At 33.7% G+C, this 288,358-nt stretch overlaps 1 protein-coding gene and 1 long non-coding RNA gene across 2 annotated transcripts; both read left to right on the top strand.

Moving 5' to 3' along the window:
• Positions 1-104,336: 104,336 nt before the first annotated feature.
• LOC143239402 (uncharacterized) lies at positions 104,337-114,637 on the top strand. Its single transcript, XR_013021165.1, has 3 exons — positions 104,337-104,464; positions 112,444-112,516; positions 113,659-114,637. It is a non-coding gene; the product is annotated as an uncharacterized LOC143239402 (long non-coding RNA).
• A 16,585-nt stretch (positions 114,638-131,222) lies between these two features.
• On the top strand, positions 131,223-263,076 carry LOC143238934 (LIM/homeobox protein Lhx1-like). Its single transcript, XM_076479590.1, has 6 exons — positions 131,223-132,265; positions 146,632-146,837; positions 181,812-182,341; positions 221,711-221,900; positions 251,460-251,651; positions 259,315-263,076. The coding sequence occupies exons 1-6, from the start codon at positions 132,090-132,092 to the stop codon at positions 259,506-259,508; spliced, it is 1,488 nt and encodes a 495-aa protein (XP_076335705.1). The 5' UTR covers positions 131,223-132,089; the 3' UTR covers positions 259,509-263,076.
• The last annotated feature ends 25,282 nt before the right edge of the window (positions 263,077-288,358 follow it).

The following is a 288,358-nucleotide window of genomic DNA, read 5'->3' as shown; positions in this document are numbered from 1 at the left end:
AGAAAATACAGATGGTATTAAAGATTAAATATTTTTTTATATTCCGAAAATTAACATACAGCGACAAAGAAATTGAGAAATTTTATTCATTGAGATACAAACGTTCAGCAGTATTTATTATTAAAACTGTAGTCGAATCATTTCTATCCTTAATTTGCTATGTACATTTTTTTTAGTGGCTGAAAAAAACATACGAATTGTTTGTTTATAAAGCTTTTTCTTGGTAATACATGGCCAGTGAGCCTTTAAGTATGCAAATAACTGAAAGCAAAACACGGTAAAGGTTGTGATAGATAATCGTTATGAAGCCTAGGCTGAAAAGTAATCTCCGGTCATGTGATATATTTGTTCATGCTGTATATATATATGTGTGTGTGTGTAAACTACTTGTACCTGAAGATACATTATACTGTCAAAGCGTTGTCGTTTATTATAGAGTCTTCTCTATTACCCAGTGAAGCTGTCTCCAAACTTTTATAATTGACAGAATTTTAAAAGGAAATGCTTCTTCAGATTTTGTTGTTGTTGCGCAGTGTATATATATATAATGATAAAAAATTATAAGTAACAGAAAATTTTGTTCGAAAATTTCGTTTTCAGATAACGATAAGAATTAACTATTTCCACACGTGTTTTTGTTTATCGCAAATAACCTTTTCAGCTTTATACCAAAAATTGAATAAAGTAGTGTTTTATACTTTTAATGTAACTAAAATATCAAATAGTAAAAAACACAATATCGTTCATTAATTTTGACATTATAACATTATGATGTTTTATTTTTGTGTGTTTTTAAGCGTAATGAGGGGCCCGGCATGGCCTAGCGCGTTAACGCGTGCGCTTTGTAATATGAGGGTCGCGGGTTCGCGCCCGAGTCGCGCCAAACATGCCCGCCCTCCCAGCCGTGGGGGCGTTATAATGTTACGGTCAATCCCACTATTCGTTGGTAAAAGAGTAGCCCAAGAGTTGGCGGTGGGTGGTGATGACTAGCTGCCTTCCCTCTAGTCTTACACTACTAAATTAGGGACGGCTAGCACAGATAGCCCTCGAGTAGCTTTGTGCGAAATTAAAAAAAAACAATAAGCGTAATGAATCACTTAAAGAGGCTTAGCCAAAGAAACGTTGCATTATTAGGAATAGGACTGGGCCCGGGATGGCTAGATGGGTTAAGGCGTGCGACTCGTAAACCGAGGATTGCAGGTTCGAATCCCCATCACATCAAACGTACTCGCACTTTCAGCCGTGGGGGCGTTAGAATGTTACGCTCAATCCCAATATTCGTTGGTAAAAGAGTAGCCCAAGAATTTGCGGTGAGTGGTGATGAAATTAAAAAAACAAACAAACAGAAATAGGATTAAATGCAACAAGAGTTTTCTGACTGACCCGTCAGTAGTTTTAAAGAAACGTGCATAAAAAGTCATTAAAACTCTGTCAAAGTACAGTATTTCTTATTGATTTACGCAAGGAACTAAATACATGTGAAACATTATTTTCTTATCGGGCCTGCGTACGTTCGCGGACTTGCAACGTTAAAATCCAGGGTTTGATTCATGTAATGGATTGAGCGTAAATGGCCTAATTGTAATAGCAATCATCTCATCATTATGTGAGGTAGTACATAATGCTACGGATCGTGATAAAACAAAATGGCGGCCATAAAAATCGCCTGTTTAAAAATCACCTTTAAAACGTCTGAATATTAACGATGACTATTATGTCGCGGTATCGACTAAGCAAAATTAAAGCTTGTTGAACTTATAAACTGCTATATACGTATTTATAGGATGAATGAACATTTTACCATTTTAACGAATTTTCATTTAAGTAATAGGCTCGGCATGGCTAGGTGGTAAGGGCACATGATTCGTAATTTGAGAGTCACGGGTTTGATTCCCCGTTGCACCAAACATGCTCGTCTTTTCAGCCGTGGAAGCGTTATAATGTAACGATTAATTCCACTATTTGTTGGTAAAAGAGTAGCCCAAGAGTCGGTGTTGGGTAGTGAGGACTAGCTGCCTTCCCTGTTGTCTTACAATGCTAAATTAGGGACGGTTAGCGCAGATAGTCCTCGTATAGCTTTGCGTGAAATTAAAAAAAGACAAACAAACAATCATTTGAGTAAGTAAGTGGGTTTTCCAAGGAAGCGCACAGAAAAAATAACGAACCTTGTGGCTCTAATTCGCTTACAAAACTCTTCTGTCTGTAAAATGATTCCTTTCTTGTACCGAAAAGGATACTAGTATATATATATATATATATATAACGGACGATGCGATACTTTGAGCAATTGGGCATATAATTGGATTTGAGGGTTGGTTGGTAGACATCCTGATGAATAATAAACTCGAATCGGGTATATTATACGAGCGTTCCACGTCTGATATTGCTGGCGCGTAAGAACGCAGCTGATAAAAAGGAAACAAACAAGTATAATTTATTTTTTAAATTTTATAAGGAAATGCAGGTATCTGTATATGCATAACCTAATTAGCTATAGTAATATATAAAGTTTTAATGCTACAGAAAATAATGAAACAAAAAATTCAAAGCTACGAAAGGTAATGCGTGTGTGTTTGTATGTGTTTTCTTATAGCAAAGCCATGTCTGGTTATCTGCTGAGTCCACGGAGGGTAATCGAACCCCCTGGTTTTGGTGCTGTAAATCCGTAGACTTACCAGCAGGGGGACTACAAAAGGTAATTTTTTTTAAAGTTTAAACAAATGTAAATCCTTAGTTGTGCAGAACATGAAATTTCTTTAGGCAGAATTAAAGTGAATGAGACATTTGATTCCCCTTGATTACCCTTTTTATTAACTTTATTTTTGTGCTAAGCATGGGGTTCCTGTGTACCTGATTCGGTCTTACTATTCATCAGCAGCATGTTTTCAAACATACAACGCTAGAAATCAGATTTCGATACCCATGGTGGACAGAGTAATATATTAGACCCTGGGTGTGATAAAATACATCAATCGAAAACGTTTGACCTCTTGAGTTCAAAACTATTATTATATCTCAAATCAATCAAGAGATGACGCAGCTATGAACTGAAAATTTATACTTGAAAAACGCAGAGCCATTTTATGAGCCGCGAAACTGCGCCTAAAAAGTTGTCCCTATTTTGGCAAATAACTTTAATTATGCTAGTTTGAATCAAAGTAGGATAACAGTTTTCATAATTTTAAGTAATTCACTTTTTGAAGATTTGATTTTCTTGTTACCGATACATTTCGTTTTATTAAAGTTTTCTATATTCCTATTGCAAGTTAGGTTACGTATATATACATTCCTACTTGTCTTTATAAAATTTAAAATATTTTTATTACACTTGTAACTGTTATAAATGGTTATTTTTTCGATTTTTGGGAATTCCTTGATATTCACTTCATCAAAGCTTTCCATTGAAATTTTATACCTTTGATAATTTAGCTTAATGGCGAAATCCAGAAAGATTGTTTTTAAAAACTAAAAGTACTAACTATCATAAGTGGAGATAGTTGATCTGAAAACCAAGATTAACAGAAAGTGTTTGTTTGTTGTTATTTTATTTCTCGCAAAGCTACACGAGGCTATCTGCGCTAGATGCCCTCAATTTAGCAGTGTAAGACTAGAGGGAAGGCAGATAGTCATCACCACCAACAGCCAACTGTTGGTCTCCTCTTTTATCAACAAATACTTGTGCTGACCGTCATGTTATAACGCCCCCACAGCTGAAAGGACGAACATGTTTGGCATAACGGGGATTCAAACCCACGGCTCTCAGATTACGAGCTGAGCGCCGTAACTACCTGGCCATGCCGGACATGAATGTTGAAATCCAAAGAAATTGCGAGTGATTGGTGTTTAGTATCAATGCAGTTAAATTTTTGCATGGGAACATTTTGAAGCTAATAAATTATAATTAAATATAATTTTATCATGTGATCTTAAGTAAATTGTCGAATAATTTAATAAATAACTGAAGAGGTCAACATTCGCGAGCGAATGGAACATGTCTCCGCCATACAATCCCAACATAGTCAATTTTGGCATAAAAGAAATTGTGAAAACATAGAAAAATCGAAAACTTTCTATATCAATGCTCTGCAGAAACATATACATGGCTGGCCAAAATCTTAAGGCTATTGAACATAAATAACAAATATGAATTTTGCGTTGTTAGACTCAACTACTTATTTGAGTAGAGCTTCGAAAGATGAAAACAAGAAAAGGGAAAATAAAAATAAAAAACTTCTTAGCATTCAATAGGGAAAATGTGAACACTATAAAATTAGCCTAAATACTAGCTGGTCAAAAGTTTAAGACCATACCAAAAAGAAGTCCTAAACAGGGTAGGAAATGCCTCACAAGAGGTCTCAGTAGTGAGTTGCACGGCCGTCATTGCGAATAACTTCAAAAATTCGCTTTGGCATGGTTGATATAAGCGTTTGCAGAAGGCTGGCTGAAATGTTATTCCAAGTGGTGAAGATGACTTCACGAAGATCATGCACTGTTTGGAATCGACGTCCATTTCTAAAGACTTCCCTTGCCATCCACCACCAAAGATTTTCAATGGAGTTTAGTTCGGGCGAACACGCTGGATGGTCCAAAAGAATCACATTATTCGCCATGAGAAAGTCCTTTGTCCTGCGGGCGTTGTAGATCGCAGCATTGTCCTGCTGAAAGATCCAGTCATTTCCACACGAGCAAGGGCCTTCAGTCAATAAGGATGCTCTCTCCAACATGCCAGTGTAGTCAGCTGCTGTTTGACGCCCCTGTATAATCTGAAGTTCTATTGTTCCATGGAAGGAGAAAGCACCCCAAATCACGATGGAACCTCCTCCACTGTGTCATGTAGAAAATGTCTCCAGTTGGATATCCTTATCGTGCCAGTAACGTTGGAAGCCACGTTAAATTTTTTCTCATCAAAGAACAAAACCTTCGTCCACTTTTCTACGTCCCATGTTTGGTGCTTCTCAGCAAAGTTTAACCGAGCTGTTTCGTGGTGTGGAAGGAGACGTGGCCTTTGAAGATACTTACTGTTTTCAAAGCCTTTTTCTCGTAGATGCCGTCTTATTGTTCTTTTACGTCCGTAAGGGCCTTTAATCTAGTTCGACGATCGGCTGGTGTCTTGCCGGACAACCCGTCAAATCCTCCTGCTCATCGCCGGCGAAATTTTCTTGGGCCGACCACTTGAAATTCTCGTCCCGTATCCCTCAGGGTCTTTTAAGAAATTTGCAACAGCAGTTTTACTAAGCCCAATGTCACCAGCAACGGCACGTTGAGAGAGACCTTGCTTTTGCAGCTAGACAAATCTGCTACGTTCAAACTCTGTCAGCTTTTTAGCCTTTGCCAGGTTTTTACCCAATGTAACACAAGAGATGTCAGTGGGAGATGTTGACAACGCTAATGCTTGAACACAAATGACTAAATTTCGTTACGTGTTTACCGATTAACGCTTCGTTTCAGTATTTAGGCTACTTTCATAGTGTTCGCATTTTCCCTATTAAAAGCTAAAAAAGTTCTTTTTTATTTTTATTTTACCTTTTCTTATTTTCGTCTTTCGAAGCTCTACTCAAATAAGTGGTTGAGTCTAACAACGCAAAATGTATATTTTTTCTTTATGTTCATTGGCCTTAAGATTTTGGCCAGCAGTATATTTGTACCAAATTCCATGTAAGTTGATCGAAACAAGGGTAAATAGTTGATCAAAACACCCTAAAATAATTATGAGTTTGTTTAATGTTTTGAACTTCTAAATAATCTAAAATATGCACATCTCACATTTCTGTATGTATATGTAAGAAAAGCGGTGGAATAATCGTCATAAACACGAAAATTATTCTTTATATTGAAACTTTACGGGGAAGTCCACCATTTATATTTGGTAATGTGTGGGAACTGTAGGAAACCATATTTGTACCAAATTCCTTTGTAAACTGGTCAAAACATGGTCGAGTAATTGCCCAAAAATCCCAAAATTACGCTTTTATCTAAGCTCCCTCTAAAATACTTAAAATGGGCAAACCTAACTTTTTTTTAAAATCAAAGTGTGGGAATACGAAAATGTATTTCTGTATCAGTTTTCATTTCGATTAATGTAAATATGACCACACAGAAGCCAGGAATATACATTTTTGGGTTGATTGATTTTTTGACTTAAAATATTTAAAATGTACAACTAAAAATAAACGGACCAACTGCTTTACGATCATGTATGTGTAGTTAAGGGATACATTAGGTCTATACGTCAAAGTATATCCAATATTTTATTTTAAACTGAGTGTTCAATATACATTTTAAAACGTTCGAAGAAGACTTAAGACAATTTAAATCTCCTTAGTTTGTTCTAACCTGAATACAGTCATGTGAAAAAGTTAGGACACCCTATGAAAGCCTGTGTATTTTTGTAACATTTGTGGATATATAGATATTTAATCTCAATTTTAACAATACTGAGAGATTATAGGAATATAACTAAACAATTAACACTGAAGAAAAGAATTTTCAAGATATTCTGTAAATGAAATTCTACAAACATGCATATTTTAACTGAGGAAAAAGTGAGGATACCCCCACATTTATTCCCACTTAAAATGGCTCAACTCACACACAGGTGTATCACACCAGGTGCACATGATTAGAAGATCGTTACTTAGCATTGTGAATTAGGCTTGCACTATTTAAACCTCAGACATTTAGTTTAGTGTGCTCCTGACTGTTGAAGTGAGAGTGAGCACCATGGTGAGAGCAAAAGAGCTGTCTGAGGCCTTCAAAAAGGAAATTGTGGCAGCTTATAAGTCTGGTAAGGGATTTAAAAAGATCCCAAAATATTTTGAAATCAGCCATTCCACTGTCTGGAAAATAGTCAAAAAGTAGAGGGCTTTGAAAACAATGGCCAACATGACCAAGTCTGGTCGTCCAAGCAAGTTCACCCCGAGAGCAAACCGCAAGATGCTAAAAAAAGTTTTCTAACATCTTAACATATCATCGCAGGACTTACAGCATGTTCTGGCTACTGTTGATGTGAAAGTGTATGCCTCTACAATCAGAAAGAGACTTCACAAGTTTAACTTGCATGGGAGGTGTGCAAGGAGGAAACCTTTGCTCTCTAAGAGAAGCATCAAGGCCAGACTGAAGTTTGCCAGAGAGAATATAGACAAAGACCAGGACGTCTGGAATAATGTTCTTAGGACAGATGAGTCCAAAATTGAATTAATTGGACACCAGAACAGAGGACATGTTTGGTGCAAACCAAATACAGCATTCCAAGAAAAGAACCTCATACCAACTGTGAAGCATGGAGATGGAAGTGTTATGGTTTGGGGCTGCTTTGCTGCAACAGGACCTGGACAGCTCACAATCGTAGAATCCACCATGAATTCTACTGTGTGTGAGAGGATCATGTGAGACCATCTGTAAGAAAATTAAATCTGAAGCGGAACTGGACCCTGCAACATGACAATGACCCAAAACATACCAGTAAATCCTCCAAGGACTGGCTGAAAACTAAGAAATAGAGAGTCCTGGAATGGCCGACTCAAAACCTAGATCTTAATCCCATTGAGATGCTGTGGGGTGACATGAAACGGGCTGTACATGCAAGAAACCCCTCAAACATCTCACAGCTGAGAGAATTCTGCATTGAAGAGTGGGACAAACTTTCTTCAGACCGATGTCAGAGACTGGTAGATGGCTACAAGAAGCGTCTAACTGCAGTTATTTCAGCCAAAGGGGGTAACACTAGCTATTAGGGGGAAGGGTGTCCTAACTTTTTCCTCAGTTAAAATATGCAATTTTGTAGAATTACATTTACAGAAGATCTTGAAAAGTCTTTTCTTCAGTTTTAATTGTTTAGTTATATTTCTATAATATATCATTATTGTTAAAATTGAGATTAAATATCTATATGTCCAAAAATGTTACAAAAATACACAGGCTTTCATAGGGTGTTCTAACTTTTTCCCATGACTGTATGTTGTACAAATTTTAGAAAATCTAAATAAGTCTTGAAGTTTTTGTAGGGTTTCATGCTTTAGCAGTTATGGTTAACTACGTTGCGAGTTTTTGAAATGTTCATTATCTAACTTCACGTGCACGTAAAGTTAAAATTACTTGAGAAAAGATGTAGCTTTATTTATTTCAGGCAAAGCAGTTTGTGATAGATTTTTAACAGCATTTTAGTGCGTATCACAACGTAAGAAGACTTGTAAAGAAAGTTTCTATTCTATCCGGTGTGACACAGATACTTTCGTTCAGGTGAAGTAACTGTGGGAAAAAAGTGAAGTTGGAGCCATCGTTACTGTATAATCATATGTCTTAAGAAAGTTTAGTTTACGTTTTTATACAATAGATATTACGGGTTGCAAAAGCTGGTGCGCTGAACGAGTTTCCATAGAAATAGAAACACACACACACATGCACTCAAGAATGCTGGAACCGTGAGTTTGTTACTTTATCTGTGGTTTTCGCTTGCCTCTTTTACCGAACAGAATAGTTTAATTCTGTACAGGCTTGTAGCTTAAACAGGTATTTTGAAAGTGGAATCTTGCTTTATCGTTCCATAACCACGTTGTACACCTGCTTGAAATTCTGTTGCTAAGATATTGTTGTACTTTGTTTTCTTAAACAAATGCTGTAATCCCATCGAAGTTAATTTTATAGGAAACTATAGTTTTATATCAGGATTTCAGGATAAACAGTCGGGTAATAAATATAGTATTTCAGACGGAAGTGAAACTAGTTTGTCATATTTATCAACGCCTCACATTTATAGCATAAACATAAGGAAGTTATTTAGTGACAACTGTGAATCTTTCACAGTTATACCATTGGTGTAAGTTATTTAGTGAAATCGTATTTATACCATTGACGCAACAATTTGTTGATGATCTAGACTAGTAAATACATTAGAATAATTTTCGTTATCTAATATATGGGAATACTCGAGACTATTTCTATATAACTTACAACCTTCATCGTTATGTGATACAATGTTGACGACCTAGATTATTATATAAATTAGAATATTCGTATAGCAAAGGATATTACGATCTGTATATTAGTCTGAAGTACCAACGTACATGGTGTAATGAAAAAACAAGACTAATAAATGAACTATGATATTATTTGTTATATAAATTCAGGTTAAATAGTTAACACGCAGGATTACCTACGAAAGTTGTAATATTTTCAAATCGAGACCCAAAAGGCCAGAAGAAGAACAGTCACCTATTCGGAAGCGCTCGAGTTTTGGGTCTCGTTTTGAAAATATTTATTTATTATATGACGCATGTTGAAAATGAAGGTACTATATATATGAATTTAATCGGTTTTTTTTAACTGATGCACGTTGACAATTCAGGCTAATATATAACTTACATTCCTCGCACTTTAAGCTGTGAATGCGTTACAAGAGTGACAGTCAGTCCTTCAACATGGATTGTGGGCGAGAGGATGCTGCTAAGTAGCTGCCTTTCTTCTGGTCAGTAAGTCAAAATTAGGGACGACAGACAGATAGCTTTAGTACTTTTCTCATAAATACAAATATAACTTACAATATTATTCCTCACATTAGGTGACACGAGAGTTTTTTGAGGTCAAATTGTTTAAATGTGTTTTTTATAGTAGATTTCATGCATAATACGCGTCACCAGTATCACAGTAGCATGTCCGTTGATTTCAACGCTATAAATCATAACACAGATAACTCTTTGTGTCACTTTCTGCGTAATTGCAAACAAGCAAAGCGTAACACATAAATGATACAACCTGTGTACAAAGCTGTTGAGTACGTTCGAATACTGCAGAGTAAAGTTCAAAACCTGGATAGTAAGAGTAGGGCTACAAACATTGAACATTGTATTTTTTTAATGCATAAAGAGCAGAAGATCCATTGTGATATTTAATCCTTCGTAATGAACTAAACTTTTAGAACAATATATATATTTTACGTCTGAGGTTATGAACATTTGGTGCTATTACGGTTAAAATATCAACTAAGTTCAGAAAATACAGTGAAGCGCCATTAAGCGGCGGACCAGTAAACCGCGAAATCGCTTAAGCCGCTGTAGCAAGTTTTGTCCCAAAATTTTTGATGTATTAAATCTACTACCTGGCTTTTTAAAGTTTCTCACACTCTCCTTGTCTTTATAACTTCAAGGAGATATTTAAAAAGGATTTGCTTTAATTTGGGAAATAAATAAAATATATTACAATAGAAATCGACCGTTAATCTACCTTATCCGCTCTCTATGTCAGCTTCATGGAGGTCGCCATTGTTACCGAATCACACCTCTCCATACATTAAAGTTAATCCGCGGTAAATCCTTGACAAAAGTGATCAATAATTAAAGTATTATTTTTAATTCGATAATCCGATATTTTTATGGAATTGTATAAATATTGGCCACAAACCAAATAGAAATCACTTCAGTTTCTGAATTAATAGTGAGCATATCATATTGACATGGAGGACCGCATGTGACACGGGAAGATTAAATTTTACAGGGAAGAGCGAACCATAGCAATGCATTGGTCGTTTGTGTTAAAACGGCACTTGTCAATTGTATCTGAATAGTCTATACATTAATATTATAATGATCACGCAATGGCCCGGATGAGGCTCCTCGGCGGAGCTGTTGGCGACTTTGGCTTTTCAATCACAAAGGTTTAAGCCGCGGTTAAGCAGGTTGACCCCCCAAATACCGCGGCTTAACGGCGCTCCACTGTATAACGAAAGTTCGGTTGATTTGTTTATTTGTTTAGAATTAAGCACATAGCTAAACGATGGGCTATCAGTGCTCTGCCCACCACGGATATCGAAACCCGGTTTTTAGCGGTGTGAGTTCGTTGTGCCACTGGGGAACAATTTCAGTTGACATTCAAAAGTTACATTAATTTTTAGTGTCCAAATTCATGTTATAAGAACGCTTTTATCGTTTTAAAAGGAATGGTATTCATAATATGGTTTCTTGATTCACAAACTTATTTATCAAGGAAGTGAAATTATGAGTTTAAGCCTAACACAACTTATATGTGAGCGACTAAAACTTTACAAAATAGGAAACAATTTAAAGCACAGCATAATAATTCGAATAGAGATCACAAACATTTTAATGACGGAATTGATGAAATATGTAACGGACTTACTATTATACATTTATTTTAATATCTATGTTTGTTTCAGTTTAATAAGTATTTAGAAATGCATATAACTTATAGTGTTAAATATCTATTGCGATATTCCCTTCTATTTTCTAAATTTGTAGAAGCTTCTCAAAGGTAAGAAACAACAATGTATTATGTGTGTAAGTAAAATATTGTTGCCAACTAAAATTTCGAACCTGGACTAAAATTTATAAATCCACGCACCAAGGAACAGTTTTCATAATATTGTTGGTTTTTCACTGTTAGTATGCTATATAACTAGGAAGCTATGACTGTGATAAACGCTGATTGATCGGAAAACTACAGATAACTGAAAAGGAACGTTTACAAATTTCGAATATTATCAACAGTTTACTTCAGATAATTAACTTCGGACATTAGTATTTCTGAGAGAATTTTAGGTATCTTCGTCGGAGAAAAGCCAGCTTGTGAACGGCATGATGTCAGTCAAGAATAGAATGCTAGTTAGTTTATCAGCTCAGAATTATTTCGCTCATTGTGAACTGTCCGTAAAATATTCAGTTCCAGACTAGATTGAAGACTTAATACTACTTGTAACTTTGTAATACTATTGTACATAAATTATTAGTTGCAACAACCATCATTATAAATTGTATTGTTATTTGTATATTAAAATATATTTGTGTTAAGAAAGAACATTGTGTGTATCAATCTTGTTGGCAAATGTAATAAATTTAATACATATCAGTATTTAATTAACTTATAAACCCAATTTGCAATTTAACTCGGTTTTAGGCTATTTAAAATTGTAATACCAAACATAATAAATTGGAAGTTTGTTTGAGATGAATTATAGTACGTAACAAATTTTATAATAACTTCAAAGTGATAACTTGACACGAGGAAAATCGTGTGTCATTTCTTATTTCTCGGGTAGAAAAACTACAAAAGTCAGCAAAATACGGAATGTAACAGAAAAAACAAATATTTTCCCAGGATAAAACAGTCAGTAGTCCAGGGTTCGTCTCAGGGTCCTGGAAGATCTTGGGTTTTTGATTAAATTCTCTACATTATTTTGCTTTTTGTGAGAGTAATTTTTCTCATTTTGATGATGCATTTTGTTTTAATGGAACAGGTTGAAAAGAAAGGAACTCCAATTTATCCTCGGTCCAGTCCCTGTTCCCTACAACACTAATTTGAAATTTGAAAACGAAATGGTGTTGCTGTTATCTCATAAGGAAGCCACGTTATTTAGTAATATCCATCAAACCCTCACACTCTCATTAAAACTACACAGGTACTCATTGTTGTCAGAACTTGGTCTCGTAGCGCGGAATATCACATTATTTTCAACTTACTGGTATTTTTACATGCACATTTCAAACTTCACTGTTAAGAATTACAAAACAAAATATCAGTTATACTTGGTATTCCAAAAGGAACACGTAATAAGTATTGTCAAAATCATATTTCTCCTATTTTCTCTTGCATTAGCCATGCTATTCATCAGTAGCTGTTAAAACCTCTACTATTAGCTCAGATGATAGTAAAGTTTTTATTGGTATCTATCACTTGCAGTTCAGACAATAGTGAATTCTTTTAGTTATACTTGTAATCACGTAACGTTATTTCTCAACCAATAGTAAAGTTTTAAATTATATTTATCTCTTGTATGTGTGTTTGTGTGTTTTCTTACAGCAAAGCCACAGAGGGCTATCTGCTCAGCCCACCGAGGGGAATTGAACACCTGATTTTAGCGTTGTAAATTTGGAGACATACCGCTGTACTAGCGGGGGGCTTGTCTCGTGTAGCTCGGATATTTTTGAATATACAAGTATAATAACACAATATGTGAACAAACAAGTTACGTTAATTTTTTTTTATTTTGTTAAATGGTCCACAATTCGATGCAAAACTATTATTTCAACCATGTTTTTAGTGACTTTGTGATATAAACTAGTACACAAATAAGCTTACAAACTCGCCCATAAATACATTTTCCCTTAAATTAATTCTTTTTTTAACATATTTAGTCATTATCGTTATTGGCTGAACAGCGGCTTTACGTTTATGTTTTGTGGTGCTTAAAAGCTAGTTCAGGAAAATAATAAATAAAACATCAACTTATATAATTTTTCCAATTTTCATGCTACATACTTACAATAAATGGAAGTCATTTCTTTGTAACTTCAGAACTATAAGAACAATATTGCATCAGAAACTTTTCAAACATTACATGGTATTTTAGATAGTCTTCTATTTTCTATAATGATCGTTTCTTTATTTTCTAATGAACAAGTTCATACAACTCTATTTACTCTTTCACTAAAAATAAATCGAATAAAAAAAGTTAATCTTCGATTTTCATTCTGACGTGCACAGTTCCCTCTGACTTTGTCATTAATGAGAATATGCTCAGGCTTTTCAACTAAGCTTAATCTCAGGTAATATTGAGGCACATGTTCATTTATACACTGAGAAAGGTCTTTTTGTACACATAAATGTTACACCATTCTGGTTTCTTGGTGACAATTACTGCCTAAAAGAAAGGAGAAACTTGTTGGAAAGGAGCTCTAGCCCTGCTTTTCTTTTAGCTGTTTGGTTTCCCCGCCATTTTTATGGAGAGATTTGCATTCTAACAATAAGTATAGTTGGAAAGAACCATTAAGTAGGGTGTCAGCTCTTTTCTATCGTGAGTTTATAACAAGGGACATCTGATCAGATCTTCCGTGTAAGTGTTTTAAATTACTTCTGAGTATTGTCTTTCTTGTATTATGTTGTTCGAAGCCAGTGTGCTTTTGTTAACTTATCTTCCACTTTTTATGTCATTCTTTACCTGTCTCATTTATTATCTAAAGGTATTAAAACCACTATTCTAGAGACATTGCATTTTTTGGAGAATTGGCTATAGTTTAATTTGCTAGATTCTTACTTGATAACATTGGTTTTATTACTATAAATAACCTAAAGTTTATTGTTTCTTTCCCTTTTTTCTGTTCATCTTTTATCTTACTGGCGTCTGTGTTATTTCTTTGCCTATTTATTTTAAACCCTTTTTTTCTTGTTTTTTATCTAATTTTTTTTTCTATTTGTATATATTGATCTTATTGTTCTTAGTCTTATCTGTGACTTTAGCCACCCTGACCTTTTGCTTTTTATTCGCTTTATAAATAACTTAGTTTCTTCTTCACTGCTTGTTCTTTTAAATATAATTACTTTTTACTTTCTCTTATATCTTACTGCATTTTTCTCTAGCTCTCTCTTTCTTTTTTTAGTTATCTTATTACATTTTTGACATTTTATTTTTGTTTTTGATCTGCCCTCATTATGGACTTATAATGGTAAACTTATAATGGTAAACTTACAATGGTAAACTTACAATTTCTGATTTTGTTGCCAGTAAATAACTTGATCTCATCATAGCTCTTTGTTTGTTTGTTTGTTTGTGTTTTCATCTCAGTTGATGTTCTGCAGGGAAGTTAATTATGGGGAGTGAACAGGAATAGCAATTGCACTTCCCTTAAGAAAATTAAAAGAATCTAACAATGGAAGTGTCGGTTTTACGTTTTTACTGTGTTTGCTGCAAAGCTAGAATGCAATCTCGACCCTAAAAAAGCCAATAGTTTCCATGAGTCGCTAAACATTTTTAGAAATTTTTCGCCCACTCAAAATACGCTGTTGGTATTCTTCTGAAGATGACCTAGGAAGGCCAAACGTTGTTCTCTGCTTATCGATAAAAGTGTTAATACCCAAACCAGCCGTTCTGCAATACATAATTTTCTCCTACCTTTTTATCTTAAAGCTCATTATTAGGTAATTTGGCAATGATATAATATTCATGTAGATTGATATCTTATAAAGCAACTTCAACTGTCCAAAATAAATATAAAGATCACGGAAAGCTATGCAAAGAATAAATCAAACACTTGTGTCAAGAAAAAACATTTGATTTGGCAAATTCAAATATTCATTTTATGGATTCTGGTTGTTAAATAATAGAGCAAAATTACGATCATAGTCAAGTCAAACCCAAGTCTTAATTCGGTATCACACAATTCAAGATTACACCCGTCAAGGTTTGGTTTGTTTTGTTTTGAATTTCGCGCAAAGCTACACGAGGGCAATCTGCGCCAGCCATCCCTAATTTAGCAGTGTAAGACTAGAGGAAAGGCAGCTAGTCATCACCACCCACCGCCAACTCTTGGGCTACTCTTTTACCAACGAATAGTGGGATTGATCGTACCTTTATAACGCCCCCACGGCTAAAATACGAGCATATGACGGGGACACGAACTCACGACCCTCGCATTAAGAGTCGAGTGTTTTAACCACCTGGATATGCGGGGCCGCACATGTCAAGGATCACTCCCATTATAGGTAGCTAATCAAAAACACATTAGATGTGATAAAAGGTGGGGCCATAAGAGGATTGAGCGTGCCAATTAAACGAAATAAATTAAAATTGGCGGGCAAACTGGTAGCTACTCAAATAACACTGATAACAGTACAGTAAATATTTATTCATTAGTTGGCTAGGCCGCGTTCTTGTTCAAATTAGGAATGATGATGAATATGTGGTCTAACTATGGGTTATAAACATTGATCAGAGTACCAGGTTTTAAGAAAATAGATCAAAGATAAGTATGCCGTTATCAAATAAATTTTCAGTACAATTGGTGCGAATAAAAAGGAATAAGTTCATCAAAATAATAACAAAAACATGAAATATGAAACATAGAAACAAATTACGGATGAAAATACAAAACCATACAAAAATCACAATATAAGTCAATCTTACAAGCTAATAGTTATTAGCCACTGTAAGACTGTGCATCACTACTCCATATAAATTATTTTATTCAAACCTGAATATACGCAACTGAGAACAATTCAACATTTAATTCTATATAAAAGTTATTCTTGGAATGATTTTTGTATGGTTTTGTGACTATCAGATTATGCTTTAGTGGCTGAAATGGTAAGAATGTTTTATGACGGGTTTCGATTTCATGATATTCAGATTGTGAGTTGAGCGCCCTAACTATCAAGCCATGTCAGGTTCCATCTTGCTTGTCTCTACTACAATCTCTCATCAGCTGACAAGATCATCTTTCAGCATTTCATATTGACTGGTTAGTATTGTGTAATGAAGTATTTATTTGTAGTTACTATGGTTCACTTGAATGACAATTTTCCTACCTTACAAGGAGTAACAGTAATGTTTGTTTGGAAAATATTACAACTGTTAAAACTTCAGGACCTGGAATGTATGTTCAAATTCCTGTATCCACAAAAAACAACAACAACAAAATTACACCAGTCTTAGTGCATATATTGACACAGTTCCATTGGAAAAACAACCTGCCAATAATACATTGCAAAATCTAAAAAGGTGCACAATTTTTCATTTGGTTCCATGTTAAAACTAACTTAAACATTGCATCATTTGTAGGATAAGCAGATGCTCCATTTCTACTTACTATGTGACCAAGAAAATGTACTTTCTAGTTTGAGTTTTAATCTTGCATTTGTGACATGATCGAATTTCATTATTGTAGCCACCACGAAATTTTTTACTATTCAATGCTTCTGCATATAGAAAGCAATCATCATAGATGTAGCCACATCAGCCAATTTTGTTTCTAGTCGTTTCTCATTCCTTTGATTCCAAAGATGAATTGAAAAGGCAGGCATTGATCTCACTATCGCTTGATTCAAAGTCGACTTCAAAACAAATACCTGGTCATGGCACAAATGTGACTCAATTCATTAGTGTGTGACATTTAGATACACTAATGTACCTGAGAGTAAGTTTTAAGCCAATATAGTGGACACTAATTCAGGAAATTCTTTGCAAAAAATCAGTCAAATATGGCTGATAGGTTTGTTTTGGATATTCACGCAAAACTACGCAAGGGTTTTTACACCAACCATCTCTAATATTGAGAGATAATAAAGCAAATTTTTGAGCTTGATACCTACTGTAAGCACAAAAACAAACGGACTAAAACTGACCTGGGAGAAATTGTTGACGTTAGTTTATAATGGTTGTAATGGCTGTAATGCCTTCTTATAAGATATTATAAGATTCCAGTTATTTTTTTTAGTTTCGTTTAGTATATAAAAAAGTTATTTCATATTGTACTGTCCTCCGCTAGTACAGCAGTACGTCTACGGATTTATAATCCTAAAATCAGGGGTTCGATTCCCCTCAGTTAACCCAGCAGCTAACTCGATGTGGCTTTACTATGAGGAAAACACACACACGCAAAATTAGTTGATCTGAAAATGATGCTGGTCGGGAACAGTGAATTGTAATATGATTCATAGTGCCAGTGAATTGTAATATGATTCATAGTGCCATGTGTGTTTAAACACTTGGGTTCCACACTTTACTAATTGGATGGAGCCTCTTGATTAGCATGCTGGGATATGAAATAAAAGGTCTAAGGTTCGAGCCACAGTGCACTTAAAAACAGTTGGGGTTGTATTATAAATATTACAGTCAACCCGGTTATTCGGTTTGTGTTGGCGTATAACACTGACTGACTGATTTGGTTAGTCGTTCAAAATTAGGAACGGCTATACCTGAACGCTGGGAAACCTGACCTGACCCTTCAGCTTATGTTAGCATAAGTCGTCATTTGGTTTGAAAATACCAATACCTATATCTACTTTCACTAAATTTATACTAAAAGTTTACTGGATATTCACGTGCAGTTATTAGATACTTTGGAATCAGATTTTTTGGGAGTGCTGTCACAGTGTTATGCAAAATGATTTGCAGTCTTATTTTTGTTCGACGTTTCTTGAGAGATTCTCATTACTAATAAGTATAGAAATATATATCAATGTACAGAGAAGAGCTGTATCTCGAAAAATAATCATCTAGAGTCAGCGAAAATTGAACATAAAGTTTTAAACATAGACTTAAGTAGTTTTACATTGTGACCATAAATTATGTAATTTATGTCTTGTTGAGTATAAAAACAGTCACATGAAGGAAAATTTTAATGCACTTCCCTTGCTCCTCGTGACAAATTTTAAAACATCCTTTTAAGTTAAAACCACCAAATATGTTATACACACACAAACAAAAAAGGATTTCATAAATCATGCAGTCTCCTAGTTTGTTATGTGGTGCGAGGTAAATAGGTCAAAACAGACAAAACCTGTGAAGATTAAAAAATATTTTAATATATTTTAATGCTCTAGGTGTGGTCAAATGATTAGTGTTTCTGGATTGTGCATCCATGTGTCCATGGTTCGCAACTCGTTACCATAAAAAGCATTACGCACTATGGTTCCGTAGGTGCGCTATAAGAGTGACAGTCTGATTCCATTATTTGATCAAACTAAAGTAGTACAAGAGTTGGTAATGAGCGCTCATGACTATCTGCCTTTCATCTATAGTCTCAATTCAAAATCGAGTGGGCAGAGCACAGAGAGCCCATTGTGTAGTTTTGTGTTTAATTAAGAACAATAAACTACAGTATACAGAAACACATTAATGGTGCATAAGTTGATTTTCTTAACAAAGTTAAAATTAGTTCCTGAATTATATTTACGTCTCTCAAATATGATTAATTCATAATTAAGGAGATCGTTTATTATAATTCCTGATGGTTTACAGAAATGATTGCACATATCATGGTGTACAATATGTTTTTCTTTTCACCTGAGAAATCACACCGTATGTGTCAGTGTATGTTAAGTGTAAAACTGTCATTCACATGGGATGTGAACATCATCAACATATTCGGACATATTCCCCTCATACAATCCCGGACATTAGTAACATTTTGAATAAAGTATCCAATGATATCAAAGTGAGGCTCCAAACACTGACTACCTAATTCTCCGGACTTCTTTTCATTACTGTGAGGTTCATACATAAAGATAATTTCATTCGTTTAGAAAAGAGGTGATAAAGGCGTCATAACTTAATATACACTGCTGGCCAAAATCTTAAGGCCAATGAACATAAAAGACAAAATATGCATTCGTGAGATATATTTACTTTGTTGGTTGATTTTGCTTTCTGTCTAGGTGTGTGCGTATAATGTTTTCTACGGTTTGTGGAGGAAACTTATTGATGTTGATGAAGTATTGTATCTCACGAATCAAAAAATCACGAAACCATATACTTCTGCATACCATATATTCCTGACATCAGCAGACAAATAACCAACATTTGGCAAAAACTAGTAACAAAATATGACATTCCAGTTAATACTAAATTTATTCAAAAACCAGACACAAAACTGAGGTCTATACTATGTAAAAACTACATTATTTATAAAATACAATGTGATAACTGCCACGAATTCTATATTGGAGAAACAAATAAAAAATGGAAACCAGATTCAAAGAACATAAAAAGTCACCTTCACACGTTTTCGAACACTGCAAGTCAAATGAACACAACATAACCATAGAAAACACTCAAATACTAAATAAAGAAACAAACATAAACAAACGCAAAATTAAAGAAGCCTTACTTATACAACAACTTAAACCCAAAATAAACCAATATAAGGGAACGCCTTTATACCTATATTAATATAATAAAATAAATAAAATTATATATTCAAACATCTAACACCGCCCTCTACGTTCCGATACTCAGTTGCACAACCCCTTTCAAACATGTGGTCAGCTTCCGGTCAATTACCTCTTTCTTTGTGAACCTCACGATGACCGAAGAAGGTCGAAACGTTGTTCGCTCTTCTATGTAAAATATTTTCTCAACCCAAACGAGCCGTTTTTGCATGTATAGTACCTTACCTATTATGAATAAATTATAATCTATTTAAATGTGATAAAAAAAAATTATATATGAATTAGCCATATTTGTTCAACATAAAAGCCTATTGTATTGCATAATTTTTTATCATTTTGTTTGTAATTATTGCACAAATTTATAGAGATGGCTGTCTGAGTATAATCATACCAAATTTTGAACTAATATATTATAGGGAAGCCAACTTTGACATTAGCACCCACCTCCACCTCTTAGGTTACAGTTGTCTGATCGAATAATGAGATTTGACTTTCACTCGTTTAGATGATTTATGGCCCCAAAGTGCTGAGCATGTATTTACTAGATTATATAAAACGCGACTTTTTATGAGAAATGTATCTTAAAATAATAAAACGTATTATTATGGGCCTAACGAAAACACCAAACATATTTCAAGCAGTAAAGACTGTGAATTGGCAAGTGTTTACATGAAAACGTAATATGGATATTACAATATCATTCCTGCTGGTGAGTGCACTCGATCTGCAATCTAAGAGTAGCAGGTTCGAATCCCCATCCTATCAGATATGCTCGCTCTATGAACCGTGCAAGCGTTTTAACATGATGATCCATCTTACTATTTGTTGATATAAAGAGTAGCCCAAGAGATGGCAGCGGGTGATGGTGACTAGCTGCCTTTCCTTCAGTCTTATGCTAACTTAAGAACGGCGAGCGCAAATACTCCTCGTGTAGCTTCGCGCAAAATTCGAAACTAACAAACAATATCATCCACACACACACAAACTATGTTACGCAACATTTGAAGTTTTTCATTTTACTTAATTTGGTGATTTATTTACTTCAGTTTAAATTAAATTCCTGTTGGGATGATTAACAACATAATTCTGTCTTATTATGGTAATTAATTTTGTAGTTCGAGTGATAAGAAAGGGCTTCAGCTCATAATTTATATTTGGTCACTTTATGTAAATTTCCAAAGTCTTGCCATAGATTCTTCTCTTTCAATGACTGAGTAAATGATTGTCTCAGACAACTTAAATAAACCATAACTGCATGCTGCAGTTCACATTATCCCTATAACTCTTTGTACTACGATTCAGAAATTCGATTCTCGTGAATGATAAAAAGAGAACAAAGCTTTTTTTAAATGAAACTTTAATTAAAATTTATCCTTCAAAGTATTTTATAACTCATATCACTTTCTTTGGAGCTGCATTCGTGTCATACTATGTCTTGACAAAAATGCATGTTTATGGGGCTATGAAAACTATCTGGGGACTCTTTCCATGTATTATTTGATTTAATACCGTGTGTTTACTGTCTAGAAATGTTATCAGCTGAAAAAACCTGACAATATTGTATTGTAACTACGCATTGTATTGGAATTTATTTGGTCTATTTTCGCTAATGTGATATCTTTATTCCTTTTACGAAGGTTTCGGATAATTCGAATTAGATCTGTCTTACTGTGAGGTAAATAATAGTTCTACACCTCATTTTTTAGGTGTTTAAAAATTCTTATCACTTATATTTTTTACTATCCTTGTGTATAGTTTGAATTTCACGTTGTTTACACAAGTTTGAGTTTTTATAAGCGGGATACAGTTTTCTGTGTTCAGAAAACGAGCTGACGGTGGCCTTTTCTCCCCCCAGTACGTCTTCGGAGCTTAAGCGACATGTCGACACTTGTTAAGCTGTTATCACGTAATGTAACAATATAAAATCCATTTTAATAATCTATCATAATTATTTACTTAAAACTGTTTACAACAAAAGAGGCCAGGAAGTCAATATGCAATCGAATAACTACAATCAGAGTCTAAACGGTGAACAAAAGCGAAACTGCCTAGTTCAAAGTGACATTTACTGAGAAAGTATAGTGGGATTTGACTAATAAAAATAGTATTTATCAGAGCCGTGGAAAGTAGAAGGCCACTCAGACCACTGCTTGACTACTTTTTCATGGCATGTATAGCTACAGCTTATGTATGAAAAGTTGTTTCTCTTAATTAAATACATTACATTGAGTGTATGCAGTATTTGTAGTCAAAATGGCTCAATATTGGATCTTGTAACATTAAATGAAAAAACAAAGTCTGGAGAGGGTATGCCTCAAACCATTCCAGAAACGACAATGTTGCAATGGCCAAACCACTCCTGAATTATTTCCTACCGCAATGCAGATGGAAAGAGTGAAGTTTATTTTCCATCTGTGCTATTTTTGAATATTGGTTTTCCAAGACTTTTTTTCCTTAAGTATCAAGCTTAATTGAAGAGTTGTTTTCCATTTCAACACCTTCATTTGTTCAGCTGCTCTTATTGTTTTAACAGGAATGGGCATTTCGTTTTAGCAGTGTATTCAGTAGTGATAATTAAAACTCTAAAGCTGAATTCGTTTTTAGTTTTATTTGAGTTTCATTTTGTGCTGTGAATATAGGATCTAGTTATTGTTTCGCTATGCATTTAAACTAACATATTTTTTTCAAATCCAACTTTATGTTTGGAAAGCAATTTAAAAACTTCTGAGCTTAAATTAAAATCTATAACTCTTTCACTTTACATAAACATGATTAAGTTATGAAAAATTGGGTTTTATACTGGTGTCACAGCAGTAATCCTCTATGTTAATAGAAGCGTTGGTCAAGGTTTTCCGTTTTTTCCTCCTTTCTCGTTTTTTTTTCTCCTCAGAGCAATTTCAACTCATTTCTCTCTTGTCAGCTCTACCAAACTGTTAGTAACTTCTTAGTCTGCAGGGGTCGCTTATCTACTAGTAACAGCAGTAGTGTTGTGAATAAATTTTGCACAATAATTTGTAAGTACAACAGTCTAGAGTACAGTATAACCAATCAAATCATTGTCTCAGTTTAAGGATAATTTAAACTCGTCTACAAATAACCATGTAAAAGCATACATGGTTCGTCAAATGAGTGAATATTACTAATTTCAAATGTCATGACATGGCTAAGCTTGTTAAGGCGTGCGACTCGTAATCTGAGGGTCGCATCCCGGTCGCGCCAAACATGCTCGCCCTTTTAGCCGTGGGGGCGTTATAATGTGACGGTCAATCCCACTATTCGTTGGTAAAAGTGGTTGGTGATGAATAGCTGCCTTCCCTCTAGTCTTACACTACTAAATTAGGGACGGCTAGCACAGATAGCCCTCGAGTAGCTTTGTGCGAAATTCAAAAACAAACAAACTTAAAGATTAAAATTAAATTGTTATTTGTTCGATTGCTGCCCATGTGAATTATTGAAGTAAATCAGTAAAACAACATCTCTGGACTTTCTATTAATTACACTTTAAATACTATTTTTATTGTTGGTATTTGAAGAGCTGTAGGTAGTGCAATATACAAGATCACAAAATAAAGAAACTTTTAACAGTTATAAGGCTTGACACAGGCCTGAGTATAGGTGCAAAAAACTATTTTCATTTCACGTTTATTGATAAACAGTGCCTTCAGTGCCGGTTTATATTTAGATATATGATAAAAACAAAATGGTACATGTTTTACTATTTTATTATTTTTTTAAAACTTGAATGTAGTAAACTTTGGAACGTTTCAAGGGGTAGAACATTCCTTTTTTTCTGGTGGTACAAAATTCAAGACTTCCATGTCAGTTCTCTATAGGGAGACATGTATGTGTACATAACAGTGAAAGGGTTAAAATTTATTTTATTAATTGTCAATATAAAATACAATTGTTTTCTATTATATACGTCAAAGACATTTATTAAATAGGTGGCAAAATGAGCTTCTAAAATTAATGTTAGTCACACTGTTTAAAAGTATTATATAGATCACTGTAATTAACTCCAGTTAAGAAACAACAAATCGACAGTGAAACCATGGATTTTTCTTATTATCGATTTAATTTTTTTCATTGTAAATAATTTACATAGCGTCTAAGATTTGTAGAAAAGAAACGAAAATATTGATATTAGTATACTGTTGATGACAAATAAGATACATTATAAGTTTTTTCAAAGAATTTGAACTTTAAAGCTTTATAGTAATAAAATTATTTTTTGTCCATTCTTGGTATTTGTGAAACTAAAACTTCATAATCAATTACTTTGGTTAATGACTGTTAATGGCTTACAAATTAGTTGTGGCTATTACACCAGTAACAACATTTCAGTTTCAAAACCCAACAAGTGTTTCGTAATTGAACCTATTATTTCAACTCCATCCAAAGTAGAGCAGGAGTCTGAAAGAATGCGTGATTTTGAATAGCCCTTGAACTTCGAAGTTCATGTTCGTGAAATTATTTATATTTTACAACACCAATTAAGGCCTAGCTGAACATGCTCTTGTGCACAGAACAATTCTTTCTTGAAGTACTTGCATTCAATTTATAGAAAATGGCACCTTAGCCGCTGATATAGACGATTTCGATTAACCAATTACCATTAGCCTGGAAACCTTGAAGAACACGGTTAGATTAGACGAATGAGCTTCTAATGTCCATCAAACATCTTCTCCAATCTAGAAATCCACCTTAATACCAAATTGACTCTGAAGAATAACAGCTTAAAGCCGATGACTGGGCCATAGATTTAAATCGTCTTAATTCATCAAGTCTGCTGGGGTACGTTACAATGGATTAGGTTCAGCTATACCGCTATATAATTTATTTGATACTATAATAAAACATATTAGTCAGAGCATGTGTATCTGTGTATACATAATATACATATTCGTAGCCTTAATCTTTAACAAAATCATTATGAATATTATGCATATCAACCGAAATACAGCACTCTAAAACGTTTTGTTTTATATTATGAAAAACTGTTTTAGTTCAAGAATAACTCAAAAAGAGTAATTTATTATATTAAAGTCCATATATTAATCTAGCTTCTCAGATTTTCTTCGTGTTGCTTGAAACTTAGACAAAATATAACTAAATTTTGATAGCTGAACACTGTGGTGCAGCCTTGACTATGAAAACATACAAAAAATTCAGGCCGTTATTATGTACCTAGAGCTTTTTTGCATTTTCATTACCGTTATTTAACGTGTTGGATTCACGTAAATCTTCACATGACTTTTCTAAACCTATAAAGTCCTGCAAGAAGAGACGATTTATTGCCCTCTTGTGGACCTTGCTTCAAATATCAAAACAAGCTGATGTGTTGCTAGTTTTGTTCTTTAATCCTATATTGCCATACGCTGAAATGAAAATTTTTCATGAATTCATGTGTAGTTTTATGTAAAGTCGACGAAAAAGTGTTCTGCTTTGAAGAAAAGAAAAATTTTTATTGCCTCTCAAGAGAGAAATGCTAGGCCTAACACGTGTCACTAAGCTTGTAATAATAACAGCTGCATATACTTAACTGTATATGTATATTAGGGTTAACCCGCTTCATTACATCTCTGTTCGTTTATGGTCACACCTTGTGTATTGTTCTTGATTGCAACAACTCCCAGGATGTTTATCCCGTCTTTCTCGTACTCCAGGGTCCAGTGATGCTGGGAGTTGATAGTCTCGTAGTCTTAGGTTATACAACGTAATACTACACGCGCGGTCTTGTTGTGCGGTCCCGGATCAACCAAAAACAATGAATCGAACAGCAATAAAAGTCATTAGTTATTTGATGTAGAATGCTATACTACTGGATAGAAAACTAGGCTGGTAGATTAGGTGTGGTAACCTTATGTTAGATTAAAATGTGGTTTTGTCAATTCATCCTCGTGCATGTCTTTCATTCTGGTTATTGTTTTTGTATTAATATACTTATCGTGTTAACAAAAACTCTAACCATATAAAACTTGACAATTTTTTTACACACGAAAGTACGTATACAGTGTACACATTTGAAATTATAGTTCATTTATGTTCGTGGCTCTACGTGTATACAAAGTAATTGAAAACAGAACGATAAACATAAAACCACATTTCTCAGACAAGATTGGAGATATTAGAACATTTCTGGCAGTTTTGAATGTTTTACAACAAAATTCTTTGTTGTTTTTTGTGCCATGATCCTACTGAAGATAATTATGAGCCTCACTTTCGTCTATGTATGTGATTGCCCTCAACGAAACATTTCTCGCGTATATAACTCTTCATACCCTCCAGACTGATGTTAGGAATGAAATCGGAATGGCATTATTTGCAAGGAATTAGTTTTGTTCACAGTGTCTAAAAGAATTCTGCTCGGCCCATTCTAGCGTGTAATTACCAATTATCTATCGGCGGACGTGTTAAGCCTTTACTATCAGCGTTGAGATATTCAGATAGCCCCTTTCCTTGGAGTGGCTTCTGTCTATTAAGAACTAGAAGGGTTATGAGCTCTCTCCCTTCCCTCCCAACTAGAGCATGCAAGCCACTGCGTAATCTAATTGATGAAGTAATTTCTAAATCTTACATGCTGTTGGCTGTTCGTAATGAAGTGCAATCCTGTTTTACAATTGTTGGGCTTTATCATTTTATGGAATACAGTGATTGAAGAACTTCGCTGTGAACAACAGGCCTTAAGCGAAAATACATTGGACCTACTTAATATTTCACTGCTTCAAAACTACAATTTAATGACTTTCTGCACTTTTGCTTTTCTCCAACAAATTCTCTCAAGGGGTTCGAAATCTTCCAGTGATGGCATGTTGATGTAGGACTGACCTCATCTTATTTATTCTACTTGCCGCCAAAAGCTTGCTTGCCCTTGTTAATATACGTGAGATTCTTGGAAAAGATAACTGATGTTAGGACAGGTTTTACATGTAAATAGAAAACGATAATTCTGGCATTCAATCATCAAAACGAAACTCTCTAAGTCTGTATCTGATAATATGCACAACGCCACAATGCAAAACTTCATTATGATTCTCTGAAGTTTACTTTAACTTTTCCATCTGGATCTGGTTCATCAGATGAATCAGAGGTCAGTTATTTGAATCGTAGATCGGTTATTGAATTTTGTCAAATTTGCATTCCGTTAACGGAGTTGATTTAAGAAAAAAATATTTAATTTTTCTTCTAGTTATACATTATTCAGTGACGTCCTGGGATATTATTATCAAATAGAAAAAAGTTGTTCCTTAAAAAACAATAACAACAACAACAAAAGAACACCTTATCAAATCATGAGTCTTTACTGGAAGTTCTTATATGCTGTTGTTTATAAAAGTTTCAGGTAACTGTCTATTTAGCCAATAGCTGACTTTATTGTGATATGAGTTTTGAATACAGTGATGTAACAGCATCCCATTCGTGGCATATTTTGAGCCATTCTTACACACATTTCTCTTCGCCACGATGTTTATGATACTTTGTACCATTTAGCTCTTTTTATGCACATTAACTTCCGGTTGTTGTTTTCAATTAGGCACAAAGCTACACAATGGGCTATCTATGCTCTGCCCACCACGGGTATCGAAACCCGGTTTTAGCGTTGTAAGTCCGGAGACGTACCGTTGAACCACTGGGGGGCTTAACTTCCGCATCGTGAATGGCAAGATGCAACTCCGTATAAACCTTAAGCATGTCTAGTTTTATGTACAGACCTAAATCCTTAACTGAGTTTATTCGTGGAAATAATTGATTTAAGTTTTATAATTGAATACTGTTCTGTCAAAGTATGTTAGGATCAGGCATATTCAGTTTATTTAGTGTCTTAAAACTCTCTGATCAGTCGGGAAAATGCTAATTGCAATAAATAAATAGAAAATAAAACGTGTATTAAAGGATAATGAAGCTGCTATTATTGAAGTATTTCACAAATAATGATCAGCACTATGAAATTATTTCAGCGAGAAAAATGGAACACAAAATCTAATATTGTTTGGAACCAGTAGAAATACGATCAGCATGGCCAAGCGTGTTAAGGCGTTGTAATCTTAGGGTCGCGGGTTCGAAACCCGGTCGCACCAAATATGCTCGCCCTATCAGCTGTAGGGGCGTTATAATGTGCGGTCAATCCCACTATTCGTTGGTAAAAGAGTAGCCCAAGAGTTGGCGGTAGGTGGTGATAACTAGCTGTCTTCCCTTTAGTCTTATACTGCTAAATTAGGGACTGCTAGCGCAGATAACCCTCGAGTAGCTTTGCGCGAAATTCAAAACAAACAACAAACAAATATGATCGAGTACCACAAAATAAGCATAATTTTTCTCTTAACGTCAACTGTTAGTAGATTATTATAGTAGGAAAGCAGACCGAAAGTAGAGTTCTTCCAAAAATAATACCCAAGGAAAAAGAATGTTTTCTCAGAAGATATGCTAATTTTCAAGAGCTGTGTTATATTATAATGTGTCGAACTGATTTATAAAGATTTTCGGTCCACCCTACTAGTACAGTGGTAAACCTACGGATTTACAACGATAAAATCAGCGGTTCGATTCCACTCGGTGGGCTCAGCAGATGGCCCAATATTACTTTGCTGTAAGAAAACACAAACAAACTTTCTTGGATATTATGAACAACAGTTTGTTTGCTTATTTTATTCAAGTGAAATAAAAGCCGAGAAAATTTTACAAAACAATAGCAATATAAATAAGTCTAGTAATCCAAATAAAAATTGCAGAATTTTTATTTGAAAACAAGAAACTAACGCTGTTTATAGTTTTAGACAATAAGTAACTTATTTTACGAACTTTTATCGTTATGTGAGTAATTTTATTTTTTATACAGTTTTAATAGAAAAAGTTTGAAAGTTGATGTCATCATGTGTATAGTGACTAGCCTCAAATTCAGGAGCAACATACATGGGTAACGTTTCGAAAATATAATAATCTGGAGTTAGCGTGACATCCAGATTTCATAAGTATCGAAAGACCTTTTGTTCAAGTATACCTCATTCGTCTTGGGCGGCCCGACATGACTAGCTGGTTAAGGCACCTGACTCGTAATCTGAGGATCGTGGGTTCGAATCCATGTTGCACCAAATATCTCGCCCTTTCAGCCGTGGGGGCGTTATAATGTGATAGTCAATCCCACTATTCGTTGGTAAAAGAGTGGCCCAAGAGTTGGCGGTGGGTGGTGTTGACTAGTTGCTTTCTATCTGGTTTTACACTGCAAAATTAGGGAAGGCTAGCGTAGATATCCCTCGTGTAGCTTTGCGCGAAATTCAAAACAAATCATAACATTTGTCTTGGAGTATAGTTTGTAATTTACGTGCAGATATTAAAGAGAAATTTACTGCGACTACGAAATCCTTGTTCACCATAACCATGCTGAAGTGGATCACAAGCTGGTGGTTGTTCTAGTCAAGGTATATTTCAGAGGTAACTGGCGCATTGTCGTTTCAGAAGACCACTTTATATTAAGGTAGGAATATGCCACTGTTTGTGGTGAAAACAAACTTTAGTTACTCTTGATGTTATTAACCTTCTAAAGAACGTTTCCCACACCATTATATTACCTACAGTAATTTCAAGTGTCTCATGTTTGTTCTCTTGTTTACCATAACACAGAAATATAAAATGCAGCCTATTAGACGGTAGTAAACACTTATGCTTTTCGCCGTCCCATGGTTTATATTTTGAGCATTATTGAAGTAGTGCCTTCCTGTTATCACACTAGATTAGTGGTTTTTTGGGACTGATAGTCTGTTTCTCAATGACAAACTTTATAATACATTACACCTAATACCGTTTGGCATATTCAAATCCTGGCCAATAATGAAGGTTTCGATAAATTAAACCACAGTATGGTACCTAATTTTACAAACGTATCCGATCTTTTTTTCCCATTGTCTGAGACTAGCTATTGGTAGTCGTAGTTTTTGCTCGGTAACAGCATTTTGTTATGCAATTATAGCCGATAGACTTTGCTAACAAACATCTAAGAATAGTTAGTCAAAGATAAAGTATTATCTAAGGGTTACTCTGTTAGACAGACAGACGTGACTGATCCTTCGAGAGCAAAAGTTAAATGTATGTGATCTTTAATCAGTTCCTTTAGTCCAGTTTCTCGACATGCGGTTAACCACTTCATTCAAGCACAGTCAGATAATGAAATGACATCTAAACAAGTAACTGAGTGATGCCAAATAAAATGTTTTTGGCAGAACACAATTAATCAAAAAAAAAATTTATTTGTTTCTGAAGTTATGTTTTAAATATCAGTCTATATATATGTATTACAAATATCTGTATGTCTGTCTCTTTGTCCGTTATCTAAGTATTCTTAGGTTGCTTGGCCGTTCTCAAACAAACTTTGTGGGATGTTTTTTTCTGGAAGAGGGGATTGCTAATGGGGTTTACAAACTCCACCATTCCTCATTATTGTTGTTAATGAGCATTTATTAGCCTTGAAGTCAATTAATTTATCATGTAAATCTGTGGATTAGAGCTGGGTGTTGAAAACAAATAACGGAAATCACTTCTACCGTGATCTGCCGCCACTTTTTGATCGCTACCTCTTCCTGCAAAGTAACTCACACCAGCGCAAGTGTAAACCATGTTTTAAGTATAAACATGTTAAGTTTAAAAAAAATAGTCAGGCAGTAATAAGTACTATAATAACATGTTATTTTATAAATACATTGTGTGAAAGTTATGATTTTTATACTATTTATCATAGCATTCACCCTCACATATTTTTAGTTTATAACCCGGACAAGAAAACGTGTAACTCACCTGATATGTATGTATATAATTCAAAAATATTACAATGAAATTCAAAAATTCAAATGTAATGAATTGATGTATATTAATTTTATCATTATTAATTATAGTGCTGATTAAAAAGTCGACTATTTACAATTAATGTTTCTAATAGCTTTAGAACTATATACGTATATACACACTAGTATAAAGCGTTTAGTGCGTGTGTGTGTGTTTTCTTATAGCAAAGCTCACCGAAGAGAATCGAACCCTTGATTTTAGCGTTGTAAATCCGTAGACAGTCCGTTTATTAAGATAGCAGACAAAAAAGAGAGAGAGAGAGAAAGATGCGATAGAAAAATATTCGTAAAAATTATTAACAATTATTAACGCCGGGGTGAGGTTAAAGAGGTTCGACCGAACTGAACCTCTATTTTTGTGATCTAAAAACATTGTGCTCATAATCTAATAGCACAGCTGCTTATGGCATTTGACGTTTTGTACATTTATGGATTTTATGTGAACAGTTATGTAATCGTTTAAGTTATATTTCATGCAAAACTGCTTTCTCATAGCATATATTTGTTACAAAATTTCTGGAGCTGCATGTTACAAACTCTCACTCCCTTCACCACAACCCCGTAACATTAGCATGCTTTGCATAGTGATTATGTTGGCTTTTGATCTCACAAATTAGAACTTCCATTTCAAACATTCTGCGTACGGGCCTAAAACTTAATAATGAATCTTTGCATTTTTCTTCATGTCTTATGGTCTACATAGGACTAGAATTCATATATGTTCACGCATACAGTTAGAAAGATATTCCAACAAATCCTTATCAGTTTAGAATAGTCACGAAGTGTGAGACGTAGTGAATAATAACTGAAAATTCCTTGACGCCAGAGAATATTCTTGGTGGCTCACAGAATGAAGAAGCAACACTATACTAGTCATCATGTGAGTACTTACGGATCCATCTCTGTTTAATTTCAAAATATGTGTATATAAACCAATAATAACTCACTTTTCTTCATGTGTTTTGTAGATATGATTTTTGCCTTAGACGAGCGCGGCAATCAGTTGGTTTATTTTTTAATGCGTTTAATTTCCCACATGGCCAAAATTATTTGGTTAGTGAATAAGAGGATCCGACGTTATCGTCTCGTTGCCTCAAAAACGCGCTTTGCATGCAAATAAGAAATACTGAAACAAAAAATGAAATATATTTCGAATGTTATGTAAACCAAACATACCCGAAATATAAGGAGAACTTGAACAATGAAAGATATAGGAGGAAATAAAGATATTGTTTGTTTGTTTTTAAACCAACATGAAGGCTATCTACATGTGGGATTGACTGTAACATTATAACGCCTCTACGGCTGGGAGGGCTAGCATGTTTGGTGTGACGGGGATTCGATCTTCGAGTTGAGCGCCTTAACTACCTGTCCATGCCGGGCCTGATGATGAAATATAACAGAATTATGTAAAATAATTATAGCATTATTACATATTACAGATTGTTTGTTTTAGAAGTTTACGTGCTATGTTACGCAACAGGATTATCTGAATTACTGGTAGACTAGAGATAAGAGAGTTAGCCAACAGTACCCACCGCCAGCTCTTTGATTACACAGTTTATCTATTACTCTTATAATTGACCTTTGGGCTCAAAGTGTTGAGCCCGTTTTTCTTGTGGCAACAGAAAGCGTACCACGAATCCTCGAAATCAGTTTGAGTAAGTAGTATACAGTTTCACAATAGAAAGGCTAAAACAGTGAAGAAAATCGTGAGAAGGATGTTTTTATCCATTCGTTTCTCAGATTACACAAACGTATGCAAACATATATGTAGCTTGGGATACCATAAAAACATCGTTGTGCCATATTCTGTTTCTGCACAAACGTATTTGAAGAACGTTTCGAGCGAGTGTAATATTAGTTCCTCGACTAGCGCTTAGTATGAGTTAGACATAGATATATGTACTTCTTTGCGCGCTTACCACATATATGTTACCCTTGGTTTGGTGCACGTACATGTGTACTGCAAACCCATCTGATCATCGAGTGTTCTGATATCTCTCTGTTGCTACGTTAACCAGAGAGCGGCTGTAAACCGGATATTGAGAGGGGTAAATTATTTTCGCCGTCAGTAAACGTATGCTCCTACTGGTAACCTTTCACACAGCTTTAACCACTGTTCTTCACGCATAGATACATATTTACATATGGCACAAGTCACATGACTTTGATGAAAAACCGGAGATTAACTTGTCATTATCTTGGTTTTGTAAATTAATCTCTCAGGCAGTCGTATAGTTCAATGGGGCTACAATGATTACTTTCAATATTAGAGTTTTAAGACATCGCGAGAGTAAAAATCTAGCAACATACTGTACGTCACATTAATACAAGATTTAATCGTCTTCTATCAGATGTTTTTTCGATTCACACGTTTATTTTATATTTCGAAAAACAAACCTGTAATGTATTTATATTTTGAAATATAATTATTACTATGGTCATATTACATACTGCACGAATAACTTTCTTTTCTAACTAGAAGGTACAATAAACAATAGGGCCTGGCATGCCCTAGCGCGTTAAGGCGTGCGCTTCGTAATCTGAGGGTCGCGGGTTCGCGCCCGAATCACGCCAAACATGCTCGCCCTCCCAACCGTGGGGGTGTTATAAATTACGGTCAATCCCACTTTTCGTTGGTAAAAGAGTAGCCCAAGAGTTGGCGGTGGGTGGTAATGACTAGCTGCCTTCCCTTTAGTCTTACACTGCTAAAATAGGGACGGCTAGCACAGATAGCCCTCGAGTAGCTTTGTGCAAAATTCCAAAACCAACCAACAATAAACAAAATTAAACTATAATCAGTTTTTATTTGTTACTAATATGTATGATTGATGATGCGCTGGTAGTGCAATTTCATATCCTACATTTTTCTTGTGCTGAGATAATTCCAGAAAAATGGTGTTCGGATTGATAAGTAACATAACTGAATATAATTAATTAACATTTGACTATACCTAATCACGAAAGTTAACATTTTTCGATATAGGGAGCTTCTGTTATCCCCAAAACGTGGTATTTCTAAGTTAGTAAGTATTTCTGGCTGGGGATGATTCTGAAACTTGACATTCTGTTCCATAAATAACTGACATTTTAACTAGAACTTCTGAAAATTGTAATTCTGTGCTTTAAATGTTTGTTTGTGTTGAAGTTCAGCACAAAGCTGCACAATTAGGTATCTGTGATCTACACACGAAGGGTATCGAAACCCGAAGTTTAGCGTTATAAATCCGCAGACATGCCGCTGTGCCACTGGGGTGCATGCTATATATAATTGATACTTTGACTAGACCTATTGAAACTTGACATTCTGTGCCATAACTGACATTTTGACTATAATTACTCTTGAAATATTGATATCCTGTGCCATAAGTAACTGCAACCTTTTTTGAACGTTGGTATTCTATATTAATAACCGTATTTTTGTTTTTATGCTGGATATTTGTGGAAAGATAGAAGAAAGTTGCTTACGCTAGTCATCTCTAATGTAGTAATTACAATCTAGAGGGAAGAAAACTTGTCACCAGCATCCATTACCAACTCTCAACCTATTATAATCGAATAGTAGGTCAGTCGTATAGCGCACTCGTTGCTCCAAAATGCAAAAAAAAAATAAAAAAAAATTGCCCATTTGCGGGACGTGAACATTTGTCTTTCGGTTCAACACACTGATACGCTAATCACTGGTCACATCTGGCCCCTACATTGTTGACTAAATCTACTTCTGATATCTGATATGAAATTGGCACTTTGCGACTATTTGAATCTTGGTATTACAGAAGGTTCAATTAGTTATATTAAAATTTTTTGAATATGCAAATTGGCATGTCGATATGAAAACACGATGAAAATGCATTTGTTGGAACTGGATTTTAACATAGTTTGTAATTTTGTAGCTGTTATGATAGCACCAAACATTGATTGCTTTTCTGTAGCGTTTGTAGTTAACCTTTCCATCGACAATTATTAATACACGCCGATTACATGGAAGCGTTAAGATCAATAATTTGGAATTTCCCAAATTAAGTTATTCCTTGTACTAAGTGTCACTGGAAAACAAAGTAATATGGATCAACTTGATGAACCCGGACCATCCAGAAAAGATCTGCCACAAGTCTTATCCTAACCGTCGGGAACTAAGTGCAGCGTATTGTAAAGAGTAAGAATCCTATAATATATGGGACAGTTGCAAAAATATTTCAATTACTACAGCTGATACTACGCAACATAATCAAGTAGGATCTCTGTCTGGAAAAACAACGTGTGTCATGTATACATAAATGTGCAAATCATTTAATATAATGCTCATAACTTCTGTATGAGACAACTGATATCTATTAATCAGTGTCATTTGAGGACACAAAGGACTCCTCTTAACTTTTGTAAAATGGTCAATTGAAGAATCAATGAGAAGTAATTTTAAACTCAGTGCTGTAAATGACTAATTTATAGACAAATTCATTATTAGAGTTATGAAATATGGAGCTTCTGTTGGTACACAAAAGGGGACAACATGATTGTTTTTACTTACCAAAAAAAAAAAAAGATTAAAAATTAAAGTTGAAAACATTACATGTCAGATAGAATTTGGGAAATTGAATAATGTATATAACCTTATGAGAATCACTGAATTTTGTAAAAAACTCAGTTACTTATTTGATGAGGTAAACTGTATTTGGTTTATTATTGTTTTGATATTCTAAAATATTTTCTAACGCTTTCAGATTTTCATTTAATACAAAGTTTTATCCATAATGAATTAGAACAGAAGACGAATATTTGTAAAATATAGGGAAAATGTTGTCTTTATTATGAGTACCTGTTATCTATGCAGTAAACAGAAATTAGTTGTAGTTTACTGAACCATACCCTCTCAAGTTAATCTAATCTAAGGTAGAGTAAAATATGCAAGCAGTCAGAACTGGACTGTATGATTGTAATTCGCTCCTCAGTTTTCAGAAGATTCTCCATGTAGGTGAGAAGTGTTTATTTTTCTCTCATTGCAGGCCAGGTAGTTAGAGTGCTTGACTCGCCATATGAGGGTAGCAACAAACAAAATCGAGATAATTGTCATAGTAATAGATCCGTAGGTTGTTTGGAATGCCCGGCATGCCAAGTGGTTAGTCGCTCGACTCGTAATCTGAGGCTCGAGGGTTCGAATCTCCGTCGCACCAAACATGCTCACCCTTTCAGCCTTGTGGGTGTTATATAATTAAAGGCAATCCCACTATTCGTTGGTAAAAGAGTAGCCCAAGAGTTGGCGGTGGGTGATGATGACGAGCTACCTTCTTTCTAGCCTTTCACTGCTAAAGTAATGACGGCTAACGCAGATAGCACTCGTGTAGCTTTACGCAAAATTGAAAAAAAATCCTCTCATTATACATCCTCGAACCCAAAACATGGGATAAGACACATAGATGCAAGTTTTAAAATACTTAAGATATATTCGCTAACAGTTTTATAATTTTAGAAATGTTTTAGGTTATTCTATTTCATAAACATAAAGATTATAAAACTAGAAAGTTTTGGTAGTATTTGTCCCTGAATTATAGTGACAACTTTATCGAGTTATTTATAAGTACTACTTTTCTAATGTTTTGGTATGTAATTAAATGTTCAGATGTAGAGCTTAGTTCTATAACAAAAACAGTGAATTTTGATTACATTTCTAATCCTTGATATAATATATGATTTAAAACCGTGATTTAATTTTTAAAGTAAAACATCTGAAGAGTTAATTCCAAGAAATTATTATCACAATGGATAAGGTAATTCTCAACATGTAATGCATACTTCCGCGCTACAGATTTATTCTCAATCTTTGATGATGAGAAACCCACTTAAAATAAAAATGTATCTCAGAACGGCTTGTAAGGAAAAAAAAAACATTTTATTGATAAGCAGAGAACAACGTTTCGACCTTCTTAGAACAAAGAATTTGTGAACCTTAAGATGACCTAGGAAGGTTGAAACGTTGTTCTCTGCTTATCAATAAAAGTTTTAATACCCTTACAAGCCATTTTGATATGCAGATTTATTCTCGGTCCCATGGGGCTATTGAAGCCGTAAAAACGATAACTAGCTCAATTATTTTGCATTGATTCTCTGATGGCGAAAAGAAGTATTTCTGAACCGACTGAAATTTTACTATATACAACAAATATCCTATAAAAAAGACATGAGATGATAAAGGAAATAAACCCCATTGAAGTGTTCCCTGATGAGACAAAAATAAAAAGTAAGATCAGTCAAATCAAACAAAGAAGAAAAGACAAGTGGCTGAAGGAAGAGTCAAGCGTGTGTTTTATTATGAATTCTGTACTTGTTTAAATCAAAGGGCTATCTGTGCTAGCCGTCAAAGAAGACTAGAGGGAAGGCAGCTAGTCTTTACCATCCTCCAAGAATAGTGAGATTGATCGCATGAAGGGCGAGCATGAACCCGCGACCCTCAGATTACAAGCGCCTTAACCACCTGTGGGCTTTTATTATTATATAATTATACAAATCTTATGTACTTTCATATTTAAGGATCTTGTATTTAAGTGATTCATAAATGGTTTGCAAAGTAAAGGACTATACACGCTTGGCCATGCACAGTATAAGTATTCATCCAAAAACAACAAAGTCGTAACAGAATTGTTATTTATTTGCATGTATTGTCATTCAAAAGAACAAGACAATAAAGAGAAAAATGATCTGGAAAAGGATTAACTTTTCTGGAAAATGTAACCGAAATTGTAATTTTCAAACTATCTTAAAATTTTGAGTATGTATGCCTAAAAATAACAACAGCCTTATAAACATTTTTTGCTGTTCCATTTCAGTACTAAATGCCCTATTTCAGTGTTCTATTTTCGAGGTGGTGCATTACGTATTAAAATACACCATAACGTTCTATCACTGGGTAATTCACAGGGATTTCGATTCTATATTCCGAGACAACATTCAATTGAACTTTAATGTTCTGATTTCACTACTTTTAATGTAGTTTTTTCAGTTATATTTACAAGCATAGAGACTGTCATTGAGATTTTCAAAGGGTACAAGCAAAACAGACTTATCATTAATAACATACACGTTGATAATGTTCTGATGTGAGTATAGTATTCAAATTTGGCAAATACAAAACAGCCCTTAACATTGGGCTATCTGCTGAGTTCACCATGGGGAATCAAACCCCTGATTTTAGCGTTGTAAGTCCGCAGACATACCGCTAAGCCACTGAGAGCCGGATGTGTAGTTACTGGAGTAAAAAAGACATAAGTGAAGGTGGTAACTTCTGATGAAAACTAGGGTTAAGTTTCGATAAATAGTTTAATTCGTGTATATCCTATACGTACAAGGAAGGCAGAATTTAAGGTGCTCAAAGTTGTGATAAAAATAAATATTGATTAAACTTTGGAATCAAAATAAAAACAGACTATTTTAATAGATCCAAATCGGTTGTATCTTTTGTGAAACATTAAATCTAAAGTATTCAAAGTTATGACAAATATTCAACGCTTCAGTTTTGAGAATTTTAAAAGCAAAGGGAAATTTTATGCAAATTATAAAGGCAAAATAAATAGGAAGTGTCAAAATTATGATAAAGATAAATGCGGGTCAAATTTTGGGATCAAAATAAAATATTAACTATCCTGAATAGAACCAAATCGGGTGTATCTTTCCTAGAAATGAAGTGTAAAATTTAAAGTGGTCAAAATTATAACAAAACAAATAGACATAAGTCTTTAGATTTTGATTAAAAATGAGTCTGCTGAAAGGCACAGAACAGACAAAGAAAACAAATGAAAATGACGAAAAATCAGAAAAAAATTAGCCTTTGAAGATTTGGTATCACAATCACAAAATCCTAGTATTGGTCGGTCACGCTCAATGTCTCCGAATTTCATGAGTTACATGAGTACAATAACACTTTTTTCTGTAATATTTCCTCTTTTCATTGCTTGTTCACATTCTAGTCAAATTCAGTCGCTAACATAAGCGTGAATAGCTCCTAACTTTCGACAGTTTTTCTTCTTTTTAAAGGCTTGTCAAGGAGGGAGTTTTTATACCAAAGATTTATTTAGCAACGACTGAAATTAATTCGACGTTTGTTATGAATAGAAGTTTCTGAGCGACGATCGAATATTTACAAGAAATGTGGTTTTAAGAGAACTGTTGCAGTAGTGCAATTGATGTGATAAGAAAATAACTGTAATCAATGAACGCACTGAAAAGGATCGATGTCGGAAAATAGGCATTCTTTAGGTAAAGGAGATATTGCTGATAATAGGCTTTGGTATTTTTCTTGTGTCTATTTACTGGTAGCAAAGCTGAAAATACATTTTGGAGGATTCAAGTTTGTAAGGCTTTGGTCTCTAGTCATTTTTGGTGAGCTTTTATACCAGTAAATATTAATTTCTAAAAAGTCCGAAATAGACGTGACAGTTTTGTAAAAGGAAGGAAATGTTAAAGGAAATTGAAAGACTGAGAAAAATTCGGAATTTATCTTGGTATTCAGGTAACAAAAATAATTTTTGATTGTCCAGATCGGATATATTTGTCAGAGAAGTAGGCATAATTGTTCGAGATTTGATGAGAAAAGATATGTAGAAAAGATGTATAATAAGTTGAATATTTTCCGTATACGGAAGGTAAACTTGCATGTTGTCAAGATTTTTACAAAAAATGGAGGCTTAACACAAGCTAAAATCACGTTTATTTTTAGTTACAGATAACGCTAAAATTAGAGATTGTGTAAATTATGACAAAACGAATCAAGGCTTAGGTCTTGCGATTTAGCTAAGAAATATCAATTTGTTTTTATAACACCAAGTCATTCATGTCTATCTTTTCAGCAAAAAGAATTCAAAATTGAAAATGATCAAAATTCTTATAAGAAAAACAACAACAATGAAACAATAGAATTTAGATAAAAAATTGATGCTTTGATAATTGCATATTGGCTATATATTTCTTACAGAAAAAGATATAATTGGATGTAGTCAAAATTATGACAAAAATAAGGCTTAACATTTGGTTGTTGTTGACTGTTAAGGGCAACGTTACTCGACTGGCTATTTGCACTGTGTTCAACGCGAGAACTGAATCTCAGAGTGTATCGGTATTAGCTTATCGTTAAACCAATGGGGAGCGAAATTTAAATATTTTGAAAAGCTCAAAATGAACGTGATGGTATTGAAGAAGAAAGAAAATGTTGAAACTGTTTAAAATTCAGATAAAACTAGGCTTAATACTCGGGATTTTGATTTAAAATAAATTTTGTGTATATTGTTCCTGCACAACATAAATAGAATTGATTGGAATGAAATATCAGAGAAATAACAAGAAAACACAAATAAGGAATATTATTTTCGTAGTAAAAAGGCATAACAGAATGAAAGGAAAATTTTGAAAATAAGAAAGAAATGTCGGTTTAAGTGAGGGTTTTAATGAAAAAAAAAGGTTTCAAAAAGACTAAAACAGCACGAAAGTTTTGTAAAGGAAATAAAATGTTGAAATTACTTCAAATTGATAAAAAATAACAAGACTTAATGTTTGGCTTGTAAACGAAAAAAAAAAACGAATTTTTGAAAAGGGTATTTGTGTTTGAGTTTCGCGCAAAGTTACACGAGGGCTCTTTGTTTTAGCCGTCCCTAATTTTGCGGTGTAAGACTCGAAGGAAGGTAAGTAGTTATTACCACCCACTACCAATTCTTGGGCTACTCTTTTACTAACGAATAGTGGGATTGACCGTTACATTATAATACTCCAACGGCTGACAGGACGACCATATTTGGTGCGGCGGGGATTTGAACTCCCCACCGTCGGATTACGAGTTGCACGCCTTAACCTACGTGGTTACGCCGAGCCGTTTTGAAAAGCACAAATTAATTACATATATCTTCCTCCAGGAGAAATAGAATTGAATGAGGTAAAACTGAAGAAAACAAGGCTTTAGCGTTTGTGATATATATAGAAATATGATTTTTTAAAAGTCCAAATGTCGCAAAAAAAGAATTGCAGGTGGTCAAAATTCTGGCAAATCATCAGTGTAACATATTTACTTTTGTAAGTTTATTTTTGTTCCTATGTTTGTTTGCGTATGGTTTCCTTTTATACCTTTGACGTATATTGTTAGCTATATATTGCACGAGTCCCTCTTGTTCTACAAGAATCAACATACTATTTTACAACAACGCCAATATGCTCGATTATTGTTGAAAATTTTAGAAGCTCGTGTGATTGGTATATAAAAATCGACTCGCCGAGAGACTATTATTATTACTATTGGACAGTTACAGTCAGTGTGATATTGGTCTTGACAACAATAATTGTGATTAATTTCTATTAATTGGAAAACTACGGAAATGGACCAGGAATATTTATACATTTTGAACATTACAAACTGTTCAACTTTAGTGAATTAACTCCGGACGTTCGTATTTCTACGAGGACAATAAATATCTTCATCGGTACAAGTCAGCTCATAAGCGGCGTTAGGCCAACCGAATCAGCTAGCTTAAGCAAGGTATGACAATAAGAACTCAGAATTAATGGACTTGGATCGTCGATAAAATATGCAGTTCTAGACCAGATATAAGACTCAGTATTGTTTGTAAGTTTGTAAATCTTTTGTATATAAATCACAATTTGTAATAACTATTAGTAATGAGCATTATTATAAACTGTATTGTTTTATTTTGGGTGTATATGAAAATATATTTGTGTTAAAAAAGAAAATTGTGTGTATCAGCTTTCTTTTTTTAGATTAAAACTAATTTTCACACAAGTAGCTCAATTCTGAAAGAATTGCAAGCTTTATAATTGGACTCTAATAACAAATTTTCATTTTTTATAAAGCTCAAATCTGGTATATTTGTATACTAGCTTAGTGTGTTCCTGATGCTGTACCGGAGATACCTTTTTAATTTTTCGCCTTCGAATCTTTCATACTGTGTGTTCTGTGTTATTTCTAACTCCATCTCATATGGAGTCGAGGTGATATAAAACAGATTTGTATATTTTTCTGAAGCATTCCCGAAAATATATTACTAAATAGCATTCTTTAAAGTGCAGCTCTGTGTCTATTTAAGGATGCATGTGGTGGGTGAAAAACCTTGAAGTAAACTATGGGCAATATCCTGTTAAAATATTACCAAAAATTATGTATATAAATACTGTAGATATTAACGTTAGTGAAAAACAACAACAAATAGATAACCAAAAAAATAACCATAACATATCCGGTTCATTCAGTACTTCTGACTATATTTGCAGCGTGTCAAGCAGCTGAGGGAGATAAGAATATGATGACGTTTAAATCTGACTATAAGGGACTCTTTCTTCCTAATGGTACTCATAGATCAGAAGTAACGATGCCTGTTTTGTTGGGAAACAGACCAGAAACACGCATAATACAACGATCTCCAAGTGAAGGCTGGGTAGGGATGTAGAAAGTTCTATTAAAGTATTTTTTCTTAATATGTGTGTACAACCGGGCGCAAGGACTAGTCATGTTTGCACGTGATATTTGGCACGGCCTACGTGTCATCTCCACTCCTTCATACTTAACCTAACTCACGGCCCACTGGTTTTTCTCTCTTAAAGTGGTCATGTGACACACATCAAATACTTCCCATTGGCCACTGGACCGTGGCTGTCTTCTTTGCTGCTTACTAGATTCTGGCACTAAATGAGCTAAAAGTTTTCTTGTGTCCAGCTATAACCATATGTTATGCTTTTTGTCTAGCAGAACCTGCATAAAAAGTAACTTATTAACCAAACCGTGAATATAATAATAATAAAACTTTCCTTTTCGTATATACTTTATAGGCGAAAAATAGCCTCGAAATAAAGAACTAATATTAAACTACGCGTATTGCAAAATATATTATAATTATTAAAATATATTATAATTACGATTTCCAAGCATGTGTTGAGCTAGAGAGAGAAATTATAATTAAAAACATTTTCCTCTCGCCTACAAAGGGTTGTTATTTGTAACCACAAAGCAATACAAAGGAATATCTATATCTGTCCACCACAGGTATTAAAACTTGGGTTTTAGCAGTATAAGTCCTCAGATATATCATTGTGCCACTGTGGGACATCCAATAAAATAACAACAAACAAAATCAAGAGAAATGCCATAGTAATATATCCGTATGTTGTTTGGAACGCCAGGCGTGGCCAGGTGTAATATGAGGGTCGTGGGTTCGAATCCCCGCCACACCAAACATGATCGCCTTTCAGCCACAGGAGCATTATAATATGACGGTCATTTCCACTATTCGTTGGTAAAATAGTAACTCAAGAGTTAGCGAGAGGTGGTGATGACTAGCTGACTTCCCTCTAGTATTACACTGCTACATTAGGGATGGCTAGGGCAGATAACCCTCGTGTAGCTTTGCGCGAAATTCAAAACAGACGTTCTTTGAAACACATCACGAAGCACGTTGAGCTACAAATCCCATAGCTGTTTACTTTCAAGCTATTTTATAGGGATGTATCTGTCAGAGTATAACAAATGCTAAAAAAACTGGCAGGTTCATTTTTTTATTTTAGTTTTATAATTATTAAATCAACCTTCAAAAGCACAAGGAAGCCGCATAGAGTGCAAATATGCTTGCCTCGAACTTTTTATTTCACTACAAATGCCACGTTTTGAAAAGAATAAATCGATGAAACCAACATTGCTCAAGTCTGTATTTAGTGTTCTTCTATGTTTATTATAAAATGGTAGAAGTATGAGGAATGCCTTTAAAAATTTTATGCATTTTTTGTTGTCGTCATGGAGACATCGCTCTTAAAATATGGAATCACCATCAAGGTTGGCATCAAGTGTAATATTCATAATCACAAAGTACTAGATAGATAAGTGTATTTACATTAAAATATATTTGAATGTAACTTGGTATTATATGTTGTTTTGGATTCAAAACGTGCATAGTAATGTTAATTTAAACAAAATAAACAAGCATTGTGTGTTTAGGGTTAAAGTTTATGGGGTTTTATTAGCTACTTATATTATAAATAATGTTATGACAAAATAAAGAAACAAATATCCACAGTAGTTCACAGTGGCTATCTTAAAAAGCAATGATACATTTGATGAAATTTGCTCCTCTACTGGAAACTCTTTACCAGTGTTGAATGGGTGTGTTTTCAAGCAAATGACTGCCGACATTTCTGTGTAACGGTTAAAAAAAAGGCATTCTTTTGTACATTGGTCACATCTCAACATTGCTTTTTGTTTGATTGCTTTTGAATTTTGCGCAAAGCTACACGACGGCTAGCCGTGCTAGCCGTCCCTAATTTAGCAGTATAAGAATAGAATGAGGGCAGCTTTCATCACCACCCGCCGCCAACTATTGGGCTACTTTTTTACCATAGAATAGTGGGATTGACCATCACATTATAACGCTTCTATAGTTGAAATGGCGAATATGTTTGGTGTAAGGGGGATTGGAACCCGCGACCCTCGGATAAAAAATGGAGTTCCTTAACCACCTGGTTATGCCGAGCCGCACCTCAACACTCAACCCTTGGCATTATCAATCGTTTGTGTTATTAGCAGCGAAAACCACATGTAGTTTGTACTTGTGGAGTGCTTCTCTTGAAACTGCTTGAGTTGAAAGTTTGTTCGACGTCTTAGTTCGGTCACAATTTTAAAAAAGCATCTTCAATTTCCACCTTAAAAGAAGCAATAATTTTTGCACCATACTGAGCACCATTTAGTTTGTCAACATCTTCAAGTTCTGAAATATCAATTATACTATTAAAATCAATCTCCTTACATAATGTGACACCCATAGGAAACTCTTAAAGCACGAAATTACATGATAATGGTCCTGGGGATTCTACACGTGTCGTATTTTTATACACACTTTACAACAAGTTCTTAATCTTCTGACAAACGTTTGACATATGCTCACATATACAAAACTTACTTGTTAAGAAAAACGTATCTTTACTTGTTTGTTCTTGTACAAATTTTATTAAATTAGTCTACTTGAGTACGAGTATCGTTAGCTTTATCTCTTAGTGTTTACACAAGTATTGTTAAATCTGACAGAAGCAAATAAAGCTATTTTCTTGTGTCGTACAAAAATTTTAACAGTGCTCTAACTTGGCAACAGGGAAGAACGAATGTAAAAGTTAATCACACTTTGTTTTTTTTTTTAATTTCGCACAAAGCTACTCGAAGGCTAACTGCGCTAGTCGTCCCTAATTTAGCAGTGTAAGACTAGAATGGAGGCAGCTAGTCATCACCACTCACCGTTAACTCTTGGGCTACTCTTTTACCAACGAATAATAGGATTGCCCGCACATTATAACGCCCCCACGGCTAAAAGGGTGAGCATGTTTGGCGCGACGGGGATGCGAACCCGCGACCCTCAGATTACGAGTCGCACGCCTTAACCCACCTGGCCATGCCTGGCAAATTACAATGCAGACGTCTGAAGATTCGACTTTTCGCTGTGGACAGATAACATATATCCTATTATGCACGGACAAGTGGTTAAGGCACTCGATTCGTAACTTGAGGGTCGCGGGTTCAAATCCCAGTCGCACCAAACATTCTCGCCCTTTCAGCAGTGGGGACATTATAATGTGAAGGTTAATCCCACTATTCGTTGGTAAAAGTGTAGCCCAAAAGTTGGCGATGGGTGATAATGACTAACTATCTTTCCTCTAGTTTTGCACTGCTAAATTAGGGACGGCTACCGCTGATAGCCCTCGAGTAGCTTTGTGCGAAATTAAAAAAACAAAACAAACCAAACCAACCCTATTATGCAGCTTTGGGTTAAAACAACATATGGAAAGTAGCTCTCTGGTGGAGAATTAAGGTATCATTTCATTATGTTTCATATACAGTTTTCTTCTTTCGTCTCCATCATCATTCAATGTTTCAAGATATTTATAAAACTACTTGTAACGCAGACATATTTTTTGTCAGTTTCTCAGATTTTCAGAGTCTTTATCCCTCTGGTGAAATGTTCAAGCATACATAATTACCAATGTGACATTTTAACTATCTTGACAGATTTGAAACTTTGGTTATCAGTGTGAATTTAAAAAGAATTGTCTACTTTAAAGCTTACCCTCTTCACATAGAGCATTCTCTTTCCTATAAACCTCTTGTGAGAATCTTTTAGAATTTTGAGGCAGGTCAGCTGAACTGGTGAAGTCATCTCTCACTGAAAAACTTACGTTATCACTTACTGATTCATTTTTAATAAATTTTCGTGAAATAAGAGAGAATATTTATTATTTCTATTGTTAGATTATTTATTATGAGATACTGTTTAGAAGCTACACCTCACGAACAAAACAGGCATTGTTGTAAACCATTCAAAGTAGCTTTAAAGTAACTTTCGTTAAGAAAAACACAGTTTAATAAATTCTACTGGCTGTTTTATACCCTTTCTATGTTAATTGCTTACTGAAATAAAATAATTTCAAGTTTGACAAATGAATATTCGATCATTTTCTTCACGGTTTCCAGGACTAAGCATGGCCCAATGTGTAGCGTGACAAATGATAGATTTGCAGACCTATCATCTGTGTTCTTTATCGTAAAATAAATGAATAAATATTATAAATAAAAATTGCGCTCCACACTTTGGAACGTAGATGTATTACAAAGGTGACAGTAAATTTTAATACTCACAAAAGTAGCCCAAGAGTTGGCGGTTGGTATTGTTGACTAGCTACCTTCCCTTTTATTTACCAGTACAAGATGAGAGAAGTTAGCGCTGATACTTCTTGAGTACTTTTGCGCAAATATCTGAAAACAAATGTTTTCTGGATACGAGAGTAGGGTCAGTTTAGTGTCCTTTAGTGACTCTATACCGACTAATGTGTCGCTTGTCTGGACTTAAAAATATTTTCAAAAAATATAACCAGTTGTTACCTGATGCTTCTGATTTCAGTTGGTTTTATATTTTGGTCATTTATAATCAACATAACATTTGAGTTTCATGAAAAAGATTTTGATATATGAAGATAAACTTGTTTTATGTTTGAAGACGAAGTACGCTCGAAATAGTAATATAAACAATGATTGTTTCTTGCAGCTCAACAAAAACACATCTTATATAAACGGTTCAGTAACTTACAAATACCGAGCTTAGATGTTTGTTGTAACATTCTTAAAACATGAATAACAAAAAAGCAAATTTAAAGTAACTGATTGTTTATTTTATCTGGTCGATTCAATTGTTCATAGTGGCTACACATCAACAAATGTCTCTAAAAACGTACTTGAGCTCTTTAGATTGCGATGTTTTATGTCCTGAGCTTTGCCATATCGCCCTCGAGATTGCAAGACGAATGAAAACGATGCTTCCCGAGGGTGTTCGTTTGTGGGCGAATAGACAACGGGAATTCCCTCAACACATTAGTGTTCTTATGAAGATTCCCTGGGTAGTGATAAACGTTCAGAAAATCATAGAACCGATAAGCATGCATACAGAGGAAGTTAATCAAGCTATATATCTAAAATAAAACCAATAAATCAAACAAAAAAATTGCGGAAAATAACAATATTATCTTTGTACGTTATTATAATCGAGGCTCAGAAAAATAAACACAGTCCTACAACCAACAGTTCTATAGAAATAAATATGACGAATACACATTATTGATGATAAATGTTTCTCAGAACTGTTTGTTATTCTAGCTCATATTCTACCTGAAAAATGAAAACGCACGTGCAGTGGTATTGCATGTAATTTCCTGTAATCGATTCGTGTACAAACCACCGACCGACATTATATTGAATTGACGCTGAGAACACAAGTTCTTTCTATAAAAATTACTGAGTTAAAAGATTCGATTATTTTTGCTCAATGTATAATATCTCTATCTATAATGACACAACAGTAAAGTATTAAGAAATATTAAGTATATTATCCTTAACTTTAAATTCCGTTTACAACCTGAGCGTCTAAGCGTGATGACCTGTTTTCTACCATATTTTTCATTCCTTCTGGAAACATGCGATGAACTATTCAAATTGCTTCACTGCCATTAGGAACAATAGAAACCGATTAGTTTGAAATAAATACATACTAGTCATACAACAGCGCATGTTGTGCAAACTTTAGGCGTTTTGTTATGTAGTTATGGAGATGTTTATAGCTGCGTGATATTTGGAAATGTGAATGTACAATAAAGAACCCTTTCAAGTATGTAACAAATTATTTGGTTTCACTTTTATGAAAACGTTTGTTATGTTCCAAAATTATTTTAAACACACATAATTTACAAAATTTCAAGGAACGAATTTGCGCGAGGATCTAAGTGGGCCAGATTAAATTTTAAAGGTTGTAACCAAGTGTTTTATTGCTGGACAGTTGTGATGTAGAATTATAACCTTTCCACCACATTGCGACGAAGGAAAATTACCAGAAGAATAGCATTTCCTGTGGTAAAAAGATATGTCTGCACAATTTAACACAGATTACAAGAAATTGAGCTTGTATCTTTGTAACGTTGTACTTAGAACAGCTGATTACTAAACATGCTCCCGTTGACAAAAACAAATAAATCAAGAACATGAGGTTTAGACGGTGGTAAAACGTTTACATTTTTCGGAGAAAGAATGATATTATTCTGAGAGGAAAAAATTAAATTTTGTCTGTCTAGGGGGCCAGTCCAGGGAAATATTTTTCATATAAGTATAGAGGGAATGTAATAGTAAAATATCAAACATAAAATAATTACAAAAATATATTCATTTTAACTATTAGTTTTTACTTTTATTTTTCTAATTGTCAGTATTTAATTTTTACATACTGTTTTGTTTTAGCAAACGGCTAAACACACTGTGTTTAGGTTATTTTATGTTTGTTTTTCAATTAACCTCTGCCCCGGCATGGTCAGGTAGTTAAAGCACTCGAATCCCCGTCATACTAAACGTGCTCGCCCATTCAGCCGTGGGGGTGTTATAATGTTTCGGTCAATCCCACTATTCGTTGGTAAAAGAGTAGTCCAAGAGTTGGCGGCGAATGGTGGTGACTAGCTGCCTTCTCTCTAGTCTTACACTGCTAAATCAGGGACAAGTAGCGCAGATAGCCCTCGTGTACCTTTGTGCGAAATTCAAAAACGAACAAATCAGTTAACCTGAACACGGTAGGTGTAAACTGTACAGTGTTAGTACTATTCATACAAATCTATAGAAAATTATACCCAAAATAAAACTATACTCAGGTCCAAAGTACACTTAATTTGCCCCTGGACCCAAGAAAGTTAAATAACAAATATTTAATTAAAACTAGGAAATATATCTACAAAACATGATTATTTATTATAATAAGCTCGGTTTGCCTTAAGTAATATCAACAAAAGAGAAAGATAAAAAAATGCATATCGTTTTTGAAGCATTCGACACATAGTTCATGATAGGGAATAACGTAGGTTAAAAACTAAATGAAAAAAAAACAACAACAAAATACAAAACCCTTTAACCTGCACACTTTGAAAAGTTGTAACTTTCTTCATTAGGGATAAAATGGGAATGACTAAGTAAAGCGTGAGAAACGGTAGAATGACTTCATAGCAGACCCTCATAACAACCTAAGTAAAGCGTGAGAAACGGTAGAATGACTTCATAGCAGACCCTCAACAACCTAAGTAAAGCGTGAGAAACGGTAGAATGACTTCATAGCAAACCATCATAACAACCTAAGTAAAGCGTGAGAAACGGTAGAATGACTTCATAGCAGACCCTCATAACAACCTAAGTAAAGCGTGAGAAACGATGGAATGACTTCATAGCAAACCATCATAACAACCTAAGTAAAGCGTGAGAAACGGTAGAATGACTTCATAGCAGACCCTCATAACAACCTAAGTAAAGCGTGAGAAACGATGGAATGACTTCATAGCAAACCATCATAACAACCTAAGTAAAGCGTGAGAAACGATGGAATGACTTCATAGCAAACCATCATAACAACCTAAGTAAAGCGTGAGAAACGGTAGAATAACTTCATAGCAGACCCTCATAACAACCTAAGTAAAGTGTGAGAAACGGTAGAATGACTTCATAGCAAACCATCATAACAACCTAAGTAAAGCGTGAGAAACGGTAGAATGACTTCATAGCAGACCCTCATAACAACCTAAGTAAAGCGTGAGAAACGATGGAATGACTTCATAGCAGACCCTCATAACAATCTGGGAATGTTTTAATTGGCTTTCATAGCTCAATATTAGAATTTTTTGTCAACTAAACTATATACATACAATATTGTACTTTTGATCATTACTCGTCGCATATCATTACAGAATTTGAGGTGTCTGAATTCCTTTATACTGTTTAATAAAGATGGGTAGAACGTTGTAGATAATGTGATATTTAAATCAAAATAATTTGATGACAAAAATAGAGAAAAATGAATTATGTAAGAAGTTTGTTCAAGAGATGGATTTTGCTGAAAATATTCAATGTTTATGGTTGTAGTAAACGAGTTCATTTCTGTGTAGTAGAGGAAAGGCAGCTAGTTATCATTAAGCATTGCAAGTTCTTGGGCTATTCTTTACCAACAAATGGTAGGACTGACCGTCAAATTATAATGCTCTCATGATTGAAAGGACGAAAAAATGTTTGGTGACGGGATTGGATTCCACGAACCACCAGACCATATCAGGCCTAAAATACAAATAGTTGATTGCAGTTTTAGAAGGTAGATGTGAGTTTGAGCATTCATATGTGTTACTAATGGTAATATGTACATATTTCTTCACACGTCACGTCTTGCGCACGGAGGTTAAACTGAATAGAAAGTGTATCCCTATCACTGTTGGCTCCTACAAAATACAAACACCGCTTTAGATGCATCAGTTATTAACAAGTAAGACTTTGCGTTTGACCTGGACAGATGTTACTTTATAAACTTCTAATGATTGTTATTGATAATCATTATTGTAGTAAGGAAATATCTGGTGCGTATACTGACGTCATTTACTTCAAGAGATATGACGTAGCCACACGGTCTATTAGACCGCTGCTAGTTGCCAGATAAATTAGTAGGCATCTTCCTCTTTTGTGTCCATCTGAGTAGCGTACAAACAATTTTAATATTTTGACAAAACACGTGACATTTGGTCGTTTAGTAGAATGACAAAAGATAAGTTGTTGTCAGATCAGGCTACCGTACTGAACGCAAGTACCTGAAATGTAAGTCTAAATAGTTAAAATACAAATTAGCTGATGTAGTGTTGTGTTTAGAACTTTGAACTAATACTTTCAGTTTTTTTTACCAATTTGTCAAGAAATTTTGTTTTATTGATTGACCTAATAACAATATATTTAATTTTTATACCTCCTTTAATAAAACAGTTTGTCTATTTTATATCAAAACAAGGTAAAACATTTAATTACCATATTTGACAAAATAATTTTTAAACGTTTTTAAACAGTTTAAACTATTAGCAACAGATGACGCCACTTGCGGAATATTTCAGTTTCAATCTTTTTTTTTTTTTGTAAGTTAATAAACGTGGCACACAATGTATTTATCTGTTCTGTGCCCACTGTATTATAGGACCTCAGACGTACTACTTAAGCACTGGGGGTATCATTTTTTTGAATGTAAATAAAATAAGAAGCAAATATTACTTTATTATTATTTTCGGAAATATATATTACACTTCCTTCTGGTTATAGTTGATTCAGTAAAAATGAAGCATTTAGAAACTTATGCTATTAACTTTACTGTGTGTTCAATTATTGTTGTTTATTATTTATTACAATTAGTATACATAAATAATATCTTGTTCGTTGTGCAGTTACAAACCAGTCTTTGTCCGTAACGATGACTGTTTTTATGATTTAGTAAAACTAGTCTTAATTGTAAAGTACAAATCGTATTTTTATCTTCAGTTACACTAATATGCGTATGAAGTGAATGCCACGCTAATAACCAGGTAACATCAACTTGAGTGAAAAATGAAGGCCCTGTGTACAAAGTGACACCAGTCAAAGTATTAGCAATATCAATCTGTATACAAAGTAACAGCAGTCAAAGTGTTAAGAACACCGGTCTATGTACAAAGTAGTGCCAGTTAAAGAGTTAGAAACACTGATCTGTGTACAAAGTAACACTAGGAAAAGTATTAGTAACAGGAATCTGAGTACGAAGTAACAGCAGTCAAAGTATTATACATAATGATCTGTGTACCAAGTAGTAACAGTCAAAGTGTTAGTAACACCGATTTGTGTACAAAGTAACGACAGTTAAGGTGTTAGTCATACTATACTAACCTGTACACCAAGAAACAGCAATCAGTGTTATCAACACCGATCTGTATACCAAATAGTGCCAGTCAAAGTGTTATCCACACCGATCTGTGAACAAAATAGTGCAGTCAAAGTGTTATCCACACCGATCTGTGTGCAATGTAACGCTAATCAAAGTGTTATCAACATCAATCTGTGTTAAATAGCGCCAAAGTGTTAACAGCACTGGTCTGTGTACAAAATAGTAACTGAAGTAAAAGTCTTAGCAAAAGCAGGTTATGTACTTACTAACACCGGTTAAGTAGTTATCAACACTGATCTGTGTACGAACTAACAGGAGTTAAAGCGTCAAGTAAGACGTTCATGATTCTGTAGATTATGATCGGTAAAAATTAAACGCAATGTTTATTTAACAATACACAGTAATAATATGAAGTATGTACTGTCTTTAAAGTACACTAACATCAGTTTCAGTTTTCATGCTTTAGTAAGATAAGGGATATTTACCTTTCTTTTTTGATAAACATTTAATTCAAGAGGTCTAGCCAGCCATATGCAGTCACATCTTAAAGATAGGCACCAGACTTTATGTATTTCTTAAAGAAACTAAACATTAGGGTTGATTGTCATGGTAGAGCCAAGCCATCATAGCTTTATAGAATAGGGCCAAAATGATGTACTGTAAGTAAAGCAATAATACACGATAGGCGCGTGTTCCTGTTTGTTTGCTGATATGCACAAATATACACTATGAGCTATCAGTGCTCTGCTCGTCGTGGGTGTCGAAATCCAATTCTTAGCGTTATAAGCCCTCAGACTTACCGTTGATCCACTGTATTTTAAAGACTCAATCATTTCTTTTTTGTTATTACTTTTGTTGAATGAAACCTAAAACTATACAAAACACCAAAACCAATAACATGCGTTTAAATGTGCAGAGGTTTTGAGGAACAGTCTTAAGTTTCCACTCTCACCAATAAACCAATTGTCAAAGTAACATCTACATTACACTGCTATATCTAAACTATTCAGAACGATAATTAAAACCTGTTGGAAACTTTTCACAAAACGCTATTGAGATCAAACTAGGTGTAACTTAGTGGTTAGTTAAGTCTGATTTTTATTGTTTGAATTCTCTAACCACATACTTAAGCGTCTTTCATTTCCTATTGGTACAGCGGTAAGTCTACGGTGTTATAACGCTAAAACAAGGAGTTCGATTCCCCTCAGTGGACACAAATGATAGCTCGATGTGGCTTTATTGTAAGAAAAACACACACATGCAAACACAAAAGCCTGTTCTTCATTTTCGGATTACTGAATCATTATAATAACGACGGTCAAATCTCACTATTAAATTGGAGTAACTCAAAAATTACCAGTAGGCGATGTCGAATGTTTGCCTTCCTTACAGTATACCTGTTTAAAATTAGGGACAGCTAGTACAATAGCTTTTGTTATTTAAAATTACACAATAAGAGAATTTTTCTGAACTGTTGTGAAATTTGTTTAAATATGATTTATTATTTTTTTCAACTTTTTAGGGCATGAACGTCAATGTTTTTTTTTTTTTTAGTTTTGTCAACAGAATATGGTACGAAAAGAAATTTTCTGAAGCTGTTTTGAATAATGTTGTTTGCACAATTTAAGATTATTTTTTTCTTGTTTCAGATATTCAAACACATTTCCGCCCACTGATAGACTGATTGAATTGATAGACAAGAGAGAAAGCAACACCTAGCGCCAACTTTTGGAATATTCCTATAGAACAAGACAATAGTATTCAATTCTTATTGTACACCTAACAACGTTTTTGGAGCAATGCGTCGCAAACCACATGCTAACTACTAGGCTACGCTCTGTCCCAGTTATTTGTGAACATTTTGCTCATGGCATTTAAGAGCACTTTAAACACGGAAGTAATTTTTCTATTTGTATTAGAACACCTTTTCGCCATCTGCTTCCCCCTACATATAAAGTATTATGAGAATACAACTTTTTAAGTTATCTGTTTGAAACTACTGCTTTCAGAAAGCTAGTTTTTTTGTATTTAAGGTAGCAGAATCCTTGAAGCTAGTAGTTGATAACAAGTCGTGTAGATAACGTCATACGTTTTAAACACTAAAGATGGCTAGATGCCTGGGGCATGGCGCTTGGGTCGTTCAATACCTCAGAATTTAGTCGACACGTATCTTCAGTTCGTAGATTTTCAACACACCTTCAACATGACAGTCTGTGCCCCTGTATGTCAAGAAAAGTTAATTTATAGTGGCATGGATTAAGATTTATTGGGAAACCAAAACTAGGACGTAAATGTCACACAGTGAATTTATAGTTGTTTATATCAGCAATCTCTAAAGGAATTTACTGTTAAATTTAGGGTTTAAATATCTTGTAGTTGTAGTCACAAATAAACCAAGGAAAATATTCATGTGGTAATACTTGTATCTACCACGAAATGTCTTGTTCATTGCGGAAAATCAAATTGAAATATGTAAGAGGCAGACTTTTAGATATCTATGGTTATATTATACATTGTGAATATTCTAAATGTATGTATTATTATTCTATGCCGTATTGAAAAGCAAAATAGTTATTTGTCACCTTGAGACAGCCCTTATTGGGGGGGGGGCCGGCATGTCCAGGTGGCGAAGACACTTGATTCGTAATCCGAGCGTCGCGGGTTTGAATCCCCGTCACAGCAAATATGATCGCCCTTTCAGACGTAGGGGAGTTATAATGTTCGGCGAATCCCACTATTTGTTGGTAAAAGAGTTGGTGGTGATAATAACTGCCTTCCTTCTAGTTATACACTGCTAAATTAGGGATGAACTAGCGCAGATAGCCCTCGTAGCTTTGCGTGAATTTCAAAACAAACCAAACTTTTATTGAAAATAAATAAACATAAAACTGAAATGAGGTTGGGTAACGTGATAAGCCACGGGCGTTAGGATGAGAAGGGTATTGTTCGTTTAAGGCGTTATGGATATATTTTGAAATTATTAGAGGGTTAATGTCAAGAACATAGGAGATTATAACTGGAGTTGTTGGGTACGTTCTTAGTAATTTGTAACTTCAGTGAGCTCGTGTCCGTAAAGCAATAATTTATAGTTATATTCATCTCGTAGACTGATCTCTATAATTTGTTATTGACCCAGGTAAGTGGTCATTACGGACCGTGAAAACAGCTTCTGGGAATTAGTTTTATTTATAACTCCCAGTGGTTTGTCTATAATAGCCTGTTTTTATTTGTTCCGTCACTTTCATTTAGAGAAGCCAACTCTCAAAAGTAGTACACGAGATATGGCGTGCGGTATTCTGAGTCTGAGAGTACACAGTTTGCTACAAATTGCGATTCTCACTTCGAAAGCGTCGGTGTATCATCATAAGAGTGACAGTCAAATTCCGTTACTCAATTAGAGTAACTCAAAATTTGTAAATTAGGAACGACCAGTGTAGACAGCTGCAAACAAGGACAGTGACTTTACACGGTCAATGTTAGTGTTAGATGGGGTCTAGTTACGAGTCGGATTTTCTATGTCTTCACTGTGATTTTAAATCAGTTTTACACGTGAAATTAACTCTAGTAAACGGTGTGTCCTTACTCTTGCGTGGTGCCTACTTACTCAAATATCTCATCTTATAGGATACATTTTGATCTGCGGTTTGTAATTTGTTTGGGCTATATATGCTAGGATAGTATCTTTAGTTTAGATAGTAATATGTTGTATTTAAAGCCTTATCATAATTTACTTTATTTTATCATTAGCTGAATACAATTCTAAATAGAGCACGAATTTATAAGTCTCAATGGTACACAACTTCATGCAGAAGCCAAAACTATATCTGATTTTTACTCAGTTGTAGTAAAGTTTACATTTGATTGAAGAATGCACACAAATAATTTTGCGGATAACCTCACAAATGTAATACATACCTCAGATTAAAGTATGAATTTATAGCTAGCCTTTGAATTTACCTTGTCAGATGGAACTACATTACATGAAATATACATGAAATTGCACTGGAAGCAAAGGCCTTATATGTCATCATGCCGGGTAAGACACAAGCAGTTTGTCTTCCTGAAAACCAGTTGACTTTGATGCATCATTGTGTACACATAGCGACATCAACATAAATCATGCTTTATTATATACAGCGTATACATATAAACATAACGTACTCGTATTTTATATGTAATCTATTTGTCTGTCTCTCATTATCTTTTTATCTGAGATTTTTCATTGAGATTTTGATTTTCAACAAATATTTTGCTGTTTATTTTGGTAGCTTTCAGTAACAACTAGCAACATATATATATATATGAAAAAATAAATTGGATTGAAATGATATGTAAATTAAAATTCTGAGAATCCATGCTTCATATTAGATTCCGTTTATTAATCGATACTATGCAGAAAGCTGTTGACCATGGACATTAGTTCATAAAGTCATAGTGTCGTCGTCATATATGCTTGAATAAATAAATATACGTTTGTTTCTGTATGTTCAGTTTTACTTGTTACCCTTACTTTCAGACTCTGACCTTAAGTATATGGTTTTAAGACAATCCGTTTCACTTTAATTATTTTCCACTCGAGCCAAGGAAACGTCTCAACACATGAAAGTCCTCTTTGAGGCTCAGTGTTGTGAGTGTTTAATAATCTTATCATCCTATCTTTAATCAATCGGTCCTGTCTCGGCCACCTGACAGCTGATTTTCCTGCAAATGTTGAAGTAATTTAAAACGGCGCAACGTCTCTTTAAACCTTTTAGATCTATATAAATAGAATTGTAAAAGCCTCCAGGTTAGAAAAGGGGAGTTTCCCCATTCATTCAGGAGAGATTTAAGACGCTGAGAATGTACGTGTTTTTCAAAGTTGGGAAGAAGAAGTAAAAAAAAATTAACCCCACAACTCTTTATTAGATATGCACGCGCAAACTGTTTGCTTTGTAGGATCAGGCACTTGTACGTTTGGGTTTAGCTACATGTAAGGCTATGAACTCAGATCACATATAATCTCTCATTTCAGTAGCGACTCGTACTAAACCGGAAGGCTACCTCTAAAGCCACCAAAACAAAACAACGTTCACGTGCTCTTCTTTATAATACTTTATTTTTATGCAAATACTTTCGATGTTAACACTTATTATAAATAATGTGTTCTAATCGGACATTTACTGGTACAAAAAATTCACTCCAAGTTAATATTTACTGGTAGAAAACTAATTTATTGCAAGTTGACATTTAGTAGCATAACATTTGCCTCTCAGTAGCACAGCGGTACGTCTGCGGATTTGCAGTGCTAGAATCTGGGTTTTGATACTCATAGTGGACTGAACGCAGATAGCCAGTTGTGCAGCTTTGTGCTTAATTGCAAGCAAACAAAGAAACATAAATAATTTATTTCAAGTTGAAATTTACTGGTACAATTTATCCTGGAAAGTTCACTTGGTTAACACTCAGTTATATAGGACTCCAACTAGCCATTAGTCATTAGCAAGAAATCAGTGATTTTTTTGTTTTTTTTCTTAAGTATAAAACTACACAATTTGTCGAGTTGTGTTGTACCATTACAAGTTCCAAAACCTTTTTAGTATTATAAAATGTGACACATACCGCTAAGGCAAATGGGGGGGAATTGATATTTAATATTTTAAATTTAACAGTATCTTATGTGACGCATGAACTTAGCGGCCAATTCACATACCTTAAAGTTCAAGCATATCTATCGTTAATCTAGAAACACTGATCAGAGTGAGGTTTTAAGTTACCTATTTTTTTATTTTCACTAAAAATTAATCATTACAACAATAAAATGTTTAGGATAAATATATATATATACATATATGAAACAAGAAACTGCATAACACAAGCACTTTCATAAGGTAGTTTTTCTTTGGGATAATTTTTGTTCGTTGTTTAGAACTATGATCAGTTATCCTTGTTCATGAGGAGACTATATAATTTGTAATGGTACAATATTATAAGGTAGTGTTACTTTGGTTTCAAAATCTTCAATTTGAACCGATACAAAGGAAAAGAAGTCGCTACCTGCTGGTGTATCATCATAACGACGTTGAATTGGAACTAAGTTACTATATTTCCAAGAAAGATAAAATGCTTCATAGTTCTCGAGTAGTTTTTGCGAATGCGGCAGTTACGAAAGCTGAGTTATAGACTTACAGCGTACTTCCAGAAACCAACGGTCTCGTTTTTTATCTGTTGTTTTAAAGTTTTTCGGCTTTCAACCTCATGTAGTTGGGCGATGTAATCCAACTACTGTATAAACCCATTTTCTGCGAAGAGTTTAAAATTCCGTGTACAAGAGCAGATTCAATGTGGTGTGCTGTTCCTGATAAGCCCGTCATTTCCACATGACAAAATCAGCCCTGAAGACGTTCTGAAGAAGAAAATCTTGAAACAGATCAACAGGAATCAGCTGACAAGAACAGTTTACGTAATATAGTCTCTCTATCTATACTGTTCTCGTGGAATCCTTCACGGCTTTGCAGTCTAAGTAATTAAAATAGAAGTAAAAGAAGAAAGAGTACAGAAAGATATTAATTACTCAAGCATGTACACAATGTTAAAAGTATGTGATAAGTAAAAAATAAAAATAATCTTAGTTTGGTCTATGATGTATTTTAAATTGTTTATGCATTATAAGCAGTTGAAAAATTGTTTGTTTGCAGTTAAGCATAAGGCTACACAATGGGTTATCTGTGATCTGTCCATCGCAGGTAGCGAAACCCGGTTTAAAGCGTTTTAAATACTCATACATGTCTCTGTGCTACTGAAAAACTGTTTTTGATTAATTTGTTTTCTTTCTAATTACTTTAGGGTTTAATAAGTTGGTCTAATTTCAGCTTAATTTATATTTTTATACCGTTAGGTCAGTTCAATGAACCGTAATATGTAACTCGAATGTAATGTTACTATGTTCATAATTACTCATCCTAATTTCCTAGTGTTTCTTTGCATCTGCAGTTACGTGCTTTTTCTTCTGTATTATCTCCAACATAAGCGGTACACATTGCTTCTATACATTAATTTGGAGACAAAAAACTCCAATCTGAAAGGTAAGGGCTGTAAACTATGTTATTTACGTATGTAGGACTTTCTTCAAATTTATTTTTGCTTAAATGATCATCAGATTTTTAAATTTTCTTCTTCCTGTGTGATGTAATAAAAGTGAAAATACCAGACTTTATATTTCAAGCTGTGCTTTGTTATTCCTTGCTACGTAATAAAACTGCACAGGTAAATTACAACTGAAACAACGGAAGGATTTGGTTTGTAGGTAAGCGAATGGTAGATGGAAAGCCATGGTGGTGAACGTGGATGGTTTGCTTGATAGCACAATGCTACATAATTGGTTATCTGTGCTCGAGGATCGAAACTTTACTTTTAGCGTTATAAGTCTTTAGCTTTGAAGCTGAACCACCGTAATGGAAATAAATCAGCGAAATAACGGAACAGTTACTGGAGTTTTAGATACATTAGAGATAGATATTTACTTGGCAGAGTTCTGCTGTTGTTTATCTCAACGACACTAAAACTGACTCCACAAATTGTCGACCACCTGTTTTGATCTGCAGGTAACTTAGATTTTAAAATGGTTATTTGACAGAGTGTAAAATTCAGCCCCTTAATAGCGCTCAGTTGTTGACTCCTTAAGAGGTTTAGTAAAACTAACTTTATACAAACTAAAGGTACATTCATAAAGTCACCATTTCTGACTACTTTGTGTCTGGATGAACCATAAGAAGACAGAGTCAACTTAAAGTAGCAGAAATTAGAAAAGTATCATATTATTAAGATGCGGGTTACAAAAGATGTAAATATATATGATTTTCATGAAACTTGCATTAATGTTACGTAAAATACACTGAAAAGTAAGAACATTACACACAGTATCGATTTAATGGTATAGAAAAATTACCATATGTTCATATGGTACTTTATTAGATGGCGTATAGTTAACAAAGTACTATTTTTTATAAAAGAAATAAAGACTTTATTGAAAATTAAAACGTTGGACTAAATATAAATGTATAACATTGAGTTTTTAATACGTATTTACTAAAAATGATCTTTAGGTACCCTATTTTAAAGAGTATGGAAATTAATACTATATAGTCTTAGCTATGCATGTTTAGTCTACATTATTTAAATCATTTAAAATATGCTTGAAACTAAAGGTGAAATCTGTCTCTGAACAGTTCCAGTGCCTTGCTTCTAGAAATGATTGAACAGATACGAGAGTCATGTGGCGATTTTACCATAAATAGAGAGAAGTTGCAATCTATGAAAAATGACCAGCTGAGGTAGGATTGACGTTTAACAAATTATTGTTGCTGTTTGAAACTCTCCACACCGTTAGGCTTAACGCCCATGGCAAGAGCTATTACATGCTCTTCTCTGTGTCAAACGCTCCACTGAAATTGCGTTCAAAGGCATGCCACCTGGTGTGAAGAAACAATGAACACGAAGAAGATGAAATACAGCGCTTTCTTTGACTGTAATGTGTGGGCTGCTTTAATCAAGGACAAAATATGTCTTTCACTTATACACAGTCCAAAATGTCTTACACAGAATGCTTTAATGTTTTGAAAAACATTCATAGGCCTGGGAATTTAAACTTCATAAAAATAGTTTTGGCTTTGGTAAAGGATTTCCCATAATTAAGCTACGCGGAGTTCGAAAATAATATTTATTTTTTGTCTATCACGTAAGAATTTTTTTTTATAAATTAGAAGAAACTGCTGTTTCGTTCACCACAATGAATATTTTTAATTATTATCTTTATTTTAAAAAATACAAATAATGTGAAGAAATGAGAAGAACATTGATATCAAACGAATATTAAGTCTGTGTCTTTTAGTCTCAAAACTACGTGTTGTGGTCTTTCTTTTCTGTGTTGCACCAAGGGACAGCAGTAATCAGCTATCATGCTGATGTTTCCTGTTACCTACTTTCCGTCTCTCTCCTTCTGTTTTTCGCTGATGGCACCGAGATTTTTAGAGCAATAGTCAATATGTGAGTGTAAGAAATGAACTTTCATATTACAACCCAACTATTTAAATTTATCGAGTGAGTTAGTGACAATATTTTCGTGAGTTGGATTTTTCTTATTTTACAGAAATTTGACATGACATCTTTAAAGACAATCCACACTTATTTTACAACTTTCTCCATTGTTCCTTTGAACTGTTCATCTGAGACCCAACAAAAAATCTCTTCTTTAAGTTTCGCTTCTGAAAGAACTAGAAACTAATCGCCCACATAGATTCTTGAAATAGTCGTCATCACTGTTTAAGGCATCTACAAACTGCTTCATAAAGCCCAGTTTTATATGAAGTGGAGGTAATAGGACTTTCTCTTTATGTCAACCAAACTTTCGCTTTCAGTGCTTTCTGATCCTGGTGTCAGTCTAGTTATGCATGGCTACTGATTCTTTATCAAGTACTGATATCCCATTCACACAAAAGATATGGAAACTTTGTGTAACCGAATTGTTTATTCAACATCATACAAAGGATTTGTAAGTCTCCACAAAGTAGCCAACCATGTTCTTTATATTTGACTTTATTAAGAAAAGTTTGAAATTTTCGTACGATTTCTTTAAATGAACCGAATAAACAATAAAAATATAAGGAAAACACCTTTTAGACTTGTTTTCGAAGAATCAATGAACAATCACCACTCACTTAGCTCACAGACTGCAGCTCCTATCACTGGTATTAATTCAGCAGAATTGACGTAATAAATCAGTGAACCTTCCTGGGAAAAGTTTAGTATAATCTCTTTCTTACGATTTATGTACCATTAAAATTATGTCCCTGGAAAGTTCTTTGTCCGAAGTCTGGAACCCCTTAAATCTCTGAAGAATCCTTGGAAGGCTCATATCTCTCACTAAATCATTAAGTTCTGCCTATGTGAAGAGTTGGAGTTCACCAGACGTTTCAGGTTGAAAACAGTTCCTGTAGTCACTTTTATTGATATCAGATTCAGAATCAGATGAAACTGACTATCAACAGTCACCGGGAGAGTAGGTACAGGTTCATCATATCCATGAACAACACATGTTATAGCAGATTGAATGTTTGGATAAGAAATTTCCTTTTTATTTCGAGTGTTGCACCCTTGTACGTTATATGATCAGCAACAGCAGTCATCTGCATGGTTTCTAGACTCATGTCAGATCATTGTACTTCCAAAAGGCAAAGACTTTTTCTTACCTTTAGATCATTGTCTCAACACTTCGACACAAATGGTGCAAACTTTGTATGGAGCCCTTGTTTTGTCTTGATTCCCAAGTCTTATTTCAAAATATGTTTTTTTTTTACAAATTCTGTAACATTTTTCCTTTGTTTCTTTACAACACATTTACCACAAAAAAAAAAAAAAACAGAATATGTTTGGGCCATTTACACAACCACTTTTTGCCATAGCGATGAATAAATAATCTTGAAACAGAAAGTAATGTCAGAGTGCACGCACAAACAAATGCTAACCAAAAAATGACACATCTACCACATTTGTGGTAGATACAATCGTTTGTATAGTTATAGTAGCTGCGTGTTTCACGTGGGTTCTAGAACTGACAGTAAGACTTTTACATCGCGATTGGTTTAGAGAAACCTATAGCCAGTGATTGTCAACATTTTAAGCAGAGCAGAATGTGACCCGACTTCTGTTAAAATGATTCATTTATGTAAAAGAACATATGACGTTTTGTGAAAATTTATATGTGATGTAGAAAAATGGATATCATTCTTGGCTTCATCGTACGGGAATTACTGTAGAACATGCAAAATTCTGAGGCAATAAACCCATCTCAGGATATGTATAGTATGTGACTTTTACATGAACGAACTTATTGTATTGAAAATGTAATGTGTAGTTTTATATTCAAAATACCTCCGATTGTTTGTTTTTTTTAATTTCGCACAAAGCTACACGAGGGCAATCTGCTTTAGCCGTCCCATATTTAGCAGTGTAAGACTAGAGGGAAGGCAGCTAGTCATCACCACCCACCGCCAACACTGGGGCTACTCCTTTATGAACGAATAATGGGATTGACCGTAACATTATAATGTCCCCACTGCTGAAAGGACGAGAAAGTTTGGTGTGACGGTGATTCGAATACGCAACCCTCGTATTACGAGTCGAGTGCTTTAACCACCTGGACTATCTTAAATTAAAAATCAACAGATGTATTTATGAGCTGCTAGTCTATAAGCAGATGTGTTTTATTTTCTTTCGTGATTTTTATTGAACAAGAGTTTGGTGAATTCTAATAATTCTTTAATTAGAGTTTCAATAATGTATACCGGTGTTAAATCACTATAGATGAATTAAATACTTTAAGTACCTTTATATTAACATCTGATTCCTATATGTACGTTGCTTAGCAACGAGTAGGTTTAAAAGGAAACAACGGAAACTGTGTGGCCGATAAGTAAGTTTTTATTAACAAGAACCATGAGTTTAATGCCAAAAAATATGTTTTTACCAGTAATAATGCGATCAATGTGTTACTTCTACGAACTTGGAGATTTTTTTATTATTATTTATCTATTAAAAGCTCCCATTCAATTCATACAATGGTTTGCAATATAAAATATAATAAATTCCAACTTTTCAATAAACAAAACCTTTGTTTTATTTTCTGGTTTTTCTACAACACATTTTTACAGATACCAATCATAATAAAAAGTGGGCCGGGCATAGCCAGGTGGTTAAGGTGCTCGACTCGTAATCTGAGGAATTTGGGTTCGAATCCCGGTCACAACAAACATGCTAGCCCTTTCAGCCGTGGGGGCGTTATAATGTGACTGTCAATCCCACTATTCGTTGGTAAAAGAGTAGCCCTAGAGGTAGGTGGTGATGACTACTGCCTCCCTTCTAGTCTTACATTGCAAAATTAGGGACAACTAGCGCAGATATTCCTCGTGTAGCTTTGCGCGATATTCAAAAGCAAACAAGCAAACAATAAGAAGGGTTCAGTGAGTGAACTAAATACTCCAAAACAACTTTATATAATTAGCTAAATAAATAATGTAATTTGAAATGAACGAATGAGTAATTACAAACGCTCTAAAATAGCTTTACTGTAGTTAAAAATGTATATACAATATAATATGAAAACAATGAATAGGTAATTATGATACAAACTTTCAAAAATATTTTTATTTATACGTAAATACATAGTATAGTCTGAAATATATGAATAATTATAACTGATTTTTTTTCAAGTGACATAGTTTTCAAATCCGGAGTTGTACTTCCTGTACAGGTGAAGCACGTAGCTTGGTGATCGGTGAAAGAAACGACAAGTTTTATGACAAGTGAACAAGAAAAGGCGTTGATTAGTTATTTTTTACTTAAGTAAAGGAAAAAGATAAGACATCTGCTATACAGGATGGTCTATTCTTTACATGATTCAAAAGGACACATTCCACTATAACAATCCAATCAGAAATAAGATCTCTTATCGCTCAACACATCAAATTTAGAGAAAAGTTAATAAACGTTGTTGTTTTATGTTTCTAATTGCGAAAGCGCATGTCATTTTGGTCTTCTGGCATATATTCCTTTGCAAATATAATATGTCTTAAATAGGACATTTCACCCTTGCAAAGAGAGTGGAAAAAAACAAGTAAACACATGTGAAAAAATGCACTTCCTACTTTGTTCTCTAATACTTGAAGGAGTTATAAATATCTGTGTCTGTGTGTGTGAAGGTTGATAATTAGATGGGAAAATATATGTATCTTACTATAAAGATGATCTGTTATTATATGTATGTTAGCAATCAGCATCTATAAGTTGGCTAGCTCGATGGCAGTAATTTTTGGAATGATAACTGGAGACTGTCCGATGATGTAAAATATTTTGAAATCAGACATTTATTTATTTATTTTTAAATATATCTTTAACTTTGTATTTAAAAACACAAGTACTTAATCTGTTAAATGACTTACCTACTTAGATCAGGATATGCAATAAACATTTTTATAGGGTTATCAGGAATTAAATAACAAAAACAAATATTGTTCTTCATGTATTTTTTGCTTCTTTAACAGCTAGTAATCTTAAACATACTGTTCAAAACAACTTGAGCTGCCCATATAGGAAAGTCACATCTAATCAAAATATGGGGAACAAACTATAGACTATGAAAGTATAACGAAAGAAGAAACGTTACATTACTCTCCGTTCCTTTCATACGTAATGGACGCATCATATAACACAAACCATACAAGTAACTAAATATAAACATTTAAATTAAATACATATACTTTCCAAATGCACAAACATATAGTAATACAGTTCAAATTAAGTACATTACAAATATTCAAAAATATATAAAATCGATCAATTTTATATTAAAATATTATTCTAATAATATTTCTTTTTATTATTATTATGGTAAAAATGTAATTTATTTATCTTGTAATTTCACACCTATTTAATCACTTCATCTTTTTTGTAACTCTTAGTAACTGTTTTCACAATTCCCATTGATTTTACACAAGCAATTACTTCTGCTCTCTTACTACTATCTGTTTAAGATGGCGCTAAAATAAATTTATAGAATATTTTTTGAAAAATAATCTTTTACATGCCCAAAAAAGGATAACATGAAAACATAGTTCTTTTAGAATTTAAAGTTTCTCAAGATACATTCATTAAAATGTTTACTGGCATATAGTGGGCTTTTTTCGGGACACCTATCATAGAATTTATGTAAATTTATCCTTAATCTTAAATTATAATGATAATAAGAAATATAATTACAATAAGGTTTTAATTTAAAAAATATATTGAGTAATTTTATTTATTTTTGAACATTTTTAATGTACTTAGTTTATACATGAACTGTATTATGTGTGTACATTTGTAGAGTAGGTGTATCTAATTTAGATTGTTTATGTTTAATTATAAGTTTTTGGGAAAACTATTTCCCGAAGATACAATTTTAAAGTCACGAAACCGGTAGGAGAAATTAATAAAAGAGCAAAAAAATGTGTGATATTCCAGTATTTTTTATATATAGTTTGGTAGGAAACATAAAAACGTTAAATATGAAAGTGTTCATATTTTATATGTACACAACAACCACAATTTAATCGTATTTCAATGTTTTAGAAAATAGATAAAAATCATATCCAGAAATCCTTGCTAAGAAAAACACGTACGCGCCCTCCAAAGTTAATTAATTTAGCATACTTTTAAGGCTTTCGCTTCTCATCTGCTTTTACTTACGGAAAATTTCTTAAACTTTCACAAAGAATTTAACTCACACGTGAGCTTTTACAGTTGTATAATGGGTTTATTATAACTAAAATATTTCAGGTATTTCATCTGGTTCACTGGTGGAGAAGGACGTTGCAAACTGGGGGTGCTTGGCAAGACATGCCACTTTCACAATGAGAGATTGAGAACATAAGAAACTACTAAACGAAGCTCCCATACTGCCAAAGACAAATCAGTCTAGGGAGGTCTGGAGACACGTCTCCCAGAAAGTTTTGCTTGTTTGCTTTGAATTTCGCGCAAAGCTACTCGAGGGCTATCTGCGCTAGCCGTCCCTAATTTAGCAGTGTAAGACAAGAGGGAAGGCAGCTAGTCATCACCACCCACCGGCAACACTTGGGCTATTCTTTTACCAACGAATAGTGAGATTGACTGTCACATTATAACGTCCCTACCATTGAAAGGGCGAGCATGTTTGGTGTGACGGGGATTCGAACCCACGATCCTCAGATTACGAGTCGAATGCCTTAACCACCTGGCCATGCCGGGCCCTCCCAGAAGGGTAAAATAATAATATAATTTACAATTACTATACAAATGAAATATGTAAAAGTGGGAGACATACGTCACCCCCGGTTCTTACACTTCTATTACACATAGCTCTTGTGTTACTGTAACGGACAGTTATCAGTCGTTAATGAAATATTAATGAGAAATATTTTATATTTAATACAATATTAATTAGAAATATTTATATTTAATCATATATTAATTATATATTGTGTATTTAATAAAGTATTAATTACAAATATTGTAAATTTAAGAAAATATTAATTAGATATATTGTATATTTAAATAATGTTTTTGACTCTGAAGGAAGTTTACTCTAAAGTTTCTCCTGTTTACTTTTTTGATGAAGTACAATAAAAACTATGATATATGTATTTTGCGATTATCAAGGGAGTTGAAGACAGATTTTTTCACGATTTAGTACATAGTGCTGTTAGATGTACTCATTTTATTAGCTTAACCCAAGTAGATTGCCTTTAAATTATTGATGCTTATTTATAATTTGCGTGTTACGTGTACCACGGATTATTCTTTTAGGATTTAATATTAGCAAGAAACAAAAACTAAAGTACAGGACAATCTTTAATCTTGTGTTAAATTAATTGTATATACGATTAAGTTGCAATAAAAAATTTGCACCTTATATACATAACATTACTTGAACTAAGCATTGTAAGTAGAACATTACTTGTATCTCTCTAAGTAGAAATATTTAATTTAACCCCTACAAGTAGAACTTTGTTTGAGCCTTTGTAGGTAGAACATTACTTGAATTGAACCCTTGTAAGTAGAACGTTTCTTGTGCCTCTGTAAAAACGTTTTTGAACCTTTGTAAGTAGAACGTTACTCGAATTTCTGTAAGTAGAAAAATAACTTAAACCCTGCAAGTAGAAGATCATTTGAACTCCTGTAAGTAGAACATTAATCATTTGTTTTTATTTAAAATTTCTTGTTAAAACTTTTGAATGTTGTAGAATATACTTGCATTTACTTTTGTATATAAAAACATTTTACCCCGTTTTGAATGTAAGAAAATACAGGGTTTTTTTCCGTTAACAGAGTGACAAAGGAAACGTTTTTTGATGTCATTGTAGTTCCGAAATTTCGTTACAAAAAAATGAAACGTCTACTAACCCTGAAACAATAGTCGCAGTTTTATACAAAACCATTATTATTATTTTAATCACTCTTACAATAATAAAAAATAAAATGGATTAGGGTATTTTGCCCCATTAGTTAAAAGGTGGGGTGGGAGGGGTACCTGACTTTTACCCCAGTGTTAATTTCTTGTAGGTAATTGTTTTGAATGTTTCCACCTAAAAACCTTACCTATAAATAATTTTGTTTAGGGTATGCAGGATCTCAACCTGTTTTCCTTCCCCGCTGCCTCTGTATAAAGAAAAACGGGAAATATCCTTTAAGAAAAATGGAAAGGAACGAAAGCTTGCCTAATAGCATCCATTTACCAGCCGCTATTCAAAGAGCAAGCTCTAACTTTGAAGTGAGATGCTGGTTCCGCCCCAAATGATAGGGTTGGTAAAAGTAGGAAGGTATCGGTCACAATAGATCATTTACTGACTAGGTCGTAGTACAATGGAGGTACTTCGTCATTGCCACATACACATAGGCTTGTCCTTTGCTATACAACGTAGAAACAAAAGGCGGGATTTCATAAAAACAACGCGAACTTACTACTCTCCCTTTAGCTGTAAATGCTTAAACGAAACATTCTAAGTGTATTAATGATGCAATGCTGAAAATACACCTATGGTTCAGCTGTCTTCATAGTGGCGCCGTCCCAGTAGCACTATACTCGGAAAGTTTGCTAAAGCAAGGGGTGGGCCGAAGGTTGTCCGTGGGACGGTGGAGGGAAGAGGTTTCCCAAGCTTCTAGCATATTCTTGATGGTTTTATACACCCCCAATTTATCTCTTCAGTATTTCAGACAGTACAGTGGATTTCATTTTTAGTATTGATTAAAAGAATGAATTCCTGAATTTGTAAGAAAAAAGTGCTTTAAATAGAATTCAAGTTTTACTTTTAAATCCTTTTGCATTAACATTGTAAAACAAAATAATTAACACTGAAGTCAATTTTAGGCCTGGATTAATTACGTGTGGGGTTAATGACCTGCATTAATTACCAACAGCATCAATAATTTTAAAATTGACGAATTAAAATAACCGTTCGTTATTAATTAAAAAGTAGTAATTCAAAAACATCAATTTTCAGACACCAACACGTGAATATATAATCGAAGTCCTCAGCTCTGCGTGAATTCTATTGTTCAATTTAATAAAAGCGATTCGTATAGCGTCTGAAAGTTTCAGAAAAATTGAAAACTTTTACCGTTTCAAAAAGATGTGGGTTTGAGCATGTTCTATTTCATGAATAATCTTTTAACCAACAAATGTATGTTGCTTTTTTTTAACATTTTAAAATGTGTATTTTTTTACATTGATTACAGAAACTTGTTAAAATGTGTATTTTTTTACATTGATTACAGAAACTTGTTAAAATGTGTATTTTTTTACATTGATTGCAGAAACTTGTTAAAATGTGTATTTTTTACATTGATTGCAGAAACTTGTTAAAATGTGTATTTTTTACATTAAGTACAGAAACTTGTTAAAATGTGTATTTTTTACATTGATTACAGAAACTTGTTAAAATGTGTATTTTTTACATTAAGTACAGAAACTTGTTAAAATGTGTATTTTTTACATTGATTGCAGAAACTTGTTAAAATGTGTATTTTTTACATTAAGTACAGAAACTTGTTAAAATGTATCTGTTATTTGTCCATACAACTACATCGCAGTATTTTTATGTGAGGAGTTACTCACACTCCAAGTTTGGAAAAAAAAAAACTCGAGTTAACTACAGTTTATACTAATATCTATAGACGTCGAAAATTATCCCAAAAGCTTTTAATTTTTCGTTTGACGTTAAGTACAAAACTACACAATGGGCTATCTGTGATCCGTCCACCACGCTTATCAAAACTCGGATTCTACCGTTTTGTGCCACAGGGGGAGATAAGAACTTTCAAACCTTACTCTATTCAATGTTCCGTGTATTAAGTCACAAGATTATTCAGTTTAACATGTGGTTCTTTTAGCATGTATAATATTTTCAATAAGTTTCATTCTTTATGTAAATAAATATCACTATTTCTTGGGTACTTTTAAGCATCATGGGCGTAAACGATCACAATAAAAACTTGTTAAAACTATTTATTCATTTCACTACAAGGTTCTCGTCTGAGGATGGTTCTGCTCTTTTCTTATTTCCGCCACTAAGGGATGGCCCGGCATGGCCAAGCGTGTTAAGGCGTGCGACTCGTAATCTGAGGGTCGCGGGTTCGCATCCCAGTCGCGCCAAACATGCTCGCCCTTTTAGCCGTGAGGGCGTTATAATATGACGGTCAATCCCACTATTCGTTGGTAAAAGAGTAGCCCAAGAGTTGGCGGTGGGAGTTGACTAGCTGCCTTCCCTCTAGTCTCACACTACTAAATTAGGGACGGCTAGCACAGATAGCCCTCGAGTAGCTTTGTGCGAAATTCCAAAACAAACAAACAAACCGCCACTAAGGGCAGTAAAAACTGTTTCAGCTTCAATCGATATAGCGTTAACCAGATATTTAGATCGTTATTCACGGAACGATATCACCTTTCTCTATTAAAAATGCTCACCTATAGTGGTATAGTGCTCTTTCGTAATGTTCTATTTCTATGATTTTGGGAGTTCTCTTATAATGTACTCTCAGATTTTTATTTTCTTAAGAATGCTCTTACATGCCTTTAAGAATACTCTTCCGAAATATTCTTTAACATTGTTCCAATGCATTTTTATGTCAAGAATTTTCTGTATTCTTACAATATTATTAAAATTTAGTATTTTAACAATACTCTTACTCAATATTCTCACTCGTTTGTTTAATGTGATATTTTACAATATTTGTATGTTTTTATCTGTTGAAGGAGTTTTTCTAAATATTGTTAAACCAGTTCACAGAGAAAACTTGAGGTTTTTAAACATCGAGAACGAGAAGCTAGAAAATTGTTTTGTCTCTATAGCTGTTTGGTGTTTATACTTCTTGTCAATGATCATAATGGTATTTCTGTTTCTGGAGTGATATGACATTGTCCTACGACAACTACATTGCGATTTAAAAATATATTGTCACTAAATCGTGTAAGGTTAATATTTTTAAAATGAGCAAAGTTTTATGCCCTATACTGTCTTTGGAGCTACTTACTCCATCTGATGGCCATGATTACGCACCGTCTGACATCGCAGTTTACATTGTAACAAACACAACAAAGGATGACACGATCAGTTGTAGACTATACATCTTGAGAAACTTTACACGGGATCTCTTTTATACGTGAGCTTCAGCTACTAGTAGAATCAATGTTTCAGTATACTAAAGACATCCAGGTTTACTGAAATTTCATCAGGGTACTTGACAGGTTTGTGGTCGAATGATATTATCGTAACTCCAATTTCTTCAGCCATCTTTCTAATAAAAGTTATAGGTGTTGATTTCGTGAAGTGTCTGAAAGCTTGTAAAGGTTCGACAAAATAGTCCTTGTTAAATATGAAAACCTGATTTTTATTTTTAGACGTTATCAGGAGATAAGATCATCTTAACTGTAATACCGTTTTTGAGATCGAAGAATTCTCTCGCTTATCTAGGTCTTCATTTTGCGGATGAGGGCACCACACCAAATTGTGTTATTGTATTACGATTTCAAATAAAATAGCGTAAAACTGAGTTAAACTGTAATTTAGATATGGAACTTAAATGTAGATACGTATCCAAGTTATGATACTTGCCAAAGAGGTTGATACACACAGTTTCGTTTTCAAATACGAATATATTTTAATATAGAAGCAATAACTGAATTTACAATAACGTTTCACGAACCTACAAAAATTATCAAGTCTTCTTTCTGGTTTGAAACTTCCTTAATGTCTCATCATGGGTTCACGACAAGAGAATTAATTTCAAGTTGATGTAGGTACCATTTAATTAACGCGGAGCTAACTAGTTCTACGTTCTTCGGTCTTTGCTTATCACACACAGAGATTTTCGCTACTGAAGTTATTTAATGTCTTCGTAAAAATACCAATGTCTGTTGTAAATCCGCTAAAGATAAATTGTTTGTGATATTCAAAATTTCTAAAGGTTCCTGGTCAAATAACTGAAGTTTCAAATTAATAAGCATTAATCACTGTTATAGCTTCCAAGATCTGTAGTATACCAACTGTAGCAACCCAATAACTCCCCAGTGGCTCAGCGGTATGTCTGCGGACTTCCAACGCTAAAACCCGGGTTTCTATACCTGTGGTGGTCAGAGCACAGATAACTCATTGAGTAGCTTTGTGCTTAATTCAAAAACAACAACAGCAAACCAATAATATATATTGTCGCTTAGCGCATCGCGTTTGTTACATTTTTAGCTGAAGGAGAATTTCTAGATATTTCACTTGCATAACAATATAAACGATACACTGGTGTTTACATAAACACATCTATAAGTTGAGTCTTACACTCGAGAATCTTCTACTACTTAATTGAAGAGGCCGAAATTTTGCGATACAGATTTAACAGAATATTTAATTAGAACGATTGTTTTCTTGTATTGAAATTTACATTTGTAAATATAAATTTAAATTAAACAAACATCAATATTAAAATAGATATATGACAACAAATCCTTCACAATATAGACAATTTTTCTGTATATATTATTATGCGGTGTTAAACTACTACGATAAATAAATTTTTAGGTGAGTTAGAGTAAAATATTTAATGCCAAAATCACAACTCCGTTTTTTTTCTCAGTTTTTTCTCTTTTATTTTTGTGGACTAACGTAGCACTGGTCTCGAAACGTTTCGTCGTTTCATGCAACTGAGAAAGTCAGCTAGTGTAACAAGAACATCGACATTCCATCAAGTTTGTTGTTTTTTTTACAAAATATGATGCAAATATCGACATTGTGATACAAATTTAATAAATTCAGAGAAGAGAAACAATTGTTTTCTCATATTCAAATGGAAATTCTTCAAATATTTGAAACCAAGTCGATCAGTTTTTAACTAGTATATTTACAAACGAACAAATTTAAATTTAACGCTTATATCCACCTGTAAACACCCGATATAATATTATTTTCAACGTGTTACATGTTTTATTATATTATATATATATATATATGTTTGGGAAAGCGACAAATGAAGAAAAAATGAGTGAACTGTCGTATGTAAGGAACACTAGTAAATCTATATTTATAAATGCAACATAACAAATTTAAAAAGAAATTGCAACGTCTACTAGTTATCGAATTTCGAAAAGGTGTCACCGTCAAGGGACTTTGAAATAAAGTATTACGGTTGATCGATAAAAACAGAGGTGTTGAATAGCGTGCTTTTATTTCGTGACCAGTCCATAAATCATTAAATCTTGTATCGAACTGTCACAGAAACGTTTGTCAACTTTTCTTGTTATGTTCATTTTTCACATTATCGATCAATTATCAAAAAGAAATAATGTATATATATATATACACTACAGTAGAATAATGCGTTGAATATTTGTAGCCAAAACGGTAAAGTTGTTAAATTCGTTTGATAAGTGATCAGCCAAGCAGCCTTTCAGCCTTCAGTGTATAACTTGTGTGCGCATGTGCAATTTTCAGATTAGAGTTGAATATTTCACTTCTCAATGTATGTATATATTCACATGTATCAACTCGAGATCATACTGCAACCCATGCTACAACATCTGCTCCATGTTACAAATTTTAAAGTAGTTTTCTTAAGGGCTTACTTCACCTTACATGCATTTCCCACTAACATTTTCACACTGATTATGAAAAACAAGCATCGTGTTATAATACAGTTGTACAAAGCATTTTCCAGACACCTAATAAAATATGGGATGTTATATACTTATGAAACCGGTTTAATATGGTATTTTTGGTACTATACTTTTATGCTATTTTTATAATTACCTTATTTATTTATAATTAGAAACCTACGCTATCATTGTTGTGACACTAGTTACGATGTTGTTTATAATATGACACTTGATATGATTTTTCTAGTGTATTAGTTGTTATAACGTACATGTAGCATGACTCTTGTAATTGTACGTTAGTGTATTAGTTGTTATTATAATGAAAATGTAAACTACTTATGGTAGATATGGTGTGACCCCTATTTTAACACCGTACTAAAATTTCTAACTTTTTCATTTAGACTTGGAAATTTCTGAAGCTTCTACCTAGACTTGGCAGTTGTTGGAATTATTGCTCAATAACAACCATTTCGTTCAATCGTATTTGTGATTTATTAGTTTGTAGGAACACTTCAATTCACTTCTTTAAAACTCTTTTTTGATAAATAATCTTTAATCTTCTATCATTTTAGGATTCAATCAAATACTAAATAGCATTTTTATTTCTCATTGGACCTTTTTCTAGACTATTTTACTTGTTCCGTGAATATCAGTTGATGAACTAGCTTAATTCATTTGAATGGTTATTAATTTGACCTGAAAAAGTTGAAATAATGATCAAATATTTATTACTCGACTTGTTCAAGTTATATGCTTGACATTTCTCGAAAACCTATTTTAATTACTTGTGCTTGTTTGTTTGTTTTTGAAATTCGCGCAAAGCTACACAAGGGCTGTCTGCGCTAGCCATCCATAATTTAGCAGTGTAAGAATAGAGGGAAGGCAGTTGGTCATCACCACCCACCGCTAACTCTTGGGCTACTCTTTACCAAAGAATAATAGGATTCATCGCCACATTATAACGTCCCCACAACTGAAAGGGCGGGCATATTTGGTGTGACGAGGATTCGAACCCGCGACTCTCAATTACGAGGCGAGTGCCTTAACCACCTGGCCATGCTGACCCACAATTACTCATGAAACGTAACATATGAATGTGTATATTTCTGTTTGTTTTTTAACAGCAAAAAACATATCCGGTTCATTAGAATCTAAGTTATACTTAAGTTGATTTAGGGGCCCGGCATGGCCAGGTGGGTTAAGGTGTTCGAATCCCTGTCGCATCAAACATGCTTGCTTTTTCAGCAGTTGGGACATTACAATTTTACGATCAATCCCACTATTCGTTGATAAAAGAGTAGCCCAAGAGTTGGTGGTGGATAGTGATGATTATTTGCCTTCTCTCTAGTCTTACACTGTTAAATTAGGGACGGCTAGCGCAGATAGCCCTCTAGTAACAATGGGCGAAATTCGAAAACAACTTGATTGAGAACGGATGTGGCTTATAAAATACGACAGCAGTTGTTGAAATGTTCTTCTCTTAGCATATACCATAAATTATTCAAACATACTTCAATATATGTATGTATACATACAGTTTTAATACAAGTTTTTAACATGTCAGGAAAAGAAATAATAATTTTTGTTATAAAAACCAACAAACACGAGAACAGCTGCTGCCAAAACATTAATATCTCTCTGTAGTGCATGCTCTCATATATTATTATGTAATTACTATAAAAAATTATAATACCCACTTCAGATAATGACTAAACTTTAAAAAAAAATTGATAAAAACGAATCGTATTTTAGACAATAATGAAACAAAGGAATCTCTACGAAATTTGTTATGAGGTCATTAGAGGTAAACACCTATATGTAGGTTTGGAGGTTTATAAAGGTGTGCAGTAGTTGGAAATGTTTTCAAAATTGATGGTACAGTGGAGAGAAGGTTGTATTACAGCATCCTGATACGTCACGCAATATCAAGTGGCGACTTTTAATTGTTTCTGGATATGGATTTCAGTAGGATAATAATCGAAATCTTACTTCCATACTGATTAAAAACATTTGGAGAAAACAGCAGAATAAGATATAAAATTGTCATAATGGTAATCCAACTGAAAATTTCTGACACCAATTGAAAGGTTAAGTTTTAAAAGAGAGGTCAACTTCATCAACTTTAGAAGATTATCACAATAAAAATGGAAGAAAAAACCCATAGATAATCTAAAACAAACTGACAGGATCCAGAACTGGTCAGTGTCATTGTGTATTTAGGGTTAGTGAAGATTCTACTCCATTGATTATTTGATTTATTAAGTTTCTAAATAAGCGTATAATGTCTAATGTTTTTATACTGAATATAAGTACGACGTGTAAGCCAAAATAATACTTCTATACAGCAAATGGTGTATTAGTTCTCAGCATTTCACTATATTGGACTTAGCCTCTTGACTAATAACATATTTTTGTGGTAATTTGTGATACACTGATTAAGATATACAATAATACAATAGAGAAGAGGAGCATTTCATGCACAGAAAAGATATGTCAAGTTGACCTAAAACAGATGCAAACTGGATGTATGTGTTTGACTTCAAAACAAGAATGACACTTTATTTCATATAGAAGACAACAATGAAAAACGACATTATTTGTCATTTACGGCAGTCACTATTAACTTTTATCTTAAGACAATTACTAAAACTAATCTGACCCGAATCTCATCCAGGATATTCCAGAATGTCATGTCAACGACATCAAGAGATCAGTCTGATTAGTGAGAAGTCAGAATTTTTGACATCTTTATCTCTGTCCATGTCCAATACACCAAATGTCGTGAAACGGTGGTGAACAATTGGTCACAGTCACATCCACACTAGCCTTAGGTAAAATAACGTTTACAAATATTTTGAGAAATTATCTGAATGTGTTTTTATTGCACAATATTTTTATTTCTGCAGTAATAAAGAGTTGATGTTTAATGTGGTATTACTTTTAGCAAAATTACGATGAGCAAATTAGCGAAGGTCTCTGGATAAAAGGGCAAGTTTACAAAAATAATCCTTGCTTGTTGGTGTAATTTTTTTATAACTGTATTCAAAAGTCTGTTGGGTTTTAACATATTGTAATCAGGAGTCTATATTTTATACTTGAATATGTTTTTGTTAAATGTTTTCACACACGCATAACAATATTCATATGTAACTGCTCGCCAGGACCAGTTTTAGCTTTTACTTTGGTACTCGGTCTTTACAAGTAACTTTATCGAATATCACACTGTGACTGAATATCGCAGGTTTACCGAATATCACACTCTAAAAGATAGAGCAGGTTAGCTGAATATCACACTCTGAAAGATAGAGCAGGTTGCCTAGGCACTGCTGCTGGGCCAGATATCGCTTGTCGCACGGAGGCTTCAAACGTACTGAATAGCAAATTTTGACCAGATATTGCATGTTGGCAGAATGTCATAAGTTGATAAAATATCGTAGGTTAATGGGTACCTTAAGTTAACTAAATACTAAAAGGTATCTGTATACGAACTCAGTGATATAGTCAAGTTATAATATTTAGATATCTAAGATATTTATCTTTTTTCTTCGAAACTACTGAATGTAATTCACCTTGGTAAAAGAAGTAATTATTGGATTCGAATGCTGCTTATAAGCTATAACAAAAGCATATAATCTCACCTCATAATATTTGTATACGTGAACCATTCTTATCCTCACGAGCAAAATTATTACTATTACAGAAACGAAAAGAATCTTAACTTCCAATTAACAATGCTTTTAAAAGTAAAGAAAAGAAACTACAGTCACTGAGAAACTCGTGTTTATATAGACAACACTAAATAAATATCAACCACTTAACATAAAGTATGTATGATTCACCAATGTAAACCGTGTTTCACGGCTCCTGTTACAAAGTTGCAATTCTTTTAACGAGTGTTTACATAAATTGGTAAAAATGAAAGAAGGATAGTGTATATATATACATATGGAAAACGAGAGAGAGTTACGTATGTCTTATGAACATCAAAAGTTTTGTGTTTATGTGGTTTGATTTTAGTTCTATTCTCTCGTGCTTGGTATGTTTAATTTCCGCGTTAACCTATGCAAACAATGTGATTTTCTGACTACGGTTCTCATTCCCCACTAAGATAGGTTACGTAACTACGAGATGAGACTTGTTCATTCAATGAATTTGTCATTAAATACCAGTCGAATAATATATTAGCTTGATGAAGGCGCAGAAGTTTTTATTTAATTTAAGTAAAATAATTAAATGAAATAAATACAGCTTTAAAGAATAGGTCACCCCAAAATCTTTAGTTTTATGTTAATTTTCATGGCTATGTTTCGAGCATACACGCTTTCTTCAGACAAGAAACAAGACTTTCGATTAATGGCAAACATTGCAGAACATTATGTACGGTAACAGAATGTAAGGTATATGTAGATGAAAGCATGAGACTTAAAGTATTTATAAAATACAAAAAAAAATCCGAAAAAACAGTGAAGTCTTGATTGAACTAAGAATCCGATTAAGAAAAGTTATGTCTATTTATATATAAAACGTATAAAAACACAATGAATATGAAATATATATATATATATAAAACCAGCCAGAGATATAATGAAGGTGCCATCTTCTTTTATTGTGTTTATACTATGTCGATAAAATTAGTCTTACGCTGTGTTTTGAGCTATAGGAATCACGTTCACAACATGAAGCACAAGTGGTTTTACTCCACATAAGTTTTCGGTACAACTTGTGAGTTTAGACGTTTCATGTAACTATCTATTCACAGTTGGTGCGGCGAAACACTAACCTCGACCAATCTAATCAGAAATCTGATTTCTTCAGTAGAAAATCCAATTACGAAAGGTGATTCTATCAACTCTGAGAATATTGGTGGTTGCGACGAGGGACGTGATATTCTTTGTCGTTCACGACATTTTGTTCCTGAGATGGCATAACGCAAACATTACTGATAAAAATAGAATTCCATTATCGATTTCTCAAAATCTTAAAAATTCTTAAAGCCCACTAAAATATCAGAGTAAAATTCTACAAGTCAATATACACACAGGAATTTCAGTTCATCGAATTTTAGTTTTATTTGTTATGATGCTTGTCTTGAAGCATCAAAATAAATAACATCTTGAAACCGTCAGATTACAATAAATAAGAAAGACAAACATGTATGAGACAACAGATATTAGTCGGGGAATTTACTTTTGGAGTTTTAGGAGTTTTATATTTTTGAAGTTTAGAGTATGTGTGTGTGTTTTCTTATAGAAAAGCCACATTGGGCTATCTGCTGTGTTCACCGAGAGGAATCCAGCCCCTGAATTTAGCGTTGTAAATCCCAAAACTTACCGTTGTCCCAGCGAGGGGTGTGAAATTTAGAACATGTCCCATTTATCAATAGTGTAAAAAATAACAATATGCACGTGAATTTGACTAATTTATAACGGATTAGGAATTGGCATATCGCATACTTTCTATTATCATATTGATATTATTAATCCTTTTGTTACTAATATAGTAAAATAGACATCAACATCATTTACGTTTTTTATGCTTTTAACTAACATGAACGTAATGTGAGAAATCAATATCAAATTCATATAATTATTAGGTTTTAATATTTTTTATTAACTGTTCTAGACTAAAATGTACAATGTTAGTGAAAAACCACAGAAAATGATGCAAACTATTGCAAGACCTGAAATTAGAGAAGCTGGTTTCGACACATTCGTACGTTCGCTCTGAAAACTTATGTTGATGAAAACTGTGATCTACAGCTAGAAAAAAAGACACATTTTTATAATCAGAGGTTTAAATATATGATCTCATCCACTCTACATATATCAGACAGAATGAAATGTATGGTTTTGAAAAGATAGTGAATTTTAAAGTTAGCACTTTGCAATTAAGCAGTAAAAGTTAATTACAAAAAAACCTTAAAAACACAAAAAAATAATAATATTTACTCCCAAAAAGAAATTGCATTTATCTTCATTGGAACATAATTCGTGGGAATGTTCAATTAAAAACATAACATTATAATTTAACTTTCTTGTTGTTTATTATTAAGCACAAGGTTACCCAAAGGGTTATGTGTGTTATGTACACCACGGGTATCAAAACTCGGTTTCTAGCAGTACAAGTCCGCATACTGAAGGACATAATTTAAATAAACTTATTCATTCCAAAAATATCTGAAATCAATAAGCAAGTTGGTAGCTACTCTTACGCATTATAATTTATTTCAGATGAGTTTCTGATTAATATGTTACGTATTACGATTCTAAATAGCCTGAAACTTTAATTTAGAAGGTAGTAGAATGTAGATATTATCAAATTTATATTTATCAACAAGATTAATACACACAATTTTATTTCTTAACACAAATGTATTTTAATATAGAAACAATAATACAATTTATAATAACGATTATTAAAAATAATTGTTCATATGTAAAAGTTTTACAAACTTACAAACAATACTGAGTTTTCTCCCTGGTCTGGAATTGAATAATTTATCGACAGTTCTCGATGATTGAAATAATTTTATGTTGATACAAAGGTACAATTTATTTGACAGGAAGCTAGCTAGCTCTATTCTTGTCTGGCTTCATGCGGTTCACAAGCTAACTTTTCACCAAGGAATATATCTTATGCCCTTGTAAAAATACTACGTTCTAAAGTTGAACAGGTTGTAATGTTCGAAATCTATAAACGTTCTTGATCAAATATCTGTAGTCTTCCGATTGAAAAACGTTTATCTCAGTGATGGATTTCGAGATTTATGGTACATTAGATTTATCAAACCAGCAATATCCTGAAACCTGTTTCTTGGCCAGTCGATTTATGAGCTTTAAGATGAGGTCCTCGAACGTTCAGTTGGCAATAATACTGGCAACCAAAAGCATTTTACATAAACACATAGTATATTGTTGATTCTTATGCTCGAGAATGTTCTACAAATTTAGAGAACAAGTCCCGCCTGTTCTATAATATATAATATAAATAATATATACACATATATTATTTATGACGTATTCTGATTTCACAAATATTGATTTACAGTTAAGATGTGAATTCATACAAGGAAAATCAAAACAGCTAAAAACTTGTATATCTAAATATATATTAAACTGAAATAAACATAGATATAACATCTGCAGGTATGTTTAGAGAAGTAGCTAGAAATCTCTGCTAAAGGCATACACTTGTATAATTCCTTAAATACTAAAATAAATATATTATAGTAAATATGTTAAAGTACCGAAGTACATTACACACATATATATAATCTTTAATACAAAATATGGTAAAGCTTTCGATGTGTAAAAGTGAAACAATAAAGCCTTTTAAACCTATTGGTTATTTAAATAATATCTTATATAGATATTATTAATAACATTGACATTTGTTTCTGACGTGGCTCAATAAATCGTAATAATTGTACTTATGTTTTGTTCCACTTCAAGACTGGTATTAAAAATATCTCAGAGAATCTTATAGATAACTCTACGAAGATTTGTTCGATTGGTGGAAAAGTTAATTATTTGTGTCACATAAAATTCATTACAACGTTTTTTCTTTATTAAATTTTGACTTTGGCAGCAATAACGTTGCTCATTTTAGTTTTCTTTCGAAATCTCTCTTTATATATATTTACTTATACCTTTTGTTAAACAACTTTTATATCGTATGCTTTTATCTCTTATTATTATTATTAACTAAAGCTTTTTAACTTGATTTAGGTTTTATACTGCATAGATATACATATAAATCATGTTATACTTTAAAACTGTATTCACAATATGAAACTAAATAACTGCCTTTATGTATTTGTGGTTACTAACAGCTATCTACGTGTGGTACAGATTTTTTTCTTAACCGACAATAGATGGGGACTGATGAATGGAAAACTAAAAACAAACCATATGGGGTGTTTGCGCTGCGCTTGTGTGCTACTGGTGATAAGAACAAAGCGTAAGACGGGAGTGTAGACAAAGTGACACGACCTCCTGAGTTAGGTCTATACACTAACATGATCTCTATTCATCTCTTCAGTAAAACATGAAGTGCCACCTCTCGTTTAATCCGTTGTTTATTGTTGAACCATTCATGACAAGAGAGATGTGTAATCTACAAAGGTTTTTGATAGGAAACTCAGAACATGCCGTGAAATTGAGGCTTGACATAACGTCCTCTGGTTTTTTTTTCTTCTGTAAAATTCGTAGGGAACAAACATTTGCACACAACAGGTAACTGCTCCTTTTCTGCCTCTGTAGTTCATTCACTAACTTTAGTCAATAGGCTTAACCACCGCACTCCCCCTTTCTCTCGCGATACGTTTTTCAAGCTCTGATTATCGCGTTACACACAGACCAATGGACGCGTTGTGAGCGCGGTTTGGAACAGGGAGGTTGGTTTTCTGGTTGTAAACTTTCTTTACTCTCTCAGTGTGATACTATAGCATGCTTTCAGTCGTTTCATCCCTGAAATCTACGTAGTAAAAGGCAACCACAGTATACGCTGGGAGGATATGTGTGTACACAATGATGGTGGTCGAACCCGTGTCTTTTGTGAGGCCTACCAACTTGATGGTGCTGTCGCTGAGAGTTTTAACCGAATTTCTAAATCTAAGCCTTACAAACGTACTTACTGCTCCGTCAGAGGAAAGTGGTAATCCGATCTGAATCTCTGACATTGTTCTGGCGGAGTGATTCATCTATAGATATATAAGAGTTAAATGTTAAAAACCGTCAACATGTGATTCGACATTCTTGTGATTATTAAACAAATATTGCTTATAAATACTGTAATACGTATCTTCTGATTTATATCTTTGGGAAACTAGAAGCCACTTAATAGTTAAGTTGTGATTCTACAAAAATGATTATTCGTTCTTATCATATGTGCACAGACAAATGAAAAAAATTAGCCTGATATAAATTACTTCAAAGTTTGCAACCTTTTATTTTTATGTTGAGTCTTGGTGACGAGATGGTTTAATATTTAATTGTTATTTTACACTTTCGTTCAAGCATATATCTTTTTAGAGGTTCCTCCTTGCTGATGTAGTTTTCGTTTAAATCAGAGATATGATGAATCAAAAGTTATGTTCTTATACTGATCAGTTCATTCTTTTAATTTGGGTTGAAAGTGTAATCACACCGAGATTAGACACAGACACTGGCTTCTTGCGTTGGTTGAAAGTGTAATCACACCGAGATTAGACATAGACACTGGCTTCTTTTTTAACCTTGAATGAAATTAAAAGATGGTGTAAAACCTAAACATGCTGAATAAGGAAATATTACTTACAGAACTTCCTGTCATATCTATCTCTGAACCATTCGTGGTTTACTACCTTAACAAGAAACGAAATAATAGTTTCAAAGAAAGATTTAAACATTCGATGAAACTTAGTGTAAAATTTATCTGCTCATTTTCGTTAGAAGCTGTTAAAATTAGAAATATGGTAAGCATTCAAACTTGGGAGTTGTTGTGTTCACTGTCCCGTTATTAATAGAAAAAAAGTAACGCAAGAGGCAAAATTTTGTGTTTTCCTACGTACGTTGTCAGAAAATGCTGTGGAATACTGGTGGGAACTGAACACTATATCTACTTTTTCAGTATATCGAGAGCTACCCTAATGATTAGGAAACTCAGCAAATTTTATATATAGTAGAAACATGAAGTTTAATGCTAGAAGAACTCCGGAACAGATACTTTAACGGCTCATAAAATTCAGTCATTTGAATTTCTGTAATGCATTTCTAAGAGATAGCTAAGAAAGCCAACATATTATCCTTCATAATCATGATGAGGGAGGTGAAATATCTATTGCAGATTAATGAGAAAAATTATAAAAATCAATTACTTGTAGACAGAACTATCTAGTAGAGATTAACAGATATTAACAAGTTATAATATTATTCAGGTAGTTTCAGTTTACTTTGAATATTAAGTGTGTAATCCCGTCCTGTGAAATAATACTTTCTTTGAAGAAATTTAAACTACCTGACTTGGAGTTTAATTACATCAGAAAGATTCGTATGTAAATTGGAGTTGTTTTTCTGTGAAACTTGAATGTCGAAATTTGTAGTGAAATACTAGTGACGTCATGAATATATTTTTATATGATTTTTCTTAACGTTTAGTTAATAAGTAGTAAAGAGTGTGCTGTGTCTCATTGCTTGTTATAATATGTCACAATGAAGTTTTCCTTCACTTAAAGTAAAACAAACTTAATTCACAGCTTGAACACACACATATATACGTTTTGAAATTAAGAATCGGAGATCTTTAATCGGATTTATATATATGAAAAAATCTACAGACAAATAATTTAGTATAGATCCGTATTCTTAGTTTTTATTTTTCGAATAAAGGTGTTTCCTTTAAACATAGAATTAATTATCGTTACAGAAGAGTTAAAGTAAATTAGGATTTCCACAAGAATTATTACACAATAAAAATAGAGTTACTTATCAGTGTAGATGAGTTATGATAAATAAATGTTAGCTCGAACACTTTTATGTAATAGAAATGGTAAAATTTTCAGAAAATTGAAGGTGTAGGAATGAGTACACCAAAAAGTGAGGAAACAAGGTAGGAATGGGCGTGGTGTAATAAAGCTTCTTTCATACAACCTCACAAGGGGGCGTGACAAACATCCTGTTCATGTCTACTTCATTTATTTTTAGTGTCCTGTATATAATAAGTTAGGTAGACTAAACTTAGTTATGCTTGTCTTACAACGACTAGAGGCTTTAGTGAATTGAATTATTTGAGGAAATACATGTACTGTAAAATCTGTTTATACAACACCAGAAAAAATCATTTATTTGTGTGGACCTATAACTTGCACTTTTTTTATTTATAAAATTTCATGGGAAGGAAGCAAAATTTCGTACATTAGCTATATAGGTGGATGAGAATAAGAAGATAAAAGTCCTTAAGAGATTTCCGTGTAACGAAGTCATGAATTCATTATTGTTAATATAAAACTTGAGGAATTACAGACACTCTTTTGTATGTACCCATAAGTGACATAATATCACGAATACAGAAAAAACGAGGTAGGAATGGACCAAATGTTGAATACACCACCTCGTGAGGCTGTACAGACGAAGTTTTATCACATTCTTACCTTTAATTTAAAAAAAAAATCCAGATCTTTATATATTTTTTATACAAGGTGACATTATTTTATTGATATCATCAGTGTAGGTGTGCTTCATAATATTATTGTGTGTGCAAATAATGATGTATATGCATGTGATGTACATACTCTTCAGTTATGGTGTGTGTACACATTGTGCGTGTGCATGTGTGCTGCACACTATAATGTGCAATGTCATTTTGGTGATGTAGTGTGAGTTGTGGTTGTGTGCCTATAATAAGGATTCATAAATTAGTTCGTTTATTTAACTAACTACTTCAAGCCGGCACAAGCACGTGGTCCGTGTGTATTTGATCTATTAAGTACATATATAAACATGGTAGGCCTTTTTGTTACACAGCTAAAGGCGTTCAATGACGTCAGTTAGTCAGTTTGATTAAGAAATTTGTGGTTTTGTGATTTTTTCTACCTGTTGTGCTGACTCGTTCAAGTGGTTCTATGACTTGTAATTTTTTATGTGGTTTGTTTATCAACTAAGGGTGTTTCTCAAATATTTTTCAAGATTTATTGTTTGGTTATTAAAGGCGTTCATTTGTAAGGCATGCAATGTGTATCCACCCCATTCCTGCTATAAGAAGTACCATACTTGTGAAACGCCGAGTTAATTAATACTGTAGATGAGTTACAATTAATCAGGATGAACACAAGTGTTAGTCTTCTATGTAACAAAATTAAAATATGCATCATACAATTTTGTATATATTTGAGAAAGAAGTCAAACATTTAATTAATTATAATTTCTTTTTAACTCTCTTCTCATTCTATTCTAAAGAACATCATTATGTCGTTTGAATACATGCATTTCAGTAAACAACATAAATACGCATACTTTTCTTTGTACAACTCAGTTCTCTAGCTGTAATTGAGTTGATACTTATTGCTGTTTTATTGTATTGGTATAGTTTTTAACACGATGGTACATTTTACACATTGTTTTATTGTACTGGTATAGTTGTTAACAAGATGGTATGTTTTACGTATTGTTTTATTGTACTGGTATAGTTGTTAACAAGATGGTACGTTTTACGCATTGTTTTATTGTACTGGAAAAGTTGTTGACAAGATGGTACGTTTTTCGTGTTCATAGTCATATATTAAATAGACCCGGCATGGCCAGGTGGTTAAGGCGCTCGTCTCGTAATTCGAGTGTCGTGGGTTCGAATCCCCGTTTCACCGAACATGCTCGCCCTTTCAAACTTGAGGGCGTTGTAATGTGACAATCAATCCCACTATTCGTTGGTAAAAGAGTAGCCCAAGAGTTGACGGTTTGTGGTGATGACTAGCTGCCTTCTTTCTACTGTTAGACTGCAAAATTAGGGACGGCTAACGCAGATAGCCCTCGTGTAGCTTTGCGCGAAATTCAAAACCAAACATATTAAAGACAAGTTTAGTGACAAGATTTTGAAAGGTGAAAATAGTGTTTAAAATGATGAATTATATTGTATGTGCAGCTTTAGTTTATTCTCCATACCTGATTGTGGGCTTTTAACCTGGTCGGTTATAACTTAAGTACTATTTAACCTCACCACTAGCTTAGTTTTAAGTTTATCAGATGTAGAAGATTGACCCAATTAACCTCCAGCAATGACATAATGAACGACTATAGATCATTTTAAAAGTACGAAGTATACATAGAGAAGTTAAAAAGTAGTGAGGACCTATGGAATATTTTAACAGCACTGAGAATCTCTGCAGAGTTTCTAAGGAATTACGATGTTTATACAGAAGATGAAAAAACAAGAAAGATATTACCCAAATTTACGGCAAGGAAACTTATTACAAATTAGAATTCGTACATGGTTAAATTAATTTGTTTATATTATCATTAAAATGCGAAGCTATCGCTAGGTACTTAATAGATTCGGAGCTCGCGTTCAGGGCCTGGGATGGCCTAGCGCGTTAAGGCGTGCACTTCGTAATCTGAGGGTCGCGGGTTCGCGCCCGAGTCGCGCCAAAATATGCTCGCCCTCCCAGCCGTGGGGCGTTATAATGTTACGGTCAATCCCACTTTTCGTTGGTAAAAGAGTAGCCCAAGAGTTGGCGGTGGGTGGTGATGACTAGCTGCCTTCCCTCTAGTCTTACACTGCTAAATTAGGGACGGCTAGCACAGATAGCCCTCGAGTAGCTTTGTGCGAAATTCCAAACAAACAAACAAAGCTCGCGTCCAAAGACGCAGAAAGTTTCGTTGCTTCAGTATGATATCTTATCATGATTTTTATTTCGATTTTTCAAAAGATCAACTAAGTATTCGGAGCATTCTCAAACAAGATCGAGACATGAACCATGTGTGCAAGTGAATTAGAGACGCTTCTATTTAGACTACAAAACGTTACTTTTTGACTCTATAATTGTTCAACGGAACCAAGATTACTTCTTAAGAGAAACATTCACCTTTATTCTTGTTTACCTGAAAATTAATAAATTATTAACTAGGGGTTATGCCAAAATATAAAGAACAATTGTGCATCTGTTAATGTTTCAGTAAATTCTATATTTTTAGTTGGTTTTTAATCATTTAAAAATATTTTTTGGTTTTTACTTTTCTTATAGCAGGTTTGGTTTGTTTTCAATTTCGCACGAAGCTACACGAGGGCTATCTGCGCTGGCTGTTCCTAATTTAGGTGTGTAAGACAAGAGAAAAGATACCACCGCCCACCGCCAACACTTGGGCTACTCTTTCTCCCACTGTTAGTTACTACATTATAACGTCCCCACTACTGAAATGGCGAGAATATTTGGTGTCATGTCAGATGGTAAGTTATGCCTGGCCAAAATATTGGAGATAAAAGCTTCAGCAGGAAACTTTAGACATAGCTCACTTCTCCTGAGCCTGTCTCCAGCGACACAGCGGCATGTCTGTAAGCTTACAACACTAGAAAGCAGGTTTCGATACTCGTGGTAGACAGAGCACAGATAGCCTATTGTTGAGGTTTGTGCTTAATTCCAAAAGCAAAAATACATGCAACCGATCATGCTGATTCATTAGCATTCTACTATAATGTAGATGTGTGAATTTTGCATGTTAACTAGATTGAAATTTAAGTCTAAATGGAAGGTGGTGACCGTCCCTTTAACAGCTGAAGAAGTATTCACAGCGAGTTAGTAGTTTGGTTAACTTCACAAGCGTGAAAAGAAAGATCTGCTTTGGCATTGGTAATACATATTTTGTTTCATGTGTATCTTAATTATTGGTTTGAAATTTAAGATTGGCTAAATAATCAATATTTTATTATTGAGTATCTTTATAGGTACTTAATCACGTGTTCAAAATCATGTTTAATTACCATAAATACCTATCACTATTAGATGGTGATAAACATAGAAGTAATGAAGATATCTACAAACATTTTTAATAGAATATAATTGACAAATTTCGAAAATGCAATAGAATTATATTGATGAAAGTCAAATCTGACAAAAACGTTAAGAAAATAGTTTATCATCTTTGGGTTAAACCTTGTCTCAAAACAACACATGTGTGAACACGTATAAATTATTGTAATTATTTTACTTTTTATTTCAATGACAGTTCTACCATTAATACAAATTTATCTATAGTAAAAAACAAAACCCTTTTGTTATTTATGGTACGCTAGCTGACATACCCTTTCAACGCATGGAGAAAACATAAAGACCCCCGGAGGGTGACATAGTGGGGTCCGATCCGAACGTAATTCCCTTTATATCACTCGTTGACGGATGGGGGAATCTAAGGGTGCATACCAAGCTTGATGACAATCGGGCCAGTGGTTTGCCACGTATAAGCAGACAAACTTTTGTCAAGTAGCTGGTGTTGACTTAACTCAACAGTAACTTACTTCTGTGATATCTTTCTTAAGCATCTGTTGTTACTTGGTTCATAATGTTAATAATAACAGTTGATCATATAGAGAAATGTTCTTTTGACAATCAATGATCGGAAATATTGAGTAATAGCATTCTTTAGGAATAAGTAAAAGTTACTTCACAGAAAACAAAAATTGTATCACTTTAACGGCCTTAATTTTAAATATCGTAATAAAACTTTCTTTTCATATATATATTATAACAATACATGTCATTATAGTTTCCGAACTTTTCAACAATGCAACTCAGTATTCAGGCAGTTCTCTGGAAACACATACTTGTTTGGAGTGGAAAATTTTCTGTGGTAATTTGTTTAATTAAAGTTTACTTATGATGTGTGTTAGTATTTTGTTTGTTATAAATATTTTGTGATCAATATTTGATAAGTAACTTTAAAATAAAACACGTGCATGTCTTGCTGTCTTCATATGCTATTAACCTCAATATCTCTCCTGACCTGCCATTTGGCTGTTGTTAACAGTTTGAGAACATCTAGTTTATTACATTATTGTGATAGCATAAAACGATTTTATTTAAATAAATAATAACAAAATGTTTTCTCAAAAAAAATAGGAGAAGAAAGAAACACATTTACAATTGTAAGTATTTATAACGTTATATATATATATGTAATATGTTTTGTCTGTTAAAATATTGAAATTAGATGTCAGTTCTTTTCTATCACTTTACAGCCAAGCGAAAAAATTTCGGTGATATAGCAGTAAAGTGTAAGAAAATGAAACATAATAAGTCACACCAACGTACCATATTAATTAGGAGGGGGCTAATGATAAGAAAACAAAATCATCAAGGCCAGAAATAAAATCTAAAATTTTATAACACTATTGACACATTATAACAACAATGTGCAGGTTTTGTTTTTGTTTGTTTTTTTACTGTCACTGTTATCATAACAGTAATAGCCATTGACGATTTGTATAATGCAAACACACACATATATATATATTATCATTAACCGAAAACCGTCTTTGATTCTGTTGGGTCCACCGCTGGTACAACGGTAAGTATACAGATTTACAAAGCTTAAATTAGAGGTTCGATTCCTTTCGGTGAACTTAGCAGAGGCCAATATAGCTTTGCTATAACAAAACAGACAGACAAACGATTCTGTTGAAGGGATACCAAATAAATAATTGTTTCGTGGGAACTGCTTTTGCTTGTCTTTTTTCCCTCAAAAAAAAAGAGAGAGGGGAATGTTCCCCAACATGTAATCATTAACTGACAACCGGCTTTACTTGTCTGTGACAGAAAATGTGCTCAAACTACCTTTCAGCTCACCTTGTTAGTTCCACTTTATTGTCATGCGCTATTTCTCATTTTCTAGGAAATCTAACGTTCCAGCCACCGGGACTGGTGTGATCCAAGACTTTCTAGCTAGATGAACTCAAGGTAATAACGTCTAACTTTAGGCATTTCACTTTTCAAAAATCCTGTTGTTTAGGCGATGAAGCATATCACACAATCCCCTTTTTAGAATGACCTGCATTGAACATTTGAGTTTACTTAGGAGAGCTTCCTGTTGAATGTTACACTATAGAAATCATTTCATGAGTTGATATTACTTTTTATGGATTTTTATCCTTTTCAAAAGTTGCAAACACGTCTTGTTCTATCTTTGAAATTTCTAATTTGATCACTTGGTTCTGTATGCATAAAACACATACTCCAAAGTATAAATATATATTTTACCTCGTTCTACGTGGATACATGTTTTATGTCACTGACGGCTCGGTTTTCGTTCGAAGCAAGTCATTTTAATGATGTTATGCTTCATAGAACTTGAAGCATAAAAACGATATACGTGTTTCGTGCATTCTATTATAAAATATTGCAGATTTATAGAGAAACTTTGTTAAATACTAAGTACGATACATCTGCAAGGCTATCTCAGATCTAATGATAAAAAGATGCCACATCAGAACCTGTTTCATTATTATCAGTTTGGTTAAACTAAACCTCGTTTTGTCATATTTTTAGTAACAAGGTTTTGAACAAATGTTAAGACTACGTCAGTAATTTCTGTTATTATTTTTTATTAAACCATTTCAGTTCAACAAATAGAGAAAAAGATAGTTCTCAAACGTACGATGCTTTGGAACTACAAAGCTCTGTGACGATAATTTACACTTACGATATCCGTTAAACATAAAAAAAAAAAAAATTTATTGGAACAAGTAAAAATGTGTAAAGTAAATAATGTGCTTTCCAGTAAATTATAGTAGAGCTGTTGTTAATGTTACCGTAAAATACTGTGCTTAAGAAAAACACAATTCTAGTTTGATGTAAAAGTTAGATTTAAAATTTATAAAATGTTTCTATTAGTAGCGTTATGTGTTGTGAGAAAATCGTTTTTATTGGCATCTATAAGACGTAACAACAATGGTGCCCATACTGTAAAAGAATACTAAAATATATCATTTATCTTGAAGTCATCATTGTTCCAGGTGATATCCTTTGAATTACAGACACAGTTTGACACCTCTGGCTTGTTTGTTTGTGTTTGAATTTCGCGCAAAGCTACACGAGAGCTATCTGCGTTAGCCGTCTCTAATTTTGCAGTGTAAGACTAGTGGGAAGGCAGCTAGTTATCACCACCCACCGTCAACTCTTCAGCTACTTTTTTACGAACGAATAGTGGGATTGACCGTCACATTATAACGCTCCCATGGCTGTTAGGGGGAGCATGTTTGGTATGAGGGGGATTGACACATGTGAAAGTCTTATGCTGTTTCGCAGATAGCATTTAACACAACACATTTCAGCATTTGAAACAGAAAACAAACAAGATATGAAAAATATTACAAAAAAAAAACACAAGCCTTCTACACATTTTAAAGTGCTCCCCAGTGGCACAGCTGAATGTCTGCTGATTTACAATGCGTTTTGATACTAGGGGTGAGCAGAGCACAGATAGCCTACTGTCTAGCTTTGTTCTTAACTCAAAACAACATTTTAAAACACTTTTACTTACATTAACGTTAAACATGTTTAATGATAAAGTATAAATTATTAGTAGGACCTTCAGATTGAAAGTAAAATGTATAATAATATGTGAACTACCCTTTATCTGCTACATTCAGTGTTGACGAGGTCTTTCGCTTATTCCAAACTTCCTCAGGTCAAATGAGATACGACAGAGATGATAAAAGTTGGAACATTACTTCTATTCCTGTAATTATTCATAAAAAATCATATTTATTTTAAGTGTGAAATTTCACAGCACAAAATTCAGGAGAAACAAACAGTAAACGTTAAAGAGCCTGTTATTTTATTTACATAAGAAAGGAAGCATGTGTGCGTGTTTTCTCATAGCAAAGCCACATCGAGGGGAATCGAACTCCTCATTTTAGCGTTATAAGTCGGTAGGCATACTGCTGTACTAGCAAGAGGTGGTGGCTGAAAAAATGAAAGTGCGCAAAGAAAGGAAGCAGATATACCAATATAATAATACCTGAATAAGACAGGTCAATGTTCTGACCAAACATGTGTCATGTTCCATCATGAATAAAACCCTTCCTTATACTTATACATCGCTGTTTGCCTACTTATTATTACTAATATCTTATCGTTATAACATAATTATGTTTTTGTTTGTAATACAGCTTAAAAAATTCATATTTTTCTTGTCTTTTTTTTATATAACGTTTTCTTCAGATATCGCTTCACTGGTTTCTATTTCAGGACTTATTGATTTTATTTGTCGAGTGAAGTAACATTAACATATGGTGTCAAAACATTTTGATGATTATTTAAACAGAATATTTCATTTCTACCTTTTACTTTACAGGTTAAAACATTAAGGACATTAAAAATCATAATTTATTTAGTTCTTCCTTGTGGACGCTTAGTGGTAGTTCACTCATGGTAATCAAAGTCTAAATTAACACAGGGTATTTTATAAAACTTTTGTGTTTTTGTTTGCAGTTAAGCACTAAGCCAAACAATGGGCTATCTGTGATGTTCTACACACACTGGTGTCTAAGCATATTTTTTAGTGTTTTCAGTCCACAGACTTTCCGCTGTGTTACTAGGGGGCATTTATAAATTTAATCTTACCAGAAATTTTGTCTATCGAGTACTTCAATACCAAAATGAAAATCTTAGTTACGCTTGGAGTTTTTAAGAATCATGTTATGTATACATGCTTGAACTTCCAACAAAAGTAGTTTTTGCTCTACTAAAACAACCATGTACTCAAATCAAGTGCTATAAATGAGATTCCAAGAGATTTCAAGATGCAGAGTACAGCTCCGAACTTTGATTCTGTGATTCTTTCACGTTTCCTTTTTGGCACGCATCAAATTATAACTTGTTGAGCTATGAATCTAGGGGTCCTGGATTCGAGATGTAATACCGTCGAAATCGTTCTACACTTCCAGCTGCGTATGCTTGTTTGTTTTCAATTTTGCGCAAAGCTACAAGACGGTTATTTACGCTAGCCGTCCCTAATTTAGCAGGGAAAGACCAGCAGGAGAGAAGCTATTCATTATCACCCACCGCCATCTCTTGAGCTACTCTTTTAGCGACGAACAGTGGATTGATCGTAATATTATAAATCTTGCGAGGATGAAATGGTGATCATATTTGGTGGAACGGAGACTCGAATCCGCAACTCTCAGAGTACAAGTTAAGCTCCATAACCACCTGGCCACGTCGAGTCAGCTGTGTCTGCTTTGTAACAACAATCCATCCAGTTGTGCGGCTCAAAGATCCGCCGGATTAACGTTCTTGTGACTATAAACGTTTTTGTCTAACTACCTTCAGTGTGATTTAAAATTTCAACTCGTCTGTGATTTTTTTTTGTAAAAGTATCATTGTTCCTATGTATAATTATTATCAATAAAGATATGTTTTTACCACATGGATTATTTATTACATGTTCTTCGGTGAATTCTTAACTTTTATTTTCATGTGATTTTGTTATTTTTAAAGATAAATTTAAATCATTTTTACTGGAGGTAATTTTCTGTTGATTTTTTTTCATGAAGTTAATTTATCGTATTTTCGCTATTGCAGAAATGGATAATCTCATGGGTCAACGGTAAACTTATAGACATACAGGACTGAAATAGGGGTTTCAATTCCCCGCGGAGTACAGGTAGCATGTAACAAATGGTGTGACTTACACACAAACATTTACTAAAATGTTCATATTCTAGCGTCACTTACAAAATCGAATCTTTAACATCTTACATGTCGATTTTCGATGAAAAATGAAAGGGTAACATTAGATTGTTTTTAAGCGCAGAGCTTCAAAATTGACTATTACTAATTCGGATATGTACACATAGATAACGAACACCGATTTTTAGTGTCTGAAGCCGTTAAATTAGTCATGATTAAGTAACATAAGAAATGTTTCAGTTTGAACTATATTTACTGGCGGAGAGAATATGTAATGCTGTATAAACCACGACCTATCTTTGTTAGATAAGAAATATGATTTTTAACAAAGATATTCTCCGCTGTTACAGCGGTAAGTTTACGGATTTACAACGCTAAAATCAGGGATTCGATTCCCCTCGATGGACACAGCAGATAGCCTAATGTAGCTTTGCTATAAGAAAAACACATATACACTTTAATGAAGACGGAACATTTTAGATAATTTTCAAACTGGTAATGTTTTATTTACTTCCGAAAGTTAAGTCTTAAGCTACATTACTATAATCTAACTTTTTATTTTACGTTAACCCGCACTAAAAAACCTTGATGAATTTACAAGTTACAGTCCTTATTCTGAGTTTCGTATAAATTCCTTCGAATGCACTTTTTTTTCATTGTGTTAATTATATTTTTATCTTTCTCTTTTTCTGTGCTTCCCAGTGGCACAGCGGTATGACTGTGGACTTACACTCTTAAAACCAGGTTTCGATACCCGTGGTGGGCAGAGCACAGATAGTTCATTGTGCAGCTCTGTGCTTAATTAAAAATCAACAATAACTTTTCTATGGCCTTCCAGTGGCACAGCGGTAGGTCTGTGGGCTCACACCCTTATAAAACCGGGTTTTCATACCCGTGGTGGGCAGAACTAGCTCATCTTGTAATTCTGAGCTTAATCACAAAAAAAACCAACAACTAGTCATTTACAATAAATCTAACGCATACAAATAGAAGTAAATCTTCAATTTCGTATATAGGTTTAGGTTCTCATTTTTGAAGACAAGTATCTTAAATGATTTGGATTAAAACTTTTAATTTTAGACTTGCATCCGTTCTAATCATACTTTATTATTTTCACAAAAGCCAAGAATAAACTTTAACCAACATTAATTCTTAATGCTGTTTAATTACTAGGCCTTTTTGCACAACAGCAACAACTTAAAAAATAACCATTTTATGAAAAAATAGTTGTTTTTATTGGAGAAAGTTAGACAAAATTTGTAATATGTCCAGAGCATTGTAAGTAAAACTAATCTTTCTTGCGTTGTTATTTTTTTATTCTATAACTTTAATTAAATTTGTTTGTATCTATTATTCAGCGGTAAAACCACACGATTGACCTTTTGTGCTGTGCCCATCATGGGTATCGAAAACCGATGTTAAGCGTTATAAATTTTCAGACTTTTCGCTGAGCCTCCGAGGACTTTAACTAAATTTGGTATTTTCAACCGATACAGAACTTTAGATACAAATGGGCCAAAGGGCAAGGTGAGAGACCTCTAGAGTTCGGGAAAAGCGGATTTTAATCTTAAACTACTGACTAGAAGATGGAGCCTTGTTCAGATTTGAACCAAATAACTTGGTTGACTTATTTTTGGCCCTTCATGACCAAGTGATAAGGGTGTTTGACTCGTAATCTGAAGGTAGCGGATTCGAATCACCATTACACCAAATATGCTCCCATTTTCAGCCCTGGGGGCATTATAATGTGCGGTCAATCCTACTATTTGTCGTTAAAATAGTAGCCCAAGAATTGACGGAAGGCGGTGACAACTAGCTGTTTTCCCTCCAGTATTATACTGCTAAATTAGGAACTGCTAGCGCAGATAGCCCTCGTGTAGCTTTGTGCAAAATTCAGAAAACAAAGAAAGAAACACAACTGTCATTCTCATAGAACACTTAAAGCTGAAAGCGAGGAGCGCGTTCAGAGTCATCTCGTCACTATCCTTCAAACTTGAGATATAAAGCTTTGCACGTTAACCAGTAGGGTACCTTTGGATGAAAATTACGTATTAAGTTCGATTGACTTTAAGAACAAACAGATGTATGTACTATACAATGATTTACTAAGTGCATGAAATCTGTTGAGCTTGAGTTCATGGATACTTGTGATACATCGTAATTAAAATAATTTTATTGTTTTAAAAATTACGTGAACGACATATTGAGGTTAAGAAACAAATTTAAAGTATGTGTGTTTGTCTAACAATTTTTTGTTATTTCTACACTAAAGGGTAAGAGAACATTGGTGCTATTTTGACTGCAGATTATCCAATACCCCATGTTTATTGAATTATTTCTTTTTAGCGCTTCATACCATAAAATGTCTAGTACATGTGACATGCGCTTTATGGTGGATAAGTGAGAAACCGTTAAATTAAAAAATGGCTTCTGAATGGTTATTATCCTAATTAGTTTTATTGTATTACAAGAGTGGATCGCATTGATGCTACAAGTTTATTTTAAAACACACACGAGCATTTTGTAAAGATAATTAACACGGTCTTTATATTTGTACTTTGTTATGTCATAATATTATAATGGTGCAATATAATTAAAACAGCCTGTCTCTATTTGCACTTTAATCCACGTGTTTAAAACGTGCTGTAACAACAGCTGGTTGAAGTGTGAATAGTAAGCCTACAATAAATCGAATTAAAGGAGGAAATAATAACTTGGTGTGAAGAAAATTCTGTTTGAACGTAATAATGACGTCTCTTCCAATAATCTATAATGCTCTGATTTACTAATCGCACGGTATATGTATTTTGATATCACTATTAATCATGAATACATGAGCAAAAGTACCCCTTTGTCTGCGTGCTCAGCTTTTCAAACGAAAAACAGACGAACGCGTGGAAAGACACCACGGTTCGTAGTATGTAAAAGACAAGCTAAAATTGGTTTGGCTTGTTTTGAAATTCGCGCAAAGCTACTCGAGGGCTATCTGCGCAAGCCGTCTCTAATTTACTAGTGTAAGACTAGAGGGAAGGCAACTAATCATCACCACCCACTGCCAACTCTTGGGCTACTCTTTTATCAACAAATAGTGGAATTGACCAAAACATTATAACGCCCCCCGACTGAAAGGGTGAGAATGTTTGGTGTGATAGGTATTTGAGCTCGCGACCCTCGGATTACGAGTCCAGTGCCTTAACCACTTGGTCATGCCAGGCCCGACAAGCTAAAATACCCGTTTAAAATTATCACAAAGCTTCGTAAACAACATTTGTAATTTGTTTTTCATCTTTCAACGAATAAAGATTCTGAGGTCTCCCTTCCTGAACACCTTATCATCAGAAAAGCATGGTTATTTGAGAAATAATCTATCAACGTTCATACTTGACCTTGAATCCCATTAGAATCCCCCCAGTGGAACATCTGCGTGATAACAACACTGGAAAATGGGTTTCGATACCTCTGTTGGGTAGAGCACAGATAGCCCATTGTGTTGATCTCTGCTTATCTCTTTGGAATATTCAACATAGTCTAAAGTGCCACTCTGCCAAGATTGTTTGGGATTAACTCAATAGGCTGGGAGTAATTGACCAACAGCCTTGATAAAATAGTAATAATATTAAATTTAGTTCTTATCTCCTTATGACATTCCCCTCAGTTCATAGGGTTTAATATACAAAGTTTAGTAGAGACTGGCCTAATGGTTTTGGAGAAGTTAGTTTGCAAACAAACACACAATTTTCTTTATAAATGTGTAGATTATATGCGATGAAATGATAGATTTTACCTTGTATAATTTAACTTTATACGTATTGAATTTATATCGGAGATTTCTCCCTCACATGTTTTCTTTCAAACGTATCACGATTCATAGTGTCCAGCGTGATCGGGAAGCCTCACAAACCTGTTTCTGTTCCCAAATAGTTCCAAGAACATCGGGGGATCAAATAATCTAACCAGCGGGAGAACATGAAGTGATTTCATTGATAAAATCAGATCTTTTTTTCGACACTGAGGTTGTCGGCAGGTCGCCTGGTTGTCACGCAAACAGGCGGTAAGCCGTTAAAATATTTTGCTGATAAGTTTGACAAGAGACAACACGGTGAACTGACTCATTGACTCTACTTTAAATTATCGTCTTCATCTCTCTTTTGTGGCTCGATAGTTAAAGGGGATTCTGGACTACCTACACCGTGATACTTGGATCTAGTATATTTAAATCACAAATATAATCAATGGATGTACTGTTATTTGATGCTTAATAAATGATGAGGTTTATATTATGCCATACAGCCTCATTATATGTGTCATTTAAAAAATAAATCAGTTTGAAAAAGGCAGAAGGTTCTAAGAAGTTCAATGTTTGAGTACAACAGTAAGTCATTCAGCTTCGCACTACTTTCAGTAGACCATCAAACGGTCGACTCCAAAAAACCTGCCATCAGTTTATATAATGAATTATTATTTCAAGGTGGCCTTAGGTGATGTATTTAATTCGTGGTTTTGTTTTATACCGCCTTACTTTGTCTTGACTCTGAGTTCACGTTTCGAGTTTTGTTATCAAACCCTATGTCAATGGTTTGTACTTTTCGTAAATACCAGCAATAAAAACGTGCAGAAACATTCTTAAAAACAGCGACTTTTAGTGCTATGCATAAGGAATAAATATCCTTATTTCTTAATAAGGTGTTTCTTAAAACCTACCTTAACGTTTTACCTGTTTAGTGTTGCCTAGTTTCTTAAGTGACTTAGCAGTATTTGCTCCTGCGTCATATTCATTATATTTGCTATTTCTGAATCGTTTTCTTTTATTAATGCTGTGGCGTCAGATGAATTGAGGCCTAGAAATCCGTAGGTATTATATGATCATATCGATATCATCTTTCTCCTATCTCATTCTGTAAACAAGTAGCTTCACTCAATTTATTACAATATTCTTCTTTATAAATATGAATTGGTTCCTAAGATAATGTAGCAGCAATTGTAGCATGAAATAAAATAATAACATGTTCTTAATGTTGAGATGAAGTGCATTGAATGTTTAATATTTCCTCTCACTGAGAGTCACATTGTTAGTTCCGTAAGTTTAGAATATATAAGGGATACTACACTCTGTATTTGGAAAGAACACAGAAGTATATATAGTTATTGGAAAAAAAATGTCTATGTTCTAAAAAAAAAAGAAGAAAAGAGTCAAATGATTGCCTTCGTTTAGGGTTTAAATCGACCTAATGCACGAGACAAGAAAAGAATGTAAATGTGGCTTCGACAACAGTAGGTTGCATATTCTTCAATACTTTATGTCATAAACTATAATAAACACCGTGGAAATACAAAGTATTGAATGCGTTATATTAAAACGATTTTGAATATATATATCAGCAAGTCACCTGGCAAACACAACCGATATGAAATTGCAGGGAATTGTTCTGTGTCAAAAGTATATTTTGACACTTAACGGTGTTTTGTAGGTAGAGTGATGCCACCAAAGATTTATTGTTTGGGGAATGTTATGTACGAGCCTTTTTTGACGAAAAATATTCAAATACTTAGATTATAAAAATGTTTCAAGACTGATATCTAGAGTTTGTAAGATGGAATATTCCTTGTACCCAACGTCATTGAAAAACAAAGGAATATTGATTAATCTGGTGCGCCAGGACCACCCAGAAAGAGACCTACAACAAATCATACCCAAAGCTGTGATAAGCAAGGAGCGATGTCTTGTAATAAGTGAAACTCCAAGAACACAAAGGTTACAGAAGGATTCTCGTCTGAACATTTGGTACGAGTTATGTGTACACAAGCTGCTTTTACGATATATTTGTCTAACCGTTGCACACCTCAAACAACTGGAAAATGAAACAAGAATTGATGCTATTCCTGATTGTAAAACACAGCAATCAAGTCGTCGAAAACAGTGTGATATGTGTCGCTGCAACAAAACTGTTGAAACGGTTCCTGGGAATTCGTTGTCCTCGTACACTAGATGGCTTATGGAAAGCACGCATGGAGGAGAGATGTGCTTTAAATATGCCAGCCTTACGACGAAGTATTTTACAATGAAAACTACGTTGCAGGATTATTTTTAAGATGCATGGGCGTCGGTGAGAGCATGATGAAACGAGAAAAATTGGTGGCATGCACTGCAACAACGTGATAATACAATGTTATTAGTTTTAATATACGGTGAGTAAGTATATGACGAATCATTGTGGAAGAAACATATTTTTACCGTGCCATTTTCTTTCTAATTCACCACAATAATAGCAATGATCTTCTATAGACTCTGCTGTAATAAGAAAGTTATTTTAAGATAATGTTAATTAATAATATATTGTGATAAAATAAATATAAAATTTAAGATGTGGTGTCAAAAACCTTGACCTACTTTTCGTGTGTTGTGACAAATAAAATTGACAAAAAATATCTTTCATCGAGTTAATTCAGTTTATGTCGTACAGTGGCTGCCAAGCAGTTTGCTAACATAAATAGCGTATCACCCATCCACTTGTATGTCTGCCAATTCCCAAACGGCCTGAAGACTCCTGTTAGTGGATGAAATGTCTCAACGGTGCTGAATATAGCAGATATGAGGCGATTGTCATGCTATTGTATACATATTCATTTACTTGAACTCAGACGTTTTTATAAATACATGGTCTATATGGACACTAGGATTCCACTCTCTCTAAATCTCCTATGTCAGAACGTTAGTTGATCATTCAATATGTAGTTCATCTTGTCAATAACAATCAGGAACAAGGAATTACGAATAAAGTGTGTAGTTATTACAATGGTTATTTATCATGGCATTAGAAAAGAAATTAATTAATTATTATCTTCTCTTTCATATAAAGAGGAAGAATAATATAATGCGCATGTTTCTCATCGACTCAAGAAAAGTTTTATTACATTTAGAGTAGTTCGTATTTACCAAGAAGTTTCAAAAACTGCTTGTAATAGCAAGTTAGGAACTCTCTGTTAACTTGAAAATGACTTGTGAAAGTCCATTGTTCTCTACTTTATTTTAATCTAAGTTTTAATACCATTACTGGAGGGCCCGGCATGGCCAGATGGTTAAGGCACTCGACTCATAATCCGAGCGTCGCAGGTTCGAATCCTCGTCACACCAAACATGCTCGCCCATTCAGCCATTCGTTATATTGTTACGATCAATCCCACTCTTCATTGGTAAAAGAGTAGCCCAAGAGTTAGCGGTGGGTGGTGGTGACTAGCTGCCTTCCTCTAGTCTCTCACTGATAAATTAGGGACGGCTAGCTCAAATGACCCTCGTGTAGCTTCGTGCGAAATTCAAAAAACAAACAAACCAATAATGGGCGTCTTTAGAATATCTTTTTACTTCAAGAGGGTTTATCGTGATCATAAATTAATTAAAATCTATTTATTAATACAAAAACTAGAAAACTGATACGATAATTACAGTATGATTACTCAAAATAACCGATAATACTATGCCTTATTTGTCTACAAACTGTATAATTCTGTAGAAATAGCCAACAATACGTATACACATAGAGAGATTCCGAAAATTGTTAACAATTTTTAAAATATTTCTTTCTCAACGTGTGAAGCACTGTTTGCACTCCACGCGCCCACCATTTTATGGTCTGTTGAAATTCCTGCATCCATTGCAAAGGAGCTTTAAAGCTTTTGTCTTTGAAACAACACATTCAGTGTACTTTTTGATGTGCCAAGCACATGTTAGTTCTAAATCTTCTAAGCACATGTTTGATATAGCTTTCATTTTATTTGCTTTAAGTTATAACAACTGTTCAGTTTTTGCTAACTCACATACGCTTACTGGAAAAAGGTAATTAATTTCTACATAAAGCATATTCAGGTAGAGATATTTCATTGGAGCTTGTGGTTATAATGTTTTATTTGTGTCAACATACTTTTTTACACTAGTGTTCCACGAAAGGAAAATACTTGATTTCTATCTAAAGTGCCATTATCGAGTTATTTTCAGAAAGTCAAGTGAACACCCCTTTCTAAGTCTTAAATATGGGCCATTTTGTAATATAGATATATCTCGGTATATATATATAGATATATTTATATTTTATAGCAAAACTCACTATTGCTAAATATAAAATTTGCGTAATATAGCTGAAGTGGTATAAAAACGCCAAAGTTGTCGAAGCAATGAGAAGTTTAGGCTTAAAACACTGGTTAAAATCATGCCTGAGTGCAACGCGTTTTTTGTTTTTTTTTAACATTCCTCCTAATTAGCCCATAACGGATTCCAAATCATACATGTGAAACATTGCATTTCAGGTCTACCTTTCGTCCGTCACAAGTCACCGCTTACGAAGCTTCACGTTAAGTACCAGTGACTTGAGACAGACCAAAGTGCAGTTTCGTGCACTTCTTATTTTTTATCTTTCAATGTATATTTTTTTCATAAAATACATTTTTTTCATTTAAAATAACATAACTACAACAGCAGAACACACACTGAAACGAGAATTATTCATATACTGATTAAAACACAGTTAAAAAGTTAATAAAAATGTTTTTTCAACAAGTAGTCTGTAATAGTTTCTTTTAAGGTACTTTGTAATCTTCGTTTCGAGAAATTAGACTAAAAAGAAACTGCGAAATTATGCTATCAAAAATTCCATTAGGGTTTCTCTCATGAACCTAAGATTACTTCTTAAATTTTAAATATTTATTCTGTTTGACTCTTTTTTAATATCAAAGTCGTGTTACGTTCGTCTGCAAGTATGGTTTTTTCTTTATTGTAAGGAAATGTATGGAAGCCTATTAGAGAGCCCCTTAAAGCTATTACAAGTTTTCTTAAAGTTCTATTTGCGCTACGCTAAATTTTGTGGTAATTTGCTTTCCTTCTATTACAATTATCTTTGCTGACATGCTCTCCAGGTTATTAAATTTAGGATGAATGTTGTTATATTTTCCACCCTGTGTAATTTTCTCTAGTCATGAAATTTTCCACTCTAACTAATAAACAATTTTCGTTGTTGTTTTATTAAGAGTTATGTCTTGTATGAGCCTATATGACAGATAGGAACTCTTCACCATTTGCAAGGTTTCCTTAGTATTCCATGTGGTTAAAGTCCTCATAATCTAAATGGGATATAGTATTTGGTACTCTAATTCGAAACCTTTCCATAAGTGATTAGCATATTCATATACGTTCCCCAGTGGCACAGTGGCGTGTCTGCGGATTTACAACGCTAGAATCAGGGTTTCGATATCCGTGGTAGGTAAAGCACAGGTATTTGTGTTTAATCACAAACAAACAAAATGTTCATAGAACACAACTGCGCTGTAGAAAATGACAAGGACACGTAAGATTTTCACAAAGATAACACAAATATCTTAGTTCCTTACTCCTGGGATAATTGTGCACTTTCCTAGTTCAACATAAAATGTTTGCTCGTTTAGTTGGTCTATCCTGCATTCTTAGTCAGTTAATCTGACAAATCAAGCACGCAGTTTCTGAAACACAAGACAAAGTTTGCTATTTTATTTTTGTGAGATCTTTCCTTTTAATACATATATATAAAACTTCTTCTGCAAGAAAAGCCGCTGGCCATTGATGAGTCAAATTTATGAGCGTAGCCTAATTTTTTTAATCCATCTTTTTTACCAACTAAACAGTGTGTTAGTGATTAATCTATGTTACTGCCAGGAAAAACAAAGTTTATACAGTACAAAACTTGTCAGAATCAGATATTACAGAGGCAAGAAGCTAGTTTTGAATTGGTATATTTTGCCTTTCTATGTTTCTAATTCATTTTTAAAAGAAAAACGACACGACACGTTAGTTACTGGACATCAGTAAGTACAGTGCATAAGTTTGATCAGCTTCTAAGAGTTGTCATTTAAATGATATATTGTCTGTCAAAAAAAAAAACTTTAAAAACTAAGACCGTAGACCATGTTTCGTTTAAAAAATCTAACCAGTTGATCAGGAAACCTACATTGAACATAATTACCACACTGGTTCTTCTGTCGCTTTCGAGAAGGGATAACGTTTGCGTTGGAAAATTTATACGAGTGTAGGTCAAACACATTATGTCATGATAAACATTTACACCCAGAATTTGTATTAGATGTTACGTGATATTTTTAATAGAAATAAGGCTGTTAATATAAACATCCATGCCAAGATTTAAGTATTTCCTGCCTGATTTCATGACATTCTGACCGTTTTTTGCTCTGTAGCGATCGACTTGACAAAATTTATTTTTCATGAATTGTGTTTGTTTATTAGAATTAGCTTGACGATATTCGTAACAAACTATGAAATATAAACCTACGAACCTATTTCTGTAAATTACATACAACCTTCCATAAATATTACTATTTCTGTTATTGTACTAGGTTTTAAAATCGCGCGATAAATTGTCTAGCAACAGAAATAAATGTCTAACAAATTTTACTGTTAATGACACACTGTTCTCTAATCTGCACAGGTACTAAGCTCTGCATTCTCTACCTTACTACCTACTATTACCCTGGCAACGAAACATACTGACAACAGTTTATCCCGCAGCTCTCTTTAACACTCCTTTCTCTCTAATGTACTCTGCCTTAAAATTCTATTTCTACTTTTCTATACTTTTAAAAAGCTTTCAACTATTTATCTGGCAAAGGAATACACTGCTGATAATTTTTCTGTTATCTTACTGAGTGTAATCTATAGTGTAATCCTTGTGTATAAAAACAACAACAGGAAAACAAACAACGACTGAAGTCCAACGATTCTATATGCAGTTTTATTGTGCTAATACGTATAAAGCAAACACTATCTAAGCAAGCCTCTGCATCTACAAAATGTATATTGGAACACGCGAAATAAAAGTGGAGAGTGTACATTAAAGTAAGTACTCGTTTTTAGTTTAGACAAAGTAAAGAAAACTTTGGTGAATACATGCGCTAGTGATTATCAGATCGATGTGTCCTTTTGCAAGAGAGCGTTAAGTCATAATAATTCCTTTTGTACGACTTAATATTACAATAACATTCTAAAGTATCAATCACATTTAAGATAATCACAAAGTCGAAATAATAATATATATACTATTAAAAGAAATTGCAAAGCTGTTTTTTTATTTCAGTGGTTCTAGAAATAGGCAAACACAAAATATCGTACTAAGTAATCAAATAGGGAGGGTAAGGAAGAAACACGTTAGCTAACAACGACTTCTTGTGAATTCTTATAAACGTTGAATTGACTTTTAAAATTGAAAAAAATATCAGTATATACTCTTAGAGTCATTTACCACATCCATTAAAACAAATATTATACATTTTGGTGGTGTCTGATGATAAACATAGACAGGCAGAAATATTTTTAAAATGTTACGTCGTAAAATTTATATTTAATCTTCGTCTCATAAAACATAATTGAAATATCATTCTAGAGGTACTAGAGACTAGTTTTATTTTCTTTTATACAAGTGACAATTCTCATATGCGTCTTAACACTGCTATATTTTCTTAACAGTTATGAAGTTTTGATAAAGTTTAAAAAATAGGTTTTGATACCCGCGGTGGGTATACCACAGAGAACCTATTGTTTTGCTGTGAACTTAACTACAACTAACAATAACGACAACTGATAAAGTACCAAGCACTAGGTTTAAATTTAATATGCGTACTACAAAACTTGAGAGAGACCCACCAGCAAAGGGATCCAGGATATTTTAGTTTTAAATATAATCATTACACCATATTCATGTATATACACGCGTTATTAATTTAAAATTAAGGAACTTTGTTGATGTTTTCGTTGGTTTCCTTGAGTAGCCAGTTTTAACCGTATTCTGTTTTTCATTTCAATGCTAAAATGTCTCAGCTTTTCAAGTTTGAGCAAATAAGTCAGTTTGTTTTTTGAATTTCCCGCAAAGCTATACGAGGGCTATCTACGCTAGCCGTCCCTGATTTAGCAATGTAAGACTAAAAAGAAAGCAGCTGGTCATCACCACCCATTTCCAATTCTTGGGCTACTCTTTTATCAGCGAATAGTGGGATTAACTGTAACATTATAACGCTTCCACGGTTGAAAGATAGAGCATGTTTGGTGTGACAGGAATTCGAATCCGCACCCCGCAAATTAAGAGTCATGCGCCTTAACCATCTGGTCTTGCAAGTCCTTTACGAAATGAAACAGATACTTGTAAGAATTGAGTCAATACAAGTGGAAATAAGAAGAGAATTTTGAGAGTAAAGTGATAGGTTTGTTAGGATATCCTCATTGTCTCCAACTCTTCTGTTTCTTCTGTCCTTAGTTTCTGGCTCTCCAACTAAGGAACCTTGTCCACCAGCCAGCAGTATACACGAACACACACCTTCAGAAGGAGTGCCCCATAATTTGGAAAATACTGGACAAGAGGCAAGGCAACTTGTAAGCACCAGTCACTGTTGAGTCTTGGGCTACTCTTTACTAACGAGTAGAGGGAATTTCTATCAGATTATATAAGGTCCTCACGGCTGAGAAGGCGAGCATGTTCGGTAATGGGAGTATAGCATCTTAACCACCAGGCCGAGAATAAAGACAGCATAACTTTGGTCTCATTCTGTAAATCAAAATAGAAATCCTAAAATTAAAACAAAGAAACAAAAAAGGTAAAACAGCTAAACACGTTTTTTGAACGGTAAGCACTAGAAGTGAGGTTGTATTCGGTTTACATAAAAATATATATTTCCATATATATATGCATCTATGATAAATGGATAAGTGGGTTTTCTCGACATCACTGATAAATGGCAGTATATTATCCAGTATCCGAAATTGTAATGCCTTTCTACACATACAAGTCTGAAACAATAAATATTAAATTTAAATCCCTTCTATTGTAACAGATTCGAAATCTCCTTCGCAAGTCGTTTCTTTACAGAAAACAATAATGCGTCTGGTGAAAACCTGTAGGAGATCGAAACGTCGTCCAATTTAGTTAATTTTTTGAGTCAGTGCCAAAGACGGAAAACCCACAACTTTTAGACTAACTTACAAAGCATGAATACATAGAAAATAAAAGCATTTGATACCTGTAATTATTTCCTGCCCAGAGAAATTGGGGCAATAGAAAGTATTGTTTTAGTATTGTTTATTTATTTATTGTCTTTCTATTTGTTTACTTCAGAATTTAAAAGTTTCGTATCCAACATTTTTCTAGAAGTAATATTACTTTTGATTCTCTAATACTATACTGTTTCAAAGTTGTTGTTTTTATTTTCTCAAAATGTCCTAATCAAAAAGTAGATACTCTTGGTCATCGAACGTATTTTTGTAGTTATTATACCTGAGTGATATTAGATGTTTTTATTAGTACGCTTCTAAAAGTTCTGCTTTTTCTAAAAAAACAGAAACTCTCAAAGATTTTATTTCCAGTTCTTCTTGAGGTAAGTGCAATCCTCCTGGTATCGCCCCAAAAAGAATATAAAATTATGCGTGTATTGTACATTTTTGTGTAACAGTGTTCCTGTTTTGTTTTGGAATTTTGCACAAAGCTACTCGAGGGCTATCTGTACTAGCCGTCCCTAATTTAGCAGTGTAAGACTAGAGGGAAGGCAACTAGTCATCACCACCCACCGCCAACTCTTGGGCTACTCTTTTACCAACGAAAAGTGGGATTGACCGTCACATTATAACGGCTGGGAGGGCGAGCATGTTTGGCGCGACTCGGGCGCGAATCCGCGACCCTCAGATTACGAAGCGCACGCCTTAACGCGCTAGGCCATCACAGGCCCTAACAGTGTTCCAGTGAAGATATCGTTGTTTAAGGGTAAAGATATATCTGGATTTTATCCAGCATAGGGAGAGACCCAAAATTTAATGTTATAAGTCCTCAAACTTATCACTAAGTTACCATAGAACGTTCCTGTTTACTTATCAAGAGTAATAATCTAGACATATAAATCAAAATGCGTTTTTTGAGGTTTAATGTTTATGGAGTAATATATCAAACATATTTAGAATAGCTACGAAAATAGCAAAGATCAAAATATAAATTTAGGCTAAAACGTTTAGTTAAACTAGGTTATGTTCGATTTGTTTTTTGAATTTTGCCCAAAGCTACACGAGAGCATTAGCCGTCTCTAATTTAGCAGTGTTATACTAGTGTTATCACTACCCACCGTCAACTCTTGGACTACTTTTTTACCAATGAATAGTGAGATTGACCGTTACATTATAACGCCCCACCCGGCTAAAAAGGCGAGCGTGTTTCGTATGACGGAGATTCGAACCCACCACCCTCAGATTACCAGTCGAGCGCTCTAATCAGCTATCACTTCTAAATTAGGAAATTATTGTTCAAGAATGAAAAAAGCCATTGTTTGTTTTAAGCACAAAGTTACAGAAAGAACTATCTGTGCTGTGCTCACCACGGGTATCAGAAACCATTTTTTAGCGTTATAAGCAATGAAATACGTAACTAATAACATGATCTCCTACAGTAGATCCAGAAATATTGTCGTTTTGAAGTTATTACATATGAGACCGTGTGTGAACTCTTTCTTTGATGTTGGTCTACACAACATATGTATATATATATTAATGATTTCGTGTGACATGTAAATTGAGTCTGCTTTTGTTGAGACTTTGCAAAATCATTTATAAAGACGTCAAAATTTATCACGTTCAATCAATAATATTCTTATTATACATGTGCAAAATTTGAATTCCGCTGTTGAAAATATACTCTTCAAAACAAGAAACGCAAAAGGAATATTTTTGTTATTTTAAAGAGAAATATATGTAATAACGTTACAAGCTCAGAGTATGTGATGTTACATGTGTTAAGGCACTGATTGTCAGACCAAAATGACAATAAAAGTTCTGCACTTTAAAAACGGAGGAAAACATCGGATTTTTTGCGAAAACGCATGCGTGTCCAATAATTTGTTTGAAAGATCTGCATGTTCTGCAAGTGCAACATGTGCAAAATCCCTATAAAAGTGACGGGTTCTCGGTTTCCATAGCTCAGTGTTAAGCCACCGACACGCAATACAGTTACGCCAAGACTGACTGAAGCACAACGCAACAACGCCATTGGTCGCTTGGAAGCAGGCGAATCTCGATCAGATGTTGCCAGAGCTGTGAATGTCCACCCAAGCACCATCACAAGGCTATGGAATCGTCACCAACAACATGGATCAACTCGTGACCGTCCACGATCTGGCAGACCTCGTGTGACCACGCCCACACAAGATCGCAACATCCGGTTACGTCACCTTCGGGATAGGACCACCACTGCGACGTCTACTGCTTCAACCATACCAGGGATGCGTAGGATTTCCGATCAGACCGTACGCAACCGTCTACGAGATGCTGGAATCCGACCTCGACGTCCAGTCAGAGGCGTCATCCTCACCCAGCAACATCGTCAAGCACGGCTGCAGTGGACTCGGGCACATCGGGTATGGCCTCATCGACGATGGAGGCATGTTTACTTCAGCGATGAATCACGTTTTATGCTTCGTAGGCAGGATGGAAGGACCCGTGTTTACTGTCGCCGAGGTGAACGTTTTGCAGCAAACTGTGTGCAGGATGTTGACAGATTTGGTGGTGGTAGCGTCATGATGTGGGCTGCCATCGCCTACAATGCAAGAACAGACCTTTTGCACATTCGAGGGAATCTTACGGCTCAACGATACGTCGACGAGATTCTTAGGCCCCATGTGCAACCCATCATGGTGAACGTCAACGACGTTTTTCAACATGACAACGCCCGTCCTCATACAGCCCGACTCACCACTGTCTTCTTGAGACACCACAACATCAACGTTCTTCCCTGACCCTCCAGATCACCAGATTTAAACCCCATCGAACATATTTGGAACGAGTTGGACCGACGTCTGCGACGGCGACAACTTCAACGGCAGACTCTACCTCAGCTTGCAGCAGCTTTGCAGGCTGAGTGGACAGCCATTCCACAGGATGTGATTCGTCATCTCATCGCTTCCATGGGCAGGAGATGCCAAGCAGTTATTGATGCTCACAGGGGGCATACTCGTTATTGACGTTAAGTGACGTTAAACTTCACCTTATGAGCGTGGACTTCGCCTTTGCAGACTTTGGATGTTCAGCAGTGAATGTGCAAAGTTTCACACATGTCATACAGAACTACCCGGAATAAACTTGTTAACAATTTGTGTCATATTTTGCCTTTTGCGTTTCTTTTTTTTGAAGAGTATAGTTTAGAGAAAACGACGACAAAAAGTATTGAAGCAAATGTACGTGAGAAAATCTACATGAAATTGAAGTGCGTCATACCTTTTAAGTCCCAAATATAAGATAGAAACATAAAGGAAACGTTCGTCTTGATTGGTTCAGTAAATCAAATGTGGGAGTTACTAAACAAAAGGAATCCTTTGATTAGTTCAATAACACTATGTAACACAAATTTTGTTCCTGGATAGTATGTGTTATTTCTTAATTGCTTATATTGTAAAAGTACAGAAAATGGCCATTATTCCCTTCAATCTTTGCTTTTGTGACCTGGATAATGAAATTTAGAAATTAATCTATTTTCTGTGTAAAAAAGGGCAAATTTGCACATTTTCATTTACATAAGGACTGAATAAAATAACATATGAATCAATATTTACATGTGTTTATACTAAAGTTATACAAAAATGTTTAGAAGTGAGTGGTATTTCAAGATTTGCGACTGTAATGTAAATCACTTTCACGTATTAGCCCCAAAATATAGTCTCCCATCATGTTTTCGTTATACACTCCTTGATAGCGGCGTTTAAAGTCCAGTATTTCTTGGTGGAAGCGCTCGCCTTGCTCCTCTGAGTATGCTCTCATGTTCTTGAATTTATCAAGATGAGCATCAAGGGTATGGACTTTGAGGGACATCCTGCAACCCGATTTGCCGTAGTTCTTTACTTGAGCTTCAACCAGTTCCACATAATTTTCGGCCTTGTGATTGCCCAAAAAGCCCCAAACCACTGCAATAAAGCTGCCCCAAGCTTTTTTTTCCTTGCTACTGAGCTTCTTGGGGAATTCTGTGCACTCCAGGATCTTCTTTATTTGAGGTCCAACGAAGACACCAACTTTGACCTTTGCCTCAGACAGCTTAGGGAAGAAGTCTCGAAGGTACTTGAAGGCTGCAGACTCCTAATAAAGACCTGTGACAAATTGTTTTATAAGACCCAATTTTATGTTCAATGGTAGGAACAACACCTTCTGGATGTCCACTAGTGGCTCACAACTTGACGTTGTGCCTCTCCACAGAGAACTCGGTCCGTTGTGGCCAGTGCTTCCTGTTGTAGTGCGCTGCGGTGTCCCTGCTGTCCCAAAGGCAAGGATAACAGGGAAACTTGGTAAAGCCTCCTTGGAGACCCATCAGGAATGCCACCATTTTGAAGTCTCAGATAACCTCCCAGCCATATACATCATACTTCAAGGCTTCTAGTAAGGTTTTGACGCTGTTGTATTCCTCTTTGAGGTGCACCAAAAGATATTTAAATTTAAAAGGCCTAAAATTTGTATAATATAAAAATCTTACTATTGAAGCAAGCAAAAATTGTCCTTCTTACCTTCTATAGTGTTTTTTTTTTTTTGCAGTGCTCGCAGGTAAAATGAGGTGCTCAGGGTTTGTCTTAATCCACGACAGACGTGCCGAAATATGCCTTTTAGGCTTCAAGCATATTAGCAGATGCTGTCACAGAGTACTTTTTCGCTCTTGTCTTGATAAATTGGCCACATACATAGCAGAATGCGTCTGGAGTATGCTTGCAGCTTTTTGATGCCATCTCTGATAAAATCAAATAGATCTATGTGTTCACTTAGGCAGCTAGAACCAAACTGAAGTGGTGAGTGGTGATCCCCTGTATATATATTACTATGGAAAGTTCTACAGCATTCTAGAAAGTTCTTGTAAGGTCGAGAAAATTCTCTATCAGTTACTCAGCACTGAATTTACGTGGAATGTTCTAGAAAATGGGTAAATTTTAAAATTTCATTACCCAGGTCACAAAACCAAAGTGTGAAGAGAAACATAGGTATTTTCCATTTACTTTAGACATAAGCAATTGGGAAATAACACTTTCTGCCCACAAACAAGAAAAAGCATAATGACCAATACACGGTAGTAGACAGGTGAAATATATTACTTTCCGTGTTCAAAGTCTTTATGTTAAAACATAAAATGAAGTTAGCACTTTCTTACAATACGTTTTGTGGATAATATTTTATTGTTATAAGAAACTGCGGATATACTTGATAATAATGTTTTCATAAATTTATCCAGCATTAGAAAAGTAACACTGAATAAAAATTGTAGCATGAAAAGAGTTACAGAAACATTGAGTCAAGTCCCTAACTTTAACGTGCAACTATTTTGATGCTGTCTTAGAATACATCTTGAACTTAAGTTCAATAAATATCCGAATAATACCAATTATCGCCAAACATCATCTTCATATAAACATTCAAATTAACGTTCAACACGTATACTTATTATCCATCACACTGGGTTTTGCTTGACAGTAGAATATAAATAAAATTTATTTGTGAATTTGCAATAAAAATTAATAACAGTGATGTTTTTCACTGGAAACTGGAATCAAACATCAAATGCTCACTTCATCATCATCTGGCTGTATGGTAACAATGCAGTAACGGTAATACCACAAAAACAAAGAAATGAAGATATAATAAGAAACTTTATAACATTCAATCATTTATCGAGTTATTTCTTTGCTTGTGATAACATTGTTCAATTCATATTCCCATAACATTAAACCAAGTGAAAAAAGCAGATTATAAACCAGATTTTACACCAAAATAACTTAACCAATACCCTTTCTTATCTTCATTCCGTATGTTTGCTTTATTTCTAGATAAATTTACGATCAGGAGACTGTGAAACTGCTGGCAGCTTTAAGGATTTATGTGGTATCGCCACGTTATGCTGTAAGTAATTTAAGAGGAAGAAGGGAAAAACAAACTGAAAACAGCTCCTAAAGTTAGTGTATGTAAGAGCTATAAACAACACCATCACCACACTGGAAAATAATTTACGATATTTATATATAAGTACCAATCCTAAAGTTTCTTACAATACAAATAAAAACTTAATCTTGTTTCTTTACTGGTAAGAATCCGTATAGAAATTACAAATACAATTAAACATATTAGTTAAGTAAGTAAATATGTATTTACAGTCCTGTGACTCTTGTGACTTTAAAATTTGTGTTTATCAAACAGCAACAACAAGAAATTCAGGTTGACCTCCTACTAAAATCTGTGACTGCTAATGAACAAAGTCATATTGAACTGCCCAGACAGGTCGAGATAAACAGGACAATTTCAGTGCTAGCCACTTGTGAGATACGGCTGTAGCGACACATTGATAACAAATTCATCACTATGTTAAGTTGTAAATAGAAGTTTCGAGCTATATCACTTCACATCAGCTAGACCAATTTGATGTTAGAAAATGTCATTCAGTGTGTGGTAGAGTGTTTGTTTGTTTCGAATTAAGCACAAAACCACACAATGGGCTGCCTGTGCTCTGCTCATTACGGGTATCGAAACCTGGTTTCTAGCGTTGTGAGGCCGTAGATATACTGTTACACCACTGTAAAGTGTGGTTGAAATATTTTGTTTGTTCATATATATATCGGTAGGTTGAGTAAAATCGTGTGATAGATTTAAGTAGTAAGAAAACTGAACAACGGATGTAAGTAAGCATATATATATATGTATTGAAAATTACAAAAATAATCATCTTTTATAGCTTTTGACACACTTATATGTATCGATTTCAAATAGATAGATAAAGTTTGTTTTTCATCTTCTTTTATGGTAATTTCATACGCTTTATCGAAAATATTCCTTCAACAGATTTTCGTGGACAGTGTAACTAAGCTATACTTGGTTACAACTCTATTTTCCAGATGTATCGATAAGTTATCTTCGTATATACTCTTTAAGTTATGTTTTGTTCTAAGCTCCATAAACCAATTGTAAGAAAACAAATGGTTTACGATGATACACTTAAAAGTTCAGTGTTATGCCATAAGAATAAGTATACTATTAAAAAATCCAAACAGTCCATGAAGCGCTTACAGCAGAAAGAGGAATACAATGTACCTCGAGGAACTCAGCTAGTCTGGCGTGAGAACTTGCAGCTTGACTCCTTGTTTCATTGAGAGAACCAACATCAAAAATCCTAGCAGTAGTCTACATGTTATCGGTTCGTTCCTTCCCTTCGGTCGAACACCTGTACCAGATCCCACGAACAAAGGTCTATAGTGCAACTATCCTTCATAGAACTCGTGAGGTACCTGACATCAGGATAACCCTCCAATCGATGAAGATCGAAGGTCGGTGAAGCCGCCCGTTCGCAAAACTCTGACGAGTGACCAGTCATTTGATTAAGATTTGTCAGGTCCGTTTTAATCTGGGTTATTGTCATTGTACCACGAATGATAATACTTGTTACGACTGAGTCAGATAGAGTAGAACCTTATTCAGGAATACGTCTTTATGTGAAAACGAATAATAGAATCTTAAAATAAAACGATTCTTCATGATTTTTTTCCATAACAAATTTGGTAATAACAAAAGAAATAATCGTTCTTTGCTTAAATTCATCTAAAAGACATGTTTTGTGTTCTATGAAAATATTATGATTTGTTCTAATTTAATTGACTGGTATAAAGGTATAGGTACTACTTGCTTTTGCTTATTGTTTGTTGTTTCGTGACTGAAGAACTTTATTGTTAGTTGAAAAATACACGAGTTGTTATAAAGCTTTATGTGTTACTACCAATTGTAGTTGTTAGACCTTTATGGTTGTCATTGTACTCAACACTATGTTTCATAATCTTCTGGACTTCTTAATGGCTTATGTTTGGAACATCTTGTTATCATTTCCATAATAAAACCACGTTTGACTAAACCTTCTAAATCATTGATTGGTTCATAATTGTTAGACTTTCTCCTTAGTTTAGGTAAAAATTAAGTTTCATTGAGATTTTAAAATGATTGTATTATTTAGAAATGTCACGTGAAATTTGATGTTAATAAAGTGAAAATTCATTTTGTTACTCGTTTAATAAGTTTATAAAAGAAAAAGAACCACATTACATGGCTTTTCGAACTTATTTTAATAAGCCTGTATCACTAAATGAACCAGGTGTATGGTCTGTGACTATAGATAATGTTGATATTTTCTAACTAAACCACACCTCTTAACAGCTATGGTTACTAGCTCTGTTTGAGTCACCAGCCTTGCTCTTATACCTTGCATATTCCAGTTTCGAGATCGATTCAGACATCATTGATTGATAATGGTCCCAAAAAGTCAGGCTTAGAACTGTCGCTTTTCCAGCATTTGACTGAACCAGATAAACATCAGGGTGTAGCTGCATGTTTCATTGTGATGCGTGAAGTACGAAGTAAAGTAAAATGTTTCAAAAATAATAGTATTTCTAAAAAAAAGAAACAAAACAAGTTGCGACAATTTTTCAGTTAATCGGTAATAATAATTCAGAAACCAATCTGTTTACAATAAAGTAAAATAAGAGATGCAGTGATGTTCACAGGATAGTGAATAGGTAACATCATTGTCACCCATCTGTTTGTTCGTCTGTCCGCCATACATCCCGTTTGGCTATCCATTTCTGTGTATTTATTTGCCTATCTGTCTAAACGTCTCTATGACAACAACAAAACAAATTCGGTAAAAAAAATTAAAGTTAATACGTTTGTTTCTTTCAAATGTTTATCACAAAGCTATACAAAGAGCTATCTGCACATAGCTTCTCTAATTTTGAGCTAATATGCTAGAGGGAAGACAGTTTTGTCATTAGCACCTACCGCCAATTCTTGGGATCCTTTTATGTGATGGAATAGTAAGATTTTAACCGCCACTTTTATAATGCACCCATCGTTCCAAATTCAGAAGTGCATTTTTGCAGTGACACATCAAGAGCCATTAATCCTTGAATTCACAGTCCGAACACACTAGGTGACGACCACTGTAACGATTTCAAATTACCCCTGTTTTCAAGTTACCCCCCGGTAGTATGAAATTGTTTTCAGAATACCAGGGGAGTAACATGAAATCGATTTTAAATTACCCCCTCTTCTAACGCCAAAATGACAATATTAATGATTACTTTTCATATTTGTAGTGCGTGCCAAGTACGTATCTAAATACATGATAATAGGCAAAAGGCAAAAAAACAGACGGGGTTTACATAAAATAAAGCGTACATATATGAAATATTCGGGTGGGGAGTAGGTGACAATACGTTTTTTTCCAAATAAATAACAAAGTCTTTTTCGTGAACAGCAATTTTATTTGGTCAAATCTGACACTTTTTACACCATTGAACACTCTTTTTTCCTTTCAACGTCGATATATACACAATCCATCAGAAAACATCACCTGCGTCCGCTCGCGGTCAAAAATAATTATTACTTCCGCCAAATATATTTTATTTCTTTTATTAAAATTGATGATTTATATGAGATAAAAGGTATTTTAAGGGCTCGTCCTCGCCAGACCACAAGGTCTACATTGTTTGTTTTGGAATTTCGCACAAAGCTACACGAGGGCTATCTGTACTAGCCGTCCCTAATTTAGCAGTGTAAGACTAGAGGGAAGGCAGCTAGTCATCACCACCCACCGCAAACTCTTGGGCTACTCTTTTACTAACGAATAGTGGGATTGACCGTCACATTATAACGCCCCCAAGGCTGGGAGGGCGAGCATGTTTAGCACGACTCGGATGCAAACCCGCGACCCTCAGATTACGAGCGCATGCCTTTACGCGCTCGGCCATACCAGGCCCAAGGTCTACATACTGTCTTCATTCAATATATTGTAATTTATACATATTAATTTTTTTATAGTTCTTTATGTGCACTGAAATAAAAATGAATGATTGATAGCATGAGATATAGAACATGATAAATATTCGAATTTTTACATTATTATTAATGTGTTAATTTCATTTACACACGTCTAGCATCTTAACAAATCGTTAAAACGAGTCTATCGGGAAGGGGGTAGCTTGAAATCAAGGGGGGTAAGATGAAATCGATTTCAAACTACCCCAGGGAGTAACCTGAAATCGATTTTGTCCTACCCTGGTAATATGAAAACGAATTAAAATTACCGGGAGTTAACATTTACAGGGGGTAGTTTGAAATCGCTACACCAGCCCCAGATATCATGTATATAATGATATAAATCTTTTGAGCTTGCTAAATCTCATGAGATATTATTGAGATTATAGCCGAAAATAATGACAGTAGCAAATGATTATTGTTACGTATTATAATTAATCCCGAAATAACTTCCAATTAATTAGGTTACGTATTGCGATTTTAAGTACTCTTAACTGAGTTAAATTGTAATTTAAACTTAGAAGTTTATTAAATGTAGAGATGTATCGAATTTATGATGTTTGCCAACAAGATTGATACACACAGTTTTCTTTCTTAACATAAATATATTTTAATATACAAACAATAATACATTTTATAATAACGGTTATTGAAGATAATAATGTATAAACAAAAGATTTACAAACTTGCAAATAATATTTAGTCTTCTCTTCTATCCGGAATTTCATTGATATCTTAGCGAGGGTTCACACTGAGCGAATCAATTTTGAGTTGATATAGGCACAATTTACTTAACGGGGAGCTAGCTAGTTCTTTACTGCTGAAGTTAAACAGTTTGTAATGTTTGAAATCTATTAATGTTCTTGGTAAAAAAAAAATCTTTAGTTTTCCGCTTAATCAGCGTTTATTGAGAAAAAGTATCAACCTCTTCACGTTCCTCGCTGGTACAGCGATGAGTCTACGGATTTACAACAATATATTCAAGGGTTCGATTCCCCTCGCCGGACTCACCAGATAACCCAATGTGGCGTTGGTATAAGAAAAACACATATTAAACTCTCTTCAATCTAATTTAGGAATATTTGTCATTCTCTTCGAAACATGGAGTTATAGTAACTGTTAAAATAATGTCAATCTAGCTTCTAATTTTCAAATATTTATCCTGTGACCTTCAACACTTATTTAAATTTAATGATATAATGTTAAAGAGTAAAATTGCTCCGGACATCATTTCAGTCTATAAAAAAATGTTCATAGAAATAATGATGAATTTATTCACAAAAATATTGCTTTCATTATTTTGGTTATTTCTTGTTTTAATATTGAGTAAAGACACATGTGTCATAATACACTGATAAAAAGTAATAAACACGTACATTCATAACTGCAGTTCTGCCTTGCTTTTCATATTATTCCCTGAAAAGTTCTTGATATCCAAAACAATTACCGTTTTATTAATTTATTTCTCATAAGTAAAACAGAAGTATGCATCAGTACAATATAATGTATAGTTTTCTTTATTTGCTTTTTTCATAGTTGTAACTGAATTTCTTTACTTGCACCGAAAAAAACTGTTGGATTACAATTGGAAAACCTTCCAATTGACAGATATCAAATAATAATTTACTAATTGTATCAATTATAAGAAAATTATAGCTTTCAATAACGTAAAAATATTGTAGAAATGAATCAGTATCACTATGAATGTGTGAAAGGCGAAAATATTCACGAGCATATGAACGTGTCTAAATATTGAATGTGAATTATGTAAATGTTTTTTTTTCTATTTAGGTGTTATTATTATTACTTTTTGTTATCAGAAATACCTTTCAACTTTGACAAATGTATATTTCTGACAGTTGGAATACATACATACTCTTTGGAAATGTCTTATGGTGTTGTAAAACTTGGATAATTTCGAGAAAACTACCCAACTGTTAGTTATCGAAGCTCATTCAGTACTTTCTTACATGTGTTTTACAGATATTCACTCAAAACTACAAAAAGACTATCTGTGCTTGTCACCTAGGCCGGTCCGGCATGGCCAGATGAGTTAAGGCGTTCGACTCATAATCTGAAAGTCACGGGTTCGAATCCTAATCACACCAAACATGTTCGCCCTTTCAGCCGTGGGGGCGTTATAATGTAACGGTCAATCCCACTATTCGTTGATAAAAGAGTAGTCCAAGAGTTGGCGGTGGGTGGTGATGACTAGCTGCCTTCCCTCTAGTCTTACACTGCTAAATTAGGGACGGCTAGCGCGGATATCCCTCGAGTAGCTTTGTGCGAAATTCAAAAAACAAACATTTATTAATTATATTATTTCTAAAACTACAAATACTTTATTTTCTCCAGCTGAAGGTACTATTAAAGCTGTTTGTTTTATCTTTGTTAGGTTTTTATACTAACACTTAAGCATACATACACAACCTAAAGTTGATAAAGACAGCCTAACAACCTAACCTAACATCATCACCTGCTCGATTTTACATATTCTCCTTACAATAAAGCTGCCGTGAAAATTGGCTCTGGGTTTGCTGGTATTCATAACAAATCTATACTTATGTTTTGAAATTTTGTCACGTGTGTCGTTTTATTTTTCAGTATCTATTAGATTTTATATTAAAAAAACAATTCCCACGCAGAATACATGCTCTGTATGCGAATTTTTACGTAAGCTGTTTTATAATAAATATAAGTCACATTATATATAAATATATATATGCATACACACACATTGATATTGATATATACACAAAAACTTGCATCTCCACGTCAAAGTTGAGATGCAGATACCAGAAACTTGAACGGTTGTCACTTACATAGACGTCAAACTTACTAAGGTGAGAATCTAAAGGAAATTCAGAGTAGCCGTCAAACTTCTATTACCTGAGTTACTATGTGTCCTAATATCAACTGGATCAACTGGATGATCCTCTGTCGCTCAACTGTCGATGATAAAAAGTCAAACTATTGAAATACTAAGCTGAATGATTTATGATGTCGACGTAAAGCTTAAATAACATTAAAATATTGAATCATTTATTGTCCAAAAGAACCAGGGTTGTCCTATACACAGGGAATTTAAAAAAAAACTGACACTGGTTCGAAATATTTATTATAAACCAGCTAATAACAGATACTACAGTGTGAAACGAAAGTTTCCCCTTTATGACGAAACAAAATCTGCCTCTCAATCAATCGTGTATGATGTGCAATGATGACCCCTTCCGTTTCCTTAAAGCAGATCTACACAGTGACAATTCACTAGAAAATAAGTCATAGGAAACGACTCGCCTAGTATTCATTTTAAATATAAAACTATGCCGCTCAAACGGATCAGTGATAAAAATGGAATCCTTGTAGCAGAAAGTGTCTTAGTTGAGAACGTTTCGGGAACGTGGGAAAAGGATTTGGATTTTAAATCTGGGCGATTTCGCGTCAGTTCAAATGCGTTGTAGACTTTAGACGTGTGCACCATTAGTTATTTTATGTTGTATGAATCCTTTCTTAAATTCATTTTATAATGATTCCTCACTGTAGTAAACTGGCGTACACACGTTTTAGAAAAATACCAATTATGTAATTGTTATATATGTTTTATGAATACAACTATCGGTGTAGAAAGAGGAAGTTTTTCATTTTAGAGCTGCATTTATTTTGTCATCATTGCTTCATAATAAATAAGTTAAATAAGTACAGCTTAAATATAAACATGAATTACTTTTATTTTTGAAAGAGTGTAACAATGCCCTAAAGAAAGTTAATTCTGAACTCTACAAGAGGTTCCTTTGTAAGTTAGTCATGTCCAAAGTACACCGATCCTTCATGCTAGTTTTACATACTTCAACTAGTATATAAGGCCTGGACCAGATAGCAAACATCCCTTTGAACATAGTCTTTAGATGTTATGTGTCGTTTTAAGAAATTTATTATTGAGAAGTTCTTATAAGTGCTCATAATATGAATTGTTTTGGTTTAGCATTGTTCTAAAAGTGCTAGTGACCATTAATTAATGTACAAGCAAGATTTTAACACATCTGAAGAAACTGGTCAATTTATTTCAGTATTTCACTTAGAAAAGTCTAATTCGAAACAGAACCGTGACAATTGTGATGGTAATATAAACTACTTAAACCACAATGACCTTATCAGTTACGGATCATTTTTATTTTAAATATAAAATAAACATACAATTGTAAATATTACGAATAAAATTAATTGGTGTTGAATTTAGCTTTCGACCTGAACGGCACTTTATGCAAGATTCAGGCACCCCCTAGTTTAGGTTTATCATTCCTATTTATGACCGAGTGATAAAAGAGAAAGCAGCCAGATAGTAATACCTGTCATCACAGTAGCCTTATCCTGCTCCTAATAAACCGACTAACAGAATTAATTATCACATTTTGCCCACAACTGAAAATTCAGTGTATTTTTCAAAGGAATTGCGACTCGAATCACAGATCTATCGATCTGTGGCTCAATATTAAAGCACATTTGACCCAGATTAGTTGAAAAACCCAATTAAGTTGGTAGTTTGGACGTGCGTAGATCTCAAAAGAGGGAAATGTGTAACGTTTTCATTTTATACTTCGTGGAAACAGCTTACAAAGTATCAGATCATCCCTTAAGTAATGATTTTAGGTTCAGAAAAAGAGAAAGGATTTCAAACGCTTTTAATGTTATTTAATCAATAATATATGTTCCATTATTATTAATTACTTCCTGCCAACGATTCACGAGCCACTTCTAAAAAATTCTTGAGGTTTGAAGGAAAAGAATTTAGAGAGGGTAGTTTGACATCTTTATGTGTTCCAAGCTCGTTTCCATCAAGATAGTGCTGCAAACTTCGGAATAGATGGAGCAAGGTCTGGAAAATAAGGAGGATGTGGAAGTTTTTTCCAGTTTAGATCTTCAATCTTTGCAGATGTGATCCTTGCTGTATGGGGCTGTGCATTACCCTAGCATAACACAATACTTTTACGATTGATCAAAGCAGGCCGCTTTTCTTTCAGTGCAACATTCAAGCGTCCTAACTGTTGACAACAGAAGTCTGATGTAATCCTTAACGTTGAGTGGCAGTAACTTAAAGTGGATCACACCAACAATACTCCACCAAACGCTTAATAAGGCTTTCCTAGGGTGGAGGTCCATTTTGGGCTGTGCTTTAGTCAGTCTACCTGCACTGAGCCATTTCCAGTCACTAACATGTCCAAAAAAGGTGAGTTACGTTCACGAGAGTGCAGAGAAGTGCAAATGTCCACTCTTGCTTTAAGGTTGGCTTCTCTCAAATCATGGGGGACCTATTTCCAAAGTTTTGACACCTTTCTAAGCTGTGCAGATGAATTGACGGTGAATTGTTAAATGGATTGAATTAAGCTTCTGTGTTAGTTCAACTGTTACAGCACAATCTTCATCAAGTGCAGCCAGCAGCAACTCATCATTAAACTCAACAGGACGACCACTTAAGCTGTAGTCACTTGATCTGAACTTCTGAAACCACCTTCGACATTTTCTTTCATCGAGAGACTCCGCACCATAAACACCTTGAATGTTTCGTGTAGTTTCTGCTTCACTATTGCGTTTTTAAAACTCATAAAGCATTATATGCCTAATGTGCTCCTCAAACACATCCATTTTCATAAAGGTCTATTTGATTAATGATCTGAAAAGGTGGAGTTGGGTTAGTTTCTTTTATTTGTCTGAACATTTTTATACACGTCCTACTACATATTTTAGTCATTAAAACCTTCTACAAAGACAGGAATGATGATGCACTTTCTGTATTAAATTTTCGGACCTTGCTTATGAGATGATCTGATACAATACAATACAAAACGTAAGTTTCTTATGTTATTTCGTAAGAATTTCCGTAATTGGTTCCTGTGCTGTAAACCTATTTTGTGTGATCCCAGTTAGATGAAGAGCATGGTTAAACAGTGGCGATACATCGATATTATACATGCCAAATGATAATTGCAGTAATAATTTTATGATAGTGCCATAAGATCGATGTGAAAAAATGTGTATTTTTATAGAATATAATTTGTTTACTACCTGAGTTCAGAGATCTTTGTGCTCCATATAACTACTGAGCCCAAGACAACACGTACTGACAACAAACGATCATCATTGGGGCTAATATATGAAGCTGTAAATCTATAAATACTCTTACAAAAAAGCATCAAAATCCACAAAGATCTCAACAGACAGTGCTGAGCATAAATCAGATGACGCTCGACTATTACCATGCATTTTAAATTCATAATATGCTGGTATCCTTTTGGTAAAGTTATATCAAAAGTTATGCTTGAAGGTAAAACATATATAAAGAAAATTTAGAGTTAATTTCTTTATTGTTTTAAAGGACCACCCTCAGCCGAAATTACTGTCTTATAGCCTACGAAACTTTTGGAGATAGATACTCAGTGGGACTTCAATTACCTCTACTGTTTTATTGTTTATTTTTCTCAGTTGAGTCGATGGCTCTACGGAAGACTATTAAACATTTAAAAGTTCCATCTGCTTCCCTTATATTATGATTTTGTTTCACCGTATTCGCTGTGTGTTAGGATAGTTGTCATACTGAGAAATGATAATTAACTCACTAGACGGCATTTAGAAGGAATGAATTTTTACATATGCGAGAATATGACCAATCCAGTTGTAGTTAAATAACTTCAAACTTGGATGCTACTCCTTTCATGCTAAACCTAAATGCTGTATACAATTTTTCTACCCTCTCTCATCACTCCTGCAACCAACATATTGGTGTTTTTCAGTTCCAAAAACCTTAGTCTTTGGCTCATCAGACCAAAGTACTTTTCTTCACGTATATTTTCCCATTTTATGTTTTTACAAAAAGTTGTCTTTGTTATCGTTCCAGAAAAATGTGTTATTGCTGCAATACGTTCTTTCAGCCCGTCTTGATCCATTTTGCGTCGCGCTGTGAAGGGGTCATCTTTAACATCAGTAGTTTCTTGAAATTCTGCAACAATGCATATGTTAAATGTACGTTTGTTTTTTAGTAAATTCTAAAGTACTTAACGTCTGGTATGGAAACGTATGCACTCGTTTGCGCCTGCTCTTCCCACTAATGGTAGCAGTTTCACTATAACTTTGATTATGTTTTTAAAATACAGTTTTTGTACTTTCTTTTTTTCTTCTGACTGTATCCCTTTTCGCATGAAACTATTACTTCATCAGAAATAGTGCTGTTTGGAGTCATATTTCGTATTTGAAAATAAAATGGTCATTTTACATTCACAGATTAGAGAAATCTTATTTACTCATTAGAAAAGCAAATAATAATTAACAAGACGTGTATTAATACTCCTTACAGTAAAAAATGAAAAGTGTTAGAGATTAAAAATCGCTAAATAAATATACGATGTAGGGCTAGCAATTGAACTTGAAAGATGGAACCAAACAAGACAGTAACGGAAATATAAATATTAATTGTCCAAGTTATTGCTCACATAACATACTAAGCTGTTTCGACTTTATATGGAGAATAAAATCCTTACATTACATCTCTCGAAAACTTGGTGCTTGAATAGAATCTCAGCTTCTTTTATCATACCTTTTGTTTACTCAACTTTAGAATACTACTTTTTTGACTACTTTACAATAGAGTAACACTTTACGATTGGAAGTTCTAGTTCTATTTGTTTTGCCAGTGAGGAAGTCACTAATGTATTCTCTTGTAAAGTCGAGATGGCTTAGTCTGCTATGTCATCCTTAGATCGATCAAGTGATATGTCTACTTCCATTCTTAACTAATTTAGTGGCCAACTCTACATAACTTTTTTTTAATTTAGTGATATTTTTTTCCGAAACTTGTTTGTTTTTTTTTACTTTATTTTAATGAGACAGTGTTTGTGGGTTACTAGATTATAAAATATATACACACTAAGATTTTTCAATTACTATTACCAATTGTGGAATTTTTACATCACATTTTGTATAGCTCATTTAAACTAAACTTACGATTTTGAAGGTGTTTAAATAAATAAGGGTTTGAATATTGACAATATTCCTGTATTTCATCCTAGACACGTTTTACTTACACACTAAACCGTATGGTGGGTTTTTCTAATCTATGCACAGTGATGTATCTGTGGGCCAAGCTAAAAACTGTGCCCTTTAAAATGCCCCGTTAGAAAACAAGTTACTTTGTATTCAGTTCGTAAAATTACGTTTTCAAACGAAACAACAATCTGAAGGAACATATGTTTTATTAAAACTTCCAGATTAAATTAATTGTTCTGTTCATCCGTAAAATGAGGGACGTCGGATAAATTACCCAAGTCAAACATACTGTGCTACATAAAGTTTTACTTTTGGAAAAACAATAATTTTGCTAGTCTATGAAAGAAATGGTGCATTTGAAGTTAAAGGAGCTTTACTATTGTTATAAATATCTTCTTTCGTGAACATTTTTCTGTTATTAATTATTAATTTTATTCAGCACTTAAAGAGGATCTCATTCACAGTTGAGAAAGAAAGAAAAAAACTCGAAAGGCTCAAAGTATTATAATTAGATAAAGTAACGTATAATACTGTTTTGTTAGGTTAGAGTAGGCAACGCACGAGCGAGTAACATAATGTAGTAAAAACTATGCTTGCTTGTACGGTAAAGCTCACCGTTCGACTTAACTTACGGTAAACAGAAACACCTTAAAGAACCTTAGAATACTGTCCTCAAAATAGTAAATACTCTCTTATAATAGAACCTAAACATTTTCAGAGGGGAATTTAGTAGTTGAAACTATGGAGTTATAAATTGTTTCAAAGCATTTCTATTACAATATCGTAATGTGTTAATTTATTTGCATATAACCCTAATCAGCACATCTGGGATCCACATGGATCCCAATGACTTTCTCGGTTATATATTGTTTTACATAATTGTTACAAATGTATCTCAATTCATATAACTGTCAAGCAGAAATCCTGAATTAACTGTTTTCGAAACAGGCAGAGTATGTAGCTGTAATGTAATATTTATTAAGGGTTCACGCTGACCCCATACTATCATTGACCATGACTATATATATATACATATACAGTTTACCTTATAGCATAAGAAACACATTTCTAAATGTTTATTTCACTATATAGGTTGTTACAGAGGATAACATATCAAAGTAGTACAGTATCACTTAGTCTGTTTGCTTATAACATCACTGTAGTAACAGTAGTCATGTATGTATATCTTATTCCTTAATAAGTGTTTTGCCCAGCATGGCCAAGTGGTTAAGGCACTCCACTCGTAATTCGAGGGTCGCGGATTCGAATCTCCGTCTGTCCAAACATACTCGCCCTTTCACCTTTTTTCGTTGATAAAAGCATAGCCCAAGAGTTGGCGGTGGGTGGTGATGACTAGCTACCTTCCCTTTAGTCTTACACTCCTAAATTAAAGACGGCTAGCGCAGATAGCCCTCGTGTAGCTTTGTACGAAATTCAAAACAAACTAAACCAAACCAACAAGTGTTCTCTGTGACGATTGCTAATAATGTCCCATTTTATAGAAATATTGCTTAATAATTGTTGTAAATTATCTGCTTATTGGATTTTCAATCCATAGTCTCATATAAGGATACATTTGTGTAGGGTCTGGTCTGATCCAAGGTGTACACGTTCATTTTTTTAGTTGAAATTTACACTATTGTGGTAATATCATCATATATTGGTGTACAATGACTTGAATATAAGATTGTAATAAAACCTTGGTATTTTTTTCATACGCCGTTTGTACAGGGAGTGGTTTAATACAACTTTTGTGTATACTGATGAATAATGTAATTTTGTAGTTTCTTGATTTGTCAACATAATTTCGCTAGAAAACATATTTTAATGCTGTTCACATTGTATACTAACCCTATAAAAGTTGTCACGCTATTGGCCTTTTGAACTTCAATCCATAATGGTCATTTTGTGCTGGGGTCCGTTTGAGTTCAAAGTATTCTACAAAGTAACTTTTCAAAGGTGTGCTGACGAGGGATGAGTTACGAAAATGAGTAAAATACATATCGTTCATGGAAGAACAAACCTAACATCTATTGTTACACTGCTGTTTTAATCTAATTAATGCTTCAAAATATCAACGTAAATGAAGGAAATCGCACAGTGGAAACATGTTTAGTCTGTGGTTTTTAGAAATATAGTAGTCGTAGTTTCCAATACTTGAGTGAATATTTTTGAGCAGGCAACTAGTATTTGTAACCATTGGTTATATCTAGAAGCTGGCCAATGCAGATTCTAATTTAAATTAGCCAACATTCTACAAGTGATAATTCAAAAAAGCAACGTTAAAAGCTCAAATACTTTCCAAGAATCTCAACCCTTAATTCAAATATACTCGAGCGTTTTGAGTCGTTCTTTGGACTCGTGTCCCCGATCGGACAGTTGTAAGTCCATAGAATTATATCCCTAAAATACAGCGCTTGATTCCTCTCGGTGAGCACAGCGAATAATTCATTGTGGTTTTACTCTAAAATAAGCAAAAAAACTCTAGATTTCCGTAATCACTTCCTTTTTATGCACAATGTTATTAAAATAGTTTCACTGAAGGATGTATTTAAGAATAGTCTGATGAAATGTTTTATTGAGACGCATATATATATATATGAAAATCTTATTGTCCTTATTTATCCTTTAGATTTATTTTTAGTTCCCAAGTAAAGTGCGCTAACAATGTCTTTGAAATATTAAAAACTAAAATCACTTTCTATTTCTATATATGTTTTCCTTTACAACACCTGATGAAAAATATCCAGTAACCACAGTTGTCAATAAACATTCTACGTCCAATGGTTCTTAGTATTCGTAATTATAATTAAAGGCCTTTTTTCATTTTTTATCTTGGAACCACTTGTTTCTTAGCGCCATCTTAAAGTTTAAATGTAAACTAGAACGAAATTTCAATAAAGTACCTTGTAACATATCGAATGGTTAGTGATCGCAAGAAAAAAAAACATGCTCGCTGGCTGAATAGTTACAAAACCAAAAAGTTTTAAAAAATACTTATCAAATTACCATTGCTATCTTTCGATCTGTTTTTACACACAAACACGCAAAGAAACACCCAACAAAATCATAGATCGAAATAACATGTGCTGGGTGAAACCTGATTTATAGCATAAATGAGAGGTGGATTCTTGTCCTGAATTTTTTATTAGGTATCACTACTATTGTTCCCTATTTATTCATGATTTTCAAAGCTTGTTCATTTGGTATCCAAAATGATGAAATTGGAGGGGGGATTATTCATACATTTGTTTAATATACAAGTTGTTTTTTGTTTTAATAATCACCACTGTTTTATTGCTCAGTGGTAGAAGCCAAAGCGAACAGTAACCTGATTTCTCTTATTCTTATGTACAAAGGAGTCCGCAGGTGAACTGTTTAGGTAGTGTGATTGTATCTTTATCGGGCTTTCGGTTCATTTATCATACGGTTTAGTCTTAAATTATAGTTTCGTAATTTAAATCTAATCACGTTTTTTCTTGTTCAGTAGTGTATGAAGACCCACAGTGCCATCACTGCATTTACATCTAGAGCATACACGGATTAACGAAAGTTTTTTGCGTAGGGCACACAAAATTCTACGTAAGAAAATTTAGATATGAAGAATTTCAAGAAAACGCAACAACATTTACTTTGTAAACAACCACGTTCCAATTTCAGTTACTTTGTAAGACTGTTTAGAGCTGCATTTCCTACTTTCATAGCGTTCCTGGAAATACTTTGGCAAAACTTCTACACTTGTTTATTTTAGAAAATTATACAAAGACTGATCTTTCGTCTTGAGTCGGAGGTTTTGCATAACCAATCGTGCAGTGGGCTCTTTGGACCGCTGACTACACGCAAGCTTGTTGTGTCCAAAGTGTTTCGCGTGGCTTCCAAGTCGAGAGCTCGTGGGCACTGTGCCAGAGGAGCGAAGGGAAGCGTGGTTGTCTTTCTGTTCTGCCGGTTAATATACACGTGTTACAATTACTGTACTCTAGTAAAAACATTCACTTGGTGCCCGAGTTCGAACCATGTCTGTACTCGACTTCTTCGTAGAATGCCCTGGCAAACAGACAACCCTCTCTTTTGAGTATCTTACTTCCATTGTTAAGACAAAGTAGGACAAACTATACACCCACGTTAACCTGACGAGTGACTACTCTTGCGTAGCACACGATTAAACCATTCTAGCTGATCAAATGATTCATGATAACACTGGTAATTCTGTAGTTTTTATAAAGACATCTAATGGCCAGTATATCGCTAGTATGTAGAATGTGCGCATGTGACAGATGTAGTTGTTAAGCAGCAGATAATTCGAGATAATTCCAGCATGCTAAAATAAAATAGAACTTTGCAAGTATTTGTGTGTGCGTTTTGTCCGATCAGATTTCCTGAGAAAGCTGTCATTATTTCAATGGTACACTTCTGTAACTTTCGACCGATAATGATTTAAGCCGTTTGCTGTTTAGCCGTCATAGTTAAAATTAGTATTTGATGACATGTTGTCAATTAACCCTTATAATTGTTGGAAACAGATAAATCACTCTGGCTCTTATGATACCTCTATACTTTTTTTCACGCATTAGAGGCTCATGTCTAAATTTATGTAAAGTTACTGAGTTTTTTTTTTTTCTTTGTTCTTGCTAATCGTTAGTCGATTATGCTTGAAGCACCTGGTACGAAGGAAACAGGTTTAATCGATCAGCCCTTAATTATATGACATCATGCCAAGTTGAAGGTTTTAAACATGTATTTGCGTGCTTGTTAACAGCTAATTAGTGTGAATTGTATTCTTCTACATTACAGACTCTCCTGAGATTATCGTTAAATCACTTAACAACCATGTGAAAGGTATATTAGACAGCCTAGACTTATTAGGGTTGTAGATTTCTGTGGATACCTACTGACTTAGATTTATTGACAGATGAAATTTTGCTTCCTATGATGAGTCACAAAACAAAAACTTCCTCCCAACTAAAACATTAAGATGGTAATCGTCTGAGCTATGTTTCAGGGTGACTCGCGCAGGAGAGTCATCTGATTATGTTCCAGATTGATCCTCGTATGGTGTCAGGTAGCCCGCGTGAAACTTCCAATGACTTTTAATTAAACGTCAAATGACTCAGTTTTAGATCCATGTTTGAATATGATATAAGTGGGTTTTAGGCAATCTGTGCGAAATATATAATAAAAATATTAAAACAACTGACACGCTCTCCAATGACCCGTTTCTCCGTATCTTATGACTGAACTGCAGGGTCTTTGTTGCTAAGTGTCCCATATGCTCGAGTTTTCAGTGGCCCATACCTAAATATTATATGGTTTTAGCGATCCATTTCTAGGTATTATGTGATTAAGTTTCAGCAACCCATTTTTAAGTATTATGTTATTGAGTTTTCAATGACCCATATTTAAGATATGATTGAAATTTGAGTGTCTCATATTTAAGAGTAACATTTTAAGTTTAATTAAAGTATTTGTAAACAAAAATAGATATTTTTGAAAAAGAGAGGTTGTTTTTGTCAGAAATATATAGAAGTTTTAATACATTCGTGCCCAGAAGTTACATGTGAGTGATAAAGGTTATTGCAATTCTTCCTTTTTTACGAGAAACTATTTTTTGAAGTAATTTTAAACCGTCAGTATTGTTTAAGGCACTTAAAATATTAACTGGTGGTTTTAAAGAGCTAAAGTTTAACATATACGAAATGGTTAATCAGTGCAATGAAACACAGTATTCTTACATACTCAAAAGATAGAAAGAAGTAAGTGAATAAAACACACATAAACAAAATATTGGAAGCTTTGTACGTCCAATTAACTGATAACACACCCAACGTATGGAAGTCAATAAAACCAGAATGCATTTAGTAATGAGTTGGTTAAAGTCCCGATTGTGTCACAATGGACAGCATACCTTCCTTTTGAGAGAGACTTAGGATCTAATGCAGGTTCCTGCTGTGCCACTTACACACATGGAACCTCCATGCAAATGATCACAGCTAAGCAGTCAAAGTCTAAGATACAAAGTAACTGGTAATTAGTATCTGATGGTAACAACAAAATATTACTACTAAAAACTAGTTAGACTTAGGTGATCCTACAAGTTATAACTCGATCACCACAACCTTAACTTAAGTACGAAACAGACGTTTCTATCTCACAGCAAAAAAAGTAAGAAAAAAGTAAACTTGTCTTTTCTTAATCCATAAACTGCTTCTCAGTTAATAAGTCTTAGAAGGGTTAATTTTACTGTTTAATCTTGTAATATTCAATCTCGGGGATGTGTATGCTCTAATGGTTGAGACATCATGCTTTTTTTATTATTATTACTATATCCGAGAGTGAATACACGTGACTCATTTTGAAATGTTTATGTAATTATTTATCTGGAGTATATTTAGTATGGACTTTGTTTTGGATTTTTTTTCAGATTGAGAAAATCTACGTTTATTAATCATATCTAGAAATACTTATTGATATAGGAGCATAAATTCATGGGAATATTTATGAAATTACGTTCGATACATTAATATCATGATATGACATAATTTCTGCTCTTAGTTCTGTTTGTTAAATTCTACACTTCTCTGCATTGAGGTATTTTGAATAAAGTTTTGTTTAATCAACGAAGAAAATACACTTTTATTAGCGCGTAAAATGTAGGAATTGTTTGTGTTTTTTTCTACAAGCGTGTTTGCTTTTGGTGTTTAAGACTGTTCCTTAATGTATTTTAAAACAGCTTTCGTCAGTTGAGCTTCTACGTTCAAGAACGGTAAACGGCCTTTGGCATGACCCATGTCCGTCCTCCTTGGACAGTTCTCAGCGGTCGGAGTCTGATCCCCCACTCCTTTCTCAGTGTGGTATCCAAACGCCAATCAGTTTCCATGACAACCGCCTGTTTGAGAGGCAGTTCTTAGTCCCGCCTCCATAACACAACCAGCAAAATAAATTTGACGGTGCGTAGAGCGAGGTGTATGAGTAGCGAAAGCTGTTGAGGACGACAACAGATGCGTGTCGCTGTGTTCCTCGTGTTTTATTTGTAATATACTGAATGCTTCACAAGTGGACTAGATCCAAGGCCCACTTCTCACTGGTCATATTTTTAAACACTTCTACAAAGTGTGCAGTAACTTACCCCATCTAGTGGTCGGTTCTGAATCACGTGAGCCTTTAACGGTGGAGTGACAAGAATGATTGTCATACACATCAAGAGCATAGCCGAATAACATCGTTTTGAAAGGTTCAACCTGCACGTGATTCACATACCTAACTTTTCTCAGTAGACAATATTTCAATGAACTAAATACCAGGTTTTCAGATCTTCGTTGAAAACAATTTAGGAAGTTGGGCTGCACCAATAATACCGATTGCTGGGACATCGGCTCCTGAAAATTTTTCGGTCAAGCGTGTTGGAATCAGAAAACAGACTTCAAAGGTAGCTCGCCTACAAAAGTCTTGCTCATAGTAAGACGAACTGAGAGTCATTAATCGAAGTCATAAAAAACTCAATCAGCCTTTTTCAAAGAAAATCATTGGTTGATTTGTCGGTCTCTGTCTAAAGCCGGACAAAAATCAAGCATACCATTTCTTAACAGACACCATGAAGATGGTCCAGTGCGCTGGGTGCGATCGCCCTATCTTGGACCGGTTCTTACTGAACGTTCTAGACCGGTCCTGGCACGCTAACTGCGTCCAGTGTTGTGAGTGTAAATGTAACCTGACAGAGAAGTGCTTCTCTCGAGATGGAAAACTCTACTGTCGAAACGACTTCTTCAAGTAGGTTAATATCTCTAATTAAACTTGTGTAAAATATTCTTAGCTTGTCACCTACAGACTTAAAAGGAGTTTTATTAAAATGACCAACAATTGTTAAAAGTCCTTCTAATTATAAGCAAAAGTTATATCACGAAACTTGGGACTTACAAACGTCTGAATAGCCAAATATATTTAATCATTTCAATTGCTTTGCTAAATGAAGTCAGCTAATAAACTTTGTTTGACTTAGTTTGATTGCTTACCAAAGTTTTGTATGCTGTCTTTACTTGAAGGTACCTTTATTGTTTGTAGAAATGTGCTACTTAACACGAAGTCTTAATTTTATATTTCTAGAAAATTTTGATTTTATCAGAATATATTTGAAAAGAAAAATGGTTCATGTTAATTGAAATTGGTTTCATTTCACTATTCAAATCAAAAAGAAAAGATACGCATACACGAATTTATATTTCCTTATAATAGCAAATCACGCAGCATTTCGTATATTCAAAATATATATATTACGGTTAAGTACGGTCCTAAATTATTTGCCATTCCCCTGTCTTAATTGCTCTGGTGTGGTACGTGGTTTGCATCTAGTGATATGAACAAGTACGTTCAAATGTATACGCTAAGAAGAAACATTTTAAATGACACTGCTGCTGTAAAACAGTTCCATACATTCGTTTCAGGTATTTAATTCAACTCACGGAAACTGACAATTTGGATATCCCTGACCAACGTGCTCTCCACGTGTGTGTAGGTAGTAAATAGTTCTAGTTTATCTGCGAAACAACATGCTTCAGTGCTTATGATAGTCACAGCAGATTAGAAACATTTATAGTTGATACAAAGCCTGAGAAAGAGTATAATTTAACGTGTGTGTGTCTATTTGTATATTGAACCTGAGCAACCTTCCGTACTTTTATACACATGTAAATACTTACTTTTACAAATAGGATTAACCGTTTCTGTTCTAGTTATCAAAGACATTTTTCCCGTATGACTAAATCTAGATTACCGATAGTTGTCGTCATGGTAGCTTCTCTATTTCTACTTTCTTTACATTTTTGTATTCCAAAACCCATTGACTTGTCTTTCATTTAGTATGTTTGTTTATATTGCTCAGTGATTACCTAAATAATGGTTTACGTCCACTTCTATTCCCTAGCTTCCTTGAACGTATGTACAAAATAAATGTAAAGTAGCAAACTATATTATTTTTCTAGTTCACTGCTGCAGTCATCCAATAGAGCTGAAATATGATTCGAATTTGTAGTTTTATACAAATTTTAAGAGTAATAGTTGTATTTGTTTGATTTTGGTTTAGCACAAAGCTACACAACGAGATATCTGCGCTCTGTCCGCTGAGGGGATTGAACATGGAATTCTAGCATGATAGCCATTCAAGAATACCGCTGAGCCACAGAGAGACAATTAATAGTAACCAAACTTCCTCTCTCTGTGAGTTCTTAGCCGTCATTTGGAAATTTAGTTCATATGAAAAAGATACTAATTTATAAAACACATATATGTTGAAAATAAAACTCTCATAAACGAATTTCTTTTGATTTAACATTTGGTTAACGTCAAATATTTTGTTGTCATGCACATCTCGACTTTTTGTTCAATGAAAAAGGGAGTTTAAAACATGTTGACTACAACTTTAAAGCATTTTCTAAGGATTATTTGTTTGTTTTTTGAATTTCACGCAAAGCTACACGAGGGCTATATGCACTAGCCATCTCTAATTTAGCAGTGTAAGACTAGAGGGAAGGCAACTACTTATCACCAACCACTGCCAACTCTTGGGCAACTCTTTTACCAAAGAACAGTGGGATTGACCTTTACATTATAAAGCCCTTACGGCTGAAGGGGCGAGCATATTTGATGCGACGAGGATACAAACTCACAACCCTCAGATTGCGAGTCAAGGACCTTAACCACTTGGCCAAATCGGGCATTTTCTAAGGATTCATTTGGAATAAAATGCTTTTAAGTTATCTGTTCGAAATGTCTTAATAACTTTTGAAATTAACTATTTTAGCCCATAATTTCGAGAAGTTATTCTCATAGGTATGGCTTTATAAAACACTTAGTATTAAAGTATTTAAAAATTTACACTTCAGAAATGGCCCCCCAGTGGCACAGTGGTATGTCTGCAGACTTAAACACTAAAAACCGGGTTTCGAAACCCGTGGTGGGCAGAGCACTGATAGCCCATTGTGTAGCTTTGTGCTTAATTATAAACAAACAAAGAAACAAACTTCAGAAATGACTGAACCAAATTTGTAAGACTCGTGTCTATTCACTTATACCATCTCGTTTAGTGATCTGTAACTAAAATGTACAAGACACATCCCTTTAATTTGGTGGTTCTAAGTTGTAACGCAAAGCAACTACATATAAATACGTTATGCAAGATATACACGTAATTATTCATATAAAAGTTGGGATACTTTTTGTCTGTACTATGTTTTAATTAGTTTTGCAGTTAAGGCTTAGTGCATATAATAATTCCATCTTCAGGGGCAAGAAAGCGTCTCAACTCCACAGTTTGAAATATGACCAGAAACTATAAGGAGTTGTATAGACTTTGTGTTTATTTTTCATCAAATTCTGTTCTTAAAGCGATTAATGACATGAACATATTTAAAGTAACTAGTGAGTAAATTCTATTAAGCTCTAATGTAAATTACACATCAGTTCCAGAAACATCTCATCTATACCAAATGTGTTCAATGATTTCTTCCTTTACTGTTCATTGCTATTCTCGACAGAATAAAAATTTGAAAGCAAACGAAAGTTTGGGCGTTTGTATAATAATTACATTAAAACAAATAATTATAGTTGAAAAATTCACTAGTTCAGGTCTTTATTAAATGAAAATGTAAAAACGTAAAATCTGATACACAGGAGATAAAAGAAAGTTACAGTTTACCTATAACGAAACGTACATCTACAAAATGTGATGTATTATCAGTATGTAAGTATCATAAATCAAGTTTAGGATAATGGATATAGTATCAGAATATCATCTATCAAACTATAGCACAACAACGATATAATCGAAAAATAATCCATTAACTGAAAGATAACAACAGTGATTCCAAATATTATTTCTCGGCTGTATTATAATGAAAAGGTATCGAAAATCCGTGCAATATTAACATAATGTGCATCAACTGCAAACAACGATAATAGTGTCAACTTGCCATTCGTTACTTGCTTGACGACGTTAAGATATAGAAATATCACCGATAAACTTCACTAAACAGACATTATTCATTGATAGGAAAACATTGTAATAATAATCTAAAAAAATATTTGTCAATTGTAAAACAACGTATTACTATCAAAGTATTATCTATCAACTAAAATGATAGGCTCGAAACATCATCCATCAAATGCAACACAGTAACTATATGTTTTACACCCTTTGCAAGACTATGTGATATTTTCTTAGCCAATCTTTGTTCCTTATAACTTTAAATAGCTCTAAAAATACATTTTTTTGTATTTTCACTCATAGAACGTACAAAGCAATTTATACTAGTGTATGCGTATTTAAATGCGGACATCGGTGTTGTAAAATAGATAAGCTCTCTAGCCATAAGTTCAGTGTTAAGTTGATACTTATCAGTGCCACTCACTGATACACTGAAGAGTGATTGATTCGTGACGTCTGTTTGCATTATTACAGTCACTTGATACATAAGTGATAGCACTGATTCTTGTGGTTCGTTAATGGAAAGTGGCCAATTACTGAAGGACTTAAAGAACTCTATTGTGAAATAGGAACATTATATACTTTCAGGCACATGGAAAACTTTATGAGTTATTTATGAATAATTTGTTGTTGTTTTTTTTCCATTCCGGTTTACCGAATATACGCATCTATAAAAAGCTATGCATTTGTAAAATGCTCACAGCTAAAATGCGTAATAACTTTGCTAAAAGTACTATTTGCTGTTATTACTGTATATTTTGTTATTTAAAACTTTAAATTTTGCATTCGTTTAGAATGTACTAGCCTTTTCTCTTTTTGTAACATTTGAATATCCAAAAAAACTGAATAATATTATTGTCTTATAATAACAGAATTATATGTCTAAGGGGAATGGTTAATGATTTTATACACAAACATTCATGAATTTAAATTTACCAACTGAAAGTTTGATGAAGTGTTCTTAAGAAATGGTATCAGAGTTCAGGTATTCTACATATATTGCCTGATCAACAAATACCGCTGAAGGTGAACCTGATTTACCACATCTCTTTGGTAGAAAATATTACATTAAACACCGAACAGCACGTGTCCTAAATGTTAGCAATGCTATACTTGATTCGTTTTTTCTATTAAAACAGACGATTTTAAAGAACAAAGAACTAAAAAACACCACCAAAACTAATGTATTTAACATTCGTGATAAAACAAATTTAAATATATTCTTCTATATAGTTACTATAGGAGGATGTAAGTTAACATTACGTTATAGACTTTATAAATGTATGTAAGATAACAACAAAAATAATCAACTGTTTTTTTTTAAATCAACAAGAGAATTAAAGAGTTAAACTATATATATTCTTTATAAAATATAGCTGGCTTACGTATCTTTCCTTCGTATTTGTATTGTATAAGACTTGTGTATAATTTAATTTATGTTATTTAAAATGAACTTTAAAATTTCCGTATATTTATCATATGTATACACGTGATTTTGCTGTAGCACTACATCAGCGACACACCGATTAATGGGAATATAGATTTAGATAAACGATTAACAGTCCATGTTTGTAATGTTTAGAAGCTATACAGCATCATATGTATGTATACACACACACACTACTATTAACGTTACTACATCATGACAGCACATACAGCTGTATAAACAACGCGTAATATTTATATTCAAGAGAAGAAAAAATTAGTTTGATTTTAATGTTTTTTGCGCATGTTAATACGATATTGTTGTCTCAACAATGCCATTTTTAACTAAGAAAGATAGTGTTGTTTCAACAATGCTATTCTGCATTCTCGATCAATTTTACTTTTTTTCTTAAAGATTTATATTTAATTGATTAAATGTTAATACTAAACCATTATAGTTTGTGTGTATGTATACTGATCTAACTTTGATGAGACATAAGCCGAAACACTGAAGATTACAAACAATTTAAACTGGTTTCCTGGAGTTGGCGGTCACTTATTTATATTAAAAGAGTGTACTGTATTAATACAATAATTACTTTAGATAAATACTATGGACAACTACGAAAATCAAACTCTGGGCAGTAAAAAAATGTGCTATAATAGGTATTATTTTAACACTCGAACAACCACTTACTCCAAAAAAAAAACAACTTTTATAAATGCCTGAAGAATAGAGTGTTTTATTATTATTATTCCCAGGTAGTACAGGTGTTTTTACTAGCAGGGTCTGTTTTACAGCCTGCACACCTATCTTCTTGTGTACGTCCCCAATAAATACACAATCAAAACTTCGAACCGTATCAGCCAGCAATATCACTTTTCCAGTAGATGAATAACACCCCTCACCCCTCGTACCCACCCAAAGGACCAGCGGGAGGTGTGAAAGCTTCTAAAGCTAAAAACCTGGTTTCAATACCTGTGGTGAACATAGCACATATAGCCTATTGTGGTGTTGTGCAGATAATTACAAAAATACAAGAATATTAACTTTCAAATCGGAACAGTTGCATGCATGTAACGGTGTTTCATTAAATACCACTTTTCTATTAATAATGTTTTTGCTGGATGACCATGTCATAGGACTTAAGAACAATTTGATTGGTTTCAGTATTTGAATGGATATAAAACCATACTCTGCTGAATATAAAATATATAAACGATCAACAGGTGACAAGCTATATTATTAACACACTCCTTCACGATGATATCTGGGTTGCTTGTATTACTTCATACGTGTTTTTTGCTGAGTTGAACGAATAAAAATAAATTTTGATAATGAAATGTACGTGTTAACGTAGAACTGTAGTACATAGAGAGTGTTTATGTAGATTTATATTATACATTGTTCTATTTTTAATAACGATTTTCATACGTATGCTCACATTCAGTTTACGCAACAGTCGGGAATGCATATAAATGATTGTCATGTTAACTGATGTATCTAAGTTGGTCAGTTTCATGAATCTGCAGTTATAACGTGCCTTTTACTTTTTCTCACTGTTCTATTAAGTGTCTTCCTTATAGTGTTCCATTTACGAGAGATTGGAATATACAGCTAAGATATTTGATAAATAAAACTTCGGAACTGGTTGATGTACATTTTACATACAGCGCAAACTAAGATGGTTCAAAAATATATTCAAATCTTATTTAGTAGTTAAGTCATTTGCTGATTTATCAGTTTAATGCGAGGCTTAATATTAGAAAAATCAAAGAAATGCATTCGCTTTTTACATGAAAATTGCAATAGAAATGATTGTCCATTAACATAGTCACGAGTATATATCTAAAAATGATAACTGCTATATTTTTGAAACAATTTTTGAAAAGTTCCACCCGTTTAAACACTAATAGTAGTCACACCTTTGCTAAACATTTCAAATGTTAAATAACATACAGGCTTTATTTGGCTGTAAGTCTAAGAATATTTATTTATTCTTTCATTTCTACAAGATACTGAAATACGCCTATATGTATTATCTAGTATTTTAACATGAACTTAAAATACAATACCTTCTATAATATGTTTTACATTTTTAGTTACAATAAATCATTAATAATTTTTTGTATTGTGGAAGAAGTTATTGTTTTGTTCTATATAAACAATCTTATATATATATATTTATTTGTAATGCGTGTACACGAATATACAGGTGTTACTATGATAGACACAACGAGAAGAGGTTTGCGATAATTATTTTCTAAACTGATTGTTCTGCGTGATTTGTCAAGTTACTAGAATACATTAACTATAATATAACTTATAATAGTTAAAGAAAGGGAAAGGTTTTTTCCGCCTTTCGAATAAATACTTATTTCGACCAACTTTTAAAAGCATCTATTAAAAAAAATACTGATACATAACATGATATTTTTGGTGAATATTTTATCAGAACTTTTGGATAATGTCCATAAAGTAAAAAGTAAATTGCTGTGACCCATACAAGGGCTGTTCAAAAAATACGCGGACTGACGTCATAAAACAAAATGTACTTTATTTAGAAGTTACAGGTCTGGGACCCACCCTTCAAAGTATTCTCCTCCCCAACGCACACACGTATCCCAACGGTGTTTCCACTTGTTGAAACAGTCCTGGTACGCTTCTTTTGTAATGTCCTCCAGCTCCTTCGTCGCATTTGCCTTAATCTTGGGAATCGTCTCAAATCTTCTTCCTTTCAAGGGTCTTTTGAGTTTGGGGAACAAGAAAAAATCGCAAGGAGCAAGGTCAGGTGAGTAGGGGAGGTGGGGAAGAACAGTGATCGAGTGTTTGGCCAAAAACTCACGAGTTCTGAGGGCTGAATTTCGCAGCAACGCGGTGCATCTTCAATTTTTCGGTCAAAATCTCGTAACAAGATCCAACTGATATCCAACACTCTTCAGCAAGCTCCCTGACAGTCAGACGTCGATTTGCCCGCACAAGGGTGTTGATTTTGTCGACGTGTGGGTCGTCAGTCGACGTGAAAGGACGACCAGGACGCTCATCATCTTCAATGGACTGTCGACCATCCTTAAAACGTTCATGCCATTTGAAACATGCCGTACGCTTCATAGCAACATCACCGTAAGCCTTGTTAAGCATAGCAAAGTTTCAGTCGCAGATTTTCCAAGTTTAACATAAAATTTCACAGCAAGTCGCTGCTCCTTCAGGTCATTCATTCTGAAATCCGCCAAACGAAAAAATCGCACTTCACTTAAAACCGCGTAGCTAATACACAAATGAAGATATCTGCAATCGGGAAATGGCGTCGTAATCAGCTGATCTGTGCAAACCTAGCGACACCAAGCGGATTCCCCTGAAACCAACAGGAGCCGCGCAAATCAAACAGTCCGCGTATTTTTTAACAGACCTCGTATAGTGCCACTATTTTTTGTTAAGCCAAATTGGTGTACACTTGCCAAGCATAATTTTACTTAGAATTCAATTCAATAATGTACTACGCGTATCATAAATGAGAAGGGCTAGATAAATAAACATGTTTATTCTAATTCCACTGAGCAGATGCGAAAAACAACATTAGTTAATTGCAGTGTATATTTAAATTACCGCACACACCTGGATCTTTCCGGATGAAAATCAGTACGCTTAAAAAAGTTACTTACAGGAAGCTATCAATATGGAACAATAGGTATCCAGTTTTGTGAGATATGTTGATGTCATTGATTTTGTTGTGTAATGGCCATCATTTATTTCCTCAACTAACGTTTGACGACTACTTATCCGATTTTGCTGATGTAGTAAGTTGCGAAGAGACACCCATTTAACAGCCTAGAGGTTGCTGTGATTCCTCAACTTAAGATTAAACAGGTTTAGTAATTGGGTTTTAATACGATTATCCATCTACAGCTTATTAGAGACAAGACTGAAAAGTGGCTTCTTCTGCGCGGGACTAGGATAAAAGCAAACTCCGCTGACGGTGAGACTTTTATCACTTTAAGGGTCATTCCCGACTTTTTACATCTACGATGGCATAGGGACAGTCACACTTTGTTCAAGTGCATGGATATAAAACTAATATCGCGGAACAGACAAAACGTTCTATTATAACCTGTTATGCAAAATAACTGTTTCTAAGACATATTTTATAAATTAAACCTATTTACCTCAAAGTCCATCACAAGAATTATTTCATTTATGGATCTCCACTTTGTTACAATATTTTGTATTTTGAGAAGCCAGCCAAGACATAAGTGAATATTCTATTGATTTTGTGTGTGCGTGATTGTAACATCTTTTGCTCTCAACCACATCAGTTCAATTTTATTGAATGTAACATCTTTAAACACTTTTTATTATTTACGTCCACTCTATTGTTTGAAAATTAATTAACTGTTTACGCTATAAATGACTCTAGCGAGGGTTTGACAAACTATTTTTTTCAACTATGCCTGTTTTATTATTCAGAGGTGTTAAAATATGAACAAAAGTAAATTTAAATGATCAAACAAAATTATTATCCAATAATACTTTGCTTTCTAATGATCAAACAAAATTATTATCCAATAATACTTTGCTTTCTAATGATCAAACTAAATTATTATCCAATAATACTTTGCTTTCTACCCTATAATGAAACGAGAATAGATAAAACGAACACTCACATTTTATATCCATTATATTTCTCTGTTTTTTATTTGCAGTTCGAGGTTTTTAACGCGGATCGGTTCCCAAAGAGTTCGTGTTCAGCTATAAATAAATAAAATACACGTGCATATGTATTGGCTAATTTCCTTTGGTTCCTAGGTAATAAAGTTAAATATAATAGTAAGCATTTGTACTGATTTAAAATAATCCCACAAGTCAGTCAAAGCAGCAGTCAGTGTTTGTCAAAGAGATGGTAATGATAAAGCAATACTCTTTACGTGTATTTTTATGCTATTTTAACTAAAAAAACGAATATGAAGTCGCTTATGCAGTAAAAAAGCTGTTAGCCGGCTCTAAATTTGGTACCGATGAACTAAAAAGAGTACTATTTGCCAAAAAACTTACGCCTATTTATAGGTTTCTCTAATCGAATAATTGGATTTTAATATAATTTTTATAAAGCGCCTGCGGCTCCAAAGTTCTCGTAAAATCTTCGTATTTCTTCGTTACATGCAATAATTATTTAAAGTTAAGTCAAACAGATATATGCAAGTGTTTCCTTTAAAAGTCGATGTCTCGCTTAGTGTTATAGTTATTTCATAAATATAATGTATTATAAATCAAACCACGATTAGAAATACATAACTGAGGTTAGAGGTCGCTTAGCTATGTGGTTAATATTGTGCTCTGTTGATTCTCTTATTTGAAGCATGGCTAAAGACAAAATTCTCTTGGATATCCTGATTCTACTTGTTCCTCACTTTCTATGTCTTGTGTGAGAGTTTCCTTTAAGCGGATTGCTTTGACAGTTCACGTAGCTTACACTATTTTTGTCGCCTACAGTCCAGCACTAGTCTGCTCTTATCTGGATTTCTATGATTTTATTCCGCGATAAAGACGTTCTTGCAAAGGTGCGAAGAAGATAATGGAGAGGCTTTGCATCTACTGTCAAAGAGGGCGGAAGCGGAGAGATTCTATTAAACCGATTTCAAGTTGAACAAGAACGGTTCATTCTAAGAAGATAATTTCTAGGAAGCTTCTTAGTCTCTTGACAGAAAAAATCAACTAATTTTCAAAAGTTACTGGATTTGTGCCTTTAGTATTGTCATTCACATTGAAGATAGCACACTCTGGTATCCTACAGTCGTGTGTCTAGGCTTACCAGCTCTACCTACTGCACTTTAACTTTTTCAGCTATACTGCTTTTAACCAACAGTGTTGACTTATTTATCCTCTTAAAACTTTAGAAATTACGAACCAAGCACAAAAACTATATAATGTTCTTGACAACTATGTAGTATTTATTCGCCCCCCATCCCAATGGTCCAGGAGTATGTCTGTGGATTTACACGGCTAGAAACCGGGTTTCGATACCCGCGATGGGCAGAGCACAGATAGCCTATTGTGAAGCTTTGTGCTTAATTCCAAACAAACAAACATTTATTCATAAATAAAACATTTTAAAGTAACCTGATAAATTACGCAAGTTCGTGTTTGTGCTGACAACCGATAAAACGTAACATGTGAAAACAAAGTAATTTTTTGTATGCAGATCTTTACAGCATTATTGAAGTGCAAAGTACCAAAGAGTCCGCTAACATTGTCTTTGTAGTGTGGCTTGGCATGGCCAGGTGGATAGGGCGCTCGACTCGCAATCGGAATTGAAGGTCGATGGTATCGAATAACCGTCATATCTAACATGCTCACTCTTTCAGCACTGAGAGCGTTATAATTTGACGGTCAATCCCACTATTCGTTAGAAAAAAGTAGCCTAACAGCGGGCAGTGGGTGGCGATGACTACTGTCTTCCCTCTAGTTTTACACTGTTAAATTATGGACAGTTAGTGCAAATAGTCCTCATGTAACTTTGCGCGAAATTCAAAAACAACAACAACAAAAAAACACTATGTAAGGATTTCACGGTCTCCAATATTAAAGCAGTATAGAAGTCATCTTCATTTTTTCTCTAGAAAAGATAGATATGAAGGGCTACCTAGCATAGACGCTCTATCTCCGGGGTGTAGGCCAGTTCTCATCTATCCAGAGCGTCCCAAAGTCAAAAATCAGCGAATAGCTAAAACCTATATTTCTTATTTTCGTTCATCGTAATTTTCTTCAGTAGACTCAGCGCCGACCTAGTTCTAGGAGTAACTATAATTTTATCATAATTTAATAAAATAAAACAGTTTTCACGATCTTCCACTACCTATATTGTTACTGTTTTATGCAAAATAAAAAAGTAAACAAATCATAATTCTAGAGATAATTCTTTGAAGATATTTATTTTTTTTACATTACTTTGGTGTTTCCTTATAAAGCTCAAATACAAGGTGAAATAGAATTACCAGCCAATAACAGATAAATATTAGGTATATGCAATATGAAGAATACTCAATGCTTTGTACATTATACAATCGTGGCCTTTAAGGAACCAATGTCTGTATTATGTATGAATCGAAGACGTAAAAATAAATTAATACAGTTAATCAGGAGCTAGATATGAGGAGCTACCTAGCATAGTCGCTTTATCTCCAATATATATCCAGAGCGTCCCAAAAGTCATTGAATAGAGCAAAATAGTCTTCACGATATTTAACTACCTATTGTATTATTATTCTATGTAAAATTTATAAAGTTTTAAAATACATTATATAACCTTGTAAACAAAAAACGCCGTCTTATAAAAATGTAAACGAACAACTATTGAGAAACAATTTATCCTTAATAAAACAAGCTATGCAAAGCTAGCAACTGGACTTAAAAATGAAAAAGAACTAAGCAAGATAGGGGTAGAAGTAAACATAACACTTAAGCCGGATAATAATCACACAGCAGACTTAAACGTTCCGACTTTATATGAAGAATAAAATACTTACTTTAACGGCTTCCTCACTGGCAACACAAATAAAATCAGAATTTCCAATCGTAAAGTGTTGCTCTATTGTAAATTAGTCAAAAAAGTAGTATTCTAAAGCTAATTAAACGAAAGGTATAATGATTGAAATTGATATTTTATCAAACACCAAGTTTTCGAGAGATAAAGTGGGGAAGCCAATAGTGTAGAGGTTGTATTCTTCATGTAAAGTCGACATGGCTTACATTCTTAAATGTGACTATTAGCTAAATCAAGTTATATACCCACTTCAATCTTATTTTGTTACTTATTTTCAAGTTTACCAGCCAACCCTACATAACTTTCTTATTTTGCAATAAATGTTTTCTCTCATACCTGTATAATAGAGATATAATCATAAGAGATATTGAATATAGCTTATGATCAATAAGTTGTCACCGACCAGTACTTATATTGTAAGCTCTGCTAGGTATTTTACACGAACAAAGGATCTCACCAATCAATGTTATCTATAATCATACTGTACGCTCTAGTAGCGGATAACTACATATTGAATAAATAGTTTTAGCGGCTTTTTTCCGCACTTGAAACATAGTTGTGATAAGTAACCTTTTGGGTAAAATGATTAATATGTGAATATCAAATGCAGATACAACACCTAATTTAGAGCAGGCATACCTGGACATTAAAAAAACAAAAAAATTATCTATATTTCAGTGTTGCTGATAAACATTTGAATCGTATATACAAAGGATAATGAAACTGGGAAGTTAATTAGGAACACAACTGCATACTGAGATTAATGAAACGGCTAGAATAGAGTGAGATAGAACTGCCCTCACGATGAACGACTGACCACTAGAGCTTTGTTTGAGTCTCGGACCTCGGATCCTTCAATCTGCAACCCAACACGCTAAGAGGAATATACATGGTTCTTTAATACTTTAGGTTACTTTTATGGGGGAAATGACAATACGTCTGTGTGAAACTTATGACTGAATTTCTAAGTATCATAAGTAAGATAATACATGTTTTGGTCAAATACCTGTAGATCCATCATTACATGATTTCTAATTTTTAATGTTCTAAATGTATTTATTATTTTATTTATTATCTATTACCAGACACTTTTGAAGGTTACCCTCTCATTTTACGAAACAAATGGACAAAATCAGTTAGAATAGCGTCTGAACAAAATTAACATATGACTAAATTAAAATTTTTCTCAGTAAACACGCAATTTTACAGCTACTTAATACAAGTATTGTCCCTTAAACATTTAGAAGATAATGAAATTTTATTGCATTAAGAAAAACTATAAAGTATGTTACAAGACATTGGAACATCAGAAATGATAAAAAATATATAATAGTAAAAATGTTCAAATATATAAATTCCCATTAAATATATACAGATAAGAGGGTAAACTAAAACAAGTTAACTAATTATCCACTAAGGACTAGACTAGGTAAGTAGGTGAGCATCATATCAAGGTGTTTTAATAACCAAGTGATGCAGAGTTTAACCTATGTCGCTAGTTTCATCTAAATCTCATCTCAAAATAACATATAAAGAATTCTTCACACAAAACGTTAGAAAGGTATCTGTACTGGTAACTCTCTCACATCCACCAGACTTAACTTTTCTTCGCCAGCGCCACATATGAGATAAAAAAATTGATAAGAAATATGGGTGGTCAAGCCAATAACGTATCGTATCACATCCAAAGTTGCCATTTATGGGAAGGTAGTCGCTCTTAATGAAATACTATAAAAAACAGCAAAAACAATTACTATAACCGCAACACTGTGGGAGTTAACTAAAATGTATCTCCTGAAACTGGCATTCAACTCCATGATGGCCAATTACTTACGTAAGCAGCATAATAAAGACAGAGATGTCCAGGTTAAAGCTTACTATTGCTATGAAAGTCTCTCTATCTCTATTTCTATATATGTATATATATATACTGTTATCTTGTATGTGTGATGTTTTTATCTGCATGCATAAAAGTTGGATATTTAAAACATAATAACAACATACTTTACTGATAAAATAAAAAAATAACTAAATTTTACGAAATTGGATCACTTAATTTTTTACTTTTTGTCAAAACTAGTGTGAACTTTGCACCACTGTTCTTTACATATTTCGTAAATATTCACAATTTTAATGTTATATATTTCACGCGTCTAGACGGTTTTCCAATAATGCTTAGTGCTTTTTCTTTCTAGGCGATTTGGAACCAAATGTGCTGGCTGCAGTCAGGGGATATCCCCCACAGATTTAGTTCGAAGAGCTCGCAACAAGGTCTTTCATTTAAAATGCTTCACCTGCATGGTGTGTAGGAAACAGCTGTCAACAGGAGAAGAGCTGTATGTTCTGGACGAAAAGTGTTTCATTTGTAAGGAAGACTATCTGAATAGTCGACACAATCAAGGTGAAATTTGTTGTTGGACATCTTTAAACATAATATGATTATGTTTTATCTTAAACTTAAATACCAAAAGTCTTTACGAAGCTTAAAACGTGATTTTTCTTTACATATTTTTCTTGCAAAATAAAACGAAAGGATAAACCTAAAAAAATGTATTATTTTTTCCATTTCTAATTTTTCATTATTTTAAACAGAGGAGGCTTGATAAATTAATTATTTAATTCTTTTCGTGTAAGTTCTATTCTTCACAAACTCATGATTTCACCTCGTGTCTCTAAATTTGCTTATTCACAATGTCATCCTTTTGTATCTCAGGACAGCTGGTACGGGTATTAACACTTTTACTAATACAGCAGAGAACAACGTTTCGACCTTCTTAGGACATCTTCAAGTCAAAATGTTGTTCTCTGCTTTATTAGTAAAAGTGTTAATACCCATACCAGCCTTCCTGAGATACATTTTTACTTCAAGTGGTTTTCTCGTCATCGTGAAGTCACAGTTTTATTCACTGTCTCTAAGTTTTCTTCTTATCATCCATGATTTAATGTTATGTTTTCTCCTTGTAAAACCATGTTTTACTATTGTGTCCCTTAAGTTATTTTTATTCAAAAGCTCATTATCTATTCTCGTGTCCCTAACCTGCTTTTTGGACTTATGATTTAATCCCGTGTCACTAAACTACAAAAAAAAGCTGTAAATTAAAACAAATTGTGCCATTTCACAACGAAGAAATATTAAGTTTTCCAAACACAAACTTTCGTTAACTGTAATACAACTGTATGTTGTAGTGCGGCAAATAGATGTTTTTGTGTGTCTTCAACATCACAAGTGTGCGAGTTTCAGTTTAGTATTTTAATACATTGTTTTGTTGTAAAGACACATTTTTAACGAGTTCTGGTTTGAATCTTTCGGACATAACTTACGATAGACACGAATATCATTCTTCATTTGAAGTGATTTAATAACGTTTTTATGCAGTATTTGGGTTACAGTTTAGGCTCTTAAGTGTATGCCTAATTTACTAATAAGATTGATTAAGTTTAGATTGTATAAAATTCAACACAAAATTGTTCACCAGTCAAAATATTTTTGTGTTTTGTTTTGTTAGCCTGGAATGATTGTGTTGTTTCTAACTTGAACTTCTGTAGGAGACAGACATCCACACGGCAGACTTGTGTTTCACAAAACATGAGTTGTGTTGTTTCTAAGATTTCCTTTGACAAGATCGTGATTTCATCCCTTATAGCCATAAGTTTTTTTCTCTCCTCTAAACCTGACACATTTTTTGGTATCTCTTTTCTGTGTTATGTGTCTCCTTTCCAACTTCATCCTTTCCGGAGGTATTATCAATTGTTCTCTTCCTCTCTTATTCTCTCACTCTAGTTTGTCTTTCAGCAGTTGGTTCAGAAACAGCAATCACTCAATTTTGCAACATCTGTTTGTTCTCCACAAATCTTTCACGTCAGGAGTATTCTTCTGTAGAAAGGTACAGAAAGAAATAGTGAATAGCTTGGAATTTTAAAGGTCTAAACGCATACAGTAAAAATTCAATACTGTGGCATTTGTAACTTAATTGTAAATGTTTCAGTGTGTTAATTAGAACGTAGACATCTTGCCTAATTCTAAATTATCAAACATAGTAGGTGAAACACCAATTCAATAAATATGTTTAACTTCAAACAGCAAATAAACTGAAGTACAAGAGGAAAAATGTATTACAACCAATTTAGAATAGAAAACACGTGAACATAAATAAAAAGAAATAGAAAGATTTGCTAGTCATCCATAATCTAGTAGTGTAAGACTAAAGGGAAGGCAGCTAGTCATCACCACCCACCATCAACTCTTTGAGCGATTATTTTACCAACGAATAGTGGGATTGACCGTCACATTATAAAGCCTTCACGGCTGAAAGAGCGAGCAGGTGTGATGGGAATTCGAATCCGCGACCCTCGGATTACGAATTGAGTGTCTTAACCACCTGGCCATGCCGGGCCTGAAACAGAAAGGATAAAAGTAAAACGAAGCGATACACGTAAATTATTTGAGATATCTGCTATGTTAATACATGGAGTAAACTACAGCGCTTGTCTAGAAATAAACTAACAAACAAACAAAACCTTTAAAACTGATAGTAAGGTGTCCATTCTTGTGATGTAAATATTAATAGTTATGTGGTATAGCAAATCCTTATATTTTTCAATCTTGTTTAGAAGACTGTGTCGTTATATTTTAGGGAGGTATATTTGTCTATTCATATTCGTGCAGAGAAACCATTACCATCCATATAATAACAAGTTAGACTGTCGTGTAGATATTTAACTCACCGGTCAATATAACCCGCCACATTTAGCGAAGGAAACGTTAAAGAAAACCTTGAAGTTTAAATCACCATTCATAGCAACTCGGCAGTTTCAACTACTGAATCTTAATGAGGGCCTCGGGTCATTGTAGCTCTTTACTACTGTGATATTCAAGGTTTTATATCAGAATAGGCAAAGTTGTTGTTGCTCAAGTTTTTAGCGCAAATATAGACAATGGACTATCTGCGCTTTCTTCACTGCGGGGAATCAAACCCTAGATTTAGCTTTATAGGTCCGAATAGTTACCGCTAACCCACCAGGAAGCAAATGAACAAAGTACTGATAGCTCTCATTCACAGGAAACATAATTTCTATATTGAATCCAGAACTATACATGATCTGTTAACAACAACAAGAAATGAAAAAAAAAACACTCAAGTTAAAAATCTTCCGTTTAGTTAAGTGTACACAGCTTTAATTTTCACTGGTAAAATTTTCATATTATCGGCCAAGAGTTAAACATTCTTATAACAATATATATATATGTATATATATATCCTATATTATTTCGTTTTAACGCAGAACCATATAATGGGCCATATATGTTCTGTTTACCGAGTGGAATCGAACCCCAAAATTTTAGTGTTGTAATTCCGTAAAGTTACCTGTGACCCACGTTGGTATCTTTTACATAACATTCTTGATAGCTTCTAAATTTTTGTTTAAACGTGTTTCGTTCTGATAATACATTAATCATTTTACATTAATGTGCAAACTCTTCTTAGATAATTTGTAACGGAATACATGTTGTGTAAACTCTCTTTAGATAATTTGTAACGGAATACATGTCTGTGTAAACTCTCCTTAGATAATTTGTAATGGAACACATGTCTGTGTAAACTCTTCTTAGATAACTTGTAACGGAATACATGTGTTTGTGTAAACTCTTCTTGATTTCGAGCTGCGGACGAAAGGAAAGGAGGGCAGCTAGCCAGCAGTAGCCGCTGCCATTAAAGTTTGACACTGAACCGAATCAAAGCATAGTCTATTACTTTTGTAATGTGCCTAAAGTTCAAAATTTGAGCACTATGCTTCGCAGCCATTCCCAAAATCCAAGTTAAAATTGATCGTTAACAAACGTGGATGTGATGTTTAACTTTATAGAAAGACCCAAAAAGAGCGAAATTCTCTTCTGTTGTAAGGTTCATTCTTCTAATTAATTTAATAACTAAACTATGACAGAAAATTATAAATGCAGAAATTATTGAAGTAATGGGATATTAGTATTGTAATAATCATACGAGTGTAAATCGGGGAGTTCGTATTGTAGACACAGTTTTGCATTTCTTTAATTATAGCTTTGATATGATTTTGTCAGTTTTTCTCCCTCTTTACTATATCCTGTGGACACCCATGCTTATAAGGACTTCTTAAAGTGTAGTTATAGCCTGGGTTCTAACTCTTTACAAACTTAAAGACTGGTAATTATAGTTTACACCCTTCAAATGGTTACAAATTACAGAAAACAATCATATTAAGTGAGTTGTAATAATAGCGTTTGGGCAAAAGGGGATGGTTTGGCTTCAGTTCGTTGGCATGGGTATTTGCATTCAAAGAGTGAGGCTTCCGCAGAAGAAACTTTCTACAGCGGAAGTTACGTAATGTTTTAGGTAAATCAAACGAACTCGATTGTTGACGTGCACTGGTACATGGCTCGTGTTTTAGAAGTTTGTGAACATTGCAGGTGCTTAGATTATATATACGTAAAATTTACAGTTACACAGTACTGTATCAACTCTAGACATAAAATATGTGCTTGATAGTGGTAAATCATATTTTTAAATAGTAAATAGTACTTTGAATGATAATTTATGTAGATATTTCTGCATATAAATATACGTAAGCACATTAACGTTCAATGTAGCATTACTTAGTTACTGTCCGCGAGTGTAGAAAGCGTAAAGATCGTGTTATGTATTGGGTTGAGGAATAATTCGTGAGCGTTTTTTCAAGTTAAACAAATATATTCATAAATGAAATGCTTTCACAAAATATTTCATGTCATTTGGTAGATAATTTTTTGCTCTAATAGATGGTGTGTTTGATTTTCATATGTCTTTAATTTTTGCTTTCATTTTCAGCTCATTAAATGGAATGTCAAGAGGACAAAATCGAGCATTTTCGACACCATCTGCTTTTCGCATTTAATTTCTTGCAATTTCGTTTAAAACAATGCATACTATATACCAAGGTATTACATGAAATAAAGTATCATAATAAATGTTTTGGGTGTAATGTGTTCATGCATTGAAGTATTGTATAGTCTCGCATGTAATGCTTGAATGAAATTATTTAAAAACGCTCACGAATTATTCCTCAACCTAATAATACATCTACAAACAAAGTGTGGAATGGGTTTTAAAAATTAGCTATTTTTAATTTGAAATGACCAATAGTCTGTTTGCGCAGGAAATAACGCTAAAGAAAGAGATACAAAAGCGTTTAGTTGAAAAAAGTTCAGATGGAACTGGTTTCTTTTCTGAATGTCTAAAAACAAAGAGTAGTAATATTCGAAAGTATTTTAAATTGTTGTTTTTGTAATTATTATGGCAGTTTCTTCATGATCAACAACTTCAAAATTTTGTTTTTTCTTTGATTTTCTTGTATTAATTCTGTTGCAATGATTAATTTTTGCTATGATTCTTAAAGATTCTACTGCAATGGTTTGATTTTACTACGACTCTTAATTAAATATTCGGTTGCAATGGTTAATTTTTTGCTAAAACTCTTAAAGATTCTGCTGGAATGACTAAATGGCCCAGCATGGCCAAGTGTGTTAAGGCGTGCGACTCGTAATCTGAGGGTCGCGGGTTCGAATCCACGTCGCGCCAAACCTGCTCGCCCTTTCAGCCGTGGGGGCGCTATAATGTGACGGTCAATCCCACTATTCTTTGGTAAAAGAGTAGCCCAAGAGTTGGCGGTGGGTGGTGATGACTAGCTGCCTTTCCTCTAGTCTTACGCTGCTAAATTAGGGACGGCTAGCACAGATAGCCCTCGAGTAGCTTTGTGCGAAATTCAAAAACAAAGAAACAATCAATAACTGATTTTTGTTATGATTCTTAAAGATTCTGTTGCAATGGTTGAATATTTTGTTACGACCCTCAACGATTCTTCTGCAATCATTGATTTTTGAAACATAGGTCATAAAGTTTCTTATTTTGTTTTAAAATAATCATATATCTGAACATATCATGCTAGAAAGCATGGATAATTTTTCATTATAAATATTTGTATGTCTTAATCTTAATAAATAGAACCAATAGCCTAATTTTGCACATTTTTTTCCATCCAGAGAGAGCTGTTTTAGAGCTTTTAGTTGTTTAAAACACTATTGCAAAATATTTATTCGTTTATCATATAATAAAATAAAACAATTTTATTAGTAATAAAATTGTTAGTAATGTATCTAGAGCGTAACCTGAAATATTATTAACAATGTTCTAACGCTATCATTTATTTACTGTTAACGTTCATTCGACAATACTATACTAATTTGTATTTAGTATCAGTTTACACAATATTTTTGTTCAACATTAATGTTTTGTTTGTTTGTTTTTGAACTTCGTGCAAAGTTACACGAGGGCTATCTGCGCTAGCCGTCCCTAATTTAGCAATGTAAGTTTAGGGGAAGGCAGCTTGTCATCACCACCAACCCACCGCCAACTCTTGGGCTACTCTTTTACCAATGAATAATGGGATTGACCGTCATATTATAACGCCCCCACGGCTGAAATGGCGAGCATGTTTGGTGCGACCGGGATTCGAACCCGAGACCCTTAGATTATGAGTCGAACACATTAACCCACCTGGCCATGTCGGGCCGCAACCTTATTAATATGCATTATGCTGTTAATGACGTTTAAATGCTAGTATTCATTTACTCTTTAAGTTGTTCCAGTAATTTATTTTTCATATTATTTTGTTCATAGTGTTCTTTCTAGGGTTGTAATAATTATTTCATTGCTTTTAGTATATTAATTTATTGTTCTTTTATTCTAACATTTTCTGTTGTTATTACCATTATTTCGTTTCTTGAAATATTTTATTGACTTATATTTTGATGCTACAATTATTTCATTGCAAATATTCTTAGATGTTAATATTATTTTACTGCTTGGAATCTTAAACGTTGATACTATTTGTTTGCTAGTGTTCTAAGATCTCAATATTATTTTATTGTCAATATTCTTAGATGTTAATATTATTTTACTGCTTGGAATCTTAAACGTTGATACTATTTGTTTGCTAGTGTTCTAAGATCTCAATATTATTTTATTGTCAATATTCTTAAACGTTAATATTATTTTGCTGCTTGTGTGTTTAAAAGCTAGTATTATTTTCAGTCTCACTATCCGTTGGTAACAGAGTAACCCACGTGTTGGCGGTGGGTGGTGTTGACTAGCTCCTATCCCTCTACTCTTACACTGCTAAATTAGGAACGTCTAGCGCAGTTAGCTCTTGTGTAGCTTCACGAGAAATTCAGAAACAAACAAACTGCTGTTATGAAAGTCACATTCAGCATTAAAGACAAGACTATCAAGGTGCAGTACAACATTAACTCTAAAGAAACAACAACAAAACAACAACAACAACAAGCAAGCTAGCAGATTTCCGGTTGGTGAAGCAAACAAGAGAAGCCTTGATTAATTTAGATTATAGTATCACAACTATGTGATCGTGTTGTGAGTGAATATGTGAAGTAATGATTAATACTCAGTACTGTTTGAACTATTTCAGTCATTAACATGTGCACCTTTACTAATAATAGTAATTTATCTGAAAGGTTTTGACGCCTTGTATATTATAGCACATTGTTGGTATGTGCTAGTTGCGTGACAGTAATCTTTTCAGTTCTACCAAGACACAGAAACAAAATATATAACCATTCTAAATCTATAGGAAACACACGCATTTGAAATAAAATATGCATAAGTACCACATATTCAGATATCGTGTGAAGTAGAACACAGGTAGACAGATAAACATGGAGATAGTTTTGAAAGGAAATCTTACAGTGATGAATCAACCAACAAACAAAAGAAAGTTATTTCTTTCCTATTGCATTAGTATTACTCTTACATCTTGCCATAAGAACCAATATTTCATATGGTCTTCCCTTCCCACCATCTAGCACCGGTAGCAACTTGGAATGCAGTTTGATATATGTTTCTGCTCATGAGGCAGATGTTCTCGGGACAAGTTCTTAACCGGGCTACCTTGTTTTATAGTTCCTGTACCTTAGCGTGGAAAGACTTAAATCTCATACTAAAAGTTCCCGCGAAGTCTGGGAGTTTGATTTTTTTAATGCCTAGCCGATGGCATCACCTCAGGGATGCTTGAAGCCAATTTTTTTTTATAATTTTCTCACGTGGTTTTCTACAACTCTCTTACGTGTTGTTGCTCAAGGAAGACAAAATCAACCTAGCGTGTGGAAGGTCTTTATAGAATTACGTCACCTACAATGTTACGTACTTCACTTTGATTTGTCAGACACTTTGTATCCTGTTGAAGCCTGATAATTATGTGGGCCCAAACGTTAAAAGGAGTCCCCTCTCTCTTCGTTATTTATCCGCATTGGGAGATATGTTCGCCACTCTTCATTACATGGTGGGTGGTATTGACTAATGTCTTTAGAGTAAACTAAAAAATTGTTAATTAGGGAATCTCAAAACATATTCTCCACCATGACAATTTCGAAAGTAATATATGTTTATACCATGGTAATTTCTAACTTAAAGTTTTAGATATGAAATATTTCGAACAGTACGAACAAAGGAATGGTTACGTAGAATACAAAGTGTCGAAGGGCTCAATATTTTCTGTGCAAATATTCAGAGAATAAAAACAAAACCTTCAAAGGATCAGAAAGCAAACCTAGGTCAAACGATATAGAAAGAAATCTATAACACAAGGTCAGTAAACAAAATCACATGACCAGATCGGTAAATTAACCTACCTCATAAGGTTAATGAATAAGCCTACATTACAAATAAAAATCATACCTTACGAAGTTAATCAAAGTTACACTCAAGTCAGTAACTACATTTAACTTCTTACATCAACAGCTACTTTTGTAAAAAGAAAATACATATAAATATATATATATTGGCACAATGATAAAAGAAAAAAAAATACAAAAAATGCGTAAACCTATACAAATAATATGATTTGTGACACATGATTTCAGTCGCTCAGAGAGGACGAACTACAGATTCGTTTCGTCAGCAGAACTCTGCAAACATTTTTTTCCAGGACATTGATATTATACCGATTCGTTTAGGCCTAATTTAAAACACCATTGGAAATTTCGCAAGCATTCTAAACAAATTTTGAACTGAAGTTAAATATGTGAGTATTTAATACGTTTATTGCTATGATTGCATGACAATGCAATGCTGTCATGTTTTGAAAAGTAAACAATTTTCAAACATTATTAATTTGTTATTTATTCTTAAAATGAGATTAAAATCTTCAGTGAAATCTTAAACTTTAAAATTGCTTGTGAGCCCGGAGATGTAAACTAAATATAATATGTGAGAACACTAATTAATCAGATATTACTAAGACTGAAAACAGTTGATGGGAGTAGAATGAGACGATTGTTGAGTGCTGATTATGGGTAACATTTTAATTCTTTACCCTTATAACCAGGACCCGGCATGACTAGGTGGTTATGGCGCTCGACTCGTAAGGCGATGGTCGCGGATTCGAATCTCCGTCACACCAAACATGCTCGCCCTTTGAGCTGTGGCGGCGTTATAATGCGACGGTCAATCCAACTAATAATTAAAAATTGTTTAATTTTCGAAACATGACAGCTCACTGTTATGCAGTCATAGCGGTAAACGTATTTAATACTCACATATTTAACTTCAGTTGAAAATTTGTTTAGAATGCTTGCGAAATTTCCAACGGTGTTTGTAAATTAGGCCTAAACAAATCGGCATGATATCAATGTCCTGCAAAAAAAATTGTCTGTAAGGTTTTGCTGCCAAAACGAATCTGCAGCTCTTCTCTCTCTGAGAAACTGAAATCATATGTCACAAATCTATATTACTTGTATAGGTTAAACATTTCTTGTGATGTTTTATTCTTCTTTCATTATGTCAATATATACATATACATATATTTTACAAACGCAGTTGTCAATTCCATTATTCGTCAGTAAAAGAGCAGCTCAAGAGTTGGCGGTGGGTGGTGATGACTAGTTGCCTTCTCTCTAGACTTAGACTGCTAGATTAGGGACGGCTAGCTTTGCGCGAAATTCAAAAACCAAACCAAACTTATAACCAGTCAACACCTTTTCCTGTTGTGCTTGCTTATCTCTGGAGCAGTCTAATACCACAAATAAATATGAGTTAACGCCTAAAATACGTTTAACCTAAAGATTCTTGTTACAGTTGATGATTCAACTCATTCTGAAATAAAGTGACTCATGAAAGCTATTGTATATCTTTCCGTATCTAATATTGATATTGTATTTCAAAGTGTTAGAGACAAATTTAATTTGCTTTCTTGTGTCCAGTCTTAAAAAGTTTGTTTGAAATTAAGCACAAGGTTACACAAGGGGCTATCTATGTTCTGTCCGCCAGGTATCGAAACCTGGTCTATAGCGATGTAGACCGTAGACATACCGCTTTGCCACTGAACAGCATCTCAAAAGTTAGGTCGTTGTACATCATTGCATAAGGCATATCGTCGGCATTTGCTATTCTACTACGCATAGCTGTAACATACCTTCAAGGAAGTCTGTTTCGACGTTAACATAGGCTACTACGTGCATGTGATGGTACAGACAGTGGGTTTCAATAGCAAATGTCACCAATCTGTAGTGAAACAGTGGAAATTATTATCAGCTTATTCGTGCTCGTTATAAAATTGGCATTGAACATCAGAGCTATCTTGTGATGTAAACATTAACCCCAGCTTTCATATGCTCGAGAGGAATCATACAGTGGACATTAACACAAGCTGACACCAGTCCGGGGCGAAACAGACAGTGGATATGAACACCATGCAGCTGTCTCCTGCCCGTGATAAAATAGACAGTTGACGTCATAACTGAGTAGCACCTGTTTATGACGGAACAGAAATACAAACACCTAGCAGTTTTAACTAGTCTGAAAACTAAATACCTTATCGAAGTAAATTCTTCAAAATGTTCACGCACTTTACGTATTATTTATAATTCATCAACATCTAAAATGTTGAAGAATGAAATACGGTGTAAAAAATATCAAACACACGTATAGCGTTGTCGATTTTGTCTAATGTGACGGTACTGTTTTATCTTCAAACCAATAATTGTAATCAAAAATGCAATATGTTATTCCGTCCAACATCATAAGCCAATTTAAAGGTAAAAGTCTTAGTATACTGCTATAGCAGTATCAATTTTGTACAAACAAAATTAGTGTCAAATTGTTTTCAGTGTAACTCGTGTAAACTGAGCTAAGTACACACTGATCTTAGAAGTGTTGAGTGAACGCAAACGTTCACGGTTAATGCTCACTAGGTGTAAACTGAATAGAGTTTGTTCATTTACGGCAAAACTACTACGGCTACCTGCCGCTGTCAGTAATTTTGAACTGCCGACCAGAAGAAAGGCAAAGGATGGTAGCAGCCACCGCCAGTACATGAACTGCTCTGTACCAAGGAATATTGGGACTGGCCATCACATTATAAAGCCTCTACAGACAGCTATAAGACCGAGCATTATCGGTTAGGGTTTTAATCCTGCTAATCACAAATTGCGACTTAAGCGCCCTCACAACCAGACCATTTACAGTTCTGAATACGAAGGTCGCTAGATTTGTTAAATTCATTGATTTTAAATTAACGCATTTGCAAGGAACAAAAACGCTTGATATAATACGAGATTTACCACCTTTTATACCAATAAAAGAATCAATTTAATATTATTTCGTACGTTTAGTGAACAACTTATAGCAATGGTTATGAATTTTGGTTTATTTTAAATTTCGCGCAAAGCTACAAGAGAGCTATTTGCGTTAGGCGTCCCTAATTTAGCAGTGTAAGCCTAGAGGAAAAGCAGCTAGCCATCACCACCCACCACCAATTTGTGGACTACTCTTTTACCAACGAATAGTAGGATTGACTGTAACAATACAACTCCCCTATGGCTGAAAGGGTGAGTATCTATAGCAATGGTTAGAAATATAATAGTTTGCTTTTTTTGGCGCAACTTGTACCGACTAATAAAATAAAAAAAAACAACAACAGAGAAATAGATGAATTGGTGGGATTTGTTTCATTTGATTTATCATTATAATCTTTGTGAAAATACTTATTAACGTATTATCATATCATTAATAAAGATAAGATTTGTTTTATTTGTGAATCACTTTTTTACTGCATGAATTGTAGTAGATTATCTTGATTGAAGTAATACACATAGTCACAATTACATACAGGTATTGTCCTTAACACGTCTGAGTTGTAAGAATCGAGAGCAGACATGGCATTCATCATACTCGAAGTCGTAGGTTTCTGTGTGCTGGGTCATTGTCGGACGCCTGACAACCGACTCACGGGGACACTGCTATCTGTGTCTGTGGTGTTCAGTGATACCCCGCCCCTATCATCGATTCTTTCGATCGTCGGGGAAAAAACGTTAAGTAATAGCGGGCATTAATAGAGGCGGTGGTTGATGCGCGCGGCACGCACAGGCGGGGAGAAAACTTCTCTCAATGAGCTCTGCAAGTAAGAGAAGTCATGGTGTGTTTAAAAAAAGGAAAGTTGACATAGCGTGCTAACCTTCAGCTAACACAGATTGTTCACGTTTTATAGGGGCGGGAAGAACAATATAAGACAACACTGCAAGTACAACACAAGGGATGGAACCTACCACTTGTATTTCTGCAGGTTGCCTTCGCGCGCTTTTACAGTATACAACGTTATGCTTGATTTTGCTGTAATATTTCCGCGTTACATACACAAATACTTCCCGTTTTTTAAGACCATTTCGCTGTTACGTGCTACAAGACAATGATCTATTTGGTTATATTGTATCTTAACAATGACGAGGACGTTAAGTTTAATCTATGTTAAAGAAAACAAATCCACAATATTAACAATTTAATGTAACAAAAACACACACATAATCACGTGAAAAGTTATATATATTTTTCTGTCTTTGTACATTTCTTTCTTTTTCAGGACCATGAATATTGAATAAATTCTAATCATTGTAGGTTTCAATATTCTGGTATTTGCATTTGTGACGTTATGTATTTCTAGTTCATATGTTATATAGGAATGTCTCCAACAATTTATAAGTTATTTATTTGCGAACTATGAAGTTAGTTCACGCAAAATCGCTTAAATTATTTACCTATCAATCAGTTTATTTCAGACGTCATCAGTTTGTTTGTTTTTTCAAAAGAGTAAAAGACCGAAAAAATGAGTCTTAATAAAAAATTTTAATTTTTATAATAATTGACTTTTCTGTTACGTTACGTGCAATATTGATCTAATCGTTTCGCCAATAAAAATATTGAGACTTTTTACGAATGACCAACTTGAACAAATTTCTTAATAATAAAAGGTTTTTTGTAGCATTAAAAACCTTACCATTTCTAGGTTATATTAATTATATTTGCCTATTGTCTTGAAATAAATGAAAAACGTCTATAGCAAGACCAATGTGATTTTATTGACTAAAGCGAATAGCTGATCAACCTACAAATATGAATGTATTAAAAACAATATAAGCTGATCATTTTACAGATGAGACTTCGGTAAATGAAACAGAACTTGGTCATCCTAGGAATACTGTTCACAGCTTGTTGTGTATACTCATGCATCTAAGCAAATTGTTGGAGCGATGCTTGGTTCGTATTGGTTGGCATTTTACAGTCCCTAGTTTGATTTTTGTTTCAAGTTGCTTGGCAAATCATGGTTTTCAGTATAAACTGCCGTGTCAGTATAGGGTTAGGCTTGGCCCGTGAGAGACAGTCATTTTGATTCGAACGTTAGCAAGCTATTTCATGCCTTGTATTGTTCTAGGCCATATAATGTCACTAATTCATCACATATTCAACCTGCTGTATAGATGGTGTTTTAGTATAAATCAGTCTTGTGATGTATGTTCATCTGTTTCAAGATCTCTCTCTCTTCTTCTCTTGACTTGTTTTCTCTCATTAATATCTGTCACCTAACTGGAATGTGAAAGAGAATCGATATAAATCACTACAAGGACAAAGTTTGGCTTCAGCTTGGAAGTGTTTTTCAGAACATAAATATGGCGGACCTCTTTGTCAGGCTGAATTGATCTATTTCAAGGGTGCAATGCTGTCTCTTTCATAGATCTTCACACGTCTTTATTCATACTTGTAATTCATAGTTTTATCGGTTCAACAATTATTTCGCTTTCCAAATTCATTTTTATTTCATCTTTTATTTTTGAAATTTCAAATTGAAAAAAAAAAGATTACTTTAAACAAGTGAAAATTCACCAAACAAGCGGTTTATTAAATTAACAAAAGTATAATAATTAATGAACAACTGTAGACAATTCTGCAACGCAAAATCTGAAAATTACAATCAACTTTCTAGAAAATATACTATATATTAAATGTCTCTCTGATTTACCTATATATCTATAATTACTCTGTTGCATGCACAGAAGACGTTAATTTATTTAAATAGTGATACTGTCATTGTTTACTTTGTAAACATCAGTAACATAATGAGCTAATGAGTGGTCCTTATGTCTAAACATCTTTCTGTTTTATTAAAAATTATTCTAAAAGTGCAAAAACTAAACTTAAATATTTGAGTACACAACACTTTATCTGATAGCTTTGACTTCACTTATAGCGCATTGTATTGTTTAATTCACTACTGTATAAACAATTTGGAAAGTAAAGATAATTTTTTCTTTATAAAGATACAACAAAAGATGTCGTTAGGTTGTGAGTTTCAGTCATGTGCTGCATGCAAACCGTGTAATCACGTGTAGCTCGAGGCACGTCGTTTAATTTCAATTTCGTGATCCATTCATTTATGCTGTTTGTACCATAGATAAGCCTAAATGGATATTAAAAATATCAGCCAAAATTATAAATTTTTATGGGAAACTTATCATTTTATTTAAACGTTGAGTGTCGATCTAGTTTTCCCAATACGAATTTGGTAAAGAAACTTGTACATATATACGTATAATTGAATCAAAATTATTTGTTTTAATCACAAAACCAGTGATTCAATAACAATTGACTAAGAAATAATATTTCGCTCCTTCTCACAGAAAAACTTGAAAAAACAGTGAATAGTAACATATCTGAAAGTTGAGAATACCACAAAACTAAAGTTTTAGCAAGAAAAATAATTTCATCATAAAGTTAAAATTACCAGTTGTCTTCTCAGCATTGCAGATATATTCTACAAGGAAAAACACCATGGATAAAATCTCTTTTTTTTTTTTTTTTTACATTTCCTTTCAATAACACACACACGTAAATTAACTATTATACCAGGACTGTCAACCTATGGATTAATAATTCGCGTCTCAAAACGTGCTCTAAAAATAGAGGGTCAAAGCCCATTACCATGAATGCTCAGAAAAGAGTAGCTAGAGAGTTGGCGGTAACTGCCTTTTCATCAGTCTAACAGTTCAAAATTACGGACTGCTATGAGCAGATAGCCCTATCGGAATGAAAATTCTAAAACAATCAAACATATATACGTGTTCGAGTGAATGCGTTACTTTCTTCCTATTTTATAAACAAACCTGAAAACAAACTTCTTAAATTAAATTTTTAAAAAATGAATAGCACTGAGGCGAATTTTGCTGAGTTTTTGAGAACATAAATGCACGCTTAATAAAGATACGGATTACGTAACGTGTCAGATTGTCACTCTAACTAGAAATATGTCTTCGATCTACAAAGAGTAATTAATTAAACCCATTGGAATAGATAATTAGAATAAGTTGAGCGGGAAAGTCCGTCTCATATACTGTGTTTCTCCGAAAATAAGACAGCGCTTATATTAATTTTCACTCCAAAATATGACACTAGGGCTTATTTTCGGGGGATGTCTTAGTTTGATATATTAAAAAAATGAAGTTACAAAGTAATACTATTAAACTAACCATTTAAAATAAACTATTATTAAACTATTAAACTAACTGATTAATACTTAAACAAACTAATTAACTAACTATTAAACTAATTAATAAATTAATTTTTTTTTATTTCTTTCCTCTTCCTGCCACCCTTAACTAGGGCTTATTTTAAGGGTAGGGCTTATATTAAAACTATCCCCAAAAATCACACTAGGTCTTATTTTATGGGTAGGTCTTATTATCGGAGAAACACGGTATCAGACAGTTACATTTTTTGTCCGATACAAGGCAGAATACCTCAAATATAACAATGAACTACTGACTGTAAGACATCAGCAAAGTGAAGGTTGTCAGTATGTCCTGAGAGATCCGTATCCAAGAACAAAAGTCTCCAAATATGATTCTGTCATTGACTTTAAGTCACGTGCATTGATAACAAGTGGTGTTTATAATTTTTTAAAAAATCTGTCGATTCTTTTTTTGTTATTAAGCACAAAGGGGCAATTGTTGATACAATTATGTAAGACATTTAGGCAGAATGTCTTACCTGAATATCCAATAAATGTACTTCACAAATGTTTTTGTATTATCAGTACTTTTCTGTAACCCAGCTTGCGGATCTGTGTGAGATAAATTAAATGAATAGTATATTATAAATGTATTATTGTTGTAAGTACGACACATGTTTTAATACGGCACTTTTATCAGTTCTACGTACATGTTTCAAATCTTATGCTCTTATTGATATCAATGACATATAGGCTTCTTCAATGTTGACGCTTTATCGTTTTTCGTATCATATTTAATATTTAGATATAATACTTCGTTATGGTAATAAAAAATCTTAGTTTCATTTGAATATTGGTACTATGACTTCGTGAACATAAAACTTGTCGGTCTCTCTAGAATTAAAATCAAAGTGCTAGTAACGAATCACTTAAGACATTATTACAAAACATCAGTCTTAATTCACATGATAACCTCATACCAACCACCCAAAGATGTTAACTTCAAAGATTAAATGGCCAAACAAATAAATAAAAACTCAATAACGGTATAAAATTGTTAGTGGTTAGAAAAGTACGGCATTCTTAAGCAGGCAACATCCAAGTTTTGTACAGATAATAAAAATAAACAAAAATAATGAATACTTCGAAATTTAAATTATAAAAATGCAGACTTAATATCATGTTCGAATCTAGTTCATTGTTATTTAACTTGTTAATTCAAATTGCTAGTTTTCCTTAGAACAGGTCCGGTATAGCCAGGTGGTTTAAGTACTAGACTTGTAATCTGAGGGTCACGGGTTCGAATCCCTGTCACACCACACATGCTCGCCCTTTCAGCCGTGGGGCGTTATAGTGGTGACAGTCAACCCCACTATTTGTTGGTAAAAGAGTATCCCAAGAGTTGGCGGTGGGTGGTGATGGCTAGCTGCCTTTCCTCTAGTCTTACATTGCTAAATTACGGACGCAGATATCTCTCGTGTAGCTTTGTGCGAAATTCAAAACAAACCAATGTTAATAACCATTGCTATAAGTTGTTCACTAAACGTGCAAAAAATATTAAAGTTATGGATTCTTTTATTGGTCTAAGCGGTGGTAAATCTCTTATTATATCAATCGCTTTTGTTCCTTGCAAATGCGTTAATTTCAATCACTGAACTTAACAAATCTAACGACCTTCGTATTCAGAACTGTAGATGTTCTGGTTGTGAGGGCGCTTAAATATCCTAGGCTGTCGAACCTCGCTAGATACTATTTAGCTTACATCAATATCGTTAACATCGAGGGTATCCAATTGGTGTAACAATGCATTCTAATCTTTATAGGTAGATACAAAAAAAACAACAGTACTTTTAAAGTAACTATCAGATTGATTTTCAGTTTAGCTCTAAGTACATAGCTTACTCTGATTAAAAGCTATTATTATATAATATAAAGATGAACTACTCTAAGCCTTTAGTAGAATGGAGGTAGGTTGAAAGATGGTGATACTACTTATTAAAATTAAAAGATGATTATTTTGATCAAGTGTAAGATTTCATTTCAAGAAGTCGTCAGTTACCTAGTGTAAAGCAACTTATGTCGCAAGAGATTCTAGAACAAATCGCCGAAAAAATATTGAAGTACCTAGGTGGGTGGGGAGGAGTAACCTTTAACAGGCAACTTCATCAGCAACACTAAGAGTTACTGAAGTACCTAGGTGGGTGGGGAGGAGTAACCTTTAACAGACAACTTCATCAGCAACACTAAGAGTTACTGAAGTACCTAGGTGGGTGGGGAGGAGTAACCTTTAACACACAACTTCATCAGCAACACTAAGAGTTACTGAAGTACCTAGGTGGTTGGGGAGGAGTAACCTTTAACACACAACTTCATCAGCAACACTAAAAGTTACTGAAGTACCTAGGTGGGTGAGGAGGAGTAACCTTTAACAGACAACTTCATCAGCAACACTAAGAGTTACTGAAGTACCTAGGTGGGTGGGGAGGAGTAACCTTTAACAGACAACTTCATCAGCAACACTAAAAGTTACTGAAGTACCTAGGTGGGTGGGGAGGAGTAACCTTTAACAGACAACTTCATCAGCAACACTAAAAGTTACTGAAGTACCTAGGTGGGTGGGGAGGAGTAACCTTTAACAGACAACTTCATCAGCAACACTAAGAGTTACCGAAGATGTCAATCCACTGGAAGTTTCTGAATAAATTATTACTGAAGTACGTCACATGCTTATGCACCATCAAAAGTTACACAGCTATTTAAGATTGAAAACGTACAAAACATCAGTTTAGAGTTGGTAGTGGAACGTGCCTCAACCACTACTATCAAGGCTACTTTACATCTCACAGGCCTCAGCAACATTGCATAGAATCAATAATACTCACGGGCAGACTTCTTCGCAAAGTTATTGCAGTGTAAAGACGATGCAATCCATCATCTAGCCATTGTTGTTTTCAATTGGCACATTCCAGCTCCACACGACTCCGCAAACACCAATCAAACAGAAGATTGCTTTAAAGGCACCTCAGGAGACAACTATGTGGAGACAGAATCTCTGAGATAATCTACTACCACCAGATCTCAGGCACCCCATGTTGAAGGTACACCTTGTGCCACTGAGGTCTGTGGAAATCAGTCAAGACAAAAAGTTTATAGACTGGGTAGAGAGCAAAGTTGAAAAAGCTTGTCAGCACTTTTCTCAAGCCCATGGTTCCAACACTGCAGATAGTAAAAGAGCCAGTCAAGTATTAATAGTCTTCCGGAACAGGAACCTACATATGGCTGGTAAAGCATTTACATTTACATTCAAGCTTTACACAAGCAACTCAATGATGGATCTAAAAGCCATAAAACAGTCTCTCCTTTGGATTGTTGAAAGCAATTAATCACGTGTAGGCAGGGTCACCAACATAATTATTGCAACTGATTCGAGAGCTGCACTGAATAAAATTCAGAGCGACTGGAAGAAAGTAACTGGATGATACGACCATCATCTGAATATTTGTAGATCACGTCATGGAAGGATAAAATTATATGATCAATTTGACAACCTCACAAGAGACGCCTCTGTATCAAATTAGGCACAAATCTACTGAAAAGATATCGAACTCGTTCTCACCAGTGAGGCGAAAACTGCAACCATAGAAGGTATTTTTCACTATTATAAAGGAATCTGATTGATTTACAACAAATTATCTCATGGGGCAGCTAGGAGAAGCAAAATACGGGGTACCAGTAAGACAGAATACAGCCAAAATCTATCTGATAAGATCAGTAAATATTATTTCTCTTACCTGTTGTGAAACATCCAGCCTCCACAAAAGGGATCAACGCATGTACTAAATACTCAACTCCAATCGACGTTAATATAAGTAAATAAGATGAATTGTTATTGTACATGGCCTGCACTAGTGTGAAGTTCTTTACATAAATTGCAGTTCTCACGTATATATACGATGATATGCAACTGTATATGCAAATTACAGTTCTTTCTTCGTCTTGGTTGTGGGTGAACCACCTCAGTTAAGACACTACCGGGCAGACTTCCACCAAGTCGGAAGAAAGGCTTCTTGCTGTATGGTTCGCATTTAGATTATACGAAAGCAAAATGGAACAAACGATTAGTTCTCAAAAGTTCTTAATACACACGCTCTAACTCAGAGGTACTCTTTAGATTAAAGACACGTACTATGAAACCTGATCTGAAAAAGTGGACTAACACTTATGACTAATGCAAAACGGTTATGACAAGCATCGCTATAGACAAGCTTAAAGACATAAATCAGAAACTGTGCTCATGTTTAGAACTACATTGAGACTGTCGAACTTAATAGACTCTTGGACCAAACTTACATCATTGCATGTAATTTTTATGTATACCTATTTATACGCTTCTCTCTATCCCAGTACATTTCACGTCCTTCTAAGGTTTTGATTTAAATATGGTCATACTGATTTGACATTAATATTTTCCTTTCTTTAACAGTGATATTATTATGTATTTACATTATTATTTTCGCTCTTATCCCATTGCATAATGTTGCTGCAAATTGCACCTATATTTTTAAGCACACTTGCGACTGTTTTTGCTATTTTGAAACTGATTATTTTATAAAGAAAAAAGAAAATATTACATTCACTGGGTTTGGCATGGCCAGCTGGTTAGGGCGATTGACTCGCAAACTGTGTATGGCAGGTTCGAATCCCCGTCTTACCATACATACTTGCCTTTTTAGCTGGGCAAGGGCGTTAGTAAAATAGTAGCCTAAGAGTTGGCGGTGGTGTGGTAGTGATGATTAGCTGCCTTCCCTTTGGTCTTCCACGGCTAGCTCATACAGTCCAAGTGTATTTTTATGCGAAATTGAAAATAAACCGAACAAATTACAGTTACTAAACCTATAAAACAAAACAAATAGATACAATCCACGAGAAAAGCATTGATCAACCTTGTAAAGAATTTGAGTTCATATTGTAATTTGAAGCAACAAGGCATTTATCATAAGGCATATGTCGATATTTCGCCTTATCATTTATTATAGACATATCATTACATACTTAAATAATTATAGAAGCACCCAGTAGAGTTCAGACCTCGCTAGGTAATGATGATCATATTCGACTCTTAAAAAAAACAAAACGAATATGTGTCTAAACGTCTACCGTTATCAACACACACCGAGGGTAACTGGCAGGAAAATTAGGAACAATTTTCTATATAGGTCCACCAAGTTTCATCAAAATCGGACTAAAAGTGCTGTACAAAAATGTGTCCTCATATTAAAGATAGAGACTTTTTTATTTTTGTGACTTTGCTGTGGCCTTGACCTTCCAAAGATTAATCAGTTATAAGTTTGACCATAGTACAAATACAAAGCCAACTTTCGTCTAATTTCATTCAGTTGTTTTAGAGAAATCTTGCTGACAAACACACACGAGTGTAAAAACATAACCTACAGTAGCGGAACAAAAATACTCTGTTTTACAAGGTTTAGAAAACTCGATATATAATTAACATCATTTTCTTGTCAGGTTATTAGGTACCATGCGTTTTATAAAAGCAAATATTGAGTTACTTTAAGAGCTCTTATTTTTAAAAGAGCTATAATTATTATACTATATTTTATTTTATCAATATGCTCTTCTAGAAGCATTTTTGTATATCATAGCCTAAAATAGAGAGTATTAGAATATCGTTTGCGCTTTTTAATTTTTTGTCAGTTAAACAATATTGTTTATATTATAATTTGTTTTGTTTTTTTTTACATAAGTCACGTATAACGCCAGTAATATATGTCTGTGGTATTTTTACATAAGTCACGTGTAGCGCCAGTAATATATGCCTGTGGTATTTTTACATAGACCACATGCAACGCCAGTAATATATGCCTGTGGTATTTTTACACAGACCACATGCAACGCCAGTAATATATGCCTGTGGTATTTTTACACAGACCACATGTAACGCCAGTAATATATGCCTGTGGAATTTTTTATATAGACCACATGTAGCATCAGTAATATATGCCTGTGGTATTTTTTATATAGACCACATGTAACACCAGTAATATATGCCTGTAGTATTTTTTACATAGACCAAATGTAACGCCATTAATATATACTTGTGGTATTGCTTTTAACTTTTAAAGATTAAAATAAAGTAAGCTTAATATGGCCCTGACTTTGATCAGTTGGCACGAACAAAACCTTTACGAGCGGACTTTATGAGATATGTAAGAATTACAAATGCGTTAGTAACTGTTTTAGTTAACTTGTTTTTCAAGAAAAACATAACAAGCGCACAAATTGTTTTCTCTGTTAGTTGATGTAAGTTTAAAATAATATATATATTTATGCACAAAAGTGTTACAGAAAGCTTAGAAACACTTCTTTTCTGAAAAAGTAGTTTTTGAAATCATTGCCTTTCCATTTTCTTTCTATAAATATTTATTCACGTGCGTAGTAAAGTCCTAATAACATTGCATGTTTTATTAACAGGTTGCAATCACAAGTTTGTGGTAAATATCTGGCTGTAGAATTGTTGTTCACAAAAACTGGGATCCGGACTGCCAAAATTTCAACATAAGTGGAAAAAATTGTGTAAATCTTAAAACTAGGTGCTAATATAGAAAAATATAAGTGTTCATATAGTATGTAAAGTGTGCAAAACTACCATCTGCAATAAGAGCTATAAAAAGACTCAATGTCTTCATTGCTGTTGTTTGGTTGTTTCTAGTGAAGTGTATTTATGTCTGTATATAAATGCAAACATTGCAGAATATGGGGCCAATGTTTTTGGTTTTTATTTTTATCGCTTTCGTATTTTCCAAAGTTCACTTTGACTTTATGAAATGAAAAAAAAATCTTGCAATTCATGGTAAAAACTTAGCTCTAGACCTACAACGAAACATCGTATTAAAACAGTTTATACAATCAAGCCAAAAAACAAAGCGTTACACGTGTACGAATATATAAAACTAGAACACAAACTAAAATGTGGAAATAGCAACAAATATTTAATATTTCTCTTTAAGTCTCGTGTGTGATATTAATTGAAAGCTAAAAAATATTAGAATTTAAAAATATAGAATGGTAAATTCCGTAACTTTTTATATGTAACACAATCATTCACCGTGTATAATCAGTTATGAGGAGTCTTTAAGTGTTGTAATGAAACGGAAAAACAAAGGATGACAAAAAGTTATTACCAAGAAGATGTGTTTGTAATTAACTACAAATCTTCACGGGTATCGAAACCTGGATTGCAGCACTGTAAGTTCGAAGCCATACCGCTGTGTCACTGGGGGGATATATTAGGAACAAACCACTGGAATGATAAGTAAAAATTATCTTCTATAGTCGGTATTCCAACCTACAACGGGTACGTGGAGAAATAAGGTGTGTAAAAATATAACTGAACAGAAATTTGTATGATGCAAAGAATACACGTTGATGGCTTCAGTACAGCTGTATCATATTGATGTGAAATTTGACTTGACACAAGTGTGAAAAGAATGTTATCAAAACTGTGGTAAAGATATATATACATATTTGCACGTTATATGTGTATCTTACCAATTTAAGTAAATAATACTTTAACTCAATAAAATAATTCAGTAACTGAACCAGATTTCTAGCTTCCAAGAAAAAGGATAATTATGTAAACAACTTCTTTAGCTTTAATTGTTTATATTTTTTACATGTGTATCCACGTGGTTGTTGTTGGAGTTTTAGCACAAATATATACAGTGTTGTGTGTGCGCTCTGCTCCTTGCATGGAATCGAACACCACATTTTAGCGTTGTAAATCGATAATTCACCGCCGTCCCACCGTGTGAATATTCATTAAGTTAAATATAGTAACTTAGAAACATAATTTCAATAGTTCACCAAGTTTCTTGTACCCTGAACAAATTAATCAGTGTATACTTGCTTTCTTGTCTAAACCTAATTAACCCATACTCGCCTAATTTTTGTTTGGTCACTGCTTGCAAAAAAAAAAAAGTGTGGATAAATATTCTAGAAAATAAAAGAACTGTTTTGACTTTGTTTGTATGAGAAATAAAAACGAAACCGATTTGCAACTTAATCGCTTCGTTTGGCGAACACGTACTAGAAACGTACTACTTTTATGACAAATTTTTAAATTCTTGTCCGGTTTGCTGCAAAGGAAAATGCCCGTCAAATTCTCTACATAAGCCGGCAGACTAGTATTTCAATTCCAGGACAAATGCTATGGTAGTAACCAGTAAATCCTTCGCTTTCATGTTACCAACAAAACAAAAAAAAAAGTTGCCGTCGTTTTGAAGGTAATGGTCTACCCAGCAAGGCGGCTACTCGCTCACACACATTGAACAGTGCTCCCTAGCTCGTTACGGTGGCCGTAATGTCATGAAAAAGCGATCTGTGTGAAAAAGAGGCCCACATGAATTACGTTTATCGACAGGCCAAATGGTAGAATCGATGTCTTAGACAAACAAACAGAAAGAATGCTGGTAGTACAAGGGACAAGTATTGCGTGTTGCCTGTAGCTATTACTTGGACTCAATCTTCAGCAATGCTAGAAGGTCGATTAGAAATACGTAGTGTTATGTTGTCTTTGTTACAACTTACGCGTTTAACTGCGTCGTTCAATTTCTTTACTTCAGTTCGATATCCATTTCGGAAAACATTAAGTTTTAACTATTTTAACCGATACGAACATTTATAACTATAGAGATGTTTCGTCCATTTAGATGTGTTTTTTAGTATTTTAATAAATCTTCGAACATGGGCCCCTAAGCTCAATTTACAACAATTCAACGTACCTTACAAGCACACTAGTGTGATATATATCTATCATTGCATTAGATACATTTACCCAAATCTATCATTGCATCAGATGCATTTACCCAAACATGCCAGTAACTCAAAAACCTTATAACGATCGAGCAAAATAATACGTACGAAACGATGTTTCTTAACCGTACGTAAAAAAACTAGTGCAAATTTGGATATTTTCGTTTTCACTGAAGCACTCCTATTCTTCGTAATATTTTATTGTTCATGTCATTCGAGATAACAACAGTGGGCTTTGAGGTACTTCACTTATTTAAAAACTACCAAAAGCTAGGCAGATAACTGCGAACGCGTGGAATTCAGATTTTCTTGACTTTGCAAATAACAAACATCAATTTCCTATTATTTACATGGAAAAGCTCAGCATTGTAAGATCGACTCGAATGGCAAAACCTCAAGCATAACCTGGGTTTTATTGCCCTTTCGACAGGAGTGGATATGTTTATCATAAAAGCTTCATCCACATAGTTAATCTACAGCAGTTTACAACTTCAGAACACATAGCCCCGCTTGATTTCAATCTCATACTAACCATATCAGTACACAAAAGGCAAACGCGACCTATCGCATCATATTACATATTTTCCATGGAAGGATCGGAGGTCTAAATTTATTCGACTGCTGTGTTTTACGTATACTAATGAATCATTTCGGTTAACTGTAACCCGAAATAAGCAATTGTTACCCTTTTCTTGTTGTTTTTGTTTTGTTTTCTATATGACGTAACCCTTAATTTTAATGTTAGCGCTCTGACTTACTGACAGACGACATTGAAGCTACAGTGTGAAAGGTATGAAAACAATTAATATTTGACAAGATCATTTTAAGATTATTAGAAAGAAAATATTCGATTTCATATCAGTATCTATAATGAGTATTATATTATTGGAGGAAAGAATACAGCGGTGTAGTTATTGGTAAACATGGGTAAATATTCTTTCAATCATCTCAATTGATTTTCTAATATTATTACTATTTATAATACACTTAAGAACAATGCTTAATATTAAGTTCCAACGTGTAAAACTGCCTTTGTTAGAACTATTCACAGCATCGATTGCTGATAGTAACACCAAAACTAAATAACTGCTTACTCCACGAAAATATTTTACCCTTTATTTGAATTAACAAAATATAAGGAACGAGCAGTTTATGTTTTATCTGTTTTACCCATTTAAATTCACTAAGTTCAATCACATGTGTGACAGAGCAAAAAGAAAAAATTGGCTTTGTAAAAATAAAATAAACACTGGGCATGGCCAGATGGTTAGGAAGCTTGACACGCAGCTTGAAGGTCGCGGGTCAAATCCCCATCCCACGAAACATGCTCGCCCTTTTAGTCGTTGGATCGTTCTAATGCTGCAATCAATCCCACTATTCAAAGAGTAACAAAGTAACCCAAAAGTTGACGGTGGGTGGTGATGACTAGCTGCCTTCCCTCTTGTTTCACACTGCTAGCACAGATGGACCTCGTATAGTTTTACGTGAAATTAAAAACAAACAAACCTACCCTCTAACCTTTTATTTATTGCATATCACGTTTCTGTTACACGCTTTTGCTTTATTATATACTTTTAAAAAATTTGGCACAGCCTGAAATCTCCGCATAGTATGGTGCTTTAGTAATTCAGTGCAAATTTATACAATTAGCTAATTGCGTTTCGCCAACCATGGATGTCGACAATCGCGGTTGGCACAGTAAATGTCTTCTGACATACCGCTGTGCTACGTAAGATGTAAATTAATAAATATAAAAACAATGATGTACATGTAGTTAAACATGAAAAGACTTTTGTTAACTTGTAATTGTGTGATTCCACATTTTGCCATTATTAATTCAAGCTTCACTGTAGTTCAAAATGTATTCAATTTTGTTTGTTTGTTTGTTTTTTAATTTTGCGCAAAGCTACTCGAGGGCTATCTGCGGTAGCTGTCCCTAATTTAGCAGTATAAGACTAGATGGAAGGCAGCTAGTCATCACCACCCACCGCCAACTCTTGGGCTACTCTTTTACCAACGAATAGTTGGATTGACGTCACATTATATCGCCCACACGGCTGAAAGGGCTAGCATGTTTGGTACATCGGGGATTCGAACCCGCGACCCTCGGATTACAAGTCGAATGCCTTAACCCACTTGTTCACTTTTGTACATCTCTTAATAATTCCACAAGCTTCCAACCAAAGTGAACCGAAGCGCTGTTCCTGGACCATGTTAGGGCGAATACACTCGACATTCCCTTCCTCAGTTAAGTTCTCATGATCCACGGCTGCTTACAATCACCGATTTTCCACAGTTTGTGCTCTAGACACCATTTAATACGACCTTCCCTGTTTTGATATGAATAAGCACTTTTGCATGAGCTTTCAATTACTATGTTAGTTTCATAATATCCTTCGTGTGATAGGATTAGCGTTGCTTGAATGATAATCATTATTGAAGGAATTGGCCAATTGGAACGTCATCTGACACCTTTTGAACTGTCTCATTCGTCTTTTTTTTTTTCTCGTCTGTCTTTCACTATCATTTGGCGACTACAATTATCTTAGTGACAGGTGTTTTTTCTTATGTTTAGCACTGTCAAAAGACTCTCTTGATTAATATCGTGGAACAGACAAAGAAACAGTGTTTACTAAATTCGTTTCTGGTAAATGATCACCTGCTATCATACCCCTTTAAATATGTAACACATTCTTGTTCTCACCCATCCGCATCCCCAAACATGCTTGCCCTTTCAGCCGTGGGGGCGTTATAATGTGACGATCAATCCCACTATTCGTTGATAAAAGAGTAGCCCAAGAGTTGGCGGTGGGTGGTGATGACGAGCTGCCTTTCCTCTAGTCTTATACTGCTAAATTAGTGACGGCTAGCGCAGATTGCCCTCGAGTAGCTTTGTGCAAAATTCAAAACAAACAAACAAACAATCTCACCCATTTTCCTACAGACTGATCAAGGCATAATGGTATTAAGGTACACTGATTTCTTAATTCAAATTAAGCAACAGATGTTTGAAAAGTTTAGCAAAGATTCGATATAATGTGAACAGCAAAAAAAAACAAAAAACTTACGCTCTTGTTTTAATAAAGAACAAAAATTTATGCATGAGATGCTGATGCTTCGCCACGAGTGGTCGGTTGCTACCATGTGCTTTATGTGGCTTTTTACTGCTGGAGAATAAAAGAAAACATCCTAATAAACAAAGATTCAAGCACAAATCAGGGTATATGCTCTGTTATGTGCGAAAGTGAAGTCCACACAGGATATCACACAATCCCAAAATTGTTCATGCCAATAAGCATTTCTATTACACATGTCAAAGGGAACTAAACCCACAGCGCATTCTAAATTGTACAATTATACAGCTCCTTAACCTGAAACCTTTCGCATTTCAAGGAAGCTATGACACAAAAAAAGATAAAGTCTTCAAACAGTGATCGATATGATGTTTAACATTTTATAAAATAGATAAAGTCTTTTACACCTATTTACGAGAACATCAACAAAGTACATGCATAACACCTACATAAAAATGTACCACGAAATACATGTTTAAAAACATTATTATTATTTAGTTAGTTACGAAGACCTGTAACTGTATGACTACAAAAAAAACATTGTTGATAGAGTTCCAGCAGTGACCTGGCAATCGCATGACCGGTCTATTTTGTTTATGTAAATAAATGGAGTGTTCTACAATAAGTCTTTTAGTCAGATATTGATTGAAATTTACATGTAACTTATCTTCAAGCTACCCTTATAATGCTTATTACCATATTTTGACTTCTCCATAATAAATGTAATTATTAATATACTATTTAGGCCCGGCATGACCAGGTGGTTAGGACGATCAACTCGTAACATGAGGGTCGCGGTGCTATAATGTTACAGTCAATCCCACTATTCGTTGGTAAAAAAGCAGCCCAAGAGTTGGCGGTGGGTGGTGATGATTTGCTGCCTTCCCTATAGTCTTACACTGCTAAAATAGGGACGGCTAGCGCAGATAGCCCTCGTGTAGCTTTACGACTGTACTTATATCAGACCTATAAGAAAAAAATCCATCGGATTATAAATGTTTGTGTTTTATCATACATAAAACAAAAAAATAAAACAAGTATACGATTTATATTTGTTTTTTTCAGTTTTAATGTTTGGTAAAATTTTTTAGCAATTGTAATTTAATGTACAGAATATTAAAATAATTCTTCCAAACCTCAAAATCAAGTATAAATCTTTAAGTTCTAGCCCTCAGTAATCATATTCTTGATTGCTAATATTTACCAAAGAAAACCTAAACTTTCAAAGCTTTAAAAAAGGAGTCATGAAGATGTGAATTTTTCATTAATAACAGTTGTGAATGGGGTAGCTTGGTCAATAATAATGTACATAATTGTAGACACTCACTTCACAGCACTTTCTGAATATATATATATATATAGTTTGATTGTTTGTTTCTTGAATTTCGCGCTAAGCTACACGAGGGCTATCTGCGCTAGCCGTCACTAATTTAGCAGTGTAAGACTAGAGGGAAGGAAGCTAGTCATCACCACCCATCACCAACTCTTGGGCTACTCTTTTACCAACAAATTGTGGGATTGACCGTAACTATATAATACTTCCACGGTTGAAAGGGCGAGCCTGTTTGGTGCGACCTGGATTCGAACCCGCGACCTTCAGATTACGAGTCTATTATATAGTTTGGGAAACAATGAAAAAGATTAAAGCAGTTTGTTAGTGTACGTGATGATCGAAACAGAGATACATAAAATACTTTACGCCTGCTCTAAGTAGTCTAAACATGAATATACGTTCAAAAAAAGTAAAAATGTAAGCTACTTTTCAGTTATATAAAAAACCTCATGGAAGTTAAGAAGGCAGGGACGTACGTTCCTCGAATATTATATACATTCTATCGGTTTGTTTAACGGGAAATGATATTTAATATTTTTTTGGATTTTTGTTATAAAAATACTCAAGGGAATATGAATTGGAGGATTCTGAATAGTTTGAAAATGGATGGTCTTGAATACATAAAACCATTTTTTTTACTTATAATGTAAATACTCATGTACGTAAACTTCAATTTTTAAAATCAGTGTGACGTTTCTCTTGGCAAATGGATGCCTTTTCAACCACAATTAAAGAAATTACGGGAAGACAACGACTCATTTATATCACATTCAGATAAACCTTTTATTTTTAGTGATAAAAAATATTACTATATCAGTGTTAGCTACATTCTATCTCATAAGTATTTCTGAATATCCAGACTATGATATCCGAAATGCTATAATTACAAATCTCTCTCAGATCGTATAATATTACTGTATCATTACTGAAGCAATGGATACAAGTAACTGAGTCAAGAGCGTAGATTATGTATTGGGCCATGAATAAAACGCTTTCCCATTTTGGAGGACTGGCAGCGACAGATAACTTCATAGACCGTACTCGGGCAATTTATGTAAATAGTTGGGTTAACGCAAGCTGCCTGTGGGAAGCCACAAGCCTTATGGGAGAGTGGAAATGTGTGATCATTGAGACGAGTTCCTATATCCCGAGGCACTGCACGTTACTGATAGAAGTGAGCTGGTGCCAACTATTTATCTACGTCTTATGTCATATGATGTATAGCGCTGAGTGTAACAGAAAACATGCACTAAATTACCGTTGTAAATAAAAAGAGAAAATAATGATTTTGGTGAAAACTCACAAAAAATTTAAATAGTAGATTAAAATTTATTTTAAACACAAAACGAGTACAGAGAACGAACAGGTAGTTAACTGTGAGTACAAGTATTAAGTAATCGGAAAAACTGACTAATGACATATAGATAACTAAAGTTAAGGTTAAATAAGAGTACAAACTGCAACGAAAAAAAAACAATGTTAAAAACAACTAATAAAAGTTTGTTAAAATATTGCCTTGCACATGCGTAGTTAGTACGCTATTATTATTGTATTTATGTAAGAATGGTTGCAAATAACTTTAAGGGGTATCATTTGTATGCTTCTCTATATATTAATTGTACATGAACAGTTATAATTGTACATGATGTTCAAAACATCAGGTCCCTTATAGATATTACATAAAGCTTCTCATGTGAAAAGTCTCATATTCCTATGGCTTGTGACTTCATCACGATATCTAATTCAGACAACATCTTAAGTGGGTTCAGAAAGTCTAGCTATTTAAACACAGTCTTTTTCACCTGTAAGTCACTTTAAGAAAACTTAAGCATTTAATTCATTCACAAAGATCCATAAATCCTGCAAGTACGTGATGTACATAGTACGTACCTTTATATCCATTCACGTAATGAATTACGACATCCTATACTTTTTATAGAAATTACTGCTATCTCAGATTGTTCCAGTAATTTGCAGACATAAATGTTATGTCTGTAAATTGCGAGAATCTTCATTCAACCTTAGACTGTTCTAAAGATTGATGTTCACAAGTGTGGCTTTATCAGTATCGTAACAAATGCTATTCAAAAGTTCCAATAAACGAGTTATTTTTCTTCTTCTCAGCATTATTCTGTCTATCACGACCTAAGTATTTTGTTGTGGTTGACCTGCCAAACTTGGGGAAAAAAAATGCTTAGAAATGGTTTTGAGAACATTCTTTTATTAAAAGTAGACACCTATCGCAGATCAACTCTACAAAGGGTGGGGATTTATTAGGGCGTGGTTGGATTCAACACAGACCTTTGATTTTTTTATCATGTTTAGGGTAAAGCGAGATAAATCTGAGTAGTATTGAAACAACTATGTAAAAGTAGTAGTTGTTTAACAAGGAAGAAGAAAATAATAATTATTAAAAATACATTTTTACAAAATAAATTAATTTCTGATTCGGTCAGATGATTATCTAATTAAATCATTGTGCTTATAATGCACGTGTATAGGGTTTTTGCTTAACTGGGCTTAAGTTTGATAGATAAATGGCTCGTAATGTACACACGTTTACCTTTAAAACAATAGTAAAATACAATGAATACAACTATTTACATGAAACAAGGATAATAATGTTTGAATTAAATTTGGATTATAATTAATTAATAAATAAAGCTATGTCGTTAAAAGTAATTATAATTTTTCAGCTTGATGGAATAATGTTTTATAACAAATAAATATAGTGGATTTCGTTTATTATTTTCTTTGAGCAGTTGAGTGTTTTATTTTTAGAATTTCTTCCATATTGGAGGTGTGAAGAATAAATTTCCAAAACCCTGACATTACAATGATGGTATCATTAAAACATTCGTAATATATCTTTAATAACGTCATCATTCGTATATGTGAGTTTTAGGTTACTGCTAATTAGTTCTTACGCTAAATCCTTATCAAAGTAAATGTTTAAATAACAACACGTAAGGTCTACAAGTTCAGACATGACTGATGTTACGTGTGCTTCTACACAGGTGTGGTCATTGATACGTGACAGCACACCGCAATGTCATGATAAAGAATGACACAGCTCAGTAAGCTCAGTGCTATGCTGGAAACCATGCTGGAGGCATAATGAAACTGCTAATGACAAAACTATACGTTATCAGTTAAAAATACGCAATAAACAGCTATGTTAATGGAAAAAGGTAATTTTAATGGTTCAGCGAAAAAAGTAATATTACTTTCCAGTCTATTGTCAAACTAACGTGCAACTAGCAGCTCTCTCTGTTAATTTTTACTGCATTGAAAGAACTGCAGTAAATCTTTTTTTTATTTATTTGACCATAAGAAAACAATATTAGTGAATATTATGCGGTCATTTATTTATCTAATTGAAACACAGTTAAGCAAAGAAACGGTACATACGTACTCTAGCAATACTGACTCAAATTAATCACCAGTTGGCATGATTAGATTCTACTTTACTCTGAAAAATTGCATTTTTAATAATGAAATTACTATTTCCTTGTTTGTTTGTTATTTTCTATTTTGCTAAGGAATTTTACTTATACATAGTTACTTCAACATGGCCCAAAATTTACATTATGTGACCTGAATGACCTTTAAAATGACCTTAAAGTTCAGTTGCTAAAGTAATATCCACTCTCACTCTAATCACCATGTTATATAAAGTTGCTCTGAGTTGGGAGCCTGCTATAACAAAAAACGTCATCGCAACTGTTTCTAGGCCATTTCAGTCGATATCAAGTATTTCTGGAACTCAACATTAATTATCATATATTTTATAGGGAATAAAAAAAAACAAATATAATAATATGAAGTAATAAAGCACTTTGTTTCTACATACAAGCACTCACCTCATTGCTTTTGTAACTGAAAATAAAAAGTATATAAACACAAATAAACAACCTTTGCTAAACAGTTGCTTTTATTTGCCCAATAAAGACCCGACATGGCCAGGTGGTTAAGGCGCTCGACTCATAATCTGAAAATCGCAAGTTCGAATCCCGTCATACTAAACATGCTCGTCCTTTCAGCCGTGAAGGCGTTATAACTTGACGCTCGATCCCACTATTCGATTGTAAAAGAGTAGCCCAAGAGTTGGCGGTGGGTAGTAATGACTAGCTGCATTCCTTCTAGCCTTACACTGCTAAATTAGGGATGGCTAGCACAGATAGCCTTAGTGCAGCTTTGCGCGAAATTAAAAAAAGCAAACAAAACTCTTTGCCCAATAAACTTTAAATTTTTTCATAAATATACTTTATGGGAACCAGTATCAAAATTAATATTCTATTTGGCACCAGAGGACGAACTATTATTTATTTATTTTATTTTATTTTAAAGCACAGGTACACAACAGCCTAGCTGCGCTCTGTCTCCCATGAAGAATCGATACTTATAAATTTAGCATGTAAATCCGCAAACGTACTGTTGATCTACTGTGGAAAAAGATGTCAAACCAAATAATTATCATTCACGTCTCTTTCTCACAATTACATATATTTTTATTTGCTTCTACAAATTTTAGAATAATTAATATAGTTTTCTTCCGTTGATGCTGTGGTTGTTTGACAAACTCCTGAAAAAAGAAAATTAGCTTACTGGATCGCCAGTTGTTGTGAATAATAATTAACTCGAATAAGAATAACAAATGAATAAATATAAATAAATAAATTTGCTCCTGAAAACTGTTTATATATATATATAAAGTTAGTTATACAATTCTATAACTAATATAAACAAATTATATAGAAATAAATATAATTATATTTATATATAATCTTATAGCTAGATTATAAGCTAGCCTAAGGCCTAGGTGTTTGGGTGAAAAACATTGGGTTAAGAATACACCCACGACCCCGCAATTGTGGAAGGGAGACGAGCCAAAAAAGGCTCGAATCAGCCACTAACATAACTACAATTATAGTTAAATAAATGTAATAAGTAAAAGACCCATTTATTTTTTACGCAGGGGTGGTGTGCCTATTTGTGGTTATACGTAGTTATATTAATGGCGAAATCGAAAAGCCTCTTCTGCAGTGAATATGGCAGATGTAATAAAATTGACATATTATAGTATATTTCCCTTTTCTTTCTCCCTTATAACTTATTTTTCTCTCTTTTCAAAATGGGTTCTTAGAATAAAATATTTTCAGTGAAAATGAAACCTGTCGCTGTTTTCAAACATAAAATATACTAATACAAGTTACAGCAGCCATCTATAGTCGTACTTAGCTTTCTTTTATTTGTTATTAAGCATACAGCTACACATCAGGATATGTGTTTTATACTCACCAGAGTATCAAATCCGATTTTTGATGTTACAAACCCAGAGTTAATGCTGTCGTTCAATTAACAACTGATCTTTTCAAAGTTATGAGGAGTAGGATTCTATGCAATCACATCGCAAAGATTAGTTTAAATTAAAATCACGCGAATATAAACATTTGCTCTTTACATAGAATAACCATTCATCAAAGCGTTACAGCATATTTACCTTTTCCACGTGAATTTGTTTTGCATCTTCCTTCTACTAGTGATGCTTTGTTTTTATTAAGACATTTGTCGCCATTTTACACTCCGAAGATCAAATAACGATCTTCCTGCATACTCTGTAACTTATCTCACGATGAAAATAGTTTTTGAAATATCTGACTACGATAAGACACATTTTTATTTGCATCTTTAATGTCCACCTGTTGAGAGATCATGATGTTTAAATGCCTTGCTTACAGTTAATCACAAAGTTATATAATTGGTTGTCCGTGCTCTGCCCCATTGGTATCAAAACTCAGGTTTTGGTGTTATAAACCTTCTGATTTACCACTAAATAATCAAGGGCTTCAGTGGTCGGAAGCCAGTTTTCCAATCAGTTTATTTTTCAAAAACACCGTGAAATATTATTACATTTATTTCATTCTTTTTTTTTAAATAAAAATGTTTAATTAATTCTGTGCGTGTTGTAGCCAATGGCGATAAGCCTTTCATAAGTTATATACAGTTACCACTGGGTTCCTCCCCTCTTTCTACACAGTTTTTTAGTAGTAAATGTGTTAATTAAGATATAGTACTAAAAAGCTCTTTCGCTGTATTTCCTGTGGAGAGAAAGATGAAGTTTTCATTATTATTTATACATCGAACTTTCTAGAATACTCTTGAACTATGTGATTCGAATTATGTCATACCTTTCAGTAAGATGACTATACTTTTCTTTTTACTCTTACGATTGTCAATTATAAATATGTTTGCATTTTTCATACATAACTTATAGTTTTGACTGCTGGATCGTCACCAGACCAGACGGATCTCTGTGAAACAAACGACAGTCATACAGACCCTGATAATATCGTCAGTCACGAGATCGAACGAGATCCCAGTTTGGAGCGGAAGACAAATGGACTATTTAATGTAAATTCTCTTTCCCACGGAACAGAAACGCTACTGAATAACGCTTCGGCCAATGAATTTTCTGGGTCACTGGGGAGTAACAACAGTTCCATCTCCGACTGTCTGAGCAAATCAAAGACATACGTCGCTAATAACAATAACCACAATGACAGTAAAACCACAAGTGGAAGTGAAAACAGTTCAAATAGCAATGCTAACTCCACATTACAAAATCACGGACCACAGCAGAATGATGAAAACACACCAGGAAGCAAACGACGTGGTCCTCGTACGACTATTAAGGCAAAACAGTTAGAAACTTTAAAAGCAGCTTTTGCAGCTACGCCTAAACCCACACGTCACATCAGGGAGCAGCTGGCTCAGGAAACAGGACTGAACATGCGAGTAATACAGGTAAGATACAGATACATAAAACAGCTGTGACTTACAATAATTGACAATACAACTGCTAATAAGTTTTTGTTTTGTTAATTTTCAAAGTATAATTCGTGAAAAATAATTTTAGAAAAGTTACGTATTGCCAACGTTAAGATCTACACACATTAAACTAACTGTTAAAATGATAATATTTTAATTGATGTGTAAAAAAGAAAAGAAAAAAGACATACGTACATATTTATTTGAAATCAAAGCTTTCGGATTAACGTTATTACTATTCTAATTGAAGTTTATGTCACTGTCATTTTAAGACATAGATGTTTTTGCAAATGCATGTGTGTTTTTATTATAGCAAAGCTAGCTCATGTGTCCATTGAGGGTTTTGCAAATGCTTTCATTAAAAACGTACAATAATAAACAAAGTTTTTAGATTTTGTCGCTAGTGAAAATGTGTTCATAGTTAGCTATAGTATTTTGTGAAAGAATACCTTAGTTTGTTCGTAGTTAAACTTTTAATTGTGTTTGAGGATATTCGAAGCAAAAACAATTCTAAAACTTAAATAAACTGTGATACAGAATCTGGAAACGGGCATGGAGGACAAAATAATTAAATTCTGTCGTGCATACAATGTATTATTTTTTGCTCAAAAGATATTATATTGAGCGCACGACGTATTATTTTGAGAAAATGGGATAATAAGTCGTGCGCGCGGCATAATATTTTTCACTTGTACGTCACTTCCTGCGCTAGGTGTTTACTCGTTTCATGTTCATTCACATTTTATATAACGGCTTCGTACTAGAGTCACGAATGCACAAAGGTCAATACAACATCGCATAGACATAGGATTAAGGCTATATTAAAATCGATTCATTTATTTAAGCACTTTAAATGTGTTGCTTTTCAGGTATCTTATTAACGTACTGAAATATTCTAATTAGATAAACATATACAGGTAAGTAAGAACCATGTAATAAAAGCGATAAATAGATTTCTAAAAGAGAAAAGAATTTTTTTTTTTTAAATGAAAGTAAGCAGATGCGGAAGAATAAATGTTAATTGTGGATAAAATTATGTCGTTTTCACTGAGAAGCGTAAGGTTTTTTACCTGTTCAAACTGATTACACAGTTGAATATAAAAAAATAATAGAACAAACTGGAATAAAATGACAACAAACAAAACTGTGTAGCTTAATATTAACAAGATTGTTACCAAGTGTAAATAATTTAACTCATTTTGACTCGCCTTGTACTAACTAACAACAAACAAATGAAGTTAGTTTTGTAGGGATGTATACTGATTCAAAGGTAAGTGATGCCATTTGAAAGATTCTTATAGCTTCCTCCATGTAATTTATAAATGATTGTTCGACTCTAGCAGTTAAGTAAGCAATGGGATTTTTAAAAAGCTCATTTATTGACTCCTTAATTTCTATTGTATATGAACCGAGCGTTTCTGTCTGGGCAGGTCATGCCAGAATAAGTATCTGTGACTTCACGGTCCTCATACCATTACCGAAAGAAGAAACTAATAAACTTTTGGGGTGATATGAGAGTAAAGATCAAATCTCACTTTCTGTTCAAATAAGTGTATCCCATGGGTTGGCTGTAGATTGGTCGAGTCATCATCCTTCTAGTTAATCAGGTTTAAACTAGGAACGACTAGTTAAAACAATCCTTCAGTTGCATTGCGCGAACATTCGAAAACAAACACAGAATTGTTATGCCTTTAAACCACTGTAATTAAAACAAGTTAAAAAAACACGTCAACGTTTCGCATCCTTCAATTAGTATTCTTTATTTAAATAAATTCAACGTGTCAATAAAATATTTCATATACAATAATAATTTGTGCAGATTCGCTGGACATAAAATATGTTTAATGTTAAAGTTTTTTCCCTTGTTTTATACAGATACCAACAATTTGTTCTTACAGCTAATAATGTAAACACATATCTGAGGATAAGAAGAGTGAATATGCGGTGGTTAGGGCTCAGATTTGCAATTTGAAGGTGTTATGATGTGACAACCAATCCCACTATTCGTTGGTAAAAGAATAGCCCAAGAGTTAGCGGTGGGTGGCGATGATTAGTTGCCTTCTCCCTATTCTAACACTGATAAATTAGAGATGTGCAGCTCTCGTGTAGCTTTGCACGAAATTCATAAACAAACAAAGAAGAATGAAAATGTTATAGTTTTCTTTGTTTTATATAGATATCAATATTCTGTTCTTACCGCTAATAAAGTGTATAAAAGTCAGCAGTCACAAATAACTGCTGGATTTTTCTTCATCTTATGTGAATAATAACAATACACATTTATAGCTTCATTAGAATGGAAGCATGTCTAATATTTTTAAAAGTTTTGTTTAAAGCAACAGTTCCTTATCTCGACACAAGTAATTTTTATGAAATAACTGATTTTACAAAAGAACATTGAACATTCCTTGGTTATATTATTACTTGGATAAACCTCGCTATTTAACAAAACTCATAAAATTGAAACCATATAAGTATGCTTTAATTAAGTGAAAGAAAATTCTCAAATTTGCAATGTTATTAATTAAGTTTACCAGAAATACCTGTGAGACATATTGCTTCCCAAATCCTCAATAGAACAGTGGTAGGTAAGTGTACAGATATACAATGCTACTATCAGAGGATTCGATCCCTATCGGTAGACACTTCGGTACCTAAAAAGAATATTTAAGATTTTAAAGAAAAAACAATGTGTCCCTATTGCATAAAATAAACAAACTACCGTTATCATAGAAGATATGGAAATGTCAGTGTAAGCCCTGAGTAACAGAATCTTAAAGAATGTCTATATATATATACTTACTGGAGGGAGGACAAAAAAAGCGACCTCCTTACAAACGTTGTTAATTTGTTATATCTTTATTATATAACACAACAATATTTAAACTATATGTCTTTAGAATGCACTCAACGAGATCTGTTCAAATATAATCTCAAATTCTAATTTTAACACTGACTGGCTTTCATAAATACCTAAACTTTTCATGATTTTAGTTACATTTTCTCATAAATAAAAAGAACTGGACTTGAACGCTTTCAAATATTGAAATCTGTGTAAAATAATGTGATATTTTGATGTTAAAACTCTTCTTTCTCTTATCTATTAACTTCCAGACGCTTTACATAAACCAAGAAACAAATCAGTTCGTTTCATGTTAAATGTATGTTACGACAACCATCTAAGTTCTATTAACTTTGACGCCATTCGCGTATAAACCAAGAAACAAATTAGTTCGTTTTATATTAAATGTACGTTAAGGCAACCATCCAAAATCTATTAACTTTGGAACCCTTCACGTAGAAACTGAAAAGAAATCAGTTTGTTTCATGTTAAATATATGTTAAGGTAACCATCCAAGTTCCATTGACTTTGGGACCCTTCACGTGGAAACCAAGAAGCAAATCAGTTTGTTTCGTGGTAAATGTATGTTAAGGTAACCATTCAAATGAAAGAACATTTCATATAGTTGTGTTATGACTAAAAGGAAAGAAGAAAATATAGTTATTAGAAAGAAAAGTTTTAATTTGTTTTAAACCGCGATGACATAAGAAAGTCAATAACTATACTAGAATATATATATATAATGTTGTTCAGAAAGGATATGCTTTCCCATAAACTTGATATTAATATATGTTTAGAATCCACGATAATTTTTTATCATGTCAATGTTATTTCTCTGCTAAAAAGATACTGTGCTGTAAGATTATAATACAACGATTGAAGCTGAGAAATTTTGATAACTTTTTTTCCTTATCCCAAACATGATCTTGGTGTAATACCCTATAACGTTCTCAAAAGCGTCTTATCGAAACCACTTTTATTCAACTGTACGCAACTGAATTTTTTACACCGCATCTGCATTTTTGAGAATCGGCTTAACAAAGCTTATGTAACGATGAAGTGTCTAAATGTATGTTGAAAGTGTTGTTTGTTTACAATTATTGATTGGTGTATGCTTGATATTTGTAATATTTTGTGGTTGTTTTATAAGGAATACAATTCTTTTGTAACATCTCCAAGATTATTATTGTGTTTAAAATAATTGTCTCTTCATCTAACTTTACAAATCTCTCTCAGAGTAAAATATATAAGTAGACTATGCACAAAATTTGTTGGTTAAACAATATACTGACATAATCCAGTTTTGAAACATATTAACTAGTAATATGATTAATACGAAATGATAGTTTTTTCTAAATACTCATATTTTTATAAGTTCTAAATAAAGTTTCAAAGTAATTCCTAACCATTATTTTTTATTAGTATAATATACACACATACACACATAGATACTGGACTCTGTTGAAGCAGGTTTATTGAAAAATTTTAGCTTTTCTTGAGACATCTTTCTAGCTTTACCACCAGGATAGACACCCGTCATTAGGACATGGTGCCAATTACATGTTAGATGAAAATGACACATATTTATTTATTCCCAGGACTGACAATTACACAAAGCGTGTTAGCACTCAAATATGGCGGTTTATCCAGTTTCTCAATCCAAAATATAAGATTACAAGCTATAATTTTCTATTACACAGGTACGGCTTCTAGATTATTATTTTTATATCACAAGAATTTATATTTTATTTGAAGACAATCAATGCATAAACATAACTTGTCATTGACGTGCTCACATTTAAAAGGGCAAAGAAATATTGTGACACATGTGGTTTGCATTCCATTCTATGCTAAAATATTCACACGAAGTTGTAAGAACACTATTCTTATCTTTCATGTTTTCTTATCTTTTATATTACTTCTATCTATCTTTTGGTATCTCAACTTCTATTTACTGTTATACAGCACTTATAGAGTAACCACTCATGGTAGAAATAACGAAAAATTACCAGATTAAGATATAACAATCTCCTTACAAAATTGTTGTGCGTTGTTGTACCACGCAAGAAATGGTTTATATCTGATCAATAACTCAAACAAAAAAACGTCCTATCGATATCTGTAATGTACTTATTATTATAAATAATTAAGCTAGTGCTGTAATCAAACACAGATAAAAGTATAACGCGAATTTTTTTTTCTACTTAAGCAAACGTAAAACGTAATATTAGCACTTGAAAGTATCAGAATGACAAACCAAAATAACGTACAGTCAAGTTCAAACTACAATCACATGTTAAAGTATAGCAATTAGGAGCAACAGATCAATATGACAAAGAACTGATTCCAAAACATAACAAGACTTTACATACATATACATGAATTTATAGACTACAAAAGAACTAAATATTTTTATGTTATGTATGCGAAAAGCAGCAATATCATCGTAAAGTTACGAATTAAATATGGAAAATAACAATTCATATACCATGGGTTCTTTAAATAGTCAACCCATAGAGCCTAAAGAAATGTCAAAAGATTTGGTGCTTTTATCTAGAATGTTCTGATTATTATGCTAATTGCTCTTAATTCTGCAGTTTCATGGGGATTTGGACCAGAACCGAAAACGGGTCGAGTCACATACTGTCTTGACGTTACAACTTTGTATTTCACCTGACCCGGAAGACACGAAATTGATTCTAAATCTTTTTAATTTCATAGAGAAAATGCAAACATCATATTTAACTACCATTTAGCTATGAGTAACTCCATAGTTATTTCATATAATATAAATGATTAGTTTGTATTTAGAGGCTCCAATCGTTTTGCTGCTTACTAACTAGCTCTTTTAGCTTCCAACAGTTGATATACAGATAAGTGAACTAAAGATACAAGACAGACTTTGTAACTTGTTTCGTAAACCAGAGCTGGTAAGATATATTAATACATTTATCCAGTACAAGGAAGACTTTTTTGTTGTAATCGGAAATGAATGGCGGTATTAATGTAAGTTTCAATCACATTTGTCTGTTCTGTCTTTACTGAAGCTTCTCATACGACAAGTTAGCCATAACTGGGACAATGAGTAAACTACGTGCTTTCTCAGGATGTTGTGGGACTGGTTGCATTTTCATGTAATTTATTCAGACAAGAGTATCTTGTAATGGTACATTTTGAGGCCGTGATTTATTTTTTATTATTATGCTGTAGACATACACGTGTATGATGTAGATTGTAAGTCATTTTAGAGAAGTATGGGTCAATGTGATGGCGAATTGTCATCCGTACAAACTATGACCTTTTTTGTAAAGTGAGAAATAACAAACAATTTTTTATTCAATGTGCGCTAATGGGTTATAGTAAAATAGTGTTTGCTAGTAAACATAACAATGCCTTCCATTAAATCATGACCCCGAGGTTGAACCGCTATTATAGACATGCCACTGATGCTAGAATCCATCAGAAACTCATATTAGATTCTTGGATAAACTAGTTTCAGTGCATCAGTTAGAGCCCACTGCATCAAATTAAAGGCTTATTCACAGTTGTCGATCCATATGAATATGGCGGATATAAATTGCTTTCTTACTAAGCTATCACTTTACAATTTAGTGTAGGTACCCTTTATTTAGCTTTGAGAAAATATAACAAACAAACACATTACTCTGTTTTCTCCGCCTCCCCCCAGTGTCATAGTGGTATATCTGCGGTCTTAATACGCTAAAAACCATATGAAACTCAGTTTCGTTTATCATCAGTTCATACTTCTATGGTTTGAGCTTCAAGCCTGAATTTTATAACAACTGAAATACAAACTGAAAACAAAAAAAAATACTGGTTCCTAGATTCTCGCAAATAATTACTACATTGCTCACATATATCTAAAAATACTGCTGTTGAGAACCGTATAATGTTAACTCCACATCTGTAAAAAGCTGTGTGTGTAATGTACAAGTTGAGTTTAAGCCTTCTGCTCAACATTTTGCGTTCGGCGATAAACGTATTCGTAAGTCTTTCTTGGGACTTAAAAATTTCTACTCACTAATCAGACAAACATCCATATGTATCTCAGAACGGCTGGGATGGGTATTGACACTTTTTGCTGATAAGGAGAGAACAACGTTTCGACCTTCCTAGGTCATCCTCAGGTTAAGAAAGAGAGAGTGTTTGAATGTGACCTTTGACAGACGCGTCTTATGGACGAGAGTATAAACGGGTACCAAATTGTAAGGGACTTGCAAGTGAATGTTAGGTTATTAATTAGTATAGGTATAAAGTTGTTCCTTTATATTGGATTAATTTTGGTTTTAGTTGCTGTATAAGTAGGGCTTCTTTGTTTTGCCTTTGTTTATATTTGTTTCCCTACTTACTATCTGGGTGTTTTCTATGGTTATGTTGTGTTTATTTGATTTGCAGTGTTCAAAAACGTGTGAAGGTGTTTTTTTGTGTACTTTAAATCTAGTTTCCATTTTTCTGCTTGTTTCTCCAATAAAAAAGTCGTGGCAGTTGTTGCATTGTATTTTATAAATTATGTTAGTGTTGTGTTTGTCAGTGTAGTTTTTACATAGTATGGAATTTAGTTTTGTACCTGATTTTTCAATAAATTTGGTGTGTACTGGAATGTTGTGTTTTGTTATAAGTTTTTTTTCCAAATGTTGGTTATTTTTTCGCTGATATCGGGAACATATGGTATGCGGCAGTATAAGGTTTTGTAGTTTGTTGTGTCTTGGGATTTATTGTTGTTGGTCTAGCCGTGTGCGTATAATGTTTTCCACGATTTTTTGAGGAAATTTGTTGATGTTGATCAAGTGTTATTTTATTTTGTTCACTTCATTGTTAATTTTATCATGTGAACATAGTTTTGTAGCTGCGTTTATTTGGTTTCTTAATATGTTGAGTTTTTTTTTGTTTCATGTGCTGATTCCCAGGGAATGTATAATCCAGTATGGGTGTTTTTCTGTGGATTTCTGTTTTGAATTGTGTATCAGTTCTAGTAATTTTGAGGTTGAGAAATGGTGTTTGGTTGGTTTCCTCCTGTTCACAGGTAAACTTAATGTTGGGGTGTTTAAAGTTAACATGGTTGAAAAAACTAAGTATGTGTTCTGTATATGTGAATCCAGCAATTGTATCATCAACATACCTGTACCAGTATAGTGGTGGGTGTTAAGCTGAATTGATCGCCTGAGATTCAGTCTGTGTCATAAAAATGTTGAGTAGAACTGGTGACACGGGATTCCCCATACTTAGGCCATTTATTTGCAGGTAGTTTTGGTTATTGAACATGAAGTTAGTTTTGGTGGTAATGAATTCTGTAAGGGTTGCTAATTGGTTGATGGGGATGTGTATCAATGGGTTGAGGTCTTGGATGTAAAGTTCTAAAGCTGTCTTGCAGGCTTCAATCGTTGGGACTTCTGTGAAGAGTGAGATTACATCAAAACTGGCCATTAATACTTTATGATTTAGTTGGTTAAGAATATATTTCAAGTTAAAAGAGTCTTTGAAAAAGGAGCTGATGTTACATATTTAGAAAATACCAACGTTATATATTCACCAAGGTTGTAGTTAAATGATTCGTAGGTCGACATTATGGGTAGTAGTGGACAATCAGGTTTGTGAGGTTTGGGGATGCCGTATAGTTATGGTGTGCGTGAGTCGGTCTTTCGTAGGTAAGAATAAATGTTTTATGAAATTGTGTTGATTTTTTCATTTGTAGTACTATCTTGTTTAATTGGTTTTCATGTGTTTTTGTTGGATTTGTGTCTGACAAGATGTTGTTCATTTTTTGAATGTATTCATTTGTGTTCATTATAACTATAGCATTGCCTTTATCTGCTTTTAGAATTTTGATGTTATTGTCTTGTTTTAAGTTGTTTATAGAATTAATATCTATTTGTGTGAGGTTGTTTTTTTAGATTTCTTTTCTGCAAAATTATGTTGATAGTTTTGTGTGAAAATTCTTTGAAAAAGTTGTTTAAGATACTGTTTTGAGGTGTTTCAGGGAAATAGATGTTTTCAGTTCTACCTGGAAAGACAGGTTGTTGGTTGACGGTAGAACTGTTGTCGAAATTATCTTCTTCTTGGTCGTTGTTTTTTGTTGTTTTGCTGATGTTTTCAGTTTGTCTAGAGTGAATTACTAATCTTCTAGCTAGGTCTTCCGGGGAAACAAAGGCAAAATCAAAGAAGCCCGACTGATACAGCAACTAAAACCACTATTAAACCAATATAAATGAACACCTTTATGCCTATATTAATTAATAACCTAACATCCACCTGCAGCGTCCCCTACAATCCGGTACCCATCTATTCTCTCGTTCCTAAGACATGCGTCCGTCAATGGTCATATTGAAACACTCTCTCTTTTGTAACCTGAGGATGACCTAAGAAGATCGAAACGTTGTTCTCTCCTTATCAGTAAAACTGTTAATACCCATACCAGCCGTTCTGAAATACATTTTTATTTCAAGTGGGTTTCTAATAATCAATAAATATATATATGTGTTTTTAGATGAAAGAGAATTATGGAAGCTCCAATGTCAACCAAGAACGTTATCTGAGGTTTAAAAATATATTCTCGCACGTCACTTTGGTTCATTGATGTTGTGGCCACAAACCTTGGCCACAAACCTTTACCTAGTGGTATAGTGGTGTTGAAACATCACTGCTCTATTTTTTTTATTTAAAGAAAAAATGGGAATAAGTAATGCTACGTGAATTACAGAAAATATATCAACTGCATTTTTAAAACTCAGACATTCCAATTGGCTATATAAAGTTATTTGATAAGTGACTAGCCATTAGAAACAGATTAAATAGATGAAATTTAGCCTACGTGTGCATGTATAATTCAACGGATGAAACTTTATTAGAACTTAATTGGTTACATAGCACAAATATTACCACTACACAATTATTTTTTGCCAATTCTGTATTTAACCACAATTGATACTTATATTATATGCATTTTTATTTTGCTAAGTATAGTTGTATTGGAGGTTCTTCCTCTAGTTAAAACCGTGGAATATTATGAACCGAAACTTTCATTAGTTCTGGCAGTGTCAATAAGATGATAGATTGAAGTTCTGTGAAACAAGTTGATCGTTCTTCTTACTCTATGATAGATTTACTTTAACTAATTATATAAGTAAGTGCAGAAACTGTTTCTTGGGAATTGAGGTTTTAGTAAGTTTTGAAGTGTGATGTCACAAAGCCTCCAGTCTGTAATGCTCATGTGATGGTGCAAAGGTTAACAAATTAGACCCAGAGCAAATGTGTGGACAAAGATGACAAACCGGTTTTCTGTAATTATACTTGGCTACACCTTGTCATGCAAAATTAACGAGATATCTATACATGTGTGTGGTCAAACTTTATTTTATTTTCTGTTGTTCTTTCTATGCAGTGGGTTTTACTTTAACCACAGTAGATGGCCGTGTTTTATGTTGCTCAAAGTTCTAAGTACCATGTTCTTGACGCTTACATGTCCTCACAAACGTGCTTCATCATTGTGTACACTTTTTTTAAACATGAAGAGTAGGTTTTGTGTGTTATGACTCCAAGATTGCAACACCTAGGCTACTTCCTGCTTGAAAAGTTTCAGAACATTAAACATCCATTCTGCTAATTCCTAATAAATATGATGAGCTAACCTCCTTCACTTACCACAAAATGTTACTTACAACAAAGTCAACCAATCTAAGTATTTCCCACTTTCTTCTCCTCTGATTCTGTGCTATGAGTAGTGCGATGTAGCCTTTTGTTGTAGGTAGTGCGGATTGTGATCTCTCACAAATCATAGTGGATTATAACTGCACAGAAATACTTCAATTTGCCATTCATGCTGTCCAGCAAAATTAAATACATTCATTCAAACTGCTCTGTCCTCGCTGTAAAAAGATAGAATCAGATCATGCAAGGTCCTGTTCACTCACTGGAACTAGTCTGGCCACCAGAAGACAGACCAATTTCTGCTACGACATTTTCTCCCACTACCAATTGAGCAGACAATTTTATTTCTTTCCATTTTCTTCCTCACTTATCCATAGGATATATGTGCTAAATATGAGCAGCCATAGTACCTAAAAGAGACTTCCTCCAATAGACTCATCACTAAAGTTGGGGTCATCCATTCAAAACTGTTGACTGGCGATGGTTTGTTGACAGTCTTGTCAAAAGTGGGCAGTCGTTACTGTTGAATAGTTGCCTTCATCTAGTACTCACTTCAGAATTATAAACAGCTAATGAAATAAAATAAAATCTCTTAGTAACACACATTCCAACTTTTGGTAGAAATTTTATTCGCTAAAGTGCTCAATTACTGCAAAACTTAATTATTTTTATATTAATAAACCTACCAGTAACTGGTAAAATATTTATTATCCATATTTCAGGTAATTTCTTTCACTGATACTACTAACTGACTTCGGTGCTCTAACCAACGATGTGTATGACCCATGCAATATGTCTTCTTATCATCATGTTTTGTTTCGCGTTCCGTGTATCATCTGGCACACATCAATATTATATAAAAATAAAAAAAGTGACACACTTTACGCGATCATGTCAGTTTTGTTTTTAGTGTCTATAGTTAAACATATAGCTACAGATTGGGCCACCTGTGCTCTGCTCACCAGGGACATCAAAACCCAGTTTATAGAGTGAGAAGTCCACAGACATACCACTATGTTACTGGGGGGAAGTTTAGTGTATATATTTTTATACAGATAATGGGTTTCGAAAACTTATACTACTCTCTATATCTTAGAAGTTCAAGTTTGTTTGATTGTTATTTTCAATACTTAAAATACACTTATGTGTAAATGTATTTTACTGAATAGCTACAATTATTACAGAATAATTAAGCTGTAAAAGCTTGTGAAACTACGATATTTTTTGTTCATAAAATATGATATGGCTGGATGAAAAAAGAGGCACATTGAATTCAAGTACAGCTAATTGCACAGGATTCATGTACAAGGAGGGAGAAAGCTACATTGGCAGTACTTATATTATTATTAATATTGTTTTATCGTTGCTTCCAATCATAGCTTTAATACTAATTATATTGACTAAATTTCTGTGGAGTTAAGAACATGCTTTATCACTCAGAAGTATGAAATAAGGGCTAAAATACACAGTAAAATGTAATAGATTTAAATTTCATTGGTCATCTTAGTGACACAATGTTCACTGACGTACACAAAATCAGTGAATAGGTGTGTTGGTATATCTGTACAGAGCTATTAGTTTTCATATATGGATGGCTTAGTTTCATTGTGTGTTGTTCTGATATCTCCGTACTTTATGAAATTGCTCTGCGTATATATGGAGTAAATACATAAAACCTGTCATGTTCATTCATAACGCTCTATGCAGAGTTGTTGCCAGCCCATCAAACCCCACAGCCGGCCAATTCCCACGCCCGTGCGGCGGCGGCGCTTGAGGTAATTTGTGGTCATTGAGACTGAATAGTATGTGTGGAAGTAAAAGGTGGATAGTCGTCTAGAATTGCTCTCTAATTGAGCCACAGAATTATTGCCCCTTGACGGTCTATCATCCAGGGTGTTCATATTATATGCAGTATTAAATACAAGTTGTATATATAGGTTACACTGTTGATATTCAGATACTTCCTCTTACGTGAGCTCAATTCTATGATATTATCATGATCAGATCACTAGATCTAACTTAAAGACCGTTTTTAATCATGTCGTTCCTCTACACAGTTTTGTTGTTGTCAGGTTTCAAAGAACAGGTTACAGGACAGCATTGTAAAGTGGATGATATCCATTATGCTCACTTCGTCACATATATATAAAACAGTTATTCAGCCAAACTATCACAAAAGCTTCAAGTCACATACAAGTAACTTCAAACAGCTGTGTTTTATACGATCTTGACACCGTATGCTACGCTGCACAACCTAAACAAGTTTCTTTCTTTATCGTTAAGCGTTATAAAACCACGAACTTACTACTGAGCCACTGGAGAGATTAAATAAGAAAAGAATTAAGAAAATAATTTATCAACTTTCCAAATAAATTCGGATTTGTTTGTTTTTACCACTGATCCCAAAGAACTACAATTTGTTTGTCACTTTCGAGAGTATTTACATGGTAAACTCTGAGTTTATTGGTACTTTTCTGTTTTATATGGTGTCTTTAATCACTTCAAACAAACCGAATCGAAATTCATCTCGTTAAGAGTATGATAAACTTTTTTTTTCGCTAAAATAGAGCAAGTGTTACATTTATACATATTTCAATTTATATTTACGGTAGTTTCTAACAAGATAGAAACCACGGTAGCATGATATAAACTTAAGCTTTGTACTTGCCCTTTTCAAAGACCTCATATTTAAAGAAAATTAACACAGCCAGTTTCATACGTTAAAACCACTTTGGTTTGTTTATTTTTGAATTTCACGCAAAGCTACACGAGGGCTATCTCTGCTAGCCGTCCCTAATTTAGCAGTGTAAGACTAGAAGGAAGTCAGATAGTCCTCACCAACTACTGCCAACTCTGGGACTACTCTTTTACCAACGAATAGTGGGATTGACCGTTGCATTATAACGCTCCAATGGTTGAAAAAGTTTGGTGTGATGTGGATTCAAACCTGCGACCCTCTGATTACGAGTCGAGTGTTCTAACCATCTGGCCATGCCAGGCAAGAGACACCTTAATCAACTATAGATTACCTGCTTCTTCACATCTAATGTATCATTTTACTGCATTTATCTTGTTTATATTCTCTTATACTCGAATTGAATTTTATTTTTCCTACATTTGTTTTCACTTATTTTAGGACACTTTTTAAGATGAGTAAAAATATATGTACTTTGCATTTAATCATTTTTCAAATGTTTAAGAATGTAAGTAAGATTTGTTGATGTTAAACGCATTTATTTGGAGCAATGATTATTTTAGCAATTTCTTGTATGATAAAAACCAACAAAGGAGGCATACGCTAAAAAATGCGCAGCTTCTATAAGACTAGTATATTAAAAATCCTCACATATATGCATATTTACATATTGATTTTATACCGTGACAGTCATAATGACTTACCCGTATGTTACAATCTATTAAAGACTGGATTTAACCAGCATGTCCAAGTGGTTAGTGCGCTCGACTCGTAAACTGAGAGTTGGAGGTTCGAATTCTTGTCAATCAAACATGATCACTATAAAAGCCGTGGGGGAGTTATTATGTTACACTAAACACCACTGTTCGTTGGTAAAAGAGCAGTCCAAGAGTTGGCTGTGGGTGGTGATGATTAACTGCCTTCTCTCTAGTCTTACACTGCCAAATTATGGACGGCTACCGCAGATAACCCTCGTGTAGCTTTGCGCGAAATTCGAAACAAACCAATCATGCTACACAGAGCCAATGGCAGAGATGTTTGATTGGAATTCTGTACTACCTTTAAACGACTGTTTGCTTGTTTTCGTTTGGTATAAGATCAGCATATTTCGCTTCCTTTTTCAGAAACTCCTACTTATTCTGAACAATTTTAATAGAAAAACTGAAGAAACAGAGGCCCTTTGTCAGCTTTTTAACAGATTTATTAAGGGACTTAGTAAAGTTACTTCAAAATAAGAATACTTTGTGATGTAATTATAAATAAAAATTAACATTCTGGAACGTTTTTGTTATGTTTTTCAACACAAAACTACTCAATAGGGCTAGTTGCATTCTGTCCGCTTCGGACAATCAAATCCCGGATTTTAGGGTTAATGTTCAAAAACTTACCACTGAACCTCGAAAAACATTTCAAGAAGTGCATTTGTATGATTTTTTATTTTCGCGCAAAACTACACGAGGGCTATCTGCGCTAGTCGTCCCTAATTTAGCAGTGCAAGAGAAGAGTGTCATTACCACCCACCGCTAACTCTTGGGCTACTCTTTTATCAACGGATAGTTGGATTGTCCACCACATTATAACGCCCCCAAGGCTGAAAGCACGAGCATATAACGCGTTGACCTCCCCACCTATTTATGCCAGCGAGGAAGTAAAAGTATACATTAAATATGTTACTTTATAGCCCATACATATTTTTCAGATCTTTTGAGTGAATGCAAATAAAGAAAATTATTTAATAATGTATCAACCACATTATATTTACCATATCCAGCGTCAACGAGGCCTTTCAGCAATATCAGGATTCATCAGACATGTTTAGATACAACAAATATAGTAATGATATAGGTACTGTTTATATCATGACATATTATCTGTACTGACCTGTATAAAAGACAGTGTATTTGTGATAGCGCATCAAATTGTGAAGACGTGGGCAGGGATTTAAAAATAATTACTTGGTTGTCTTTAATACCAGTTATATTAAAAAATATATGAAAGTTTAATTTAATTAATTTGTGTCAATACGACTTGTGATTTGAAGAAGAATTTCTTTTTTGAAAAGTTTGTTTGTTTTGAATTTCGCACAAAGCTACTCGAGGGCTATCTGTGCTAGCCGTCCCTAATTTAGCAGTGTAAGACTAGAGGGAAAGCAGCTAGTCATTAGTACCCACTGCCAATTCTTGGGCTACTCTTTTGTCAACGAATAATGGGATTGACCGTCACGTTGTAACGCCCGCACGGCTGAAAGGGCGAGCATGTTTGATGCGACGGGGATTTGAACCCGCGACCCTCAGATTATGAGTCGAACGCCTTAACACACTTGGCCATGCCAGGCCTTTATAAAAAGCAACTGTGATGAAAATACGGAGTTAAACGTACTTTGGTTTGAGTATATTAACATAATGATGTATCGCCACAAATATGAGTCGTGTGCCACAGATGACATGTTTAGCATCTTTATGTTGGGTTAATAGAAACTTTCCGACCTTTCGAACGAGCAATGTCATTATGTCAAGAATTTGAATAGTCCTTTGCAAGAGAGGATATTTTTGAAGTAAAACGACAAAGAGATGCAAGATGCGAAATCCCAGTTATATGCAAAAAGGTGATTTTCCAAAGATCTTAAGCCCTCCAGTAGTTCAGCGTTAGCTCTGAATACTTATAATACTAAAGATCAGGTTTCGGTACCCGTGATAGGCACAGCACAGACAACCTATTGTGTAATTTTCTAATAACTCCAAACAAGCAAACCAAATATCTTATCCCTATAAATAACAATAAGCTAGTTAAATTCTTTAACGAAAATAAAGATAAACTGTGAAAAACTGTACAAAAATTACTTTATATATGATTAAGGCCTGAGTTTTCTTGGGTTATCGCCCATGAAATTACTTATATGCTACCGACCAACTTTTGTCATATACTTTGCAACATGTTACAGAGAATGTATAAAAAAATCAGCTTTGGTTGCCGTAAAACTTAAGCGAAGGTACGTCCAGCTAATATAAACATAATTCATAAACATCAGTTGTTCATGAAGAAAGTTCTATTATGTACAGCCAGTACGCCAAAGAAAGTATGTAGTTATAACCGGATAAACTGCCAAATGACACGTATAAGTTCACGAAAATAATTCTATGAATAGTGGAGAAAATAGTGGCGTACATGCTATTTCTTTTCTTGTCACGTCTGTTTTGTTTACATTGTCTTGGACACCGATGTCCGCGTGCAGCGAAAGACCTTTGGAAAATTGTCGAAATGTGCGGTTTGGATTTACATCGTTATTCTTCGTATAAACTTGTTACTGCAGTGTCAAGTATTAGTAGGTAACCATAGTCAGTAGAGAGTGGGCAGTATCGAAGAAGTGAGACAGAGGCATACTGTCCTTGAGATTGTTATTAGAACAGATAAAGCTTTTTTTCTCCCCGGAAAGAATGGATACAATAATTCGTAATTATAAAGTGCCCTCTGTACTACTAGCACCCATAACCACCTTCCTTGAAGCCAGTGGTTGAGATTTTCGTGTTGAAATAAATTTCAGTGCACAGCTTGAAGTCTTCGTCAAAAGGAAGCTAAATTCCACAAACATGGATGGACAATCAAAAACAAACTACTGGGTCTGTAAAATCTTGTCGAAGCAACCTTCATTTTATAAGCGCGAGTTACAAAATAATACCCCCGCGTTACACTCGTATGTCGGACAGTAGCAGTTTTCCACGAACGTCGGCCGCTGTTGAGATCTGCGCCGCTCGGTTTCCCGCGTTGTGTCTCTGAGGGTCAGACAGTTCGACTAACTTTAGTATCAAGTCGCCCTCTTCTGCCTCCTGTGGTTTGTTTTAATGGTGGGAGCATTTAGTATAGAATAGGCTGCACGCACTCAAAAGACATATACCAGCGGTATAAAATATTTCGTAATATTATTCAACACTGTATAACTTTTAACAATTAATAGGAATAAAGGTTAAAGGTTTGAAAAAAAATAATTGTTGTACCATTAAACTACTTGTCTAATAATCCATTTATGTATAAATATTTATAATTAGTCTTTCGCATCGATACCTGTGTGTGTATATACATATATGTATCTCTCTTTCTCTCTTTCTATCTATCTCTTTGTTCCTTTACAAAGCTGATTATTTGTTTTTCTATTTTATACTTTTTCTAAATTTCCAAACATCGTATATTGGAACTTAATTACATTTTCTAAAATTAGTTTAAAATGTTTAAATGATTTCAATAAATATGTTGTAAAGAGGTTCAATATTTTATAAAAACATCACATTTAAACAGTTTAAGAAGTGAAATGATCATTATATTACAATGAAATAGCTCGTTAAATATCTCCATTCAAAATATATGCGTTTTGAAGTACTCAAATTCTTGCTGCTTTAATATCCTTTTTGTGTGATGCATAAGTTTATAATTATCTATGTAGTAATTGCTGCTTAATGGATGAAAATTTCTAAACTGTACAACATTAGAGCATGTTTATAACTTTTATTGTGGCTCCATCTAGTGATGCCAAAGATATTCTGTAAAAGTTTCGAAATGCATTGTTTTCGTTGTACATCATTTTGTCTCGAACATGCAATCAATAGAATTTTGCTGTTACAATTAGGCAATAATAGTTAACTTTTCTGTTTGATAAATTATCATTTTACTTTTCTATAAGATCAGTCAAATCGTATAAGTCTGAATATTAGAACCCAGAAAAAGTTTCTTTCGAAAAAAATAGTCTTACTAAGTCACAAATTTGGGACAGTACTGTCCCGTGTTGCAGTGGGCTAACAACCTACTCACTTAAGTACTTGTTGAAAAATCCGCAAGCGATTGCGGCCCTATGTTCCTAGATGGAATCTAATGGTGATAACTGACTAACTAACTGTCCCGTGTAATGGTGAAACTACTTCTTGTTGTTCGTTCCTAAGTAAAAAGCTACGCAATGTGCTATTAGCGTTATGCATGCCATGGGTATCAGAACTCTAATTTTTAGCGTCATAAACCATTAAGCTTGCTGCTAACTCATCGGGGGCGATATGTAAATAGCGACGCGGTTGAACTGTGATGAATGTGTTAGTGGTTAGGATAAAAACACGTTTCTTTATTTTGTAAAATAAATCGCAGTGAAACTACCTGACCTATCAGATGTAAATACGAAAAGAAACCAAATATTATTTTTACTTTACATGGATTAAAATACTTTCATTTCAATAGTTCTGTAAATGCAAAGGAACGACTCTTAAACAGGATGCTGAAATACTTGGGAAAACTTCCAATATACCAATAGATGTTAAAGTTGCTATCGTTCAGCTTTACATCAAATGTATGTTTCATTATCCAAAACATGTTCTATATTTTTACGAGGACTCCCATCATCCAAGACATGTTCTATATTTTTACGAGGACTCTCACTATCCAAGACATGTTCTATATTTTTACGAGGACTCTCATTATCCAAGACATGTTCTATATTTTTACGAGGACTCTCATTATCCACAACATATTCTATATTTTTATGAGGACTCTCACTATCCAATACATATTCTATATAAAACAACAACAGCATATGTCACGAATATTATTTTAAGTACTTGGTCTTTCATATCTCTCGCTTTCAAATATTCTTTAGCAAATTTGTTTTGAGTAAAGAATTTTTCATGCGTATTTAACTGGTGTGCTGTTTTTGCAAAAGAAAAACAAAATTAAATTAAATCAGCTGTAAAAAATGAAGAGATATTTTACAAACATTACTCCCTGCATAATGTTCAATAATAGTGTATGAGTAATAACGTTTGTGTATATCTATAGTATATAAAAGACAATCAGTTTTTGTTTGCTACCTGCTGCACGCATCATTGTATATCAATTTAGGTTGTTTTCGTTGCATGTAATGAGATATAAAACACATGAAAGAGGTAGGTGCACCTAATTTCAACTTACAAGTGTATTTTACACACGTACAAACACACTCTTTTGTGAAAGATGAAATAAGGACTTATTGTGATACTGAGCAGATATATACAGTATTCGTGATCGGTCCTTCATAAAATCACAAAATATACTTTTATTTCATAGGATTTCATATTTAATTAAACAAAATCTCTTCTATAAATGCACTTTTTATACAATCATTGCTCAGAACACATTTCTGATTGAAAAGAGCTCTGAATAATCATTTTTCTATGATTATGTTAGAAATGACACTTGTGAGTTCTTGTTAGGTATTATGCATATAAAAACAAACACATATCTGTATGTGTGTTTGTGTACGTATAAGTTTTATTAAACGTAAAATCCTGGATTTTTAATAAAAATCTTATTCTTAAATCAAAGACGGATACGATTTTTTTCAGCTAGATTTGAGGAGATATCTAATTCAAACCTGCCGACTAGAATGATAACAACACCCGACGCCTGTGGCACTATTTTTATATGAATAGCAACACTGACTGTTAAATTTATAACGCCCCACCCCCACAACTAATTCAGCACTGCTTTACCACTTGAAACTAATTCTAATTCCCAGTACTGTACGCTAACCACAATGTCACATTCTTAATTTTACACATAAAAGTAGTATATCTGTCTTTTTGTTATTCAAAATTATAAAGATAATGTTGAGCTTGCATTGCTTTTATAGTTTCAGCAGAACAAGCAGAAATTTATAAAAATAACTATTCTAAACATTAAATACATTTAAGTGTTATGGCTAGTTTTAAGCCAGTTGACATTGAACTGCACTCCAAACGATTCAGCTTTGCCCTCCTGTTGTCCCAAGATGCTGCAAGTTTATCTAGTCTTTGATCGATAGTGGATTCAAAGGTAAAAATAGTCCAGTTAATCTTTGCTCGCGAACAATTAGTTCAGAAGATACGCACCCCCATCAAACCGACAACCAAGTAATCCATGGAAATAGAGTATTTACACGACAGGCTTACTCGGTGTGTCTTGGTGAACTCACTGAAGTCTTTGACGGTGTAAAGGACTGATATGGGTAGGATTAGCTGAGCTCTGTAGTATGTGTTTGTAATGCCAGGTAGACGAGTTCTGACATACAAACAAAAACCAGATGTTTAACCATTAGTTTACTCATTTTTTTAATATTTTGTATAAAGCATGGTAAGTATAACAGAACAACAATAATACTATATAGCTCATGAAAGAAATAATGGATGAAAATTTAAAAATGGTTAAATATTATATTTTCGAAAAATTAAATAGTAATAGTGGTGAAACGTATATGACATTTAAAAACAGACAAATTATTCTAAACCAGGAAAGTATACTTGTCTATAAATATCTCTATATTATAATATCTATAACAATATGATATCTTTCGGCTTAACGTGATTTCTGTAGGATCTTCAGGAGAATACGTTTGAAGTTAGAACATAACAAGTGTGTCAGTTACATATATCGCTGATTGGTTTGGTTTGTTTTAAAGTTCGCGCAAAGCTACACGAGAGCTGTCTGCGCTAGACGTCCGTAATTCAGCAGTGTAAGACTAAAGGGAAAGAAGCTAGTCATCACCACCCACCGTCAACTTTTGGATTACTCTTTTACCAACAAATAGTGGGATTGACCGTCACATTATAACGCCCCCACGGCTGAAAGGGCAAACATGTTTGGTGTGACGGGGATTCGAACCCGCGACCCTCAGATTGTGAGTCGAACACCTTAACAAACTTGGCCATGCCGGGCCAAGACGTTATGAAAGCATGTTGATGTTCAAATCATTCCACCTACAGGTGTTATAAATAACTAAAAACATTAGAAATACACCTTACTGGTCGTGTTCTTTAGAATGTGGTTTGTTTGTTTTTTCTTAATTTCGCGTAAATCTACACGTGGGCTATCTGCGCTAGCCGTCCCTAATTTAGCAGTGTAAGACTAGAGGGAAGGCAGCTAGTCATCACCACCCACTGTCAACTCTTGGATTACTCTTTTACCAACGAATAGTGAAATTGACCGTCACATTATAAAGCCCCCACGGCTGAAAGGGCGACCATGTTTGGTGTAACAGGGATTCGAACCCCTAACCTTGGATTGCGGGTCGAGTGCCTTAATCGCCTGGCCATGCCGGGCTGTATCGCTGATTTTAGGAACGTTAGGGAATACAGTGTTTTATCAGTTTGCTCTCCAACTTTGTTCATTAAATTGATCTACAGTGTAATATTTTTAAGAGTTTCAACTGTCCTCTAATAGACTTTCAAGAAGTGCATGCATTGGAAACTTGTTAAATAATAAATGTTTTCGATGAAGTACTAATCCTTCACATATTTATATTGTATCCAAATTGTAAAGTATATTCTAATTTTGTTGGTTATAAACAATCATTTTAATATTATTTTCAGTTTATTACAGCAAATCATTAATGCCTTGTAGAATTCCATTAGCCTTGTTCTTTCACTTCTATGTTATTATGCGAACAACTTTTCCATAGTTGAGGAAAATGATTTCAAACTACTGAAATAATGTTTATCCCGGCCTCGTAACATAGTAGAAGACAATAAACGTTATCACACGAAAATATGTGTTTTTTTTTCAAGTGGGTGCTTATTTTTCAAGCAATGTGCAGTCTATCACTTCTGAAGGTCTTATAGGTATCACATGTATAAAGCTAAATGTGATGATAAACTCTAAATGTTTTAACGCCGGCATTCACGTGTAAAGTTGAGTATAAGAAATATGTTTTAAACGTTCTGGGTATCTGTACGTTAAAATAAAATACCAGTTATTCTCTCATTTTATGTTTGGTATACCATACACATATCATAATTTATGTCTGTTTTACAGTGTCGAAAGGGTGTGAGAAATATTAAGGCGTTTACATTAATTGGATTCTACTGATTTATTACTTGACTACCACAAAGTGTTAAGGTTTAAACTTTGACTTCAGACACAAGTGATCCAGAGTGTTCTGCTCTGTCCGTGTAAGATAACACTTCGTACGACATTATCCGTATAAGTTAACATTTGGTACGACATCATCCGTATAAGATAAAACTTGGTGATATTCACGTCATGAGCTCGATCTTTACTAGATGTTAGATGTGCAAAATCCCTCAGCACAAGAAACCAGATACTATTTACAGGTATCTTGGAATAAATGAATAAATATATCTTTAAGAGAGCATTTCGCTGTGGTTTACCATTCATTGGTTTCATTCAACATTGAAACACGCAACGCTGAATAAATGAGAGTATCGAAAACAGATTTAAAACGTCCATCAACAGCCCACTCGACCCCTCAGATCTAGCCGTTATTAACGGCCACATTGGTTCTCATAAAATATTTTCAAAAGTTATACGACGTAACGAGTTTCATACAAAATAGTGTTAGTTCCTAAATTAGTTTAAGGTGAAATGAAGAATGCCCTACTGTACAAAAATACTGCAAAAGAATGCAAAGTTAAATGATTAAGTTATAATTTGTTTAGAATACAACGAGCTATTCAAGTTAACACAATGACTAGCATGACCTCGTATGCATAAATATAAAGCCATTTGGGTACATCTTGTCTCATTATAAGAAATAGATAATAGAGTCTTCATAATAACCATTCTATATGATGAGAATGGTGGTATATATTTTAATACATATAGCCGAAGATGTATTCTTATCTTTAAAGAGATATTATTGATAGTAGACGATATAAAAACAATTTTTTTTCAGTACTGCTTCCTTTGAAAAGTTTAGTATCCATCCGGTTTACGGTTTCCCAAAGTTAAAGTTTAGAGTTCAATTACCCACTTCAGTGTATTACACCATCTTATTGTCACATACCAGTAACTCATTTTCTATCATTATTTTTTTAATTCCTGGAACATAATTCTACATATAAAGTTGACATTTTTAAAACGTGTTATTTTAATTTCTCTATGCATGTAGCAGATGCCAAAACACCATTATATCAAATAGATTACTCGTTTAACATATCTGTCACTGACAATGGTTTCGCTTTAAACTTTGAGCATATTGCCAGAAGACAATTCTGTGAAGGAAAACATTGACAATTTTCTCTTTGATAACGAATATTTGCATCATGGTTTCCATGAATGAATATACGTTTGTATTCTGACCTCTTATTCTGGTGGTCACGCGAGGTAAAGTATTATTACAGTACTAGAATGAAAACGAACTCATGAAAGAAGACACATTAATAGTCAGGTGAGATCCCTAGAGACAAAAAGCAAATAAACGAAGCGAACATGGTATCGAATACATATATATATATATATAATTTGAGCTTAGGTTAGTTACCCAAGTGCATCCAAATCCATTAAGAGTAAACGGTACTGTTTTACAAATATTGCGCTTTGAGCATCGGCTGCATGCGATATTCACGCGTGCATAATATCAGAGAGGTCGACGAAGCGTGTAGCAGTTTAATTTGACCCCAGTACGAGTTTTTGGCGCCCTTTGTACTGAAGCATAGAAGAGAGAGAAAACGACTATCGTACACAACCTCTCTCCAGCCTACCTAGAACTGATCAAACAGCAAAACGTCTAGAGATTCACTTATTTACCATTAAATTGTTAAATATTTTGTCTATTTAATGCGTTAAATTTTAGTGTATATTTTCCCCCAAAAATAAGCAAAGAGAAACGATTTTGATCAGAGTGACATGTCTCTTTCACAGGTTATTATTCAATAGGTTTACTCGGAAAACCGTCTAGAGTTTATCTGCTAATAAATAATGTCTTAGTCTCGTCTTACCAACACCAGGTCGTCTATTTAGACAACCATGTATGCACACATGCATCTATTGTCACGTTGTTTAAATTACTGTAGTTGTGCGTATGTTGCACTTTCTCTCTCTCTACATATATATATATATATATATCCATTCAGTTATCCTTGTATTAACCACTAATATTTATGGTTCAATATCTGATGCCAGTACAGCAAGTCATTCATATTATAGTGCTACTCGTTGATAAAACTCGTAATATGATAGTTGTTAGTGTGTTTTATTTTCTTTGGGATAGACTTACTCATTCATGTAAACATGCAAAGCATTCAAATAAAACTTGTAAAAAAAGAAGTTCGATAATAATTAAGTTCAGACGACAAGAACAAAATGTGTCGCAAATAAAACTAAACTACATAATGAGAAGGATAAAGTTTATCATAATAAAATAAGTATCTGAAAAAAATAGAAAGTGATAAGAATATCTGTCCGATTTAATCACTATTCGCAAGCCTTTATGTAGAAGAAAACATTAAGGGCTCACGACGTCCCACTTCTGTTTGTTTGTTTACTTTAGAGCACATCTACATTAGACTATTCGCTGTGTCCATTGCGGAAAAGTGATTTTTGTATTTGGCATTATAAGTCCGAACTCTTACTTCGGTCCCTGTAAGAGGCATCCCACATATAAAGCTACCATTTACAGTTTGCAGTCAGTAGTCGGAATATAGCTGTTTCTTGTGTGTGTGTTTTTTTTTTTGTTTTTTTCTCCACTGACGAGAACCGAACTCCCGAATTTAGCGTTGTAAATCTGTGAACTTACCGATGTTCCATCTGGGGACTGTTCATTGTGAAATAAAATTATAGAGGTAAAACCAAATTTAAACAGGATCTTTTGTTTGTTTGTAGCTAAACACAAAGATACACGAAGGGCTATCTGTACTCTTCTCACCACGGGTATCGAAACACGGTTTCTAGTGTTGTAAGTCTACAGACATACCGCTGTGACACTGAGACGAGCACAGATTTCACAAACCGAATAAGAAAACGTTTTTTCTTTTGAAAAACCCAATAAGCGAAGATTAAAAAAATACAGTTATTAAACGTATAAAATATGAAATTTCCGCTTCAAATTCTAAAACTTTAGCAATAATCAAAGTAACATTTTACCTTTCCAACGCTATTGGTAGCACCATAGATTTATTATTTGTCATTTATGTGTGACATTGTTTTGTTTCCGGTATATTATCTGAAAAAGTTATTTTTATACTTATGCATATTCATTGCTGATTTCTTAAACTACGCAGTAAATGTAAACATGTTTTAGTCATACGATATGAAATTTATTGACCTGATGTGCCGTCTGTATTATGAAAAGATGCAAAATTTATTCTCGTGGAACAGTTACGGTTCGTGTGCTTCTGCAATGTATTAAATTTAATAAGACACAGTGGTAAGTAAGCCTTTAATGGATACTACATGATCTTTAGAGATACGTATATACCCTGTTTAATAAGTGTGGCATAAGCTATCTTTCATGTACAGAATCAACAGATACTCTTTGTACGAAGAAACTCGTTTACAGATTTTCCTTACTGATATTATTAGAGCTTACAATTGTGTATGAAAGTACGGTTAATTTAAACATAAATGTTAAGGTATATAAAAATGAAACTTCACAAAAATATCACAAGGAGAGTTTTTATCATTCCATCTAATCTGAGGAATTCATAAGTTTGTTTCATATATTTTCCTGCTTCTGTCAGTCCTTGTTGGTTTGTTTTCATCTGCAGTAGCACCTCATTTGTAAACAGTTGTACTGTATAAGTTCGAATGGAAAGATCATTGAGTGACATGTCGAAAGTTTCTGGTTTCAAGAATCATTTTCTTACAGGATTTTCACTTTTCTTCTTCTGAGCACAACCACTGCACACTTATTTAGTGTTTCACAAAAGCGTAAATTTACGTTTAAAACTATTAATAATCAGTAAAAACTAAATAATTTCAAGATTGATGGACTTCAGAATATTTCTACATTGCACAATTTCTAGCAGAACAGGTGTCATTGTTTTAATTTATTCATGTAAAAATTTATAACACTTGGCTATATTCTAAGTAAATAACATATTTCATTAAAACACTTTAATAAAACTATATAATGCCACTTTCGTTACAACCCTCAACCTCAAAAGGCAATAAACTTTTAATTAAATCTCGAATATTTTATTCACAGACGTAATTTTATTGAAAGGAGTTTAAGTTTCCATAAAACAGCCACAGTAAGATAATCACGAGGTAATGTTCGTGATCTCGGGTGTGTTCTGAAAACCGTCCTCATAAATTACCGCATATCACAAAACTAGAGGGAAGCTTAGGTTCAATGTAAAGAACCTATAAGTCGGTTGATCAGTCTGACTGTATTTTTTGAGAATTTTTATGATATTTTCGGTTTACGCTTAAGTGTAACTGTAGAATAGTGACTGCATAAGTTTTTATAAATATTTAAAACGTTAGTTTTTTATTCACAAAGCTTAATACGAAGGTATATACCATTTCTTCTACTGCTATGGATATATATGAGAGTAAAGGGTATAACAATTAAATGTCCTTTCTTTCCATTGCTCTAAAGTCTTCCCAACGTTACCTGTTTGTTGTTCCCTATTTAAAAACACTACTGCCACTTCTCTCCACACAAAAGGAGGCCATAGTGTCAGCCCTCTCTAGGTGGCGCCATTATAGTATAGAGCGGCGCATGAAAGGCTCAAAAAGATGTCTGCGACCAGCACGACAGTACTCTTTGACAACCATACCTAATGCCGGAGATTCTTTTTTAAAGACGAACCCCCACAGTTTCCGACGTGGGTAGGCTTAAGTTTCATAATGAAACCATTATTGCCTAGCACGGAATACGGCTGCAATGACCCCAGTTGAATATTAGCTGTGATCTATACAAAACATACAAAAATAAATAAACAGACACATTGTGGGGCGGTACAGTTCCGAAATCGCATATTTATATAGAGACATGCGTAACATATAAAATTTATGTAGAAGTACGGTTATATAAAGTTCAGCTCAACATTATAACTATAGACTCTTATATGCAGTAGTGCACATAAAACCCATCCTAGATTCCTAGAAGTAAACAGCAAGCTTAAAATTCTGCATAGGATATTTTAAACGCATATATACGTATTACTGTATATGTGTGTGTGTGTATTTGTACACTTATCTTAGTAAGATATAACAAGAATCTTTAGGATTTTATTTTATTTTATACCACAAGTTCTAATTAGTAACATTTTTCTTTGTTTTAAGAGGTTTCTCTTAAGGTCACTGGACTAATTATAAGCTCGTGAGCCATAAAATCCATGGGCCATGTCTTTACAATTCAAAGGCTTTTATAGTCATTTATTTAGTGAGGATACAAAGAATAAATGACTGAAATGATTACATTTTGTATCGTCTTTCTTCATTTTTGAAACGTTTAAAATACTTTTAGTGTGATATATTTAAAGTCTTGAAAACACCATGAAAATAACAAAACTACTGTAGCAAGCCAAAACTATGAAAATAAAATAAATAATTTAATCAAAAACTAACAACAATTAGGGCAAAAATAAAAACTATTAAAATATATCGAAGAAACGTTAGGTTATAAGTAAGAGAATAAAATTAAAACAGAAATGTATATAAAATAATTTTAAGTTTGTTTTGAGATAAACACAAAGCTACACAATGGACTATCTGTGCTCTGCCCACCATGGGTATTAAAACAAGGTGTCTAGTGGTAGAAGTCCGCAGACATACCATTGTACCACTGAGGAACAAAATTTAACCATCCTAAAATTAAAACCAAGAGAACGTTAAGGCCAAGTACCGTAACATTCAAATTAAAAAAAAAAAAAAAACAAGCAACATAACAATAAAACTAAGGACAACTGAAACTAAAAACTAAGAATATTAAAACCAAAATTAAACTCCATACAGGTAAAACTGAGATGTATTAATTGAGAACAAAGAGCTACAAAATTGGCAGTTTAAAAAAAAGAATTATAAAAAGCTAAAACTAACTACGATAAAGGCAAAACTAAGAACCTTAAAACTAAGAATCATAAAACAAGAATTAGTTACAGCGGAATTAAATTGAAACCATAAAACTAAAACTGAGGTTATTAATCTAAAAACGACACACTTTAAAACAAACTAGTAAAATACAATTAAGAATTAGAAGATTAAAACTTAGAACCAAAAACCTAAAACTTAGAGCCATAAAACTAAAACTAGGAACCATAAAGTTAAAACTGACGAACATTAAACTAAATGTAAGAATCATGAAATAAAAAGTTAAACCAGTGAAATTATAAACCATAAAACCCTTAAATTATAGCCATAAAACGTCGATTTAACCATACATTTAAAGCTATAAGGTAATGAATGAGTGTATATAAGCTCTGCATTAATAATGGACCCTCAGAAATATGGCGGAACAGACAGTCAGAGATGTATATAACCAAGAATTGCAATTCTTAGACCGGGTAAATACAAAAAAAGGAACTTAAAAGCTGATTGGTTGCTTGTCAGGGGGCGTAAGATAAATGTACATTCTGGTGACACAACACCTCTCCTTTTTATATTAGATACTTTGTGTTTGTGAAGAGAATGAACTTTAAGCACAAGGTTAAATGAGGTGTTGGTTTGCAAGTGCAAAAACATTATGAGGCTTTTTGTGATGTAATTTTTAATACCTTCATATTTTACATGAGTCGTCGGATCAGTATTTATAAAATAATTGTAGAAATTTCAAAGATGGAATTAGATATTTTTACTTCATAATACAGATTTTCATACTTTAAAGTTCAAGGTTGTTGTTGTTTTTTTCTACTTCATTGTGCGTCGTATTAAGTCCAAACATTTTATACTAGATGGAATCGTTTCGACTCAGTGAGATGTTTAATCATTAATGTACATTCGTTCTGACAATTTTAGCATTCCTTTTTGCACAGACATTACGAGCAGAGTATGAAGAAAAGCGGGTAGGGATTTAGAAACTTTCAAGAAAATATTTTAATGGCGTTAAGAAGGAACAATTTTAATGGCGTCAATCCACAGGGGGTAATTGAAGCATAAGAGACAAAAAACATTAAAAAACATCCAAGCTGCCTATAGAAATATATAGCAAGTTTATAAACTCACAAATGTATTTGCATGTATATCTTTCCGACGTTTTTGAGAGCTATTGTAAATGAGATTTTCAAAAATAAACTTGTCTATTTTTTGTGAAAGCTCATACTGCTTCCTTATAGTTACGCATCTGTTTCTGTTCATATTGTTACACTAGACATGTATGTAAGAGATGCCAAATTTTCACCTTTTTAATAAAGCTATAAAGAGTACAAACATTCATCAGATGACAATTTTTAAAACAAATTGAAATATGTACAAAACTGTATGCAGGACAAGTAAACTGCTTAGAAAATTATTCATGTCTGACAGTCTATGATAATTATCGTAATCACCAGCAATTAGACATAATATATCTTCTTTGGTAACATAAGTCGTTAACTATATTTCATCTTATGACATTGTTTATAAAACATATCATGTCTGGTAATGCTGAGCATGCCCAGTGAATTAAAACATCTGCCTAATATGACTGGGCGTACAGTAAGTATATCTTTTTAAGTGAAATAGAGTATCTAGTGGATTGAACATAAAATATCTTATTTAGTAAGATAGGAAACAAAATATGTCATATCTATTAATAATAGGCATACAGTAAGTATATCACGTGTAGTGAACCGGGAATAACGTGCGTCATACCAAGTAAGATAGAGAATAAAATACATTATGTCCAGTCTGACTGGATATAAAATATATTTCTTGACAGATTATTTATTAAATTAATTATGGTCTACTGAAATGGTATAGAAGATATCACATCATAAACCAAACCAAAATCAGATTTTGCTGTTATTTTTAAAATAAGAATAACTCTGTAATTTTCATTGGACATCTATAAAATAAAAAGTAAATACCGATTTATAAACATACAGAGCATTCCCCGTTCACAAAGTGCCAAGTTTACATCTAAAATATTTGGCTTCTAGGGTTAAAACTTTTCAAAACTTCCTTTAAAAATTTCAATACCCTGATTTGGATTATTTAGTAAACAACAATTATGCGGCAGAACTTATGCTTTTAGACCTCATTATCATATAACGATATAAGAAATCAATATGTTGATATCTCATACTGTTGTATTCACAATCACACACACACACAAAAGGCAATTCATGGCGATCACACTTTCGGAACAAAACTAATTACACGTTTTATTAGCATTTCTGTTTGGTTATTCATCTATATGTGTCTTTAGTTGTTGCTTTGAAATATCCACACTCATACACTATACTCACAACCATGTAAATACGAACACGGCATCTATTAAACAAATATATATATGTTCGGTATGTACTGAAAAAATATTGTTTACATGTTTGCATGGATTATAACAAATTTTTCCTTTCATTCCTCAGATAAAGTACTTCCTTTGTTGTCTTGTGGCGAAAGGATAAACTACCAATCATTTCAAAAATGATGTTTCACTTATTACCTCTTGGTGGTCAAATATACAATGTTATATATCATAACTTATAAGTTCAGGCAGAATATGAATTCTGGATACAATTCATACTTTCAGATGTGAAGAGTTTACAACTGAAAGGTTGGAAATGATATAAAAATATTGAAATATGAAATGTGGATTTACAAGTTAAATAAAATTAAATATAAGACCATAGAAATAGAGTTTGGATAGAGGCTTTTTGAAAGAGGGAAATCAAAGAAAGATTAGAATACGATACATAAAGGGAGATATGACATGATGATGTAGATTTCAAAAGATTAAAGCTTTGAACGAGTATATTGTCTTTACTATAAGCAATATAAAAATAATTCCTTTTGGATGATTTGTTAAGAAAAAATACAAATGCTAGCAGATTTGCATATGTGGCGGCAATGCGACTTTAAAAATACTAAGTTCTGGTATTAGAGAGGCACCATGCACCATGTCATATAATCTCTGATGTATTATAGTCATAAGATAACGACCGTCACAAAAGCCTTGTTGGTGTATTTTGTAACTTGTGTCACCGGTCTATAATTCCGACACTTCATAACAGTATAACAGCCGTAAGCAGACGCGCCAACTTGAATCATCACGGGTCTAGGTTTCACGAACGGTGACACCGAACCTATTCTACTATTTAAATGTTTCTCTGCTGGTACCGTGCTTCATCCAGTCACATCTGATAAAACGATATGTTGCAATCCATTGTGAAAACCTCACGGTACTGAAAGATAATATTTTAAATGCTTTATTAAACATCGTTTCATCTGACTTCATTTTTTTTTTTTATTTCTGCTTACTGTCTTACAAAAAGTAAAAATCAAATCTCTTCAATAAGCACTAACTCGAGCAGTCGCCATTGTCACCCTGACAACTTCATATTGTCTTCATGAGCACGTGAGCAGACCACCGTCTGTGCATGGCTCATTTAATGTGAAGAAACTGTCTAGTCCGTTTTATTTACTGACTGAAACTGAGAATTAATGTTGCATTTGACTCGATAGTATAAATAGTTGTATAGCAGTTTATTTTCTCTCATGAAGTTTCTTCTCACATTGCATGCTTCAATGATAAATAACCTACTACATTCACAGAGGCCACACAAGATGAGAAAGATAAATTCCAGGTGTCTGAAACATAACTTGTAAGAGAGTTTGTGAGGTATCTCAAATTAGTAATTGAAGATTTTGATCTAGTTAACACATAAAGAGTCTTGTAGACACACAGTTGCTTTACAACGTGACTTTGTACATGCTGTTTCAATATAGTCTCGAATACGTAAAACACAGAAGAAAACTGACTAGCATAGTGAGTGTCACACTTTATCATAACCTTTACACGGTTGTACCTCTTCTCCTGCATTCATCAGCGTTTATTTATTTAATTAAAGTCTTGTATGGTACATGTAACGTTTTAGAAATGCTCGGTATGAAAATCTTTAAAAGATCTAAATGCGATAACAGATTCATTTGTTTGCTTTCTTTTCCCATATTTGTCAGTCTTAAATTTAATCATCGTAACAGTGCAATAAATTACTTACAACTTGTATCGGCATAACACAACGTCTTTACAAAATCTCCGGCTTGCTTTGGCTTTGTTTAAATTTTTATGTTCATATAATATATAATATACATGTATTTTAGTTGCATTTTAATATCAGGATCACTGACCATCAAATAATATGTGCCTCAAGTACAACTCGTACTTATAATAGTATTGGTAGGTCTGTTGTGAAAATATTATTTAATACGAAATTTAGCCAGAGAATAACTAAAAGACGTATTGATAAGTTTCTTGTATAGTTGGGAAGATAAATAACGTATCGAGTTAATTAGAGTTGTCATTAGAATACATGTATGGAGTTATGTGAATTGACCCACGCCCGTGAACGAGAGCTCTCATCTTAGACTTGTTTACATTAGTCATAAAAACCTGATAACTAGATGTCTAACTAGCTTTATCTCTAACCATAGACATTTTATTAATAGTAGTACTATATTCTCAGATTAATATAATTCAATATGGTGCGAGTGTCTCGAGAAGCTTGTTTTAACGCACTTTTATTTTGAAATTATGAAAAATTAAATGAAATTCAAAGAAACCTCAGTTTATCATCTTACGTAGGAAAAGTCATATAAATTAAAAGGCTATATATAAAAAAGAAATAGTACTTGTTTATTTGTTGTTAAGCACAGAGCTGAAAATATGGGCTATCTGAACTCTGCACAATTCGAATATCGAAACCCCATTTTAACTTTATAATCCGCCAGTGTTCAGATAATATTAAGTACTAAAGTAATACTTGTGATAATAAGTTAAACTTGAAACTTTATTCAACTGTTCAGTTAAAAGGGGGCTGGACTAAAGTTATTATGATAAACAATATTATATCAGACTATAAATGATACATTTATTAAGTTATTTTAAAATATATAACATTTATGCAAAATCTATATTTGAATATGCGTATAGCATCAAGTCCAACCCAACAACACACTAATTGAATATCTTCAAGTAAAACAAAACGCAACTTAGACTAATTATTCCAAATTACCTGGCCTATGTCGCCCTGATGCTTAGAGAACTACACTCTGTATCTGCCTCACTCTTGATTAGGAGTAGCTCAATAGTTGGCGGCTAGCGGTGATAACTAGCTGTTTTCCGTCTGATCTATCACTTTCAAAATATGAAAAAATAGGTAGATAGCTCTCAACCAGCTTTGCGCGAAATTTAACAAAGAGACCAAATTATCTCTAACACGGCCCGGCATAGCCAAGTGTATTAAGGCGTTCGACTCATAATTTGAGGATTGCGGGTTTGAATCTCTGTCACACCAAACATGCTCGCCCTTTCAGCCGTGGGAGCGTTATATTATATGACGGTCAATCCCAGTATTCGTTGGTAAAGGAGTATCCCAAGAGTTGGCGGTGGGTGGTGATGACTAGCTGCCTTCCCTCTAGTCTTACGCTGCTAAATTAGGGATGGTTAGCGCAGATAGCCCTCGTGTAGTTTTGCGCGAAATTCCAAAAAAACAAACAAACATTTCTATCATCTCGAATTAAAACCATACATAAAAATTATTTCTTTCTTGTATTGAATATGGACTGGTTCTTCCAATAAAATTGTTAGCAAGCATAAACAAAATTATTTTTCTTATAATATAATTACAGAAAAAATAATTGTAAATGCTTTTTAACATACAAATCGAATAATGATTTTTATCTAATTTTAACTTGTTTTTTATGTTTCATATTTCTATTAACTTATTTCAAAATTTGTCAATTTATATTTGTTTTAAATGAAAACAGTGCTTTTTTGTTATCAGGTTTTAAATGTCCTACTTTTTAATTTCATGCTGATTTTGAGATGATATTAAACCTCTTTGTTTGAAACATTTTCCTAATATGATTTTTATTCGAGTCTTTTGGTTCTTATTAAGATTTGCAAAATTATAAATTATATTAAATGATTATTAGAACTTTAACCTGCATTTTTAAATGTGGTAAACTTTATAATTTACTTGACCTGCAAAATCCATAAGTTAAGGCAATTTTACTAAAACACCATTAAATAAAAATCTCCCTTTTGTTTCCATTGGTTGGTAAATTCTGGTATCTGATTAGTGAGAGGTGATTTCTTTCTGGAACAGAAGAAATCATAGATTGGTTACTTTAGTTTCTTGTTCTCAGTTGAAGGCAATATATTTTATTTGTGTGTTATTTGTCTAATGTGTAGAACTTCATTTATATTTGGGTTTTTCTTTCCTTTCTCTTTAAATATTCTGCATTACTTTTAATCCACGGTACATCCACTAATGGATATATATGTCATACAATGGTGCAAGTGTTGATTTATATCCTCCGAATAGCATCTCGGTGTTTATTTTAGTGGTTATCTCAAATATTTGTCTTTTATTCCTACATATTTGTTTCCCCAGCAGCGTGGAGTACTGCAAGTCTATTTCCTCATGTTTTAGCATGAATTAAAGAATATTCAGTGTTCGGCTGGAATTTAAATCACACTTTAATATTACTTGTAAATCTTACAGACGGTCAAAATGAGTTTGGGTATAAATAGGAGGGTGAAAGAGGCATGTGATTTTATTATTGAATTTTTTGGATGTTAGGGGGTCTGGTTGGCTTGATTAAATTATTTTATTTGTAATTAAGAACAAAACTACACGATGGACTTTCTTTATTCTGCCTACCACGAGTATTGAAACCCGGTGTATGGGGATGTAAGTCTGCAGACATGACGCTGTGCTACTGGGGAACGAATTCATTCCCATATACACTGATTTTGAAAGGAATTTTGTTGTGTTTTATTTCTGCAAAGGTTAGATACTCTGTTGAGGACTTAAAACATTATACTTCGTTTGAGTGATTGTGAAGAGTTTAACTTGAAGTGAGAATTTGTTTGAAACTCTGTGTGTGTTGGTTTTCTATAGATACCACAGTTGTGAGGTATTCGCCTTGGCGGTGAATCATGATATCATGAAAGGACAAGGTCTTGTTATCTTCAAGATACAAAGTAAATTTAATATTCGAATGTCTGTATTCAAAAGCTATAAAAGATATTCAATGGTTGGTAACAATACTACCACATAATGAATGGATAATGTTTACATATATGTGTACTATTTTCACACTTCTGGAGGCTTGTTGATTGAATTTAAAGCATGGTTGTCAACTTTTTCATGAATATGTATGTCACTGACGATGGTGATGATTATAGTTTCTGTTGCTGCTGTTTAAAGATATACTGACATGCCTTCTTTCCTCCTTTGTTTTATTTTCCATCTAGCTCTCTGTGTATTTCTTCAAGTAGTATTTACAAATTTAATTATCTGAGTTTAGTATTTTCTTTATCACGAGTGGTGTTAAAAGAAATTACTGTCACTAAACATCACTAAATTCTTACTAACTACTTACCGTTTTGTTACTGCAAGTTACAGTGGTGTTGATTTCATTGAGTAGTACGCAAGCGACTCCAAATGGCATCCATTTTTTTCACTTATCTAAGTACGTTGGCCGTATAATTCTAAATTATTTTACTAACAGGTAAATATTTTTAAATATTAAGCAATTTTTGTTTTACATTGTCCACAAAACATTATTTATTATGCTTATAAAATAAACGTTTTATTTTATTATTTTCCCTCAGACAACATGTACAATGAAAGGTATTCACACATTATTCAAAATATGCAATGAATGTTGGACGCTTCAACGCATATTTGAAAAAAAAGAAAACTCTCAAATGATTCATCTCAATAAAAATCAAACTAATCATAATTTAATAGCAAGAACTATGCTATTAGTAAAAAGTATCTTGTTATATCTTTTAGTTAAGTCAGTGTGTTCTGTAACACAGAGAAAATAGGGATGTAACGTTGTTTTTAACGAATGTATTTCGTTAGTTATTCCAGTGTGAAAATGCACAGTAAAGCATTTCACAATATGATAACTCTATTTATATAAAGTGTTCTGAAAATAAATATTATTTTATTAAGCGTTCTGAAGCTATGTATTAATGAACAAATATGTTAAACCGTGTGTATGTATATGACTGATAATATAGATTAGTGTTATTTCATGCACTCTATAACAAGCTGACAGTCTTGAAGGTTTTTAAGAAAGTCTGTATATATGATTTTCTTTACAAAGGTTTCAGTAGAACAATCGCTGCGATAATCCTAGGCTGTGAAACCCCTTATCAGGTCGCTGCAGCCGTGCATAAACCGGTCCTTGAACACTCTTAATCCAGAACAGACGTAGACATCGTTGAAAATGTGAGCAGCTCGCGCCATGCTCTGCATTCGTTCACAACTTTCTTACATTTTAAGCTCTGTGAACTTTGTAAGATTCACGGAAGTTTTCATTCCAACTCAGATAAACATGAATTAACTTGCACATGTGCTTATCAGGCTTTTCAATATCCAACATGCCAATACTTTTTTTTTTCATGATATTCTTCTTTTTCTACCAATGAATGCATACTTTTTAAATCACCTGGTCTTCCAAGTTATCATAGCCACATACATGTTTAATCTAACTATACCAACAACACTTAATCAATTTGTATATACATTTAATAAACATTTCTATATGTGTGGCTTTTATTTATTTATCTTCAGAGTTTTTTTCATTAGAAAATAAATATATAAAACTCGGGGGTAGATCATCATTCTGTCGTTAAATATGATAAAATGAACACCTCTAGTTAGCATAAAAACATATCAAGTGCCTCAATCAATGAGTAAGAATTTGTTTCTTTTGCTTGTTCTTTTAATTTCGCGCAAAGCTATAAAAGGGTTATCTGCCATTCCTGATTTAGCAGTGTAAGACTAGAAGAAAGGCAAATAGTCATCACTAACCACCGCCAACTCTTGGACTACTCTTTTATCAACAAATAGTGGGATTGACCGTCACAAAAGAGAAGTGTTTACAATTAATAATAATAATCGCAGAGTAAAGATGTGAAATTGTACTTTATCAGCACAGGAGCTAGAAGGAGTGGGTGCAAAGAGATTGTACCAAAGCACTTAATCATAAAGAACCACACAGAGGTTCTACTAGTCGTTTTTATATTTTCAATCAAACAAAAGAAATGTTTAAGGGGTTCCAATATAAGTCCTAAGAACCAAAACTACAGAAAACTGCATTGCACTATTTATTCGACATTGACGTATTTTTGTTCTTTATGATTACCTAGCATACAGAATATATTTTTACTCTTAAAATTAAACAGTATTTTGATCATAAACATAGTTACTTAGTTCAAATATATATATATATATATATTTTAGAATTTCAACAGAGAAATCCAGTAAAATAATCACAGAATCATGATTCGAAATATAATTAATTTTGTGTATAGTATATAGCGATTGAAATAAGTTATTGTTACCTCAGTAAATATGTGAAGCTTTAACTCCTGTAATCGTAACTGGAATATTCCGGTATGACAGGACAATTAGATCTCATTTTATGCATAATGTGTACACTTCAATGAATGTGTAAGCCAAAGCATTTACTTAATAGAATATTTATAAACTTGAAATTATGTATACCTTTAGCTAGACTGTCTTTAGTTTAATTGTTATATTTTGATTAGTAGGAAGCTACTATGTAACATCTGCCAGATTATTAGGAAGTTACAATGAGAAAGTTTGCAGCCAGATTTTAATCTAACCCAAATCATCATGCTCTAATCTTACCTAAACTATAATCATAATTTAATCCAGATAAACTGTTAGTAGTGGCCATAAAAAGTAAAAATTTATGTTAAAAAATGGAAGTTATTGGAATACAGAGTATTTACATATCTTTTAACAACATAAATATTTGTAGTTTTTATATACTAACCAAGAAGGTTTGCAGTTCTATTTTAAAAGATAAAACTAGCGAAAAATATGAGGTGGGACATTTGGCTTTAAAAACAGCCAAATATTGTAGCTTTTAAAGTTTGCTTCATTCGGGAATCATTTAGACATATTGAAATCTGTGAATTAAATACAAGTGTTGGTTGCATCAAGTTGTTGTCATTTTATAACATATTTCATTTCGTAGAAAAAACATGTAGATATGCGTATAAATAAATGCTTTTATATTTACCAATTCCTTTGGCTGATACAGAAATATGTATACAAAACGCAATAAAACTATTTTAAATACAGTAAATATTATATATGCATAATATTACCTTCTTACTCGTTAAAGTACCAAAATGTCAAAAAAAAATTAAAATGTGCAGGAGGGACGTTAAAGAAATATTCCACTAAATGGATAAAATTGTTATAACACTGGTTGGTGTGGAAAGTCGTAAACTAATGTGGTGAAGTTTCAGCCAAAACAGTAAAATATATCTTTTGACGAGCACACTGACCGTTAGTTTAAAATATCTAACGAGTTTTTTTTTTTAGCTTATTTCATTAATCCCTTTTCTTAAGTGTTTGATTAGAATGTGACCACTTTATTAATTGACCATTTTAAAAATTTCATTACATGTTTAGAAGTTATTGTAAACGTCATTTTGTATGACGTTACAAATTTCGAACTGCAGTGGCGAGTTCTTTTGTTGGGACTGCTTTGTCATTTCTTCCGGTTTATTCAAATACAAGCCTATCGACGAGGTGTATGTCCTTTTGTCTGCCCTTAAAATATAGTAATTGTATGGCTTTCTACAATGGCCTTACTTAAAATATCATTATTATATAACATCGGTCTAATTAAGATGAAATTGTTTGGTTGGAACATTAACAGAAACAAAATGTAATCAAGTTTGTGATTTTTAATAAAAAGCTTTTATTTCTCTCAGTAGTAAAATAACATGTCTCTTGAAAACCTAGAGCTACACACCTTTTTTTTTTTCAAAAGTATATATGTGGCATCACTAATCAAGGTAATTACGGCATAACTTCAAAATTATAAATTTGTTAAAATCATGTTTATATTTCACAGGTTCTGACTTAAATTCCACGTGAATCATAGAGCTTTAATTTCCAGAAATTTTTGGTGATGCGAAATTCCCAAGGTTGTATTGGGTTTGATGTCGAAACTTTAAGGTCACAGCAAGTTGACATTGTCTCTTACAGTTATTTTTAATCCCCCCCTCTATGGAATTACGACTGAGATGAAATTGGTTGGATACCATTTATGAAGGCAACGCTATCATGAGTTAACCTTGCATAATAAAGTATCACGCTATTTATATTATTGTTTTAATTGCAATAATTTAATTTCTATATGTTTTTTTTCGACTGTCATTCTCCTCTAAAATTATTAAGATAAACTAACAGGTTAAATATCGTAACAGGTATGGTTCCAAAATCGCCGTTCGAAGGAAAGACGTATGAAGCAACTTAGTACCCTTGGAGCTCGACGCCATTTTTTCAGAAGTCCCAGACGGGCCATGCGGCCGATACGTCCTGGAATGTCCCCTGACGGACTGGACGATAGCCCTGAAATGGTGATCGGCCCAAATTCTGGCTATGGATATTTCTCAGGTCAGTTAAATTTAAGACGTTATTATAAATAAAGACTCATTTTCCCGTTGTAAGGGCCCAGCATGGCCAGGAGGTTAAGGCACTTGACTCGTAATCTGAGGGTCGCGGGTAAGAATCCCCGTTGCACCAAACATGCTCGCCCTTTCAGCCGTGGGGGCGTTATAATGTGCGGTCAATCTCACTATTCGCTAGTAAAAGAGTAACCCAAGAGTTGGTGGTGGGTGGTGATGACTAGCTACCTTCCCTGTAGTCATACACTGCTAAATCAAGGACGGCTAGCACAGACAGCCCTCGTGTAGCTTTGCGCGAAATTCAAAACATATTGGTAGTGAATTAGGTTTAATGCAAATAAATAAATAATAAAAGACTGTGGAGAAAACAAACAGAAAATATAACATTATATTTAAAAAACATACTGAATGTTCTAGAAGGGGACATTTGTGTTGGTGCTAAGTATATGAATGACAACTATAAAAGACAACGTTTCCTTTAATCTTTCAAACAGATGGCGTCACAATAAACGACACCAGAATTGTGTATGCCTGATCTATGTTAAATACAGCCTCAAAAGTATTTCATAAACAGTTTTAATATTTCAGTATTAAGTAAGTTTCATTTTTCGTGAACTTCCAAAGTCATTAGACATAAAACAAATAAGTATAAATGTAGATCTCTTATGCAACAATGAGAATATTTAGCTTCTTTTCGCCTAGCTGGCTTTAACGTTGATGCTTTAGTTATCTAATGACAATACGTCAAAACCTTTTATATAGAAACCAAAAAATTTTTCAATGGCCAATTCCTTATTCTCATAAACTTCTGAGTTTACTAGCAAATACCAAGAGGTGTCGTAAAACTATGAACGTGTAAAAGAAGCTTCATCAGAGAATGACGCACCCTCTTGCACAAAGCAGCAAGCTTGCTGGAAGGAAAGATTTCGAATTCTTTTCGCAGACCATCATGAGGCTATGAATATCGTGCAAGCCTGCGCTATCAGTTCAAAACGTCTTTTATAATTACCACAGATACGTATATCTTGTTACTTATTTTTCGTTTGAATATTTATTTTTAACGTTTTGTTATATAAGATACTATTGCTCTTTTGATGTTTGATAAACATTCCTAGGAAATCTTCAGGCGTGAAGAATATGATCGATTAGCAATCTCAAAAATCAAATGTTTGCAAAAAGATTTGAAGATAACAATTATGTTATTTACAGGTAGCTAGCGAAAACATTTTACGACTGTTTTTACAACCCTTGATAAATGGCATTTTGTTTGATGTTTGGCAAGATTCAGTGCTCAGCCTTCTTTAAAAATAATTATTATTTTTCTTTATCTGGCATGGTTTTGCTTGAATTTTCATATGAAAGAAAAAAAAAATATTCAATAGGTCAACAGTTCGAAATGTTTGGATTAAAATTTTGAAATAGAAATCAGTGTTCCATTTATAAACAGTTTATCTTAATTTGATTTCTATGTGTATAAATAGATGACTCTGGCTCAAATTTCATTAAAAGTTTTTGCTAGTATGTGGTTATGGTACTGTTAAATATACAACCACACAATAATTATTTTCCATTATCATTTACTCAGTACATGTGTTGAAATAAATAAAGTTATGCGACATATTTACGCACTCCGATTAGATATTAACTTTATAGACCTGTCGAACGTTTTGTTTAGTCACCAGCACGAGGCGTTATAGCTCTCAAGTAAACATTACAGTCGTTCAAACCACACTTGACAACATGACAGTTATAGCAAAAACAAATGTATGCAAATATCTTTAGGCTGTATGCATCTCCAGGTCGGTGCATGAGCTTCATTTTGAGTCTCTCTGGATAAAATCCCACTGCCAGTCTTTTAACGAAGGGAAAAATTGCGGGAACCCTGTAAACACTCACGCACGTGGTTTCGCATCTTCGAAAGATGTTGCCCAACGAACGCGTGTTCCTGCACGCGACTGTTCTCGTCCAGCAGATGGTGAGAACTACGTTAAAGTGCTTCAGGGCCTGACATTTTTTTTTTCTGCCATAGTAATAGTATTAATGCCAAAATATACTATTTTTATGTTAAGGAAACATTAGAAAAGATTAACGTTTAATACACCATTAGAGACATTTCTGATGAACTCACATAGGTCCAAAAGTATTTTCTTTTAAAACTGTAATTTACTAAAACAGTATAGTATTAAAATGGTTCTACTAATATGCGATAATACAGGAAATTTCTTATAAATAGAGGTTGTTATTTTTTAATAGAAAAAAATTGCTTCAAGTCACAACAACTCTTGCTTGGTATTCAAGATTTAAAAGCCTACCTGTAAGTAGCTTATATGAAAATTCTATGTATATGTAAATAATGCTAACCAAAATGAAATGCAATTAACCACAAGTAATTTGCTTATGCGAATTGAATTACTAAATAATCTTAAAAGACATGTAACATATTTTTATAATATTTTAAAGATAAACAGTTGAAAGCTACTGAGCAATTACTTACATTTTTTGTCTATTAATTTAGAGAATATTAACTTTAGAAGAACCAGTTACGTGATTCATTAAATGACCATGAGCACATCACTTATACAAGAGGTGTGAACAAGACATTTTGTTATTTGCAAGATGAATTTATCAGAAAAGCGTTTTTTCAAATAATATGTAACAGATGAATTGATTTCAGGCGTCAGGTTTTTACATTGTAGAAGTAAATAGAAGCTTTTAATAGCGACACAATTTAACTTCATGATCTGATCTTGACCTTAGGACTATAAGAAATTCAATGTGTGTTTTGTTTAATGGTAATACGTTTAGCAAATACGAAAGTTTTTTTTCCAATAAAATCATCGCTGATATATATCTAAACACACACACAGCCCCCCAGTGGCTCAACGGTATGTCTGCGGACTTACAACCCCTAAAAACAGGGTTTCGATAGCCGTGGTGGGCAGAGCACAGATAGTCCATTGTTTAGCTTTGTGTTTACTTCAAAACAACTACAACAACACACACATACAATTGCACAAAAGGACAAAATCACTCAGGTAAAAGTTTGACGTTTTTCTTTCTCAACAAGAAAATGAAATAAATAAATTCTAAATTCAAAACAACTTAGATCAGCTGTACATAAAGAGTTGTCAAGATTCTATTATCCACGCACGTTGGAGGGTGTTTCCTAGAATCTTGTAAATACTATTTACTGCATATTACAACGAGGATTTTGTTTGTTTTGGAATTTTGCACAAAGCTACTCGAGGGCTATCTGTGCTAGTCGTCCCTAATTTAGCAGTGTAAGACTAGAGGGAAGGCAACTAGTCTAGTCATCACCACCCACCGCCAACTCTTGGGCTACTCTTTTACCAACGAATAGTGGGATTGACCGTCACATTATACACCCCACGGCTGGGAGGGCGAGCATGTTTAGCGCGACGCGGGCGCGAACCCGCGACCCTCGGATTACGAGTCGCACGCCTTACGCGCTTGGCCATCAACGAAGATTTACATATGCTAACGGAGTGGCGTTTATCTGCAAATGTGAGTTGCGTTGCCACGAGCGACTTGTTTAACACCTACGTATTTGGTTCACTGCGAATCCCCAACCATTTGACAGAACAATGCTACAACAAATATATTTATAGCTGGAGGAATATCCACAGTTGCTTCCGAGGAAGGGTGTTTGTACATAGAAATAAAAAAAACATATAAAAACCCTCGGTTAACCATGTTTGAAAGATGCTACATGTTGGTAAAAAAGTGAAGATTCTTACGAAAATGTGAAAGAATCTAAATGGTACTTCGCTACATATATGACCACTGCTACCGTTGTCCAACTTCCCAAAGTGTCTATTAAATTAAAGAATCTTCTTCGCCTGACCAAGAAAGTGACTGCTGCTAAATTACACAAAGAGCAATCAACTTATAATGAAAAATTGATTTTTATTGCAATACAAAATGGGGTCTGGTTGCATGTGGATGACAACGACAAGAAACTGATTATTTGTTACCAAAATCATAAGATGAGGTCTTTCTAGCATGAATATATTGCTCTTGCATATTTCTCAGGTAATGGAAAATTCAGATTTCACAAAATGTAAAGCAAAACAAAGGTGAACGTATTGATTACAAAGTAAGATTATCCGTGATGACAAGAAATCCCAATAGTGTTTTCTCTACCCATACCAGCCATTTTTAAATATACAATGTAAGATTATATTCCTGTTCTTTATAGTCACGACGCCAATAATGTGTCGTTTCCTCATCAAAAAGCGTCCATTGAAACATTTTTAGAAGACTTCGTGTAAAGTGAGGGTCTGTGGAAAGTTTGTGGCAGAAATATATTATGTTGGATATGGCAGAAATATGTTATGTTGGATATGGCAGAGTATGACAATATTTTGTAATCACAGCCATCAGAATGAGAACGAAAGGTGAATTTTACAGAAAAAAGAAAACTTTGCAGTCAAAAGAACTACTGATACTGATTAATTTTGAAGATTCACATTTTTTATAAAAAATATGTGCTAATAAATGAAACATAGAACTTGGTGCAGAAAGAGCCCTTTCCGAGCGGCAATCCGAACGTTTTAGTTTTAACGTTTGCCGCCAGGAAAAGTACTGTGACGTAATAGTTGCTAAACAAACCGCCAAAGCCAGCGCGTTGAATGTAAATAAACATGACCAGTGCATAAGGAGAAACAGAGGCGGAGTCTGTTTTGACTTTGTGTTCTGAACAGTGTCGAGTAGCACCATATCAATTCGAACCTACTCTGAACGAACCTAGAACAGTTACTTTTGACACGGATCTGACAAGTTCTAGTGATGAGGACAGTTCCACGAGCGAGAGTAGCGGAACTGTGAGTGATACTGATAACGCCCAGACCAGTTGTGAGTCGGTCATACCTTCAGTGGAAGAATGGTAAGCCTAAGTCATGACAACAAATATGGTCTATATTATTTCACGTGCAATTTTAAGCATCTCGAAACCTGTCTGGTGTTTATAAATTAATGGTATCACAGACTTGGTTTTATTTGTTTATACTTTGCCGACTATGGTAACTAATACTCGGCCCTTCCACAATCATTGTGTGTGTTTGTGTGTGTTTTTCGTATAGCAAAGCCACAAAGGGCTATCTGCTCACCCCACCGAGGAAAATCGAACCCCTGATTTTAGCGTTGTAAATCCAGAGACATACCGCTGTACTAGCGGTGGGCCACAATCATTGTATCGGGTATTTATGACTCCTAACAAAATGAATTTCAATTATATGTCATAATTCTGTCTATAAAATCAAACTAGATGTAGCAGTCTGAATAGTTAATTTATCTTGAAATGTTAAATTTGAAAAATTGAATTCTTCAAACTTTTCCATATTTAAAAATGATACAAAAACATCTAAAGAATGATCTACCAGCTTTTAAACTTGGAATATACTCTATTTGGGATAGATTTGTCCCTGTCTAGACCAGGAAATCAAGGTTTCACTGACTTTCAGGTGCCACAAATGCAAAACACGCTCATGAATATAAAATGTGTATGTCTAGTTACATTCTTCAAAAACTGGCCCGGCATGCGTGTTAAGACATCCAACTCGTAATCTGAGGGTCGCGGGTTCGCATCCCCATCACGCCAAAAATGCTCGCCCTTTCAGCCGTGGGGGCGTTATAATGTGACGGTCAATACCACTATTCGTTGGTAAAAGAGTAGCCCAAGAGTTGGCGGTGGGTGGTGATGACTAGCTGCCTTCCCTCTAGTCTTACACTGCTAAATTAGGGACGGCTACCACAGATAGCCTTCGAGTAGCTTTGTGCGAAATTCAAAAACAAACAAACAAATCTTCAAAAACTTGTACTTTTTAAATTATTATATTATACTAGTTATTGTTTATCGCTTTATACTACACACATACCTTTAAGTTTGTTCTTTTCGTGACAAGGGATGGTTTCAGAGAGGTGGAACCTGTACGCTGCAGGTTAAGATCAGTCCTCAGCTCTACATGAGGAAAGATGGTGGGGACGATGCTGTCTACTGCCGATGGTTTTTTCAGTCTCAACCTGCCTGGCTTGAAACCCACGGAATTCAAAACAGTGGGTTCCGACACAAAACATGAGCGTTCAAAGTGATCTTGACAAAGCTTTGCATGGTGTGAAGGAGTCCAGTTCTTCCTATTGACCATCCGCACCCACTGTCGCTACCTTGCCGGTTCCTTCTCCTTGCACGGAAACGAAAAGAAGCTTTTGTCCGGGCCTGGCATGGCCAAGCGCGTAAGGCGTGCGACTCGTAATCCGAGGGTCGCGGGTTCGCGCCCGCGTCGCGTTAAACATGCTCGCCCTCCCAGCCGTGGGGGCGTATAAAGTGAAGGTCAATCCCACTATTCGTTGGTAAAATAGTAGCCCAAGAGTTGGCGGTGGGTGGTGATGACTAGCTGCCTTCCCTCTAGTCTTACACTGCTAAATTAGGGACGGCTAGCACAGATAGCCCTCGAGTAGCTTTGTGCGAAATTCCAAAACAAACAAACAAACAAAGCTTTTGTCCGATGCCGAACCGTTTTTACAACCATAAGCAATGCAGTAAACCATGTTATCATAGAACAAACATAAAGTAGCAATATCAAGACAAAAAAATAGTCTCACAAAGTATGTAATCCGAAAAAAGCACTGATAGATTTACATAAAACGCCAAAACTGAAAGGAACACAATAGACGGCGCGAAACGAAGCGTGTTTGGCAACTATTACGTCATAGTTTTCAAACGTCACGGAAACAGCCGAATGACCGAGAGGAACTTGAGTTCGAGGACCCGCATATTTTGTTTTATTTTTTACTCAAAAACTAAAGTGTTTAAAAATATGGCAACCACACAGGAATTATACCTAACCAAAGCACAGTTTCTAAGGCAATTATTAAATTTGTTGAAAATTCACCTTTAGGGTGGGGTGAAGGGCAGCAAGGACTTAGAACAACATTTTTATGAAGGACAATTAACCCTGACTGTATATACTACAACATTCACCATCTTTTAAAATTGTATAAAAATACATATTATAGTTTTATATAAAGAGAAACAAAATGTTTTTGTGTATTTAGGTCACTGATACTTTACTTTAAAAGTTAAAAAGTTGGGAAGAAGAATGCAGCACTATGTAGTTCAGAACGGTTGGTAAGAGTATTAATACTTTTACTATTAAAGGCAGAGGACAACGTTTCGACTTTCCTAGGTCATCTTCACGTTAATAAATTATCAATAGAAGAAATGACATTTATTTCATCCAACAGTGCAGAAAGGAAAAACGCGAACGCTCCCTTTGTTAACCTGAAGATGACCTAGGAAGGCCGAAACGTTGTTCTCTGCTTATCAATAAAAGTGTTAATACCCATACCAGCCGTTCTGAGATACATTTTTATCTCAAGTGGGTTTCTTGTCATCAAGAATGCAGCAATATCTTTTGAAATAACATTTACAACTACGATATCTATCTAGCAACAGAAGTAACATAACACTTGTCTGATACCATATGAGTAAAATGTCACTAGTTTGATAATAGAAAGAACACAAAAGTTGTATTTTAATTAAAGTAACGCAACAACTGTCTGTTTACAGAAGTAAAACAGTTGTTAACTATTCATATAATAGCACAATACTTGTCTGAAAAAACAACACAATATCGTCTTTTGAAAATAGTAACACAAGAATATCGTTTGAAAATAATAATACAACATTTGTATATTATTATAAGTAAAGTTATTTATTAATTTAATGAAAAGTACATCACATATTTGTTAAAGTTGCCTACTTTTAAGAGTAATACATAACTAGTCAGTTTGTTCGGTTTGTATTTGTTAAGAGGAATCTCATTGCACTTGTTTATTAATCGAATTAGTACAACATTTATCTGTTGATATGCAGCAACACGATACATATTGGTTAGCATATAAACTCACTAAACTCTCCATTAACATTAACGCATCATTAGTCTGATGATAATATAAGCCCAATGCTTCCTGGGTATGTCAACTATTCATTTATTTAACTTCTTTTTGAGTAATTCTAGCTGCTGAATACAATCCAATGGTCGAAGTATTGTAAAGTGTTTTACTTCACTTTGCATTTAATATAACTTATTGGTGAAATATAAAATTTGCTTAAGTGTCATCCGAGTAAGATGTCCATGAAACAATAGAATATCAAAATTATTTATCTGGCGGTGTGTTGATGTAATAAAAACATCATACACGTTGATATAAATAGTTAAATAATGTTGCCCTATATAACTATTTATTGAAAGATGTGTCTATGCTTCAACTTTTTATTTTACAAGAAACAAACGCCAAGTATAACTTCGAACCAGTATTTACTGATATTTCAGACCATCGTACTGGTCTTCTTTTGAGATTTCCTGAACAGGGATCTGTAGAGGGAGGGGTTAACTACCGACAGAGATTCCTGTATCGTTTCTGTTAGCTGCTGGATTAACCCGCTCATAAACCCCCCATCGATTTCCGATACCTGTGCCGCCAACACTGAGTCCCGCCGTCTCTCCCACTGATGCCTGCCGCCTGATAGCCAATCGACCCGCCACTGAACGGGCTGCCTCCAGGCAAGAAAAACAGGACCCAGTCTATATATATAGTAAAGAACAAATAAAAGAAATTCTAAAATATAAAATCCGCAGGTTCATATGTGAAAACGTAAGAAGCGTAGGACGACAGTTTCGGAAGTAGAATCTCTTAAAGTAGATTTTAGTTCCATAAAATTACATTCCCGACACATCCAGGACAAATTAAATTGGAAACGAAAAAGGAAATCCCACGTAGCAGGTTTTGTTAGAGAATTTATCGATATGGCCCTTACTGTAGAAGAGATATGTACGTATGGATAAAGAATTTAGTGGTTTATAGAGGATTCAACTTCCAGAAAAAAATATCTACATCGATAGTAAAACTAAATCATACCTTCAAGATGGAACTAAAAAGATATTTACGTATTTTGATGGAAATAAAGAACGTATTCATAGAAATTCCACATCAACTATACTCAGTATATGAATGCCCGGCATGACCAAGCGTATTAAGGCGTTCGACTCGTAATCCGAAGGTCGCGGGTTCGAATTCCGGTCGCCCTAAACATGCTCGCCCTTTCAGCCGTGGGGGCGTTATAATGTGACGATCAATCCCACTATTCGTTGGTAAAAGAGTAGCTCAAGAGTTGGCGGTTAGTGGTGATGACTAACCATCCCTCTAGTCTTACACTGCTAAATTAGGGACGACTAGCGCAGATAGCCCTCGGGTAGCTTTGCGCAAAATTCTAAACATACAAACAGTATATGTATATATATTCAAAACAAAACAATAAGCTTATGCATATGAAAAGAAGTTTCTAAGGGTCACATTTAGAAAAGAAATTACATTATTACATATCGTAATCAACGTGAAACTAACCAATTCTACTTATTAAATGTGCTACGTTAGTAGGATGAGACTCTTTATTGATATGATTAATCCTTTTTTTCGACATCGATTTTTATGTTTTACTGCTTTGGAACAAATGTTCGAAGTGTATAATTCCTGATAATAAGATAATATGCATATGATCGTTAGCTGAATGTCTGCAGCAGATTAAACCACCACACATATTTGTATACTGCAGAATTATACATGCAGAAATGTAACCAGAATTTTCGCGGAATGGGAAAAAGGGTTTATAGTGATTAGAGCCAAAATAAGATCTCATAATTCTTCCTCAGATTTTTTTTTAACAAGATGAGTGGAATAATAATTTTATATACCTGCATATGTAAACAGAATCAACGTGTTTATACAAGAAAAAAAGTTAAAAGATTTTCCAGAGATTTAAAAAGATTTGAAAGAGTTCTCGTGAAACATGAGCTGAAAGACTATCACTTGATATTTAGTTTCTTACTTTCTCAGAGCATGATTTTATTAACGTTTTTAGCAAAGTTGAAGGATTAGAAATACTTCCCACATTTACATTCTAGTCCAAGAAATAAACTCCAACTGTTCGCAGAGACAATCGTATGAACACTAACAAACACCAAATTCTTGTTGTTTTACTTCAATGGCCACAAGCGCGCTGATGTTGATATAACGTAACATGATTTCAAGTCTGCTTCCATTTTGTTTAATGTTACTTGCCACAATTTTCTGCTTCCTCAATTAGGTCCATCAGTATTAGAAGAAAAAGGTTAATACTAACTTTAGGCCTACTAGCTTACAACATTATCTAACAAAGAATTCCTTACTTGCTAAGGTGTAGTTTAGGCCTACATAGTTCTCAGATTTATGGTCTATCAGATTAAAAGTAAAAAGTACAATTGGTTAAAACTTACCGGAATTTCAAAATTATACTTAGAAGCAATTCTTTTTTTCATCTATCAAACGGAGCAAAGTAGAAGTGTTTAAATATTAAATATTCGGGTGGGAATGGGCCTAGGCAGAGAGTTCCACACTTATCAAAATGTACAGAGAATTGTTAGAACACATTACTACAAATTTTCAATTATTGGTAACGCAGAAATATATATAAATGACAGAAATTGAGAAATTGTATTTAGAAATGAGGTAGAATAAACAATACCTTTGTTTGTTGTTTTTAGCACACAAAAAATACAATGAGACTAGTTTGAGTTTCGTTCATCAATGGGAATGGAAATTTCATTTTAATGTTAAAAGTACGCAAACTTATCGCTAACACACGCGAGTACGAGAACACCAGCCTCTAAGTTTATAATACGTAAATGTAGGTGAATAACATCATTGGCCTAACTCTTCGTAACTATAAGTTTCGAATTACGTTAATATATCAGTAAGTAGAAATAACTGCCCAAAAATAAAAATGAATTCGTTAAACCAATATCGACATTATGAAATTATTTACTCAATACAAATTCCAAGCCATAAAAGTTTAAGTTAAATGATGTACACAGAAAACAAAAGGTGCACTTCAGACAGCAAGAAACTCGAAAAAGATCTGATCAGTTAAAAAACAAATAATCTCCCGATTCGTACCGTATTATCTTCTTCAAGTACGACTCTGTTAAATCCACCACGACCTTTTCTTGACATTCAACATTGTTAACATTCAAAGCAAAAACACAATACTCTATAACCCGAGCACTTTCGAAAGGTGGAATTTTCTTCTTCTAGGGTAAACTGGGGGTAGCTGTGTAAAGCAAAACGTGAGATAAAGTGAAGTTTTAGTTACGCCACGCACACCAACATGGAAAGTAACTGTCAATGTATTGTTAGAAGCGTTTCTCATTTCCAGTGCAATACTACCTGGAAAAAGAATTAGTTAGATAATAAAAAAGTTAGATAAACTGTTTTAGGACAGAAAAATAGTCAAGAAAAACCACACTGAATGTTGATAAAATGAAAGAAGATATGAAGATTGATTAAGAAAAAAGAACGTTAAACATATGTAAAATATATAAAATGTAATGAGCACTGGATATACGTTCGCAGAGTCCCTCAAAGTGGTCCGTTTCAAGAGTAAATAAACCAAAATTAAGAGTAACAAAATTTTTATTTCTTCCTTTTGATATTCATATGTCACACTGTGTTGCAGCATAAAATATGCATAATTCTTCTCTCATAATCTATTGACGTCACAACAATACAAATTGTAACGTTAAGCGTCTCTTTTGTGCTGTCATTTTTGTGTCTTGTGGCTGACTGGCAGACAACACATAATTGAAAGCCGTGCAAATAATTTAAATAGAAGACCCATCCAAATGGCCTTCGGCCCCTTTTCGCGATAGTTAAAAAATATTAGGGGGTGAAAATTGATAATCTACATAGACAAAAACTTTATTACTAATTCCAGGATATAGGTTTATTTCGGGCCCGGCATGGCCAAGCATGTTAAGGCGTTCGACTCGTAATCTTAGAGTCGCGGGTTCGAATCCCCGTCGCACCAAACATGCTCGCCATTTCAGCCATGGGGGCATTCTCATGTGACGGTCAATACCACTATTCGTTGGTAAAAGAGTAGCCCAAGAGTTGGCGGTGGGTGGTGATGACTAGCTGCCTTCCCTCTAGTCTTACACTGCTAAATTAGGGACGGCTAGCACAGATAGCCCTCGAGTAGCTTTGTGCGAAATTCAAAACAAACAAACAAACAAACACTGCTAAATTAAGGACGGTGAGCGCGAAATTCAAAACAAACAAACAAACTAGATTTATTTCACAAGATTGAACAGACTTAAAGTTGTAAACCAATCGGTTTATTTTATCTTTCTATCGACTTTAGTTTTTTTAATCAGCTTCAGTATCTATGAGAATCATATTATTAAAATAACGGAGTTTGTTAAATTGTTGGGCAACAAAGAGGTCTTTCAGTTTTAATAGAAAATGCATGGTTGCTGAAATGCTCAGAGTCGTTTAGATTTGTCCTACATACTGATGATTGTATATATATTTTACATTCTGTAAGGTATTTAGTGTTGTAAAAGTATTTAAAAAAATTAAAGTGTTTATAGTCATATTTGTCGTAAAAAGAGTCGGTGGATTTTATAAACTTGCAGGTTAGACAACGAGCTTTAGTATAAGGAAAACAACCATCCTTTGATGGGCTCTAATTCCCTTTTTCATGGACACGAATATCTTTAAGATTTCTACTATTATGAAAAGAGGAGATGGGAGCTTCAGGAAATTTTTTTTCTTAGGCGACAATTAATTTGTAGTAGATCTAAATACTTTTTTTTTCACAATGCTGTAAACGTTTCTAAGTTTGAAGTGGTAGATAATAACAAAACAAAAGGAACCCTGTTTAAGTCCTTACTTGATAAATATTGTATTTCGTTGAATGTTGTTATTTTTTTTTTACAAACCAAAGTGGTTTGTTTTCGGTTGTTTGTGTTTTTGTGTATGCGTGTAGTTTTGTTCTTCGTTTTTTTGCAACATGTTTCATCTGAACAAATTATCTTTATTCAGAGCGCTGGACTGTAGATAATATTGTTTTTAGTATGAGTGGGATGGCAGCTTTTACAATGAAGATAATGTAGTTTGTCCGTAGGTTTTCTGTGCAAATCAGTGTTTCATATTGTTAAAAAGACAGTGACGTCGAGAAAGTTAATTTGGGTAGTGGAGTATCGAGGGTAAACTTGGTTGTTTTGTGAAAGATATTAGCATAAAAATAATGTCTTTAAGTGATTCAGAACCAGCATAATGAAAAATATGTCATCTATGTAACTTTTCCATGTATGAGGTTTTGTGGGGCTTAGTGGTAAAATTCAGCTTTTAGTAGAGTGCATAAATATGTTGGCATAGTTAGGAGTCATTTTAGTACCCAGTGCAGAATCTAATGTTCGTTATTGAATTCGAAGTTATTTAATGATGAAACAAGACTAGTACGTTCTGTTACTGTTTAAGATTATGATGAGTTAGAAAGAATTAAGACAGATTTTAGAATTTCAAGTCATCCGTCATATGGAATATTAGTGTAAAGGAAAGAATCATCCATTGGTATTGATTTCCTCCGCAAATTAAGAAAGTGAGTCGTATCATTAATGTAAAAAGGGAGAGTACAGGAGATAGTTTTTTTTTACGTGATGGCCGACAAAAGAAGACAGTTTCTCGTTAGCCATGTTTGTGTCAGAAAGTATCTGTTGATTGGGGATGTTTCTGAAACTTATCATTGATGGTATCAGTAAACTGAGTTGTAGGGTCCTGTGTGGGTTTCCTGTAAACATTAGTCTCCTAAAGTGAGCAGTTAGTTAAGAATGACAATAGCTCTACCCTTATGTGCTGGTTTTATCATAATATTGTTTGATTTAAGATCTTTCAGAGCAATGTCACAATAATCTAAGCCACAAAGAGAGAACTACAGTCATCCAATAATTTTATTTTATCTCTCTATCGACTTTAGTTTTTAATCACTTTCAGTATCTATGAGAATCACAACATTGTTAAAATGACGGAGTTTGTTAAACCTACAACGATTTTCAATAGGATGAAATTTGTTGTGAAAAGAATTCGCGAAGCGTTAGTTTCAGAGCTAATTGGTGTAGATTAAAAAGAAGTTCGGTTTCGTTGACAAAATTATCTTTGGAAAAAGGTTGAGACCTTTACTGACAGTACTGAGTTCTGCATCTTAAAGAACTATGTTTGAAAGAGCAATTATGTTGGAGATGTGTCGAAAAAATTTACTGCTACTTGAAGGATTTGTGAGGTCACTATTATTTTTTACAGGTGTGCATGTATCAGCGTGAGAGACTTATGTCTGGTAAAGGATGATGAGGTTTTAGGCATTTGTTTCAGATGTTTATAATGAGATAAAAGGATTTTAGCAGTTTCTGATAAAATTCTGGCTGCTATGATAATTTTTTTACCATAAAGAAGGAATTGAAAAAAGTGCTGTTAAAAGCCGTTCTTGAATTGGTATTATCGATAAGAGGCTGGCTTTATTTCTCTTTTTATGAGTAAATTTCTTCTTCTGGCGAGTGTTGTAAAAGTGATAATAGTAAAAAATGTTTTGTATAGAATGTTAACAGAAGTCCTTCGTAATATTCATGAATTCTAAAAGAGATATTTTTAAGAACGTGTTGCCATTTGTTGCAGATATTGTGATAATGAGCTTGTGATGGCTATTTTTAAGGTGACCGACATCCACGTTTCTATTCTGTATGTTACAAAGTGGCGACTTGGTAGATTGGTGGTATCTGGTGCGTTTCTGAGTGAGTTTTTTAACTTTCTAAAAGAGTTGTTTTCTGCTGTGATTAAGAGATTTGCTGCGTTGTTTAGGTTGAGAGTTGTCAGATATTGGAATAAGAATGTCGCTCTAAGCGTTAGTTTTCTGTAGGCTGAAGATAAGAAGGCAGAAAATGAAGGATTTTCGACTAGGAAAGATCGAATAACAGAAGCATAAGAAAAATAAATGTTGTTATTGGTTGAATTTGATGTTGGCGGGAAAATGTAATTTATGTTGAACTCTTCAGTAGAACTAAAATAACTTATAGCTAATTATGAGAGTGAATAGGTTGTTAGATAGAAAGAGGCAAAGGTATTAGAGTGTGAGACGTTGGCAACTTTGGAGGTACGAGAGGCTGTAGAGTTGGAATGGAAAACAGTAAAAGAACTGATACAAACAACAAAGTGAGAAAGTTGAGGTGACTTGGAAGACAAAACTGTGAGAATACAGCGAGAGGTAACTTGTTTGAAGTTTGCAGTCAAAGTAAAGATATGATACCAGAGAAGCTAAGATAAGGTCCATCACGTAGGAGAAAATTAATAAGCGGTATTAGGTTAGTATGGTTAATGAAAGCAAGTTGGGGCCTCAGTTTTGGATTTTTGGTTAGTTCGTTAAACTTTTGAATTTTAGTTGCGTGCTTGGTATGGCACTCTTCGTGTTCAAATCATCAGATGAAAACTGTCAGTTCGCATTTCTACAGATTACACTAGAGATAGCCAGTGTAATACTTGGTCTGAGATGAAGATATGAGCTATTGTGTTTTCGAGCAGTCTTTAACAGATTTATCGGTCTATTTCTGGACATTATTTAAAAAAATATCAGAAATCGTCTAGATTCAGGAGGAGAAATAACCATAGCCATTGCATTGTTTATTTTAGCTCCGCTTATGGATTTCAAAAAGACTGGTTGTCCATTAAGAAATGTTAAGTGTTCGTGTAGGTATTTGAGCATAGTGTCACCTAAAATACGTATGTTAGGAAATAGAAAGGAATAGTAACCAGAATTGTGTCCATGGCCCAATAATTTATTGTTATAGATAATCATCTGAAGTTTTATTAATTATCTTGTGTATATCGTTGTTTAACACTCTGATTAATTTTTGGTTATTTCAAAGTGGATTTACAAATAAATCAATCATATCTAAAAAATTAACAGCTATTATTATTATTATATTTTACAACTTTACTAACAAATTATCCAACAACTGTTTAATATTCTTTGTGTTTGAATATATTAAAAATGTATCCGTAATACGGAAAATAAAATGCCTTGAGCACTAATTCGACTGGCAAGTAACCTGTGGAAAAAAAAAAAAAAAACGGTTATTGGGTCACAAGAAAAACAACCTCAGCGCTCTGGCTAGTTTTAATGAAGTATGTATCCGTCATCTTTAGTTTACACACAGAACACTTTATTAAAAGGTGTTTACGTACGCTGAACTCGTGGAAACATGTTAAAAGTTTAGCATGCTAAACTGCAGAGTTTAATACTTTCTGCTTTTGTTCAATAAATGTTGTCATTGTATATGACTTCATTAGTTCATATCATATTTTTTCGTCATTCGATAATTAATTTCGAAAGGAATGTTTTTGTGATTAATTAAATACATGCTGTAAAGTTGTTTAAATATTTTATAAATAAAGCAGCAACGAAAACCAGCTTATACTTTGAGGGTTTTGAAAGTTTGTTTTTTTCCTTGAATACTGTAAAGCTGTTTTTGAATATAGAACATATTTTGAATTATCGTTTAAACTGTTACTGTACATATTCATCACAATATTTTCATAGATTATATCTTACATTGCATTATTAATATTTTATTGGCGCCGTTCATAAAACATTGGTAAGAGTATGTTAAAAATTCCTAATGAATGTATCCTTAGAATGCAGTGTCACCCAGCCATTCCGTCTTTTACTACAAATAAAAGTAATTTAAGTTAAAAAAATATATATTCAAATTAATAGAAATAGTTTAGAATAATTTATTGTTGTATGCGACGTTTTATAATTGTTGTGGGTGTTTAAGGCTCACTCATTAAGGTTACAGCCCACTGTCGATTAGATACATTTCACGAGAAATGAAATAGGGAGATTTTGTTGAAAAGTAGAAGTGAAGTGATTACAGTAAGTTTCGGTTTTAATTCGGCATAAAAAAAAATAAGGGAGCTTCCTTCTAACTAGTGATTGGGATGCTCGCGTGGCATGTGTATATTCGAAATAACGTTCGATCTGAAGGTAATAAACCAGCCAGATGTGGCCTGAGGCGAATATCAGGTTACTACATCTCTTACTCCTCCTCTTTAGCTTGGAATAAAAAGAACAACCATAAAAAGAGAAATTTGGCGTGTCCATGTAAGTAAGAAATGGTTATCTGGTAAAATCTAACTGATCCGTTTCTTGTTGACTTCTGACTCGAGGTATACGTAGTAGTTAGATGACTTAAGTAATTCCTTTCAGTTAGCTTGCGTTCTTGATCGTACACATTAACCAAAGAAGCTAGTTAACCATATCAACGTTCTGGTTCTTGCTGTGAACCATCTGGCTTGTCAGGTAGTTACTGAGCATGCGCAGACGATGTTTAGTAAAGTCATATATCGAAAGTTAGATTCATTTTTCTTATTAAACAATAACATGGTTGAACCCTTCAGCCAGTAGGGGCTCTGTAATGACTGATAACATGGTTGAACCCTCCAGCCTATCGACAAGTTTCTGGAAACTAGAACCCCTGCCGAGACGTCTCGCCATCTGCAAGTACGCCCTCTGGCGTGGATTTCAACAGCTGTTATTTACTTGACAACCATGGAAGTGTTTTTACGACCAGTCACCGATAAATGAAAGTACGGTCGCAGTGGGCTTGATCTGTCTATCAAATATGCTAAAAGAGTGCAAAGGTCAGAGCACTGTAATAGGTTTCCCGCTGAGTGTACATTTCCTGAACACGCCTGTCTTAAGATGGTTTATTATCGGGTGCTTTTCAGTATTTTGTCGGTTCATGTTTATAGTACTGGAACTCATTCACATACTTACGTAGGCATCAAGATTCTTTATTATCAAAGTAGATAAGCATTTATTTCAACAGTAAGAAATTATTTTAATAATAAACAGCAATTGCAAGTTGTTTTGATACTGTGTTGCTAAAAAATTGAAATGCAATCATTGTAAAATTAAAATTAATATATATAACGACCATTAATGCATGTGTTCAATATAAATACACTGATAATTATTTTTAGTGATATGATATGTAAAAGAATGGTTTGCTCAAATTGATAAGGTTTTCTTGAGCTATAAATTAATATCATTATTCGGCCAAATGAACACGAGACGAAATTTCTTTAATAACTTATTAAGTAAAGTTTCAGTTCAAGAAGGGAGTTGTTGTTGTTTGTTATTAAACAAACATATATCTAGCCTCGATTTAGTGGTTGTTTGTGTTTGTTAAACGCAAAGCTGTAAGTACCTTTTAAATATCTAGGCTCGATTTAGTAGTTGTTTGCTTTGTCAAATACAAATTTATACAATAGGTCAACTCTGCTTTTCCCACTTCGGGTATCTAAACCCAAATTAAGGGGAGAAAGGGTTATAACTTAATGGTAAAAAAAAGTGCATATGAAGATATTACCAAAATATATGATGAAAAATTTAATTCTTTTGCAAATATATCTGTTTGAGTCAATTGTATTGCTGTTATATTTACATATATACATATATATAACGTATTTGTATAAAGTGGTCATGTTCCCTTTGAGAACGCTGCTTTAAGAAGGTGAAACTAGTGTTGGTTATTAAGTGTGCACTGAGATGATTAGTGTACATCTTTGAAGTGTTAAACATTAATATGCTATAATGTACTTATTTTGAAACAACAAAAAGACAAAAAATAGTAAAGTATGGTCTTTGAAAGGCATACCTCTCAGAAAGAGCTAAAACTGTTCACTCACTCATCTACATACAATACTTTTTGCCATCCACAAGGATTTGATATGTAATTTTGTTTAGCCAATCAGATTTCGAACGCTTAGCTTTTTTTTTTATCATTGATCTAAAAGGGTTATTCATCTTTACTTTATGCAACACAGTTATAAAGATCTGGTATATTTTACTCAAGCGTGTGCAGTACGTAGATAATATATATATATATATATCAATGATGTGTTACATCTGTAGAAATTCACGGATTTCCTTGGCAGGCAGTGTACAGATTAAAAGAAAGGTCAAGGTCCTCAGAGTGGCTGGACATGTTTGGAACGAGGGATTGGTGGACAAGAACGATACAGACGCCTGAATTCACAATCGATTAAAACAGCCTGATACTAGTTGTGATACGCAATACAAAGGAAAACTATACTTTTTAACACAACTTATATATTTCTCTATTGAAAAATTGGACAAAGACACAACTGAATATAGATTTGGAATGAGCAGCATAAGACACTATAATTTATTCTCACACAAACAAGATTCGACCTTAAGTGTATTAGGTTAAGACTCAAGCTGCACATTTTCACGACTCAAGTAGAAAATTTTACGAAATTACAACTTTGCATCGGCCCGGCATGGCCAAGCGCGTTACGGTGTGTGACTCGTAATCTGAGGGTCGCGGGTTCGCATCCGCGTCGCGCCAAACATTCTCACCCTCCCAGCCGTGGGGACGTTATAATGTGACGATCAATCCCACTATTCGTTGGTAGAAGAGAAGCCCAAGAGTTGGCGGTGGGCGGTGATGACTAGCTGCCTTTCCTCTAGTCTCACACTGCTAAATTAGGGACGGCTAGCACAGATAGCCCTCGAGTAGCTTTGTGCAAAATTCAAAAAACAAAACAAACAAACAACTTTGCACTTTCATAGAAATGTCAAACCAACAACAAAAATAGATGAACTTCAAAGTTACTACGGCCAAACTTATCAACGAGAAAACAAAGGTGTTTTAAAATCAACAGTAACTAAGATACTGACTAAAAGCGATCAAAAGTGTATTTATACGGAAATCCAAGGTATAAAGAAATATAAATTAATTTTCAATATCGTAGAACTAAATCTATAGAATAATGGAGTTTGATATTTAAGTGTACCACATAGCATAATTTTTTTCATGATTATTGTCCATTTTAAGAAATGAGCTATTCTTCCAATCGTTATGTTATTGTTGTGAATGGCCTCTGTTTAGAAACAAAATGAGATATTATTGGAGAAGTTGGTGTCTAGGCCCTAAGAAGGTTTCTTTTAATAAGAGGACACCAAATCCTTAGATTGACTGAGATTTATACTATATAGGTAGTTTCTAACCTATGTGGGTCTTCTAAGTAAATAACATTCATCTATCAACTTGTTTTTCTGTTCACATAAGTAATGAAAATGAATGCTATTTTCTTTTCTTCATTACTTTTTTGTCGTATGAAAATAGATATTTCCTAAAACGCTAAAAACAGAATACTACGTTCTCGTGAAATCTCTATAGAAGATGATTAAGAAAGAACGTCTTTCACGTATTAGTTTAAATTTTGTGTATATGATTAACTGCAAATAGACATATGAGCTAACGATATTACGAAATTCTGATTTTCCCCGAGATAGAACCATAGTATCAAAATCATAGAACTAATATAAAAACAGCGACAATATTTATATAAGCTAATCATGATCAAGGATTTAATGAACTGATTTTAAACTACATATACTCTAGGTAGTCATGGTGATTTGATTACTAAAGATGTTGCTGATTTGAGGGTAAATGTACGGAAAGATGAAATGAACTGAAAGAATGAGTTCTGTAGTTACTTGCAGTTGATTTGAGACATGCTGGTGTTGCGTTTTTATAAATGTTGTTGTTTTTTTTCCCTCAAACGTTTTCTGTGCGTATTTTGATGTTTTGAGGATCCTAGTTATATATCAAATATACACTAAGAGGTTATGTTGAAGCACTTAAAATACTTTTTCCATTATTATAATTATTCTGTTGTTGTTGTTTATATTAAGCACCAAGCTGCACAAAGTGCTTTGTCCATCAAGGGTATCGAAACCCGGTTTCTAGCGGTATAAGTTCACAGATATACCGCTGTGACATTGGGGAAGGGCATTATAAATATACTATAGTATTTTAGTGCAAACAAAAAATTCATTATTTACCACTAGAGAACTTGGTTGTTACTGCTGTAATTAATAATAATTATAATTTATAATAATACTTAGAACTGTTTTATAGTTGTTTTACAAACTTAAATTTCGCAGCCATTTATAACTTGATAAACATTCGCCACTCATTGGAACTTGGTCAAACTCCCTTCACTGCTGATATCTTATATATCTATCTTTGTTTTACATAGATAGTTTGTTTGGTTTGTTTTGAATTCCGCGCAAAGCTACACGAGAGTTATCTGCGTTAGCCGTCCCTAATTTAGCAGTATAAGACTGGAGAAAAGGAAGCAAGTCATCACTACTCACTGCCAAGTCTTGGGCTACTATTTTACCAACGAATAGTGGGATTGACAGTCACATTATAACACCCCACGGCCGAAAGAGCGAGCATGTTTGGTGTGACAGGAATTCGAACCCGCGACTCTCAGATTACGAGTCTAGTGCCTTAACCCCTGACCATGCCGGGCCATTTTATGTAGATGTCCATTAACTTCGCGACAAAGTACGAGAGAAGTATTCCTACTTTAAGATGTCTGTACCTTAGTTTAGTACAAATTAGGGTTTTAATTTTATATTTGTTAAATTACTTCACCTGTTTAACTTTATCTGAAGAAGACCTTTATGTCAAATATTTAAGGTATAAATATTTCTCAGTGGGCGCAACTGTTGGCAACGATTTGCAAGAAATTACTGCAGTCGCCCATACTCTCAGGTATGTTATATACAACCACAAGGCAACGCTAGAGGATTATGCTAAGAAACATGAGGATGGTAACAGTATGTGTCAACAATTGACAAAGATTGATGGGGTGCCCTCCAGTCGGCTAACATGCGTGTTCGCCGCCATGATGAGAAAAAATCCCAGTCACGCCATAATGTAAGGTGACCGGGCATTCACTCCAGTAATTTTTCTTTGATAGGACAGACAGAGAAGAAAAAAATAAGCTACTTGGGTGAGCGACTTGAAGATGAAGGAGTGGGCTAGATGGGTTGAAATTTTTAATCTTTGAAAGGAAATAGAGGGCTGGCTCTAAAAGTAGGAGAGGTTTCAGTAATAGAGTGACCGGAAGTCGTAACTAGCCTCTTCCAATTCGTGATAGCTTATCCTGACATATTTGATTGCCTCCTTCTACATAGTAACTATAAAGTTAACATACATAACATGGGTGTTACAGTTTCACTGCTTTTATAAACTTATTTCCCACAATTAGGTTTCTCATACAGATTTAGGAGGGTAAAGTGCTTTAAAAAAATTCAATTCTTAAAGAAAAAGTTTCTTCATAATTAAAGGGTTTGTATCGCATAAGGCATGAGCCATTAGTGCATTAATACAGTGTAAATAAAACGTTTCTATGTCTTTATTTCTATCTGTTTGATTTTTGATATTTCTGTTACATATCTAAGTGGCTGTTTAATTGTCCAAGTTTTCTTCCCTGATTTATTGTTATTTCAACGATTTGTTTAATTGTTGTTAATGCAAAGCTGCACAATGGACTAATTTTCTGTGTCCACCGCAGGAATCCAACATTGAATTTTAGATGTATATAAATATATAAGTCCTCAAACTAGACGAACAACATCTGCTCAGAATGTCAGAGTAGATGATCTGATGAAGGCCTCGGCAAAGAAACCGAAATGCCATCTGCTCTTACACTCTAGACAGATTCAGTATATCAAATCTAAGTAACAACCACTCTGCCTAAATTTTTTCTATTACAAAACAATACGTTTCATTTAAAGAGCCATGTTGAATATTTTTAATAATATTTCTACTATAACTTTAGTATATCTTTTATTTCTATGTTTGCATGAAATTCCTGCTTACACAACTTACCAAGGCACAGCGTTATGAAAAAATTTTGAAACGGCCATGACATATTTGATTGATTTCTTGCAAACTTTCTTATGATGCTATATTGTTTACTTGCGTTAGGTCCAACAATAGTTTTAGCGATGTATCTTTTAATATCCAGTGCGTTTTACTTACTTATTTAATATCATTACATTCCAATATTTCATTTGCATCATACAAATTTGTTGCACTCAACTATTTAGATAGACTTTGTCTAACGCAAGAGTATAAACGCCTTATCTAAATAATACTGGTATAAACGCCTTATCTAAATAATACTGGTATAAACGCCTTATCTAAATAATACTGCACAGTACATGAGTACTAAGATATAGATTATTATTGTAGTTAGAATTAAGATGAATAACAGATAAACAGATATGATAACACCCAAGAACCAATAACTAACTTGATAAATATTGTACATATTTATACTCTAACTGGGCGACACCAATGTCATATGTGCTTAAATATTACACCAACTGCACATTGCAGAGTGAAAAATGTGTTATTTTGATGACGCGTGTATAACGTGAGTGAAGGTTCTTCAACAGAAGAGTGTGTGACTAGTTACAACAAAGGAATTTAATTAAACTATATCTGAAAAGCCAAGTTAGACACTCATATAATTCAGTTATAGCTGTCTCTATTTTGAACAACTGAAATGATGGAAGGAACCAGTCGACAAAATCCGTCTTCATAAAGACTATCTGTCTTACAAACCTAACAACATGGTTGAATGCCACTTTTATAATGCACCCACTTCTTAAAGTGCGGAGTGTGTTTAGTGTAACTAAATCTTCAACCTTAGACTTTTTATAACGCAGCCTGACATGTTAATTACCAGACTATTCTAGCTAGAACCTAAGTACACGAGGCATCAAAGTACTAAACGTTCATTCCTGTTTTTTATCAAAATTATAAGGAAGACAAACAGTAATAAACATATAATCAGTAAGTAAAATCAAATTAATAAACATTACTTATTGCATTATCATAAAATTCGTTAATTTAATCTCAAGTATCAGAAAATTCATAAAATCAAATCTCATGAGAAAATTGTAGTATACAGTCGCACACCATGATGATACATCTATAAGAATGGTAATATCGCTTTATATAAAAACGTAAACATTTTTAGAGGAATAATTTAGATGTATTTCAGTTTTCCCGTGGGTTATTAACAGAGCAGTCTTGAATTCTGATGGAAACAGAGATGTTGAAAGGCGGCTTTAAAATGAAAAATCTTAATGGCATTGCGTGCTTGTTTCTAATTAAGTACAAAGCTACACAATGTGTTCTCTGTGCTCTGCCTAGCAGGGTTATTGAAACCCGGTTTCATGTACTGGAAGTCCACAGACATTCTACTGTGCCACTGGCGGGGAGGAGTACTCTTAATAGCAACCAGAAAATTCATTATTCATATGATAGCAAATATATTTTTTTTTATTATTTAGGGTTTTAATTGCAAACATTAGCTTTTATTTTAGGTCTTTATATCCAGGTCCAGTATGAATCTTGAAAAATATTACTGCTTAAACATCACGTTACTTCTATTATTTAAAACTTGATTAAAAAATGTATAGTTTTGAAGATGGACAAATGCAAGTAATCAAACTCAACCAAAATTTTTAAAAGCTAAGCTTATGTATGAAAGCAAAACTTACTTGTAACTTACATTGCGCGTTTCGAGATGAATATTGTTCGGGTGTATGGCGGAGATGTGTGTAAGCCAAAGATAAAAAGTGTACTATCAAAATGAATATTTTGTTGTTTTTTTTATTTTAGTTTTGTTTCACACTTTAAAATTCTAAGAATAGTTCTAACTTCATATTATAAGTTTCTTATAATATATTGTTATTTTCCTTTGCAGTCCTTCATAACACATTTAACCTGCTTAATTAATAACTCGATAATAAAAACAAAAAATGGGATTTGGTATATTTCGTGTCCTTACTTATTAAATTGTACGCGATATATCTTTAACCCAATCACACAGAGAAATAAACTGTTTGTAGGAAAAGCTGTTACTGATGCCTTTGTCTCGTTCTTAGCGTCTCTAGGTCGCTCCTTTAATAGATATGGAGTTAAGATACGCGGGAATATGTCTAAATTTGACTCCGTAGGCGGGAAAATAACACCATTCTCTCAAACTGCCCTTCTTCGATGCAAAATCGATCGGCCACAGAGCATTCATATCGTTCGGACCATCTCTATATGTCGGAGGGCGAAATGTTCTTATCGAGTTCGTGCTTGCTATTGGTTAGCGCACCCAGTGGAATCATTTCCAGCTAAACCAGCCGTTAGGCCTCGTTTCATTTCGCGCTTCACTGATGAGGCCTCCTGCATGGATAAATGAATGAATGCTCGAACCTAGTCTCAAGATCGTTCAGACAATCTCTGAAAGAACACAGCCCGCCTTTCGTGAAGCGTAGACCACGTGCAAGTGACATGTAGTCTAACTAGAAAATGGTGTTTCAAAAACTTGTTGACACGACATGAGTTCCACTCTTTCCGACTTGAAGTACACGCTGCAAATGGCAGGTTAACCATACAGCGTGAAATCAAACAAACAATTAGATTTTATGGTTAACCCAATCTATAGATGTGAATGTGTTAAATCTAATATAGCTTCGTAAGCTGCATGGAAGTGCTGTGCTGATACATGGACTTTTGTTCTTCTCAAAACACCTCATTATCAGCTGAATATAAAAATGTAATGATTGAAGGTAACCACTCATATAGGTGCACACATAGCATTAGATTTTTGTTAAGGAGTTTAATGGTAATATTAATTTCTTCTATTACAAACAGATATGTCTCCACATGTTCCCGTCCATTTACCTTCACTCAGATACTGACAAAGACATTTGCTATTCAGTAAGATGCCTATTTATTTCTCTTTTAAACATCTTTATATATGATTGTCTGCAATACATTTAATCAGCATAACAGTAAAAGAGAAGCTGTGAGAAAGTACAATTACATTAACTGTAAATTATAGTAATAATGGTGAAGCAGCACAAACGGGTTCAACTACTTTTCCTCTTCGGCTAAGTACTTTGTAGCTATTACAACTCATAATTTTGGATTATTCCTCAATGGTTTGCAGTGGTTCAATGGTAAGTCCCTGGACCATTAGGTTTCTATACCTGTTGTGTATGGAGCACGGATAATGAATTATGTACTTTGGCCTTTACAACAAACAACATTCAACAATTACATAATGAAATTTTATTTACCATTCTGATACCCAACCACATGCATAATATTGTAACACAGGTTATAAAATCTATAAACCATTACAAAACTCTATGCGTAAACCCAATCATTTAATATCTATAAGTAAGTTAAAACTAATTATACGGGTTCTATAATAAACTATGTAAATAATACAGGAATTAATTATGCAATCAATTATGTAATGAAGTTTGTTTAATATAGGAATAAAACTAACATTACCAAATAATCTTTAGTGTCTATAGTTTTAAATGATAAAGTAAACGTATGCTTACTGCTATTGGTTTATTCACTAACATTGTTTTTATTTTTACCGTAACCACAGCATATAACTTGTTGTGCATAATGTATGCAGTTTTATCTAATGTCACTCGTGCTCTTTATGAAAAAAGTCTGTTTGTTTTTGAATTTCGCGCAAAAATACTCGAGGGCTATCTGCGCTAGAATAGCCGTTCATAATTTAGTAGTGTAAGACTAGAGGGAAGGCAACTAGTCATCACCACCCACCGCCGACTCTTGGGCTTCTCTTTTACCAACGAATAGTGGGATTGATCGTCACATTATAACGCACCCACGGCTGAAAGGGCGAGCATGTTTGGTGCGACGGGGATTCGAACACGCGACCCTCGGATTACGAGTCGAACGTCCTAACACGCTTGACCATGCCAGGCCTCGATAGATAAAAGTCAATCTAGATATTTAGTTTTTAGGTGTACCAATATATTGGCAAAGCATACTCTCATAATGTTAAAAAAATCTTTCCCTTCCTACAGACAGCACTAGTATTTGATTTTGTTGGTCTATTAAAGATCTATGCATATATACAGAATCTTATTAAACAAGTTATTCTAAAATATGACACACGTACTATGTTTGCAAATGATCGAGTTATTAAAGGTGTTTTGAGTTCAAATCAAAGTATGCTAAATTTCAATACAGTTTTTTTATAGATCTCAAATGCTTTTATTCTCATTTATAATAATTACACTTTTCATGAAACCCCCCTATCCCGTTGTGACATGTCGCAGCGCAGGCTTAGACACCCTCCACCCTCACTGGTCTTTATGTAATTTTTATATGAGCCCTTTTCAAATAAGTTTATATTGAATATGTATTACATCTGCCACATGTACGTAGAACGTCACGTTAAAGATGTTCATGTGTATCTTGCTTGTTAATTTGTAATTAAATATTTTAGTACCTATGGCTAGCTCTTCGTGATTCGTCGGTAAAGCAATATGAAATCCACGTATGTCTTCGGTAACCAGTTGAGTTTATGACAGATTTGTTGGGAGATTATAGCAGCATTATTTTATAAACTAAAAGAACGACCTTTCAAATAAGTCCTTACATGCACTTTATCACGACACTACTCATGACTGAGACATAAGGTATAAGCATAAGTGTGGGAGAGCTGAGAATCGGGCAACCTTAATAAGCTGTATCCGTTTAATTTTCAAAACGATTTTGATTTAAACCGTATAATACAGGACACGTGCAGCTCACTAGGCGGTAACTTGTATATTCCTTTGATAAAGCAGTCAAGAGCCACATGATAGCTTAGGGTTAAATTCATGACAATGGAACATTTATAATATTGGCCACACTCCGTCGTAAAACTGTTGCACAGCACCAGAGTAGGAGAGATTAGTTGATAACATAATTTTACTGAAATGGTTCAACTGAAATGTAAAGTCGCTTTAGAAAGGTTCTATAATCATGCCGTTTCGTTTTACTTACTTACTGTTACCCTAAATGTATGTTTTACATTGTACAAGTATAAGAAGTGAAATAAAATTTATACCTGGCTCCAAGAGTTAAATGTTAGTTTGATATCAAACGTGGAGGAAGTACCATGCAAAATGACATTAAACTGGTGTTAGTTTATTCATATTTCTCGTCTTCTCTCTAGTTCGATGTTTTATTTCTTATAACAGATAACATGCATATTCTAAAGACAGTCAGTATGAATGTTAAGTTGTTTGTTAATCTGAAGATGACCGAAGACGGTCGAAATGTTTTTCTGTATTTTATTTTAATTAAAGTTTTAATACCTATACCAGCCGTCTTTATAATACATTTTTTACTTTAAGTGGCTTTTTCATTATCATAAGATAACATACTTATCTTTTATCGTCTCTGTTTTCTTATGCATCACACTTCCGTTTACTCTCATTTGTTTCCTTATCTGCCTCCAACAGTAACCTTACAGTCCTTTAATAATTATAGAAATTACACCTCTTTACTTACCACAATAGTTATTGGCTTATCTTTCTCTTTGTTTATAAGAAAATAATTTATTTTTTCTCCTTATCTGTTTATTACAGTTATGTTACTCTCCCTTTCTAATTATAACTATTATATTTCTTTACAGTAATCATAGGTTTGTCTTTTTTATGTTTGTAAAATACATTAATTTCTCTACTTATCTGTTTATTACAGTTATGTTAATCTACTTTCATTATTATAATTAATTTGTTTATATATTTCTCTACAGTAATTATATTTTTATCTTTCCCTTTGTTTATATGTCCCCCGCTGGGTCAGCGATAAATCTCCGGATTTATAAATCTAAAATCAGGGGTTCGATTTCCCTTGGTGGACACAGCAGATAGCCCGATGAGGCTTTGCTATAAGAAAAGCACATTCTTTGTTTATATAAAAAATAATTTTTCTTCTTATTTGCTTATTGGGATGTTCAGACAAAATGACTGGTACTAAAAGATGGACAAATAAACTGTCTGCTCCATTATTAACTTTTAACATAGCTCGAGTAAAACATTGATAAAATTATCATGAATATAGACTTAATATTAACTTTTTCTTTAGAAAAAAATGTATATCTGTTTGTGATGCATATTTACTTGAGTGGAAATGTGTCATATTTCTGTAAACATCACTTTCATTTGTTTATTTTATTAAGGAAATAATTTATTCTGTTCTTCCCTTTTTCCGCTTAAAACAATTATATTAATTTCTTTCTCTGTGTATAACAAAAATATCTCCTTGCTTTATTTGTTTTACGTTGATACGTCTTTTTATTATTTAAAAGAATTTATCGCGTTTCCTTTCACGAGGTTATAGTTATCAACTGTGTAAGGACCATTATAAAGTTTTCAATGACTTGAGAAAGAAGATAATATATATATAATTGTAAATTCTGGCTATTTCTCATTGGCCTTCAAAATAAAATAGTTGTTGATTTATAATAACGCTACAGCCAATTTATTGAAAAAGAGTGTTGTTGTTTTGAATTGAGCACAAAGCTACTCAATGGGCTATCTATGCTCTGCCCACGACGGGTATTGAAAAAAAAAGTGTGAAATACAAGTTTACTCAGTGCTCAAAATCTCTAGTCTTGCCTTAACAATTTTTTTTTTTTTCCTATAGGCCATAAAACTTTGATTTGCCCTAAAATGTTCTTTCTCCTGTGAAGTGTTTCATAAAGAGTTGCTTTATATCTAATATTGTTATGACGTAAATTTCTCAGAAAGATGTAACAACTTATGAATGCTGTGCTCAGAATCTTGGGTATAAAAAGTGTTAATTCTGTTGTAATATTTCTTCAGTAAAGTAGTATTATTGTGCCGTCTGGAAGCTAATCCGCATAATTTTGTCATCTTTAGACTCGGGGAGTCCTGTTGACTTTCCATACGGAGCTCAGCCAGGATTCTACACCTTCTTACCCAGTCAACAACCGCCTCTAGAGTCCCTAGATTTCCCGCCGGGACCGATGGGGAACGCCTCAGTGCCCAGCCCTCCTCCATCCTCCAGAACTATGGAGCATGCGATACCTCCTGGAGGTCCAATGATGCAAGGTACATTTTGTAATAAAGGAATATATGTGGAACGTGACAGATTGTATCAAAACAACAGGAAAAGAAAACTCAAACGGCAATGTAACACGAGCTCTATTACTAATATTGCTTTAATTATAGTTGCAATAAACATTCCTACTTTTTCCTAACGTCCTAGCTGTAGAATAAGTATTATCCAAAGCAATTCACTGACACTATTGGGTGGTTTCTCTATTTACTTTATCGAATAAAATTTTAACGCCTATATTTCTTCTTCTTATAGATACTTTAGTTTCTTTATAATCAAGCTCGATTAATACGATTCTTAACATATTATTAACTGCTCAGGCCACATTTTTTATTCTGTCTTATAAATTAATAAATATCCACTTTTACTAAGTTACATAATCCAACTGAAATAAAATTGTCTATTAAACACATATATATAAATATGCCAGATATATTTTTGACACAGCTGTACCTTCCCAAAATAAATAATACTGATATATGTGTACAAAATATATGATATCAAATTTACCAGTTCCTGTTTCCAACGTGGGAACATGAATATCTGTTCTAGATATGATAAAAGCTTACTAGAGCAAGAGTATTTGTGTTCTCCCCACTTACTTGATGTAGCCTCACATGTGCATAGGTGAGAGGAGAAGAAATATAATGATTAGCTCGCCTGAGCTGATTGGTCTGTAGTTCAGCTGGTCAATTCTTTGTAAATTTTATGACAGTTGTTTTTTCTAACTCGAACTGTTATTATGAATGAGCAGTGTTGTCTCTTGGTCAGATTCGTTGTTTCAGTGCCAGCTAGCCATTATTATTCGATTAGTCAGTGAACTTAAATAATTTAAGTTCAGTTTCTCTTCAACTCGGTTTTATTTTATCTTATTTTTTAAACACTGTTGTCAGGTGGTGCTACATCTTTTTTTCTCATTTTATACTTTGTGTTTGTCGCTTCATTTAACCTGATAAACCTTTATCTTCAGGCTAACTTGTTGATTCTTTTAATCCTCTTCTTATTTGCATAATATAACTACCAGGAAAATCTGAAATTTGGATACTTTCATTGGGAGGACCTTCAGCAAGGTAGAAGGATCATATGCTATTGCTAGGTTGAAGAAAAAGTATCTGTGATGACTATGGATTCTGAGTTGGTTGTTAAGTGCAATCCTACGCTCCAGCAAGTGAACCAGAACTAGATGAATTATGTGGTTATAGATTCATTATCGTGTTTGAAGATGTTATGAGGTACAAAGGTATGCATATGCTCTGGCTACATGCTATCCTAATAAATTTTGGCACACATCTTACATTCGACTAGATGCTGAGGTGAATTATTAGCTTTAAAATACATATTGACATTAGTTTATCTGTGATCTATCTAGCTAGGAAATTGATGTCTGATTGTTGGATTTACCAAGTCTAGCTTGGAATGCTAAGAGAAAATACATCAACTTATGGTCAAAGAAGAAAGCAGAAAAAATGGATCTTGATCAACCTCTGTGAAGATTCTAACAGGTGGCGGAATGAAATGTTTGAATGTCAAACCAAATGATTCATCACGTCCTGGTATGTTAGGATTCCTTGCTATAAGTGTAACAGACAAACTAAAAATTCTCATTTGTATAACTAAGATATTATTAAATAGCTCATATATAGGTTTGATGTAAATGAAAATCAAGCTATACATCAGGCTTAATTTAAATTTGGCTATCATTAACCTGTTGAAAATCTGGCAGTCTAAGAAGACGATGTGCTATATTTACACATTCGAACTTTTCCAAACATGGCTGCTGCATACCACGAGAATATCCTTTAATATCTCCTAAATTAGCCTCTCTAATAAACACGTTTGCATCAGAAACATTCAGATTTGCATGTAAGACGTATCAATTGTAACAAGATTTGGAGCGGTGACTTCACGTAAAGTTTATTGTAGTTCCAATTGCACCATTACAAGAGTTTCTCGCTCCTAGGAAAAGTGGAAATAAACCTAAAACAGTTCAGCCACAGAAACTGCCGAATTCGGTAAGTTTTGTCTTTCCACTAAGAAAAACTATCAACAGTGTATCGCACATGTTGTGTCACATATGTGCAAGTAGATTGCTATGGTTAGCACTTCGATATTGATTAAAGTATTTGCTATTAGCGTAGTTTTCATGGACATTGCAGCATCTGCATCTAATTCCTTTACAGAATAAGAGGTGCCAGTCATCGTTCTGCATAAGCATATGATAGCATATGATAGCAAGAATATTGGATGTAAGCAATGATAGCTGTCAACTTCTTTGGTATGGCTGATAGCATGGAAAAATATATCAGCATTGGGTGGCTTGAACGCAGACTAGGAGGTTGACAGTGCAATGTATAATTCTTTACCTCATTTTACAGTGTTTCAAGCACTTTCAGCAAAACCATAACTCAACTCCTGAAGTTCTGACTCCATTCTGACAATATAAAATAAGATATAAGTATAAGCTTGAATCTGTTTTGTTGTTGATGCTGTGTTACAGAGAACAAATGAAATTGAAGTAAATCTTGGTTTGAGCGTGGTTATATTAAGTTTGAACGTACTGCATGAGCTATCTGCGAATAGCCTATAAAACAGAGTATATGCAACATTTCAGAAAACGTGTCAAATGTTGCCAAGTCGCTTATAAAGTTATATATAAGTTCCTTTGAATGCAGATGTAATGTTTTAAATTAAACTTCAAACATAATCTTATTCGCAAATTACTGTTAAGATAGTGATGGAAGCCATACATGAAATACCCCTCCTACCCTATACCAATGGCTCAGTGATAAGTCTAAAGGCTTAACAACAGAAAAGTAAACATACAAACTTATACATGAAATATTATCTTTTCTATCCAAACACCTAGCTATATTTTTCTTGGAATGCAAGATCTTTAAGGAAAATATATATCTTGTAGATGATTTGTAGCTACGGGTAAATGGTTTTACAATTTGCAGTGAAAATAATTCTATTCCTGATGTATAAAGAAAGAATAGTTAAAACTAACTTTAAAGCCAAAGTTGCTTCAGCTACACTGCATCTGTATCCAAACACACATTTTCTAGACAGTCTAAGAAGACTGTTGCAAAATATGTATGTAAAAGAGCTAATGTTAAGATGAATTAGGTGCTGAGAGAAGGCATCATGATTGCCATCTAAAAATTGGATATAATTTTTCCTGACTTTGCTTGAGTGGTTCAAAATAAACATAAAATAACACTTCAGAAAGAAACATCGTTATAAAAACAAGTTTATATGATTGAGATTTACATCACAGTTCAACATATTTGTTATACATTCTTATTTTAGTTCTATATAGTTCTCCTAGCCTAATGAAAGGTGATTCGGAAACGAACTTCGAAGCTGAACGTATTTTGTTGTACGACCTAATTTTAGCTCTGTACAGTTCTTTTAATTTGATGAAGGATAGTTTGAAAACGCTACTTTTAAGTAAATTATGTATTCCGACGTTGTACTTTTAACACACTATTTTCAACAACTGCATTGAATGTCAAGGAGAACGAAAATAACACTTTTTTTGTGATTTTAAATGGTGTGCTCCATTAATATGTGTACATTTCCACTTTCTTGCCCAAATAAGCGTATGGTGTTTCAGAAGGATTTTCTGATCCATCATTTTAGCTCTTTATCTGCCTGTTAGCAAGTTGAAATTGACAGTGAAAAGTAGACTTAAGGCTCATTCTAACACTTGAGAAGGTTTTTATGAATTTTGCACCATGTCATTCATTGTGTTTAATGTGTTAGCTACTGGATGATCGGACTCATGTTAAAAGAATTACAATGAGAAAGATGTCTTTTACGTCTTGGTGGCATGTTAATATATGGTTAAACGTTCCAAACTGCTGCTGAGATGCTTAGAATAGTATTCCAATACACAAGGAAAGCAGATTTGAAATTGAATCCTGGGAAATGCGTGTGGATTCGGGTATGTTAGTTATATGCTGATCACTGTAGTTACAGTATTTGTATGGATGAGAATTCATAATTAGAGTAAATTATATGTTTATATATATATATATATATCCCGAATATGGCCGATGAACGTTACATGATAGATAAGTGAAAACGCATGACAGCTTTGCAAGAGTACCCGTTCACTACGCAACGATGACTAGGATGGCAACACAGAAATGTAAACGGACTGTTGGTCTGTAGAGTGTCATCACTCATTACATAATATTACTGTAAAGAGATACCATAATGTTCTATAAATAATTTCGTAGTGAGAACTGCAAACAAAAAGTTATAAGGAGAGCCGTTCAAGAAAATTAATTTTACATGGGCTTTAAAGCAGACCAGAACACAAGCTGTTAGCTCAGAAACGTAGCACAAAATTTGCAATCTCTGGCAATTGTATCAAAACTAAAAGTTTAAAAGAAATAACTTGTTCTGTCTTTTTTATGGTCTATTGTGGAACACATATTGTGATTCATCTAGTGGTTTTGAGTGCTATGAAACAGGAAGTCTTTCAAACTTCATTCATTTCATGAGAGCGTTAAGAAAAATAACTAGCCCTTGGAGACAGGTTTACTAACTGTATTCCTGTACAGATATCAAGAGATAGTTTAAACATTGTATTCTATGTGTTTCCAAGAAGAAAAGCCGCCTGATCCAAGAAAAGTTATAATATACTTTTGCTCTTCAGTGCAGAGAATGACAATGATAATCGCATGACTTTTCTCGTAAATAAGAAACAGTAATAAGCATATACTAATTATTAATGTTTATTTTGCCACGTGGGTCAAAGATTATCTTTTTGCCAGTGTTTATTCATAGTCCATAGTTAATCAAATAGTTAAGCAATACATATTTCAACATTGGATCGCCTGAAGAAATTAAAAAGATGAAGGAAAGAATTTTAACAATTAGTTATTTATTGAATTGTGAAGAATACTAGGCTTCGTGAAAATGTGTATTTTGCCACATTTTGTTGAATGAGTGCTGCAAACTATGCAGTGTGTAAGTTTTTGAAAGAATGACTGGGTTGGAGATAACCTATTATATGTTACAACATTATATACAGCTACAGGACATCATTTTATCAAATGTTGTCCAAACTTTGTGATGGTTTGAAACATTGTTTATCTAATATATAATTTTTCATCTACTGCAAGCATTCTTGAATACCTTCAAGAGTAACTAGAAGAAATATAAACTACTATTGTTGATGTATGTAAGTGTGCATTACGGTAGAATGCACTGAACCACATCTCACCATTCAACAGCTCCATTGTCAAAGTAAGAGCTTCAATAATCATTAAAAATATTTAACACATCATCTAAAGTAATATGTCACAACCAAGTCTAAGAGTGCTAACTAGACCAGAACATTGAAGGTATGATTTCTTTGGAATTTCGAGCAAAGCCAGACAAGGACTACCTGTGCTAGCCGTCCCTAATTTAACAGTAGAAGCCTAAATGGAATGCATCTAGTCATCAGCCGTGGGACTGTTATAATGTACGGTCAATCCCACTGTTCGTTGGTAAAAGAGTAGCCCAAGAGTTGGCAGTGGGTGATGATGACTGGCTGCCTTCCTTCTAGTCTTACACTGCTACATTTGGGACGGCTAGCGCAGATAGCCCTCGTGTAGCTTTGCGCGAAATTCCAAACAAACCAAACCAGGACCCTAATTTAATAGTGTAAGACTAGAGGAAAGGCGACTAGTTATCACCGCCCACCGCGAATTAATGGGCTACTCTTTTATCAACTAATAATGTGATTGGCCTTTACGTTATAACGCCCCCAAGGCTGAAAGGGCGAACAAGTTTGGTGAGATTATGATTCGAACTCACGACTTGCAGATTGTGACTTGAGTTCCCTAACCATCTAGCCATGCCATACAACACATTGAAGAAGATGAAAATTAAAAGCTACAGAACGATGCAAACGAACCAGTTACTTCAACACAGCTCACATCTTTGTCAAGCGAAGTCTTCTTGTGGCCAAACTTCATAGTTCAATGTCAGTTGGTCAGGACGTTCTTACTTGTCAATGGGTTTTATTAATCTAAATTCTTCTTAAGTTTAATTTCTGATCAAGTTTAATCACTTTTATTTTATTCTTATTACTACCAGTGTTTGCTACATATTTATTTGTAACTCTATAATGATTTACACCTTGTCCTTATCACCTCATTTTGCAACTTACTCTTTTATTTACGTTTTCCTAAATTCTGCAATCTTCTTGTTATCAGTTATATTTAACTTCCATCTTTATAAAATAACATTAAGTATGATAATAAAAATCTGAATATAAAATAAGATATTTCACTTACATTTGTCTCGTGTTTTATTTGGAGTTATAGTCGAGACTTTAATATTCGATAATGTTGCCTAAAATCATTTTGGCTCTAGTTACTCTGATTAGTTGAAGCGTAATGATCAAACTTAATTTATGTCTTTGGTTTTTTATTCCCCGTTGTAAAAATTGACTTAAAAATGTTAGTCATTATTAAACCAAAATTTTAATGAAAGATTTACAACGAACTATTCCCACATAATGAAAACCTCAGCTAAATTGCGAGGTTTATTTTGAATAGATCTTTCTTGATTTGGCGTCGAACTCCTTGATGCAAGAATAAATTTGATATAACTTGGCTTTAAGTCAGAAGAAAGCTGTCTTTGTTAACGTTCAGTTTTTTTGTTGGTTTATATTTATGCTGTTACAAAAAACGTTAACAAATAAAGGAGTTAAAGTAACTGTAACTATTGACTAGCTGTTGTACTAAATACTACCTCGTTAATATATTTCCTCCAGGCTATCAGAAATAAACACATATTGTTTGTCTTAATTTCATAAGATTTATTTACATTGATAAATATAAATTTAAAATCCTTCGTAGTTTATTATGCAAGAGCTGATACCAGAGGTTTCGTCAAAATCATAAAATAAATAAATTATCTGATATTAATTACCTTGTCCATTTAAAAAAAAAAAAAAGAATATAAGTTACAGATGAACATTCATTTGATTAAATTAGTATTTTCAAGCTTAAAGCATTTAATTTACCGTTAAGAGGCGCAATATTAAGAAATGCACAGCAGGAGAGCTTCCTGTATCGTAATACTGTTACAAGAAAGACATTGTTTATTTTTGTTTATAAAATGATACCTAATTTGATAATGACTTAAATGCTTCAATAATGTTAATTTGTGTGTTTTTTCTCTAGTATCATTAATACAATAGAACTATATTCCACTATCATGATAATATCAAACGAATAATTTTATTTCCTTGTGTTTCTCAAAGAGTTAATTTGAAGTTATTATAATGGATAGAAGAAACATGAAGCTATGTCTACGCACAAGTATGTGAAGATGTCAAGCAACAGTGTTTCATCGATATCTTTGAAATCTTTTATTTTTAATAATTCAAAAAAATCACGTTATTATTAAATTCTTAGCACTTAATCGTATATTCGTATACAGAAGAGACCAGAGTCTTAGTGTTAGTTTCATTTCAATACACTGTATTTAAATCAAAGAGCCTAAAGAATCGAAGAGCTAATTTCTGACTCTATTTCTCTTCTCATATTATTGGTTAATAAGTATGTATGATATTGAAGACTAAGTAAATCCCACCTTTTTTCCTTTGATACATGAAATAAATTTGTATTATTATATATATATTTTTAGGCCAACTAAATCATGCAGCAGATGCCCCATACCTTCAACACCATAGCGAGCTCTTGTCTCAACGTTCCAGTCCCGATTCTGTACTGAACCTTCCGCCTGTGCCCGATGCTTATGGCCCACCCAGGTCCTCGGCAGCTGACCTCTTTCACCAGAGTCTCTCTCATCAATCGCTAAATGAAACTCCCGTCTGGTGACGTAATTTTCGTCAAGCAGACTTTGCTTGGCTTGTCTAATTTAATAAAAGTAATATTTCGGTTTGTTCTGAATAATAATAATAAAAAAGAATGTACTCGGTTCATCCCGCTTTACATGAAAAAAGTTGTGAAGAAATGCCTTTATGTCATCAATTAACCTAATAGTGGTCCTTCACGTTAGGAGTTTTCTATTTTAAACAAGAAAAAGAAAGGAAAGGAAACACAAATGTTTTATATATGTACGAAGTTAATTTACAAAACAGTGTAACCTAGTTTCACACTTTTCTCTACAAAAAGTCACAGCGATTTAAAACTCATCTTATGATTGTGATTTGACGTCATAATCAGAATACCTCGCACAGTGCTCAAGACACTGGTAGTTCCATATCCAAGTGTTTATATACAATGCTTAACGGACACCCAATAAAAGTGGATACATCCAATGAACTGGGAACCCCGTCAATTCTTCGCATAAGAAATATCACCAAATGAGATTTTCATCTTTCGAATTAATATTTAAATTTACTTGTTGTTTTTGTAAATAATAATATCCATTGTTAGTAAATATATGTTATATATATATACATATACATATATATGAATTCTCTTGCAGGACCTTGTTTAGAATCACTTCCACCTCAGAATACTTCAGATAATTACTGTTATTGAAGTTCCACATCTTTGTGCACGCTCGTTTTTCTAACACAGCTGTTTCATCCAATCATTTGCTCTCGATAAAACTAAAGTACCTTCTAAAAGGTCTGTTTATGTTTATCTGAAGAGTATACTATCAGCGGACTTAGTTTGGATTACTTAATGTTATAAGAGTTGATAGCCTGCATTTTTTCATAAGACTAAAAGTTTTATTATTATCTACTTAATGTCACTTGAATAACAAGAGAGACATTTTTTATGTCATATATGTACATATATATATCGATATAAATGTAGTATGAACAAATTGAAACAAAACGTGGGGTTTCATGTAAACACATTTTCATCAACTTCCTAGTGAACTGAGGAACAAACTACTGAAATAAACATTCTACATGATGTAACAATATATACGGTTTTAATCTGATCAGTGGTGGGCGTACATCTGCTATTAAAATGTCTTACATGTGGAGTGTTAGTGATAATTTAAAACCATTGCAATTTCTTATCGGTCTTTATATTTGTAGATGAAGTCTATCTTATTTTCTTCATGTCATCAGTAACATTATCTATATAATGAAGTCCATCTTATTTTCTTCATGTCATCACTAACATTATCTATATAATGTTAGTAACATTGTTAATCTTCATATCTTGTTTATTTCATTTATTTTACATGTAAAGGAATATCGTATAAGGTGAGTTAATATTTTATTTGAATTTTTATATCATTCTCTATATCAAAGTGATTTGTTTTGAATAGTTTCGTCATGTTCACCTTGTTTACTTCATTTTTATCCCACCGTATTTTGTTTTGTTTACAGCCAGTGTTTTCAAACACTAAGAGGCTTCAGTTATTCTGTAAGAATCAACGAATCCTTTACACATATTAGATCACAAATGAGTTCTAAATACTCGCTGTTTATAAAGGTTATCAAAAATGCTATATGAGAGTAATCAAAATAATTAGTAAATTTTAAATGTTATAAGGTAGCGAAACACCTATTAGCTTCTGTCTACCACTATATCTTTTGTTTTTTTCAGTTAAAATGACATTATAGAAGTATAACATGCTGATAAACATGTTTGAAATTTCAAGAAAAGCGACACACCCACACATTAATGAACAGCGACAAAGACTAGTTTAACGTTTTATTAGTATACACTATATATTTTAGGAGTAGCTTAGGCTTAACTTCAACTGATTTTAAAAATATGTATTTTCTATAGCCCAAATCAGGACTTAAATTGCAAAAAACACGTTACTTCCGTACTTTTTATTTTGTCAAAAGCAAACGTTTGGGTTTTGATCCAAAATTATATATAATTTTCAAAAGTTTAATAAAGTTGTGAGGCTACTTCAGCACAGTTATATCCATTGGCATTGAAAGCAAGTAATAGAAAGGTTTATGTTGAAGTTTTAATTATAGAGAAGTATTTACGTTCATTTATCAAACTTTAGTTATTAACATCTACTTATTAACTTGATTTTGTTTCGCAATACTTTATTCAATAGGTAGAGTTGTCATCAACAAGCTAGTTATTCTGACTTATTTCCATAATGTAACTGCATAATTTCTTAAGTTTTTATGGAATAATGAAAGTTTTGAGTGAGTCATCAACTAGCTAGTTATCTTAAATCGTTTCTTAACGTAATTGCATAATTTTGTAGGCTTTGGTGAACAAGAATAGTTAGGATTGAGTCATCATCTAGGTAGTTATTCTAATTCATCTCTTAACACAGCTGACCTATTATTTTGTGAGCTTTTGATCATTAAGAACTAAGATGTAATATTGACTGCCAATAATTTAGCTATAACAGTTGAGTTACTAACCTAACAGTAGGTGATGTGTGACCTTTGGGTCATCAGCTATCTACAAGTTAAAAAAATTATTTCGTAAGTAGATGAAACATATTCATCATTCAACATATAGAATGTCATTGGAACAGTTACCATCGCTTACTATCTTATTTCATTGAAAACTAAAATGAATTTTCTTGACTGGAGGTTTATATGCCCAAAATAAGTGTAGATAAAGTGCGATAAAATATCATGTGTTCACAAATTTACTGCTATAATACACTTTTATTTTTAACACGTATTCTTGGTTTACTAAAGTACATTATTGCATCTTTCTCATATTTCATCTTTTTTAGAAATCAACTTGGCATTACTTTTAGAAATCAACTTGGTATTACTTTTTGAGAATACACGAATATAAATTCTATTTACTCTTCTCGTGGAACTACCACTGGTTCAGAATTAAATTGTGTTCTATCGTGTTTAGAGTTGAGTTTATGTGCACTATTTCAAATAAATGTGTTTCTTTGCAGCAACACATAACAGCTAATCAGACATCTCAACTAACGTGGCGAAGTTTAGCCTAGTGGATAAGGAATTTGCTTCTGATAGTATAATACTCCATTCAAATTACTAAAGCTAATGGTTTCAACTTAATGATAAGTAATATAATAAAATTATCTTTCAAATTATTGTTTTGTATTGGTATGTTATTTACATAAACCTTTAGAAAGGCACATTAAAGCACATTGATATCTGAAGACCACACCTACATATAATTTTATATTAGTTTAAAGTAACTTTTCCTGTACGTCGTGGAATTTACTGAAATGTGACGTGATATAGTTTACATGTGTCTCAGAAAATTACTCTCTTTCTGTCTTATGAATAAAAAAATTTTGAAAATATTGAAGCTTCGATATATATTATGGATTTCTATATACTTAAAATTAACTTCTATATCCAACTTCCTTGTGTATGGATTCACATAATGTGTGATTATTATGTAAAGTAGTGTGTATTTTTAACACACGTAAACTATGTTCAGCTTTCTTTTATCGTGTTTATGTGTTGTTACTTTCTTCAAATCAAACATCTATTTCAAGAAAATATACCGTACAAATATATATTTGTTTTAAATAAAGTTCTTTTGCTTTATTGACTTAATAGTTCTGAGTATGATCAAAATATAATCTTAGTTTAGCCTATTTTGTCTTTTCACTTTATTAGAGAATGTTTCTGTAATATTTCAAATTTTTTATTAGATTTCTTGGTATTTTCCTATAAAATAACATAGTTCTCTATTCAGTAGTTTAATTGTATGGTAAATTACGTTAAACTTTAATCTGTCTGTCATAAGCTAATACAGTTTTATGTTAAATTGTTTGGCTCTTTACGTTAATTTTGTTTGTTCTTTTCCCTGATGGAAAATTTTACTATAATATTTTGGGTTACGTGATCAATTAAATATCCATTTTGAGGTCAAATTAAAGTACCTTGATAAAGTTGGTACTTCAATGAACATAGTTTAAATATTTATTTGGATTTTAATATTTTAGCACTAAATGGTTTTGACGTCTTGTTTTATTAGTTTTCGTCTTTTTTTAGTTCGCCTTCGGCGTCTTGATTAAGCTTTTTAATTACTTGCCATGAATACGGTTTGCCACTTTAGGTTAGTATCCGCTACAAGAAAGTGAAATCATTTTTTGTAAAAGTTTAAATTTGTATTTGTGAGCTATGTGTAACTAACATCTTTCAAGAGATACCGTCACGTTTTCTGTATAGATTTTAACAAAGCACAAACATCAGTGTTATTCTTAATCTATTTAAATGTTAACTTCTTAACAGTATTATGGAACGTAAAAGAATGTCCTTGATATGCAAACAGTTCAACCACACAGTTTTTCTTATTTAAGTATATATTAATGACAACTGTTTCTCAACCACAATTTAAAATGTAATACGAGTTAAAAATGGAGATAGTTTTATTTTGATGTGAAGTACTCAGAGGAAACATTGTATAAGAAGTTTTGTTTGTCCGTAGTTAAACACCAAGCCACATAACGGACTATTTACATTGCTCCCACAAAAGGTGTGAAATATTATTTTTAGCGTTATAGGCCTACAGTTTAAACGCTGAATCACTGGGGGGAGGGGAGTGTGTGTGATTATTTATTTAGAGCACAGATCTCCATTTCAGATCAACACAAAATAATATAATCTTCAGCTGTGTATTGTTTATTATTTTAAAGTATAGTTACATGCCATCTTTTTACTAATCGTTTCTGTAGCTCAGATCTTCTCAATAACTTCAAAAAACAACATAGGATAAGTCTGTCAAAATAATAGAAGCCAAAATGACAATATATATATATATATATTATAGAAACCAATCAAGTATGAATGCAATTGCTTCATCACCTTCCTTCAGTCATGTCTACCAGTAGCTCTGTGATAAGTTTACAGGCCTACAACTCTAAAAACTGAGTTTTGACATCCGTGGTGGGCATAGCACAGGTGGCCCATTCTCTAGTTTTGTGCTTAAAAACAAACATGCATTCAGTCATTTTACTTGGCATTCTGTTGTTTATATTATTTGCCTAAATCTCTATAATTTAAGCTTCAATTTTATAACACTATAGTTCTCTTTATTTTTCTTGAATTATGCATGAAAACAATTTTGTTCAAACTCTGTTCGCAGATACATTCTTTATATTCTGACGATATTAATAAAACTTCAGTGTTACTGTTATAATTTCGATAATTTTGGTACTTAATGTCTTTATGCTACTAGATGTTTCCATAGAGCAAATCGTGCTGGCAAGTCATACACTGAAAAACTCAGCGATGTCAGAGATAATTTCTGGCACCATGAACTAAATCTATTTTGAGTTGGATGACATTATATCCATCAGTATATTGTAAATGAACATTGTTTGCAATCGTAAACTATATTGCATACCAGTGAATATATGACTCAAAAACTGCCAATCTGGAACATATATCTGTATAAATATGTTATCAGAGAAGATGAGAATATAACATCATAGTACCTGTTGGTATTGCATCAATGAATCCAAGGATATGGCATAATACAAAGAATTAAAACGTTATTTCATAATCATTTTGAATATATAAATCTTGTGACAACCACAGCCGTTATAAATGTTTGATGGAACGATATGTGTCTGGACAAAATTTTGATACCGTTTGATTTTATACAGGTAAAGTGATGACACCAAAAATTGGTCGCTTTTGGGAAAGGTATGCGACATTGATTTCCAAAGCAAAGTATTCAAACAATTAAATCACAAGAATATATCAAGTCAGGGATTTTAAATTTCCTTGTGTTTAGTGATATTTGAAAACAAAGAAATATAGATTAGCTTGAAGCACCAGAACCATTCAGAAAGAGACATGCAATAAGTCGTACTTCAACCGTGGTAACAAAAGTACGGCGTCATATATTAGGTGAAAATTCACAAACACATAGTCAGTGACAAAAGCCACCCATGTGCTCCAAGCAACAGGATAAATATAGTAAAGAAGAATGTTCGTCTGGAAATGAGGCTAACAAGGTAAGAGTTCACTAAAAAAAAGATTTCCAATCGTATTTCCCATTCACTATTAAATACCTGAAGCAGCTAGTGAATGAAACTGGTAGTCATGCTACTTCACCCGAAGACACCGGTAAAGCCGTCGGAAGCAGTCTACGGATTTCTATGAGATCAGACTAATCTCTGTAAACTATATTCTTTGTACACTAGATAGATTATGGAAAGCATTATGTGCTTTGGACATGACAGTCTTACAACACAGATTCTTGTAATGAAAACTACTGTACGATTTTGTTGTTAAGATGCACAATTTTCATATGAAGCATGAACAATACTTCTTGTAATGGGTGCAAGAAGACAAAACAGTTTTGATATGATATACTTACTTAACAGCTACCAGTAGACAAAGCCTAAAAGTTTCTGTAGATATAGCTTGTTTGTTTGAAGTTAAACAAAAAGCTACACAATGGGATGTCTGTGCTCTGCCCGTGATAGCAAAACCCAGTTTCTAGCAGAGAACCTGCAGATTTAGAATCAGAACACCCAGTAGACATGACGTCATGGTACCTTTAAATATGACATCAGTATACCTGCGGGTATGACATCACCAAAATATGTTAGTTAGTTTTATCATAACATAATAACATTCAATGAAATTTAGGACAAACACAAAGGGTAAACAATAGGTCAAAATTTCACTTTTCCTGGGAAGTGAAATACTGATCTCAATAAAATACGTTTTTTTCATTTGTGAGTTTCCAGTTTCTTTTATTATGTTTTCGTTTAATATTCACAAAGGTTGATGTAAATGTATAATTGAAATGTTTTTTGTCACAATCATGGATTCCACGAATTGAGAAATAAACGTTATATTCTAGTGTCTAAATAATGAAAGTAACCTCTTATCCGATATTTTTAGTGTACGTCACATTATACGTCACAATTGTAGTAACAAGAGTTATTCAAGCATTCTCAGTTTAGTAGTAACAAAGTTTAGTTAAGCATTCTCAGCATACGAGGCCTAGAGAACATTGTAATTGTTTTATCAACTATATTCTTATTCTTTTTTGTCAGAATCGTAAATAAAAGCTACAAAGATATAAACCTCATGTCCAGTAAAGTTCAAACTCTTTAGAAAAACAATAAAATTCTGCTGTGAATTCTATTCGGTGTGTTTGGGTAATATGATTTAGTTCGTGTTTTTATAAAAGCCTTGCATGCACTGTGTTCATAACCTATATCAGAAAGTATCCAATTTCTCAATACGCAATGTTTGAAAACGTCCATTCCAGAAAACTTGATCGAAAGGTATGGGTAACGTAATATATTTTTAGTAAGTTTGTTTGTACAAGCTATAGATATTTTAAATTACTTTTCCAATTTATTGGGATATTTCGAGTTCGTGTTGCTTACACAAGAAAATAAATCACATTCTACAGAATCACGTGATAAATGGTGACTTGAGAATATTTTATTTCGTATTTATCGAATCTATTGTGCTTCAGGTAAATTATTTCGCAAAGAAAAACAACAAAACAATCTAACAGTTTGTGATCCTGTTATTTGCACTTTTACTATACAGTACACATTTATTTATTTAGGTAAAAGAATAATGTGTGTGTGCGTGGAAGTGAGTTTTTGAGGCCTCATTAAACAATGCAAAAATAAATTTAAACATAGGGAACAAGGACAACGTCACCATATTTGTAAGAGAAGGGTATGTGTTAGAAAGGGGAAAAGCATTAGGAAAAACCTGTTATACCTCAAAGACTCATCTCAGACATCCTGATTCATGCGTTAAGGTTCTGTGCGTAATTTTTCATTTGCTTACAGACTCTTAGAGCATGGACATGATAACCCTGTTGAATTTTAATATTTATCTCCGATACCCAGGTTTTGAAAGTATCGCTAAATGTGGTGTGCATTACTACATAATTCGGTCGCTTTGTCATTTCTGGTCAGGCATTTCGGTTCAAAGTGTCTTTTTCTGCTAGAGGTGATGGGTGGGGATAACGTATTGTGGAATACGTTTAACCTTGCAGTCATTGAGACGCCCCACCCAGCTATCAGATTCGTTTAGAAATCTAAACAATAAGTTCATAAATGAGATAATCTAGACAAGTGACATAAATGTTGCAATTACTTTAAATACACAGCACTGCCTTTATATTTGTTTAACTTTATGCACTCCAAATACAATAACTAAAACATCTTTCGTAAGCGAAGCATGAGTTTTCTGTTTAATATTCTAGTTAAATAAAATAAAGTAAAGGTTTTTAAATTTTTGTTTCAATTAGAAAGAAAGTTTTGCTACACTTTGTTAAAAATTAATTTTTGATACTTAAAACTTCATTAAACTTTCGAACTATCTAACTGAAACCAACCAGACATTATGGTGTACATTGTTTTTGCAAATCCTTGTATATCTATCATTTTCAAACTTTCAAGCTTACATTTTCTTACCTCACGTTTTTTATTAGTAAATTCTAATGAAGTAAATCAAATAATATCTACTTGTTAAACACTGTACATGAGAAATATTATAAAACTTCAATTTTTATATTTTACAACGAAAACCCTCTAAACACCAACTTTACAGCTCAAAATTTGAGCAACCTTTACTATGTCGATTTTTTTCTTATAAATGCTTTTGCGTTCAGAATTCACTATGCTAAACAAGATCTTAAGACATGAGATTATAAAAGTAGTTTTTGATAAAGGTATTCTTACACAGATACGAATACGTTAAGCTGAGTGGCTGTACCACGCTCTATATAACACGACAGTCTCTATAACAAAAATAAAATGGCTGCATAAGATGTGGACTGATAATCTTAGATGATCAACTTCAGTCATTTGTCCTTTCGTTAGCATCTGTTCAGCAGACTGTAATAATTCAATGTCGAGTGATAAGATTACTTGTATGAAACCCTCGACACTTCTTCTATCTCATCATTGAGAAAAAGACTAAAAAGGTTAGCTAACCAAAAGAGGCTCATCTGTTCTTCTGACAAGCAACTGTTGATGGTCGCTATTACGGGGTGGCTACGTGTTTAAGTGAGTGGAAAGAGATTCCATCTCTTCCAAAAGAGCGCTTCAACAATATAACTTGGCTCATAGCCACATCTTATAAGACATAACATATTTCCTATCACGAAAAGATTCCGTCGATTTTCTCTTCTGATGAGTAAAATTATCTAATTTTTCATTATAACTTTTTTGGTCCCAGTTTGCTTTCAATTATTGCTCTCTAAACGTTCACGTGAAAGTCAATTAGTTAGTGGACGTGACTGAAGTTTTTGAAATGAATCATTACACAAATTGTAATCTGGATGTGCCACTTAAGAAAAGAGAAAATTTAGCGATTTGGAGGATAAAGTGGTGAAAATAGCTTCCTGATGAAGGTTAGACATTGTGGTTAATCTTCAGCTCGTATTTATAGTAACTGGAAGAAAGAAATTTTTGGTAGCATGACAGAATTCTATTTTATTAGAGGCTAAAGTTATACTTTTTTAAGACACACACAAAAATCACGCATTTCATAATTGTGTGATTCTCGCTCGTTAGATTGAGATACTTATGATAGATACAGAATTGTTTTTAAATACATATACGAAATACTGACTGAAACACATCACTTGACGTGACTGTTGAAGTAAAACAACTTTTGACTTCAGGAAATGAGCTGTGTTTACAACAAAACATATCACAGTTAAAAACACTGACAATAAACAACAAAATTCTTTCTCGAATTCTTATAAGAAGATGAAAAAAGTAGTGTATAATTTAAAATCGTTAAAGGAGTCAAACATTTCTACTTCTACATATATTTTGTTCTGCTGACAAACATTAAAAGGTATTGGTTTGGTTTGTTTTGAATTTCGCAAAAGCTACGATAGGGCTTTCTTTATTAGCTGTCCCTAATTTAGCAGTGTAAAACTAGAGAAAAGGCAGCTAGTTATCACTACCCACCACCAACTCTTGGGCTACTCTTTTACCAACGAATAGTGGGTTTGACCGTCACATCATAACGCCCCCACGGCTGATAGGGCGAGCATGTTTGGTGTGACGGGGATTCAAACCTGCGAATTACGAGTCAAATGCCTTAACCACCTGGCCATGCCGGCCTAAAAGATATTAAAAACATTTTTATGTACATATTACATTATAATTTTGAGATTTTAATAACAACATCACATTATATAATCCATAACTTATGTTACTAACTACATTTAAAGTCGTATCAATGCGGTGTGTGAGTGAAATGTGCTAATATTGATCATATGCAGTAAATTATTCGAAAATATTTCTTAGAAACATACATTCACAAACATTGCATGTTCACTGTATAAACAACATTAAAAACTTTTACATATCACACTGGCTCTATATTGCATCATTTTGTTTTAATTCCCTTGATAGCAGAAGCATGGTATTGAGGTCGCAATGCTGGTCCAGAGATAACTCCCCGTAATTTCAGGAACTTTCTATTCGTCGGAAAAAAAATATCGTGAGTGTACAGTGATACTAAAAATAGTTGTTAATGCATTTCAACCAACAAGTAATATCAATAATTATTTGCTGGGTATTGCAAATGGTACAGATGATTAACTAGTAAATGGTCAAAATAAATAAATAATAACGGTGTTTCTTGAATATTTTTAATAGTCTGATACAATTGGCTGTTGTGATATTATGATGTAATAATAGTCTCTATTCTGATTAAGTAGCTCATTTTTTACATATGTGTATCTTTCCTTATGTATTAAATAATATCGGTCCATTTCACTTACAAAGTTCATTAATTGATTAGATTATATACCTTTTTATAATATTTTATGCATTCATTTAATATTAAAAAATCAATCTAAATAATTGGACATTGGATTAACTGTTGGAATCCGGGTTTCAATACCCGTGATGAACAGAGCCCATTGTGTTGCTTTGTGCTTAGCTTCAAACAAAATTTCGGGGAAATGGTTCTTGAAGATTTATTCTTCGAAGAATTGTCCTCAAAAAATTTTCCGTGAATCAATAACAACAAATTAGCCTTAACGAAACACGAAATTTAAGTAATGTTGTACTTTGGTCGCCATACTAGATAATACGAGAAATTTTCACGTTTCAAAACGTGACACAAAACTAAAACCAATCGAGTTAAACACTGGAGGAGTCGAGCACATCAGGATCTTTGTTAGGAAATGAAAGAGGCTTCACAGAATGTTTGCAATATAAGAATATTTTTAGTGATAGTTTTTCTTTACTTACCTGTCACAATATCTATCCAGACAACCAGCGCCACCCAAGGTGGTGAGTAAAACATCATTCTCGTCAGTGCTTTCTGACTCGTCATTGTGATCATTATTCTTCGTCAGAAACTAATTTCTGCGTGTCGTTCTCGCTCATTAAGCAACAACATCTACGTTCGGACACCAAGCCGGTAAGGAAGAGTCATCTGCTAGGACATGTGATGTTTCGCGCACCACTGGTTTAGAAATATTTTTCACGTGTTTGCTAGTCCACAAGGCCATTCCAGTCTTCCCTCAAATTTTCTGACTACATCCTTATAGGACAAAAAACAAGGTTTTGCTTAAAGGTTTAGGATTAGAATACTGCTTCTGCTTGTGTTAGGTTTAATAAAAGGCAAAGGCACAATTTAAGCACTAAATTCTTCATGAAAACTGTTGTCAGAATATATGTACACATAGTAATAACAAAGATAAGAGTCGAACGTTTTAGGATCACGTACGTAAAGGATAGTTTCATGTTTGAACTCTAACTTTATTTAAACATTGTAATCATTTTGATCTACAATACTAAGTGGAAGTCGTAACTTGAATAATTTTGTTATTGAGACAAGGAGTATGACTTAGTGGCCAGCGTGCCAGTCTGTGGATCAGAAGATTCATTGCTCGCACCTCGTTACCAGTATTTCCTCTAAGCTACGCTGTTGCGTGGCTGCACAACAACTAATCAAGTACCGCGCACATCCTCAGTAATGTTGAGGAGCCTCAACACGTTGACGACCTTAATAACCCTTGCAGTCGATAGGCTTAAAGCCCAAATAACCAACTAGTATCATTACAAAGCGTTTTAATGATCCAATAGTGTCGATGATATAAAAATAATTCTCACTCCTAAAACAAACAAATTTGGTAGCATACATCCGCACATTGTTTCATACTATTGCACATGAAAAAATTTATTCCGCACATTGATTGAAAATTTTATAGAAAACATCCATAAAAAATTCGTGCTCCACAATCTGGGAGTGTGGATGCGTTATTAGCTCCCTGGTGGTACAACGACTGTATTCTCAAAACTAAAGTTCACAGTAAGATGTTGTTTCGACAATTCTGACCTACTGCAGTAGAATGTTTGTTTTCTTAACTCGTACGTATTCATACTATGTATAACTAAAATGTCAATAAATAATCACTCAGATAATAATATAAACTTCAGTTGTTTTTTTTTAGGTGGTTGCTATTGTGGAGTCATAGACCGAATCAATTCACTTTCCTTCGCATGACAAAAACTTATAAACGTTTCACAACAGTCGTATATCTGCTATTATGGAGAAATCCTTCTAGAAACAAATGACATTAATATGTATATATATGTGTATGTGGGTATAAACCCATGTGCAAGCACGATCTTATATTATATTTATGTTAATAATGGTGTAAAGCTTAAACAAAAAAGGAAAAATAACGTAATCAATATGATTAACTTTTTAGAGTTATAATATATAGAGCAGCTGGGTTTAACAAACTTCCTGATAATTTTAAAAGGTGTAGAGACACTATAATCGTAAAGCAGTTTAAACAATATATCTCCTAGTCTAGTCTTGTCTTTGTGTGTGTGTGTGTGAGAGCAAAGCTATGTTTGACTTCCTGCTGTGTCCGTTATGAGAAATCGAACCTCGGAACAGTCGAGTACTATAAGCTTTATAAGTTGTGAATACAAACTACCCGTATTATTGTAATTGAAACATTTTATTAAATTATTTTTGTTACCTGAACTGAGCGTGGTCCAGTAGTTAGCGTGCTGGACTATGGTACTGACCTTCTATGGTACACCTCTCATTATAGGGAGAGAAAAACGCTCCCAGCACTTTAAGGATGCATTATAAGAGTAAAGGTCAGGTCCCACTATTCGGTCTGAAAAGATTACTCCCAAAGTTGATGTTGAGTGGTGTTGATTAGCTATCTTCCCTATAGGCTATTGCTTATAAGAAGGGATAGGTAGCACAGATAGCCCTTGCGTAGCTTTACGTTAAATCCAATAAAGAAACAAAAGCCTTCTTGCTATGACGGGGCGTTTAAGTTTAGACAAAACGTTACATTACATATTTCCTTACTTTATTGATACATTACTTTTAAATTTTACTAAAAAGTTTCATTTAGCAGTATTGTACTGAAATTTGTATAATTATTAGCCTCTGTATTTGAACTGACGCCACTGAATGAAACATTGCATTTTTAGCCCCATCTATGATTGTAAATAACTCGAAGATACTCAGAAAGTACAGAGTTGAGGACGTTATATTATATAGTTTTTGGACACTTACCACGTCTTTACTTTATACGTCGCCTCGTCCAGCTGTGTTACGTGTGAAGACCGTACATCTTGAAAAATATTTGTGCAATTTAATTTCCACAGTAAAAAAAAGTAAATAGTTACATCATAAAGTAGCAATGTCCAAGGTATATTACTCTTCACTGGTTAATTTAATAGTTCTTTTAATTAAGCTGTTAAATACCTTTCAAGACCAACAGTGTTATGTAGAATCACACAACATACGTCACGCCAACTACTATTAAATACATTTCTTACACATTCTGCTTTATTACGAATTTATATTGGTTGCGGGTTATTTTACAAAAATTATGTTATCATAAACCAAAATGATTTATACTGCTTATAAAGAAGTGGTTTAAAATTTCAGTTATTATATACTATATATTGTTTATGTTTACTTAAAATATTGTACGTTTAATATTTAATTATGTATATTTATTAATGTATTTATTTATTATAAATAATAGTTCTAAATTTCAATTTTTAAAGCAAACATGATTTATACTCAAGTAACCTACTCTGTAAAAATTTTTTAATTATTCAATAAGGTTTGCAATTCAATTGAAATTTCTTTAAGTACGAAAGAAGCTGTACTTCAATACGAAACAAAGGAAAATGTTTAATTCTAGATTGAAAATTAAAACCTTAGAAAGCCTGACATGGCAAGGAGATTAAGGCACTCGACTCGTAATCTGAGGGTCGCGGATTCGAATCCCCGTCCCATCAAACATGCTCGCTCTTTCAGCCGTAGGGGCGTTATAATGTACGGTCAATCCCACTATTCGTTGGTAAATGAGTAGCCCAAGAGTTGGCGGTGGGTGGTGATGACTAGCTGCATTCCTTCTAGTCCTTCTAGTCTTACACTGCTAAATTAGGGATGGCTAGCGCAGATAGTCCTCGAGTAGCTTTGCGCGAAATTAAAAACAAATTAACATAAAATCCCCGATCGTGAACTGTAAGAGATTTGAAGTTTATGCGTCTTTCAGATTATATTATTTTAAATAAATGATTAAAAACTCTGTATTATAATGCTTTAAAGTTACTGAGCAAAGTAATTTAATTTTTTTCTACTTAATTAAGTTGTGAAAAGAATAACAGTACAAAAAGAGTAAAATAAAATTTCTCGGTAACTGGATTCAGCACTCGTGTCTTATGAAACGAAAATTAAAATAACAGTAATTTTTTTAGTTTCAAAACCGTCACTCTGCTTTAAACAACTGCATATTTTTGGGGTGAGATAAAACTTGTCTATATGAGAGAAAATAGTAAAAAATAGAAAGACAGAAAAGCCAAGGCGCCTAGAGTTTGTCTGAAACAAGTCAGGACTCATGCGTACTCTCGGAAACAGCATTCATTCATTCTAAGCCTGCTATGTTAATAAATGAACTGAAAACTCCTAACGCCACCAGACCGATGCTATCTCAAAATTTTTACTAAAACGTCACCGCTCTATTTTCCCTTATAAATAGTTTCTCCTATTTATCCCAAGTGGGGGCGTGACGAACATTTCATAAATAAACCTGGCTGTGATGCGACTTTGGTAAAATATATCGTGAACAAGTTTTAATATATGTTCCTATTTAATATGTAGGAGATCCAAAACTTATTTAGAGAACATAATTTAATTTTGTTCCCTTACTCAAAGGCTGTAAATGCGCTTAAGTAAATCATATTCTTCACTATTCTGGTTTTAAGTTGAAACATGTTTTCCATGAAACACTTATTTATGTTTCTCATGTCAAAAATAATTTTCTTGTGTGTGTCTTCTTGGCAAAATAAATACATAAGACAGCCGTATACCTTATTATTTTACACTTGTTTATTATTTCCTGCTTCAGTTTTGCCTTAATTATGTAATATGTAATCGTTTTCTTTGGTTTAACATGTACATACATATTGTGTGTCAGCTGTCCCAGGACCTCACTTAACCCAAAGTTTGAAAGATTCCGCAAGATACATAAAGTTAATAGTTTCTGTGCCGAGAGACTCATATAGGTCATTTTGTAAGGCACACAAAATTCATACTTTTACGTTCCAGGAACTCACTTGATACACATTTGCGAGAAGCGCTACAATCTTTGAGACTTCTAACGAATCGACAACTGGAGACCACACGTACACCCCACCCTCACACACACACAAGCGTACTCGTGTCGTAATATTGTAGAAACAATTGGATACTTGGATTTACTCTATTTATGGTGCAATTTAACATTTTATTTTACTTAGGTAATATTAGTATGGTTGGGTTGTGAGAGTGAGAAAAATATTCTAGCTCCAGCCATTGGTTTTGGAGTTGGATTTTACAAAATTATTATCAAGGTTTTGGTTTTATTTCAGTATTAATTATTTCCCATCAATTTTGATAAGCCTCTTGGACGTTTCTTTGCTATTTATTTATTTAACTCTTATCTTAGTTTCAGTTTTCAACGTTATATCTTAACTACAAATTTTTTTTCATTCATAAACTGATTCTGAAAATCAACAACTAAAGCATAATTATATACAATGTGGTAAATGGAACAATTCACAATGAAACTTAATCTTTACGTTGGTTTTCTAAAAATATGTTCATTTATTAATTGTATATATAAAACAGTTGGCATAAATTCGTTGGAAGTTACGTTTACTGAGAACACAGTAATGTGCAGAGGCCATTCAAAGGGCAGTAACTTGTTCATAAAAAAAGAGAGCATATCTCAACATCTTAAGGTAAGCTTTGGAGTGGGGATGTTATTAGAGGTGTCTATGGGGAGTGTAGATGATTACTGGTTAAATAAGGTAGAATCACTGATCAAAACAGACGGATCATCTTTATTTGTATTTAACTGATGTTATAAACATTTTCTAACACTAAAAGGTGAATTGTTTCGTATGGATACTTGATAGCATATCAAAACTATCCTTTTTACTATAAAAACCCACAAACCCCCGTGTACCATTCGTTTTAGCGCTGATTTTCTTCTGTAATAAGTCGCGCCTAGCAATGTGTGGAGTCAGGTTTATCTTTTTGTAGTTGCTAAACATTTTTATGATGAGGATAAAAGGGGCAATCTGGGGCATAATTGGAAGAAGAAAGAGACTAGAGTATGTCATTATTAAACCTTAATCTTAATCCAAGCTATATTGTGAGAAAACACTGGCTAAAGAACGAGAGCAGCTTACAACGAAGACAAACAAATAACTAGAAGAAACCATTACATAAATATGGCAGTAAACAGGGTATTAAAAAAGTAATTGCATAGAAATGTATTTTTTATGGAAATTTCAACTTTAAATGACAAATTCTCTTTAGCTGAAAGAAGAGGAACCTTAAAATTTCAGCACATTTTTTCAATTTTATTTTTAGTGTTATAGAAATTGTTTCGAACAATGAACTACGTCATCTTGAGGTCTGAAACAATTTTTCGATTTAAACTTTGTTTGTGCTAATTTTCCTTTGACTGTCTTTGATCTTCATGAAATTAGTGACCTGTTTTTCCCAGAGAACCTTCAAACGCAGCGAAAAGTTTAGAAACTTATTCAAGCCCTTCATGAATCTTTTCAGAAACGTAGGTTATGTTTATGGATAACAGAAATGCAAAGAAGAGAAACTATCTTCATCTTAATTTAATTCATAAGTTGTGAAAACTGTATTGGATATGATAACCATATCACCGTACAGTCTGATAAATCCCATAGAGAACGAATGGAATGTGGATATTTTGTGCTGTTCATATAAACAAGTAATTTAAAGTCATACTGTTTTTCAAAAATGATTCGACATCCTTTCATCTATGAGAAACATTGTTTTCGCCAATAGCATGTAACATATATATATATATACATACATAATTCACAAATTGTCTGGTTATAAATTTTAAGATTGTAATAAACATAAATATATTTAATGTGTTTATTGCACCAGGTTAGTTGTTCAAATATTAACGTATGTAATCTGACTCTGGGAAGAAATTTCTGACTAACCAGGTCGAAATAAATGAACAGCGTATTTTAAACGAGAGTAGCTTACACTCTTTAGTAATCTGAAACTAACTTGAGTTTATATACTTAATTATGTTTTATTCATTAGTTTCAAGTATAATCTTATTAAATCATTCATTAAATTCACGAAGTTCCCGAAGTTACACTATTCATCGACGTTACAAAGTTTCCAGTACAATTGATATTACACCATTTATTAATGTTTACAAAGTTTCCAGTACAATCGGTATCACACCATTTATTAATGTTTAAAACTTTTCAATACAACTGGTATTACACTGTTCATCCTGATACAAAATTTTTTAATACAACTGGTGTTACACAATTCGTCAATCTTTCAAAGCTTTTGTACAACCGATGTTAAACTTTTTTCCAATGTTACAACATTTCCAATACAGGCGGAGGTCCGGCATGGCCAAGTGGTTAAGACATTCGACACGTAATCCGAGATCGTGGGCTCGAATCCCAATCACACTAAACATGCTCGCCTTTACCCGTGGGGGTGTTATAATGTTACATTCAATCGCACTATTCGTTGGTAAAAGAGTAGTCTAAGAATTGGCGGTTGATGGTGATAACTAGGTGCCTTCCTTCTAGTCTTACACTGCTAATTTAGAGACGGCTAGCGCAAATAGCCATCGAGTAGTTTTGAGCGAAATTCAAAACAAAACAAACCAAATTAGTACAAACGGGGTTATACCATTCATCAATATTACACGGTTTCTGATATAATCGGTGTTAAACTCTAAAAAACAAAACAAAGGTTAAACACATTGTAGCTGTGGCATGCTCATGATAACCGTCTTAGTGTTAAACTTCATAATACCTGTGCTTTTATGCAACGAGCGTTTAACACAACATCAAATTAAACCCAGGTGTATTTGAAACCTGTGTATGTATTTTTTTTTTTCAAAGGCTTTCCCTTAATCAAGGTTTAACACCAGTATCGAACTGATTTTCTTTCATCAATGATGATTCAGCAAGTTTCCTACCAAATCCGTAGTTTAGAAACAATTGCACATTCATGTAAGTATGATCAATCAAGAACAGTTTGTCCTTACAAGTTAATTGTAAAATCCATACAAAGAGATCGAAATATTGTCTTTACGATCAATTAGCCGACAAAAATACAGAGATGGTGAAAAACTCTTGTTTTTTTCTAGAGGCTACTTATACACGAGGAAAACTGTACAGAGGTCGCAGTGAATAATTTATATTACTTATGGTATTTTCGAGATATCTGAATAAAACATTTGTATGAGCATGACATATTTGGTATTGTGCATTACCCTCACACACACACACCCTGCCCGGCATGGCCAGGTGGGTTAAGGCGTTCGAATCATAATCTGAGGGTTGCGGGTTCAAATACTGGTTGCACCAAAATTGCTCGTTCTTTCAGCCGTGGGGCGTTATAAAGTGGCGGTCAATCCCATTATTCGTTGGTAAAAGAGTAGCTCAAGAGTTGGAAGTGGATGGTGATGAATAGCTGCCTTCCTTCTAGTCTTACACTGCTAAATTAGAGACGGCTAGCGCAGATAGCCCTTGTGTAGCTTTGCGCGAAATTAAAAAACAAACAAACACCCACGTACTGTAGCACACAGGCTATCCATATCATGCTAACGGTGCACGACGTCTAATTTGGTGCAAAACATCGTTAGGTTTTATGTCGCAAGCTCCTGAAATAAACAGCTTTTCAACTAATAATTTGTACGCTGTTACCCAACCGGCTCTATGAGTTTCGATATTGAACGAAAGCCCTCGTCAACAGCGGGGTACAACAAATGAAATGTGGTTAAAAGCAATAATAATGAATTAATGATCTACTGTTATCGGAAATATGTTTTTACTCCTTGTTGGTAAATGTCTTAAAATATTTTATAAATAATAAGTTTCCGTTTAGATTTCTGAACTAAGAATTAACCTGTCTTTAGCATTTATAAGCTTCGTATATAATTATAGTGTATGCTTGCGGAGTTACACCGCTAGAATCCGGGTTTCGATACCCGTGATGGGCAGAGGACACATGGCCTATTGTGTAGCTTTGAGCTTAATTTCAAAAATACAAACAAAAAGTATACGCTAAGAATTGTTAAGTTTTAAGTCTGTCGAATTATTTATTTTAAGCATAATTTAAAAATTGGTTTTAAAAATCAAATTAGATTTGTTAATATTACGATGATCGAGAATACTATCGTCACAAAAAGTTAGAAGTATTTTATGACACAAGAAACGTATAACCGGTAGAAATTTTAAACATCATTTATTATAAGTTTCCTTATTTTTATACCTTCCCTTTCCTATAAAAATGTGGCCCGGCACGGCCAGGTGGGTTAAGGAGTTCGACTCGTAATCTGAGGGTCGCAGGTTCGAATCCTAGTCGTACCAAACATGCTTGCGCTTTCAGTCGTAACGGTCAATCCCACTATTCGCTGGCAAAAGAGTAGCCCAAAAGTTTACGGTAGATGGTGATGACTAGCTGCTTTCCCTCTAGCTTCACACTGCTAAATTAGGATTAGCTAGCGCAGATAGTCCTTGTGTAGCTTCGCGCAAAATTTGAAAAACAAACCGATAAAAACATTTCAAAAATCAAGCGCAACAAGCCTTAATCAAAGTTTCACGTATCCACGTGAAATGACAATAAGTTTATTGGCTTACAATAGTAAAAATCTGGGGTTAGATTCTCGGCTCTTTTGTCATAAACACACTTTAAAGTTTTATAAATTATTTTTACGGTACAAGCTTTGTGAAATGAACATATTATAATTTCACCTAAACTCTCGTTAAACAAAAGATATTAGGAAAAACTAAGTGACTAAAAACTTCTAACATACGTAAGTTTCAAATCTGTACTTTCAAAATTTGTAAACGTGGTTTCACTATATTCGGAAGGTATTAGTTCTTGAAAAGAACTTAAAAAATGGAAGATGCAGACTATTGAGTATTTACTCTAATTGATACAAAAATTTTATTAGAGAAAGTTTGTAAAAAATTTGTTTGTTCATATGTGCGTGAAACTGTCGCTATTTCTAAACTGACATATTAGAAAGATTTGTCAAAAATCGCCCACAGTTTACTATTCTTTTGTGATTAAATACCGCACTCTTATAGCGTTCCTATGGCTTTAAATAGCGTTTCGAAACCCATGTACACTTGCTGATATATATCACGCTTTGCTCCTTGGCAAGAAATGTATAGAACAATAGGCCTCACTGAGTATTTCATGTTTAAAAATTATGTTGTAATATTTTTGAGCAGATTCAACATAGCCTGAGTTGTTGGTTTTCCAATAAAGGTACTTCCAGAGCTTTACTAAAATAATTTCGATCTAAAAACTAAAAAAAGGTTTAATACTTTTAATTTCATTTTGAATCCTAACTTTGGAAAAATACCTCTTATCATTCAGAATCTATTAATCGAAAATCCCGCAACATGAAGCTTACGTACTTTGTGTATATCACATTTGTTTTTGTTTGTTTGGAAATTTCGCACAAAGCTACTCGAGGGCTATCTGTGCTAGCCGTCCCTAATTTAGCAGTGTAAGACTAGAGGAAAGGCAGCTAGTCATCACCACCCACCGCCAACTCTTGGGCTACTCTTTTACCAACGAATAGTGGGATTGACCGTCACATTATACACCCCCACGGCTGGGAGGGCGAGCATGTTTAGCGCGACGCGGGCGCGAACCCGCGACCCTCGGATTACGAGTCGCACGCCTTACGCGCTAGGCCATGCCGGGCCGTATATCACCTTACAAGTGTCCTTAATTCAATGAACTAAGTAAAGGTTTGTTTAATATTTTACACAGGTTCGCATATCTTCTACTTAATTAACATAATTCCGAAATATTTCATTTTTCCTCTTACGTTTCGCATTTACAATACAGTTAAAACAACAATACTCATAACATGGTATGAGTTTAAGGAATCATTTTCGAACTTACGTAAGTTATTGAACTGCCCAACAATGAAACATTTGTGTATATTTCTGTTTCTTATTAAACTTTACCAAGACGCAGACCATAATTTCTTGTATTTAATGAAACTCATGCCATTTGGCGCTTTTCAAATATAAATATCGATCCTCAAAACCAATCATTTCTGGCCACTGTTTTCTTCATCAAAAACGTTGTAACGTTGTTGTTTTTTTAGAAATAAACAATAATAAAACGTTTCTAAACAGTTGAAGCTTCTGTTTAGAATTTCGTGGCTAAATTAATAATTTACGTCTTTAAAACTCTATTAAAAGAGTCAAAGGCTTTAACCAGTATTATTTTTTTATATATAGGAAAATTACTAGTAATATGACTTACCCGAAATATTTATGGCTCTTCTAGTGATCACAGATGTCAAAGAAACCTATTGGTGAAAGAATCAAAATCTAAATAATGCAAAACAACAACAACAACAAAACAGCTAAGTAGCTGTCATACTGCAGCTAGTCTTGAACTTAGGAAGGAAATTTCATGGATTGACTTTCATCATCTCACCAATCTGATTGAAAATTTAAACCATCGCCAGACTTGAATACAACCAAAATGTCAACCTTTGAAAATCTAGTAACATAATGCTATTAATGTTATCTTTAATTATAGCTATCTTACCTTCAGTAAACAATTTCAAGAATGCTCTATCAAAAGGTTTAATTTTTTGTCTACCAACCCATTTGTTACGTTTCTCAAGTTACTTTTTACCATTTACATGTATCTTCAAAACTCAAATTGTTTCCTAGTTTTAACAAAAATAGCACAAAATATAGAATGCCTTATCAAAACTAAATCTTAAAAGGCGGCCTTCTTCTATAACTTAAGCCCACTCTAAAAACCCCTCTTATATAACATAGGCTGAGTTTCCTGCTTTAAAAGAACTTGCCAGTAACCAAAACGTTGTTATCCGACCAGAGAAAAACACAGATGTTGTCATTTTAAACAGATCTTATGTATCCAAAAGGAAAACATTTTAAATGTCAAAATTTATCAATCAGTCAATACAGCGAATTATGGATTCTCAGTGTTTTTTTATTTTATATTTATTATTATTTTAAAAATACGGTGTTTATACTTACGTTTAATCGTTTCTCTATAAAGGTTTCTCTTAACAATTATTTATTAAACATATTTATGCTGTACGTTATATCGCACATTTCATTACAGTGTTACCGTTGAAATTTGTTCTTTTTTAAAACATTCAAATGAATACGAAAATTTGCTCAACGCTGATGTTGTTCCTGTAGTTTGAATATAACAAACAAGCTCTTTTTTTTTTAGATATTAACGATGATGACGGAATTTAAAGAAATTCCAAAACATTCCATACTATCGTGTTTGACCTGGCCAAACCGTCCGTCACACCAAACATGCTCGCTCTTTCAGACGTGGGGGCGTTATAATTTGACGGTCAATCCCACTATTCGTTGGCAAAACAGTAGCTAAAGAGTTGGCAGTGGGTGGTGATGAATAGCTGCCTTCCATCTAGTCTTAAACTGCTAAATTTGGGACGGCTAGCCCTCGTGTAGCTTTGCGCGAAATTTAAAACAAACCAAACAAATCCTACTCAATGTATGAAGTTACGTTAAAAGCGACCGTGCGAGGCCGAGTAGTTAGAGTGTTGGGCTTTGGATCCGAGGGTCCATGGCTCCCATTCCTTTACTGCAAAAAAATAATCGCACTTTTTTCTTCAGAGCCATGAGTGCTTAATACGAGTTAAATGTCAAGTTCATGTAAATCCAAAAGTTGACAAGGCTGCTGTTTATTTGTTTCTTTCTTCTGGTCTTTCATTTCTAAACTAGGGACGCATGAAAAACTACAGTAATATAATTATATGATTTATAAATGTATGTAATATGATTTATAATTTTTGGTTTTATCTCAAATATCTTACTACATTCTGTTCGATTTATTTTAGAGTAAAACCACGTTGGCTTATTTGCTGTGCCCACTACAAAAGAATCAAACCCGGGATTTTAGAGTTGTAAGTTCGTAAACATTTCGTTATTATTTGAATTTTTATTGCTATAAAAGACTGTAATCCTATCATGTGCAAGAAGACAGTCAGAAACTCAGAGATATTTGAGTGAATGCTGATTAAAATATGGAAAAGTAATCAGATGATTAGTCAGAAGAGCTTGTTATTTTATTTGGTAGAGTTGATTCAGAGTTTGTATAAAGTGTATTTCAATGTTATGCTTTTTTCATTAAAATTCCAGTCTCGCTTGAGCTAGGCCATTTACTAATTCGCATTTAAAACTATTCGAAAGGCAAAGAAATGCATACAATGTTTCTACAATTAGAATTTAAAATGACCAGGATAAATCTATGATGAGCTCAGTTAATACAATAATAAACATAGGACTGATTGAGCTAAGTTTGAATTGAATGTTGCTCAAACTACTCAGCTAACTCAACTATTTGTACTCCACAATTAATTATATTCATCATGAGACAATAGTATGAAGGTTAGCATTATTCGATTCTTTAAGATTTTCTCGAGAAAAGTAGTATATAATAGTATTTCAACCATACTAAGTCCGGCATATCCATTGTGAACGACGAGTTTTGTATAGTAGCAGAGCTTATGTGCTCTGCTGGGATACAGCAAACGTGATAGTTTTCGTAACACTGTCTATATAAGCCAGTTACTAGAATAACAATTAGTTTTGAACGCCCTTTTATTTTTAAACTTGCGAAACGTGATTATAATCAGTTATATTTGTTATAAGACACCAATTTTAAGCTCATTGCATTTTACATTTTTAAAAACTACATTCCTTATACAGTCCCTTAATAACTTTTTTTTTTTAAATAACAGAGTGATATAATATTTAAACGCTTCTTCAGGTTAATAACAGGCTTTCGTATCATAGCTACAGCGTTATCAATTTCACTTTATAAATTTAGCCACATTATTATTATTATTATGGAAATTTTTATGCTAATAGATAACTTTGAAGAACCAAAAAAACTTAAATGAATTTTTGTTTTATCGTTCTAAACAATTTGCTGAATTTAGAGTAATTCTTCATCTTAAATTGGCGCAGATAGCCGAGTTGTTTGCGCCATAAAACACCAAACCCACCGCCACCCTCTTAAATTATTTTTTATCTTGTTTTCTTTTTTTCGTTTGTTTGAAAATAAGCGCAAAGCTAACAGTAATAAAATCTACTAATATATATATATATAAAATGTATATTATCAGAAATAGCTGTAAATTATTAGTAATCGGAAACGATTAGCATTTTGTTGGCAGCTAGAAAAGACTAGTGCCTCATCTATTGTCAAAAACGACCGGTGTGTTATTTGTAGCCAGAATAAATTAGTATATTATTCATAGTTACAAAAACTTGTATACAGACGGTTAACTACATTATAGTAAACTCGGATTTTTAACATGATTCACATAAAACTTCATGTGAAACCTTACACTTCACCAATTTCATTTACTTCACACCCTAAAAGTTGCTCACGCAGTTTGGTAATATAAACAGCGTTTCTTTTATCCAAATCAGCCTGATAAGTACCAATATTTGGCGAAAGACCTTATCTGCACTGGCTATGGCACATATAGTGTGGTTCACTCTATGATTGTGCATTCCTCTTTAATTTCACTTTTAAGGTTTTAGAATTCTTACTATTTCGTATGAAAGCTACCAGTCAAATCGTTGGAATGGATTTCTAAGCGATTGGAATATTGAAACGGTCGCTGACGTATCGTCTTTCATGTACACTAGATGGATTTTGGAAAGCATGCAGGGAAGAGTGGTGTGCCTTACACGTGATGACTTTGCGACTAAGCCTTTTGAAATTGAAATTACGCTGCGAAACTATTGTCAATAACACGGTCTTTTGATACGCATAAACTGTAACGACGTAGCGAGGCTTCAAAATCGTTTTAACACAACGTGCTTAATCTCTGTATTACTGCTACTACTATTACTACTGCCTTCCTTCAAAATTTAGTAGTTTTCTACTGGTAGTAAGAAGGTAATATTATCTCATTTATTATCAGAAACGACTAGTATGTTATTTGCAGTCATAAACCGACTTCTATATCATCTATTGTTAGAAACGATTGAATAGCCTATCATATATAATCAGAAACTATTAGCATATACACTATATTTTTCCAAAACAATTTTTATGCTAATTGAAGTTAAAAATTAGTTAAATCAGTTAATTTCTTAGTATATTGTTAAAAGTCACCAGTTAGTAATCTGTCATCTGAAGTGTTAACAACATATAATCTGTAGCCAAGAATATACCACTAAATTATCTGTCTGTATTCGGAACCGAATGGCATATTATTCGTTCTTAATAAAAGTTAGGAACATTCCATTTATCTGAAGTACTTGATGTCTTTTTAATACAGCCACTTTAAAGAAAGATGTTGAGCTGTAGTACATTGAATATTGTACTTAGAGCAAAACCAAAAGTTTACCTTTAAATAAAAGTCTAGGGATGCAGCTTTACCCAGTAATTAATACACCTAAGTATACTTTTCATATGCTCCTGCTTATAAGCATTAGAATGCATTATTTCATCAGTTGTATACTTTCAATGTTAACGATATTTTCGTTAGATTTTCTATAATCAGAAACCGGCAACGAATCATAAATAGAACAACATATTAGTTTATTTCTAGTCCACATTTGCACCAGTCCTGTTTACGGATAGATGTACCCTTTAAGAATATTATTTTGGTAAATGTTTTCAAAACAGTTCCAGTTCCCATTCATAACAAGCGATCAGTAGCTTGTCTTATGAATGATATAATTTTCTCGTAGTGAAAACGTTATAACGATATGATCATGTAATAAGCATCTGATGAATATAACAAAATATCTTCTGTGGTTCTATCTTGACGTCATTATCAAACAAATACAAATGAAAGTGTTATGTTATTGTACTGTCTATTTTATAGATAAAAACAAATGTAAGAAAATTATAAAAACAACTGTTTAAGAAAAATAATCACACTGAATTAATTACTGTTATTTTTGTGTGCTGGATAAAATGTGTGCTATTCCCATGAGATGAGAGGTACATTCGCAAAATCTACCATCATCGCGTGATAAAAATGCACACATATTCTAACACGTCTCTATGGTAACCTCGAAAATCTTACTGCAAGTAGTAATATACGTTCTGAGAGCTTAGCGCAGAGATATAGTACAATACTATATATAGGTCAGTATGATACAACATTTTCCTGTGGACGGTTGGACTTTAGATTTATAAAGGATGGAAACATTGTAGGGACATGAGTTGTAAACTTTTCTGGCTTAATTGAACTTTACTTTTATAACTAGTTTGTAATTTTTTCAATGCTTAACTTTTGAAAGCAACGTGAACTTAGATCGTTGAATACGTGATGGGGCCCACAATCCATCAGTTGGACCGTACTATTATTGTTATTACTTCCGAATTACTGCAACAGTAACGTAGCATTACGCCAATCATCGCAGTGAGAATGTAACATATTACACAGATTTCCTAAGCTAGTGTTTTTTGTAGTAGGATGTTATTCATGCGTGCTTTTACAAGAGAGACGGTTGTAGGTCTGGTCATGATTAAATGTTCTTAGTACAAAATATACAAAAATTCCATTAATAATTTTATCACGATATTAGTTGATAATATCTTTGAGTATTTCCTCTGTATATGTTATCCCAACTTACGGTACAAATGACCGATTTATAGTTATAACGAAAACGTCTTAGCCGGATAACAACTTATATAGTATTAAAGCACATACTACTAAACTATTTCTTATTTATATTTTAAAATAATCAGTTAATACGCCCTTGTGATTTAAATTATTAACTCCTATTGCTAGAAGGTAATTAGTATTTTCCACTCGAAGGAACCTTATAAAGTTATAAAATGAGTTAAATGGTTTAGTTAGAGAGCCTAGAATTTAGGCATAGCAAGTTTCTAACTTCGAATTGGTGGCCAGAAAAAAAAAACAAGTCAACAGTACTCGCCGTACACATGGCTACTCTTAGCCGTATTGAATGGTACTTTTATAACGCAAGTACAGCTGAAACTGTGGAATGTAAATAATGGTCTATTGTTGACTCGAACCTTGGACTTTTTGATCCGCAGTTTAGTATTCTTATCATAAGGAAATGCCTCTAGTAATAGTGACCAATGTAAGAAACTAAGATAACAGCAGTTTCATTTTTCTTCAACTTTTAGTTACAAAGTACACAATGCTATATAGTACAACTTTAATCATTGGTTACTTGTTTGCTAGATACAAGAAGAAATGTATAACATATGAAATTCTAGTTAGAAACTTAGCCTATATTAGGTGCGACTGAGAACTACAGCACCAAATAACAAGGGCTACACCGACAACAGTGAAGTTAATTAAGAGAATGAAATATACTCATTAATGCATTGTTATTTTCAGTATTGTTTTGTTAAATAGCCCATTTTACATCTAAAAAATCTGTTTACTTTTCAGATCGTGTATAAAACCCTTTTAACTTGCTAAGTTAGGGGTATAGAATACACTTAAAGGCTTTTAACAAAATAACACTCTATACTCAATATTTGTCTTCGAGAAAAACTTTAGTTACGGTGTCAGAGATATAGTGTACCAAAGAATAATTAATGTATTGTTGTAGGATTAGTTATTGATTTTTACCTTACGAGTGAAATAAATTGAAAGAATAAAAACGTCAGAAGGTATACTAACGACAAAACAAAAAGTTTTATTACAAATGTTATTACTCAACACGACACCTTCAAACTTCATCTCAGTTCGAGTTTAAGCCTTTTGTTCTGTTTGATTCAGTCTTTCTATTGTATGTGGTTTAAAACGAACCTTATTAGTAATAAGAGAAATCTTTTTCTTTAAAAACAATCTCAGAAATAAAGAAACAGAATGTATGATGTGCTTTCTGATGGAATAACTAATAAATCTAGATTAATAAACATAATATTCCTTGTTTGTGCATATAATATTTTTTATAAGCAATATTGTGTTATTTTTTACGTTATTAGGCCTAAAATGAAAACAAAATTTTTAATTAATTCGTAATTTGAAGACGATCCCTTTATCGTACAGTGAAATAAATGTTCTTAGACTCTACGAATCAGCAATAAAGGCCAAAGAATTTAGCTTTAAATTATTGATAAGCAATTCGTTTGTCGCTTGAATTTTTAATAATCTTTCTCTTTCAGTTTGATTTATATGCTCTTGGAGGAGATTTGGTGCTGGAGTCTAAAGTATAGCGTACCATGTGGTCTGAGGATGGTATACTGTACTAA

The sequence above is a fragment of the Tachypleus tridentatus genome, chromosome 13, assembly GCF_004210375.1.
Source record: "Tachypleus tridentatus isolate NWPU-2018 chromosome 13, ASM421037v1, whole genome shotgun sequence".
NCBI lineage: Eukaryota > Metazoa > Arthropoda > Merostomata > Xiphosura > Limulidae > Tachypleus > Tachypleus tridentatus.
The sequence above is the reverse complement of the archived record's forward strand: the minus strand, read 5'-3'. Positions and strand labels throughout refer to the sequence as shown.

Bases quoted from the DNA above. Each gene is read 5' to 3' on its own strand.
- LOC143238934 (XM_076479590.1), top strand. From the start codon at position 132,090: ATGAAGATGGTCCAGTGCGCTGGGTGCGATCGCCCTATCTTGGACCGG. The intron at 132,266-146,631 runs GTAGGTTAATAT...TTTTCTTTCTAG, and splicing joins TGTCGAAACGACTTCTTCAA to GCGATTTGGAACCAAATGTG. The intron at 251,652-259,314 runs GTACATTTTGTA...ATATATTTTTAG, and splicing joins TGGAGGTCCAATGATGCAAG to GCCAACTAAATCATGCAGCA.